This window comes from Enhydra lutris, unplaced genomic scaffold (assembly GCF_002288905.1).
Source record: "Enhydra lutris kenyoni isolate GAN:26980312 unplaced genomic scaffold, ASM228890v2 scaffoldscaffold22, whole genome shotgun sequence".
Classification (NCBI taxonomy): domain Eukaryota; kingdom Metazoa; phylum Chordata; class Mammalia; order Carnivora; family Mustelidae; genus Enhydra; species Enhydra lutris.
The window spans coordinates 35,071,923-35,360,280 of NW_019154106.1; positions in this window are offsets into that span (position 1 = coordinate 35,071,923).

The following is a 288,358-nucleotide window of genomic DNA, read 5'->3' on the forward strand; positions in this document are numbered from 1 at the left end:
AAAACTCTAAGATATTAAAAAATCAGACATATGGTGCATTTTTTTATAGACTTGTTATTTCGAGCACAGTCTTGGACATTTTATGGTTCATTGGAAACTCTGGCATTAAGAAATTTCCTCCATTACTTTGTGTACTGTTGTCCAGGTTAATAACTCATCTTAATGAAACATGTACTCTGGAATTATATGGAATTCCAGTACAGATTCATGCTGTATGTATATTCTTGGGTTGGAAGATGCTTTAGAGGAAAATTAATCCAGGGATGACAGGTAGGTATCAACACAGATTCTCTAATTGATTTGTTGAGCTGAAGCAATTACTATTTTGAGAACAATTATGAAGCCCTGTTAGGCTTAAGAGTGTAGACCATTGGGAGAGGTTAGTGATATCTTCCCTCATCATAGAAGAGAATATTTGTAATTTGTGTACCAGATATTTGTTATCACATAGTCTATTAAAAATTAAGATAAAATACACATAATATGCAATTCACTATTTTAAAGTAAGTAAATTAAGTGGTTTTAGCATATTTGCAGTGCCATGTAATCATGATCAGTATCTAATTCCAGAACATTTTCATCATCCCTAAAGGAAAACCATGCCCTGCAATTCCCCTCATCTCCATCCTCTAGAAACTACTAATCTACTTTTGGTCTCAAATGATTTTCCTATACTGGACATTTCATAAAAATGGCACCACAATTTATTATCCTTTGGTTATGGCTTATGTCACCTAGCGTAATATATTTTGGGGGTTTATTCATTTAGCACAAATCAGTATTTATTCTTATGAGTGAGTAATATTCCATTGTATGGATATACCATATTTGATTTTCCATTCATCAGTTACATGATTCAGTTATATATTAGGCAGCTAATATTCTTTGAAAAAAGTTCATCTTTTTTGTAATTGTAGTAGGTTTTCCTATAAAGTAATTGTTTTCTTATTAGTGTCCTTTCCCTTTGATATTCATTTAAGATGCTTTGATATTCGTATATAATCCCTGACTTTTTCATGGCAATGGAAGAGAAGGTTCACGTGAAATCACCCTACATTTAAAAAAAGAAAATCAGATGAACGCATGGATTAACTCCAGAGTCACTGCATATTTATTTTTTATCCCCTGTTGGAGCAGTGTCCAAAATTTAACATTATGGATAAAAAACAAAACTAAGTTTATGTCTGCCCAGTGTGGGCAAAGAGGTAACAGATGAATATCCAGTTGACATAGTACAGAAAAATCTAGACTGATAGAAATATCTTGTCAGTCTTATCAATAATTAGAACTCAGTGAATGGTCTAATGGAAAGAGCATAGATTTTGAAGTCAGGAAACATGGATTTTAGGATTAGTTCAACTGTTTCTCAATTATCTGTTGGTTGGCATGTTATTTAAGTTCCCTCATCTGTAAAATATCCCAAACAGGGATAGAATGAAGATTAAAGTAGTTTATATATGTAAAGTATCTAGCACATGGCACATAGAAGCTCAAGAAATATTAATCCCCTCCCTTTTGCAGACATTGCTTCTCTTCTAAATTAATAATCTGGTATTATCTGAATGAACTATATAATCATTTCCTCCCTCCCTTTAATGCATGCTATTTCATTTTATTAAGGAAGACTTCTTCCCTTTTCATTGTTTCTTACTTTTATTTCTTCTTGAATATTAAGGGGAAAAAAAATCTGACAAAACCAAAAACTTCCATTACTCCTAGAGTTATTAGTATATTCTCTGACTTCCTATACCTCTTCTGTTTATTTCTGCCAGGGCACTTAGAATCCGCAGTGAATCTTGATGCATCTTTTGGCCACTTCAATATTCATATTTAGCAACCATAAGCCCCACCAAAGTGTCAGTTCTTTGAGGAAGGTAACTTACTAGTTTGAAACTATGAAGAATCTAATATGCTATTTTGTATTTTCAAGCTAACAAGTTAGCATGCCATAGTGTGTAGTACGTGGATTGTGTGTGTGATTGTGTGTGTGTGTGTGTGTCTGTGTGTGTCTGTGTGGGGGGGGGGTGTATATGCATACAATATATATATTTTTGGATATACATACAAGAGACCTATGGATTGAAGAACAGACCATTTACTCACAGAACATCATGTGTCTTGTGTCACTTCCCCACTCCCAGTTCTCCACAGGATGATCCAGTAAGGGCCAGTGTATTGCAGGAGGAGAGGAAATCCTAAATTATAAAATTCAGCCACTTATATATGGCACTGGCACATCGCCTGCCCTGTCCTCTCCTCCTTAGAAAGAGATATTTTAGCCTTGGAATATAAACACAGCTTTTTCCTGGGAAGAGGGAACGTTTCTATCCTGGAAGTGTGAAAATGGTTCCGAGGTTGGCGGGGGGATATGAATTTTGGTCCCTCCAGAGCAATATACTATCTCTAACCTACAAGCCATGTTTGTTATTCACTCATAAAGCCCAGACTGTGCAGAAATGTGAAAATATTCACAGAGCACCATCTTCCAGCATCACTGTGTCTCTCTGAAATTTGTTTCTCCACTTCCCGAATGCTTGTTGGATGAATGAATTAATTTGTGGTGGTCTTTTTACCCCATGATTCTCATTTTTTTTTTTTTTAGGTATTCAAACTTCTCTTTATGGATTTCTCTTGGGAACATTTGTCTCTGTACTAAACTGTAAAGCATTTTTCAGCCAAAGTTGTGCCTTACAGTTCTTTTGGGATCAGTAGTGTTCATAACAGTACTAGATGCAAGGAGATCACCCAGTAAGGACCTAGTAGCTGTCTGGTTTCTCCAGTTAGTCAACATCAGAAGGAAAAAAAAAAAAACCCAACTTATGTTTTTCATATTTTAATGTAGGTGATTTGATGATACAGTTTTAGAAGATACAAAACTAGAACTCTACTATTATTTTTGATATTGACCTGCATAATGTGGCAAAACATCTCCATGATGTGCCTGCCTGAACAGGAGTTTAGTTTCAATACCTAAAAGTAGTGACTTTTTGAAGATGTTCCAAGGCTACAGCTCCAACTGAGTCATCACTTATTCTGAGTCTGGCCCTGTATCAGGCCCTCCTTCCATATATTTTCTCATTTTTCATCTTTGTCTCCTTGGACACAGGTATTGGGTACAGTTTGTTTATTGATTGATTGATTCATAGAAATTTATTCAAAGTGACTAGTTAGGCCACCTAACTAAAAGATAATCTTGGTACTCCATCCTTCTCCTACTCATGAACGTATTGGTTTAAAGGAGAAGCAGTCTCTTATGTTACTGAGTTTATCCACAGCTTTAAAATACTGCCACACAGATCTGTAATTGCTCTGTGTGAAGGATGGTGGGGTAGTTTGCCATTATCAACTACAGTGGTGTATTGTTTTTCCAGACAGAATATACACTTTTATATCATATCATACACAAGATGCATGATAGTAAAATTTGGAAAGCCAGTATTTCCAGACATTGTGTTCTAATCCAATGTACAATGAGAGGAATAGTAATATAAACAGCTTGGTATGTGAGCCCCTGATTGCTTTTGCTTCTTTTCCCCTTCAAGACATGATTGATGTTTGCAAGGGTGGTTATTTGTTACTCTTCTGTGCCTGTTCTCTTCAATGGTTGTTTCTAGGCATTACTGAATAGTTTATGCCACAGTTTTGTGATTGTTGTTGCTGTTCTCTATTACTTTTACTGACACCAAGGTTTTCTCCCTGATTCATTTTTCTCTTGAGAAATGCTAGGTTATTTTCAAAGTAGAACATAGTAGGAACACTTTAGGACATGATTAAAATAAACTGCACTATTAAATGCAAAAGTTATCTGTGCTTGATGATTATGGTACATTAAGGTGACAAAAATTATTTGACAACACTCCAATTAAGAGATTAATCTCTCCAATTATGAGTTAGGATTTAACCCCTTTTCTCACATCTCCACCTGCCTTAGTAATTTATTTAGCTAAAGGCAGTGGAATGTATCAGAAGAATCCAATGAAAGTGACATTATGGGAATTTCAAGCTACATAAAAGGAAGCTTACAGCCCCAAAGGAAGCTGCAGTGTTAATCATTTAATATGCAAAGAAATTTATTTCACATTTTTATAGGAAAATGTTTCAATTTTAATTCAATAATAAACTAAACTTAAATAATTGCTCTAAAGTAAAAAACAAAGTTATGTTAAAAAAAACCTTATATTTACTATTCCAACAACCTCAGTTGTCATATGGTCTTTCTCTGGTACTCAGATCACTATGAAATATGTCTTTGAAAGATGATAAAAAGGAAAAATAATCACTGCTAGTCTCTTGAGGAAAATGTTTTTATGTGTATATTCTGGAAAGACTATTCATCACCAATGACAAATAATCTAGGAGTGGCCTCATTTTTTTGAGATATATTCTTCACATATAAATGTCAAGAAACTTAGAAATTATATTAGATAATAAAAAATTATCTTTCATATATATACACATATATATGTATGAAAGTCTTCCTCTTTTCACTATATCTTGAAGTTTCTTTAACCAGTTCTCAACTAACTACCACAGTTTTTGTTTTCATTGATTGCAAATTGAAACCAGTTTAATATAGTTAGTTAACCTTGAAAGACATCATAATTAATGGTATTTCTTGGTGCATTATAGACATTTATGGTAGGAACACAAAATGCAAAAGGAAAAATCTGTGGGTGATTAAATCAACAGTTGTCTTAGCCTTGAATCCGATTAAGAATCTATGTATCATAAAATTGTTTAATGTTGAAATAAATTTATTGTTCACTGTTAAAAATTATACTAAATTTCCTTTAAAAATTATACTAAAAAAGGTAGATTGCGAAAGACAGGTATGGCTCTGTTTGGTATTGCTTTCACTTACAGGCTTTTTTTTTTTTTCCATCAAAATCTATGTATCTTTTTTCAACTCCAGCATTCTGTTCTTCACCCTGCTAAGTTAGTAGAGAAAGAGTGTACTTTTGTTTTAGAGAGCTAAATATTTCACAGAGATAATCTCAGCTATTTATTTTTTTAATTATTCTAGTGCCTCCCAGGACACTAGGGAAAATGAGTGCTTTCAGGCTGATAACATACATAATTTAAATTGTAATGCAAAGGGAACAATTCAAAGCAAGATATACCAAATATGGAGATTAAATGCTCAGAGACCCTGCTAGTCCTGATGTTCCAGAAACACGGCATCATTTTCCCCATAGAACTCTTATATTCTTAACACATTTCTGCTTATAACCCTGGACAAGTCACTGACGCCCTCTTAACTTCAGTTCCCCTTTTGGTTTCTGATGAGGCTCTAGCACACAGTAGGCACTCAAGAAATACTTAACTCAAATGTATGAATAGATAAAGAATATGTCAATCTTATTTTGATCTTTGCATCTTAGGGCATGCAACTCTACATATCTAGAATATGTGCATTTCTTTTTCTTATCCATCTGTACCTGTTTGTTCTACTTAACAGATTTCCACAAATTTAGTGATGTAAAATACATGTATGTATTATCTCACAATTTCCGTGAGTCAGAAGTTGAGGTATGGTTTACCTGAATACTCTGCTAAGGATATCACAAGGCTATAATCAACGTGTCAGCTGGGTTGCACTCCTTTCTGGGGCTTATGGTCCTCTTCCAGCTTGTGTAGTTCGTGGCAGAAATCAGTTTCTTGCAGCTGTGGTACTGACATTCAAGTGGGTGCACTCTCAGCTCCTAGAAGCCACTCACTGTTCCCTCACAACATGGCAGCTCTTTTCTTCAGAGCAGGCAAGGGAGGGCATTCATCTCACATCTCACTTCACTCCGCTCTGCTCAGATGTGGCACGCAGTGTGTGTGTGTGTGTGTGTCTGTGTGTGTGTCTGTGTGTCTGTGTGAGTCTGTGTCTTAGAAGCAGTAAGTCATGGATTCTGCCCACATCCAAGGATCACACAAGAGTCTCTTTGGGGGTCACTTTATAGAGCATTTGCTAAACTATGCACATCTTATTGACGTTAAAGTCAAGCTAAAGTCATAACCTTCTCCTATGATTACCAAACACCAGAGCCTAAATAGGACAAAACAAAGCATTTAGCTATGGTGGTGTTTTTCATCATTTCTCATGTCTCATAAACACACACACATGCGTGCGCATGCACACACACACACACACACACACACACACCAAGTTTAGGACTAGATACTTAACAGGTATTGCTTGAGATTCCATTAACCTGGAATATCTGCAATATTTATATCTCCTTTGGTCATACTGTCTAAACCATCAGCAAATTATGTTACATTTTCTTCAGACAATTAGAATTCCCACTTTTTCCCCATTCATGGGTCTTGACTCTATTTCAACCCTAAACCACATCATGGTTTTAAAAAAAGCCGTTGGCGGGTGCCTGGGTGGCTCAGTGGATTAAAGCCTCTGCCTTCGGCTCAGGTCATGATTCCCAGGGTCCTGGGTTCGAGCCCCGCATTAGGCTCTCTGCTCAGCAGGGAACCTGCTTCCCTTGCTCTCTCTCTGCCTGCCTCTCTGCCTACTTGTGATCTCTGTCTGTCAAATAAATAAATAAAATCTTAAAAAAAAAAAAAAAAGCCCTTGGCTATGCCTTGTGTTTCCAGTCTTTCTTCATTCCACTAAAGCTACTCATGTAGCTCCCTGGGGCACTATCACCATATGACATCTCATGAGATCCTCATGGCACAAGCCAAATGTTTTCATTACTTAAAACATTTGAAAGCTCTTGAATATCTCATACTTCATTCAGCAGATTTATAAAAACCAAGCTTCACTTACAGTTTTAAAATAAATTTTACATAGCATAAATACACCAAAGATAACTGATATTTATGTTCAAAGCATCTAGGTTCTGATAGAAAAAAATGTTGTTTAATAAAATTTCTGGAGCTGTTGTATCCTATGGTTTAATTAAGGGTTAGGAACCTAGGAAATGGGATTGAGGAAATTGAGAAAAAAAATTAAATACAACAATATATTAAAAGGATCATACAACGTGAGCTGGTAGGATTTATTCCTGGAGTACAAAGATGTTGCAGCATGTGCAAATCAATAAATATGATATACTACGTTAATGGAATAATGGGGGAAATCATATGATTCTTTCGGCAGATGCAAAAAAAGAAAAGAACTTGACAAAATTCAAAACCCTTTAGTGATTAAAAACATAAAAAACTCTTAACGAATTGGATATGGAAGTAACATTCCAAAACATAATGAAAGCCATAAAGAACCAGACCGTGGGCTAACATCAAACTCCACAGTAACAGATTGAACATTTTTCTACGAGATCAGAAGCAAGATAAGCCCACTATCACCATTCTTACTGACGCTGTAAAATGGAACTTTCTCAACCTGATAAAGAGGGTTTTTGGAAATTTATAGCTAATATTATACTTAATGTTGAAAGACTTTTTATTCAAGATTAAGAATATAGCAAGGATGTCTTCTGTCTTTACTTTTATTCAACATTGTACTAGAGTTCAATTTAGTCAGTGGAAATAAATAAAAGCCATACAGATTGAAATGGAGAAAGCATAACTATATCTATTTTAGATAGTATTACTATCATGAAGTAAACTATAAAAATAAATTAGAACTGAGAGTTTGGCTTAGCATACTTAAAGAATTATATAATTCTTTATATAGATATATCAATATACATTGATATAAAATATAATATATATATTAAAATATAAATATAAAAAATCAATTATGTATCTACTTACATTGGATAATCATAGAGATCAAAAATACCCTTCACAACACAAAAAATATGAAACACTTAGGGGTAAATATATTTTTTAAAGATTTTATTTATTTATTTGACAGAGAGAGAGACAGTAAGAGAGGGAACATAAGCAGGGGGAGTGGGAGAGGGAGAAGCAGGCTTCCTGCTGAGCAGGGAGCCTGATGTGGGGCTCAATCCAGGACCCTGGGATCATGATCTGAGCCAAAGGCAGACGCTTAATGACTGAGCCACCCAGGCGCCCCAGGGGTAAATATTTTTTTTAAAAGATGTCCAAGACATTAACACCAAGAATACGAACTATTGCCATAGGTAATTATAGAATGCCTGAGTAAATACAGATTTATACCATGTTCAGTCAATAGAAAAATAAATACTATTAATGTGTTAGGAATAAATGGTGTTTTGTACATTTATATAGTGGAATATTCAGCAATTAAAAATAATTCAGCAGGGGCTCCTGGGTGGCTCAGTGGGTTAAAGCCTCTGCCTTCGGTTCAGGTCATGATCCCGGGGTCCTGGGATCGAGCCCCGCATTGGGCTCTCTGCTTGGCAGGGAGCCTGCTTCCTCTTCCCTCTGCCTGCCTCTCTGCCTACCTGTGATCTCTCTGTCAAATAAATAAATAAAATCTTTAAAAAAAATAATATTTCAGCAATTAACAATTAGTGAGCTTGGGGCACCAGGATGGCTCAGTTGGTTAGGTATCTGCCTTCAGCTCAGGTCAAATCCTGCATGGGACTCCCTGCTCCAGTGGAGTCTGCTTTTCCCTCTGCCCTTCCTTCAATCTCTCTCTCTCTCTCTCAAATAGAAAAATAAAATCTTAAAAAAAAAAATAACATGAATAATAATCATGCTTCTAAAGTATTTATGGTGTTTATTGACTGAAACCACTGAAACCACTATTTTTATTTGGCATTTTTAATTAGTTGTTTAAAATTGTTGACAACACAATAAAAGATTATATATATTATTCATAGTTTGGCCTAAATGATTGCTCTCTTGAAGTCCTTAATACCTTTGGCCTACCAGAATAATAATGGCTCAAAAATATGACCAAATCCCCATCTCATTGCAAATCTTGCTCCTCTGATCTCAGTATTTTAGGAAATTCTGATGGCGTTTTTATTTTTCTGGATGATCTCTGACTCAATTCTTTCTTTCTACTCTATTTTTTAAAAATAATAGTTAATCATATATCTAGCATATGAAAACATGTTTATACATGTGCCTTTACACACTTTATTAAATACAACTCTATCAGGGCACCTGGGTGGCTCAGTCGGTTAAGCGTCTGCTTTCAGCGCAGGTCATGATCCCAGGATTCTGGGATCCAGTCCTGCATCAGGCTCTGTGCTCTGCAGGGAGCCTGCTTCTGCCTCTGCCTATTGTGCTCTCTGTCTCTCTCTGACAAATGAATAAATAAAATCTTAAAAATAAATAAATAAATAAACAAAACTCTACTGTAACTCTTATTCCCTATAAGTGACTTCCCACCTCTGTCGTTTAAAAAGATGAGAACTCAGCTAATACAAAAGGGGCTGAGCAAAAACATAAAGTCTTTCTCCACCAGTTTTCCTCTAAGCCCAGTGTTAGAATCTTACGAGTTTAAGACTGTCTACCGTGACAGTTTTGCATAGTCACCTTATTTACTCCTGTAAATATCAGAGAATGAGGTTTTTATGATGCATACTAATTTCTCCATTTTAGAGGGGAGGAAACCAAAGATCAGATGGTTACATTACAAAGTAAGCAGAGATGTCTTACAGAATAGAAGACACCTTACTCTAGACTGGAAATGCTGCTATTTCCTTCTTTAAGTTCTTGATTTAATTTCTTCCTCAGTAAATACTCTCATCCAGTATCTGATAAAATGTGTTCTTCTTGTTATTTCTACTCTTTTTTTAAAAGATTATTTATTTATTTATTTGACCGAGAGAGATCACAAGTAGGCAGAGAGGCAGGCAGAGAGAGAGGAAGGGAAGCAGGCTCCCTGCTGAGCAGAGAGCCCAATGCGGGGCTCGATCCCAGGACCCCGGGATCATGACCTGAGCCGAAGGCAGAGGCTTAACCCACTGAGCCACCCAGGCGCCCCAGTTATTTCTACTTTTATCTTCTCATTTTCTTCAATTTTTTTGCATATCAATGGAGAGTAGTATTTTCTCTATTTTTAATTCCTTTTCAGGCTGTGCATATGTTGTTCTGAATGACGTAACTGCCAATCAGAATATAGTTACAAGTTTCAGCACACTGAAAAATTTTTATATCAGTAATTTAGATTTTCTCTCTTTCCCACCAATTACAGTATACAGCCAAATCAACATATTTTTCAAGTTAGGACCACGCCTTGTGCTTTAATTTTCTAGAGCTAAAGACACTTGTAATTCGGAAAGATATTACTTCTTACAACAGTGCAGAAAATTTTGCAGTTCTTGTTTTAATTGGGTGGTAACAATTTAGGAATATCTCATTTTCTGCCTGTTGTTGACCCACTTATAAGTGATGGCAATTTATTCACAGTAGACGCCAGTGCTGTGTACTAAGAAGGAGCAATTATTAGAATTTCATGTAAACCACACATGCAGAATTTCCAAGTTGTCAGCAAAATCATGTGCCAATTATCAGCAGGTCAAAATTAGAAGACTTGATGGATATAAGCACAATAAATTCAGTACACTGTGAAAATCTCACGAAATAGAAAATATAAATTAGATTTTGGACCTTTGGAAAACAAGAGCATGGTCATATTTCTTCCTTTTAACATGATCTGTGCCGACCACTTGATTATTGTCCTGAGATGATCAGTGTTTGTATTTATATATTTGGTTATTTATAGGAATATTAGGTTCCATTTTGAGTAGGTAAACCAATACATTGCTCCCAAGGCTCAAACTATTTTCAGATTATTCTTTCCTTTTTTTCAGGTTAGCTGCCTTTGAGTTTACTGGCTTTAGTACAGAATGTTTTATTTCTGTCTTAACTTTTTTTTTTTTTCCTTTTGGTTGCAGTCTCAGCCCATGTGCTTATAAATTCTACAGTTTTTGCTATTTCACAGAGAAATAATGTGGGATTGAATGTATAAGGGTACAAGGCTGACCTTAAAGTTAAGAGTGCACTTTGGAATTTTGCTTTCATTCTGCAGAAGGCAAAGCCACATCATACTTGACAGAACACAAGATTTGTAATTCTCCTGTTATTCCCACTTCACCCAGTACTATCATTTCTCATCCTCTTAGTCCTGCCTTGCTATTAGAGTAGAATGTACGATTTGATAATACTTGCATGTTATTAAGGCTAAGGAATTCATCCACTAACCTAATGGATATTGAACTAACATCGTCTATATGCCAAAAAGAAGCAGACCGCCTTGTTAGCCTTGTGAGAATTCCAACACATCATTCTCCTGAGGATCTTGTTAAAATGCAGATTGAGATTCAGTTGGCTTGATATATGATCTGGTATTCTGCGATAGTAAAAAAACAAAACAAAACAAAAAAACACGGATTAATTCTGCTGATCTGATTTAGGAACCACTGGGTCACAAGATTCTAAGAAAGTGAGAAAGAAAGAAAAAGAATAAAAACAAAATAAGTGAAATAAATAATTTTTCAGCATTTTAAGTGTTATAGAAAAATTAATAAGGGAATGGCTATAGAATTTCAGAAATAGAGTTGTAATTTTAAGAAGGATATTCAGGAAAGTCTTCACTGAAAAGATGCCATTTGAGTAAGATTCTAAAAGACTTAGGTAATAAGGCAAGCAGATATCTGCGGGGAGAGCATTTAAGGCACAGTAAATGAAAAATGTCTTGAGTAGCAACATGAGTAATATGTTGAGGCACTGCAAGGAGGCAAATATGGCTAAGATGGAATAAGCCCTAGAAATACTGGAATATACCTAGAGTTCAAAGTAACAAGGAGCCAGATAATAGTGCTTTGTGGGCCTTTTAGTAAGGACTTTAACTTTTATTCTGAGTGGTATAGTAGCCTTTGAGCAAGAGAGTGATCTGATCTGATTAAGTTCTAACAGGATCATTTTTTTAAAGATTTATTTATTTGTTTGAGAGAGAGAGAGAGTATGTACACCAGGGAGGAGGGGCTAACAGAGTCTCAAGCTGACTCCATGCTGAGCTTGGACCTGATATGGGGGTCAAACTCAAGACCCTGGGATCACCACCTGAAACTAGGAGTCAGACGCTTAACCTTTGGATGTAGCAGCACCAAGGTCAGCTAGAGGTTACTGTTGTAAGTGAGATGAAGATGTTGGGGGTTTGTACAGTTTGTTAGTAGTGCCATGATGAATGATAGATTTATTTTGATGGTAGATATGTCATTGATGAACTACTGTAGTAATGGGGTAAAAAAAAAGAGCAGTTAAAAATTATTCAGGATACCTTGCTTTGAACATTTGGAAGGAAGTAGCTGCCATTAAATAGAATAAGAAAACTGCGTGCACAGTAGAATTAGGAGATGAAGGATTTGGTTTCGGATATGTTAGGATTGAGATGATTATGAGACAGTTGTTGAGTTAGCAATAGGAGTCTGCTATTCAGCTAGAGATGGAATTTAGGTGTCATCATCCCATATATGGAATTAAAGCCAAGAGAATGGATAAGATCATTATTAAAGTTAGGATAGATGCAAGTGTTCCATTAATAAATCTCAAGGAATTTCATTGTTAAGACATCAGAACAACGAGGAAAGACCAATAAAGAGAATGAGGAAAAAAGTAAAAGTTGTAGGAGAAGAAAACAAGCAGAACTTGGAGACTTGGAAACCCAAGAAGGCAGTGTTCCAAGGAGGAGGGAGACTAAACTGCATCATTAACTAAAGATAAATGTATAATCAGATGTAGTAAAATGGAACACCCTGAAGATCTGGGCAACTCTTATTTTGATAGAGTGGTACGCTAATTAAAAATGGATTCCTGGGGGACACCTGGATGGCTCAGTCAGTTAAGCGTCTGCTTTCAGCCCAGGTCATGACCCCAGAGTTCTGGGATTGAGTCCCGCATCAGGCTCCTTGCTCATTGGCAGCCTGCTTCTCCTTCTACTTGCCACTCCCCCTGCTTGTCTGCTCTCTTTCCTTCTCTGTCTCTGACAAATGAATAAATAAAATCTTTTTTTAAAAAATGGGTTCATGGGAGCACGTGGGTGGTTTAGTCGGTTAAGCATCTGACTCTTGATTTTGGCTCAGGTCATGATCTCAGGGTCCTGAAAACAGGTCTCTCATTGAGCTACATACTCATTGGGGAGTGTGCTTGAGATTCTCTCCCTCTCCTTATCTCTCTCCCACACACACTGTCTCTCCAAAATAACTCTTTCAAAAATCAATTAATGATAGAATGGGAGAAAACATAATATATAGACAACTATTTAAGGAAAGTGGTGGTTTTGTTTTGCTATAAAAGAAGAACTATAGAGTGAGAGTAAAATGCATTTAAGGATGTGAGAAACAACATCTAGTTTGTACGATGCAAAAAGAACAAATAGAAGAAAATTGATGGTGTAGGTATAGGACAGTATAATAACTAGAACAATGATCTTTCATAGGCAAGTGGACATGAGATATAGTACACAAGTAGTGTGACTGGCTTTGCTAGGAACACAAAATGTTTGCTAACTACAGTAAAGGACTAGGCAGAGCATGTGGGTAAAGGTGCAAGTCTGTGGGTAAGGTGTGGTGAAGCAAGTTGAAAAGCAGAAAATTAGGACAAAAAGGAGATGTTGGAGGTGTCAGGAGAGGGGACTTCATAAGAAATAATCACCTAGCAGACCAGTACAGTTCAGCAAACTCCTGAGAAAAATATAAGGTGATTGTGAGAAGGATTTATGGGTCTACTTGTTGTTAGAAATTAAGAATGTAAAACAAATCAAGGAAGTATGTTTCTGTGTTTATCCAGTTATATTCAGCTGATTAATGATGTCCCAATTCTGCCTTGGCTTTACTTTGATGCCTAAGAAGTCATAAACTCAGGGAGCAATGGCAAATATGTAATAGTGCCTCCTTGTATTTAGGCTTGCTTCATAAATCCCAGGATAGAACCTTGTAGCAGTACAAACTTGAGCATCAGTACTTAAAATTGTAAGCACACTCTTTGTAGTCCTAAACATACATCCAGATAGTAATAACTTATTATCTTCAGACTAATCACTTGATAAAAGGTCCTGAAGCAATTAGTGCTTTTACATGGGTGTTTGATAAAACCCTAAGAAAGAATAAATTGCCATAGGCAGCCAAGCATGCTCAGAAAACAAGACCTAGTTTTAAATTTATAAGTTTATAAATTAAATTTATAATTTAAGTCCCAGGAAGTAGATGATTGTTAGAAAGTGAGGAAAATGGTAGGGCTTCTTCACATACTTGTGAATGCCAAGGGACATTTTACTCATCCTAATTATGTAAGGAAAAGACAGAAAAGTGAGACAAATAGCAAGGAGTCATAACATCTCCACTGTTAATGGAGAGAAGCTTTTGGTTTTCTTCTTGTATTTTATTTTTTTATACTTTTACCACTTCAATCACATGTAGGAGGAAACTAAACTTAATTACACTTGTTCAGTTTTTCATTACATTTTTTAGCACAAGAACATCTAATGAATATAACATATGGGTATGCTGTAATCTGAACAACTTGGTTATTATTTCCCCCATCCGGTCTTTAACTTGTTTTTGTTTGTTTTCTACATAAAACTGTACCTTTAACCCAGGCCATGACATGAACATAAGGAGGTAACAACAAATAAACTCTCTAGTACAATGTAAAGTTACTAGTTGCTCTTTTGTTTGACTCCCTCCTTTACTGTAGTAGGGTAGAGATCAGAGACCCTGCCTTTATGGTTTGTCTACTGAGTATTTAATTTATTTATGATAAGTAACAAGCAAACTGTCAACAAAGTGTTCTTAAAGAAAACCTAGTTATATAGGTTAGCAGATCTAAGCACTAGAATCTTGATAAATACATAAACTTGACCTGTCTTGATAAATACATCTAATAATACCATTTGTAACTCTTGACATTTATATTGGTAGCTGAAGGATTTGTAAAATCACTGATTACAATTTTGGCATGAGATTACATGCAAAACATTGACAGTGATGCAGTTGAGAGCTACCAAGATTTTACACAAGGGATCTGGAGGACTCATGTCTTCATTGCCAGGTTCTAGTAAAGTCCCTTTGCTGAACTAAGGAGATGATTTCTGTTCTGGAGTAGTCTGAAATTATTTCTTCTTTGCATTCTACCTTCAGATATAATCACCCTTTGGATTTTCTTCTACATGTACATCCCTTGGGTTTTTATATAAAATTCATTTTGGGTTAGGATGCTATACTCCCATTCTGGAACACTGTTAAAGAATATTATTAAAACTGTATAAAATGAAAGTTCTTTTAAAAGAACTGAGTCTTGAATTACTTGTAAGTAAGCATTGCAACATATCAACTCCTTTTTTGCTTTTTGTGTTCCTTTAAGATTTTTCACATAAACAACACTCGCTAGGAGACTTCTCTGTCCCCTAGTTTCTCTCTTCCATGATCAGTATGCTACATGAAGGAACAGGAAAGATACCTAAAAGACTGTTTCCTCTTTCTGTTTCTGAAAAGACTGTTAGTATGGCTCCTTCAACCCACCCTGAAAATTGATCACAGAATTTTTATATGGAGTAAACACTTACTGTCTTGCATCATATCAGCTGCCCTTTTAATTCATCAAAACATGTGTCCTTGCCTGAAGATGATATGCTTGGGACTTGCTTGGAACATATGAATTAGTCATAAACTAGAAAGAGAGCTTACTGTGTGTTCTTCAAGCAATTTTTTCTTATTTAAACTCCCTTTGGAAATCTGAGCTAGTAAGCCTCTACCTAGAGGCACAACCACTGTGCCTCTTGAGTTTCCCCCATAATTCTAATTTTCTAGGATTTTCTCTTTATAGTAATGGCAACTCACTAAATGGACAGAAAATGAATTTATTATTTATACATTTGTAAAACTTTTCATACATGTAAATTCTGCACAGTTTTTTTTTAAAGTCCTTTTCTACCATGTTTCTACTTGGAATTGAAAATTTCTGGTCATCATATCTAGAGAGTATATTCTCCAGTATCCCATACATCAAAATTAGGTTAATTTTCTTGGACACTTGCTTTCTGATGAAAACAAAGTACTGCAATTCATTCTTAAATTCAATACTGGTTTGGTTGCCAAGATATACAGGAAGATTCCCTGGGCATAAAAGATGTAATTGTGCTAACTGTGATTAAAATCAAAGGATGAGTGCTCTTCCTGTTTGAGAATGTCAAAAAGAGGAGGTGTTTGGTCACTGCCTAGACAGCACTGGCAACAAAGGGGCTTAAGGACTCTGGCATATGGTTTTAGTTAGATGAGTCCCACCAAATTTTCTGTAATTCAGAGGACAAACTCGCCTTGTTTGGGGACACACTTCATAGAGACCTGGTGAAATGACAGCATGAAGTTCCACCTGGGCTGGAGCTCATTCTCATGCAGTAGTTTGTTAGGACGGCCATAAAAAAAAACATAGACGAGGTGGCCTGAACAATAGAAATTTACTTTTTTTCAAGATTCTGGAGGCTGGAAGTCCAAGATCAAGATGTCAACAGGGTTGGTTTCCTCTGAGAACCTCTCTCCTTGACTTAAAGATGGCCATCTTCTCATTCTACCTTCACATGATCTTTCTTCTATATATGTCGGCATCCTAATCTCATCTTCTTATAAGGATACCATTTACATTGTATTAGGATCCACTCATCTGACTTCGTTTTTCCATAATTACTTCTTTAAAAGCCCCAGCTCCAAATACAGTGGCATTCTGAGGCACTAAGAGTTCAGGTTTCCAGTTAGAAATTTGGGGAGGACAGAGTTCAGTCCACAATAGCCCTATCTGGGGAAAGTCTCTTGCCTAGCAGTTGAAAAAAGGAGATTCTCTGAATCACTCAGCACCTACATGTCCCTCTTTCATAGCAATAACCTGTGTGGTTCAGAGCTTCATGTGGCCTCTAATCTATTTGAAGTATATCTAAGTGAGTATTCTGTCACATAACACTTGACTTCTTATCAGAAAGGACCACTTCTGGGCAAGGGAACTCCCAGCAGTTTCTTTCTAATGGGAAGACATGTGTTGGCTGTCTAGGGAGCTCTAATAGAATATCATCATGATAAAATGTTCCTTTGATTCTAGCAGACATTTGCCTGACACCAAGTTTCCCACTGGCATTCACATGGCCTCCCAGAAAAAATTCTATCTGTGGGTGCCATTTAGGTTGTGAGCAAAATTAATTATGCTATTATTCATTTTTTCTCATATGCTTAATTTTTATTAACTTTTAACATCATGTACATATCACCAATACTATACTGTAGTACACAGAAAAACCTGAAAAACAATCTTTATATAATGTTATTGCCCTCTTTTATTTCAAAGTAATAATTTAAGAATATAATTTGGATGATGCATCACTCAGAAACAGCAGGTATTGATAAACACAAATCTTTTAATCTAGGCACAGGTTTCTTTCTATATAGCAGGCTTATACATTTGGAGAAGTAAAACAAAAAGAAGAGAGGAGAATCAATGTTTAGATGCTCAGAAGGTCAGTATTATTTGCTCAAAAAAGAAGTAGGCTGTAAATGGTGTTAAGACTGTCAAAATGTTTTCCTGACTTTTCCTGACCTCAGTAACTGTAGGCCAGGAAAATATATTTTGAGAGGACCATCCTTATCATTTATATTTTGGCTATTTAAGCCAGGGATCATAGTAAATTTCAACACTTACAATCATTCCCTTTGACATTTAATTACTTACTATGTTTTGTAATTATCTAAAAGAACTTCGTTGTTTACCTATCATTTAACATCTGGGAGTATAGGTATATGCCTGATAAAATACAGGCAATAATCCATCCAAAATTGCCTAACCAATGCAGGAATCACAATCCATATTCAGGAAATATTTGTAATATTGGACTTGAGAACTAGCTATAAGGGTCATCTTAAACTGTCCAGGATGGCATTCCTCAACCTGACCACAATCGCCAAGAATTTCAGGGAAAAAGGATGGAGTCACTGAATACCATCTTTGCCACAGGAAAATGTTCCCTCTCACTGAAGTTCAAGAATCTTATTATAAGATGTTAAAGAGTTAGATGAGCCAAACAAATCAGGACCTTGAGTTATTTCAGATTCCTCTAACCCTCATCATAACCCTAAATCCATTAGTTGCTAAATCTTAACCACTTTTGTTCTCTTCAAAGTTAATGATATCCTTTCCTTCTTTTCAGTATTATTCATTGCTATTGCCATAATTCAGGCTTTCCTGGTTTTTACTTTGATTATATAATCATTCCCTCATTGGGTTGTGTTCCTCTTATCTAAATGTCTCATTAACCTATTCTTTATAGTAGGACCCAAAGCGATTCTCCTAAAAGGGAAATCAAACCAGTCCAAACCTGGCCAACCCCTGCAGGATCCTTCCTGGTTTTCATGCTAATCTTAAACTTCGTTTCATGTATATAAGAGCTATCAAAATCTGACCCTCAGTTATATCTCTACCATTCTCATACTCTCTGAGTTACATAAATATTATTTATAATTCCACTTGTATTTTCTATTAACTTTTTTGCCTTTCCTTAAATTTTGAAAATCTACATAGAGTTGGTATAGTGCTACCTAACCTCAAATGAATGAAAATTCATGATTCTACTTACATTTGTTATAAAATCCACAGTTCAATGTCGAAATTGTTCTTTAATCATATGTATTTTAAAGAAAATAATAGAGAAAATGTTATGTTTACACATACATTTGTCATTTCTTTTTTCTTTTATTCCTGAAGTTTGAGTTTCCATCTTACATAATTTCAGTGATAAAATTTCTCCATTATTTAGTGTAATGCAGGCTTACTGATTTTAAATTCTCTTAATCTTTTTTATGACATTGTTATTTGAAAGACATCCTTATTGTAAAAAGAAATCTATGTTGACTACATATATATATTTTCTCAACTATATTATATTCTTTTCAACACTTTAAAGATATAATTTCACAATGCAGAGTAGGAACCTAAAATAAATAAATAGATTAATTAATTAATTAAAATTAAAAGGATAGAGATATAATTTCACTATAAATCATACTTGAAATAACACTGTGTAGTTGTCTACTATGTTCCCCCTTCCCCTGTTTACTAGTCTGTAAGGAATTAGACAGTATACCAAAAAAAGGTTTTAAAGAAATCTGCCTGATACTCAAATTTTGAGCATGAAATAACATTTACTTTAAGTAAATTACTTGATTAACTAATATGCACCAGCTACCCTGCTAGGTGCTTTACTCCTATAATCTGATTTAGAGTGGAATGTATGATGTTTGTTTGTTTATAGCTTTGTGATGGACCCTGGGGGATGGCAAGAGGTCAACATAAAGGAAATAATGGACAAAAATGTACACTTCAAAGGATTTACAGTTTTGAAAACTCAGTTGACTGTTATACTTCTGATTTCTGAATTGATTACATGATGCATTAAAGGGAGATTTATGAATCAAAATAATAATTTTTTTTGTATCAGGGTTTATTGAACTGTGAAGAATTAACAGAACCTAGATAAATAGAATGAGTGGAAAGACATTCTGATTGGAGGAAAAATACAAATATCTGTATGTGAAAAGGAACATATTTTAGTGCATGGTTGGGAAATAGTTTTATCCTGTATAAAACTATTTTGATTTCTTAACTTACTCTTGAGAGATAGTATTCTGGGAGTGGTTTATTTACTTATTTATTTATTTTAGATTCTTATTTATTTACTTGACAGAGAGACATCGAGAGAGGGAACACAAGCAGGGGGAGTGGAGAGGGAGCAGGGAGCCTGATGTGGGGCTCGTTCTTGGACTCTGGGATCATGACCTGAGCCGAAGGCAGACGCTCAACGACTGAGCCACCCAGGTGCCCCTCCTGGGAGTGGTTTGTTAACAAAAATACAGTTCATATGGGAATAGTGACAGCAAGCTTTTTATCTGTCTACACTTCTTTGTAAGATAAAACTGATGATCTGTCATAGGTTAATCCCCTCTGATGAGTTCCCTGAATTAGAATAATAATATTAACAAAATAAAAACTCGAGGGATATTTTAAATGTGTTATTACTAGAAGAAAAAGCCAGAAAATTATTGTTGATTTCCATTATTAAATTCTCCAATAGTAATCCATTATTTTGAATTTGGAATTGGTGTGTATGAGTTTATTATCATATTTCTTTCATTCTGGATGCAAACCTACTTAGCCTGTTGCTAAAATCCAAAGGAATGTTGAGTTCCTTCAAGTAATGTCAGTTGCTCCCTTTACATACCCATCAGATGCATCATACTTAGGTGTCATATTCTCTACAAAGTTGTTACCACACTGGCTTTCAGAAATAAATAATGAAGGGGCACCTGGATGGCTCAGTCACTTATGCATTGAACTCTTCATTTCAGCTCAGGTTATGATCTCAGGGTCATGAGATCAAGCCCTAGGTTGGGCTCCGAACTGGACATGGAGCCTACTTAAGATTTTCTCTCTCCTTCTCCCTTTGCCCCTCCTCCTCCCTAAAGAAGAAAGAGAGAATGGAAATAAATGCATGTATTATATGTATAGTGTACTATGTCTATACCTATATCATCAATATCTGTACCTATCCATCTGTCTGTCTGTCTGATCTCCACCTTTTCTGTTACTGTTACAGGTTTCCATCCCAGGCATTTCTCATGATATAGGAGAAAAGCATTTTCTTTAGAATTTTAAATCAATATAATACATGAAGGATTTAAGAACACTTATTAATGAATATCTGCATTTTTTTTTTCCTGGAGAGTACAAAAACAATTTTGCTTTTAAAAGTCTGGGTTCGGGACGCCTGGGTGGCTCAGTTGGTTAAGCAGCTGCCTTTGGCTCAGGTCATGATCCCAGTGTCCTGGGATCGAGTCCCACATCGGGCTCCTTGCTCATCAGGGAGCCTGCTTCTCCCTCTGCCTCTGCCTGCCATTCTGTCTGCCTGTGCTTGCTCTCTCTCCCTCTCTCTCTCTCTGACAAATAAATAAATAAAATCTTTAAAAAAAAATAAAGTCTGGGTTCATCAAAAAAGAAAATTTTGGAGTACTAAATAGTGCTTTTTTTTCCACAGAAGATTTTTTTGAAGAGTTAAGTTGAAGAGAGGCTGGTGGAAGAGAAGCCTTAGGGAAGGGCAGTATAGGAATAGAAGATTATAACTGAATTTATCAAGTTTTCCAAATGAGAACATGCAAAGAAATCAGATAAGGACTCCAGTAAAATTTATTTCAACATTCAAAGTAAGTTTTATGTGTGTTTGTGGAGATAGGCTGCAGAGTTTAGTTAAAAGCTTCTTTTCTCCAAGAAACATTGAATCAATCATTTTCCTCTTCATTTCACTGAATATAGGAAATGAGTAAGTCTAATTCTGTTAGCTTTTAATGTGAAAAAAGTAATAAAACATATCTTTTAATTGTGCTATTATTTAAGCTATCTGTGATAAGGAGAAATGTTTCCCCTAAAAGAATATAATAGAAAGAAAAATCTACTCTGGAATAAGCATTCTTAGTTCTTGATAATAATATTTTGAAAAATTGTTCATAGATGAGAAGTGTTTATTTCTGGTCTCTTATCACCTAGCCCAGGTTGGGACTGTGAGGTAGAGGACATATGGAGAGTTCTTTTTGCCACTCTAAACTTAACTTAATCAAATAAAAGTAAAAGTATTAAATAATGTACAGGCCAACATTTAAATACATAGTCCTGTGTATAAATGGGGAAGGCGAAGGACAGATAGCCATTGCTACCCTTGTTCAGACAAGGATGGTTTTGGACATTTACACAGGCCTGTGGCTCTGGAATGCCAAAGTGTCATAGGCAAAACATTCACTTTAGTTGTTAAAAATAGAGCACTGTTTAAAATTGAGAACTATTTACCACATTTGAAGGCTTTAAAAGAGCTAGTAAATCTGTCTGTAAAATGCTCTTTCCCATGAGCATGTCATCTAAGTAGAGCCCGTCTGAACAAGGCATCAAAGGAGAGTGCATATTGCCAAAATAAATTACTCGCTTGTCAAAATATGACACCAACTTCACCTATAATATTTGAGGAATGTAGTATGAAAGTCAGGACCCAGTGAAATCAACCAGAAGCTGTGACAAGTTACTGTCTGTACAATTGGGTGCACCTTTTTCATAAAGGTAACTTCTCATTTGAAGTACCAGAAATTTTTTTTCAAGTCAAACTGATTTAGTGATATTGGAAGGGATGAAGTTAGGAATTTGTTTGCAAAGACTGTTTATAACACATAGCTTATAGCATTGAAATTTTGTCAGTTGGAGAGTTTGAACAAATCCTTTACTCCTGTGTCCTGTTCTTTATCTCCTTAGTAAACGCCTTCCCTTTCCCACTGTGAGTATTGGTCCAGGTGCTCCCTCATCCATGGAAACTAGGGCCTTTGAACTCTGGCATCTAGGGAATGTTACATGAAAAACAACAAACTAGATATTGATAGGAATCTAATTTAATTAATAAACATTCATTAAGCACTTATACTTTCTCAGGTACTTTGATAAACCTCAGGAATAGGAAATGAGTAAGACATCTTTTTTGCCTTCAAGGATCTCTCTATCTGATTTGGGAAACACACAACAAATAAAATGCAACCTCATAAAAATAGAGGCAAAAGTGGGGTTCTGAAGCAGGATGGGAATCATTAGCTAGACCTGGCACGGGTGAATGGTTCAGAATCAACTCACTGGAAGACACTTATTTGAGCTTGTATTTAAAATAAAAATGGCAATTTTTGGGGTGCCTGGGTGACTCAGTTGGTTAAGCCTCTGCCTTCAGCTCAGGTCATGATCTCAGGGTCCTGAGATCAAGCCCCACATCAGGCTCATTGCTCAGCAGGGACCCTGCTTCTCCCTCCCCCTCTGCCTGTCTCTCTGCCTACTTGTGATCTCTCTCTCTCTCTCTCTCAAATAAAGAAATAAAATCTTTAAAAATAAATAAATAAATAAATAAATAAAACAAAAATGGGAATTTTCCAGGAAAACAAAGAGAAAAGTTCCACGAGGAGGAATCTCCTAAGTTTAAAAAAAAAAAAAGTTCTATCAATCTTGAATGGCTAAGTATTAAATGGAAGATAAAAGAGATGGAAAAATCTAGGATGACACATAGTTTCAGACTTTGATCTTGTGTGGATAATGGAACAATAATATAGGGAATATAGAAGGAACAGTCCCAGAAGGGGAGGGAAGGGAAGGAAAATGAGTAATATAAAGAGCTCCATTTGGGGGTTAAACAAAACAAAGGGTATGGGGTGTATCATTTGTTGTCATTGCAAGAAATAAATGGCACACTCAAATCTGGGTAATTTAAGAACAGTGTATATACAGTAAAGAAACAGTTTACAAAAGGTTGGGCAGGTCGTAGATAAGCCATAAGCCATAGTGAGAGAACAAAGAGGATCCTAACAGCAGTTCATGGTCACCACACCTATGGGTAAAGGCAAGCAGCAATTATTTGAACATGAAGACAGATCTTTGTTGAGAGAATCATCTGAAAGGTACTGTGGTCTTTGATCAAGCTTCTCAGGCAGCCCTGCAGGAAGGAAGCTGGGGAAACAAACATATTGGCCTTCTTTCTTTTCTTCCTATTGTTGGTATTCTCACTGGTCAAACTCAAACAGAAGCCAAAAGCCAGAAGCCAGGGAGCCAATGATGTTTTCATATCAGTCAGCTACCTTGAACACAGAATAGAGCAAAAAATGATGAATATTTGGAGAGGCCAACAGGAGATTTTCAGTACATGTGTGAACTTCTGCCTTCGGGATTTACTGTCTATGGACTGTCTCCCAAGCAACTACTTTAATGATGATATTATTTATATTGCTTTTTAATAATATCATCAATAAGATATATATGTGTGTGTATACACACACACACACACACACACACACACACACACAATGCCCCCTGTGGAGGCCAAGAAAAATAAATAGTTAACTTGCAGAGATCACAATCCTGCAAGACAGGAGTCTCCCTTGGTTTACAAATGTCCTAGAGATTTACAAGTAACTCAGTTCCTCAAACCCTAACATCGCCCTCCCCTCCATAAAACTGAAGGAGGCTGATGCGGAAGAAAATGGAAACAAAGTTAAACCTAAATCTCACTAACAAGAACGCTTGATAGGAGAAATGTGACATTCCACCAGGAAACTCCCAATTGTCATCATGTTAGTGCCTCATCAGAGGGAGAAATGGCCTTGACTTGATAATAACCAGGCCTCCAATATCCTGACAGTCTTTTTTACCCTGATAGCCCTTCTGAACATCCCCTTTGTCCTCACCTACTGCTGAGCCAGCAGTCGTGGCCCAATTATCTACTGCCGAGTCCACCCCCACTCTGCCTTTAAAAACTCTGACCGTAATCCGGTTCAGGGTCCAAGTCGCTACTCCACTGTGTTGGGTATACTGGGGCCCAAGCTTAAGCTTGTCAAATAAACCCTTGTGTGATTGCATTGGTGTTGGCTCCTTGGTGGTCTCTCGGACATGAAAACTTAGGCATAACACCCCTATATATGTGTATATCATATATATAAGCCTTTCGTTTCCTGGGTCCATGGTAGGGTCAGTTTTTTTTCTTTTCCAGTGAAAAATTTGTTAGGTTTGTTCTATCTGTTCTGAACTGCTGTAAACAGTTTGTAAACAAACTGCTGTAAAAACTGCTGTAAACACTCCATTTACTATTACTGACATGGTTCTAATTTTCCAAGCAATATTAAAAGTGAAATGTCAAAAATTGTAATAAAATTATCTCTTTGGGAACATTCTTAGAGAAAACACAAACAGGGCAGTTTACCTGCTATAAATGCCAAGTGTATGAAAATTGTTTTCAAATATTGTCGGTTACTCACTACCAGAAGCACCTTTGTGTAGAGAAGTAATCAATTGCTAGACTGTATAGTCTGTAGAATCTTTGTTATGAAAATACAACTTTGCAAGATGACTCTGGAGCAAATACTAGAATTTTCTTCTATCAACATGATATTTATAAATCCCTAACGCATGTAGCCATTTCTTGAACTATAAGGTGGTAATTGGTATAAGTTACTCTGTTTGGTCCTATCCAGTAAAGTTGTTACAAAAAGCCTATAAAAAACAAAAGAAATGTTTTTTTCTATACAATTAGTCACTTTTGAAAAGCTTATATTTCTTATATATATTTATTAAAATGGCAAGCCATTTCTGAATTACTAAGAATGGCATAAAATATATAAATACAGTTGCTTCATAATAATATAAATTAATTATGCTGGAGCTTTAAAATATAGGGTTAATGGGCCTGGTGACAAGGTGTCAGAAAGGATTTGGGAAGGGGACTTAGTTAACTGTATAGTGAACACTGAAAACCTTGTATTATTATATATTTGCTGAATGTGCAAACTGCTTTGTTCCCTGTGAATGGTGTTCATGACAATTATGTTTTGAAAGGAATTACTGGATTTTTAGTATTATAGAATAAACTCAAGAAATAAATCCTGTAATTCTTTAATTGTATAAGAAACAGTGTAGTATAATATGTGTTGAACTTCAAGTTCAAAAGAGTTAAAATCCCAGTTCTGAAACCCTGAAAGAGTAACTTTGAAAAAAGTCAGATAATGCTCTGTGGTCCTTACTGCTGATATATAAATTATTCCAGGTGGGCATTGTTCAATTATATTATCTATTTAATTTTTAATCTTGAATAATATTGGGTTTATAATTCTTCCTGAAAGGTAGTGGTTGAGATATAAAAATTATAAAGAAATAAACAAAGGATGATGCTGTCTTATTTTGATTCTTTCTCCTTTTATATTTGTGCTTATTTAGAAACTATTTCATAATAGAAGCTTTAAGTGAAATTTAACTCTTACAAGCAGAGTACAGAATTCATTTGAAAATTATACAATAAGTGTCCTAAAATGTACTTACAGGCTAATAATAGACTACTGGTTTAGTGGTTTAGTGAGATCTAGTCATTCGTTCCTAAATGGTACTTTACATACTATCTGCAAGAAAATCCCCCAAAATGTTTTAAAATGAAGAGATTTTTAAGCCTCAGCTCAGACAGGGTAGTCATGTATGGCACAGTCAGAAATTTAAATACAACTACTATGCCAGATGATTCTAGTGTGCAGACAGGTTAGAGAATCACCTTTCCAGAACATCACTACCACCAGCCCCATCACTATGACTGCCACCATAATCAACACCACGATTATTATAATATGTCAGAATGCTCTATCACAGTATGTGTATGTTCTACAATTTCACATTTGGAAAGAAGAATCTTTGGCTTAGGGTCAGGACATGATTTTTGGTCATTTAAGCTTTGCAGAAATCTTTAACCTTTAACTCTTTCAAATTTTGCTGAAGAATGTAGTAGCTAGTTGATTAATAAGATAATTTCTTCTTATAGATTTTCCCTAATTATAATGTGATCTTTAGTTTCTTCTAATGCCAACATATGATTAATTAACATTTTAATTGTATAATTTTATTCCACAACAACCTTATGCAAAAAGTGAATAAAACTGAGAGAACTGTAAAGAATTAGCTATGGGATTCCACTTCATTCATTGTATACTTATTAAAATATTTAGTTAATAAAAGACTGGAGAAACCAGGGTGTCTGGGTGGCTCAGTAGGTTAAGTAGTTGACTTTTGATTTGAGGTCAGGTCATGATCTCAGGGTCGTGAAATTTAGCTCTGAGTTGGGCTCTGTGTTCAGAGTGAAGTCTGCCTGAGATTCTCTCCCTCTCCCTCTTCGTTAACCCCTCCCCCCACTTGCACTCTTGCTCTCTCTCTCCCTCTCTCTCTCAAATAAATAAATCTTGGGAAAAAAAAAAGACTGAAGGAAACAAAGATGAATTCATCTAAATTGTTGCTTTACCAAATATTATTTTATACTGCTGCTCTGTCTTTCCTGGTCTCCCATCATCTCACCATCAATCTTAACAGCTTTTCTAAGTTGCTGTGACTACTGCATTGGTTTGCAGTAAACTTTTACACAGGTCCCTCCAGTAACAATATATTCATAAAATCATCTTACACCAGCCAATTTAAAAAAGCCCTTTTGAGGTGCAATTCTCAGACTATGAAATTCAGATTTTTACAGTATACCAATTAGCGTGTTCTAGTATATTTACAGAGTTGTGTGTCCATTATTCTAATTTCAACACCTTGTAAAGCAACCTTGGGCTTCTTACTAGTCATTCCCCATTTTCTCATCTTCCCTCAGTTCCTGGCAATACTTAATCTGTTTCTGTGGGAAATATAGGAACATAGTGGATATTTCATATACATAGAATCATAATATGTGATCTTTGGTGACTAATTTCTTCACTTACCATTATAATGTCAAGGATTAGCAATGTTACAATAAGTGCCAATATTTTATCCCTTTTTACTGCTGAATAATATCACATTTTATGGATATACCACATTTAATCCATCCATTAGTTGATGGACATTTGTTTCAATTCATTAGTTATTATGAGAAATGTGGCAACAAGCATTTGTGTACGTATTTTTGTGTAGGTATAGGTTTTCATTTATCTTGGGCATATACTTAGGAGTTGAATTACTGAGTTACATTATAATTCTGAGTTTAGTATTATATGGAACTGTCACAGTGTTTTCCAAAGTGGCTGCAACATTTTACATTCTGATCAGCAATGTAGTAGAGTTTTCATTTGTCACATCCTCATTAGCTACTGCTGTTGTTGCCATTTTATTTGAGCCATCTTAGTGTTTATTAACTTGTGTATTGTGGTTTTGATTGGCATTTTTCTAATTACTAATGTTGTTTCTCATCTCTTCATGTGCATATTGATCATCTGTATGTGTGTATGTATATGTATGTATGTGTGTACATATATTTAAGTTTTTTTATTTTTAAGTAATCTCTACACCCAACATGGGCCTCGAACTTAAAACCCTGATATCAAGAGTCACATGCTCTACTGACTAAACCAGCCAGGCACCCCATCATTTGTATTTATTTTAAAAGAAATATCTGTTCAAATCTTTTATCCACATTTATAAATTGTTTATATTTTATGCATGTATATATGTGGAGTTTCAAGAACTCTAAATATATTCTGGATATAAGTCCTTTATCAGACATATTGATTGAAAATATTTTCTTCTGTTCTGTAATTTGCCTTTTCACTTTCTTGATATTATCATGTGAAGCACAAAAGTTTTAGTTTTATAAAATTCACTTTACCTTTATTTCATTCATGCCTCTAGTGTCATATCTAAGAATCCATTGCCTAACTGAACATTATGAAATGTTTACCCCTAAGTTAGAAGTTCTTCACCCACCAAAAAAAGTGCAGAATTTTAGCTTACTTTTGCGTAATAAAATATGCCAACTTAAATTATTTTTTTATCTTGAAAAGGATCTGACTGAAAAAGTACTTGATTGAAAAAGTAAAAATTTTGGGCTCTTTAAGGGAAACACAGACAAATTTCATGTCATGTGAACCTCATTGAATTTCACATATTTAATCATCTTATTGAAAATAAGTTAATTTTTTACTTACCTAATAATCATATTTGGATTTTTTTGTGCTTCCATTTTATCTTTACTATAGTTCACAGATACTAGGAACATAAACATAACATATTTCCCATGCTTAAGTTGGTTCAGTCTGCCACAATAAAATACAAGGTAGCAAATTATTTCCTTTTCCAAATGGGCATATATTATATTATTGTGCATGAATTTCAGTGAAAGTGAATAATTGCAAAGTTATTCCCATTTCAAAGGTTGCTAGGAAATTATAAGACCACTGGACACACAATTAAGACAATTTTCTCCTTTAATCTAATTATGTATTAAGGTCTTGGCAGGGATTCCTGTAATGAATAAAATTTTTCATGTCACCCAAATAATCATTCAGAGTATTGAAGAAAATAAATTGATATACATTGATTTTTTACTAAATGCCAGACACTGTGCTTAGTGATTCACATTTACAATCTTGTTTACTACTTGAGAGTATCCATGGAGGAATACATTACTATCCCCAATTTACTTATGAGTGAATTGAAATGAAGTTTATATCATTTTCCCAAATTTATAGAGACAGCAAATGAAGGAGAAATTGTGGGCCTATGACAATCTTATGGCATAACCTGGTTGCTTCTACTATAATAGCTTAATTTGAGATAAACTTTTTTTAAAGACCTCCTAAGATGACACTTCAGAGTTAGTGATTGCTAAAGAGAAAGTGATTTTGTATTTCCTTGCTCAATAGTCCCATAAAATATAGTTGAAATCACATGGCACTAAGCAGGATAATCTTCCATTAATATCTATTTTTTTATTTTTAAATAATTCCATCTTCTAAATCAGTAATTTTACTGACCTCTCACCACAATATTTTACCCTTCTAGCTGCCGCAGCTTCCTCCTCCTCCTCATTATTATTATTAGTTTGGGAAAAGTTTTTTTTTTTAATTTTTATTTAAAGATAGTGGCCACACATTCCATTAATTTCAGGTCTATGATATAGTGATTTAACATCTCTGTATGTTACCCTGGCTCACCACAAGTTCTGCTGCTATCTGTCACCCTACAACACAATTATAATATCACTGACTGCATTCCTTACACTGTGCCTTTTATTCCCATGACCTATCCATGACTGTAAGCCTCTATAGCCCATTCCCTTCACCCATTTTTGCTTATCTCTCCAGCCCCCTTCCCTCTGGAAACCATCAGTTTGTTCACTGTACTTGTAGGTCTGATTCTGTTTTGTGTTTGTTGGTTTATTAATTTGTTTTTTGGGTTTTTTTTTTTAATTCCACATATGAGTGAAATCATATGGCATTTGTCTTTATCTGACTGAATTATTTCACTTAGTATAATACCCTCTAGATCCATCCATGTTGTTGCAAATGGCAAGATTTCATTCTTTTTTATTACTAATATTCCAGTGTGTTGTCTGTCTGTCTGTCTCTCTCTCTATCCGTCTGTTACTCTTTAAAACAGATACCAAATCTTCATCCATTCATCTATTGATGGACATTTTTAAAAAATATTTTATTTATTTATTTGACAGAGAGAGATCACAAGTAGGCAGAGAGGCAGGCAGAGAGTGGGGTGGGGGGGCGGGGAAGCTCTCTGCTCAGCAGAAAGCCTGATGCAGGGCTCGATCCCAGGACCCCAGGATCACGACCCAAGCTGAAGGCAGAGGCTTAACCCACTGAGCCACGCAGGTGCCCCTATTGATGGACATTTTGATTGCTTCCACATCTTGGCTCTTGTAAATAACTGCTGCAATAAACATAAAGCTGCCTATATCTTTACAAATTAGTGTTTTTATATTTTGGGGAAGGGAGTAAACACCCAGTAGTGCAATTATTGGATCATACAGTATTTCTATTTTTAATTTTTTAAGGAAGCTCCCAATTTGCATTCCCACCAACAATGCGTGAGGGTTCTATTTTCTCTACATCCTCACAAACTCTTGTTATTTCTTGCTTATTATTTCATTATTTCCACTATAATCATTTTTAAAATTGTAGTAAAAACACTACACATGAGATCCATTCTCATGTGATTCCTGAAAAGTTACTAAGTATACATACAGTATTAAGTAAAGGCACAAAGTTACACAGCAGATCTCTAGAATTTACTCATCTTGTATATCTGAAACTTAAACTCACAGAACAGCACCTCACCAGTTCTCCGTCTCACTAGGCCCTGGACATCATTCTAACTCTCGATTTCTATAGGTTGGCCTATTTTACTTACCTCATATTTGGGATCATGCAATATTTGCCCTTCTGTTTTTGAAAATAGCCAGAAAAATCTTGAAAAAGAACAAAGCAGGAGACAACACATTTTTTGATTTCAGAACACATTACAAAGTTATAGTAAGTAAAATAGTATGGCAGTGGCATAAAAACAGATATACAGAGAACTCAGAAATAAACTGATGCATACATGATCAACTTATCTTTGACAAGGGAGCCAAGACTGCACAAAGGGGAAAGGATAGTCTCTTCAACAAACAGTGCTGGGAAAAGCAGCATCTACATGCAAAAGAATGAAATTGGATCCTTATTTTGCAACATACACAGATTCAACTCAAAATGGATTAAACACCTAAACGAGACCTGAAACCATGAAACTCCTAAGAGAAAACATTGGTGAGAGGATTCATGACACTGGTTTTGGCCATGATTTTTTGGATAGGACACCAAAAGTACAAGCAACAAAAGCAAAAAATAGACAAGTGTCATCGTTTTTTTTTTAACCTCATTGAGATTCTTTGGCTCTGTTTTTGTTATACCACTGATAACAAAATTCTCCCTCCTATTTTATTTCTTATCAGTCCTGCCCTATTTTCCCTTTCCCTTACTATTTAGACTTGATTAAAATGGTTTAAATACTTATTTCTTTTTACTCTACATTTTCTGAACTCTCCCTGTTTTGTGTACATTTGACAAGTCCAGGTTCTGTTATCTTCTTTCTCTTTGCTTATATATGGACCAATAAGGCCTGCTGGGGAAAAATAGCACACTCTGCAGCATGTTAGGATTATAAATGCATGATAACCATCACAAATTGATATCTGCCTGCATTCTGTTACTGTCCTATCACATCCTATTACTTTTCTCCCAACAACCTATTTTATCTCTTAGCAACTGTTTTACACCTTCTCTTATCTCCTCAAACTATGTTTTCTCCCTTCCAGCCTTCACATTATCCTCCACATTTTCAGTAGAAAAGCCCATATTCTATTACTAGAGCATTTAGCCATCAACTGGAACCCTTAAATTTTTTTTTCCCTAATGCAGAACCCTCAACTTTTACTGTTAAACCTACATACATCACAGCAACTGGACTCTGACTCTTCTTCCTTACTTTTTAATGTGGGAGCTGGGAGCTGTCCTCCTTCCATGTCAATCCTGCCTCCACCTGCACCCCGGATGTCATATTCATTCATCATCTCAGGCTGTAACAGTATGTTTCACTCATTCTCTTCCATCTGTATGGTGAACCTCTTCCTCACCATTTTGAAAATCCACATGGATTTGAACATTAGGGTGTGTAAGGATTCTTACACTGCACATGTGAATAAAAATGGACCAAAAAACCCTACCTGTCCAACTCATTTTGATCCCCATTTATGATCCTCTTCCCTCTCCATCACAGCCAATATGCCCACATACATATATGCACTACATGTTTTTATCTCTTCTCTTCATCAATCCAATCTGTCTGCATGCCAACAACTCTCACTAATGTTACCATTGGTCTGTTTGTCTCTGAATACATTGGATAATTTTAATTACCATTTTGCTCAAACTTTTGGTAGCATTAAACACTATTAACTGCTTTATCAATCTTGAAAAAAATTAATTGTAAAGATAGCATATTCTTTTCATTTTCCTCCTGCTTCTCCGGCTTTTTCTGTTGGCTGCTACAAAAGCCTTTCTGAGATACCCTTTCCCTTGATTCCTACAATAAAACCTGACAAAACAAATACTCAATTTTCATAACCCTTGTTGCAGCTTGATGTTGCCAAATTATACACAGCTATTAAGTTCTGGAAAATGTAATATAATCAGAAGTCTCTGAGTAAGGTCACATTTGACATTGACCTTTATGCCCTTCCCTGACATTCCACTTTTTAGAGATGATAGCAGTTATCCTAACATATAAGTATAAATGCCATATTCTAAGGATTTAAGGGCAGAAAAATAGAAGATGTCTAGATTTTTTGCCATTTTTGAATAAATGCTGCAGCCTTGGATCATGTATTGCCAGATTCTTTATTAAGCAAGACACTGCTCCTACTACACTGTATAATAGGAGCCACACCCCATTGGTCTCTTTTCAGTTTCTTGCATATGTCATATTCTCACCTGCTTCTGTACATATTTTTCTTTCTTCCTAAAATTCTTTCCCATTCCCCTACTCTGAAACTTTTTGATATTACTCATCTTCATATCTCATTTCAAATTTTACTCTCTTGGAAGTCTTTTCTGAAGGGAAACAGTAAGTTTCCCTGTCATATGCACTCATAGTTTATTCTTTCATGGTCTTGTATAATTTCACATGTCTGTGACTGACTAGTGTCCATCTTCCCACTAGACTGTAAGCTTTCTGAAACTAGGGCCTGTGCTTTTCTTCATCTTTGTTTCCCTACCACAGAAACCTGTATCTGGCATGCAGAAAGTATTCAGTAAATAATTGCTGACAAAATTGAAATAGAGTGATATTGAACTCCCCTTAGAAATGGAACTCTCCCTTTTTAAGTTTCCTATTCTCCACATTATTTACCTTCGCTGTATATCAAATTTTTTAAATGTTATAATTTTCACTTTTTCCATCTTAATGGCAGTGTAGTTGAGAAATAAAAATTACATATAATTAAAATGTGTAATATATCTTGATATACATATAATGTGGAATGATTAGTGCAATCAAGCTAATTAACATATCTATCACATCACATAGTTACAATTCTTTTTTGTGGTGAAATCAACTCTTATCCAATTTTACATGTACCATACAGTATTATAAACCATTTTCACCATGCAGTTCATTAGATCTTTAAACTTACTCATCCCTCAGAAGTGAACTGTTGTACCCTTTGACAAACATCTCCCCATCCCCACCCCACTCCTCAGCCCCTAGAAACTATTGATCCCCTCTCTGCTTTTATGAATTCAATTTTTTTAGATTCCACATATAAATGAGATCATGCAGTATTTGTCTTTCTGTGACTGGCTTAGTTTACTAAGCATAATGTCCCCAGGTTCAACATTGTTACTGGAAATGGCACGATTTTCTTCTTTTTTCAGGTTCTATCAGTTTTTTAAAGTATAAGATTATAAATACTATCTCAAACTGCTCGGGGAAATGGATTTTGAGATGGAATTTAGCATGCAGGGTTTTTTATTAGGGAGTGCCCTTGAGATCATTACCTTCATAAGTGAGTGGAAGAAAACAGGCATGGACAGATGAAGTCAGGAGAAACTGGTATAAGCTCAATGAAAACTCTGGTCAAATCCTAGGTACGTTGGGAGCTAGCACAGCATATCAGTTGGGCTGAGATGGGTCTGCTTTTATAATGTACTGTCTGTCAATCATTGGACATAAGAGTTGTCAGATCAGATTAGTGTGAAATCAAAAGCAGCTTCAGTTTTGGTGCCTTCAGAGAGCCTCTTTTGATTTGGTTAACTTACTCCTGAGTTATCTTTCCTGCTGTATGAACCTCCACTGAATTTTGGGTCCTTTATTAAGTATTCTTTTCTAGTAGTAGTGGCCTTAGATAGGACAGGTGAAGGAATGTATATTGAATTTATTATATATATGGAATTTGAACAAAATCTGGCTTTTACCTGTGTCCTATAAATAGACTCTGAAGTGGTGTGTGCAGGAAGATTATGGGGAGACCTTCTAGAACAATACCTGTGAAGGAAGGAAGGAAATGGGATGTGGCAGAGGGGAAATTTAATTATGAAACAGATGTCACAAAGTTTCCATCCAGTCCCAGAGGTAATAAGAAGCTGGCATGGCCCTTCAGAATTTTTCTGACCAATGGAAAACAATGCTACCTTTGTATCTCCGCATCAACCACTCATTCATTGGATGAGGGCTACGTCCTGGGATCGCACAAACCCTTGGGAGACAATTCTTTTGAATCATTTCTAAGCTCCCATTCTTGCCACACACTAACAGACATGGCATCCAGTACTTTTTGTTAAGTGTACATTTTATTAGCTTCTCTTTTAAACTTAAAATAATAACAAAACCCATTAGTAGTGTCTATATAATATCTAGCCATACTGCTTTATTTTAGTTCTTCAAATGTGTCGAACTCTTCCTAGCCATCAGGACTTTTTTGACCTTACTATTATTCTCCCTAAAAATGTTGAAAAACATAGTATTATCTAGAGAGAAATAATTTGAATCATATTTCAAATCCATATACTTTTTGGTGTAGTAAAATGGAGTGCTAAGCTGAATCAGAGTTAGCAAGGGTCTCTTGGTTCTAAAACACTATTATTTGGTTTTTGGTAATAAAGTTCATTAAAAATGTTACCAAAGGGCACCTGGGCAGTTAAGCATCTGCATTTGGCTCAGGTCATAATCCCAGGGTCCTGGAATCAAGTGCCATGTCGGGGTCCCTGCTCAGTGGGGAGCCTACTTCTCCCCCTTCCTCTCTCCCTCTCCCCAACTCATGCTCTCTCACTCTTGTTTTCTCAAATAAATAAATAAAATATTTTAAAAATTAAAAAAAGTTATTAGAAAAGATCTCTCATATTAAAATATAATTTTTTAAAAAATTAGGTACAATTTAATTTTTATTATTTTTAAAAAATTGTTATTTAAATTCAATTTAATTAACATGTAGTGTATTATTAGTTTCAGGACTAGAATTTAGAGATTCATCAGTTGCATAAAACATCTAGTGCTCATTACATTGAGTGCCTCCTTAATGCCCATCACCCAGTTACCCCAACCTACCATTCACCTCCCCTCCAGCAACCCTCAATTTGTTCCTATAGTCAAGAGTTACGGTTTGCCTCCCTCTCTGTTTTTATCTTATTTTTCCTTTCCTTCCCCTGTATTCATGTTTTGTTTTTTTAATTTCCACATATGAATGAAAACATATGGTATTTGTCTTTCTACGACTGACTTATTTCTCTTAGCATAATACCCTCTAGTTCCATCCACGTGGTTACAAAAGGCAAGTTCCATTCTTTTTGATGGCTGGGTAATATTCCATTGTCTATATAAACCATGTCTTCTTTACCCATTCATCTGTCAATGGACACTTGGGCTCTCTCCATAGTTTGTGGACATTGTGGACATTGTGATTTAATTTTTTAAATAGAAATATTCTCTTAAGCTTACTAGGATGTATTGTTAAACTTAGAATAAGCACATTATAACCATTTGGCCTCTTTATTTCAGGTCCATTTAAGAGATTTATTTTTCTTGGGGCGCCTGTGTGGCTCAGTGGGTTAAAGCCTCTGCCTTCGGCTCAGGTCATGATCCCAGGTTCCTGAGATCGAGCCCTGCATTGGGCTCTCTGCTCAGCGGGGAGTCTGCTTTCCTCTCTCCCTCTCTCTCTGCCTACTTGTGATCTCTCTCTCTGTCAAATAAATAAATGAAATCTTTAAAAAAAAAGAGATTTATTTTTCTGTATTAATGGATTTTCCTTATACTCTTCAAATATTTCACAGTCCCAAACAAAATTGGCTAAGTTTATTTTGCCATTGCTTTATAGAAATATTTTTTTTTCTGCCAAAAGGCAATATTCTGATAGCTCTTACTTAGAGTAAGCAGTTTATATTTACATTCTAACTCAAGCTGCTTGTGGTAGACAGGGGTTTTGTGCACTTTCTATGATTCCCTCAACTATCCCTTCTTGTTTTTGCTCTTGTTCTTGTTCTTTCTTTTTGTCTGTGTTCCACCCATTCTGAGTTACCCCTCGGCTTTCAGATTTGAATAAAGCCTAGCACAGTAGGGTGTGAGATCTGACATACAGAGCATCCATGAAGCAAGCTTTGGATGGAAACAAAGAGCAGAGGAGTTAATTCCCTATGGAGTGAACATTAAACAGTGAGGAATAGGAGATGGGAGGGACCCAGGCAGATACATTCTCAGTTTGAATTGGTTTCTCTCTGCAGTCCATATGGAAAATGTCCATAGGCCAAGTGAATGCACCTATAAAATCACCTGCTGTTCTTGTCCTAGAGTATCATGCAGCAGAAGCCACCAAGGTCATGCATCACAGCACTTTTTCTTGCCTCTCATCTTTTTTTTTGAGTCATTGCACTATTTTATTGCCTTATATTGTATTTTTATTGAATACATTTGACATGTAACATTGTGGAAGTTTAAAGTAGGCAGTGTTACCTTGATACATTTATATATTGCTGATGTAGTAATATTGTCACATTACATCATTATAATACAATATTATTATCTATTTTCATTGTACTGTACACGATATCTCTGTGGCTTATTTAGTACTCATTGAAAGTTTATACTCTTAAACATCACTCTTATCCCCCACTTTTGCCCCCCAAATCCTCTGTTAACCACCATTTTATTCTGCTTTTACAGGTCTTACTTTTTTAGATTCCACATATAAAGTGATCTTAACATTACTGCATTGACACTTTTATTTTTATGGTACAAATTTCCAGGATCTAAATTACCATATCAACTGAGAGGCATCTTTAAATTAACATATGTTTATGTCATTAAAATGCCAATATTGGGTGCCTGGGTGGCTCAGTCAGTTAAACGTCTGCCTTTAGCTCAGGTCATGTTCCCAAAGTCCTGCATCAGGCTCCCGGCTCAACAGGGAGTCTGCTTCTCCGTCTGCCTCTCATGTGCCTCCCAGCTTGTGTTCTCTTTCTCCCTCACTGTCTCTCTCTCAAAAAAATAAATAAAATTTTTAAAAAATAGTAAAAAAATAAAGTGCTAACGTATTTCAGTATTTTTGCCATATTTACTCAAAGCATATATAAAAAGGTGCATTTATCTGAGAGAAAGAAAGAGAGCAGGAGCCCTGGGTTGGGGAGGAGGAGCAGAGGAAGACAGAGTCCCAAGCAGACTCCTCGCTGAGCAGAACCCATCGCAGGGCCCAGTCCCCTGACCCTGAGATCATGACCCCAGCCAAAATCAAGAGAAGCTCAACCGACTACACCATCCAGGCAGCCCTACTCAAGATATTTTTTAAGAGATTAAATAATACATTTACAGCTGGAGTTTTCTTTATGCTTCTTCAGAGTCCTTTACTAGAAGCAACCACTACCCTAAGGTAGAGTATATTTTTCCCATCCACGTTTTTTTTTTTTTTTAAGATTTTATTTATTTATTTGACAGAGAGAGATCACAGTAGACAGAGGCAGGCAGAGAGAGAGAGAGAGGGAAGCAGGCTCCCTGCTGAGCAGAGAGCCCGACGCGGGACTCGATCCCAGGACCCTGGGATCATGACCTGAGCCGAAGGCAGTGGCTTAACCCACTGAGCCACCCAGGCGCCCCCTCCCATCCACGTTTTATGCCTTTGCTACACATATGTTTATTCACAGGCAAATATTGTTCTGTGAATTGTTCAGATGTGCATGAGTGTTATCATATTACACATATATTTCTGTACCTTGCAGTTTTTCTGAGTATTTTCTTGGAATATCCACATACCAATAAGTATCTACCACAAACATATGTTTAATCTATTTCAATAATTTTAACACCTACATAGCATTCGGATACTGTTTTCTGCCTTTTGAATTTGTATTGTGTTGAAGCTTCTGTAAGAGGCCACATATAATGAATTACATCTACATTCAGAACATAAAAGACACTTAGGCAAACAGCCATCTGTTCATTTCTTGTTGTTCTTATGCAAATAATTTAGTGCGATCATTTATCTGAGATTCAGACAAAATACAGATTTCAAGAAAAAAACGAAACATATATTCTCAAAAAGTAAAGATAATGCTCAGAAAGTCACGTAGCTACAAGGGACTTAGGAGTATCTCTCTTCTTTTTGCAAGCCTTTGATATTGGTTTGGGTGTCTCTCCTTCTCAGCACAGCATCACACTTTTATTTAGAAACAGGAGTCTAGGGGCGCCTGGGTGGCTCAGTGGGTTAAAGCCTCTGCCTTTGGCTCAAGTCATGATCTCAGGGTCCTGGGATCGAAACCAAATAGGGCTCTCTGCTCAGTGGGGAGCCTGCTTCCTCCTCTCTCTCTGCCTGCTTCTCTGCCTACTTGTGATCTCTGTCTGTCTAATAAATAAATAAAATCTTAAAAAAAAAAGAAAAAGAAAAAGAAACAGGAGTCTACTCACTCCTCTATTCAGTTCTTAACACCTAACTTCCTACCCTCTTTTTCTTTTCTTGTTTTGCTATGTGTATATTAATTTTTCTCTCTAGACAGAATGTCCCTTTTGGCTTTTCAGCAGAAGTTCATTCCTTCTACCTCCCTGCCTAAGGCAGCAAAGTCAGATTCTGAGTGAACCTGGGTTCTGGAATTAGTCTCATCCTCTGCTATCCTGATCTTTGGTTTGGGGAAAGGTATTTTATTTCCCCATGTTTCAGTCTAGTCATATATAAAAAGGAATGTAAAAATGATACCTTCTTCAAAGAGTATGATAAGAAGAATAGATTTTAGCTATGGTCATTCTTAAGCAACTCAGGCAGGTGGTATAAGCTTAAGCCAAATTTTGTTTCATAATCCAGTTTCACATTTAGCATTTACTCTTACTGTTGACACTGAGTAAATAATAATTTCTACAATCTCAGTCCTTTAGTTTATACATAGGAAGGCTAATATGCACTTAATGTTTTTTAAGTAACATACAAAATAGGATTAGATTTTGTTGAACACTTAATAAATGCAAATTTTTGCCTTGTTCTTTCTGAAGAGAGGCATGTAGTAAGTTAGAAAGATTTCAGTTCTGATGAAGGAAAGTGATGACCATGAGATGGGCTTTATTTATCCATGCTAGGTGTATTTCCAAGAGAATAAAAACATGATGTCCACAAAAAAACTTGAAGGGCACTTGACATGATTAGGTAATAGCAAGGAACCCAAGATGGTAGCAGAGCAACCTTAGCTGGAACCTTCAGCTATCAATTTCTAATTTCTTCTATATCCCCCAACCTTAGGCAGCCACTACTTTCTCTCTATATTGTACCTATTCTGGAAATTTCATGTAAATGGAATCACACAATATCTGTCCATATGTTGTAACTAGCTTCTTTCACTTAACATAATCTTTCAAGATTCAAGATGACCATGAGATGGGCTTTATTTATCCATGCTAGGTGTATTTCCAAGAGAATAAAAACATGATGTCCACATAAAAAACTGCTCAAATGTTCATCAGCTGAGGAATGGAAACATAATAATGCTGTATCCATATAATGAACTATCATTTGGCCACCAAAAAAAAAAAAAAAAAAAAAAGGAATGACATCTGATATATACTACACTATGGATGAATCTTGAAAGACTATGTTAAGTGAAAGAAGCTAGTTACAGCATATGGACAGATATTGTGTGATTCCATTTATATGAAATGTCCAGAATAGGTACAATATAGAGAGAAAGTAGTGGCTGCCTAAGGTTGGGGGATATAGAAGAAATTAGAAATTGATAGCTGAAGGTTCCAGCTAAGGTTGCTCTGCTACCATACTGGGTTCCTTGCTATTACCTAATCATGTCAAGTGCCCTTCAATTTCAGGACTTTTGCACAGGATGTCTTCTTTGCCCGGAATACCCTCCCACCTGTTACTTACATGTCTAGCCCCTCAATCTATTTGGGTTTCTTTTAAAATGTCACCTCTTTGGAGAGTCCTTTCTCTAAAAGATTGTATAAAATATCTCCCACTCTGGCCATATTCCCTAATTCTGCCTTATGTTTTTGGTTTTGTTTTTTAACTTAGCCTTATCTGACATCGTATAACTTAGTTATTTTTATATTTTTATATTTATTTAACTTATGCCTCCCACCTCTAGAATTAAATGATTCTGTGTTTTCACCAAGTTATGTCTGACATTAAAAAAGTGTCTGGAACATAATTGGTGTTTATTATAGTTTGAACTGCCCCCTCAAAACATATGTTGAATTCCTAACCCCCCCAACTTGTACTCAGAGTTTGACCTTGTTTGAAACAAGGGTCTTCTCAGAAATCATCAATTTAAAACTAGTTCATTAGGATGGGCCTGAATACAGTATGACTGTTGTGCTTATAAAAAAGGGGAAAATTGGACAAAGAGAGAGACACATGCAAGAAGAAGATATTATGAAGACACACATAGAGAATGCCATGTGAAGACAATGAATTTAAGTAATACAGACACGCACACACACATGCACATAAGCCAAAACTTGCCAGCGAATTACCAGAAGCTAGGAAGAGGCATGGAAGGATTTCCCCATGGGTTTCACAAGGAATATGGCTTCTAGCCTCCAAAGCTCTGATAATAGTAAATCTATTTTGTTTTAAGCCACCCAGCTTATGGTATTTTGTTATGGCAGTCTTAGGAACCTAATAAAAAGCTCAATAAATATTTATCAAATAACTAAATTAATGGATCTGAGTTCCACAGGTAGATTTTGGAAAACACTCACACTAAACAAAGTTTAAAAAATAACAAATCTGTAAAGAAGGAAGAAAGGAAGGAAGGGAGGAGGGAGGGAGGGAGGGAAGAAGAGAGTGGTAAAGAAAGGAAGCAGGAAGGGAAGGGAGAAAGAAAGAGAAAGGGAGTGAGTGGAAGGAAGGAAGGAAGAAAGGAAGGGAGGAAGGAAGGGAGGAAGGAAAGGAAGGAGGAAGGAAGGGAGGGAGGAAGGAAGGGAGGGAGGGAGAAAAAATGTGAGGGAAGGAGGGTGGGAGGAAGAGAGAAAAAGGTAAATTTATTATTGGTGCTATGAAAACATTGTGCTTGGTCAAGAGGCTCAAGAATAAAAGGCCCTTGTTAGTCTTTATTAAATGGAATTATTTTTCTAATTTCTTTTTCAGATAGTTCATTGTTAGTATTTAGAAATGGAACTAATTTTTCAGGGTGCCTGGGTGGCTCAGTGGGTTAAAGCCTCTGCCTTAGGCTCAGGTCATGATCCCAAGGTCCTGGGATCGAGCCCTGCATCGGGCTCTCTGCTTAGTGGGGAGCCTGCTTCCCTCTCTCTCTCTGTCTGCCTCTCTGCCTACTTGTGATCTCTGTCAAATAAATAAATAAAATCTTAAAAAAAATGAAATGGAACTAACTTTTGTATTTTGATTTTGTATATTTCAACTTCATTGATTTATCTATTAGTTATAATAAAGTCTTTAGGGCTTTCTATATGTAGGAACATATCTGCAAACAGGAACAATTTCACTTTTTTTCTTTCCATTTGGATGCCTTTTACTTCTTTTTCTTTTTGTTTTTTTTTTAAGATTTTTTGTTGTTGTTTGTTTGTTTGTTTTTATTTGACAGACAGAGATCACAAGTAGGCAGAGAGGCAGGCAGAGAGAGAGGAAGGGAAGCAGCCTCCCCGCCGAGCACAGAGCCTGATGTGGGGCCCGATCCCGGGACCCCAAGACCATGACTGGAGCTGAAGGCAGAGGCCTCAACCCACTTCTGATCTTAGAAGAAATCATTATTCAACTCAGTCATTCCTGATTTAACACTAATACAACATAATTGAATAGTTGCATTCATTTTAGATGGGTTACTGTCTTTTAGGCCAATTACTTGTAAATGAGAATGTAGAAATAATTAGACCCCAAACCTGAGTTCGGTTGTTCTTTTTAATGAATGACCCAGTAACTCTTTCCCAAGGGATGAAGACTTAAGTACTTGATCCATTGGGTTACATCTTAGTAATGATCTGTGCTAGTGTGCTCTGGAGCTAGAGAAATTCCGGTGATAACCTCACTCCCACTCTAATGGGGTGAGCACTCCTGAGCAGGACCGTACTTCGAGTTGGCTCAAACCGTCCTCTGCTTTCTCTCCCTTTCACATCTGGTAAACCTACAGGAATTGGCCTCTTGGCTTTACTTTCCTCGTCTATGTATCCAGGCATGTCAGCGGTCTCAAAGCTCCTCCATCATATTTAAAGACAGGAATTCTTGATAATTCTTGATAATTTTACCTTTGAACTTATGTTTTATAAGTGAAATCTGATGGGAAATAGAGCATTAGCAGGAGCAGTGGAGATATGCAAAGAGATTAGGGAACAGTGACCACACTGGTGGACTCAAGCCCTCAGACACTTATAATCAAGGATACAGTGATAGAATTCATAAACAGGCATTTTGAATTATATACAAATTATGAAACTACTTTTGTTTTTTTAATAGAACCTTTACAATTTGCAGAGAAAGTTAGAAGGAACATTGAAATACCATATAATAAAATTTAAATTTAAAAGTAAATTCAGATATGCAAGAAACTGATTTTTAGGGGGTGTTCAATACTTTTAGGAACATTGATCCATGAGAATCATCAGGTGTAGATGGAAGAAGCTTATATTTTGAAGTGTTACTTAAGAAATTTATTCCAGGGGAGCCTGGGTGGCTCAGTGGGTTAAAGCCTCTGCCCTCGGCTCAGGTCATGATCCCAGGGTCCTGGGATCGAGCCCCACATCAGGCTCTCTGTTCAGCAGGGAGCCTGCTTCCCTTCCTCTCTCTGCCTGCCTCTCTGCTTACCTGTGATCTCTGTCTGTCAAATAAATAAATAAAATCTTAAAAAAAAAATTTATTCCAGTATTGTTTCAGCCTATAAAAAAAACATAACAGCTCCAGTAACAGTCACATCATTAAAAAGTTACTTCTTAAAATTAAAAATTATGAAAAATTATTTTTGATCTTACATTTGTCAGGATCAACTGATACTTATTTTCAAATATATAAATTAAGGACACCTTGGTGGCTCAATTGGTTGAGCATCCAGCTCTTGGTTTCCTCTCAGGTCATGATCTCAGGGTCTTAACATTGAGTTGAGCCCCACATCGGACACCACACTCATCAAGAAGTCTGCTTGGGATTCTCTCTGTCCCTCTCCCTCTGACCTTCCTGCTGGTGCTCTTTCTCTCTCTCTCTAAAATAAATAAATCATAAATATATATATAGGTAGATATAGATATATATGATAGATATAGATATATATGATGTATATATACATCAATTAAAAATAAGTGGCTAGGGATGCCTGTGGATGGCACAGTCGGTTAAATGTCCACCTCTTGGTTTTGGCTTAGGTCTGATCTCAGGATCATGGAATCCCATCCCACCTCGAGTTCCATGCCCAGCTCAGAGTCAGCTTGAAACTCTCTCTTTTTCCCTCTGACCCTTCCCCCGCATCTCCATCTCTCAAATAAATAAATAAATCTTAAAAAAAAAAAAAAAAGCTAGATATAAATTTTGAAGACCAAAAGGAAAAAAAAAAAGGTTTTGTGGAAAACCACCCTACAAAGCTCATGGTCAAAGTATTACATTAAAAAAAAAAAGTATTATTTATTTTATAAAATAATGATATGACACCAAAAATATTTTATACAGTTTGTTAATTTGTGTTATTATGGGTCACTATTACCCATATTACGCCTTATCAGTAATAAAATATTTGTAAATGAAACACTATATTTTGGTAGCTTTAAGGTATTTTTATTCCTCTCTTTTTAACAAAAGGCCATGCATTTTTATTTTACATTTACACTATGTAGCCACCCTCTCTGAACCTTAGGATACGAGTCATTTGTTTTGCTTTGTTTTTTAAGATTTTATTTATTTACCTGAGAGAGAGAGAGACCACGAGCAGGGGGCAGGGGTAAAGGGAGAGGCAGATGCCCCGCTGAGCAGGGATTCCCCATGCAGGACTTGATCCCAGGACAATGGAATTATGACCTGAGCCTAAGGCAGACGCTTAACAGACTGAGCCATCCAGGTGCCCCAAGATATGTGTGATTTGTATTAAAGCCTGAAAGAGGATTTACTGGGCAGAGGTATTGATATTATGGAACTTTTTCATTTACTGCTTTTTGTGGGATTCTACAGAGTACAACAGTAGGAATACATAGAATACAAACTCCAAGCCATACTTTACTCTCATCCACACTATATAACAGGTGAAATTGGGATTGAATTTTCTTAAAAAGTACATGCAAAGGCCAGGGATTCTTTTCTTTCCTTTAAGAATTTTGCTGGAAGATTTAGAAAGCAGAACAATGTTTTCTTTTTCTAAACTTAGATGTGAGGAAATTCATTAATTATGTATATACTCTCTGCTTATGAATCTCAGTCAAGTTCTTCACAAGTTATAACTTGACTTAGATAGAGACCAGATTTTTAAGACTTTTTTTAAGAGCAATTTTAAATTCCCAGTAAAATTGAGTGTCACAGAGATTTCCCATATATCCCTTGCCTCCACACATGTATAACTTCCCCGATTATCAGCATCCCCCACCAAAGGGGTACATTTGCTACAATTGATGAATCTATATTGACATGTCATTTCCACCGTAAGTCCATGGTTCAGGTTATGGCTCACTCCTGGTGGTGGTCTATGGATTTGAATAAATATGTTATCAAATGAATTCATCATTATGGCATTACATAGTGTTTTCACTGCTCTAAAAATCATCTGTGCTATACGTATTCATTCCCCCACTTCTATCCCTTGCAACCACTAATCGTGTTACAATCTCCCCAGTTTTGCCTTTTCCAGATGTCATATAGTTGGAATCATATATTAAGTAGCCTTTTAATTTTTTTAAAAGATTTTATTTATTTATTTATCAGAGGGAAAGAGAGCACAAGCAGGCAGAACGGCAGCAGAGGCAGAGAGAGAAGCAGGCTCCCCACTGAGCAAGGAGCCCGATGCAGGACTCAATCTCAGGACCCTACGATCATGACCTGAGATAAAGGCAGCAGCTTAACTTACTGAACCACCCAGGCGTCCCAGAAGGTAGCCTTTTTATATTGGCTGCTCTCAGTAGTGTGCATTTAAGTTTCCTCATGTCGTTTCCTGACTTGATAGCTCATTTCTGAGATGTCATTTTAAATTTTAATTTTCTTTCATTCACTAATTCAGCATAGATCAGGCATGCAGTGAGTATACGAATATTACCGGTTATGACTCCAGCCTACGGACTTCATAGCTCAGAAGGACAGACAGACAAACAACCTGGAAGTGAGAATGTGCATAAGAAAGCATTGAGATAGAGGTAAGAATGTGGTCCTACAGCATAAGGGTAGGAGCACCCACTCTTCAGTGAGATACAAGAGGGGAGCTCAGAAATAACATGGGCATGGAAACCTGAGAGGTTAGAAGACTTCACCTAAGTCTGAAAAAGAGAGGAGACTGTACCCTAGGGAGAGATTGCTGTGTTGTACGAAGGCTCAAATGTGGGAGCAGTTTTTTGGTCCATTCAGAAGTTTAGAAGCAATAATTACAGCAACTAAAACATAGTGTTAAGGGAGGAAGTAGCACTAAGTACTAGAGCTGTTGGGTGGGAATGTGCTCATTCTCTGGTTACTCGTCCCTCCCTACCTTGTCTGGAGACCTGCTTTCTAAGTATGTTCCCTGACCCTAAATTGTCCCCATGGCCTTTGGGACTTTGTTCCTGCTTCATAGACTCTCTGGTTCTGGTTTTAGAATAAACCTACTAATTATTTTGGGCTATAAACACTGGTTCCTAAGTGTTTGCTTTAGATTCTCCTGAATCTAAACTATTTTCTTCTTGTTTTGACCTGACATAGACCATGAAGTCCATAAAGAAAAAAGATTTAGTGTGGCTAAGAACTTCACTAATCAAATTTAAGTAAGCATTTCTTGGTCATTTGGCTGTTTGTTTTTTTTTTTCCCAAGTCTCAGGTGCACAAACTTGGACTAATTATAGTTTTTGTTTCATGCCACATTCTCAGCATTGATCTGTCATGGTCCACTTTATTCATTTAGTGAGAATAAGTAAATCAGAGTGAAAATCACGACTGAAGTGATTTGATTATGGAGAAGTTGATCATTCATATGAGACATCACCAGCAAAAAACTAACAATAATATTTTGTGTTAAATACTTGTCTTTCTTTTTTCCAAAGTGAATAAACACACATTTGCTTGGATGCTATCAAAAGAAATTATTTACATAATGACACTTCAACCTTGGCTACAAGGCAAGCAAATCTCAAAAAGGAAGACATTTTTCTATGTAATTATAAAACCATTTTTCATATCCACAAAAAACCTCAGTATCATGTACTAACCAATCTAACTTAGTTCCCTAATTTCTCCCAGTTGTCTGTTAAGGTACGCGCACATGCACACATGCAACCACGGCTGAGCTCATCTGGGTGATTGACTGTTGTCCAAGGTCACCACTGTGTTCACCATAATATGGAGTCTGTCATCTAAAAACATTCTGATTTTTACCATCACCTTAAATGCAGTTGAATTAGTATGAGTTAGACTCTGCAGCTTATCAGTTCTTGGCTCTGCCCAGTTTTAAGTCTGTGGGATTCCAAAGTAAAGAGAGAGTTACAAGAGTTTCTCCTTTGATCTAATATTACATAGTACTTCAAATACTATCTACAGATTTTTGTAAATTAAAAAATATGTGTGTATATTTGATAAAATTAAAAGGTTTGTGTTTTCCTATTAAAAGACCTTAAAATAAACCAGTTATTTTATTAAAAACACAAAATGAACACACAGCAAAACCAAATTCAAGCAATTTGCTAGGAGTAAAAGATAAAAAGATAAAAATCCTTACTTTTTCATTACACCTAAATGACAGTTTTACTATACTCCTGAATTGTTCATGTGCAAAATATTTTAAAAATGCACATAGTAGAGTCAAAGCCCTAACCATTCAAACAGGGAATTCTCATCTCAAAAAAAGATATTCTTTACCTTTATTGAAGCTCAAAAAGAATGGAAAAATTGGAGACCTATGTCACTTACTGAGAAAGTGTGTCTACATTTATTCACATAAAAATATATACTAGAGATGAAGCATTAACCAAGAAAGCTGGTGCATGCTTAAATTTCATTTTGTACCATTCCCATCAAATTTTACCACTTCGTGTGCTACCACTTTGGTCTTTGTAGAATATTACTTTTCTGTCACACTTCACTAACTTTATTTTTCAAGGTCATGCACTTCTAAGAAGCCTAAGATAAGTCATTAATGAGCATGGAACAAATGATCAGCATTGCTTGAATTCTTCATGCCAGAAGGATAACATAGTGGCCAGAGGTATGGATTCAAGCTGCTGGCATAATTCCTTCAGCAGAGAGAAGTCAGTTCCCAGTTTAATTATGACAGTGACTTGACATGCTTTATATCATGGGACAATTAGCCTTTATAAAACAGAGATGCTGTAAATGTTGAGATTGTCTCCTTTCTTTCAGAAAAGCATGTGTTATTTCTCAGTCTTACAGTTTCTGTCAAACACATAAAGGGTATGGCTGAAAGTTTGCATAATACAGGTCTCTTTCTGAAAGTGGCAGGGTATCTCCTTCACTTTTATATCAATGATGACACCTCTACACATTTTTTTTTTTTTTTTTTACAAAAGATTTGATCATTCCCTTAGGTTGGACTACACACTCTAGCTTTCTACTCAGCATTGGAAATTCATCTGCAGAGAGCAGTGATACATTGTGCTAAAGGGGAATCATCAATCACCACGTGTTCTAAATCAGCTCTTTTGTCAGACAGGAATGTTAAAAGGAAAGTAATTGAAGGATGACATATATCTATTGATTCCAGAATTTTCAGTCCACTGTCTTAAAACAAAACAAACAAAAACACAAGGCTTCTCTTTCTGTAGTTTTCAATAGAATTTGTTAACTATCTTAACACTTACTTATAGATATCTTTTAGCAAGTGAATTAAGTGAATTTGGGCCATACATTTTGCCCAGAGGCCTTTCTAAAATGGTGGTTCTTGAGAAGGAAAAGATATGAACAAATTATTTGGGGTTATTCTCTGAATCAACTAATTATGCATGAAACCAAAGATAGGAAACCTGATCTTTATATGCCACAGGGCGAATGCACTATAGCATCCCATTCAAGTGTCAATGAGGTAATTCATTGTAAAGATGCTAATGGGCAGAGGAATGATACTCTGAAAAATCTTCAGTTCTATTTGCTACCAGACATAGTAATTAATATCCTTCGCTAAAGCCATGAGAGTAGCTTTATCTTCTAATTCCAAAGCTCACAGCAGAATTTCCAAAATTCAAGGACAGTGTGACATAACATTTCTCACAATAAACCTATCTCCCACTCAATGCCTTAATAGCACTTTAATTCATCATGATCAGAAATTTCAGCAGCAGCTGCCCTTGCAAATCGGGTGAGATTATTTATACGTGGCAGCTCTTATTTGGAACCCAGACAGTGGAAGAGTAAGCAGTGGCAGTGGGAGTGACAGATTATTTTAAATTGTTACCATCATGGTCATAGATCAATAAAAACCTCACTTAAAATAGAAACAAAAGTAAAAATAATTTTAATAGCCATATCCAACAGAAATTGAGAATTAACTTACAAAGCAGAGTAGAGATACTGAAATCTGGAGTTATTTCTCATGACTTCAAACCAGAAGGGATTTTATTCTCTTGTTTAAAATAAATAGGATAAAAAGGACTTCAACCAAGGTGACCAAACTTGGCCAAACTGTCAGATCAAACTTTTTTTCTCTTCCTTTTTAATAGTTATCATATTCACTATTAGAATTCATTTTGAAAATACATACCTCAGTGCACTGATCAAATTAAAAACTTTGTTTTCGTGTAGAGTTAGGCAACTCAAAGAAAACATTTTAACCTATGATCATAAGAGATATGCTTTTAATATATGCATTTAATGACTTTATCTTTGTTCTGTCTTATGTATCATAATACATGTTTTATCAACCAGACATGTTTTTTAAATGAGCCATTTTGGAAACAGAGCTTCAGAAAGCAGTCTGAATCACACCAGCTAGTCAACATTCTACCTGATGATACATATATTAGTGTGACTGTGGTTTTTTACATCACGTAGAAGGTCCATGGGACTTCCCTATGGAAAATGAAAAGGTTTAGTTCTCCTATGATCTGTCGGTTGTGGCTGTTTAATAACTAATGTGGTTGTTTAGTTACTAATTTTACTATTCCCATTCTCCTGTTTAATATGTTGATTTTCTTGGGGAGGATGTTACTCCTGACTCTCGTGTTATACATTTTTACTGGGGAGAATGCCTCTTGCTGCAGAAACCTATACCCTCTTATTAATCAGATAGGGAAAGAAGGTCAGCTTCTGACCTAATTTTTTCCAGACATATGCTCCTTTTATGGATTTTAATTTTGGACAGGGAAATACAAAGTAGAAGAAATGTTTCTTCTCAGGAATGGCAGCATGGCCACTTTACTCCTCTAGGACACTAAACTTCTAAGTTTAGTTATTCAGTTATTCTTGCCTCAAATATCAGGAGCATAACCTTCTCTTCAAATCACGAATGACTATAAAGAAACTTGATGACATAAGTTATAGAATATGAACAATTTTGGAAATTAAATAAGTTTTCAATATACAAGGCATATTTTTAAAATCCCATAATATATATTGTGTAGCTTATTTTCTAGTAGGAATGTTCCAGACTCTGAGTATTTTTTTATTCTAATATTATTATATTTTACAGTTGGTTATATTTAAGTTCGTGGTTAACTTTTTAAGAAATTTCTTAACTCTTTTCCAAGTGATTCTACCATCCTATATTCCCAGCCACAGTGGATATACCTTCCCTTTGGTTCACATCATTGTCAACACATGAGATTGTCATTCTCCTAAGTTTTATCTACTTTAATAAATGCAGGGGCGCCTCGGTGGCTCAGTCGTTAAGTGTCTGCCCTCAGCTCATGTCATGATTCCAGGGTCCTGGGATTGAGTCCCATGTCAGGCTCCCTGCTCAGCAGGGAGTCTGCTTCTCCCTCCGCCCTCCCCCCTGCTCCTGCTCTCTCTCTCTCTTCCATGTTCTCTCTCAGATTTTTTTCTTTTTTAATCTTTAGATGCATAGAAGTATCATGTTGTGGTTTTAATTTAGATTTTCCTGATGACTAATTATTTGAACATCTTTGTGGTTTTTTGGACATTGATGTGCCTTCTTATATGATGTTTATGTGCAAATATATTGACCACTTTGAGTATTTTTTTGCTGTTATTGCATTAAAAGAATTTTTTTGTACATTGTAGTAAAATATTTTGATTAAATATACACATACTACAATTTCTCTCATGGTTGGCTTGCCTTTTAATTTTCCTGATGGTATCTTTTTAAAAGTCAGAAGTTTTGAAACTAAATGAAATGTATGATATGTGCTTTTTGGGTCCCACCTAAGAAATAATTTATTTCATGACGGTTGCAAAAATTTTCCCATATATTTTGTCTAAAAGTTTAGTGTTCTAGGTTTCACATTAAGTCTCTGATATATTTAGAATTAAATTTTGTGTATGGTGCAAGGCAGACTTCTAGGTTATTTAAAATGTTTCAACATGTGGATAAATGATTGTTCCAACAAAAAACTTAGGAGATTCTCTTTCCTCCATTGGATTAAATTGTCTGCATTTTTGAAAGATCAACTGAATACTGAGCTATAGAACTGAATACTGAGCTATATTCTGTTTTATTGGTTTTTATATCTATTCTTATGTCTATATAACATTGCCATGATTTCTTTTGCTTAATAGTAGTTCTTGAAATCAGATAGTTTGATTACTCAATCTTTATTCTGCTTTTAAAAAGTCAATATTCTTGGTCCTTTGCATTTCAAAAAATATATTTAGAATCATCTTGGTAATTTATACAAAATATCTAAGATTTCATTGAATTACTTGATCAATTTTGAGAAGAATTAGCACCTTTATTGAATCTCTCAAATTAACGTAGTTGGTATATCTCTGCATTTATTTAGCTATTCTTTAATACCTCAGCAGTGCTGTGTAGTTTTCAATGTATAGATCTTGTATATATTTTGTTATACTTAATAAATCTTTGACACTATTGTATCTGGTATTTTAAAAATTAATACTAGTTGTTGCAAGTATACAGACATAGATTTGATTTCTGTATATTGATACTCTTTTATTGTACTTGTATATTGATACTGATATTTTATAATCCTATTGAACTCAATTATTACTTCTAATAGCATTTTCATGGCTCCAGTAGCACTCTCTACATAGATGAGTATGTTTTCTACATGTGAATGAAGTGTTATTTTTTTTCATTTCAACTGTATGTCTGCAGTAGACAGCTTCTGAAATTGCTCCTGATAATCCCTGCCTTATGGAATTCATCTCCCTGTGTAATCCCCTCACTCTGAGAATGGGCTAGACTTTGTGACTGAATTCTGATGACTAGAATATGGCAAAAGTGATGGGCTATCAGTTTGATACTAAGTTACCAAATGCAGTGACCTTAGGCCCTCTCACCCTCTTCTTATCTCACTGGCTCTTTTTTATCAGATAGCCTTATGGAGAGGTATCACACAGTAAGGAGGTGAAAGAGGCCTTTGCCTAAGAGCTGGCAAAGAAAAGAGCTTGTAGTACAATAATCTGTAAGGAACTGAATCATGCCAACAAGGAAGAAAATCCTTTCCCAGTCAAACGTTGAGATGACTGAAACCCCCAGTGACACTTTGAGTGTAGCTTTGTGAAAAGCCCAAAGCCATAGGTTACATTTCATAGAACAGCTTTTTTTAAAAAGATGGACTATGATTCTCTTGTTGTACAGAATACAGATAACAAAGATGTGGGTTATAGAGTAAAATAGATTGTCATGATTACAGAAAGATATAAAAAAAAAAGTGGCTACTCAAGGATAAGACCTATGAAAATTAACAGAAAAATAATTCTGGCATAGGAACAATTAAGACAATACCTGTTTTGTTAATGAATATATAAACTTCATTTACATAGAAAGAAATAAAAACAACAAAAGTTTGTTTAGGGAAAAAATTGGTTTATTTATAAAATCTGTCACCAAAGTTTGCAAACTGCTAAAAAAAAACATATATTTTCTCAAATGGTCTCTTTTAATATAGAGAGAAGACAGAGTGATAGTTAATATAGGTGGTGATGTAAATGATTATACTGAGTGTACTGTGCTCCCCTGCTAAAGCAGGGCATGCAGCATGAATCTAACACTTTTCAGTGGTTTTTTTTTTTTTCTTTTTTAAGAGTTATTTATTATTTGAGAGAGAGCAAGCACGCAAGCAGGTAGAGGGACAGAGGTAGAGGGAGAGAATCCTCAAACACTTTCCCTGCTAAGCACAGAGCCCAATGCGGGACTCCATCACAGAACCCTGAGATCATGACCAGAGTAGAAACCAAGAGCCTGATGCTTAACTGAGTTATCCATGTGTCCATTCAGTGTTGCTTTTTCTAAGAAATGTAGGTTCCCACTTTTATGAATTTGCTTTTCCTTGAGAAGGGACTGCTTAAAATCGTGAACTACCTTTTCAGTTTACAGAATTAAACTAAACTGGGAACTCATTTCTGCTGTAAAGAGCAAATAAGTATTTTCAAGAGCAAACATACACACTTTTCAACAATTTATTAATCTCTTGCTTGCCTAATTAAAAATAAATGCTAGGAGTATATATACACAGTGTTAGATTAAATTTAACTCTGTTTACTACTTTCATTCATTCAATCCCTAGGGAAGAAGAATTTATCAACCTATTTGGCTAAGATTTAATTATATAGTGTTTTAGGGTGAGATTTGGACAATGACTTTCTTGCCAACCTGGGTCTCCTACAGAATATTCTTACACTTTGCACTTAAATCAGAGAATCAGCATGAGAGCTGTGTCTGGTGGGCCATTTTTAACTGGGCTGGTCACTGCAGCATTTTAAACCTCTAAAAAAATCCTTGAGATATATTTGGAAGTAATTTTACCCTAGAGAGCAGGCTGTCTGCCAGGCAATCTATTTTCAGATTTTGGAATCCCTTAATGACTGACATCTCCCAAGTCTAGAAATGAAGATAAATTCTAAAGGCTTCTTTTCCTAGAATAAATCTCATCTCTGTCTTGTGCCTTACTCTGATCTTCATTGTTGAAGATTATATTTGAACTCCTTTACCCCAGAGTTGTGTCTACTCTAATTTGAGAGACAAAAGCTGTCTCCCAGGGAAATAAGTTATTGTAAAGAAATAGAGCTCAGAGCTTATAACACAGCAAATAATGTTGGTGCTCTCCATATATCTGTTGTTTCTCTCCATCTATCCATGCATTTAAAAATACTCATCAAGATCCTACACTATGACAGACACTGTACTACAATGAACAAGACAAATATATCCTTGGCATTCTTGAACAGATTTTCTATGAGGACACACAGATATCAAACAACTTTTATCAAAGAAAAGAGAATGTGGTGTTGGCAGAGCCTAGAATGGGCAACTAACCTAACTCGGCAGAGGTAAGGATGTTCCCTCTGCTGAGATGATGAGCTGAGATTTGTCCTAATCCATTGCAGAAGGGGTCATAACAGTGATCTAGGCAGAAATTGACATGTGCAGAGATTACAGGGAGAATGTCACACACAGGAAAAACTGAAATCTTAGGAATTACGTTTTGAGCACATAAGAACCAAATATTGTTTGCTGGATATGGTTTATGTGAATACATCTAGGATGCCTACAGAGAAGGTCTCCTCTAAGGATCTTCCATAGCTTTCAAGTGTAAGCACATTGTCATATATATTTAACCATTTTTAGCCTAGTTAGTTAGACAGCTGGTATCAAGGAAACCTCGAACAGGTGCTTATGGAACAGATTTTTTGGTTGTTAACTTCTTCATACTTTTAAAAAAATTTTTTTAAATTAACATATAATGTATTATTTGCCCCTGGGGTACAGGTCAGTGAATCATCAGGCTTACACACTTCACAGCACTCACCATAGCACAATTTCCATAACCCAACCACTCTCTCCATATCCCCCTCCCCCTGGCAACCCTCGGTTTGTTTTGTGAGATTAAGAGTCTCTTATGGTTTGTCTCCTTCCGGATCCTTACTCTTAAAAGCTTAAATGAGCCATTCACACTTGGTGCTGAATTTTGAAAAAGTAAATGAACACAAAAAGTCAGTTAACATAAGAAAAATAGTCATCCTTGTGATTGATGAAAAAAGGGTATTAAAACAACTTCTTAGTACCAATTTTACTCTAACAAAATAACATAATTGTAATTTTAATACCTATTGAACCATAGTTACATTCGCCATAGTAAATTGGTATATTATTTTTGAAAGGTAAAGAAAGACATAATATGTAACAATGGTTATACAGGCATTTATGATTCTAAAGTCAACAGAAACTTCCAAATTTAAAAAAGAGATGCCTATAGATACATTCTCTATGATTTTTTTTAAATACTGGAAATAACTGAATTACACAATATTATAAAAATGATAAATTAATAAAAGCAGCCATTAAATAACCATTAAATGCTTAATTATTATGAAATCAAAGCAGAGCAGTGAGAGGAGATGTGGGCTTTTTTCATGTTATCTAAGATCATGAATAAATTTATATTAACAAATTTATATTAAATTAATAAATTTATATTAATGATTATGTTTACATAAATGTGTGTATGTGTGTAAAAGTGTATGTCGCATCCTTCTGAATATAGGGATAAAAGTGTATCTAATTTCTAGGTTTATTGTGAAGATCAAATGTGACACTGCATATGAAGTACTCAGAATACTGTCTGGCTCATGGCAAGCTTTCAGTAGACACTGGCTTATGATTGCTATTACTGTTATAAACTGACTTAACTCAGTTTGACCTTCATAGAATTTATATCCTTTGGTAGATATCATAGGCTCCTAATAATGACTTGTGGATGATTTGTTGCTATACACCACCTGCTTAGCTGTGCACAGTAGCATGAAGTTGCTTTCAAGTAGTAAATGCTAAATGCATTGTCAATATGATGATTACCACTTACAGAGCCACATAGGAGGATGGTAGGAAGTTGTGACACAGCCTTACTACAAGGTAGTTTGTTTCATTAAATCAAGTTTCATCTTAAATCTGCTGCACATGGAAATACTTATTAGCAAGAAGGTTCACATACAAACCAGTATTTATACAACCTCATCCTTTAAACTTGTTGAAATTTAAGTTCTCTGTCTCAAGGAATTCCACAAATACCTTTATTGAAGGTTCCCTTGAGGCAGGTTTTTGTAGTGGCAGATTGAGCGACTTTTTCTGGTTAGAGCAAGCAAGGAATCCTCTTAGAGGAGCATATATCTTAATCTGAGCCCCCAGATAACAGATCACTCCACAGAGTATGAACTGCTAAGCTCACCAGATTCTTATATCCTTGGCCATATAAAAATACAATATGTACGATATGTACACTATTTCCATTTATTCTATAAACCTCATCACTTCTAATATTAGCAATGGAAAAACTAGTACTAATATCTCTCTGACAACTGACAAACCCTAGAAGGAATCCCTTTAGATATAGTTGAAGCCTTCATGGTTCATTTGATTAAAGAGCTCCATCTATTAACTGTTTGTACAGTAAAAAAGAGATCTAATTAAGAAGCATAGAAATACTGCACTGCCTACACTGAAGTATTTTAAAACAAGCTACAGATTATAAATTGTTTTAACTGCTGTTGTTAATGATTATTATAATTATTTTTATAGTAAAAAGTCCTATTGCAGTGGGGGGGAGCTCGATAATTTAATAAATGAAGGAGTCAAATCAGTTACTTCTGCATGGTGATATCTGGGAGGAAAGATTATTCTATTCAGACATTATATTGGTGCTAAGGTTTGCTTCTGGTACCAGTTCTAGGCTGCTGAGCTGCAGAGGAAATTGATGAAGTGTTAGAATATAGGTGAGGTTCAGTGGGGTGGAGTCCGAAGCTGATGACCAAGAAAAATTCTTAAGACATCTTTGGTGCAAAATGGTGGTTTATTAAAGCATGGGGACAGGACCCATGGGCAGAAAAAGCTGCTGCCCAGGGGTTGTGAAGGGTGGCAGGTTTTGTACCTTGGGGTTGGGAAGATAAGGGAAAGGGAGATTTCAATAGAACTTTCATATGCTAAAGAGGACCTATAAGATACCAGAGGCCTTGGGACGCCTGGGTGGCTCAGTTGGTTAAGCAGCTGCCTTCGGCTCAGGTCATGATCCCAGCGTCCTGGGATCGAGTCCCACATCGTAAAAAACTGCTCAAATGTTCATCAGCTGAGGAATGGAAACATAATAATGCTGTATCCATATAATGAACTATCATTTGGCCACCAAAAAAAAAAAAAAAAAAAAAAGGAATGACATCTGATATATACTACACTATGGATGAATCTTGAAAGACTATGTTAAGTGAAAGAAGCTAGTTACAGCATATGGACAGATATTGTGTGATTCCATTTATATGAAATGTCCAGAATAGGTACAATATAGAGAGAAAGTAGTGGCTGCCTAAGGTTGGGGGATATAGAAGAAATTAGAAATTGATAGCTGAAGGTTCCAGCTAAGGTTGCTCTGCTACCATACTGGGTTCCTTGCTATTACCTAATCATGTCAAGTGCCCTTCAATTTCAGGACTTTTGCACAGGATGTCTTCTTTGCCCGGAATACCCTCCCACCTGTTACTTACATGTCTAGCCCCTCAATCTATTTGGGTTTCTTTTAAAATGTCACCTCTTTGGAGAGTCCTTTCTCTAAAAGATTGTATAAAATATCTCCCACTCTGGCCATATTCCCTAATTCTGCCTTATGTTTTTGGTTTTGTTTTTTAACTTAGCCTTATCTGACATCGTATAACTTAGTTATTTTTATATTTTTATATTTATTTAACTTATGCCTCCCACCTCTAGAATTAAATGATTCTGTGTTTTCACCAAGTTATGTCTGACATTAAAAAAGTGTCTGGAACATAATTGGTGTTTATTATAGTTTGAACTGCCCCCTCAAAACATATGTTGAATTCCTAACCCCCCCAACTTGTACTCAGAGTTTGACCTTGTTTGAAACAAGGGTCTTCTCAGAAATCATCAATTTAAAACTAGTTCATTAGGATGGGCCTGAATACAGTATGACTGTTGTGCTTATAAAAAAGGGGAAAATTGGACAAAGAGAGAGACACATGCAAGAAGAAGATATTATGAAGACACACATAGAGAATGCCATGTGAAGACAATGAATTTAAGTAATACAGACACGCACACACACATGCACATAAGCCAAAACTTGCCAGCGAATTACCAGAAGCTAGGAAGAGGCATGGAAGGATTTCCCCATGGGTTTCACAAGGAATATGGCTTCTAGCCTCCAAAGCTCTGATAATAGTAAATCTATTTTGTTTTAAGCCACCCAGCTTATGGTATTTTGTTATGGCAGTCTTAGGAACCTAATAAAAAGCTCAATAAATATTTATCAAATAACTAAATTAATGGATCTGAGTTCCACAGGTAGATTTTGGAAAACACTCACACTAAACAAAGTTTAAAAAATAACAAATCTGTAAAGAAGGAAGAAAGGAAGGAAGGGAGGAGGGAGGGAGGGAGGGAAGAAGAGAGTGGTAAAGAAAGGAAGCAGGAAGGGAAGGGAGAAAGAAAGAGAAAGGGAGTGAGTGGAAGGAAGGAAGGAAGAAAGGAAGGGAGGAAGGAAGGGAGGAAGGAAAGGAAGGAGGAAGGAAGGGAGGGAGGAAGGAAGGGAGGGAGGGAGAAAAAATGTGAGGGAAGGAGGGTGGGAGGAAGAGAGAAAAAGGTAAATTTATTATTGGTGCTATGAAAACATTGTGCTTGGTCAAGAGGCTCAAGAATAAAAGGCCCTTGTTAGTCTTTATTAAATGGAATTATTTTTCTAATTTCTTTTTCAGATAGTTCATTGTTAGTATTTAGAAATGGAACTAATTTTTCAGGGTGCCTGGGTGGCTCAGTGGGTTAAAGCCTCTGCCTTAGGCTCAGGTCATGATCCCAAGGTCCTGGGATCGAGCCCTGCATCGGGCTCTCTGCTTAGTGGGGAGCCTGCTTCCCTCTCTCTCTCTGTCTGCCTCTCTGCCTACTTGTGATCTCTGTCAAATAAATAAATAAAATCTTAAAAAAAATGAAATGGAACTAACTTTTGTATTTTGATTTTGTATATTTCAACTTCATTGATTTATCTATTAGTTATAATAAAGTCTTTAGGGCTTTCTATATGTAGGAACATATCTGCAAACAGGAACAATTTCACTTTTTTTCTTTCCATTTGGATGCCTTTTACTTCTTTTTCTTTTTGTTTTTTTTTTAAGATTTTTTGTTGTTGTTTGTTTGTTTGTTTTTATTTGACAGACAGAGATCACAAGTAGGCAGAGAGGCAGGCAGAGAGAGAGGAAGGGAAGCAGCCTCCCCGCCGAGCACAGAGCCTGATGTGGGGCCCGATCCCGGGACCCCAAGACCATGACTGGAGCTGAAGGCAGAGGCCTCAACCCACTTCTGATCTTAGAAGAAATCATTATTCAACTCAGTCATTCCTGATTTAACACTAATACAACATAATTGAATAGTTGCATTCATTTTAGATGGGTTACTGTCTTTTAGGCCAATTACTTGTAAATGAGAATGTAGAAATAATTAGACCCCAAACCTGAGTTCGGTTGTTCTTTTTAATGAATGACCCAGTAACTCTTTCCCAAGGGATGAAGACTTAAGTACTTGATCCATTGGGTTACATCTTAGTAATGATCTGTGCTAGTGTGCTCTGGAGCTAGAGAAATTCCGGTGATAACCTCACTCCCACTCTAATGGGGTGAGCACTCCTGAGCAGGACCGTACTTCGAGTTGGCTCAAACCGTCCTCTGCTTTCTCTCCCTTTCACATCTGGTAAACCTACAGGAATTGGCCTCTTGGCTTTACTTTCCTCGTCTATGTATCCAGGCATGTCAGCGGTCTCAAAGCTCCTCCATCATATTTAAAGACAGGAATTCTTGATAATTCTTGATAATTTTACCTTTGAACTTATGTTTTATAAGTGAAATCTGATGGGAAATAGAGCATTAGCAGGAGCAGTGGAGATATGCAAAGAGATTAGGGAACAGTGACCACACTGGTGGACTCAAGCCCTCAGACACTTATAATCAAGGATACAGTGATAGAATTCATAAACAGGCATTTTGAATTATATACAAATTATGAAACTACTTTTGTTTTTTTAATAGAACCTTTACAATTTGCAGAGAAAGTTAGAAGGAACATTGAAATACCATATAATAAAATTTAAATTTAAAAGTAAATTCAGATATGCAAGAAACTGATTTTTAGGGGGTGTTCAATACTTTTAGGAACATTGATCCATGAGAATCATCAGGTGTAGATGGAAGAAGCTTATATTTTGAAGTGTTACTTAAGAAATTTATTCCAGGGGAGCCTGGGTGGCTCAGTGGGTTAAAGCCTCTGCCCTCGGCTCAGGTCATGATCCCAGGGTCCTGGGATCGAGCCCCACATCAGGCTCTCTGTTCAGCAGGGAGCCTGCTTCCCTTCCTCTCTCTGCCTGCCTCTCTGCTTACCTGTGATCTCTGTCTGTCAAATAAATAAATAAAATCTTAAAAAAAAAATTTATTCCAGTATTGTTTCAGCCTATAAAAAAAACATAACAGCTCCAGTAACAGTCACATCATTAAAAAGTTACTTCTTAAAATTAAAAATTATGAAAAATTATTTTTGATCTTACATTTGTCAGGATCAACTGATACTTATTTTCAAATATATAAATTAAGGACACCTTGGTGGCTCAATTGGTTGAGCATCCAGCTCTTGGTTTCCTCTCAGGTCATGATCTCAGGGTCTTAACATTGAGTTGAGCCCCACATCGGACACCACACTCATCAAGAAGTCTGCTTGGGATTCTCTCTGTCCCTCTCCCTCTGACCTTCCTGCTGGTGCTCTTTCTCTCTCTCTCTAAAATAAATAAATCATAAATATATATATAGGTAGATATAGATATATATGATAGATATAGATATATATGATGTATATATACATCAATTAAAAATAAGTGGCTAGGGATGCCTGTGGATGGCACAGTCGGTTAAATGTCCACCTCTTGGTTTTGGCTTAGGTCTGATCTCAGGATCATGGAATCCCATCCCACCTCGAGTTCCATGCCCAGCTCAGAGTCAGCTTGAAACTCTCTCTTTTTCCCTCTGACCCTTCCCCCGCATCTCCATCTCTCAAATAAATAAATAAATCTTAAAAAAAAAAAAAAAAGCTAGATATAAATTTTGAAGACCAAAAGGAAAAAAAAAAAGGTTTTGTGGAAAACCACCCTACAAAGCTCATGGTCAAAGTATTACATTAAAAAAAAAAAGTATTATTTATTTTATAAAATAATGATATGACACCAAAAATATTTTATACAGTTTGTTAATTTGTGTTATTATGGGTCACTATTACCCATATTACGCCTTATCAGTAATAAAATATTTGTAAATGAAACACTATATTTTGGTAGCTTTAAGGTATTTTTATTCCTCTCTTTTTAACAAAAGGCCATGCATTTTTATTTTACATTTACACTATGTAGCCACCCTCTCTGAACCTTAGGATACGAGTCATTTGTTTTGCTTTGTTTTTTAAGATTTTATTTATTTACCTGAGAGAGAGAGAGACCACGAGCAGGGGGCAGGGGTAAAGGGAGAGGCAGATGCCCCGCTGAGCAGGGATTCCCCATGCAGGACTTGATCCCAGGACAATGGAATTATGACCTGAGCCTAAGGCAGACGCTTAACAGACTGAGCCATCCAGGTGCCCCAAGATATGTGTGATTTGTATTAAAGCCTGAAAGAGGATTTACTGGGCAGAGGTATTGATATTATGGAACTTTTTCATTTACTGCTTTTTGTGGGATTCTACAGAGTACAACAGTAGGAATACATAGAATACAAACTCCAAGCCATACTTTACTCTCATCCACACTATATAACAGGTGAAATTGGGATTGAATTTTCTTAAAAAGTACATGCAAAGGCCAGGGATTCTTTTCTTTCCTTTAAGAATTTTGCTGGAAGATTTAGAAAGCAGAACAATGTTTTCTTTTTCTAAACTTAGATGTGAGGAAATTCATTAATTATGTATATACTCTCTGCTTATGAATCTCAGTCAAGTTCTTCACAAGTTATAACTTGACTTAGATAGAGACCAGATTTTTAAGACTTTTTTTAAGAGCAATTTTAAATTCCCAGTAAAATTGAGTGTCACAGAGATTTCCCATATATCCCTTGCCTCCACACATGTATAACTTCCCCGATTATCAGCATCCCCCACCAAAGGGGTACATTTGCTACAATTGATGAATCTATATTGACATGTCATTTCCACCGTAAGTCCATGGTTCAGGTTATGGCTCACTCCTGGTGGTGGTCTATGGATTTGAATAAATATGTTATCAAATGAATTCATCATTATGGCATTACATAGTGTTTTCACTGCTCTAAAAATCATCTGTGCTATACGTATTCATTCCCCCACTTCTATCCCTTGCAACCACTAATCGTGTTACAATCTCCCCAGTTTTGCCTTTTCCAGATGTCATATAGTTGGAATCATATATTAAGTAGCCTTTTAATTTTTTTAAAAGATTTTATTTATTTATTTATCAGAGGGAAAGAGAGCACAAGCAGGCAGAACGGCAGCAGAGGCAGAGAGAGAAGCAGGCTCCCCACTGAGCAAGGAGCCCGATGCAGGACTCAATCTCAGGACCCTACGATCATGACCTGAGATAAAGGCAGCAGCTTAACTTACTGAACCACCCAGGCGTCCCAGAAGGTAGCCTTTTTATATTGGCTGCTCTCAGTAGTGTGCATTTAAGTTTCCTCATGTCGTTTCCTGACTTGATAGCTCATTTCTGAGATGTCATTTTAAATTTTAATTTTCTTTCATTCACTAATTCAGCATAGATCAGGCATGCAGTGAGTATACGAATATTACCGGTTATGACTCCAGCCTACGGACTTCATAGCTCAGAAGGACAGACAGACAAACAACCTGGAAGTGAGAATGTGCATAAGAAAGCATTGAGATAGAGGTAAGAATGTGGTCCTACAGCATAAGGGTAGGAGCACCCACTCTTCAGTGAGATACAAGAGGGGAGCTCAGAAATAACATGGGCATGGAAACCTGAGAGGTTAGAAGACTTCACCTAAGTCTGAAAAAGAGAGGAGACTGTACCCTAGGGAGAGATTGCTGTGTTGTACGAAGGCTCAAATGTGGGAGCAGTTTTTTGGTCCATTCAGAAGTTTAGAAGCAATAATTACAGCAACTAAAACATAGTGTTAAGGGAGGAAGTAGCACTAAGTACTAGAGCTGTTGGGTGGGAATGTGCTCATTCTCTGGTTACTCGTCCCTCCCTACCTTGTCTGGAGACCTGCTTTCTAAGTATGTTCCCTGACCCTAAATTGTCCCCATGGCCTTTGGGACTTTGTTCCTGCTTCATAGACTCTCTGGTTCTGGTTTTAGAATAAACCTACTAATTATTTTGGGCTATAAACACTGGTTCCTAAGTGTTTGCTTTAGATTCTCCTGAATCTAAACTATTTTCTTCTTGTTTTGACCTGACATAGACCATGAAGTCCATAAAGAAAAAAGATTTAGTGTGGCTAAGAACTTCACTAATCAAATTTAAGTAAGCATTTCTTGGTCATTTGGCTGTTTGTTTTTTTTTTTCCCAAGTCTCAGGTGCACAAACTTGGACTAATTATAGTTTTTGTTTCATGCCACATTCTCAGCATTGATCTGTCATGGTCCACTTTATTCATTTAGTGAGAATAAGTAAATCAGAGTGAAAATCACGACTGAAGTGATTTGATTATGGAGAAGTTGATCATTCATATGAGACATCACCAGCAAAAAACTAACAATAATATTTTGTGTTAAATACTTGTCTTTCTTTTTTCCAAAGTGAATAAACACACATTTGCTTGGATGCTATCAAAAGAAATTATTTACATAATGACACTTCAACCTTGGCTACAAGGCAAGCAAATCTCAAAAAGGAAGACATTTTTCTATGTAATTATAAAACCATTTTTCATATCCACAAAAAACCTCAGTATCATGTACTAACCAATCTAACTTAGTTCCCTAATTTCTCCCAGTTGTCTGTTAAGGTACGCGCACATGCACACATGCAACCACGGCTGAGCTCATCTGGGTGATTGACTGTTGTCCAAGGTCACCACTGTGTTCACCATAATATGGAGTCTGTCATCTAAAAACATTCTGATTTTTACCATCACCTTAAATGCAGTTGAATTAGTATGAGTTAGACTCTGCAGCTTATCAGTTCTTGGCTCTGCCCAGTTTTAAGTCTGTGGGATTCCAAAGTAAAGAGAGAGTTACAAGAGTTTCTCCTTTGATCTAATATTACATAGTACTTCAAATACTATCTACAGATTTTTGTAAATTAAAAAATATGTGTGTATATTTGATAAAATTAAAAGGTTTGTGTTTTCCTATTAAAAGACCTTAAAATAAACCAGTTATTTTATTAAAAACACAAAATGAACACACAGCAAAACCAAATTCAAGCAATTTGCTAGGAGTAAAAGATAAAAAGATAAAAATCCTTACTTTTTCATTACACCTAAATGACAGTTTTACTATACTCCTGAATTGTTCATGTGCAAAATATTTTAAAAATGCACATAGTAGAGTCAAAGCCCTAACCATTCAAACAGGGAATTCTCATCTCAAAAAAAGATATTCTTTACCTTTATTGAAGCTCAAAAAGAATGGAAAAATTGGAGACCTATGTCACTTACTGAGAAAGTGTGTCTACATTTATTCACATAAAAATATATACTAGAGATGAAGCATTAACCAAGAAAGCTGGTGCATGCTTAAATTTCATTTTGTACCATTCCCATCAAATTTTACCACTTCGTGTGCTACCACTTTGGTCTTTGTAGAATATTACTTTTCTGTCACACTTCACTAACTTTATTTTTCAAGGTCATGCACTTCTAAGAAGCCTAAGATAAGTCATTAATGAGCATGGAACAAATGATCAGCATTGCTTGAATTCTTCATGCCAGAAGGATAACATAGTGGCCAGAGGTATGGATTCAAGCTGCTGGCATAATTCCTTCAGCAGAGAGAAGTCAGTTCCCAGTTTAATTATGACAGTGACTTGACATGCTTTATATCATGGGACAATTAGCCTTTATAAAACAGAGATGCTGTAAATGTTGAGATTGTCTCCTTTCTTTCAGAAAAGCATGTGTTATTTCTCAGTCTTACAGTTTCTGTCAAACACATAAAGGGTATGGCTGAAAGTTTGCATAATACAGGTCTCTTTCTGAAAGTGGCAGGGTATCTCCTTCACTTTTATATCAATGATGACACCTCTACACATTTTTTTTTTTTTTTTTTACAAAAGATTTGATCATTCCCTTAGGTTGGACTACACACTCTAGCTTTCTACTCAGCATTGGAAATTCATCTGCAGAGAGCAGTGATACATTGTGCTAAAGGGGAATCATCAATCACCACGTGTTCTAAATCAGCTCTTTTGTCAGACAGGAATGTTAAAAGGAAAGTAATTGAAGGATGACATATATCTATTGATTCCAGAATTTTCAGTCCACTGTCTTAAAACAAAACAAACAAAAACACAAGGCTTCTCTTTCTGTAGTTTTCAATAGAATTTGTTAACTATCTTAACACTTACTTATAGATATCTTTTAGCAAGTGAATTAAGTGAATTTGGGCCATACATTTTGCCCAGAGGCCTTTCTAAAATGGTGGTTCTTGAGAAGGAAAAGATATGAACAAATTATTTGGGGTTATTCTCTGAATCAACTAATTATGCATGAAACCAAAGATAGGAAACCTGATCTTTATATGCCACAGGGCGAATGCACTATAGCATCCCATTCAAGTGTCAATGAGGTAATTCATTGTAAAGATGCTAATGGGCAGAGGAATGATACTCTGAAAAATCTTCAGTTCTATTTGCTACCAGACATAGTAATTAATATCCTTCGCTAAAGCCATGAGAGTAGCTTTATCTTCTAATTCCAAAGCTCACAGCAGAATTTCCAAAATTCAAGGACAGTGTGACATAACATTTCTCACAATAAACCTATCTCCCACTCAATGCCTTAATAGCACTTTAATTCATCATGATCAGAAATTTCAGCAGCAGCTGCCCTTGCAAATCGGGTGAGATTATTTATACGTGGCAGCTCTTATTTGGAACCCAGACAGTGGAAGAGTAAGCAGTGGCAGTGGGAGTGACAGATTATTTTAAATTGTTACCATCATGGTCATAGATCAATAAAAACCTCACTTAAAATAGAAACAAAAGTAAAAATAATTTTAATAGCCATATCCAACAGAAATTGAGAATTAACTTACAAAGCAGAGTAGAGATACTGAAATCTGGAGTTATTTCTCATGACTTCAAACCAGAAGGGATTTTATTCTCTTGTTTAAAATAAATAGGATAAAAAGGACTTCAACCAAGGTGACCAAACTTGGCCAAACTGTCAGATCAAACTTTTTTTCTCTTCCTTTTTAATAGTTATCATATTCACTATTAGAATTCATTTTGAAAATACATACCTCAGTGCACTGATCAAATTAAAAACTTTGTTTTCGTGTAGAGTTAGGCAACTCAAAGAAAACATTTTAACCTATGATCATAAGAGATATGCTTTTAATATATGCATTTAATGACTTTATCTTTGTTCTGTCTTATGTATCATAATACATGTTTTATCAACCAGACATGTTTTTTAAATGAGCCATTTTGGAAACAGAGCTTCAGAAAGCAGTCTGAATCACACCAGCTAGTCAACATTCTACCTGATGATACATATATTAGTGTGACTGTGGTTTTTTACATCACGTAGAAGGTCCATGGGACTTCCCTATGGAAAATGAAAAGGTTTAGTTCTCCTATGATCTGTCGGTTGTGGCTGTTTAATAACTAATGTGGTTGTTTAGTTACTAATTTTACTATTCCCATTCTCCTGTTTAATATGTTGATTTTCTTGGGGAGGATGTTACTCCTGACTCTCGTGTTATACATTTTTACTGGGGAGAATGCCTCTTGCTGCAGAAACCTATACCCTCTTATTAATCAGATAGGGAAAGAAGGTCAGCTTCTGACCTAATTTTTTCCAGACATATGCTCCTTTTATGGATTTTAATTTTGGACAGGGAAATACAAAGTAGAAGAAATGTTTCTTCTCAGGAATGGCAGCATGGCCACTTTACTCCTCTAGGACACTAAACTTCTAAGTTTAGTTATTCAGTTATTCTTGCCTCAAATATCAGGAGCATAACCTTCTCTTCAAATCACGAATGACTATAAAGAAACTTGATGACATAAGTTATAGAATATGAACAATTTTGGAAATTAAATAAGTTTTCAATATACAAGGCATATTTTTAAAATCCCATAATATATATTGTGTAGCTTATTTTCTAGTAGGAATGTTCCAGACTCTGAGTATTTTTTTATTCTAATATTATTATATTTTACAGTTGGTTATATTTAAGTTCGTGGTTAACTTTTTAAGAAATTTCTTAACTCTTTTCCAAGTGATTCTACCATCCTATATTCCCAGCCACAGTGGATATACCTTCCCTTTGGTTCACATCATTGTCAACACATGAGATTGTCATTCTCCTAAGTTTTATCTACTTTAATAAATGCAGGGGCGCCTCGGTGGCTCAGTCGTTAAGTGTCTGCCCTCAGCTCATGTCATGATTCCAGGGTCCTGGGATTGAGTCCCATGTCAGGCTCCCTGCTCAGCAGGGAGTCTGCTTCTCCCTCCGCCCTCCCCCCTGCTCCTGCTCTCTCTCTCTCTTCCATGTTCTCTCTCAGATTTTTTTCTTTTTTAATCTTTAGATGCATAGAAGTATCATGTTGTGGTTTTAATTTAGATTTTCCTGATGACTAATTATTTGAACATCTTTGTGGTTTTTTGGACATTGATGTGCCTTCTTATATGATGTTTATGTGCAAATATATTGACCACTTTGAGTATTTTTTTGCTGTTATTGCATTAAAAGAATTTTTTTGTACATTGTAGTAAAATATTTTGATTAAATATACACATACTACAATTTCTCTCATGGTTGGCTTGCCTTTTAATTTTCCTGATGGTATCTTTTTAAAAGTCAGAAGTTTTGAAACTAAATGAAATGTATGATATGTGCTTTTTGGGTCCCACCTAAGAAATAATTTATTTCATGACGGTTGCAAAAATTTTCCCATATATTTTGTCTAAAAGTTTAGTGTTCTAGGTTTCACATTAAGTCTCTGATATATTTAGAATTAAATTTTGTGTATGGTGCAAGGCAGACTTCTAGGTTATTTAAAATGTTTCAACATGTGGATAAATGATTGTTCCAACAAAAAACTTAGGAGATTCTCTTTCCTCCATTGGATTAAATTGTCTGCATTTTTGAAAGATCAACTGAATACTGAGCTATAGAACTGAATACTGAGCTATATTCTGTTTTATTGGTTTTTATATCTATTCTTATGTCTATATAACATTGCCATGATTTCTTTTGCTTAATAGTAGTTCTTGAAATCAGATAGTTTGATTACTCAATCTTTATTCTGCTTTTAAAAAGTCAATATTCTTGGTCCTTTGCATTTCAAAAAATATATTTAGAATCATCTTGGTAATTTATACAAAATATCTAAGATTTCATTGAATTACTTGATCAATTTTGAGAAGAATTAGCACCTTTATTGAATCTCTCAAATTAACGTAGTTGGTATATCTCTGCATTTATTTAGCTATTCTTTAATACCTCAGCAGTGCTGTGTAGTTTTCAATGTATAGATCTTGTATATATTTTGTTATACTTAATAAATCTTTGACACTATTGTATCTGGTATTTTAAAAATTAATACTAGTTGTTGCAAGTATACAGACATAGATTTGATTTCTGTATATTGATACTCTTTTATTGTACTTGTATATTGATACTGATATTTTATAATCCTATTGAACTCAATTATTACTTCTAATAGCATTTTCATGGCTCCAGTAGCACTCTCTACATAGATGAGTATGTTTTCTACATGTGAATGAAGTGTTATTTTTTTTCATTTCAACTGTATGTCTGCAGTAGACAGCTTCTGAAATTGCTCCTGATAATCCCTGCCTTATGGAATTCATCTCCCTGTGTAATCCCCTCACTCTGAGAATGGGCTAGACTTTGTGACTGAATTCTGATGACTAGAATATGGCAAAAGTGATGGGCTATCAGTTTGATACTAAGTTACCAAATGCAGTGACCTTAGGCCCTCTCACCCTCTTCTTATCTCACTGGCTCTTTTTTATCAGATAGCCTTATGGAGAGGTATCACACAGTAAGGAGGTGAAAGAGGCCTTTGCCTAAGAGCTGGCAAAGAAAAGAGCTTGTAGTACAATAATCTGTAAGGAACTGAATCATGCCAACAAGGAAGAAAATCCTTTCCCAGTCAAACGTTGAGATGACTGAAACCCCCAGTGACACTTTGAGTGTAGCTTTGTGAAAAGCCCAAAGCCATAGGTTACATTTCATAGAACAGCTTTTTTTAAAAAGATGGACTATGATTCTCTTGTTGTACAGAATACAGATAACAAAGATGTGGGTTATAGAGTAAAATAGATTGTCATGATTACAGAAAGATATAAAAAAAAAAGTGGCTACTCAAGGATAAGACCTATGAAAATTAACAGAAAAATAATTCTGGCATAGGAACAATTAAGACAATACCTGTTTTGTTAATGAATATATAAACTTCATTTACATAGAAAGAAATAAAAACAACAAAAGTTTGTTTAGGGAAAAAATTGGTTTATTTATAAAATCTGTCACCAAAGTTTGCAAACTGCTAAAAAAAAACATATATTTTCTCAAATGGTCTCTTTTAATATAGAGAGAAGACAGAGTGATAGTTAATATAGGTGGTGATGTAAATGATTATACTGAGTGTACTGTGCTCCCCTGCTAAAGCAGGGCATGCAGCATGAATCTAACACTTTTCAGTGGTTTTTTTTTTTTTCTTTTTTAAGAGTTATTTATTATTTGAGAGAGAGCAAGCACGCAAGCAGGTAGAGGGACAGAGGTAGAGGGAGAGAATCCTCAAACACTTTCCCTGCTAAGCACAGAGCCCAATGCGGGACTCCATCACAGAACCCTGAGATCATGACCAGAGTAGAAACCAAGAGCCTGATGCTTAACTGAGTTATCCATGTGTCCATTCAGTGTTGCTTTTTCTAAGAAATGTAGGTTCCCACTTTTATGAATTTGCTTTTCCTTGAGAAGGGACTGCTTAAAATCGTGAACTACCTTTTCAGTTTACAGAATTAAACTAAACTGGGAACTCATTTCTGCTGTAAAGAGCAAATAAGTATTTTCAAGAGCAAACATACACACTTTTCAACAATTTATTAATCTCTTGCTTGCCTAATTAAAAATAAATGCTAGGAGTATATATACACAGTGTTAGATTAAATTTAACTCTGTTTACTACTTTCATTCATTCAATCCCTAGGGAAGAAGAATTTATCAACCTATTTGGCTAAGATTTAATTATATAGTGTTTTAGGGTGAGATTTGGACAATGACTTTCTTGCCAACCTGGGTCTCCTACAGAATATTCTTACACTTTGCACTTAAATCAGAGAATCAGCATGAGAGCTGTGTCTGGTGGGCCATTTTTAACTGGGCTGGTCACTGCAGCATTTTAAACCTCTAAAAAAATCCTTGAGATATATTTGGAAGTAATTTTACCCTAGAGAGCAGGCTGTCTGCCAGGCAATCTATTTTCAGATTTTGGAATCCCTTAATGACTGACATCTCCCAAGTCTAGAAATGAAGATAAATTCTAAAGGCTTCTTTTCCTAGAATAAATCTCATCTCTGTCTTGTGCCTTACTCTGATCTTCATTGTTGAAGATTATATTTGAACTCCTTTACCCCAGAGTTGTGTCTACTCTAATTTGAGAGACAAAAGCTGTCTCCCAGGGAAATAAGTTATTGTAAAGAAATAGAGCTCAGAGCTTATAACACAGCAAATAATGTTGGTGCTCTCCATATATCTGTTGTTTCTCTCCATCTATCCATGCATTTAAAAATACTCATCAAGATCCTACACTATGACAGACACTGTACTACAATGAACAAGACAAATATATCCTTGGCATTCTTGAACAGATTTTCTATGAGGACACACAGATATCAAACAACTTTTATCAAAGAAAAGAGAATGTGGTGTTGGCAGAGCCTAGAATGGGCAACTAACCTAACTCGGCAGAGGTAAGGATGTTCCCTCTGCTGAGATGATGAGCTGAGATTTGTCCTAATCCATTGCAGAAGGGGTCATAACAGTGATCTAGGCAGAAATTGACATGTGCAGAGATTACAGGGAGAATGTCACACACAGGAAAAACTGAAATCTTAGGAATTACGTTTTGAGCACATAAGAACCAAATATTGTTTGCTGGATATGGTTTATGTGAATACATCTAGGATGCCTACAGAGAAGGTCTCCTCTAAGGATCTTCCATAGCTTTCAAGTGTAAGCACATTGTCATATATATTTAACCATTTTTAGCCTAGTTAGTTAGACAGCTGGTATCAAGGAAACCTCGAACAGGTGCTTATGGAACAGATTTTTTGGTTGTTAACTTCTTCATACTTTTAAAAAAATTTTTTTAAATTAACATATAATGTATTATTTGCCCCTGGGGTACAGGTCAGTGAATCATCAGGCTTACACACTTCACAGCACTCACCATAGCACAATTTCCATAACCCAACCACTCTCTCCATATCCCCCTCCCCCTGGCAACCCTCGGTTTGTTTTGTGAGATTAAGAGTCTCTTATGGTTTGTCTCCTTCCGGATCCTTACTCTTAAAAGCTTAAATGAGCCATTCACACTTGGTGCTGAATTTTGAAAAAGTAAATGAACACAAAAAGTCAGTTAACATAAGAAAAATAGTCATCCTTGTGATTGATGAAAAAAGGGTATTAAAACAACTTCTTAGTACCAATTTTACTCTAACAAAATAACATAATTGTAATTTTAATACCTATTGAACCATAGTTACATTCGCCATAGTAAATTGGTATATTATTTTTGAAAGGTAAAGAAAGACATAATATGTAACAATGGTTATACAGGCATTTATGATTCTAAAGTCAACAGAAACTTCCAAATTTAAAAAAGAGATGCCTATAGATACATTCTCTATGATTTTTTTTAAATACTGGAAATAACTGAATTACACAATATTATAAAAATGATAAATTAATAAAAGCAGCCATTAAATAACCATTAAATGCTTAATTATTATGAAATCAAAGCAGAGCAGTGAGAGGAGATGTGGGCTTTTTTCATGTTATCTAAGATCATGAATAAATTTATATTAACAAATTTATATTAAATTAATAAATTTATATTAATGATTATGTTTACATAAATGTGTGTATGTGTGTAAAAGTGTATGTCGCATCCTTCTGAATATAGGGATAAAAGTGTATCTAATTTCTAGGTTTATTGTGAAGATCAAATGTGACACTGCATATGAAGTACTCAGAATACTGTCTGGCTCATGGCAAGCTTTCAGTAGACACTGGCTTATGATTGCTATTACTGTTATAAACTGACTTAACTCAGTTTGACCTTCATAGAATTTATATCCTTTGGTAGATATCATAGGCTCCTAATAATGACTTGTGGATGATTTGTTGCTATACACCACCTGCTTAGCTGTGCACAGTAGCATGAAGTTGCTTTCAAGTAGTAAATGCTAAATGCATTGTCAATATGATGATTACCACTTACAGAGCCACATAGGAGGATGGTAGGAAGTTGTGACACAGCCTTACTACAAGGTGGTTTGTTTCATTAAATCAAGTTTCATCTTAAATCTGCTGCACATGGAAATACTTATTAGCAAGAAGGTTCACATACAAACCAGTATTTATACAACCTCATCCTTTAAACTTGTTGAAATTTAAGTTCTCTGTCTCAAGGAATTCCACAAATACCTTTATTGAAGGTTCCCTTGAGGCAGGTTTTTGTAGTGGCAGATTGAGCGACTTTTTCTGGTTAGAGCAAGCAAGGAATCCTCTTAGAGGAGCATATATCTTAATCTGAGCCCCCAGATAACAGATCACTCCACAGAGTATGAACTGCTAAGCTCACCAGATTCTTATATCCTTGGCCATATAAAAATACAATATGTACGATATGTACACTATTTCCATTTATTCTATAAACCTCATCACTTCTAATATTAGCAATGGAAAAACTAGTACTAATATCTCTCTGACAACTGACAAACCCTAGAAGGAATCCCTTTAGATATAGTTGAAGCCTTCATGGTTCATTTGATTAAAGAGCTCCATCTATTAACTGTTTGTACAGTAAAAAAGAGATCTAATTAAGAAGCATAGAAATACTGCACTGCCTACACTGAAGTATTTTAAAACAAGCTACAGATTATAAATTGTTTTAACTGCTGTTGTTAATGATTATTATAATTATTTTTATAGTAAAAAGTCCTATTGCAGTGGGGGGGAGCTCGATAATTTAATAAATGAAGGAGTCAAATCAGTTACTTCTGCATGGTGATATCTGGGAGGAAAGATTATTCTATTCAGACATTATATTGGTGCTAAGGTTTGCTTCTGGTACCAGTTCTAGGCTGCTGAGCTGCAGAGGAAATTGATGAAGTGTTAGAATATAGGTGAGGTTCAGTGGGGTGGAGTCCGAAGCTGATGACCAAGAAAAATTCTTAAGACATCTTTGGTGCAAAATGGTGGTTTATTAAAGCATGGGGACAGGACCCATGGGCAGAAAAAGCTGCTGCCCAGGGGTTGTGAAGGGTGGCAGGTTTTGTACCTTGGGGTTGGGAAGATAAGGGAAAGGGAGATTTCAATAGAACTTTCATATGCTAAAGAGGACCTATAAGATACCAGAGGCCTTGGGACGCCTGGGTGGCTCAGTTGGTTAAGCAGCTGCCTTCGGCTCAGGTCATGATCCCAGCGTCCTGGGATCGAGTCCCACATCGGGCTCCTTGCTCGTCAGGGAGCCTGCTTTTCCCTCTGCCTCTGCCTGCCATTCTGTCTGCCTGTGCTCGCTCTCTCTCCCTCTCTCTCTCTGACAAATAAATAAATAAAATCTTTAATAAAAAAAAAAAAAAAAAAAAAAAAAGATACCAGAGGCCTTGAGGCCTTGCCATTGTCAAGGTCATTTTTCCCTCTAGCAAGCAAGGTATTAACATTAAGATAGGTGGGAGATTCCTAAAGAATGTCACATATGTCCCAACCAGAAGTGGGGGTGGCGGAAGGTTGCAGGGTGTCAGCTTTTGCTTTGTCTTCAGCCAGCCCTTGGTTCCCTCATCATTCCCCTCTGAACAATTTTGACCCTTAAATCTTTAAGGTTGTTGAAGGTGGAGGGTCTCAGCTTCTGTAACTTCTTCCTGCTGAACAGGGGTGTAGAGTTGTCCTTACCTACTCAGGTCAACACTGGTCAGTTGGGGAATATGTAGGGGAGTTACAAAAGACAGAGGCAGCTGAATCCAGGGGAGACTGCTCAGGTGTTCTTCCCAACTGGAAAGGATCACCTGTGGAAGTTATGGCAGCAAAGGAGTCAACACAAGATGAGAAGACATGGGAGGAAACAGTAAAACATGATTAGTGTAACAAAAAGAAAATGAAGCTCAAATAAGTTTTTTGCTAGTTGACGAAAAACCCTTTTCCAGTCCAGAAGTTTAATCAGTCATTAAAGGAGAAAGGGGCTGTTTAAAGTGCTAACTTGAGTATATCAGAACCCAAGAAATATTTTGTGATAATCTGGAACATAAACATAGTATTTTGTTTTTGTGATAGCACAACTTCTACCTCGTGTAGCAGTTTAAACATCCAATGCCATTCTATTTTGCAAAGCTGCTTTATGCATTTGTATTGCCATAGCATTTTAATAGAGAAATGCTACTTTGAGGGTCATTTAGGGCTGACTATGTACTTAGTAAGAGCTTCCTGTGCCAAACATCCTCCAGTTCCAAAGGGGGAACAAAAGTGGATGTTAGATGGTCATACCAATGAGACAGATTGAGTTTACCACTGTTTTAAGCTTTAAAAGGTTGGCCAGGTTGGTAATGGTTTTAATAATGCATCCGTGATTCCAGGCAAAACCCAGAGTACAGTGGCCTATCCAGCCTGGGGGAAGGCATGAGCACAAGTTAGAGGCATATAACCATTGGGTCCTGTTAGGAGACAGTCCTCCAATTTGGGGTTTCTATAACAGCAGTCAAGATATCAAGGGCTGGGGCATCTGGGTGGCTCAGTGGGTTAAGGCTCTGCCTTCAGCCCCCATCATGATCTCAGGGTCCTGAGATTGAGCCCCACATCTGGGCTCTTTGCTCAGCAGAGAGCCTGCTTCACCCTCTCTCTCTGCCTGCCTCTCTGCCTATTTGTGATCTCTCTCAATGTCAAGTAAATAAATCAAATCTTTTAAAAAAAGATATCATGGGCTATTTAGTTTTGGAAGGCCATCTTTTAATGTGTAATAAAAGGCAGTCCATTGTTACTTTGGAGGGACCAAGGGAGTCCAAACCCAGGGACAGTTTTCCTTCACAAAGTTTTTGTCACCTCCATGACCTTTTTGCCCAAATACGTGGCCTGGTGTAAACCCACTAGTACTTTCATTGGTTCCTAAGTTCATACCTTTGACATCCTTTGAAGTGAATTACAGCTATCTCCTTAGGTAGGTGTACAGCCTTAAGAAGAGTAAAAATTTTAGGCCTGTATTTTATTGTGGAGTTATGGCTTGATAATAATCCCCTTTTCTTCCAAATTGCTCCATGGACATGTAGGACTAGGAAAGCATATTTAGAGTCAGTATTAATATTAATTTTTAAGGCTTTGGGAATTGCAAAGTGCTAGTGAGCACTATGGCATACCCAGCTTTTCTTATTCTTTTTATGAAAACTATTGTCATCAGTAAACCAACTGTCATCTGTGTTTCTAATAGGGGCATTTTAAATCTGGTCAACTAGAGTGAGCAAGATCAATAAACTCTGAACAGTTTTGCTCTATAGAGAAAGAAGTACAATGGTCAGATTCAGGCATACAGGTAACTCAGTTTAAAGTTTGACAAGTTTTAAGTATTATTTCTGGCATATTTGTAAGTGTTGCCCAGTGTATAGTAAGTTGGCCTCCATCATCCATTGGTGGTTTTTGGTTTCTAAGACATTTTGGGCCTGATGTGAAGTCATTACAGTCAGAGACTGTACCATAATAGATTTGAGGCTCCTTTTACCAAGAGCACTGTTGTATGCTTAGCTGAAGCCTTTGTTTGCAATTGGACCTCAATAGATTTGGCTTCTAGGATACATATGACTAAGGGGTGAAACCATTAAGAAGCCCTTTGAGTGGTCCAGCCTTAACAATATCCTAATTACAAAGCATCACTGGCAAGTGGGAGAAAACTTGTCTCAGTAGATAAGGGTATCCCCAAGTGCATCATCCAACCCAATCTTAAAGGAAGTGGGGTCATCCATTATCTCCACAAGTCCATAGTTAATCCTATGGGGTGGGGTATGCTTCTGGCTTTTAGGCAATTTCATTATCCTAGCCCCACAGAATTGGTCAAGGTGATAGTTAAGTTATACAATTGTTGGGGAATCAATCCCATTTTCCAGCTATTTAAATAATTATGTGCCCATGGGGTTCTGTTATTATCTCCATGGAATAATCAGCAGAAGATTGTCTATATGTGAGTTACTGTGGTAATTTCTCTTAAGTTTACCTCTAGTTGTCTAAATGAGGTAAACAACAAACATTTAAAGATAATCAAATCTAGAACTTAACATCCACAAAGTTGGGTTATTGAAACATAATTTTTCTCTCTAAAATAACCCTCATTTTCAGAGATAGCCAAATCAGGACTAATTTATTTGAAAAACAAGTCCAGTTCAAACAGATTTGGCCTAATCATTTACGTAAGATCAGCAAGAACAGTGAGTGATCATATAGATCTTTTAGAATCTGCTTTGCTGGAACTTCTTATAAGGAATCTCTAGGTTGAACTTTTAGTAGCCTTTCCAGGCCAGAAGCCAAGCCAAGTACACGACAGCAGACATGCCTACAACACCTGTAGATTTGGGCAAATTCCTCTTCCTGAGGACCCTAATGTATCCTGAGGTTCCTGCACCTACCAGGAAGTGACATTCTTTCCTCACCTGGTGAGGCTGCTGGGAACTCTGTAAGCAAGGTATTAGGCCAACAGTTTCAAAGGGCTTTATGGCCCCAGGTTTCATAAAGTCAACCTTAGTTCCTTAAAGCTCTCTGGTCATATCTTAGTGTATGCATGTCTTTCTCAAACATGACATTCCAGTCAAAGCCTTGGTAAAATAATCCATGTTTCCAATAGTGTCCTGTTGCAAGGAGAACAGATTCTTAATGAGCTTATGCAAATGACTGATTGCCATGGAAGAAGGAATTTTTACTGAGGCCTTTTGAGTTTCAGAGGGTTCACATAGAGAGAAAAGTTGAATGCGTTGATTTGTTTACAAATAAATATTTTTACATTTCTGTAAGTCACAGATAACTTAAGTAAAAATTTCCTTAGTGTAGAAGAGCAAACATTAGAGAACTAGCAATGTTTAAAATGAGACACAACACTATAATATTTTAGTTCATTAAGTCCCATGTTACTAATTCTGGTTTAGTTTGAATGCTGTTTTAGTTAGTTCTGGAAATTCTTAGCCATTTCAGTTTTAGGATTTTCAATATATCAAATACCTGTAGTTGTCCTGAAAGTCCTTTATATGAATCTCCTTTAAGGTGAAACTCATTTTACAAGAGAATTAAAACAATTATAAATGACAAAAACTCAGAATAGATATAGTTAAAGAGTGGATGAGATGAGAGTTTACAGTATAGCTGGCAAGGAAATCAGGCTTTTTTCTGTGACACATAACACTTCAATAATTAAAATATCAAGTGGTGACCTTATCAAAACATTAAAACTTTAGGAAATGCATAGAACCTCTAGAATAGTTATAGCATTTACCTAAATGTAACCCAAGTTTTATCATTTGTTTAGCATACTTCCTGAGTAACTTAGCATACCAAGGAAAAGCCTAATGAGTTAAAGAGATTTCATTTACAATTTAAATCTTGTCAACACTTGTTAAAATCTTAGACAGTTTTAAAGCACATACCTAAATATAATTAGGGATGTTAAAGACCTGATGTAGGTAAAATGTGGAAAATGGTTTTGTTGTTGTTGTTGTTGTTGTTGTTGTTGTTGTTTTTTCTGAACAGGCAAAGAGGAAACAACTGTTTACGTTTTGTTTTTAACAGCAGATCAGTTAATTTAAGAAAACTTTGTCTTTTTGAACAGAGAGAATTTCAATCTTATATACCAGTGCACTTTAAAATCCATTTATTTTAATCTTAGTCTGTCCTGACCATGCCTAAAATTCCTTTTCCAAGTTTTACCATCATAAACCTTCTACAACTTCTTTGCATTCAGATTTTGTCCCAAGACTTTTCTTTCCAAACAACCATCTCCTTTAGAACAAAATTAACTTTTACCCTCAACAAAATGCATTCCCATCAATCATTTAGAATTTTGTATTAGTTAAAAACTTTAATCTCCAGTGAAGACTAAGGAGTAACCATTTGTGAACTGTTACACCAGAATTCTTTAGATGGCAAATCTGTGAATCAGTTAAGCACAAAACATGTTTACCAACAGATTTAAATATCCTTAGTTTCTTTGCAGTAAGTCAAAAGCACAACCCTATGTCCAGTAATTAATAACTTAGCATTTTATCCTATTTGAAAAACCTAGATGTCCAATGAGTTTAATTCCATTTATCATCCAAGCAAAACATTAAAGTTTCAGGTTACCAAAGACTTTGAAAGCTACCTTAACAATTACATGTGAAAACATTGAGACAATTAACCATCAGTTTAGTAGTCTTTTTGCTAACAAATGGCAACAGAGATAACATGAGCTTATTTGACCTTCAGTAAACCTTGATAGAATAAAAGTTTCACATTTACTGCTAAAACTTCAAAGACACGTTAATCTTAATTAAAACAACAAACTTAACTTAGTTCAAATACTGATTTATGTCCCACCTGTTCCCACCCCACTTTCAATGTTTACCTGAGACATGGGTGGGGAAATTTGGAGTGGGAGGTGTTAGGTCCAGGGGGTGTTCTTCTTGCTCCTTTACAGTGAAAAGAGAAGGAGCCAAGGTGCAGGAAGTACCGAGGATGGTATGCAGGCCAGTTATGCAGGCCTCACCCAAGGTGGCAGAAACAGAAGAGGGAGACAAAAGAGATAAAAATACTGCCTGAAGCCAGAGAAAGGGTTCCCGGTTTCAGAGCTTATCAGTTCCAACAGAGGAGCAGACACCATGTTTTCCCACCAACAATGGGTTAGGCAGTCCATGTTGGGCCAGAGATGACAGGGAATTTCCCTGAAACAAAGGGAGTTTTGGCAGCTCGTTGGGAATATTCCTTAAAGTCGCCATCTTGAGTTAGACTAACCCCAGTTGGCTCCAGTTATAGCCATTAATACGGGAAATGCATGAGGGAGAAGCCCCCACATCTATTAGGAGGAAAAGAGATAAAGTCAGAGTCCCCTTTGCTAGAGATGGCCTGTGTATCCTCCACGACCTGGGTTTACTAGGAGAAGGCTTATTTAGATAATTATCATCCAATATGTCAGGAGGGAGTTTACTAGCTGACCCATTTGGGCAAACACATTCTGCAAAAGGCCCTTAGGTTGGGGTCTTGGTGTAGAGCAATGAAGGTCCCCTAGGTTCATTTGCCCTGTTCCTGCAGAGGAGATGTAATTGATAGATCCCACTGAGGCCATGCAGTGTTACAGGACCTCAGTCCTTTCCTAAGTTTTGCAATGCAATTTGTTTCCAGTGGGTTAAAAGGCACTCCAAGGTAGAGTCCTTGAGAACTGAAGAAGCCTACTGAGGCCACACTCCCAGAAAAGTAAAGAAAGTCCATTGCCAAATCCCCCCTGACTCCAGGGTGGCATCCCATGCAGAATATATCAGATGTTCCCATGTGTTGAAAGCAACTGGAGGCATGCCTCAACAAGACATTGCTATTGATCACAACCCTGCCTTCCCTGGGAAGGCATTCCTGCCATAAAAGGCCCTGGAGGGGTGCTGGCACCCCTCCCCTACCCCATTGCATCCTAGGCTGTTGATGGGTGCCTCGTGAATGGACTAAATTGTCGTGCCATGCCATCGTCTGTCCTGAAGGTTGCATACTATTTTGCCATTTTAACCCATGGAAAATACTAGACAAATTTTACAAGGGTAAATTACTGAATTTTGTAGCTTTAAGTAGTTAGTAGAGGACACTGATAAGAAATGGTAAAAACTGAAATCCATCAGGGTCTAGGAAACATTCCAACACATGTGGTCCTTATAGCCAACTTCCCTAGGAAATGGTCCCTGGTTGCATTTTAATTCAATTGGGTACTATTTTCAGCTGGCTCCCAGTGGAGGTCCTGTGGCAGAATGGCTAGACCAGGGATGTGGAGGAGATCACCTTAGATCAATCAGGAGGAACCTCACATGGGAGTCTTAAGATTGGCAGCCATCCTGATGACTTAAGTGGCTGTCCCGTGCCCAAGACAGACAACTTTGTATAAGAACAGGAACAGAGAGAGGGCATCAAGTTTCTGGGTCTTATTACCCTTCCATCCAGGGTACTAACTTCCAGCCAAAAGGCAGACATTCTCCTCCCCATAGAGTAGCCATGGGCTAGAGGATTGCAGTTGACATGTAAGTGTTCCAATAAGACCACGCTCCTTGAAAAGCCCCTGAAATGAGACTAAAGGAAGAGGAGAGAAAAGTACTCACCAATTTTGCACCAAAGCTCAGACTCCAAATGTAAAGACTCAAAGCCCCACGTTGGGCGCCAAATGATGAAGTGTTAGAATATAGGTGAGGTTCAGTGGGGTGGAGTCCAAAGCTGATGACCAAGAAAGAATTCTTGAGACATCTTTGGTGCAAATGGTGGTTTATTAAAGCACGGGGAGAGGACTCATGAGCAGAAAGAGCTGCTGCCCAGGGGTTGTGAGGGGTGGCAGGTTTGTACCATGGGGTTGGAAAGATAAGGAAAAGGGAGGTTTCAATAGAACTTTCATATGCTATAAGATACCAGAGGCCTTGAGGCCTTGCCATTGTCAAGGTCATTTTTCCCTCTAGCATTGTATTAGCATTAAGATAGATGGGAGATTCCTAAAGAATGTCCCATATGTCCCACACAGGATTGGGGGTGGGGGAAGGTTGCAGGGTATCAGCTTTTGCTTTGTCCTCAGCCAGCCTTCTGTTCCCTCATCCAAATGATCCCAAGAGCATTTGTAGATTTTTTGGAAAAAAAAAAAACTTTTCTTATGTTTCAGCTTTACATGAAATAAAGCAGTAGGTAATAAGAACCAGAATAGGTAAAAACAAGATAAATACATGATGGAAATGTTGTTTGAGCTGCTGTAGACAGAGAAAATAAGATTTCCTTATAATTAATATAGAGGCTCCAGTACCAAGAAATAACTCATTTTAACACAAAGTATTGCAAATGTCAGGTCAGAGGTGGCATAGGATTAGGATAGAGAAAAGAAATCTGAGTAGCATCAGATCCATACTATTTGCTTTGACAATAACCACTTAATGGTCTCACCAGTTCTCTCTTAATAAGATCCTGGCAATTAATATCATTAATATTAGAACTTGAGATTGTTTTTAAAATTTTGGTTTATCTATCCATCCATCTATTTATTTGAATAAAAAATGTATTCTAATTCCATTGAGCAAGTTCAATCATTCTCACAGTGCTTCCTAGTGATTTCATATACTGTTAGATTAAATATTCTCCTCTGGTGATTTTAATGATACATACCTAAATTTCTACCTGCCACTGGCAGCAATATTCTGGTGCTTCCAGAGGCTGATCAGTCAGCTCATTTCTTGCAAAGAGGGGCTCTGTCAGCCATATTCCTCTTTGGATCTGCCTCTTATTGCACGTTCTTCTGAGAAAGATGAGAGGAACAACAGTAACTGACTTGTAAAAGGACCTTTATCTCAGTCACCTAAGTGACTAATTTTCTAGACCTGATCATGCCCTTCTCATCTCTGTTCTGAGCCTCAAGCACCTCACCCCATCAGAAGGATTTCAGTTTCTTGGTGAAGTACTGTAGATGAAACAGGCCTCTGAGCTTTTCATTCACACACATCCATAATCTACATTCTAACTCAAGGTTAATTTAAATAATTGTTAGGGTAAAGAGGTTTGGGGTCCTTTTTCCTTAAAAGAATTATTATCTCGCTCATTTATAAAGACACTGAAATCATAATATTTAAGCTCAACAGCTCTTTGTCGTGGAAGAAAGAAACCCTTGCATTTCTGAGATTTCTTGTTCTACCTACATAAGCTTGTGGGTGGATGCCTTCTGTAGGCTACGGACTCATTACCTACTAGGCGACACATGATGATAGAGAAAATGCATGCAGATTGCTTGCCACATAGTAATTGTTTTTAAAATAATGTCCTTACCAATATCTTATTTAAATACATTGAAACATGTTACATGGGAAATATATTTTCTACTGCTGAATTCTTTGTACAAAACTAAATTCCTTTTGTAACTCTTAACATAAATATTGTATATAATTATAGCCCTTATCAATAACATTAAGATCAAGCTGATTAATAATCTCAATTTACATTGCTTACCGACTAATGAAAAATTCTGTGAGAATATTTAAAGACTTGGTGGTAAAAAATAAAGCAATAAATTAGCCATTCAATCAAAATAAATTTTAGAAGGCAGCATTTTATTTATGAAAACTAATATTGATTAAAAATAAAATCAATTTACGCATATAAATAAATAACATTCTAAAGCTATGGAGAGAAAGCATAATTAATAAAGTTACTTTCTAAGTGAGTTTTAGGGTCAATAAAAATAAAAGATCAAAATAAAATTGATATTCCCAGCTCTGTATTTTTTGTTGATGAAAAGTCATGATTTTGGTTTGTGAAGGTTCAAAACAGATACATTCATATCAAGAATAATGTCATTCATCTCATAACAGTCAGTGGAAACCACTTCTGTTATCCTGTAATCTCAATTCCAGAAAGAACAGGAGAAGAACATGCATTAAAAAGCATTAAAAGCATGCCAAGTCACCATATCCCATTAGTACTCTACTCAACATAGTCACACAATTCATAAAATGAATGTGTCCCTGCTCAGCAATTTCAGAAAATGTGAAACTTTGCCCATTTTCCATTTCAAATGGAATTTGTGTTTATTGTATTTATCTAAATATATAATTTTTGTGAGTAAGAGTGATTTGAGGCAGCTTATAAGAAAAAAATTAATAGTTAAAAAAAAGAAGGACAGTTGAGGATAAAATCAAAAAGGAAACTTTAGAAAGTGATCACATGGTCAGAAGGAGCTGCTAGTGCCATCTATATGGAGAGGCTGGTGGCTAGAGTTGTGGTGTATTATTCTCATTTTCTGACTAACAAATTTGGTTTAATTAAGGCACTTCCGATATATGAAAACAGCAAATTGATCAGAGTGTGGGGATGGATTTGTCATGAGCCTCAAGGAGACACAAACTCCTTTACCAGGCACTCACTGATGTGAAATTCCAGGATCCCAACTTCCTACCATTCTTACATGGCTTTGATGACTGAGAATAATTATCACAACATACTTAGCACTGACTTTTGACAATTTAGTGCTGCTGCATATAGTTGAGCATGTTTTGTTCTGCGCAACACCAGCCCCCTATTTATATTGTAGTCAACTTCAAGACATATGTTTAATTCATCTTTTTTAATGAGAGTAAGATGTCTTGAGGAAGAGATCTATTTTAATTAACACAAAGATACTACATGGGAAAATCTTGGCTCTGAACTGTTCTTAGGAGGTGAAATACATTATTTTGTTCTTATAGTAACCCTTTGTACTGAAACAGTATGTTCACTTTATAGAGGAAGAAATTGAGCATAAGAAAAATTGAAACTTGTCCAAGGTCTTAGAGCTAGTCGTTGACTGACCTGGGACTTGAGGCCAGATTATTCTAATTCTAAAGCCCATACACTTAAAAAATCTTTTTATTATGGAAATTCCAAACTCATTCATTATAAAAACAAACTATATTGATTCTATGTACCCATCACTCAGCTTCAACAACTATTAATAGTCTCCTCATCATGCTTCATCTACAATTTTATCCAGCATTTTTCTTCTAATTTTAATTCCCAGACTCCTAGTGTTATGCTTTAAAAAATCTAATTACAATATATAATTGAAATGTAAGCTATCTCAGGTATCTTATTTATGAAAGAGAAATGCATGAACACATACATGAATTGGTTAAAAGAGAAATGAACTAAAATAGATCTTCTTGATCATTTATTTCAAAAGTAAGAAGATAAAAAAACAATATCAAACTAAAAAAATTATATATATATACATATATTATACACATATATGTGTATATAGCACATATAATAAATAATAAATATAATATATACACATATTATATAATATATATCGTATAATACATATGTGTGTAATATATATGTGTATAATATATATGTGTATAATATATAACATATACACACACACACATATATATATATATATATATTCTTAGTGGAAAGAGATAAAAATACAGAGAATTTGAAAGGCTTACCTAAACCTCTAGCAAATGGATTCTAACTTCATGAGATTGTTAGTAACTGTATCATCAGAGTTGATTTAAATGCAAAGAAAAATCACAGATACACACCAATTTAAGATGAGACTGACCCTTGAGCTCATGCAGTTGATTCTTTATCTGTTATACTGTGCTTGCTTTGCTTTATGGGATAATCACACATTTGATTTTTATTTTATTTTATTTTATTAATTTGTTTATTTTGAGAGAGAGTGGGTGGGGGTTGGGCCAGAGAGAATCTTAAGCAGGCTCCACCACAGGGCTTGGTCTCATGAGACTGAGATCACGACCTGAGCTGAAATCAAGAGTCCAACATTTAACTGACTGAGCCACCCATGCACCCCCACCCATCTGATTTTAAATCATACAATATGAAATCAACAAGCTTACATGGATATCATGAAGGGCAATAACATAAGTTGTCCAAATTGTCTACCAATCAAACACTAACCACTGAGAAGTCAGAGAGATAATTCCCACTAAGGTATACAGATGTCTTAGAGATAGAAGGTAATATTTCAATTCTGATTAGAAACACTAGATTGAGAATATTCAGTAAGTCAAAAATAAGGTATAATTATGGCAGATACAGTTAAGAGTGAAACAGAAATGCTAGAAATTGTGTATATTTATGTGCATATATATTTATGTGCATATATATGTATATGTATTTGTGTGTGCTTATTTATTCATAAATATATGAAAGTATTTCTGTGCCTCTTTCCCAAATTTTAAAAAGGAATTTTGGAGTTTTGGGTTTTGTTTTTTTTTTTGTTTGTTTTTGGCAGGTCTCATGTCACGATTGTAATGGTCACTTATGCCAATGACTTTATCATCTGCCATTTATTATCTGTAAAACTCACTTTGATCTGTGTAAAGTATTCAGTAGCAGATACAGAGTGGGAGTGTTGTGAAGATTTATGGAGCGCTTTCTCTGAGTAGTCCCATCCCCTGGGAAACATGTGATGTGCATATTTAGCCATTTCAGCCTCCCCACTCTGCAAACTCTCTCTCGCCAGCTTAGTGAAACCACTGTGTTCTGTTTGGGTTTCCCTCCTTTTGCTGTGGCTCAGAAATTACCTGTAGGCAGAAAACCAGGATTGATCATACAAGCTCACCTCACTATTTTTCTTCTCTTAGAGATCACAACCCTACTTTGCCTCTATTTCAATGTTTGAAAAAAGTTCCATAGACTTTTCTCCTCCATTTTTTTGTGGTTATTTAGAAGCTATAACTAGTACCAGGTACACTGTTATGGCTGCAGGCATAAATTTTCTCTCCAAGTTTCAGTGTTGGAGTTTTATTTATTTATTTAGTTAGCTAGTTATCTCTTACATGAACTGACTTAAATGTACTTTCTAAATACAGTCTCCCTGGATCCCTGAGCTCTTATTAAAATGAGGCTTTATCCTCTTTTTCCCCATAGTGTTTATTTGTATCCAAATTACAAATGTGTGTATTTTTTTTAGGTGTAAAAATCTCCCCACCACAAATTCAAGGTATTTGCTGGAATCAAGGAGAAATGGGGTAGAGGGCCTCTATTCTTGAAAGTGGTGATACCAAAGGAAAAATGCTTTCATTTATATGGTATCCTGTTAAGATTGCCCTTTAATATCAGCCACAAAATCTTCTGGGACAATCAAAGCTAATTAATCATTGAATTTAGAAGGTTATAGACTTTTAAAGTCACTGTTGGGTTTAGGGCCATTTTGGAGGATCCTCAATAATTTAATGAATAAAATTTACATCATAGTTATATCTTGTTAATAATGTTATCAAGAGGCCAGTCTCTTGTGTTCTCCAGCATATGGATAAAGCTTAATTTCATGTGGTAGCAAATGCTACTTGATACTTTAAATGAAACATTGCCTCTATGAAAAATAATATATACTAAGTAACACTGTGTACAGATTATTAAAAATCACCCCCTATTTTTTTCAAAATAAGAAACATCTCTCTTGCAAGCTACTAGCAGTGTGTTAGCCATCCTCCAATCATGAATTCACCTCCACTCCATGGTTATTTTACACCATGCTTATACAAAGCAAATATTTAATAAAAATATCATTAGTTATTTGAAAATCTGAGAAAATAAATGTTATGTAAACTTTCATTCTGTCAATTCTGGAAGTAGTTATATATCTGAAATCATGATGAATATGCTTTCACAATATAAGGAGACAATGATTAAAACTTCTTTAAAATCTCATGCTCAGATCTTTGACAATCTCATGAAAACCATGAATTCTTTGCTGGAGAAAACACACATAAAAGCTCACACATCATTTGTCTGTGATTTGTCCTTACTAGACTGTTTGCCTGGGCAATTGGAGATGCATTTGTCTTACTCTTTCATTAGATAGCCATCAATAAATAGAAACTCTGAGGGCATGGTGAGTTTATTTCATCTCATTTATTTAATCAACTTAATAAACATTTAGTGCAGTTCTACCACATGCTAGATATTGCAGTAGGTTTTAATGATACTGCCATGAACAAAGCAACCTTGGTGTTTTCTTTATGTTTCTTGATTTCTAGTTTGGGGAGATAAATAGTGAGCAGGTCAGCAAAAAGAGATACATGCATTTTTGCTGCAAGGAATATAAATAAAATAAAGCATTGTGATAGAAAATGGTTTTGTAGACCTTAAAGATGGGAACATGTCAGGTAAATCATATGTAAATAAGAAGGTTCTAGGCAGAGAGAACAGAAAACCCAAAGGATCTGAGTTTGCCTTTTTTTGGTAACAGTGGTAAGCGTCAGAGCTCTCTACATACTTAGAAATGAGATCAGGGGCATCTGGGTGGTTGGTTCAGTCAGGTAAGCCACCAACTCTTGATTTCAGCTCAGGTCATCATCTCAAGGTCCTGGAATTGAGGCCCACATTGGACTCCTGCACTCAAGGAGTCTGCTTAAGATTCTCTCTCCCTCTGCCCCTCCCCTTGCTCTCTCTCTCTCTAAAAAAAAAAAAAAAAAAAACAACCGTATCAGAGGTGGAGACAAGTGGCATATCATAGGACAGCATATATCATGGTGAATGGTTTTCTGTAGTAGTCAGAGTCAAACAAGGAAATGAAAAAAAATCGACCCTTTTGCAGTAGAAGTTGAAATTACAAATTCCCACTAAAGAAAGAAGTGATAATGAATCACATGTGAACTCAAGTTAGGAGACAACAAAAGAATAGATTCAGGCCAAACAAAAGGAGTAAAAACACTGCATAGAGAAGCCATGTGACACAGAGGGAAAAGTCATGACACGCAAATCCCGGGATCCACTCCTTCCCAGCAAGACAGGTAGAAAGCAAGTCAGGAGAAAGAGTTGTCATGGAAACCAAGACAAAAACGTGTTTGAAAGCAAAAGAATCACAAAAAATAAATAAATAGAAGCAGCCATGATTTTTTTAAAAAAATATTTTATTTATTTATTTGACAGAGAGATCACAAGTAGGCAGAGAAGCAGGCAAAGAGAGAGGGGGAAGGAGGCTCCCTGCTAAGCAGAGAGCCCGATGCGGGGCTCAATCCCAGGACCCTGAGATCATAACCCATTGAGCCACCCAGGCTCCCCCATGGTTTTTAATATAGAGGATAAAATAAGAATGTAAGGATATTGCCAGTCTCATCATTTTACTGTACTTAACTTTCTTTGTGGCTCAGTTTACTCACTTTAAATTTGGGGTAATAGTCATATACACTGAGCTGGTTTTTTGTGAGTTTTAAATGATCTTAAAATCATGCCAGGCATACTGTAAGTGCTCCATAATTATTATTATTATTACTAATATTATTATGTAAATATTACCATATCCATTTCAATAATGAGGATAAGGTGGTCCAGGAAGGTGAAGGTGACCTTCTGAAGGCTGCACTATTGTATCTGGTAAGTATCAAAAATCAAATTCAGTCTTCCAGTTCAGCCTGTGATTTTTTTTCCCCCTGATCTATTGTTACTGGGTGATGGGGAGTTTTCCTCAGGCTGCAATGACTTGGTATGTGGATACAATATCAAAACTAGATGAAACTTTCACTCCAGTACAACTGCCAAATTGCCTGAGAAGCAGTTCCATGCACACCAGGTTGATTCATACTATCAAGCACAGCCATATGCACAGTTCTGCGGTGGGACCTGGGTGTGGGAGGTACTAAGAGAGAATTAAATCATGATCCCTAAAAACTGATTTTCAAAGCAAACTCATGGTGCACAATGATGACAAAGAGATGTGCTCTCTTCCAATAGACATCACTGTTTTGAATTCTCTGCACCTCAGGTTATGTCCTACATTCCTGAGAGTTTGGAAGTCCGATTTTGCAGCACCTAAAGAGAAGATGTGGGTCTCAGTCTTGGGACAAACTTACAGGGACCAAGATCTGGAGGCACAGGGATTAATCCCAACACTCCAGGAAACTTCTTTGAAACATTAAATGCACCAAATTGCTCTTTGGTTCTTCAACAAGAGTAAGGGAAAGAAAATGCAATTGGCATAAATGGTGCCTTGTCACCAATAATACCCTCTTTTAACTGAAGGAGGATATTGTCAGGTTTTACTGAAATACCTGTGTAACCACATGTAGTCTTTATATTTTGGTTTTGTATTTATACTTATGTATCAGAATGTGACACAAAAAATATTTACAAGAATATTGGGAGATCATTTTTATGAGTTTATTTAAAAAAAAACTTAACATGGAGGCGCCTGGGTGGTTCACTTGGTTAGGCGACTACCTTCAGCTTAGATCATGATCCTGGAGTCCTGGGATTGAGTCCCACATCAGGCTCCCTGCTCAGCAGGGAGTCTGCCTCTCCCTCTGACCCTTGCCCCTCTCATGCTCTCTCTTTCTCTCTCAAATAAATAAATAAAATTAAACAAAAACAAAAACAAAAACATGATCTGCAGTCTAAGAAATTATTAAAAGATGGCTGAGGAGATTCCATTCTTATGAAAAATTTAAACACTTGAACCAAATAATAAGCTTCAAGATGAGAGCTGTCGGAATCACATTCTTCTAACAACATATGATTAGGAATGCAGCACAAAAGGAATTCACAGCACAAAAGCATCTAGGAACAATTAATTTTGCACTAAATGTTAATGAGCCCATGTGTTAAATGCACAGACCATTTTGAAAATCTGTAATGATTTCAAAAAAAACAAGGCTCAATATCCAACTATCAGGACAGCAAAAATCAACAGAGGTAGAATCAAATTCATGCTCCACTAGTCATCATTGACACACACACAAATACACTGCACACAAAAACACACATGTCCATAGATGTGATGCTTATTTTTATAGCCACACAGATTGAACAGAATCACTGAAACCTAACTCACTTCACTTGGTGGAGAAATGTGATGGAGAGAACAGAAAATGGTGCTAGTATGTTTTAAAAAAACTGTCAATAACCAGGGTCTCTACTAGGCCAAATGTATTTAAATAAAGGGCCTCGGGGTGCCTGGGTGGCTCAGTAGGTTAAGCCTCTGCCTTGGGCTCAGGTCATGATCCCAGGGTCCTGGGATAGAGCCCCGCCTCAGACTCTCTGCTCAGCATGGAGCCTACTTCCCCCTCTCTCTCTGCCTACTTGTGATCTCTCTCTTTCTCTCTGTTAAATAAATAAAATCTCTAAAATAAATAAATAAATAAATAAATAAATAAATAAAGGACCTCATTTATCATGTGTTGCAAATATGGTAGTTTCCTCAAGAGAGATATCACATCATTTTTTTTTTCTAATATATGACATGGAAAACAACTTCAAATTATTTCCATTTGGTATGGGAGGATTATTTGAGAATTTAAGACCGAGATGTGAAATGTGTGCTTTTATCCTGAAATCCTGAAATGTTTTATCCTAACATTGCAATTCTGCTCATGGCCAGAAATAAACAAACAATAAACTTCATGGGGCATCCAAACATCAAAGGGCCTAAAAAGCTGTTTTAGTGTTTTTATGCAAAACATTACTCCTTACACTATAAATGTGGTTTTAGTAGATTAACTAAAATATACTTGTTTTTTTTCCCCAAATAATTGATCTACCTCGTTGGAACTTGTTTAGTGAGAGATCCAAGAAAAGAAGAACAAGCTATTGTTTAAAACTTTTCTAGCCACTCATTTTATATATTTTTATTCTGCCTAGATTTATAATTAGTAAGTTTGCTTCCTTCTTTTGTTTTGAGGATGTAATTTGCTAGTTATCAATTCTTTGAGGGAGAAAAATACTTCCTAAACCAAGATATGGACTGACAAACACAAATGCTCTGTTAGGGTTACCTGTTAGTAAGGTTAAAATCACTATGAAAATGACACATTTTAATTATTTTCTGATAGGTTAGAAAGTTCACATTTGCCAGTTCACATGAGTGAGCAATCAAGAGAGGGATCTCGCTCTTCCCAGTTACTCCCACTAGTCCCTTTTGTCCTTTGTGCTAATGATATGCAGTGTTGTCTGAAGTGATGAATTTAAGTGGGCTCCAGGGGGCTTTTTTACCAAAGGGATCAGAATGAAAAGTGACTCAGTTAAAAAGCTGTCAGTTTTAAAGCAGAGAGCCTGTAAAGCTTACACATTTGTAGATATGCATGCAACATCTATTTCCTTTACACTTGAATCATATAGCTGGACTATATGCCACAAACTGTTTATGACCTGTCTGACATAACCATGACCATGATGCACTCTGATACTTTTCACTGAAGCAAGACTTAGAGACATTTGAGAAACAATCTGGATGTAACATATATTAAGATTGTTATAATTACCCTCAAATGTCTATAATAAAAAATCAATTACTCTAATGAGATGCTTTTACTAGTCCTTTGTACATCATAGAAAAGCCATCTTTATTTCTTTAGTTATATTTATCTGTATATTAGTTTAACTTAATTTGATTGTACAACTACAGTAACAAGCACAAATTATATAACTGTGTTGGCAACAGCCAGTACAAAGACTAAACATGAGATTCACTGATATGCTGGAGAACAGCCTAATAACCCGAAAGTTCCATGTGGGGTGGACCTTGGTAACTGTGGTATAGAGAAGGGAGAGCGCTCATCAGTTAACCCAGTACATTGGCTAAACAGTTCATCTTAAAGAGATCATATATTTGAGAACTTTGAATGCCTTTAAATGATATGTCAAAAGATAAGGATGCTATTCTGAATTAAGGCATACTTGGAATCAACGCAGTATTTAATCTAGAATCTTTAACACAACCAAGATGGTCAGCCTCTCACAGAACTTGAAATAACTAAATATAGTAGCATTACCTTGACTTTCTTATGGTGTAGTCCTAATACTAATACTTCACAGTGATAGTTTATATTTGTATCTGGATTTTTTTAAAAATTGCATTTCTAGTATTAAAGTATAGACTTGGTACCAGATAGACTATTTTCTCATATTATATATGAATAAGGAATGAATTATTGGATAAAGAATGAACTAAAAAAAAAAGAGAATGAATCAAAAAAAGAATGACTCACTGGCCTCTGGCATTGTCATTAGACAAACCCCACTAGACAAATAAGACTACATGTGTACAGAAGGACAGAGAACATAGCCATTAGTTCATATCAGTGAACATGCTGACTATATGTATTTACGCATAAGTGTGTGCTCATGATAACTAGGTAGCACCATATTGGATGGTAAATGGAACATGAGGTTCAGTGTGAACTACAAAGACTTCATTTTCATTCTTTTTCTCTCTATGTCTATTTAAAAAATGAAACAAAACAAAATAAGAAACATTAGAGATGAAAGATATATGAAACAATTTGTTTTCTGGTGGCTTGCAGCCAGCATTCTTCCAAGATCTCGGGATCCAGACAAATGGCTCCATGTCCTCTCTTGGTGGATGGAATTGGGGTTAGTGGAGAGTCTAGCAGCTGTATTGGAGTGCTCTGCCCCTCCACCCTGAGAAGATCAACATTTCCCTTTCTATACAGTAGCCTCCCACATAAGGTTTCCTTTAAAGGAAGGAAAAAAAAAAAACAAAACATATTTTAAAATCCTGAGATATTACTTATCCTTTTTGGAGGGAAAACCCAAAAACCAGAAAGGTTTAACATTCATTTAAATTTCACAACTTAGTAAGACTGAGAGCTGGTTCTCAACTCACATATTTTCACATTTTCTCTCCTTCTTTCCCTCTTTTTTATTTCTTTTTATTGAAATAACAACTGAAGAAAAAAAATTGAAAATAATTATGGAGTAATTATGGAGAATAGGCTCTGTATTAGAGGCACTCACTGAATATAATCCAAAACTCAGATAGTTTCATCCAACACTGATAGTTTCATCCCGCATCTTCTCTGAAAGTTCTCTAATGGCTTTCAGGGATTCTTTGTTATGAAGGATTTTAAGGCTACATCTCAACTGATGAAGAAAGTGCACTGTGATAAATGTCTGCCATTGTTTTAGAAATGAGAGCACACAGCTCCTGAAGCCATGAACTGGGTTTTATTGTTTATGGCTGTTGTAACATATAGTCAGAAACTCAGTAGCTTAAAACAGTATCCATTTATTATCTCACACTTCTGTAGATCAGAAGTCTGGATGTAGTATGGCACAGCTAGGGTCTTTGTTGTAAGGTACGTTTTGCAAGGTAAAAAGCAAGGTATCAGCAGGGCTGCATTCCTTTTATGTTGTCGTTAGAATTCAGTTCCATGCAGAGATCCCTGTTTCCTTTCGGGCTGTTATCAGGGAGACTCACTCAACTCTTTGGCCACCTGCATTCCTTGTCATGTTTCCTTCTTCATTTTCAAGCCAGCAAAGGTGCACTGAATCTGTCTCATACATTGAATCTCCTTGCTCATTCTGTCTCATTTCTTCTGCCTCCAGCTTGAGAAAACTATTAAGGGTTTATGGGATTAATTTGGAACCATCCTGATAATCCAGAATAATCTTTCTTTTTAAGGTCAGTAATCTTAATTACATCTTCAAAGCCCCCTTGGCCATGTAACAAATACATATTTACAGGTTACAGGGATTAGGCCTGGGGCATCTTTAGGAGGTCATTCTGCTCACCACAGGTAGTTGTTTGGATATCAGAGCATCTATTTTCCAATTATGTTTATTTACCAGAGGTTTTTATGTATCCGCCAGCAGGAAAAATACATTTTTAACCCGTAAGTCCCCAAAGTAGAATATCTCAAATCATACATTTTAAGAACTGTTATGTGTGATAGTATATCAAAATCTTAATATCTTATGTATGAGGGATGATGCCATAATACATCATCTTCAAAAAAACATTAGCCTGGAATAAATAGTATATTTATAACATACACCCCACCTTGAGCAGCAATGTTATAGAAAGAATGCATTCATGGTATAACAGAAGGAACTGGATCTAAAGTTCCTTTCACCGCTGATACTTTATTAAATCCTGTTGGCATATCAGGAACACCATTGTTTTTGTTGGTTAGGGAACCTCTGCCATCTTTTTCATTTGCTCAGGAAATAGGTAAACCTTTACAAAGAAGGATCCATGAGAGAAGGTGAGATTACTTTGCCTAAAGAGGAAGACATTTGGAATTTAATAAGCACTTCTCCACATGCTGTATTGCTTATGTCTCTTACGGTGAGGTTTTTGAAAGCAAATATTGATCAGAAACGATCCACTGTTTCCTTTAGTGTTGTCATTTCATTCTGTGTAACTGCTCCCTGACCTTGGTAGCCTATTTGAAATGAAATTCTTTGTTAAGATGTTTATATTTGGATCATGCTTATGTCATCTGAACACCAAGTAAATTTTGGTAAATTACATGTGGCAGGCATGAAACAAATATTATTCAGTTTCCAAAGACCTTTCATTGTTATTTTATTTCTTCTGTGGTCTACTTGTAAAGAGTGGACCATTCAATCTAGTCATTGGCTATAAAGCAGAAGCATGGGAAGTAAACAATATAAATCTTGTAGATAGAAATGTCTAAGCACTCTATCTTTGCCAACACATGGATTATAAACCATATGTAATTTGACCATAACTAAATCTTGACTCTAAGATGCAATGTAGTTTCTTCTACATTATGAAAGTTCTCTTTAAAGAATGTAGTGATGGGGGCGCCTGGGTGGCTCAGTGGGTTAAAGCCTCTGCCTTCAGCTCAGGTCATGATCCCAGGGTCCTGGGATCGAGCCCCACATCCGGCTCTCTGCTCAGCAGGGAGTCTGCTTCCTCCTCTCTCTGACTGCCTCTCTGCCTACTTGTAATCTCTCTCTGTCAAATAAATAAATAAAATCTTTAAAAAAAAAAAAAAAAAAAAGAATGTAGTGATGGTTTTACCACTATATGATTGATTCCAGTCACTTGTTTTGGTGTTGGTGGGAAATGTCAAAGGAGGATAAAAGTAAGACTTTCACATAATTTTTAAAGCCTGTCACAAAACAGACAAAACAACTACTTACTCTTTATACTCTAATTTTGAAGTCTTCTAGCTTCCAGACACTTGGATGGCTCAGTTGGTTAAGTGTCTGCCTTTGGATCAGGTCATAATCCTGGGGTCCTGGGATTAAGTCCCGCACTGAGCTCCCTGTTTTTCTCTCTTCTTCTGCCCTCCTTCCTGCTTATGCACTCTCTCTGTTTCTGTCTCTCTCAAATTAATAAATAAAATCTTAAAAAAAAATGATGTCTATGGGGCGCCTGGGTGGCTCAGTTGTTAAGTGTCTGCCTTCGGTGCAGTTCATGATCCCAGGGTCCTGGGATCGAGCCCTGGTCAGGCTCCCTGCTCTGCGGGAAGCCTGTTTCTCCCTCTCCCACTCCCTTTGCTGGTATCCCTTCTTCACTGTCCCTCTCTCTCTTTCTGTCAAGTAAATAAATAAAATCTTTAAAAAAGATGAAGTCTCTAGCTTCAAATTAGAGTAAAAAAAATTATCATTAGTGTAGTTCAATTTTCATCACCCACAGCCAATATCCAGGCTAAGATCCACCAAAATTCAAAGAAATAATTGTCACCCATCAGTTCAAAAAACCTGAAAGGAAAATAATAAAAATACTAAAAAATATTCTAATTCTTGGCCTTTGTTTCCAATGTGTCTACTAATCACTAGAAATTGGAAGGAGAATATAATTTAATGGGTTTGTTCCATATTATATAGAAAACCATGACAAATTGGCACTGGGAGGTAGGCTTCAAGCTTTGTGCCCTGATTAATGGAAACCATTCTCTTATTTTAGGATGATGAAAGGGACAGTGAGTTGAGGGAAATTTAGGTTGACAGATTTGATTTACCATATTGGGAGAAAATGAAACCATATTTCCTTTGCATTTAGAAGCCAGTCATTTAAAAATCAATCTCTATAAATAGTTTCTTGTTATCCCATCTATCTTCCTGTCTGCTTTAAAAGAAGACTGTCACAAAGCCAATTTAGAAGAATAATCTTGGTATAGGTCCATGTCTCAGGAGCCCAAAATGGCCTATCAAAAATGGATTTTGTAGTCAAAGAAATTTAAGTTTTGAATGGTTGGGAAAATAAAATTTCCAAAGAACCCAACCAAGATAGATGGGGAAGTCTAATGGATTTGGGACCATTGAGACATACATAAAACTATCTTACCACCATATATATATATGGTTGTTTTTGCAATGCAGTGCTTATTTGACAGGATTGTGTTTGGGGATGGGTTGTGATAGCAAGGGAATGTTATTTAGGAAGATGAATTCCAGGAGAATATGGGGGCAGCATATAGAGATGGGAGGAAGCTAGAACCAGATATTCACAGTGAAGTGCATAGGAGGAAGGAAGGACGGACAGACGGATGGATGGAAGGAGAAAGAAAGAGAGAAAGGAAGGAAGGATGGAAGGAAGGAGGGAAGGAAGAGAGGGAGGGAGGGAAAGAAAGAGAAGGGGGAAGAAAGGGAAAAAAAGGAAGAAAGAGAAAAAAGATATGAAATTAGGGTTTTTCGGGGTACCTGGGTGGCTCAGTTGGTTGATCATCTGCCTTCAGCTCAGGTCATGATCCTGGAGTCCTGGGATGGAGCCCCAAGCTGGGCTCCCTGCTCAGCAAGGAGTCTGCTTCTCCCTCTACCTCTCACTCTCACTCCTCACTCTCACTCCTCTCTTGCTCTGTCTTACTCACTCTCTCTCTCAAACAAATAAATAAAATCTTTAAAAAAAAATTATGGGTGCCTGGGTGGCTCAGTCAGTTAAACCTCTGCCTTTGGCTCAGGTCTTGATCCCAGGGTCCTGGGATCAAATCCCACATCGGGTTTCTTGCTCAGTAGCAAGCCTGCTTCTCTCTCTCCCTCTGCCTGCTGCTCCCCCTGTTTGTGCTCTGCTTTCTCTCTCTCAGCAATGAGGATTTTTCTAAAGGAATTGTTGAAGGGGAAAAGCACCTGTTATAATTAACTTATATCTACTGGGAAAAAATAAAAACACACTTAAACATCAGGTTTTTTTGTTACATCTTTTTAAAAATATTATATCAAAGAGAGAAAAATACTTGCCATTAACATGTAATAGATTAGTTTTGCTCAAAATAACATCATAATACCTCTCCTGTCTCCTACTGTTATACACATACACACACACACACACACACACACACACACGTGTTTCTGAATTTTATTTCATTTATATGTTTTTCTGTTGCTATATTAATATAACATTATTTTAATTACTTTAAGTTTATATTAAAATAACATTTAGCCAAGATCATATCTATCACCTATCCGTCTATCATCTATCTACACACACCAATTTTGTGGTTATTTCTGACTTACGGATGTGGACTGTTAAGATCCTTAATACTTTAAGATTTTTAACAACAATCTTTAAAACTAATGGTTATTCACAAAGTGAGGTGAAAGCCACCTACTTTGTTAATTGGAATACATATGTAAAAGCTAAAGTGTAGCTTTCAGTAAATAGCAATCACTTTTCTTCCAAATCCTTTTCATTAGAATACCTATATAAATGGAACTAATAATAAGGAGTCTCAACATGAAATCATACTGGAGTCTTAACATGAACTGATACTTTTATTACATTCAAATGAGGACTTTGCGTTTCTTATTTGAGTGTCTTGGTCAATATTATTCCCTTTGCTAAGATGCTCATTTTATTATAAAACAAGTATCAAAATACATATCCCCACTTATTCTTGCATATTCTAATTGCATAAAAGACATTCCTTTATGTAGTTTTCTTGACTCCAATCCCTGAATAACTAATACAGCTACTACTAGTGTAAAGCCTAATTGTAGTAGATAAATAAAACTCTAAATGAAAAGTGTTTCATGTACAACCAGCTACCATTTTGCAAAATGAATTTTTAAGATGGAATTAAATAACTCCTGGCAATCATTTTATTATTATTTAATTATTATATTAAATAACTCCTTAGTTTGAAGAAAACTGTGATGAACTATAACCATTAGTGAAATAATTAGAACCAGAATAAAGGTATCACAAAATAAACAGTGAACTAATTTCTTCAAAGATGGACTCCACTGTATAATGTGTGTATCTGTGTGTAATATAAAGATGTCTTTTTATCAAGAAAATATAATACATGTGTATTATGTTGGGGATGAAGACCTTCTTCTGCCCTGTAGTACTTCTAAGCTGGACTTAGAATCAAATTGACGTGAGACAGATTAGTAGAAGAAAATCAAATTTAATATGGAGAATCTACAAAGACATGAGATCCCAAGGACAATGTAGCAACATGAAGTTTGTATGAGCTAATGAGGGGAGGAATGTTGAGGATGCAAAAAGGAGAAAACTCATTAGCAAGAAGGTGAAAGGAGATGTTTGGAAAAATAAGGTTGTTCTAGTATGCAGATAAACTCCCTAAGTCAAGGGGAGTCTCTGTTACTAGCTCTCTTCCTGGGACAGGCTCTCCTTTCCAATGTAGATTAGGTTGTTATGGGGGAGGCACAGAGCTTTTCCTGCATCTGCTAGGTTTTTATTAACTTTAGCTTGGAATAATCTTTCTGTCAAAGTGGCACGATTTGGGCTGTCTCGTCCTGCACCCCTTCAATTACATACATAATTACTCATATATGTAAAAAAATTCAGTTTCCCAACTGTATCTGTCATCTTAAATATAAATTAAATCCAGAAAGTAGTAAAATTGTCTTCTTGATGTAGGAAAAACATTAGGGTTTGAAGCCAACAGCCAAGAAAGAATTCTTGAGACATCTTTGGTGCAAAAAGGTGGTTTTATTAAGGCACGAGGACAGGACCTGTGGGCAGAAAGAGATGCACTGGGGTCATGAAGAGTGGCCCATTACTTACTTTCAGGTTGGGAGAGAGTTACGGATAGTATAAGCCTCCTGGGTATTTTGGAAACAGGGTGTCCAGGAACCTGAGGGCCCTAGCTATTGTTAGGAAAGGTTAATTATTACTGTTTAGTATAAACTCAGTCATGAGATCCTTCAGATGTATATTGTTGGGTCATATGCTTGGGGGATGTTTGCCAACATGTATCTTGGGGTGTATAGAGAGAAAGGAAGTTTCCAGAGGAATTTTTATATGTTAAAGTAAACTTAGAGGATCCTGGGTTGGGCTAAGTTTGCCTTTTGCCTTTAGCCAAGTATTAATATCAATGCAGCTGAGTCCCTAGAGGAATATTTCTCTGCCTGTTTCAAGGACTTGTCAGTGGGCTGTAGATAGTAAGGAAATTTAATAATTTTTCCTCTGCCTTTGTTTCCCACATCATGCTGACCAATCAATAGGTATCATGAAGGTCATGACTGAAAATCATGCCCTTGAACAACTGAAGAGTTTCCCAAACCTGTTACTGAAATCTCATTTACTCCAGTTTAGGAATAATTTTAACCATTACAGCTACTTAATTTTTCAACCTACAGGAGATTTGACTAGAAGTGATTATTTTTTTATAGGATGAAATGAAAACTGAGATGAGACAGAAAAATTCCTTGAGGGAGACAATAAAAAGAAGGGAAAAGAGAAAGAAAAGAAACGGGTGATATTTACAACACAAAGCATTTTATGTCTATTTAGGCCAGTCGACAAAGGTAGAGGGGTTTTTCTGTTTGTTTTTTATAATTAAATGTTCCCACCGGTCCAATAAGATCCTCTCACAAATGACATGTCAAACTTAAAACTTTCCCATCTATTCTGGTAGTGAAATGGAAACTAAAGTCAGGTAAATTAGCTTCTTTGTTCTGAGCTGTTTTTGCCAGGCTTTGTCATTCCTTAAATGCCAGAAGGATCTTTGAGAACAAGCAGATGTTCACTTCTTCTACCAGAAATTAATTGCACTTGTGTAAATTTATTCAGCTCTTTCCTTTGCCCCTCAGGTAAATGATGGCCTGAGAGATTAGTATAAACCCACAGATTCTAAGATATCTATATATAGCAGCACACACAAATGTAAATAAGACAGTTCTGTGGTTAGGATGAATAGAATGTTAACAGGAGTATTCAAAGTATACTCATTTTATCTGAAAAATTCATCCTCAAGAAATTTGAAATACAAAGTGTTTGTTCTGCATTTATTCACAAGTTTATATCTTCTCTTCCACCTCTAAAGAAGACATTCACCCATAATCTCTATATACACTTTGTATTGCATTCATTGAAGAAAATATTTCAACTCTTGCCTTTACTAAGCACTCAGGGCATGGGTCTGTGTTTGTTTTAAGCCAAGTGCTATTCTCAGATCACCGGATTTATTCTTTCACAGATAAAAGGGAACTGATACCAAAGAATTTATATCAAAGAAGGAATTAGGAAGGAAAGAATGAGGGTTAATTGTATTTCAGAGTCAAGGACAATATGGCAGTCCTCTGTGATTCTTCCATACTAGAAATCCTTACTGTGAACCGCTTGCTATGTTATGCATGTGGAATATAGCAGAGAACAGGAATGAGAAAATGTGATTCCATAGGGCTGTTAGGTGAGAAGGGAAATGCAGAAATTAGGTAGATCCTCACATAAGTCATTAACTAGTTCATTGTAAGTGTGGTAAATGCTCTACAGAAATACAGGGTAGCCTTGAAATAATGGAGATGACTAATCTGCCTGGGGTCAGAGGAATTTTCTCAAGGAAACAAAATTTAAGGTAAGGTAAGTGATACAGGTTAGCTGGAGAAGAGTGTTCTGGGAAGAGTAAATATATTGCATTAAATTCCGGAAATAGGACAATTTAGAAAGTTATCAACATCTACATGAGACTCTGCCTCTGCTTGAGTGACAGCAGTGAAAATGCTGAGATATGGACAGATTCAAACATATTGAACTTTATAGTCATGAAAACAGGATTTTCTCTGCTTTTCTTCAAGCAAAACATTGCAGCTAGCTCTCAGAGAGTGCTCAGTTCCAGGTGATGAAAGTACTGCAAATGTCTGCCATTGTCATTATGTCTCTTTAATCTGTTTCTGTAAAAACATGGTAAATTTTAATGTTTGCTAGATAATATTATAATTGCCTTATTTTCCATATATTTATGTTCGAAATTTTCAGGAGGCAAATACCACTACACTGTAATTGCCTACATTCTTGTCCATATCTCCCACTAGCCAGAGTGATTGCAAAATATTATCTGATATGTAGTCCTCTGACCTACCACAGATTCTGCTTTCCCATTTCAAGACAGTAGCCAAGGATGATTTTCTTTATACTTTCACTGGAGGAATAACGATGGATCTATTGTAGGCCCTGGGAACTAAATAAATCACTCACGTTTGTCTTCTTGGAAAGAGATTTACCATTACTGATATGTCAGTATTACCAATAATGTCCATTAAAAGTCACATTTTCAGGGCGCCTGGGTGGCTCAGTGGGTTAAAGCCTCTGCCTTCAACTCAGGTCATGATCTTAGGGTCCTGGGTTCGAGCCCCACATCGGGCTCTCTGCTCAGCAGGGAGCCTGCTTCCCCCTCTCTCTCTCTGCCTGCCTCTCTGCCTGCCTCTCTGCCTACTTGTGATCTCTGTCAAATAAACAAATGAAAGCTTAAAAAAAAAAAAAGTCACATTTGCCAGTTTTTTGCTAATATAATATTCATTAATATGTATATTTTTTCTTGGTGGCATTGTATACAGGGATGCATAAAGTCATTGGCTAATAAGGTATTTTATAAGATTAAACTTACTGTTAAAGGATAATAAAGGAAAGTAAATTCTTATTTAGGGTGAATTACTTGGTTTTCAATGTGCTCACCTAGACTTAAAAAAGAAGTGATACATATTAATGCAGAAACATCAAATAAGAAAATTATTTCTAATCTAAAGGAAACCTGGACGCACACTTTACGAGCAAAAAGTCCTATGGTAAGCATCAGAAATAAAATCTTAACTTTATATGTATGTAGATTTAGATCACACTCACACACACAAATGAATGACAAGGGCAAGCTACTTGCCATTAGTGATGAACTTATATTATCTTAATAATTAGAGTCTCAGAACTACAGGGGTTCTATAGAACATTTTTTCTATTAGGCAAGGAATCTAAGGCCCAGAATAATTAGGTAATTTGGTCAGGCAGCCATCAGCAATATTGGACTTAACTATCACAAAAAAAATAAAATACCTCTAGTTATAGAAATGCTTTTCTGCCATTTTTAATATGCACTCTAATACATTTCTTCAAAATCAGTGGCATTTATTCTGCATAGCTTGAGTCAAAAATCCTTTTCAAAGGGTGCCTAGGTGGCTCAGTTGGTTAATGTCTATCTTTAGCTCAGGTCAGAATCCTAGGGTCCTAGAATGGAGCCACGTACTAGTTCTCTCTCCCATTTTCCCCCTGTTCATGGAGTCTCTCTTTCTCAAATAAATAAATAAATAAATAAATAAATAAAATCTTTAAAAAAATCATTTTCCATTTTTTTTTAATGCAAGAGTATCAAATGTATTCCTTGGTACTAAAAATAATATCTGGAATAAGAGACCAGGTATTTTAGCCACTTACTTTTTTTAAAGCAAATTGGAAAGATTTTAAGACTTTTATCCTTCATAAAAGTTGAAGTTAAATTGTCAGTTCTCGTGTTTTTCATATAACTCATGTAGATGATTATTGAGAATTACTTTGATCCATTAAGAAAGAATTAGGAAAGTTTTAGGTCTGCTTTCTTACCCAAATGCATCAAGTTTTGTATTAACTTATGAAACAGTGATGCACTTAAGGCTTTTTGTGTGTTTATTTAGTTTTATTTACTTTTTTGTATAAGACAAACATTTATGTTTTGTATAAGACGATTTACTGATTTATGGGTTGTCACACTATGCAATTGAGACAGGATCCTTACTTCCTTGGAGCATATAGTTAAATAGTTGATCAAAGAAAGGCACAAGGATATTGTCCAAAGTTCTGGTCCACAAGATTCCGAGGTAGAATATTTCTTAATTTGAATATAGTTGGCACACAATGTTACATTAGTTTCAGGTGTGTGACTTAGTGATTTGACAAGTTTATACACATTATTCTGTGATCACAAGTGTAGCTACCATATTTCTAATGACATTGCTATTACGTTATCATTGATTGTATTCCTTATGCTATACCTTTTATTCTTGTGATTGATTCATTACATAACTGGAACCCTGTATATCTCCCACTTCCCTTCACCCATATTGTTCATCTCCTGTACCCACCCCCCCCCAGAAACCATCAGTTTGTTCTCTGTTTTATAAACCTGATTCTGCTTTTTATTTTTTGATATTTCGATTCCACTTAATGGGCAAAATTATATGGTATTTGTATTTTCAGTCTGACTTATTTCAGTTAACATAATACTCTCTAGGTCCATCCATGTTTTCTCAAATTATGCAGTCTCATCCTTTCTTAAGGCTAGTAATATTCCATTGTGTCTGTCTGTCTGCCTCTCTCTCTCTCTCTCTCTCTCTCTCTCAATAGATAGGTAGATAGATTACATTTTCCTTATCCATTCATCTTTTGATAGACACCTAGGTTGCTTCCATATCTTGGCTATTATAAATAATGCTGCAATAAACATAGTGGTGCATATATTTGTACTCTTTGTTACTCAACAATAGACATATGATCAGTGAAAGAGAGAAGAGAGTGAATGAATATTCCCGGATGGTATTTACAGAATAATAATTGAATCTCTTATACAGTCTGAAGACACCATGTAGATGCATCACTCGGGTGTACAAGAACACATATTCTAAGGAATATGGTTGATTGACAATCTTTACCTTTGACACCTTCCTCAGGGTACTGCCAGCCTAATATCGAGTATGGCAAAAATATAAGAACCAGGCCATTTCTACCAAAATAAGACACCTTAAGGAGCCAGTTTTTGTTCAGATACTTCCACAGGCCTTGCCAAAACTTACTCAGCTGTCTTGCACTCTAATGTTCTTCCCATTCTCTTCTATCCTTCAGTTCTTTCAACAATGCCTGCTTTGCATTGTGTTCTGAAGACACACCTTGCCTTCTTCTGTTCCTTGAACCTGAATTCTTCACAGACATCCCTAACTATACTGTATAGAAAGAGCTCATTAAAAACTTCTCACTTACTGCAACTCATGTGAATGTAAAATTAGAAAAAAAAATTCTTGAATGTTAAGTGCTCAGGAGTAGAATTTGGAGAAACACTGGACGGGATGCAATGGGATATTATTCTTGCTTTCCTAATGATGACTGAAGTGAGTCTGATCAAAGAACTGATTGTGAAAAAATTCAGGAGGGGAAATATTCAATGCATAAGAAAGTCAGGGATTCTGCAACATTTCCTAATCTATTGAATATGGATTTAGGGGAAAAGTCAAAGATTTGTTTCCGGATTGAGAATCATAGCTTTCATTTGATAATATAAGGGATTTGAAAAGAAAAAAAGAGAAATTGTACATGCATTTGTGTGTGTGTGTTTTGCGTATGCATTTTAACAAACATTGATTTCATTCATTATTAGAAGCCCTTTAAGTGCATGAATTTAAAAAAAAAAATAGTCCAGGAATTGACATAATTTGTATGTGCTGCATTAGTTACCAAATGAAATTAAGTGCATTGTGAAAAGTTAAGCACTGAGCTGGGGAAGGTCAAAACAACTAAACAGCTTGGGGATAATGGAAATAGATGAAAGTATTTATAAGCTGACTTCATCATAAATTAATCTAGATAGTCATAAAAGGAAATTCTCTGTCATAAAAAAGAAAATGTTGGAAATTAACACCAAAGACACTGTAAACTTCTTCACTTAATTTTACAAACTCAGAAGAATTTATTTAGAAATGGTATTAATTAAAGCAACTCATTCTATAAGTTGAAATAAACACACACTACTGATACAGATCTCATTTCCTGCTATGAAGTGAACTGTTTTACATGTCAGTCACACTATAGAAAAATTAAATTTATTTCAATTTTACTGAACTTCTTACTCTTGGATTATGCCTATAAGTATTCATTCTTAATATAGCTCATAAAGAACTCTCTGGAGAATAATTAGGGAAGAGTAAGATATGATGCAAATGCTGGGGAAAATTAATTCATGTAATTAGCTTCCAGACAGAATATTATAGGCATATTTCTGCCTGTCTTGACAGCCTTTGATCATATACATGCACATCAGACATAGCTTTAAACAAATTATATACATATTTTTATTTTTATATTTCAGTTTTGTATTCTAAATTTCATTTTAAAATTTAATGAATTTGTATCATTTCACCTAGTTTCTGTATCATAATTTATTTGCTGTTACAGTTATCCCTCGACAGTTATCCCTGCTGTTACACTTATCTACCTGATACCATTGCCGCTTATTCTGTCTAAATGTACACTAAGCCCTGTTGCTTCTTTTTTATTCATGGATTCTTCTGCAACAATTATCCTCTATCTTTTCCTGAATCAGTAGTTTATTTTTTCCCTTAAAAGTCTTTTTTTGTGTCTTTTGGGTCACTAGAATGTAGACATTGAGGCAATGTTAGGAATGAATGAGAGTTTTGGTGAGTGATTCCCATGAAAGATAGAAGTGAAAGAAAGCTAGATTGGACCAAAAGAAAAGCCTTCAGGGGATGATGTGGATTTGCAATCTGTGAAAGGACAAGGAAGATAAATCAGAAATGGGCAGGGTGAGACTGTCAGTCTGACGATGTCTTGGTTCATTCAACATGGAGCCATTCAACAGAGCAAAGATCATCAGAAAAGTCATGCATCGGACAGAAATCAGTCACTGATTCAGGGTTGCCTGGTATGATCATGACATTGGCTTGAACATGGAGGTAAATTCTCAGTGCACTTCCAGCTGGAGGTAAATTGCTCAGGCAGTAACCATGGATTTATATTTTAAGGAATCGTTACTGTTTCCTGACATAATCCTGCAGACCCCAGAGTTGTAGGGAAAAAAGGTACTTCCCTCAGTGACTCATTGGAAATCATGGTAAGTGAAGCTACTCTTCTATCCCTTTCTGGACTCTTGTGTTCTTCCTATTGTGGACATAACACCATGTAGAGGGTTTATATTCAGTGTATATACCACATCCTGCAGGATAGAATCCTGTACTCTGAAAGCATTACCGTGACGTACTATTCCAGTACGCCTTTAGAAGGCCATTTGAGTGCTCTAGGAGACCAGTTGCTTCTAAGTGGTGCAATGCATAATATGACCAGTGAATCATACGATTATGGACTCACTTCTATACCTCTTTTTCTATGAAGTCAGTTTCCTGGTCAAATGCTAATATTTTTTTTTTAAAGATTTTATTTATTTATTTGAGAGAGAGACAGCATGAGCGGGGATGGTGTTCGGCAGCAGGAGAGTGGGAAAAGCAGACTCTTCACTGAGCAGGGAGCCTGACGCAGGGCTTGATCCAGGTCCTTGAGATCATGATCTGAGATGAAGGAAGATCTTCAACCAACTGAGCCACCCAGGCACCCCCTGGTCAAATGCTAATTTGTGTGGTATTCCATACTCCTGGATCAGGGATTGCATAAGACCCTGCATAATGGTGTTGGCTGAAGCCTTTCAGTCAGGAAGGCAAGTCAATATCAGAAATAGATATCTTTAACTGTGAGATGGAGTTTCTTCTTTTTCCAGAATGGAGAGGGCACGCTATGATTGATTTGTTATCAAGCAACTAGTTGGTTTCCTCAGGAAATAGTACCATACTGGAAATTCAGGATTAATCACTACTGTTGGTGGATTTGCTATTCAGAGGCAAGGGTAGCTAAGCTGGCCTTGAAAATAAGGATTCCATAGTATTTGGCCTATGTGCGGCTCCATCTCTGCCACTCAGATAAATGAACATATATGCACTGTTCTACTTCTCAGACAGTGGAATGACACCAACTGGCCAAGTGGTTTGCTAGATCTAGGAGCTCAAATGATATAGGGCTTTTTAACTTTCTTTTCTTCTCTTGATTCTCCTGTCCTCTAGGCTTTGAATAAAGTATGCAGTCAGTTTCCTCTTTTGAGTCCAGAAAAGATGGATGTGAACAACTTCAACCTCAGATGTACTTACAGTTTATAACTCTAATAAAGAGGACCATTTATGTCTTGCAATCAAGAATGACTCTCGTTCATTCATGACCTCAGTTGAGGTCACATATTCGTCCTCAGTGTATATTCACTGGACCGTAGGGATAGAAGTTCTCATAAACTAGTCTGGATTAAATATCCATCCAATTTGTGAGTTGGAATAGAGAGAATTTTTCATGATAGATTGCTGTACCAGAATCACAGAGAATATTGTGATTAGTTCTCCAAATTAGTATTAGTTCTCCAAAATTAATCTGGAAATAAACTCTAACCAAGGACTATCAAGTTAAAAAAATAATGTCTATATAAGCATCTTAATGAATGTTTTTCTCCATCGAGCTATCACATTAGGAGATATGCTTTTGAGTATATCATACAAATAATAAATATGTATATGCCTGCATGCTGAAATCTAAATAATTAATATATTTTATAAGTTCATATGCCATGTATGAGTATAGCAATTTACTTTGATTTCATTGTTATTAATTATCTTACATTTTTCAAAAGCACTGTAGGGGAAATAGTAGTCCATTATTTAGTATTTTGAATATTTCAATTCTCAGTTTGGGTAAATATTTCTTCATATATATCTATTTTATTATTGATCTTGTGTAAATTGTCTACTCATTCCCTTTGCTTGTCTGTTGTAAGTTTTGTAGTATTTTATGTCCTGAAAAGGAATGAGCCTGCCAGTATATTAATATCAACACTTGTCATTTTAAATGAAAAAAAAAAAAAAATCCTCATTCTTATATCTCTTGTCTAGTAAAGTAAATACGTTTGGTTCATTCATTTTGATTCATGAGATAGCTATCAACTAGTTGTCTGTATGGAGGAAAAGATAGGGTCCTTGTATCCATAGAGTTTCTATAGATTTAAGCTCTTACATTCCCTGAGGTTTATACACATTTACATTCAAATCCAATAAATATTGCTTCAATCATTTCAATAACTGTGATTCATCTCCTAGTTCAGTATGTCTCAAATGTTGTTTCTCTAGATACTTGTGGCAAAAAAAAGATACATTAAATATTACAGGAAAGAGTACCATAAACAAGTATGTTAAGTTAAACAAAATCAAATATGTTTATTTTCATTTGTATTCTCCAATTTTTTAATATGTTACCATTATGAGGACTCTCTCAGAATTATAGTAAGTAGTGTTTCCAAAACATTTCTCTGTAGAATATTTCCTTTTGAAAGCAACAATCAACACTAGCTTTCAATAACATTCTGATTTTTAAAATTATTTTCTGAAATATCTACCTATGTATCTATTTATCTATCTAGCCTCTATCTATCTATCTAGATCTAACATCTATCTGTTATCTATCTTTAAAAAGTACTTATTTTATAACCTACCTAAATCTTCTTTTCAAGTAGGACATAAAGGATAGTTCTAAAATAACTTTCCTCAGCTCATCCAGTTATATCAATATATTCATCAAATATCTTTATTTATCTTTTTTCCTATTTATCTATTAATTTCACATATAAATGTGCATACTTTGTGTCTTTCTATTCTGATCTGTGTACTACATTTCTCTTTGTACCATTTGCAAATACTTTTGTTGTTTCTCCTTTATTATTTAACAAAAAATTGTACTGCAACTAGTCTTCCATTTTAAACATTTTTGGTTTTGTTTTCATATTAACTTTTTGTCACTATAGTTTCTAATTGATGTTACAATTTTTTAAAATATTTTATTTATATATTTTGAGAGAGAGGGAAATGCATGAGTGGAGGGAGAGGCAGAGGCAGAAGGAGAAAAAGAATCTCAACCAGACTCCATGCTGAGCCTAAAGCCCTACGTGGGTCTCGATCCCACAACAAGGAGATCACAACTTGAGCGGAAATCAAGAGTCAGATGCTCAACTGACAGCCACCCAGGTGGCCCTTGATGTTATAGATTTTTTGTTAGTCAATTAAAAATATCTGTTGTGGGGGCACCTTGGTAGTGCAGTCAGTTAAGCCTTAGGCTCTTGGTTTCAGCTCAGGTCATGTTCTCAGGGTGGTGAGATGGAGCCCTGTATCCAGCTCTGTGGGGAGTCTGTTTGAAATTCTCTCTCCTTCCTATGCCCCTCATGCTTGTGCTCCCTCTCTCTCTTTCTAAAATAAATAAATAAACTTTAAAAATCTTATCGTGGAAATATTAGTTGAAACTGATTCAGGAACCTGAATCAATTTATAAGCATAAGTAATTAGCCATTTCCTCCAAGAACATAAATACTTTTCCATTCTTTAAACCTCTTAAAATACTTGTATTTTAATTTATATTGCCAATGCCCAATGTACTATTTGATAATGTTTTATTTGAGATTTCTCTATAAATATACATAGGGGAGATCATTTAACAAATTTTAAAAAGTTATCTATTAGATTTTTGGACAGTCTTTTTTTTTTTTTTTAAGATTTTTAAAATGTATTTTAGAGAGAGAGAGAGAGAGAGAGAGCATGAATGGGAGGAGCAGAGGGAGAGGGAGAGAAAATATCTAGTAGATTCCACTCTGAGGATGAAGCTCAGGGCAGGGCTTGATCCCACATCCCTGAAATCACAACCTGAGCTGAAACCAAGATTCAGAGGCTTAATTGACTGCACAACCCTGGTGTCCCAGATTTTGGGACAGTCCTAATCAGTTCAGTTTAAAATATCTCTTTACAAAAAAATTATTTGCACTTTTAACTCAATAACACTAACATATGTTCTCTTTGATGACAAAATTGCATATGCATGTAAATTAGATAGATAAAGGTTATTTGTCAACAAGATTTTATTTAAGATTGATGAGTGTGAATACAAAATATTTACATATTTGAGTTAAACATACCAAAAATGATATGTATACTGTCTAGCCAATATTTTTGAAATGTCTTTCAGATGTTTTTAACATATAAAAAACATATTTTTATTGAATTAAAAGAAATCTTTTTTCCCATGACCTTTTGTATTGTTTAGATTAAACATAAACCTAATTATTTCTGGTGGGGGGAGGGTTTTAGGTGAATTTTAGTTACTCTCAAACACTCTCATATTTTCCAAACAATGATGTGTGTGTGTGTGTGTGTGTGTGTGTGTGTGCTTGATATTATGTGTTTAAAAATCTGTTCCACAGACAACTTGGGAGTAATGAAAATATAAATGTCTTGGATGTTAAAGAGGTCAGACAGGTTTTGTTAGTAGACCCACTTTATGACCTGACACCAATTATTTAATCTTCTTGTATATAAAATTAAAGCATTTAAGATTCATATCAGTTTACTGCATATGTGGCATTACTTGGGTAATCCAGTCCATTCTCTGTTAGTTTGGCAGATGAGACAGAAGCTCAACTATTTGATGATCGAGATCATCCAGATCTAGCCAATAGGAATTTTATCTCTATTGCCAAAATTATTCATTCACTAGTTAATATGACCTAAACTAGGCCAAGCCAAATTGATTCTGGAAATTTTGCTAGAATTGTTGAGAGAGAAATATGCTTTTACTGAGGTTAACAAAGTTAGTGGGAAGTGAGCTTAATGCTAGTGAACATATTTGTTGAAACTCTAGGCCACTATGTCTGAGAATCAAGTCAATAAAGGACAGCCATAGAGGGGAAAATGAATAAAAAGATGAAAGTAAAAATATCCTTTGACACCCCTGAGACTTGAAACTGAGCAGTGCCTGCTATTGGTTATCACCTCGGAATCTTTTATGACATACACCAATACTCTCTCCCCTTTCTGTATAATCTCGTTTGTGAGGAGTGTTTGCCATAGGTAACACGGCGTTCTGATGTATAAAATACAGTCTTGGATTAGATAAAATTTAGAATTTAGTATTATAATAATGGTTCTAGATTCTGAAACCATTTACAGAGGGGAAAAAAAAAAAGATTTAAAATGCTTATGGGGAATGCCACTTCCCCTGTGAAATTTAGCTTTCCTTGAAAGCTTGCACGTCTTTAGGCAAATAAGTTTTGAATGTTTATTTAATAGAATGATTGACTTTACTTACTGATGATGACATCTCATCAGAGTTGTCCTAGTCAGTTTGGACTGCTATGACAAATTACCTGGACTAAGTGGCTTAACAATATTTTTCATAGTTTTGGAGGCTGGGAAGTCCAGGTTCAAGGGGCTGTCAGATCCAGTGTTTGTTGAGGGCTGCTTCCTGGCTTGCTAACACCAGCAGAGTTGTGGTTATGATTTCAACATATGAAATTGGAGGAGACCCAAGCATTGAGTTAATAACAAGAATGCAAGATATACTGTATTTAACTAAAAAGGAAAAAAACTACTTTTATGGATCTCAGTCTATAGTCCAACTGTCTATCATCTCTTACCTGGATTACTGTTATAATCTCCTGTTTTTTCCATTTGTGTGTTACCAGATATTTTTTTCTCAACACAGTATATGAAGTTAGCTGCTTTAGAATATGAATCATGTCACTCTGCTCAAAACATTGCTTTGGTTCACTCAAAACAAATTTTAAAAGCCATAATAATGTCATCTATCGCCCTCTACAATCTCATCCTCTAAGACTGTGGTTTAAGATACTACTGCTGTCCTTCTACCCACCCTGCCATTGTGGACTCCTTGCTTTTCTTAAAATATCCTAGGTATACTCCTCTCCTGGGTGCTTGCACCATTCTTTCTGCAAATAAATCCATGGCTTCCTTACCATCTCTTTTAATGTGTTGCAGAAATGTCACTTTCTCAGTGAAGGTTTCTCTGACTGCTGAATTTAAAATTGCAAAATCCCCTGGAATTCCCGTCCCCTGTCTCTGCTTAATTTTTTCCTATATCACTTTGCTCTGATTAATATGTTATATGGTTATTTATTTACTTATTTTTACTAGTTCCTTCACCTCCAACCCCTGTCAGAATGCCAACTCTTTGGTCCCATGAGGGCTAGATTTTTAAAATATCTATTTTTTTTTTCATAAATGAACACTCAGTACCCATAAAACTAACTTGCAAATAGTTAGGGTTGAAATATTTACTGAATTAAAGGATTAATTAATGTATTGGTTAATCAGTAACATTAAATGTCACATAGTTGGTCAATAGATATTTGTTGGTCAATATATAAATGAGTAAATGGATCAATAAATATAAAAGGATTATATTGATCAGAATTCTCCAGAAAAACAGAATGAATAAGCTATATAGAGATATGTAAAAAGAGATTTGGAGCACCTGGGTGGCTCAGTTGTTAAGCATCTACCTTTGGCTCAGGTCATGATCCAAGGATCCTGTGATTGAGCCCTGCATCAGGCTCCCTGCTTGGCAGGAAGCCTGGTTCTCTGTCTCCCACTCCCCCTGCTTGTGGTCCCTCTCTCACTGTCTCTCTCTCTGTCAAATAAATAAAATCTTTAAAAAATAAAATAAAAAGAGATTTGTTATAAGAGATTGGTTCATGGGATTATGGAGGCTGAGAAGCCTCATGGTCTGCCATCTGCAAGCTAGTGTATAGTTCCAGTTCAAAACAGAGGACTGGAGAAATGGGGGGGGGGGGACGACAATGATGTAAGTCCTGCTCTGAGATTTACAGAGAACCAGAAAGCACCAGTGTCTGAACACAGGAAGAGATAGATGTCCCAGATCAAGCAGAGATTAAATCCACTCTTCTTCCTTCCCTTTTTTTTTTTTCCCTTTTAAGATCCTCAGTAGATTGGATGATGCCAACCCATGTTGGTGAGATCAACCTTCTTTGCCCTCAGTCTGCCTATTCAAATGCTAATCTCTTGCAGAAACATCCTCAGAAACACACTCAGAAATAAGGTTTTCACAGGTATCTGGGAATCCCAGTCAGTTTGACACATAAAAACAAGCAACCCAGGGATAAATGAATTTCTTTCTTTTTTTTCCCCCAAGATTTTATTTATTTGGTAGACAGAGATCACAGGTAGGCAGAGAGGCAGACAGAGAGCTAGAGGAGGAAGTGGGCTCCCCGCTGAGCAGAGAGCCCTATAGGGGGCTGGGATCATGACCTGAGCTTGAAGGCAGAGGCTTTAACCCACTGAGCCACCCAGGAACCCCTATAAATGAATTTCTGGTATACTCCGACTATATCAAGCAGAAAGCAGTGTATTATGTGGCATAGATTTTTCAGTTTAATGGCAAATTGACAATGCCATCTTATATTTATACCCCTTCTTATATTTTTTCAAAATATCTTAATATTTTTCATTCATAAAACACTCTTATGAGGTGATCTGCCAGTTATTAATTTATTCTTCAATTTAAATTTAATCTCCTTTGCCCTGCTTTATGATACCACAGCTGGGACCTATAAATCTTTCTTCTTTGCTGGCTGGCACAATATTATGGGTTTTTTTTTTTTTTGTTTTTTTTTTTTTTTTTTTTAGAGGGTATAGGATGATAGAAGGAGAAAAGTGTTTCCTTAACTGGTTCAGGTGTGCTCCTCTCTTCTGGTTCCTGCATGATTCAGCAGCCAGTTGTATGGAACATCTAGGGTAATCCCTCCCAGTGGATTTCAATGATACCCCAGTAGCCATTTCTTAAAGAGTTCCTCTGGCATCACAGTGGGTGTCTTCCCCTTTGCCGACCCCAGCCTGTGGCGCCTTCATAAACTTCACTATTTTGTGGGCATAGCCTGTCTAGCAAAGTGTGTTGAGGGTAGTCATGTCTTTCTTTCTCTGATACTCTGCCTCAGCCATTGAGATAATGGCTGTTCCCTGTATCTGATATTCCTGTAGTCTTTGCATTTCTTTCTATGTCTTAAAAATTAATGACCTATTTCTACTTAGTGTTATATTATATTAGTTTTTTCCATTCAAATTATAGAGTGGTTCTGTGCCCTGACTCTAATCTGACTGAGAGAAATCAGCATCGGATGTCCTGTTATACCAGTGAGGGGCAGTTTAACTTTATGTGAGACTTAGGTTTCTCATCTGAACAATAAAATGAAGTTACTTATTCCTCCTCTCTCAAATTCACTTTGGACATTAAATTATGTTACATATGTGATAGGGTTCTATATTTGCATTGATACACCCTTTTAATGTACCACCACTAAAATTATGGGCATATTTCAAATCACTGATATGTTTATTCTTGAAGAAATGACAGAATCCCAAAGCCTATTTTCTGAATATTCCCTGGGAAATAAATGTGTAGAATTTTTAAAACAGCCAGACCAAAGAGAAAATCTTCACAAGAAAGGGCCTTTTCCCTACCGGAGAGGGCATTTGTATTTAAGCTAGCTCTCATTTTACTTTACAACAGCAATTTAGTCATCTTTACATCCCCTGAACAGAGTATAGACCAGCCATTTTCCCATGGCATGCAGAATGCGTCTTATCATATGTTATTTATATTTTAGTCTACTCTGTAATCTGTAGCCTTCATCATCAGAAAATACATAAGTAACACTTAAAACTCACATTATAGGATTGCTCATTATAATATACACACTAACTAAAGCTAATTAACTGAAATATATAGACTAAAATAATTTCTGAAAAATGTTCTGTAATTAGAGCATGTGATGTGCTCTAATTAAAATAAAAATCCATTCACTACTCTTGATCCTAGAGAATCTCTGTGTGCAGCTCACTGGTCACTCAATATCTAAAAATTAAGAGGACTTCCCCTGCAAACATGAGTTATCTCAATAGTTAAGATCCTCTTTGAAGAAGTGAACTGCTCTTTATAAGGATGGGGAGCCCTCTTGGATACATTTCAGATCATTGATTAAAATTATCTCAAGTGGGCCATTATAAGTCCATGCTAGGAAAAATACCTTATTTGAGACATAGTTTCTTCTACTTTAAAATAAGGAGCTGTGAGGACCTGAATTGTTCACCGCACATGGAGGACAAAGCTGGAGAAGGTAGCCCAGCCCTTTCCTCTCCTCTTTCTCTTCCAAGTGAGCTGTCTACCAGCACTAGAGTTCCCTTGGCTCTAGGACCACAGAGACAGGGCAGACAGATGGGTCTGCCTGATCCTGGGGTTCTGCCCAAGACCACAGCCATATTCTCCAGGACCACGTCTACAATTAAGAACAGCAGCATTAGGAGTCAAGATGGCAGAAAAGTAGCAGGCTGAGACTACATCAGGTAGCAGAGGATCAGTAGATAGCTTATCAAACCATTGCAAACACCTACAAATCCAATGGGAGATTGAAGAGAAGAAGAACAGCAATTCTAGAAACAGAAAATTGACCACTTTCTGAAAGGTAGGAAAGGTGGAGAAGTGAATCCAAAGCGATGGGAAGATAGACCGTGGGGGGAGGGGCCAGCTCCCGGCAAGCAGCGAAGCAACAGAGAACAAAATCAGGACTTTTAAAAGTCTGCTCCACTGAGGGACATCTCTCCAGAGGCTAAATCAGGGTGAAGCCCACACAGGGTCAGCGTGGCCCCAGGACCCACGGGGTCACAGAAGGATTGGGGGTGTCTGAGTGTTGCAGAGCTCGGAGGTCTTAGACCGGGGAAGCCACCTACAGAGACAGAGCCGAGGAGTGAGCTCTCAGCTCGGGGTTACCTTGAACCGGTCGCAGGCTGGGTGAGCTCGGAGAGTGGCCAGAGGCCAGGGAGATGGGAGTGATTGAGCTCTTTTCTCTGAGGGTGCACTGAGGAGTGGGGCCCCGAGCTCTTAGCTCCTCCAGGCCGGAGACTGGGAGGCCGCTATTTTCATTCCCATCCTCCGGAACTCGATGGACAGCGTTCAGGGGACAAAAGCTCCTGAAAGTGAACCGAGCAGATTACTTAGCCCGGCCCATGGTAAGGGTGGTGCAATTCTGCCTTGGGCAAAGACACTTGAGAATCACTACAAGAGGCCCCAGCCCCCAGAAGATCAACAAGAAATCCAGCCAACACCAAGTTCACCTATCAAGGAGAGCAGCAGAATTCCAGAGGAGGAGAAAGCAAAGCACGGAACTCATGGCTTTCTCCCCATGATTCTTTAGTCTTGCAGTTAATTTAATTTTTTTTCTCTTCTGCTAAATTTTTTTAACTTTTACCTTTTTCTTTTTTAATGCTTTTTAACTAGTTTATCTAATATATATATATATATGTATATATATATATATATTCTTTTTTAAACTTTTTCTATATTTGTTTTCTTTTTTTAATTTTTTTTTTCTGAACTTCTTTTTATCCCCTTTCTCCCCCCCCCCCAAGATTTGGGGTCACTTCTGATTTGATTAAAGCACATCTTCCTGGGGTCTTTGCCACCCTTTCAATATTTTATTTGCTCCTTCATATACTCTTATCTGGACAAAATGACAAGGCAGAAAAACTCACCACAAAAAAAAAGAACAAGAGGCAGTACCGAAGGCTAGGGACCTAATCAAGACAGACATTGGTAATATGTCAGATCTAGAGTTCAGAATGACGATTCTCAAGGTTCTAGCCGGGCTCGAAAAAGGCATGGAAGATACTAGAGAAACCCTCTCTGGAGAGATAAAAGCCCTTTCTAGAGAAATAAAAGAACTAAAATCTAACCAAGTTGAAATAAAAAAAAGCTATTAATGAGGTGTAATCAAAAATGGAGGTTCTTACTGCTAGGATAAATGAGGCAGAAGAAAGAATTAGTGATATAGAAGACCAAATGACAGAGAATAAAGAAGCTGAGCAAAAGAGAGACAAACAGCTACTGGACCATGAGGAGAGAATTCAAAAGATAAGTGACACCATAAGACGAAACAACATTAGAATAATTGGGATTCCAGAGGGGAGCAAAAGGTATGTTGGAGAGAATTTTTGGAGAGAATTTCCCTAATATGGCAAAGGGAACAAGCATCAAAATCCAGGAGGTGCAGAGAACCCCCCTCAAAATCAATAAGAATAGGTCCACACCCTGTCACCCAATAGTAAAATTTACAAGTCTTAGTGACAAAGAGAAAATCCTGAAAGCAAGATGGGAAAAGAAGTCTGTAACATACAATGGTAAAATATTAGATTGGCAGTGGACTTATCCACAGAGACCTGGCAGGCCAGAAAGAACTGGCATGATATATTCAGAGCACTAAACAAGAAAAACATGCAGCCAAGAATACTATATCCAGCTAGGCTATCATTGAAAATAGAAGGAGAGATAAAAAGCTTCCAGGACAAACAAAAACTGAAAGAATTCTCAAATACCAAACCAGCTCTACAGGAAATATTGAGAGGGGTCCTCTAAGCAAAGAGAGACCCTAAAAGTAGTAGATCAGAAAGGAACAGAGACAATATACAGTAACAGTCATCTTACAGGCAATACAGTGGCACTAAATTCATATCTCTCAATAGTTACCCTGAATGTTAATGGGCTAAATGCCCCAATCAAAAGACACAGGGTATCAGAATGGATAAAAAAACAAAACACATCAATATGTTGCCTACAAGAAACTCATTTTAGAACCAAAGACACCTCCAGATTTAAAGTGAGGGGGTGGAAAACAATTTACCATGCTAACGGACATCAGAAGAAAGCTGGGGTGGCAATCCTTATATCAGATCAATTAGATTTTAAGCCAAAGACTATAATAAGAGATGAGGAAGGACACTATATCATACTCAAAGGGTCTGTCCAACAAGAAGATCTAACAATTTTAAATATCTATGCCCCTAACTTGGGAGCAACCAACTATATAAACAAATTAATAACAAAATCAAAGAAACACATCAACAATAATACAATAATAGTAGGGGACTTTAACACTCCCCTCACGGAAATGGACAGATCATCCAAGCAAAAGATCAACAAGGAAATAAAGGCCTTAAATGACACACTAGACTAGAGGGACATCACAGATATATTCAGAACATTTCATCCCAAAGCAACAGAATGCACATTCTTCTCTAGTGCACATGGAACATTCTCCAGAATAGATCACATCCTGGGTCATAAATTAGGTCTCAACCGGTATCAAAAGATGGGCATCATTCCCTGCATATTTTCAGACCACAATGCTCTGAAGCTAGAACTCAATCACAAGAGGAAATTTGGAAAGAATCCAAATACATAGAGACTAAACAGCATCCTTCTAAAGAATGAATGGGTCAACCAGGAAATTAAAGAAGAATTGAAAAAATTCATGGAAACAAATGATAATGAAAACACAATGGTTCAAAATCTGTGGGACACAGCAAAGGCAGTCCTTAGAGGAAAATATATAGTGGTACAAGCCTTTCTCAAGAAACAAGAAACAAGAAACTTCTCAAATATACAACCTAATCCTATACCAAAAGGATCTGGAGAAAGAACAAGAAAGAAAGCCCAAACCCAGCAGGAGAAGAGAAATCATAAAGATCAGAGCAGAAATCAATGAAATAGAAACCAAAAAAAAAAAAAAAAACCAAGAGAACAAATCAATGAAACTAGTAGCTGGTTCTTTGGAAGAATTAATAAGATTGATAAACCCCTGGCCAGACTTATCAAAAAGAAAAGAGAAAGGACCCAATTAAATAAAATCATGAATGAAAGAGGAGAGATCACAACGAACACCAAAGAAATACAGACAATTATAAGAACATACTATGAGCAACTCTACACCAACAAATTTGACAATCTGGAAGAAATGGATGCATTCCTAGAGACATATAAACTACCACAACTGAACCAGGAAGAAATAGAAAACCTGAACAGAACCATAACCAGTAAGGAGATTGAAACAGTCATCAAAAGTCTCCAAACAAACAAAAGCCCAGGGCCAGACGGCTTCCCAGGGGAATTCTACCACACGTTTAAAGAAGAACTAATTCCTATTCTCCCAAAACAGTTCCGAAAAATAGAAATGGAAGGAAAACTTCCAAACTCATTTTATGAGGCCAGCATCACTTTGATCCCAAAACCAGACAAGGATCCCATCAAAAAAGAGAATTACAGACCAATATCCTTAATGAACACAGATGCAAAAATTCTCACCAAAATACTAGCCAATAGGATTCAACAGTACATTAAAAGGATTATTCACCACGACCAAGTGGGATTTATTCCAGGGCTGCAAGTTTGGTTCAACATCCTCAAATCAATCAATGTGATACAACACATTAATAAAAGAAAGAACAAGAATGATATGATACTCTCAATAGATGCTGAAAAAGCATTTGACAAAGGACAGCATCCCTTCCTGACCAAAATTCTTCAAAGTGTAGGGATAGAGGACACATACCTCAATATTATCAAAGCCATCTATGATAAACCCACCGCATATATCATTCTCAATGAAGAAAAACTGAAAGCCTTTCTGCTAAGGTCAGGAACATGGCAGGGATGTCCATTATCACCACTGCTATTCAACATAGTACTAGAAGTCCTATCCTCAGCAATCAGACAACAAAAAGAAATTAAAGACATCCAAAGCAGCAAAGAAGAAGTCAAACTATCACTCTTCGCAGATGATATGATACTATATGTGGAAAACCCAAAAGACTCCACTCCAAAACTGCTAGAACTTGTACAAGAATTTAGTAAAGTGTCAGGATATAATATCAATGCACAGAAATCAGTTGCATTTCTTTACACCAACAACAAGACAGAAGAAAGGGAAATTAAGGAGTCAATCTCATTTACAATTGCACCCAATTTACAAAACTATAAGATCCCATTTACAATTGCACCAAAAACTATGAGATACCTCGGAATAAATCTAACCAAAGAGGCTAAGAATCTATACTCAGAAAACTATAAAGTACTCATGAAAGAAATTGAGGAAGACACAAAGAAATGGAAAAATGTTCCATGCTCATGGATTGGAAGAATAAATATTGTGAAAATGTCTATGCTACCTAAAGCAATCTACACATTTAATGAAATCTCTATCAAAATCCCACCCATTTTTTTCAAAGAAATGGAACAAATTATCCTAAAATTTATATGGAACCAGAAAAGATCTCAAATAGCCAAAGGAATATTGAAAAAGAAAGCTAAAGTTGGTGGCATCACAATTCTGGACTTCAAGCTCTATTACAAAGCTGTCATCATCAAGACAGCATGTTACTGGCACAAAAACAGACACATAGATCAATGGAACAGAATAGAGAGCCCAGAAATAGACCCTCAACTCTATGGTCAACTCATCTTCGACAAAGCAGGAAAGAATGTCCAATGGAAAAAAGACAGCCTCTTCAATAAATGGTGTTGGGAAAATTGGACAGCCACATGCAGAAAAATGAAATTGGACCATTTCCTTACACCACACATGAAAATAGACTCAAAAGGGATGAAGGACGTCAATGTGAGAAAGGAATGCATCAAAATCCTTGAGGAGAACAGAGGCAGCAACCTCTTCAACCTCAGCCGCAGCCACTTATTCCTAGGAACATCGCCAAAGGCAAGGGAAGCAAGGGCAAAAATGAACTATTGGGATATCATCAAGATCAAAATCTTTTGCACACCAAAGGAAACAGTTAACAAAACCAAAAGACACTGACAGAATGGGAGAAAATATTTGCAAACGACATATCAGATAAAGGGCTTGTGTCCAAAATCTATAAAGAACTTAGCAAACTCAACACCCAAAGAAAAAAAAAACCAATCAAGAAATGAGCAGAAGACATGAACAGACATTTCTGCAAAAAAGACATCCAGATGGCCAACAGACACATGAAAAAGTGCTCCACATCACTTGGCATCAGGGAAATACAAATCAAAACCACAATGAGATAGCACCTCACAACAGTCAGAATGGCTAAAATTAACAAGTCAGAAAATGACAGATGCTGGCGAGGATGTGGAGAAAGGGAAACCCTCCTACACTGTTGGTGGAAATACAATCTGGTGCAACCACTCTGGAAAACAGCATGGAGTTTCCTCAAAAAGTTGAAATTAGAACTACCTTATGACCCAGCAATTGCACTACTGGGTATTTACCCTAAAGATACAAACATAGTGATCTGAAGGGGCACGTGCACCTGAATGTTTATAGCAGCAATGTCTATAATAGCCAAACTATGGAAAGAACCTAGATGTCCATCAACAGATGAATGGATAAAGAAGAGGTGGTATATATATACAATGGAATACGATGCAGCCATCAAAAGAAATGAAATCTTGCCATTTGCATCAATGTGGATGGAACTAGAGGGTATCATGCTTAGTGAAATAAGTCAATTGGAGAAAGACAACTATCATATGATCTCCCTGATATGAGGAAGTGGAGATGCAACATGTGGGGTTTGGGGGGTAGGAGAAGAATAAATGAAACAAGATGGGATTGGGAGGGAGACAAACCATAAGTGACTCTTAATCTCACAAAACAAATTGAGGGTTGCTGGGGGGAGGGGAGTCGGGAGAGGGGGGTGGGGTTATGGACATTGGGGAGGGTATGTGCTATGGTGAGTGCTGTGAAGTGTGTAAACGTGGTGATTCACAGACTTGTACCCCTGGGGATAAAAATACATTATATATTTATAAAAAAAAAATAAATAAATAAAAATTAAAAAAATAAAAATTTAAAAAAAGGATCTGTGAGGAACAAATGAAATAATCTGGGAAGAATTATAAAAAAATATATAACATATTCTTAATTATATTGTATATGATTTATGTTATAAATAAGTAGATTTATTTAAACTCATATATTTAAAATATTTATTTTGTTAAAATATTTATATATTTATAAAATATTTATATATTTATAAAATATTTATATACTATATATATATATATATCTATATATAAATTCCAGTTGAAGGAAGAGGGTCTTTTGGTACCCAGGAAACCTTAGGAAACCATTTAACCTCTCTAATCTGCTTTTTCATTATATAAATAGTGATAATAAAGAGGATTTCTCTTTTCAGGGTTTTTTTTTTTTAAGATTTATTTATTTATTTATTTGATAGATTGAGATCACAAGTAGGCGGACAGACAGGCAGAGAGAGAGAGAAGAAGCAGGCTCTCCACTGAGCAGAGAGCCTGATGCAGGGCTCGATCCCAGCACCCTGAGATCATGATCTGAGCTGAAGGCAGAGGCTTTAACCCGGTGAGCCATGCAGGCACCCCCGGGAGTAATAACTTTTTGATGAAAGCAAAGATTTAGTGACAAATCAGTCACTTGGTTGGAACATGTCTTGCAGCTGTAAGACTCCAGTCAGCCACTCATAATCTTGGTTCTCTAGGCACCCACAATCTTTGGGGAAGTGAAAGTACCTCCCAAGAGTTTTCTTGTGTTTATCATTTGTGACTTGGTAATTTATCCACATTTACCTTCAGGGTGATTCTGCCAGTGAGGTATTGTAGGTACTTTGAGAGAGCTTGACTGCTGAAAGCCAAGAAAACAAATGGAGAAATACAGCTCACCAGAAAAAGTAAATCATCGTTATGACTCTGTTTGAATGTGCTCTGTTTATAGGAATAGCTTTAGATTTTTCCATATCATGTGGACGGTGATTCAAACATCAGGTTACTCTTCAACAGTCAACTGAATGCATGAGGAATTATTTCATATAATGTACTTTTCTCCGAAATAATATTAATTTTTACAACTTTCGCTTAAAACTGAAAAAAGAAGTTCACACTGATATAATTTTCTCAATTGCAATTTTCAAAATAATTTATTGTATAAAAGTTATTCTCCCCAAAAGTAGCTTTAATTCTTAAGAAATTACCCTAAAGACAGACTTTAAAATACGATTTTAAACCATTACCTTTCTCTGTGTGGGCTCACATCTGAATTGCCATTTATAGCGTTAACATTTTTTTATAGAGCATTTCCCAACTATTAACTTCTTTTTTCAGGCAATTTCAGGCTCCTTTGTGTGGAATGACAGTGATTAAAGACCCTCAGTCTGACATAATACTCATTCATTTGGCTTAACTTCTCTTCCTAAATTTCCACTTTGAAAGTTGAATTAAGATATCTTTAAACAAAATTTCCTTTAAATTACTAAGTTCTCTCATGTGCAGAATTTAAACAACAATCAGTACTTGGGCAGATAGAAAACTCCATTTTGTATTAAAAGGAAAATGAATCTTATAATAGGATGTTTTACCTTCAGGTCACCATTCTGCCTTTTGTGTTACGGCAATGAGAATTTACTTGTTGTCCTGAATTTCAGTTTTCTTTATAAACAGAGATGTATCAGTGTTTGTATAGTTTGCAAAAAATTATAATAGATGCATCACAATCCTAATCAAATGATTAAAAATTGTTCCTGGTACAAAAGTGCTAAACAATATACAATGTCCCTTGCAGCTTAGGGTCACAATTTATGTATATACCACCCATTCATCTGGCATGTGTTAATGACTTGTTGCTATCTACTCTAGATTGGACATTTTAATTTATAAAATGATGCTCAATAAATTATTAATATTATCAGCTCAGTTAATTCCTCACATATTGTCAGTAGTCGAAGATGCAATCTCAAGTTTCTATTGGGAATACTTATAAAAGGTGGAATTCTACGTTCTTTTTTTTTTAAGATTTTATTTATTTATTTGAGAGAGAGCATGAAAGGGGGAAGGTCAGAGGGGGTAGCAGCTCCGTGCCAATCAGGAAGCTGGATGAGGGACTCAGTTCCAGCACTCTGGGATCATGACCTGAGCCAAAGGCAGTCGCCTACCCAACTGACACCCAGGAGCCCAGAATTCTATTTTTGTAAGGAGAGCTAGAGGGGAAATGACGAGCAGAGTATGTATAGATGTTTTACATGGAATTCATAGGAGTAATATAAACCGAAGGCAAAGAAACCCTAATTGTTGAATAAATCTGTCTAATATGAGGTGGAATACAAACTATTTTAGTCCCTGCTGAACCAAACAACACTGAAGAAGCTGCTGTCCTGACTGCGACGATTGATTCTGATTACCAAAGAGCAATGGGGTTTCTACTCTACAGTGCTGGCAAGAACAATGTCTAGAATCTATAGGATTCACTAGTCATGTCATAGTCCACTTACTCCCAAATAATCATGAAAAATAATGAAGACAGAGTTACTTATTAAAAAATAAAATACATGATTGAAGTGATTCAATAAGGAAAATATTTCTGTAAGAAATATTTCTCAAAGAAAAATAATAAGGTCAACATGCTGATTTGTTGGAACAGGTAAGGATATAATGCAATGAGTGATGGGGAAAAAAGCTATGATGATCTAATTCAGCTTAATGCCTGTTAGAGAAGAAAAATCATGGTGAGGTTTTTGTTGTTGTTATTTATTATAATTCTTCTCTCTTAAATTTTATAGAGAGTACCCATGGTATGTTCCTTTACAGCTTAAATTCCTGCTGAAAATATGATTGAATTGACAACATCCTTCCATAACTGGGAAAGTTCAATAAAACTGGATTTATTGGTGGGGGGGGGAATGGAATGTGAATTTCTTCTTCAAGCAGAGGATGTGAATGGATGCTGAATGGCACCACTGGTTGATAATGCCAGTATTCTTTGTTTATTTTACATATTTATTTACCACCCTCTTTAACTTGCTCTCACCACTATAACCTGTCTTTTGGGTTATTATGTCACCCTCTGGGGTGCAGAGAGCCAATGGAAGGGCCTGGCAGGATACCAGAAAATAAAGGAAGAGAAAAATCGAAGTAATGATTCCCATGCCCTGTCCTTGTCTACCCTTGTTGCTTTACTACAGATCCTACAGATCCTACAGATCCAATAGTGGCTGTGTTCTAAGGGACCAGCTTCTGGTGGGTGGCTTATTTTCCATTATTTCTCTCCTGGCTGCAGTAGTCTTGTTCATCCCTCTTTAATTTTAGGTCTAGATGTGGCAGTGGTGTCTTCATGATTGCTTCCGTCCTCTTCACACTGAATACACAAAACGTGAGTCCCTAACTTAAGCCCTTATGTTTGTTTTATACCTCTGTAGCAGTCCCTCCATTAAACCCTCTTCCGAGAAAACCTTTCATATACTCTGTGTTGTTTGCTGGGTATTTGACTACTATACAAATCAGTGAGGTTTTCCTCAACACTTGTCACCTTCCTACTAATATTTTCTTCTATAGCCTCTGTCCATTTCTATCTAGACTTTTCTTCAAGAGGTACTTTTAGCCTGTGCTAAAAGGTAAGATTTCATAAAACAAATTTTAGCTAAATAGCAAACTCAGGAAAAGATTTACTGAAAATGTTGTGTTTAAATATTTTACTCTTGATGAAATGAAAATGATGTCACTGTGGAAAATATAGACATTAAAGTTATTTCGGCCTCATGGACCCTTTCCTTTCTCAGAAAAATTTTCTGTCTTAAATATTTTTCTTTTTACATATGTGCTGAATATAATTATTGAGCTGCTATAATCGCCCTACTGTATCAATGTAATGAAATGATGATTAGAGTTGGAAGGAATTTTAGTGATCACTTGGTCTATTTCTTTATTTGGCTGATCCAGAAACCAAGGCCAAGAGTGAAGAAACTTGATCAAGATCCTGCAAAGCCTGGTGTGGGTCCTTGACTCCCAGTGCAATGAGGGTATCCTTGAGCAATAAGACATAGGGCTCTTATCTCTAAATTGCCCTTATAATAAATGTGCTTTGCAAATTTAAGTATATAGTTAACATATAACATGTTTTGATGAGTGGCAATATTTATGGAGCAATTAAGAATAGAGGTAGGAATAGGGATACCTAGGAGAATATAGAGCTAGAGATATGAAGATGTAGATATGTTTTTCTAGAATAAAGAGGTTTGCTGGTAAGGGAGGAAGGGGTTCCCTAAAGTGCAAAGGTTCGGAAAAGGATTAAGCCCTGATTGTTTATGACGATCTTTTCTCCAGAGGTTAGAGAAGAAACTAATAGCCCTGGCTCTGACAAGTCCAGTATGCTTTGTCATTCTTAAAATGTTCTGGTTGGTTTCACCAAGAGAGATAAAACAACTGTGAATGGCCTGAAGGAAATACAGTTCATTCATCACCTCTCTTTCCAGTGATGAACACCAAACAAAGAGATTCGGAGCCATCCCACATATCCTGCTAGGGCTACACATGGAAAGTGTTTTTAAGAGAACAGGAACCTTGAGCAAACTACCCTCATAGATTCCTTGTTAGATGATGGGACTGTAGGCAGCATAGGGATGTGTTCAGAAATAAAACACAGAAGGAAAGACAGAGGGAAATGACATGGCAGAGTTTTGGATTTATCACAGATTAATTCTGATGAGCAAGTTGCTAAAACCACAATGTAAAATGTGCAACAACTTTATATTTTAAATCTTGCCCTGTTAATGAGGAAAAAAATAAAACCCTGGGATTTGGGCCATCAATTTAGGAAAAATTAAACACAAAGTGCAAGCTAAAACATGTTCCTTTGGCAATAGCATCTAACTCCTTGCTTTACAATGGAATCTGTAAGGTTGATTGGAGCCTAACACAGAAATAGGACACGGGAATTGGTCAAAAAATGCACTGAAGGAATGATTACATGAGTGAAGACTGATATTATATATGCCACACACTGACAGCAAAAGACTACCAATCGTAGAAAGATGCCTCTGCAAAGACTAAGAAGATTATTCAGAATTTTGGAAGTAACTCAGGTAGTATCATTATCCTATAGTGAATGGTTCGGTTAAAGAATCCCCACTTCCTTCTGACCTTTTCAATCATATAATAAATAATAGACCAGTGTTTTTTTTCTAATTGCTTATTTTTCTGAATAAATGAAGTGAGATAATTGAAATAGAAGGGGTCATTTAGAGTTGTTGAAAGGTAAGATGATTTCACATTCTCTTTCATAAGATGTATCCTATGCCTCTGTGTGAACTTACTTGGGACCGCTGATGGAGAAACTATTACTGAAGAGAGGCATGTAGAAATTCGAAGTGTATTGAAGTTAGAGAAAATATTTTCAAACAGCTGTTAAATCAGAAGCAAAAGTAGATTTGTTTAGACTCTAGACAGTAGCTTTACTTGTTTGTGTGTTTTGTTCAGTTACGTTCTGTTCAATTAAGTTCACACCATCTAACACATTTGCAAATTTGTTGAAGGAAGCAAGGCTATGGGAATAACTGCTCAAATAACGTATCTTTTCAAAGAAAATGGGATGTGACAGAAATATGCAAATATTATATAAAGTAAACTTTAATCTACCATTAATGTTTCCAAAATACTACATAATAATGTATGTTCTTTCACTTTAAATGTATAGCATTTCTGATGTATCTGTGAGGCTTGATTATTACTTTATAATAATCTAACTACCCTTGAAGTATTTGAATGGTTATGCAATGGGCTTCTACTGTGTAGTAACCTTTATTAAATGTCAAGTTTTTGGTCTGATGCTTACAAAATTGCTTCCTGCTAGAGGACCATGACTAACAGTAGTAATCAATAATCCCAGAGAGAAATGCAAAACAAAGCAAAAAAACAAAAAAACAAAAAACAAAAACAAAACAAAAACCAACAGAACAAATAGAACCCACAGATAAATAGAGTATATTGCAGGGTAAGAAGTAAAGTAAGCCTTACTTATATTTATATACTATATTGCTATATTATACTATATTATTAATTATTATATATTACTGTATTAATTTTTAACTGGTGGTAGGTGCAGATATTTTTTAATATATCATTCAATATTCTTTCATATATAACATATTTAAAAAATAAAAAATAGAGTCCATAAATTTAGCATGGCTTTATACCTATTCCTAGTGGTATGACCTCAGTTTTGGGATTCCTGGAACCAATTCCAGTGTGTATGTGTGTGTGTGTCTATGTGGGAGCTCATGTTCTCAGGGACCAGCAGGATGTCCAAGAATTCAACTCAGTTCCGATACCCAGAGATAGTATCAGATTCCCATAGTAAGGGTTCACTCCTACAAGACTGCCCCACCTCCAACTTTAAAGATTTTTTATTTATGTGATAGAGATCACAAGTAGATGGAAAGGCAGGCAGAGAGAGAGAGGGGGAAGCAGGCTCCCCGCAGAGCAGAGAGCCCGATGAGGGGCTCAATCCCAGGACCCTGGGATCATGACCTGAGCCAAAGGCAGAGGCTTTAACCCACTGAGCCACCCAGGTGCCCCAACCACCTCCAACTTTAGGTGAGAGTTGCAAGTCCAGGTTATTATCTGTACTTTTGACTTACTAGCTAAGAGATCAGAAGTTCCCATGATCTCCTTTTTGGGTTTAGTTAGTTAGCTAGAGTGACTCACATTACTCAGAAACATTTTACTTACTAGATAAAAGGATGTTCCTTTTATAGGGGCAAAGTACAGGGAAAGGGCACTGAGCTCTTGTGACCTCTTTAGGCATGCGACTCTCAGTAGCTCCAGGAGTTCAGCAACCTGGAAGCTCTCCAAACCTTGTCCTTTTGGATTTTTATGGAAGCTTCACGATGGAGGCAAGATTGATGAAATCACTGACCACTGTAAATAGATTCAACCTCCAGCCCTAACCCCTTCTCTAGATATCAAGGGGTGAGACTTGAAGTTCTACCTTTGACCACAGGGTTGGTTCCCCTGGTAACCAGCCTCTAACATTAGGTGACCTAGGGGAATGCCAAAAGTCATCTCATTAACGTAATAAAAGACACCTTTATCTTCCTTACCACTTAGGAGATTCTAAGGATTTTAGAAGCTCTCTGTTGGAAACAGGGCAAAGACCAAATATATATAAATCACGGTATCACATTCCACAATTCCAAAATTATGTACCAATTTTTTAAGTCTTACTTTAATGAAAGAAATAGGGTTAATATTGGGAGTTCATGATTTAGCATTAAGGGCAGAAGAAAATAGGGGAGCCTGGGTGGCTCGGTCGGTTAAATGTCGACTCTTGATTTCAGCTCAGGTCATGATCTCAATGCTGGGATGGAGCTCAGGGTTGGCTCTCTGCTCAGAGGGAGTCTACTTAAGGATTCTCTCTTCCTCTTCCTTTGCCCCTCCCCCCATTCGCATTCTTTCTCTCAAATAAATAAATAAATCTTTTTAAAAAGGCAGAAGAAATTAATTTCCTTAATTCAAATGAATGAATACCTGTGGTTATGATAAAAATTACATAAACACATTTACAAGAGTATTAAAAAGGCATTGTTCCACAAAGAACTCCAAATGCAGGAAAATAATCTATTCTAGGGCACTGATGACAATGAAGACCCAGAAAAGATACTGGGATATAAACAGATTTTTTTTTCACAGATTATAAGAGTAAATCAGAAGTAAGACTGTGGACTCTGAAAAACAAACTGACAGTTTTGGGGGGGCTGGTAAGGGGATTGGTGAGCCTGGTGGTGGGTATTAAGGAGAGCACATATTGCATGGAGCACTAGGTGTGGTGCATAAACAATAAATCTTGGAACACTGAAAAAATAAAATTAAATTAAAAAAAAAGTAAGATATATGCTATTAAAAATAAGTAAATAAATTAAAACAGGAGACTATAGAAAGGGCACTTTGACATAGTTCGAGGAAATCAGGGAAAGTCTGCAAGGTGGATGTTATACCTGATTAATGATTTCAGAATGAGTAGTATTAGTAGTACTGTATGTAGAAAAAGTGACATTGAACACACGCACATGAGGGTATTAAGCATTCTAAAACACACACCCGTTAGTCTCCTCAGAACACAGACTTTTTTCCTATTCTTTTCCAGAGTCAGGTCTCAAAAAATCAAAATATACTAAACTTATTTGACCAGCCCTTTTGACCTGCATCTACTGAACTGCATCCTTTGTTTGATTTGCATTCATTTTCTCATTTTTTAATTTCCCTAATAAATGCCTCATATTATATGAAAGTATATAAAGGATAGAAAAGAATGGAGGGACAGAGGAAAAGGAAAAATATACAATACAGGTACATATAGAAGTGAGTAGAAATGAAAAAAATACATATGATAGATATATTCCCTGAAGTTTATCCAAATAGGTAAATTTATTGAATGCTTATTCTTCAGAAAGATTATTTTGATGATTGTGTGATTCCTCTCCTTTCAAGATATTAATTCACATTCTTATACCAACTTAATTTAAATACATGCTTGACATAGAATTGTTTTATCATTTGTTTATTTGTTTTCAAAGAAGTCTTAACAACCTTTTTCCTTCACAGGAAATGTATCTCCTGAAGGCTCCCACAGTGATTCTTTTTACTCACTCAATAACATAGTCATATTTGAAACAATAAATGGAATAATTCCCTATATCTAACAGAATATTATTTGTTCAAATCAATACCCATTTCTCTACCAAGCTCATAACAGAGCATAATTTCTTAATAGGTACTAGGTGTGTGTGATTATATAATTGGAAAAGGTAAAAGGATAATTGAATTACACATCTTCTAAACTTTACTTTCTTTGATATTCTCCCCTTTGTTTTTAAATTACTTTATGAGGTATGGTTTACAAATTAAAAAAAAAGAACTCTGCATTTTTAATGTATAGAACTCAGTGAATTTGAGAATAAGTATATACTTAGATAAGTATATACCTGTGCAACGTTATCACCATGAAGGCCAAAGACATATCCATCACCTCTCAGTTTGCTTTTGCCCCTATTATTATTGTTGTTATTATTATGTATGTGGTAGGAACTCTAAAAATAAAATCTATAATTCAGTGTTGTTGACTATAGACATTATGCTGTGTAGTAAATCTCCAGAACTTTATCTTGCAACACTGAAATTTTGTACACTTTGATCATCATCTTCCCTGCCAACACCTGGCAATCACCATCTTTTCTCTGCATTATGAGTTTGATTATTTTAGAGTACACTTATGAGTAAAATCAAAGTATTTGTCTCTGCATTTGGCTTATTCCACTTAATATAGTGTTGTCCAGGTTCATCCATGTTGTCACAAATGGCAAGATTTCCTTCTTTTTATAGGCCAGATATTATTCCATTGTATGTATATACCACACTTTTTAAAATATATTCCTCTGTTGATGGATATCTAAGTTGTTTCTGTGTCTTGGCATTGTGAATAATCTGCAATGATCACAAGAGTGAAGGTATCTGTTTAAGATACAGATTTCAATTTCTTGGGAAAAATACCCAGAAGTAGGATTACTTGATCATATGGTACTTCTAATTTTAATTTTTGAGGAACCTTAGACTGTTTTTCATAATGGATATCCCAAATTATATTCCCATAGCAATATACCATAGTTCCCTTTTCTCCATATCTTTGCCAACATTGGCTATCTTTTGTTAGTTTAATAATAGCTATTCTCACAGGTATGAGGTGATACTGCATTGTGATTGTTTTCATTAAGGCTATATATAAACCTGATGAATAGTGCAGTTAACCAATTAGTCATATACCTGCTAGCTATTTGTATGTCTTTGGAAAAATATCTATTCAGATACTTTGCCCAGTTTGGGGGCAACACAAAAATTGTGTGTGTGTGTGTGTGTGTGTGTGGGTGTGTGTGTGTGTATTTCAGGTATAAAGGTTTATTTGTTTGGTTTTGTTTTGCTTTTACAAATTTTGGATTTAACCCCTTATCATATATATGGCTTGCAAATATTTTCTACCCTTAGTGTTTGTGATACAAAAGCTTTTTAATTTGATATAACCCTATTTATTTATTTTTTATTTTGTTGGCCTGTGCTTTTGGTGTCATATCCAAGGAGGTACTTTCCTCTATGTTTTATTCTTGGAGATTTATAGTTTCAGACTTAGGTTCCTAAGTCTTCAATGCATTTGAGTTGATTTTTGTGCATGGTGTTTGATATGGGTCAATTTTATTCTTTTGCATGTGGGTATCCAGTTTTTCTAACATCATTTATTGATGAGACTAACATTTCCCTATTTTGTATTCTTGGCACCCTTGTCAATATTAATTGACTGTATATAGATGGGGTTATTTCTGGGTTATTTTTTTTAATTTTTGTATTTTTATTGTGGCGGGATGCACATAACATAAAACTTACTATTTTAATGATTTTTATGGAACTTAACTACAAGTAGCCATCTGTTGACCAGAAACCTTACCAATAATATAAACAGTTGATTAAAACATATTTTATGTTACATGAATTATATACTGCATTGTTACAATAGAGTAAGCTAGAGAAAAAAATGTTATTAAGAAAATCATGAGAAAAAGCACTTCCAGTACTGTACTATATTTATCAAAATCTATATACAAGTGGATCCATGCAGTTCAAACCCATGTTATTCAAAGGCCAACTATAGTTTGAAATCAGGAAATGTGATGTCTCAAGTTTTGTTCTTTTTTAAGACTGTTTGGCTACCTGGAGTCTTTTGTAGTTCTTTGCCAATTTTAGATTTGTTTTTTTTCTGTTTCTGTGGAAAATGCCATTGGGATTTTGATAGGGATTGCATTGAATCTGCAGATTGCTTAGAATAGTATGGATATTGAATAATATGAATTCTTCCAATCCTTGAACATAGAGTATCTTTACATTTACTGGTGTTCTTTAATTGCTTTTAATATCTTACAGTTTTAAGTATACAGATCATTCACCTCCTTGGTTAAATTTATTCCTAAATATTTTATTCTTTTTGATGCTACTGTTAACAGGATTGTTTTCTTAATTTCTCTTTCTGATAGTTCACTGTCAGTATATAGTAATACAATAGATTTTTGCATATTGATTTTGTACCCTGCAACTTTACTGAGTTCATTTATTAGTTCTAAGTTTTGGTGGCATCTTTATAGAGTTTTCTATATATGATGTCATGTTATTTGTAAATAGAGATGATTTTTCTTCTTCCTTTCTGATTTGGATGCCATTCATTCATTCATTCATTTGCCTAATTGCTCGGCTAGGACTTCCAGTCTATGGTGGATAGAAGCCATGTGAGTGGGCACTGTTGTCTTATTCCTGATCTTGGATAAAAAGATTTTATGTTTTCACCATTGAGTATGGTGTTAGCTGTGGGCATGTCAGGTATAAGCTTTATTATGTTGAAGTACATTCCTTTTATATATAATTTTTGAGTTTTCTTTATCATAAAAAAATGTTGAATTTTTGTCAAATGCATCTATTGAGATGGTTGTATGATTTTTATCCTTAACTTGTTAATGCTGTGTATGACATTTATTGAATCACGGATTGAACCATCCTTGCATTCAAGGGATAAATTTTCTTCATCATGATATATAATCCTTTGACCCTATAATCCTTTGAATGTGCCACTGAGTGCAGTTTGCTGATTAAGTTTCTTTACTCATCATTGGTCTGCTCAGATATTCTGTTTCCTCATGATTCAGTCATGGTAGGTTGTATGTTTCTAGGAATTTCTCCATTTTTTCCAGGTTGCAAAGTTTACTGGTGTATAATTTTTCATAGTAGTCTCACAGTTCTTTGTATTTCTGTGGTAATCATTGTAATGTCCTCTCTTTCATTTGTAATTTGAGTCTTTCTCTTTTCTTAGTCAAGAGTTGTCAATTTTGTTTATCTTTTCAAAAAACAAAAACGGAATCACAACATAACAAAATTTATGGGATGCAATAAAAGTGGTTCTAAGAGTGAGGGTTTTTATTTATTTATTTATTTACTTTTAGATTTTATTAACATATGATGTATTATTTGTCCCAGGGGTACAGGTCTGTGATCACCAGGCTTACACATTTCACAGCATAAGAGTGAATTTTATTGTGACAAATATGTACAATAAGAAAAAAGACGATCTCAACCTAATTTTATACCTCAAGAAACTAGAAGAAGAACAAACCAAGACCTAATTTATCAAACAAAGGAAGTAATAAAGTTTAGGGAAGAAATAAATGAAATAGAGACTAGAAAAAAATAGAAAAGATCGAGATAAAATGTGAATTATGTTGCTGGAGTCATGTTACCCATTCCTCCCCCACCATACCAGTTGAGGGAATAAGTAGTGGGTTTGTATTTTCACACTCAGAGTCTAATGAAATCACACTGTATCTCCTGCAAGCCCAGTGATTTGGAGCCTGTTGAATCATTTCCTACAAAATAAAAATGGGCTATATCACTTTTTATCCTTTGCCAGTTATAAGAAACTGTATTTTGGGGGCCTATTTTTGTTTTGGAGGCAATGATTTACATATGAATATGTTACTCTAAGTAATTTACCTAATTACCCTAAGCTTGTCAGATATGAATGGAGCTCAATACAAAAAAAGATTCTTCTACAGGATTTTTTTAATCAAAATCTTATTATATTTGCAAATAACTTCTCTCAGCAAATGTGACATTACCAGCAAGGACTAGCTAGATTATTTTCCCAGTTTGGCTGTCATAGGAAGGAGTCTATGATACATTTTTTGTCATTGTCTAGTCTCATTTTTTTTTGTACACAGTGTAGTTTTAATGATTTTAGCCTAAGTGTCTTTCCCAAAACTTCTACACGTAAGTTGCAAACACATATCTTAATGAATGAAGATACTACTTAAAGGACACATTATAAGGGTACCTGAATGGCTCAGTTGGTTAAGCATCTGCCTTCAGCTCAGGTCATGATCTAAGGGTCCTGAAACCCAGTCCCACACTGGGATCCCTGCTCAGCGAGGAGTCTGCTTCTCCCTCTCTTTCCCTTGCTTCTGTGCTTGCACGTACTCTGTCTCTCAAGTAAATAAATAAAACCTTTTTTTAAAAAGATGCATTATACTAATATCATTTTTGATATTTCATTTAGCCCATGTCCATGATCCCTAGTGTCCTCAAGCCACACATCAAAATCTTGAATTGCCTAAATTTTATGTGTCAAATCAGTAACAATAAAATCCCATATTCTTCTTTCTTTCCTATTTTTGCTCATTTCCCCTAGGGTTTCAACTAGCTTCAAAACTGAAGGTCTGTCTTTATAATGAAATCTTTTAAATAAAGTAGCTTGGAATAAACAGAGAAAAAAGTGGTAACAATGGAGTTTGGTTACTTAAAATCACCTTTTATGTTAGAATCAGTAAATGACCCCAAGAAACATAACAGGATAAAATTTCCTTTCGTTATTTAACCTTATTTCATTTGTTCATAAAATATGTAATGAATACCTACTAAACATCCTTAAGACATTGATAAAGGCTAAATTCATATCTTGTATGTGTGTAAAGCAAAAAGAAGAGCTAATTAATGCCAGGATGCTTTATCTCTATTGATTGTACACTTGAATAAATATTTTTTGATAATGATGATCATTATTATTTTAAATTATTTCATCCAGTATGGATGGTATTCTTCCTGGAATTGTTTTCTGCCTTCTAGGGTACTCAGCATTACAGTCCTTGAGCTGGAATTTTCCTCTGTGAATCCCCATCAACTTGTGCATTAAATTTTTTAATGGTTATTTTCATGTTTACTTCATTTAAAATAAGTTCTGTGTTCATTGTAATACATAATCCATTGTAATTCAAAATAATATAGAATTAAATCCAAAGGTAATGTGTGGATTGACAAATAGGTAAATAAATTAATATATAGATGATACGATAATTCAAGATTATTAGATTAGTATTGATTAGAGATTAATATTGTATTTCAATGATTAATATTTAATATTGATCATTATTCTCTCTATACTAAAAAATAAATAAATAAATGCCATTGCAGCGCAAAGTAAAAAAGCTCTCTGGACCACTAAAAACATATTCAATGGAATTTTCACTTGTGTTCCGGTATGTGTTGGTTTCTAGGAAGATAGGGACAAATGCCAGTTTCAGACATGTTTAACATGTAATATCATGATTAATATGTAGGTGACATGATCCTCTGTGTTGTAAAATGACATTTTTGAGAAAAATGAAATAATGTGAATGATATATTCATAAGGAATGAGTAAGATAAATATAAATTAAACTGATTCACTGACACTAATTTTTATTTGAAGTTTCTACCCTGATTTAATGTTATACCACCATACTCAAGATCAAGATACTTTTAAAGTCCTTTTTTTCAACAATATATAACCTAGTCGTTAGGTGCTTAGAATGGAAAGACTTTCCATTTATGGGTTGGAAAAAGTTAATATTATTAAATATCTATACTACGCAAAACAATCTATGGTTTCCATGAAATCCATATCAAAACCTCAACGGCAGTCATAAAAACAGAAAAAAATCAATTCTAACATTTTTTATGAAACCACAAAATGTGATAAATAACCAAAGCAATGTTGAGCCAGAACAAAGTTGGAGGCATCACACTTACTGATTTTAAAATATATTACAGTTTTGTAACTATAGTTTTATAGTAGCTGTATAACATGTATGAACCGTGAAGACATCAACTAGATAAAACAAGCTAGTCACAGCAGGACAAATAATACATGATTCCACTCAGATGACTTAGCTAAAGTAGTCAAATTCACAGAAGCAAGAAGCAGAATGGTGGTTACCAGGGGCTGGAGGAGGGTGAGATTGGCAGTTGTTCAAAGGCTACAGGGATCCAGTCATACAAGATGAAAAAGTTCTAGAGATGTGCCTCACAACCTTGTGCTTATAGTTAACGTTATGGTACTGTGTCCTTGAAAATTTGCTAAGAAAGTTGACTTTGTGTAATGTGTTTGTTTGTTTACCACAATAAAAAGGTCAAGAAATATGTCTGTCACACAGATAAATTGTATACTACATTTCTTGGAAACTGATAGCTTGGAACTGATAGCTACAGTTCTTGGAAATGGTCATAGTGTATTTTCAAAGTCTGTGCCCAGAGACTGAGGATAAAGAGCTGAGCCATGGGAGCAATGAGTGGTAGGAGAAGAGGTCAGAAAAATAGCCAGAAGCCAGATCTTGCAGTGCCTTATGTCAGCCTTGGGGAGAAATTTGGACTGTGAGTAATTTGGAGCCTCTGGAATTATAAGGACAAAAAGTGACATGACCAAATTTTTCATTTTATTCTCTTTAGTTCTCCATCTCTTTATTAAGGATTTAATTCAATGATTCAACCCAGAATTGCCCATATGTATGGCCTCTCAGAAAGTAGTTTTTGATACTGAAATAAGAATCACTGTGGAATTTGGCTTTTCCTTAAGGGATATGAAACAGAACTTCACTGAATTTCATCCCAGCTGTGTTTCTTAATCTTCCTTATAGACACAGAAGAGTCTGAAGCAAACACTGTATTATATTCAAGAAACATCCAAATTGAAGTCCTTTAATGATCTATCCAACAGCTAGCTCATCGCAGATCGTCATTGTATGAGCCCTTTTACAACTGTTGATATTGGCCTAATCATTATTTCAAATGCACTCTAAATGAGATGAAGACAAACTTATTGTTCCTAAAGCTTATATCCTACTGTTGGAAAAATTATCTCAAACTTGAAAATAGGTAAACAGATTTATAAACAGGTTTATTTTTTGTTTTGTTTAGTTTTGTTTTGTTTTCCAGTGCAATTCTGGGCTTCCAACTTTTTAGAATTTTATTGACTGGGATATTATAATTGCTTAAGGGCAGATATTAACTTGCAGATTTTTTGTCAGTTGAAGAGATAGATAATTTCTCTCTGGTAGAGCAGATAACCCAAGAGGTTGTGGTTTATGACTTTGCTGGGATTAATTAGATTTCTATTTAAATCAGCACTCTTAACCTGGCATTTCTTTGTTAAATTTTCTATAGACACTTAGCTTCGCAAGTACTCTTTGAACTGTGCACAACATCTTAGTGGGTTTTTTCTTAATTAATGAACCTAATAAGTCTTTGATATGTGTGCATTCTACATTTGTATAGAGTAATGATGTTTTTCCTTTTTGAAAATTATACTTGAACATCCCTCAGATCTCCTTTTTCATGATCAAAGCTCCAGTTCCTTCTTATCTGCACCCCAATAAACATACTCAGGTTTCTGCAGTACTTAAATACAGTGTCCGGGCGCCTGGGTGGCTCAGTCATTTAAGTGGCTGCCTTCAACTCAGGTCATGATCTCAGGGTGCTGGTATCGAGCCCCACATCAGGCTTCCTGCTCAATGGCGAGTCTGCTTCCTCTTCTCCCTCTGTGATCTCTCTCACTCACTCTCTCTCAAATAAATAAATAAAAATCTTAAAAACATAGTATACAATGTCAATATCAAAACTTACTTTCAAGGAAAAATAAAATGACAGTTGATTATGATTTATAAGTATGTAGCAAAAAACAATGACACCAGTAGCTTCCATAAGGTACTGTTGCTATGGAGATCTCATCACAGACATCCCACATGGAGGATGATTAGATGATTATTAGAATGATTATCATTTTCAGTTGTCATTTACCACCTAAAATATTATTATACATTCAGGCAGGAAGAAGACATAAAGCCCATTAAGTTGCCAGTCTGAAGGCTGAGTGACTCAGTCTGGCATGCTGTTTGCTATGCAAGAGGTAGATCAAGAAGAAGGAAAAAAGTAAATTTGCTTCAATACTAGCTGAAAGAATAGCCAATAGTGGAGAATAAATACCTCCATTGTAAAGAATTTGTAATCCAGTACTCTTTCCATGGAGCAAGACAAATTTGAATAACAAGGTAGACCCCGTGTAAAGGGAAGATATCTAAAAGAGTATTGATTACATAGGTGGTATGACATATATATGGTGGTGATTCTTAAAATTGAATGTGCTTATTCATTATGAATACATAATAAAAAAAGAACTTCCTATCATCTAGCTTGAGAAAAATCTCTTACAGTAAATAGAGGGTATGATGCAGAAATCTGTACTTGTGATACTAACTTCTGATTATTCAGATGCAGGTGTCATAGCTACCATTTCAATGCTAAGATAGTTTAGGCAACACTGGTTTTTTCACTTTAACCTCAGCTCTACTTTCATGTGACCTTGAGTAAGTCAACCTATATTCCTTGTGTGGATAACATAAATAATATGGCCAATCTGAAACATACCTGTACTATGTTTATATGCATAAATTGTTCTATCATTTTTCTGCTATCTATCAACCTATCCCTATTTCAAGTCTTTGCACCATTCTGATTTCTGATTAGGATAATTTATGCCTCTCCTTTCTTTGATGTTCTATATATTTAGACACCTTAATCTTGTCTAATTTCTTTAATACTCTTTCTGGGGTAGTCCAGTAATTTGGAAAGGAAGATTATGTGAGAACACTTTTATATCCATTAAATTTTAAATATTTATTTCAAACACCCACCTACTTCTCTGAACTCTTCCTCATCACTCAACTTACCCTATGTTGCCATTGACATATAACCTTGAGTTCTTTAAATACGTTAGTTCATTATTATAGTGGGTGTATCTAACCATTGTTTTTTTAATCTGAAGAACAGGTGTTGGTACACACATACACACAATAAAAGTCTTGTAAGAAAACCAAACATATCAAAGTAAACAAATGATTACACCAGGAAAAAAAATGTCTTTCTAATTGTACCTAGAAAATTGAGTATAAAAAATTCCAGTTCTAAGAAAATTATTCAGTGCATCATTCCATGTATTTCTATTAATAAGATATTAAATTACAAAACTAGGCCAGTTTATATACATACCATAGCTGTACTTGGTATGCCTTAGTCACCCTTTTAAATCTGATCATTTTAGAATTGTACATGGAAGTTTATAATGCGTTTTTACCTTTTGTTATCTCATTTGGTCCTCCTAGCAATCTTGTGAGGTGAGGAAGTCAGGTATGGATCTTACAAGTCTATAGGCAAGGGTAATTAATTTTAGGGAAGATAAACGAATGAATAAATGAATGAATGAATGATTTGCCTTAGTTCACAAGGCTATTTACCTTTCAAGAGGCAGAACAAGATTTAGACAAAAAATATATTAAGCTAATTTCAAAGTGATTCTCACTATAGTGCTATGACAGGGGAGCAATGGGACCAATGAGAAAAGTAGCTATTCATTCATTTATTCTGGCATTATTTACTGAGACACTACTTTGGGCCAAACACCACAAATATAGCCATACACATAAGAGACAAAAATTCCACTCTCAAATAGGTTATATTTTGGTCAGCCAAAAAATTAACAAATCAATACATAATGTAAGGTCACATAATAAATACTATGAAGAAATGGAAATATAAAGACATAGATAAGTAAAGACATAGAAGGGTGGCTGGGTGGCTCATTTGGTTAAGCATCTGCCTTCAGCTCAGGTCATGATCTCAGGATCCTGGAATTGAGCCCCATGTCAGGATCTCTGCTCAGTGGGACCCTGCTTCTCCCTCTGCCTGCCACTCCCCCTGCTTGTTCTCCCTCTCTTTGTCAAATAAATAAATAAAATCTCTTAAAAAAAAAAAAAGACATGGAGACACCAAGTGATAGAATTAAGGTGGTAAAGTAGAGATACTATTTTAGATAGGATAATCATTGCACACATTTCTGATAAAATGATATTTGAATGAAGCCTAAAAAGGAGTAAGACATTTGGTATTGGAAGAATAGCAGCCATGGAAAAAGAAAACATTGCAGAGAATCTAAAACAGGGGATATTTGGGAGCTCTGGGCACAGCAAGGAGGCTGATGTGGCTGGAGCCAAGAGAGCCATAGACAGAATAATAGATGAGAGCATGAAAGGTACAGCAAGGTTCAGTATACCATGATGATGATATTTTATCAAGTAAATGGGAAACCATTAGAAGGTTTTAGGGGGAAGGGTGCCATGATTTCATTTATATTTTTAAAGAATTATGTCACTTTGTGCTTTGTAAACTTAGGAGAAGGGGTGAACAAAACAACAATTTAAGGGGTTAGTATAGTCATTCAAGAAGTTTAAGAAGGTTTAATTTTAAGATTTTGATGGATTTTGTAAGATCCAAATCTTTCTTGAGTTGTTCAGTTCTACAGAAATCCTGTCTCATTTATTTCTTTCGAGTAAAATTTAATGTGTATCAGGGAAGGTTCTACTCATAAACAATCATTTAAAAAATGATGGTGGAGGGCACCTGGGTGGCTCAGTGGGTTAAGCCTCTGTCTTCAGCTCAGGTCATGATCTCAGGGTCCTGGGATCGAGCCCCACATCGGGCTCTCTGCTCAGCAGGGAGCCTGCTTCCCCTCTCTCTCTACCTGCCTCTCTACCTACTTGTGATCTCTATCTCTGTCAAATAAATAAATAAAATCTTTAAAAAAAATGATGGTGGAAGGAGAGGAATTAGGGTCTATTTATTAGGTACTGAATCTTTAAAGTTGGGATAAAGAAAAATTGAAAAGGAAAGTAAATGCTCAATTTTCCAAATGAGAATAAAAATCTCATTTGAGGGGCACCTTGGTGGCTCAATCAGTTAAGTGTCCCTCTCTGTGGCTTAGATCTCAGGACTGTGAGATCCATTCCCTAGGCAGGCTCCATGCTGAGTGTGGAGCCTGCTTAAGATTCTCTCTCTCCTTCTCCGTCTGCCCCTCCCCCCCAACACATGCTTTTTCTCTCTCTCCCTAAAAAAAATAAATAAAAATCTCATTTGAGAAAAGATATGGAAGCTGATAGAATCATTTCTACCATCACATTTGAAATATGATTCTTTTGATTATTTTATCAGTGTTTTAAATGTATCTCAGGGCACCTGGGCGGTGCAGTTAGTTAGGCTCAGGTTGTGATCTCAGGGTTGTGAGATCAAGGGCTCTGTGCTTAGCACAGAGACTGCTTGATATTCTCTCTCTTTGTCTTCCCCTCACACTCATGCTTTCTCTCTCTCAAAATAAATAATTTTTTAAAAAAAATAAAAAATTAAGTTATCTTTTTTCCCCCTATAGAATGTTGACTAAAACTTGCAACTTTAAAAGTTTACCCTCATATCTAATCAATTAATTTTTTTTCTATTTCTCACTGGAATTATATGTTAATGAACACAGTAGAATTTTAAAATAATGATATTGTAATTGCTAACTTTGAAATTTCATATTAAAACAATAAGCATACACAATACTGCTATATTTTTATCAAAATTTCAAAAGTGAAAAGGAAATGACTTCTTAAACTCAAAATAGGTAGAGAATGAGATTCATAGAAAAATCACTTTGTTATCGTGTTTCTAATTTTTTTACATCATTTTTTTCTACATCCAGGGAGTGTAATACTTATATATAGATCATTGTTTGGGGAAACCCAGATTTAACTTTCTTCCTCATTTATAAATTGGCACTTATTCTCAACATTGATATCGCTGTGAAATGAGATAATGTATGTAACTTAACTCAAGAAGTACATGTTGAAATTGCTGCTCAACAGCATGAATTAATTCCTAGTCTCTTCAGTAAGGTAGTACAGTAGAGTGAAAAGGAGTTAGAATTCCTTGAATAGTTACTAGTTGTATAAACTTGGAAAGTTACATCATTGCATTGATGTTCTGATTTCTCAGCTTTAAAGCAAGAAAATAATAATGTTTTGAAAAGATTTTTAGAGAATTAAGTTAAACTAGATAGATTGATTTGTTATATGAAGGTTTTGCACATAGTCAAAAGGCTGAGCACAATCAAGCTCAGCTGACCTCAAGTCAGCTTAGTTTCTTTCCTCCTACCCCTTCCTCAGTCTTCTATTAAAACTGTTTTATAATAATAAATGTATGAGCATTTTACTTTCTACACTCCCTAATGTCAATACACTAACTACTGTCTTCAAGTATCTTGAGATTACCAAAGGATTTGCTATTGTTTTTTTCTCCAAGCGTGTGTTTTTTTGCTTCTCATTGCTTTTCTTTTATGATTCAACAGGGCAAGGAAAAAATTACTGTCAAACATCTTGCCTCCTTGAGAAATATTCCTTCAGTAGATGCGTTTTTCCTTCCCATTTTCCTTCTATTTTTTAGAAGACTTTGTGCCAAAGAATCCTTACATGGTTTTCTCATTTGTTTGTTTTTCATTTATTTGTAACTATTTTTCCCATCTCAATAAATAAGGACTGATAATTTTGCTTGTTTTTTAATAAGGCAGAGAGAGAGGGGATTATCAAGTTTTCATCAACTTTTACTTGAATTCAATTATATACTTTCTGCCTATTGCCTTAATCCTGTTTTTCTCATTTTTTTAATAAATCTTTTTTTAAAGATTTTATTTATTTATATTAAAGAGGAAAAGAAGGAGCCAAGGGGTGGGGAGATGCAGGGGGTAAAGATTAGGAGAAGCAGACTCTGAATGACTTATTTCACTTACCATTATAGTTTCTGGCTCCATCCATGTTGTTGTAGATGGCAAGGTTTCATTCCTTTTTATGGCTGAGTAATATTCCATTATATATGTTTTATATATCTGTGTGTATATGTACACAAACACACACACACACACACACACACACACACACACACACATCACTTCTTCTTTATCCTTTCATTAGTCAGTGGACATTTGGGCTCTCTCCATAATTTGGCTATTGTTGATAATGCTGCTATAAACATGGAGGTGGATGTATCCCTTCAAATTAGTTTTTTATAATCTTTGGGTAAATACCTAGTAGAGCAATTGCTGGATCATCTGGTAGTTCTATTTTTAATGTTTTGAGGAACCGCCATGCTGTTTTCCAGAGTGGCTGCACCAACTTGCATTCCCACCAACATGGGTTGTTTTCTGACTTGTTAATTTTAGCCATTTTGACAGGTACAAGGTGGTATCTCATTATAATTTTGATTTGTATTTCCCTGATGATGAGTGGAGCATCTTTTTTCATATGTCTGTTGGCCCTCTGTATGTCTTCTTTGGAAAAATGTCTATTCATGTCTTCTGCCTATTTTTAAACTGGATTATTTGTTTTTTGGGTGTTTTACAAGTTCTTTATATATTTTGTTTACTAACCTTTTATTGGATATGTCATTTACAAATCCTTCTCCCGTGGAATTTTTTTTAATCAAGAATCTGCCAAAAACATACTTGAACCTAAAAATGTCACACAATAAATAGGGCATAGTAGCAAACAAGGATTTTTGCAAATCTCTGCCAAAATCCGGTTTTAACTTGAAAATCTGGCGAAAGTTTTTCTTCTCTGCTCTAGGACCCACTGCTTTGTATAAATTTTCTCCTCTTGTTGTCCCACGATACCATGCCATTGAATAAATTCTGCCCGGCCAGGGATGGGCAAGCAAGTGTAACAACAGAAAACAGAGCAGGGCTCCCAGTGCTAAGCAAAAGCCATTGTTGCTTTTCATTTCCTCAGTGCATTCAGAAAAATTAAATGTTTTTTACCTCTAGGAGTTAGAAACATTACAAGACCCATTTAAATGGAACATTAAGTCTTAATCCCTAAGTTAAAGTAAAATGCACAATTTGTTTAATTGTAGATATGCTATTAAACAATATGAGGCACATTTACGAGCTGGAGGAAATGGGATAGGGGAAGGTGTATTCTTTTCTCCTTTCATTCGACTTCAATGTTATCATTTAAGCAAAACTGCTGAGAATAACAAGTCATTTTAAAGTAATTTAAATCTACCTCAAACTGAAAATTTAATATTTCCCTAAGCTCTCAATGATCCATTTCAAATTTTCTAACTCTATTAAAGTCTTTTAAAGAAAATCAAAGGACCAGAGCTAATTCCTTGAAGAAGGTACAGGCAACATATGGAAACTGGAAAAGTATAGAATGAGTGTGATCCCTGACACCAACCTAAGAAACTTGTTCATGGTTCACAAAATTTTAATATTAAAATTACAGAACATGATTTTTGTGAGAAGGAGCTAGTAATAGTAACTGTGGATATATATCTATAATCATAATGAACTTGAAAGGCATCAATGTCAATGTTCCCTAAAGCATGAACATAAAACATTTAAAAATTTATGAAAGAATACTCTGTTTCTGAAAATGGTTTCAATTCCTGAGCCCTACCCTTACCTACCACATCTTTATAGGAAAGAATGGAAATTGTGTATATCCTGTTTAAAAGAAGTTTATCAAGGGATTTTTAAGTTCCATAAAGCTTAAGACCTATGTTTTTACATTTTATAAATGAGGAGAAATTCAGGATATTGAAGCCACTTGCCCAAAGTAACACAATTAGAAATCAGCAAAAATGGGATTAAAATGTTATGTCCTCTTGAGTAGAAGTCCAAAGCATTCTCTCAGATATCATTCAGTCTCAGGTGTAAACAACATTGACTTGCTTTGCTCCCCATTCATGGAGAACTCAGGTGGGCTCCTCTTCTAGGACAGTGTAGTCACCAGCCCATCTATAGCTCGCAAGGTCAGTTCATTTAAGCGTTTTTTCCTTCCTCAAAGATATTTCCTTCATGTCGAACCTCAGTAAATGCTTGCATGTATTTACTTGTTTGTCTTCCCAAATGAGGGTGAACAGGATGCTGAGTGATCTTGAAAGAAGACAACCATGATCATTTTAATTTGAAACAGGAGCCCGATTTGTTCTTTCTGTTCAGAAGCAGAAACAACTATTTCCCATTGAGAGATCTGATGTGCTCCTATCAGCTTTCACTGAGGTTTCTGATGGCCATAGAATCCTGGAATTGAAAGTCTTTTTAATATTTGCCTAGTTCCTCCTTCCTTTAACAATGCTTCAGTGTCTGAAAATATGTCTCAGAGCTGTATTTTCTTTGTCATTCACTAGTACATTCTCTTATTAAGCCTCTCCACATACCCTCTAAAGATTAACACAGAATATGAGAAAATAAATATAGATAAAATATTAGTTGATTTACCTACTCAAAACAACCATTTAAAATCATATTACAAAACGCTGATCCAAAAAATAATGTAAAAACTAACATTTATCAAGTGCCCACCATGTGACAGGAGCTGGGCATATTCATCTCATTTAACCTCCCCCCCACTCTCCAATGGCCTACAGGAAGTGTCCCTCCACATACTTATCAGATAAAGAAACTGAGGTTTGATAACTCAGTTAAAAAAAAAAAAAAAAGCAATGTCTGAACCAAGATATTTTTTTCTGCTTTCCAAATCCTTATTCTTTTCCTATATGTATACCACTGAATATTTTTTTACATTTAACTGCTAGGTTAACACAGAGCAAGTAGAATTATAAGAGAAGGGCTTTTATTCACTTATTCTGAGTCTCCCTGCCTGGATCCTCTTTGATCCCCATTTCTTTGTCAGAAACAGACCTGCGGATCCCTTGCCTTGTAGGGAAATGCGAGCCGTGTTTTGTGATTATCACAGGGAGGGGGTAAAAAGACTCCAGAGACAGACTTCCTGCGTTCAACTCCCAGCACTGGCATTGGTAATATGAGGTTTTAGGCACATTTTCTAATCTCTCTGAGCATCTCTTTCTCCCACACCGTACCCTGGAGTTGTTGTGAGGCGCAGAGGAGACAGTTTGTGTAAATTAAATTGCTGAATAGAATAAAGCCTTAGCATGCAACAGTTATAGTGTTATTAGTACAGTTATTATTACAGTTAGCATCAGATATGTGACCTTGGGCAAATTGCTTAACCCCTCTGAGCTTGAGTTGCATCGTAAAAAAATTAAATAGCATATCTGTCAGGCTGTGTGATGATAAAAAGGTATTAAATTGAACAATTTCTGTAAGATGTCTAGCAAAATACCTAGGAAAGAGCAGACACATAATAAATGCTACTTTTCCCTTGTGTTCCAGATGTCTTGTGGTTCCTCTTTCTACCCCATTATATTATGGCTTTTTATTAATGTTAGGGCTGATCTGAATATGTTGCTACGTAATGCTTAATACAAAACAAATAGGCCAACTGTGACCCTACTCAGGAGGAGCTACCCTTACTACAAACTTGATTTTGGTTCTGAAAGCATCAGTTAAGTGGTAAAAAGCAATTCTGCCAGACTCACACTAGAAAATAACTTACATTTAGTTATGTAAAAAACGAAGCATCTGGAGTCAATCCCACTTACTCGTTATTAAAGTTCTGTAGTCTAAAAACTAAACTATAGTCTATCATCTCTACCAACAAACCCACAACTTAAGAAGCTTATTAGAGCTTAGACCTCTTTAAAATGTAAATATATAAGGGCAGGAGAATGTGGCACACCAATTATTGAATATTGTACTAGGAGTGATGTGTTTATTAAAAATGACAAAACTAAATCAACTGTTTTTACTTTCATTTATTCATTGATATATGAGCAGTCTATCTATATGCTCTACATTTGGCTTACTGGCAATTAAGGAAAAGACTAAAGGAAATGGTCCCTTTTGTTACTGTATCATCATTTTCAGCTTAAGTGATTGGCTTAATACAAAGTATAATGAGTAAGAAAGGTCAATACAAAATTGACTTCATACAAAGTATAATGAGTAAGAAAGGTAGGATTCCCTGGTTGCTTGTGTTTCTTAAACAGAATTACCTTCTTTTTTTGTGTTCGATGTTTTTTTTTGTTTTGTTTTGTTTTTCATAGCACAGTACTCTTTATTGTGATGCTCAGTGGAAAACATCTGTAAACCAGCTTATTGTAGAAGTGACAGCTGTAACACATGCTAAGGCACTTTTATTACATAAAAAAGGGGTGGGGCTGGGAGCTCCATTCACTCCTTCGTGACAGCAACTGGGACCTAAATTCAGAGCGCTTTAGGCATATGTAGCTTTCATATATCTTCATGATTTGTTGAATTTTCTTCAAAAAAGAAAAAAAAAGATGCCTTCTTTGCCATAATTAAGTCTAAATGTAGCATTATAAAACAGGAATACAAGTAAATTCAGCAACCAGTGTAGACCAGTGTAGGACAAGCTACTCTCTTCTAAACATGGTTCCAAAGGAAAGGCAGTTATAAAGACTTGGAATTTTATCATTTATTATAAGGGGGGGGGGGAAGAAACCTTTTTTTTTTTTTCCCTTTCAAACACATCCATGCAGATGTCAGATCTTTAAACCATACTGAGTCGACGGTGCAGATTATGTCCCTTGGACCCCAGTCCTGGAGTAGGTACAAGGTCGTGTGGGAGGGCCGCTGGCCCTTCACAGTGCTCTGGCTGTCAGACCTGGGACAAGTCCCTTAACCATTAAATATATCTGGTCCCCAAGAATGTTGAGAGAAGCCCCTAATGGCCTTCCCAGCGTGGCCCCGAGGCCCTGTCTACTGGGCCCAGCAGCCCCCCAGTGGCAGGGGCCAGCTGCCCTCCACAAAGGAGGGAAGGGGGTCATCATTGCACTTGAGACACTCTGAAACAGGAAGGAGACCACTGTAGCGCTGCCCAGAGCACATGGGGAGAAACTGCTCCTTCCTTGCACCCTGCATTCTGTGCCCTGCACAGAGGGGGCAGCCCTGGGCCTGCTCTTACCCAATCACCCAGTGCCCACGGGAGTGTGGGGCCAACGGGGCAGAGGTTGTGAGGTCACCCTGGGTGATTGCCAACAGCAAAGGAGGAGGGGGAGCTGGTGGCAGAGGTGAGGAAGGTGCATAGTCTAGCTTAAATGCAAAGTGGGTCCTCTCAGGGCTGCCTGTGGCCCTTCTCAGCAGTCATTCCAGACATAAATGCTGATCCTGTGCTTGCTTTAATTCTGGCTCAACTTCCATGCAGTCTGGCTCAGTCAGAATTTTGTGTTCATGGGGCATCGCAAGTGGGATGATAAGCAAGGGTGCATATTACAAGCACGTTTTCTCCCCACCATACATGTGCCATTACCTCATTAGAATTCTCCTATAAAAGAAATATAAAATTTTTACAGTTTTTGAGATAGTGACTGTAGAAGCATGGGGCACATCTGAGTGAGAGCCCTGAGCAAAGGTACAGGTTGCATTCATATGAACTGTCCTTTCTCCAGTGTTCTGGCCAGGATGCCTGGTTGGCTCAGGTGTTGAGCAGCTGACTCTTGATTTTGGCTTCGGTCATGACCTGAGAGTCCTGAGATTAAACCCCACATTGGACTTCCTGCTCAGTGTGGTCTGCTTGTCCCTCTCCCTCTCCCTCTGCCTCTTCCCTGCCCACTCTCCCCACTTTGTATGAGCTCTTGCTCTCTCTCTCTCTCTCTCTCTCTCCCAAATAAATAAATAAAAATATTTAAGGAAAAAAAAATCAGTGTTCTGGCCATGTCACTCAGTTACACACAATCTTTGACAAACGTCTGTAGTCCCCTAATTAGTTCATATTCCTTAGTCTGCATTTCAAGGTCCTCCACAAACTAGTTAAATTCTCTTTTTCCTAGGTTATCTCACTGTACACCCTTGGGTACTTAGTATCCAGCCATGCTGTATGTAATTCTAAAATTTCCCACCCCTGCACATTTGCTCACACTGTCAAAGACATACCCACCTTTCAGAGTATAGCACCGATGTCCCCTCTTGTTTGAAGCCTTCTGTCTTCCCCTTCTTTTTACACCATAAAAGTAAATTACACTTTCTTCAGACAGTGGAATATTTTATGTTTACTTCTTAACCATGTTATGAACCGTTAACCGTGTAATGTTCTATCTTGTATCATTGGTGTACTTATGTAAATATTTGAGATACGGTGGTGAGATCCCTGATCCATTCATTTCCTAAAAATCTTTCTTGGCAGCCAGCTTGAGACAAAGAGACTGAATGGTTAATTTACTTTTGTTCTCTGCTTCATTTCTTTAGATATAACCTGATTTCTTTTCAAGCATCAACAGTTTCAGCAGACTGTTTCAAATTTGTGAACTCTACTGAAGCTCTCATTCTGAATCTATTCAGTGTCATCATTATTCCTTCTTTCTCAAGTTCAAGCAGGATGGAACTATAACCTTGAATCTCCTTAAGTCCTAAGAGTAAAGCTATCACATTTCCTTTGTGTGGAAAAAAAAATAGGGTTTGGCTTCAAGTTTTTAAAAATTCTATCGTTTTAAAGTAAAAAACAAAACAAAACAAACCGCCTCTCTCCTTTTTGTATAATATAATATGATGCCTCTATAATATAGGTTGTATTTACTTTCTGGAAAGAATACTACAGAATCACATCCTATTTTCCTTATATTTCAGCAGCTTTCATGCAGTGGAAGTAGGAATGAGCAGGTTGCTGAGCCTGTTTGTCGCCCATTCATGTGTCTGACAGCTCATATTCACAAAGCTCTAAAAGCCTGGCTACACCTTCTAAAGGAATGCTTGCATACTTCACATTCAAAAAGCATTTGCTTTCCTATACTTGAAAGTAAATGTTTGGGTAGTTTATATTATGGATGAATGGAAAGTTTCATGGTGGGACACATTAGCATTGTATAGATGTTTATGTCACAATTTCACATTGAGTGCCATTAAGCCCTTTCATTTTTTAAATTTTTAAAATTTAATTTAATTTTTTCAGTGTTCCAAGATTCACTGTTTATGTACCACACCCAGTACTCCATGCAATAAGTGCCCTCCTTAATACCCACCACCAGGCTCACCTGTCCCCCCACCCCCCTCCCTTCCAAAACCCTTCAGTTTGTTTCTCAGGGTCCACAGTCTCATGCTTCATCTCCTCCTCCGATTTCCCCCAATTCACTTTTCCTTTCCTTTTCCTAATGTCCTCCATGTTATTCCTTATGCTCCACAAGTAAGTGAAACCATATGATAACTGACTCTCTCTGCTTGACTTATTTCACTCAGCATAATCTCCTCCAGTCCTGTCCCTGTTGATACAAAAGTTGGGTGTTCATCCTTTGTGATGGAGGCGTAATATACCATTGTGTATATGGACCATATCTTCTCTATCCAAATTCGTCTGTTGAAGGGCATCTTGGCTCTTTCCCCAGTTTGGCGATTGTGGCCATTGCTGCTATGAACATATGGCCATTAAGCCCTTCTAAAACTTAATCTTACATCTTTCAAGTCAAACATTCATTTTCTTCCCATACCAGATTCAACCTGAAAGTTCTCATTGTTTTCATTGTAATCACAGTAGAAAGACTTGAGAAAAGAAAATTAGAAAAATAATGAACGAAAAACAGAATTAGTTTCAACAACTAGATATAAATTTGTGGTTGATTTAAAATATGATATAATTGCAGCATTGTAAACAAAGACCAAAGCCAAAATATATATTATATATATGAGAGACATTGAATGGAGTGCATTATACAATTCTTAACTTTGAAATTAAGTCGTAGAATTCCTATTCAAATTTGAGCCACTGGCGTTCAATGAAATTATATTCCAAATGACATTTTTGCATTATTTGCAAAAATTAATTTTATCCTAAAGTTATCTGTCCCAAATAACCTCAAATTATTCCATATATTTGTGTTATTTTATAGAAATATACATAAGGGAGTACACTCATGTTTATGCTTCATTAGCAAACCAAACTATAACTTACAACACAATCCCTTTAATGAATCTTCAAGAAAAAAATGGCAACACTTTTCAGCTTTTCTAGATGCGAGTGTGTTATGACCAGTGAGTGGAAACATCCCTATTTTCTTGGCAAATCTGGTCATACAGTAAAAATATTTTTTCAGACTTATGCAGACTGATGCAATACATTGAGATTTCCCAAATTTGCTAGTTCTTGTCCCAGGCATGAAAAATAATCCTTTTTATAATAATAAAATTAATTCAAAAGAAAGAACGCATTAGCTGTGTGCACTATTTTGATTCATGCACAGTTATATTGCCAAGTATAAATTAATAGCATGCTTTTTTCCTTAAGTAAGTGGTCTGTTGTTTAAACACCTCTTAATTTTTAAAAAAAGGAGTGGGCCATATCCCCATTGTGTGTGCACAAATGCACAATAATGGGAAACTCGTGGTTCCCCATAAGATTGCCACATCCCCACCAAGGAAATGTGATGAAGTCTTAATGCTAGAATTTGGGCAAAATCAAATATATAGATCGCTCCTTCTAAGAGTTGTGAAACAACAAATATTACAGATCATGTGAATGCCTTTGTAATAAATAGATCTACTCCAAAAGACCATCACACAATTCTATCCCTAATGGAACATTCTTTTATTTAGTAAAAAGAATACTGTAAATTTCCTTAGACCCTGTTATCTGCGATTAATCCCAACATTCAGGACTTTAAGTAGAAGTTGGAAGATATGACATAGGAATCATAAGAGGTGCTATTTTACAAGTTTCTAGTACTGGATTTTCATCCTTTTTTCTGAAGGTTGGAGAAAAAACGTTGACTTGACTACTACAATTCATTTTCCATTCAAGCCTCGACTCATCAGAACGTCCAGATTTTTCCCCCCAGAAGTTTCTTTCTTTTTTCTTGTCTCAATCAGTGGCAGGCTTGGAAGAGTCCGTTCAGAGTACAGTATAGGTCTGCTCTCAAACATAGAGCCTAATAGAGAGGTTTTCCCATAAAACTTAATCTTGGAACTCATATTTACCTAAATGCTTCAAAAAACTTTTCCAGTGGCACTTTGCCTAGGGCTATTGTTCCCAAGCAGCTGTTAGCACCATGTCCTGCAGGCAATGGTCTGGGGCTCAAACTCCTGGTTGTATTATTAGCTTTGCCAGGCAGTCATTAACTGTGCTGTCCTGCAGGTTGCTTTCTCCGCCAGTCCTCTGTTACTTTGTGTATGAACTAAACTGTTTGGACTAACTGAAGTCCAAGATTCACTTGAGCATTAGATAGGTTGCATTTGGCGTCTCTCAAGTTCTCTCTTGATGAGAATGTCAAACATTGTGTAATGTAGAGATGTGGCCTTTGTCTATGGTATCCCCCAATTCATTCACACTCAAAAATCGCAGTGGCGGCAGGAATGAGAGCATGGGCCTCTGAACCACAGGGAGCCATCAGGTACATGTGGTTATTTTGCAATTTAACTGGTGCAAATGAGGAACTGAATTTTAAATTTTGTTTAATTTTAATGAATTTAAATTTTAAAACTGTTGCTCAGTTCAATTGTTAGAAAAACATAAGCACCTTTGTTGCAACTTAGGTATCTGAACTGCCTTTTTCAACTTTTACTTTAATGAAATTTAAATACAGATCAAGTACATAGATGCACGTTTAGCATTCAAATTGAAATGTGCTGTTGGTCTAATATAAACACCAGATTTAATGACTCAGAAAAAAAGATAAACAATCGCATTAAAAATTCTTATTTACTTATATATACTTTTAAGTAATCCCTTGAACTCATGACCCAGAAATCAAGAGTCAAATGCTCTACTGACTGAGCCAGCCAGGTTCCCCTCATTAATATTTATATTGACCATATGTTGAAATGACAGTATTTTGGAAATTGAGTTAAATAAAGTTTAGCATTAAGTTAATTTCAGCTATTTAGGTTTTTTTTAGACATGTGGCTCCAATAAATTTGAAGTTACAGTTGTGGCTGCCATTATATTTCTTTTTTCTTTTTTCATGTTATGTTAGTCCCCATACAATCAACACAACATTAGTTTTTGATATAGTGTTCCATGATTCATTGTTTGCATATAACACCCAGTGCTCCATGCAATACGTGCCCTCCTTGATACCCATCACTGGGCTCACCCATCCTCCCACCCCTTCCCCCCTGAAACCCTCAGTTTTTTTCCCATAGTCCCTAGTCTCTCATGGTTCATCTTCCCCCTTGATTACCCCCCCTTTATTTTTCCCTTCCTTCTCCTAATGTGACCATGCTATTTCTTATGTTCCACATATAAGTGAAACCATATGATAATTGTCTTTCTCTGCTTGACTTATTTCACTTCGCATAATCTTCCCCGTTCCACCCATGTTGATGCAAATGGTGGGTATTCATCCTTTCTGATGTCTGAGTAATATTCCATTGTATATAGGGACCACATCTTCCTTATCCATTTGTCTGTTGAAGGGCATCTCAGCTCCTTCCAGTTTGTCTATTGTGGACATTGCTGATATGAACATTGAGATGCATGTGGCCCTTCTTTTCAGTATATCTGTATCTTTGGGACAAATACCAGTAGTGCAACTGCTGAGTCATAGGGTAGCTCTACTTTTAACTTTTTGAGGAATCTCCACACTGTTTTCCAAAATGGCTGCACCAGCTTGCATTCTCACCAGCAATGTAAGAGGATTCCCCTTTCTCCACATTCTCTTCAACATTTGTTGTTTCTTGCCTTGTTAATTGTTGGCCTTCTAGTAGGTGTAAGATGGTATCTCAATGTGGTTTTGATTTGAATTTCCCTGATGGTTAATGATGTTGAATACTTTCTCATGTGTTTTTTAGCCATGCTTTTGTCTTCTTTGGAGAAGTGTCTGTTCATGTCTTCTGCCCATTTTTTGACTTGATTATTTGTGGTTTTTTTGGTGTTGAGTTTGAGAAGTTCTTTATAGATCTTGGACACCAGCCCTTTATCTGTAGTGTCATTTGCAAATATCTTCTCCCTATTCTATGGGTTGCCTCTTTGTTTTGTTGACTGTTTCCTTTGCTGTATAGAAGCTTTTTATCTTTTTTTTTTAAAGATTTTATTTATTTATTTGACAGACAGAGATTACAAATAGGCAGAGAGGCAGGCAGAGAGAGAGGAGGAAGCAGGCTCCCCGCTGAGCAGAGAGCCCGATGTGGGGCTCGATCCCAAGACCCTGAGATCATGACCTGAGCCGAAGGCAGAGGCTTAACCCACTGAGCCACCCAGGCACCCCAGAAGCTTTTTATCTTGATGAAGTCCCAAAAGTTCATTTTCACTTTTGTTTCTCTTGCCTTTGGAGATGTATCTTGAAAGAAGTTGCTGTGGCCAATGTCGAAGTGGTTATTGTCTATGTTCTTCTCTAGGATTTTGATGGATTCCTTTCTCACATTGAGGTCTTTAATCCATTTAGAGTTTACCTTTTTGTATGGTGTAAGATAATGGTCGAGTTTCACTCTTCTGTATATAGCTGTCCAGTTTCCCCAGAACCATTTATTGAAGAAACCGTCTTTTTTCCACTGTATATTTCTTCCTGTTTTGTCAAAGGTGAGTTGACCGTAGAGTTGAGGATCCATGTTCGGGCTCTCTATTCTGTTCCATTGATCTATGTGTCTGTGTTTTTATGCCAGTACCATGCTGTCTTGGTGATCACAGCTTTGTAATACAACTTGAAATCAGGCAATGTGATGCCCCCAGCTTTGTTTTATATTTCTTTTGGATAGTGTTCTTCTAAAGAAAGACATGTAAATGATCCTCATATATCTGGTTCTGAGGATGTTTGGATTTGATTACTAACCTTGAAGATTTGTATGTCCTTAGGTTTCCTCTTTTCCTCAAATATCTCCTATGGCAGGTGGTTGCACTGATGTGAAGGATAAAGGTTGGCATCAACACAGAATTGAGATTCTACTGTTAGAATCCCAATTTTTAATATTCACAAAGCTTAGGAATACTTTGCTTTGGATGGTCTAATCTTAACCTTAATAGAGCACAGTGGGGAGAAAGTATCACTATTACCTTGGTGTAGATGAGAAGAATGAGTTTCGGAAATGTTCATGATATGCCCTAGGTTAGATAGCAATTAAGTGATGTTATAGAATCCAGTTGAGATCCTTAGTTACCCCTCACATTTTGATTATTAAAGTGACCTCACATCTCCTCAACCCCACCCTCCTTTTTCTGAGTTCTCCAAAATCCCTAAGTATAAAGGACTTCAAATAAAATGGACTGTTAAGTGTTCAGGCTTTGATGTAGGCTGCTGGGGTTTGAATATGACTTAGTAGATTGTTCACTATAGGCAGATATCCATATTTTTAAACCTCTCTCTGAGCTGATTTCTTCTTATTTTTTTAACTGTGACTAAAAAACACATCATATAAAATCTACTCTCTTAATACATTTTTAAATGTAGAATACAGTATTGTTAACTATATGCACATTGTTGCAGAGCACATCTCTAGACTTTTTCATCTTGTATAACTGAACTTCTGCAGTCACTGAATTGCAACTCCCCATTCCTCCTCCCTGCAACTACCATTCCACTTTCTGCTTCTATGAGCTTGACTACTTTAGATACCTCATTTAAGTGGAATCATGAAATAGTTGGGCATCTGTAACTAACCTATTCCACTTAACACCAAATCCACACGTTTCATCCATGTTGTAACTTATGAAAGGTTTTCTTTTTAAGATTGGGATAATAGTAGTATGCACATTCTAGATTAATTGCAAATACCAAATGAAAGACATTGCAATATATTAAGAGGTCATGTTACTTTAGCTTTGAATATTTTTAAAAATTAATTCCTTGTACTTTGAAAAACAGCTACTGAACTTCTTTCCATATGGCAAAGAGAAGGCACATTCCCAGAATCAGAGGGTATACCCTCAGCCTTTGACAAAAGAACACTAATGTCTCTCATCCATTGAATAAACTTTAGATAAGCTTCCTTCTGATTCTAGGCCCCAGACTTCCTTTTTCTTCAAGCATTTACTTGAGAAAACTTATAATTGTAAATTCTTTCCCTGTCCCTTTGAGACATATGTAAACTTCTTTTAAAGCCTCTTGCTATTTTAAGACTCAGGGATGTCTTTGTTAAGGACCTGAGAGCCATCCTTTGAAATAATAATCATCAAGCAAGATATCACCCTATCTCCAAGGCCCTGTGGGATAATAGAAACCTGACTTTGATAGGCACCAATTAGCAAACACAGAAGGCTTAATCATAGAGCAAAGCATTTGCAAACTTAGAAATAACTCAATATGCTCCAACCTTCCACTGACAAACGTTTCCCAAAGTTCTCCAGTACTTTTCCACTAGCTCAGCCTCTTTATTTCAGCTAAGTTAAATGCAGACTTTAGTCCTGGCCTGTGTCGCCTATTGTAAAAGCCTTGAATAAATTATTCCTTGCCTGTTTCACATTGCCTGGTACAATTTTTGCTTTAATAAACAAAATATGTTAGTATATAAACATCTTATAAAGATAATAACTATGATAAAATTTAAAATCAAGGGCCATTATTAAGAAAAAAACTAATAAAAATAATTCCAAGCAAGACCTCAGGGAAACTAAAGAAACTAAAGTATATTATTTCACTAAAGGATTATAAATTAGTTCACACAAACCTTTTGGTTTGGGATTAAAAAAATAACTAAATTAACGATATTCCTCTTCTACTAGACTTTTTCTAAGCTAACTTAATCATAAACTCTAAAAAGGCACTAAGTCTCACCCCCACATTCTATTTTTTGGTAACTTCATTCTATAAAGCCCCTGCTTTTTCGTCTCATATTGTATCTACCCCTGTTGTATTAACCCCTTTTAATTCATAGAACATTAAATTGGAAAGAAGAGTTTCTTCCATCTTCTCATTTTAAATTTTTCAACATTTTTGGAGTTGGGCTAAACAGCAAACAAACCAGGGCACTGGAATAGTGATGTTGGAGATATATAAATGAGCAAGAATTGCCTTTATGTTCAGTGTACACACTCTAATTATTTACAGAAATAACTATACTGGGGGACCTGGGTGGCTCAGTCAGTTGGGCATCTGCCTTAGGGTTGGGTCATCTTGGATCAGGCCCCACATCTGGCTCTGCTTCTCCCTTTCCTCTCCACTCATGCTCTCTGTTGCTATCTTTGTATCTCTCTTTCTCTCTCCTTCTCTCAAATAAATAATAAAATAAAATCTTAAAAAGAAAAAAGAAATTACTATAAACAAACTTCAGATTGTGAAGGAGATAAAAGTATATTTGTATTTGGAATGAAGGAACAGATATCAAATATATTTGGGATAGAAAAAGGAAATGTATGTTTTGATTATTTAAGGAGAGAGATGAATTTTGGGCAAATTATGTAAAGAAGGAGAAAGGACAGTTCAGTAAAGGAAACAGGGTAAGCAAAGACATGCCACTTTTGTCAAAGTGTTTCAGGAATAAAGAAGTTAGTTAGTTTGATTGGCACTATAGAGTAAAATAGGGTAGTCATGGAAGATAATGCTATAAGATTAAGCAGGAAGTTCAAAAATTGAACTACACAGTATGTACTTAGTTGAAAAATCCAAGGGAGCCCTTAAAGTTTTTAAAGCAGGTTATGACATGATTAGAGCCCTTTTCAAAAGGATGTGGCAGCCGTGTATGGGCAGAATTGGGATAAAACCAATTAAGAGTGAGAAAAATGATAGTATTAAAAAAAAAAAAACCTTGTTACTACTCAACTTCAATACTTACTATAAACCTGTAGTAATCAAAACACTGTGATATTAGTTAAAGAATAGACCAATGGAACAAAATAGCCCAGAAGTAGACTCAACTCTTTGACAAAGAAGGAAAGGCAATACAATGGAAAAAAAGATAGGCTTTTAAATAAATGGTGCTCAAACAACTGAATTTTTAATGCAATAAACAAAGAAACAAACAAATCAATCAGTCAATCTAGGCAAAGACCCTTTAACCTTTACAAAAACTAAATCAAAATCAATCATAGACCTAACTATAAAATTCAAAACTATAAAACTCCTGGAGTATAGGATAGGGGAAAATCGAGATGACCTTGCCTATGGTGATTACATTTTAGATGCAACACCAAAGTTGTGATGCATGAAATAAATAATTGATGAGCTGGAATTCATTAAAATTAAAATTTTCTGCTCAGCAAAAGGCATTATGAAGAGAATAAGGAGATAAGCTACAGACTAGGAGTAAATATTTGCAAAGGATACATCTGATAAAGGACTGTTACCCAAAATACACAATGAACTCTTAAAACTCAACAGTAAGAGAATAAACTACTAGATTTAAAAAATGGGCTAAAGGCTTCAAAAGACACATCATCAAGTAGATATACAGATGGCAAAAAGCAAGCATATGAAAGGACATTTAGCATTATATATCATTATGGAATTGCCAATTAAAACAATGGAGTATCCACTACATATCTATCAGGTATCTACATATCTATTAGAAGGATATTCTAATAGAGATAAAAAGAATCCTAATAAGGATGTGGAGCAACAGGAATTCTCATTCATTGCTGGTGTGAATGCAAAATGGTGCAACCACTTAGGAAGACAGTTTGCCAGTTTCTTCCGTATCTAAACGTATTCTCACTATACGGTTTCACAACAATCACACTGGTTGGTATTTACTTGTGAGTAAATCCAATCAAATGCTAATCAGGAGAGCTGAAACTTATTTGTAAACAAAATACCACTCATAGGTGTTTATAGCTGCTTTCTTGATAATTGCCCAAACTTGGAAGTAACCAAGTTGTCCTTCAGTAGGTGAATGGATAAATAAATTGTGGTAGGTCCAGATGATAAAGTATTACCTAGTACTAAAAAGAAATGAGCTATCAAGCCATGAAAAAACATGGAGGAAATGTAATATATAGTTACATATAACTATACATATAACTAAGTGAAAGAAACCAGTCTGAAAAATATGCATACTGAATGATTCTAACTACGTGACCAGATTACGGAAAAGGCAAACTATGGAGACAGTAGAAATATCAGTGTTTGCCATTGGTTAAGGGGAACGAAAGGATTAATACACAAAGCACAGAAGGACAGCTTGGCAGTTTCTTTACAATTTTGTAGACAGAATACAGTATTCTGTATAATACTAGAGTGGTAGATACATGTAATATCAACACAATTTTGTCAAAACCCTTAGAATGAACTCCAAAAATGAACCCCAATGAAAACCATGGATTTTGGGGAATAATGATATGTCAAGTTAGGCTCATCAATTGTAAGAAATGTACCCTGTAATGTTGATGGTGGATATTGACAGTGGAGAGATTGTGCAAATGTGGGGGCAGAGGGTATATGGGAACTCTTTGTACGTTCAGTTCCTTTTATGTAAACCTAAAACTGCCCTTTTAAAAACAAACAAGTGCACAAAAATCAGATGGGGTAACAAAGAATGAACTAAAGTGGAAATGACAATGAGGTAAAGTCTATAAAAAGTGAGAACCAGTGTTATGCTGGGAAAACAAAAGAGTTAGAAAGTGTATCATTTAGGGAATTCAACAGAAATGGAAAATGCAGTAGAAAAAGAGGATTTAAAAAGAGGATGATTTCAGTTTGGATAAAAGCAATTTTTTTTTTTTTGAAGATTTTATTTATTTGACAGAGAGAGACAGCAAGAGAGGGAATACAAGCAGGGGGAGTATGAGAGGGAGAAGCAGACATCTTTTTTTTTTATGGCCAGAGCCTTATTTAACAAAGTTATGCATGAAATATAAAATGAACTTCAAAACTGACGAATAGTAATACCTATGAGGACAGAAGACAGAGGCTTGACTTTGAATTCATAGGCAGTTAGAAGTTTTCCTGTTATGATCATGGCAATAAGAACATATTTTATGGTAAAATGTAGTGAAATTTATTTTTTAGGTATTGCAATTTCAAATAGTATCTAGCAAAAACTAAAACCATTTTCTCACAAAGAATGTTAAGAGTAATTAATCAACTTTTGAAATGACCTTTGACTTTCAAATCAATGACAATAGATATTAAATGATTTCTGCCATATAATGAGAACATGTCAATCTACTAATATTCGGAAAGAAAGTGGACAGAACTTGTTTGTTTCAAAAGGTGTTTTTCAAGATCCAAGTTTCCATGATACCTAAATAGGGTGTCATGAAAAACAAATTCTCTTAGAACAACAGTGTTATTTGTGAGTGTTCCTATGCATTCTGTGTTAACATGTGCATGTGGCAAAATTTGGAGGGAAAACTAAGTTGTTTTTAGTACCAAGGAGAGAGAAAGTGCAAATATACCATTTAATACTATTTCTTAATTTTCTATAAAATCTTAGAGGATTCCATAAAGACTCATCTCTTGCAAGACTCCTTTCATTTTTTAAAAAAGATTTTTATTTATTTATTTGTCAGAGAGAGAGCATGCATCCACACACATGGGTACAAAAGTAAGGGGAGGGGCAGAGGGAGAAGCAGGCTCCCCGCTGAGCAGGGAGCCCAATGCAGAGCTTGATCCCAGGATCCTGAGATCATCACCTGAGCCAAAGTCAGACACTTAATTGACTGAGCCAACCAGGTATCCCAAGACTCCTTTCATTTAATGATGAATATTTTACTGCTAAATAATATGTGTTCCTAATAACACAATTTGGAAAAAAAAAGTTAAAAGTTAAAATCATATATAAAACTTTAATCCAGACATAAGAAAAAAGAATCACTGGTTTTTCCTTCCCATTTTTTATATATGATTGTTTTACCATCATCTATACACTGTTTAGAAAGAATCAAATTTCTTATGAGAAATTAATGTTGGAACATTTCCCAAGCTTTCCAACATTTTGTTTTCAATACTTCATTTAATGACTGCTTAATAATGCAGTGTATGAATATAAATATATAATTTATACATATGAAATAAATATATAACTTATTATACATTTAAATATAAAAATATATATAAATAAGATAAATATATAATTTATTCTGCCTTCTTTTAAATAAGTATTTGGTGTCCTTTCAGCACGGTAAAAGAATGTTATTATAAATAATTTTTCAAACAGATCTTTGTGCACTTATTCCAGTTTGTTAGTATCTATTATACTTGAAAAGCTAGTATTTGAATATTCTGAGACTATACAATACACCTAAGTTTCCAGTGTTCTTAATTCTTCTTACTTTCGCCTCAGTGTGTACTATACTTTTCTCATCAACAAGAAGCTTTCAAGACAATGATTTATAAAAAGGTGTTCTGTAGCAAAAGAAGAAAGTTACAAGAGATGAAAAGCAATGTGAAAATTAGAGAAAAGCAGTGGAAGGAATTCTATGTAGCCATTACAGGAATGATGGAAGTTAAGACTAATGATATGGAAATATATTTTAGTATACTTTTAGATATTAAATATTGTGTTCTTTTTCTTTTAAAGATTTTATTTATTTATTTGACAGAGTTCACAAGTAGGCAGAGAGGCAGACAGAGAGAGAAGAGAGAGGAGGAAGCAGGCTTCCTGCTGAGCAGAGAGCCCGATGTGGGGCTTGATCCCAGGACCCGGGGATCATGACCTGAGCCGAAGGCAGAGGCTTTAACCCACTGAGCCACCCAGGTGCCCCTATTGTGTTCTTTTTAGTTCAGATATTTGCATGTGATAAAAATTATTTCCAAGGTGCATATTTAAAGTTAATTGTCTCTTTCTAAATACTGGTATTATGAATACTTGTGTATGTAGGGGAGTGTGCGTGTGTATGTAGTTTTCTCCTCTCGGCTTCTCACTAGTTTCCAAATACTCAAAAATCAAAGTTTAGTTTCCATATTTTAAGAAACATCTAAGTCATTTACATAAAAAGAAAAATAGGAAATAATTCAAGATTCAGTACATTTAAAGAATTTCCTCACATGTCAAATATGGCTACTTGGATGGATTTTTAAAAGCTATGGCCAGTGTTTTTATTCAGCTTACCAAATATGAAGAAGAGGAGGAAAGATAATGATGTCAAAACCTGTGGATACCATAATTTCATTTTATTAAACCATTTGGAAAAGGCTATAAATAGTAAAAGTTGACAACATTAATGACAATACCATCCATGTTATTTATGAAGAGACACATTTTGCCAAGTATTAAAAAAATTTTCTCCAGAAAATGTGGCTCTAAAATACTTTTGGCAAATCATATATCTGATAAGGGGTTACCAACCAAAATATATAAAATCTCATTCAACTCAATAGCAAAAACAAAAATGAAAACAAAACAAGCAGTCTGATTTAAAAATGGGTAGAGGATCTGAATAGATGTATTTTCAGAGAACACATACAGATGGTCAATACATTCATGAAAATACGCTCAGCATTATGAACCATCAGGGAAATGCAGATGCCCCCCCCATACCTGTTAGAATGGCTTTTATCAAAAAGACAGGAAATAATATGCATTGTAGAGGATATGAAGAAAAGGGGACTCTTGTGCCCTGTTGGTGGGATTATAAATAGGTGCAGCCACTTTTGTAGCCATAAAAAAGAAAGAAATATTGCAATTTGCAACAACATGGATGGGCCACAAGGGCAAAATAAGTCAGACAGAAAAGGACAGATGATCTCACTTATATGTGGACTCTATAAGAAATAAATAAATAAGAGCTCATAGATACAGAGAAAAAATTGGCAGTTGCCACAGGTAAGGGGAATGGAGTAGGAAAAATGGGTGTAGGGAAGAAGATGTACAAACTTGCAATTTAAAATAAATAAATCATGGAAATGTAGCATACATCATGGTAACTGTAGCTTAATAACACTGTACTGCATGTTTGAAAATTACTAAGAGAGTAGATGTTAAAAGTTCTCAGGACAAAAAAATAAAATTTTATAAAAATGTATGGTGAAGAATATTAACTAGATTTATTGTGATCATTTTGTAATATACACAAATATCAAATCATACTGTTGTACATTTGAAATTAATATAATGTTACATGTCAGTTATATCTCAATTTAAAAATTGAGGATAAATTATAAACATAAAAAATAAATGCTGCTTATCATATCATATCATATCATGCTTATTATATATGTCAATACTTTTTTTTATATCAGTACTTTTGATAGGAAACTGATCAACTTTGTTTTTCAAGATTTATTTATTTGAGAGAGAGAGAGAACATGTGTGAGTGTTGGGAGTGGGGAGAGAGAAAGAATCCTAAGCAGACTCCCCCTGAGCACAGAGCCTGATCTGAATCAGTCCCACAACCAGTGAGATCAGGACCTGGGCCAAAATTACGAGTCTGATGCTTAACTGACTGAGTCACCGAGGTAGCCCTGAGCAACCATTTTTTTACTCAAAAACCATGGTTCCTACTTACCATTAAATAGGTGACCCATTTTTACAGTGAAGTTTAAAAATATTTCTTCTGATGAAATTGCCTCCTCTTTTAAAACTGTCAATAGTTTCCTCTGGGTTAGGTTCTCTCCCTGCCTCCCTTTACCCACAGGGGTCTTCTTTCATTTCCTACAGCACAATGTGCTCTTTCCAGATGTGAGGTTTTCACAGGTATTCTTCTCCCTACCATTCTCTTCTTTTTACCTAATACATTTCTATTCATTTTTCAAAGCTAAGCTGACACTTCAATCAAAGTAGGATTCCCTGGCCGTGATTGTTAATACATATTTTGGCAAATCTCCAACTTTGTCTTTTTGTTCCATGCTGTATTTTTTCACTTGCAACACTTCTCATCATTGAAATTTTTAAAAAATGACTTTAAATTCATGAAATCCATGCAGTTTGAGTAGTTTATATCAAGCTCACAGCTTTATCATCACCATGTGACACACTGAATTACACTTAGAAAACAGACACAGATCAATGGAGCAGAAAAGAAAACCCAGAAATGGACTCACAAGTGTATGGTCAACTAATCTTTGACAAAGCAGGAAAGAGTATCCAATAGAAAAAAAGTCTCTTCAACAAATGATGCTGGGAAAACTGGATAACAACAAGCAGAAGACTGAAACTGCACCTCTTTGTTACACCATACACAAAACTAAATTCAAAATGGATGAAACAGGAAACCATCAAAATCCTAGAGGAAAACACAGGTAATAGCCTCTTTGACTTTGGTCATAGCAACTTCTTACTAGACATGTCACCAGAAGCAAGCAAACAAAACAAAAATGAAATAATGGGACTTCATCAAGATAATAAGTTTCTGCAAAGTGAAGGAAGCAATCAAGAAAACTAAAAAGCAACCTACAGAATGGGAGAAGATGTTTGTAAATGATGTATCTGATAAAAGGTTATTATCCAAAATATCAAGAACTTACCAAACTCAGCACCCCAAAAATAATCCAGTTAAGAAATGGGCAGAAGACATGAATAGACATTTTTCCAAAGAAGACATTCTGATGGCTAATGGACACATGAAAAGATGCTCAACATCACTCATCATCAGGGAAATACAAATCAAACTACAATGTATACCACTTCACACCTGTGAGAATAGCTAGAAGTAATAATATAGGAAACAATAGTTGTTGGCAAAGATGCTGAGAAAGGGTAACCCTCTTACACTGCTGATAGGAATGCAAACTGGTGCAGCCACTCTGGAAGACAGTATGGAGGTTCCTCAAAAAGTTAAAAATAGAACTACGCTATGATCCAGCAATTGCACTCCTAGGTATTTATGCAAAGGTTTCAGAAATATAGGTTTGAAGGGGTACATGCATCCTGATGTTTATAGCAGCTTTGTCAACAATAACCAAATTATGGAAAGAGCCCAAATATCCATTGACTGATGAATGGATAAAGATGTGGTATGTACACACACACACACACACACACACACACACACACACACACACACACCCATTATAATGATATATAACATTCCATTATGGAATATTATTCAGCCATCAAAAAGAATGAAATCTTGTCATTTACAATGACATGGATGGAGCTGGATAAGAGAAGTGTCAGTCAGAGAAAGAAAATACCACATGATTTCACTTGTTTTTGTAATTTAAGAAACAAAGCAGATGGGACTCCTGGGTGGCTCAGTCAGTTAAGTGTCTGCCTTTGGCTCAGGTCATGATCCCAGAGTTCCAGGATCGAGTCCCACTTCAGGCTCCATGCTCAGTGGGGACTCAGCTTCTCTACCCCTCCTCTAGCTTGTGCACATTCTCTCTCTCTCTCTTTCCCTCTCTCTCTCTCAAATAAATAAATAAAATATTAAAAAAAGGAAAACAGATGAACATATGGGGAGGGGAAAAAAAGAGAAACCAAGAGATGCTTAATACACAAAATGATACACTTAGTAATAGAGAACAAACTGAGGGTTGATGGAGGGTGGTGGGTGGGGGATGTGCTAGATGAGTGATAGGTATTAAGGAGGACACTTGTTATGATGAGAACTGGGTATTGTACGTAAGTGACAAATCACTGGATCCTACTCCTGAAACCAGTATTGCACTATATGTGAACTAACTAGAATTTAAATAAAAATTTAGGGGAGAAAGTATATAACATATAATCCCATGGCATTATATCCAATGATTTTGTATTGTCAACTCTATTTCATAGATGATGAATCAAAACTTTGAGTAAATTTGCAACGTTTCACATACCCAGAGATGAAGTAGCAGAAAACAGGATGTGAATACAATCTGTCAAACTCCAAAGCCTATACTCTAACACATGTTGCTTGACCCATGTTGCTTGGTTCCTTATACTAATGTAAAGTCCCTTAGTGTCATAGCAAAAAAAGCATTTGATAACATATTCCAACATTCTCAAGGACTTGGGGGATAACAGGGTCTAGAATAGTGAGGCCGGGGGTGGGGGAACCTCTTTAATGTAACTTGCAAATGCCTTACAGCATAGTAGAAACTCTGCATCAGCCCAAACTCAAAAAACACTTTTAGCTTTTCTCTACCTGCATACAGTATTATTTGTATAGATCAGAATAGAAATCATCTCTTGTCTTTGGGAGAAGGTATTTGAGGACTGAAGAAGGTGGTGATTCCAGGTAAGCTCAGTCTCATAATGTATTCTGCTCAGAATTTTAAGGTGTTTACATTTTAGCTTACTAAGTTTGTATTGAATTAATTTTAAAATTTAATCAGTATCCCTTTTGGGGACTATGATTGTGATTCTTTGCTACCTCTTGTTGGAAGGCACATTTCATTATATCACTTCTTATCTACCCTAATGTTCACTCTCTTGTGGAACAAGTGTATTTCCTCATGCATTCCATTTTTCAGGATTTGAAAGCAAAGTGGAAGTTGGACAACTGCTCAGCAGAAGATATACTATAGGAAAGATTTGAACTGTGAAGTTAGAGTGTTCAGTATGGGGTGAGGATCATATGGAGATGTTTAGTGTCTTGTCTTCAAGGTCAGAAGTCTCCAAATGCATCTTTCACAGAGAAAATATAGGCCATTGGCATCTCAATTTTTTTTTATTTGTTTGATCATTAAGTAAAAAATTACAAGATATTATTCTTCCTGGTCAGCTTGTCTCTCATCTCAAATGCTAATAGGTCTTTTCTTTGATTGTTCAGCTACTTTACGTGGGTTCAAGTCCACATTCCTTGTTGCTTCCTATGGGACGTTGCACCAGTTATTACCTCTCTCACATAGGATTTCATTGTGCCCTTCCTCTCCGTTCTCTCTGATTAAAAATGTGTTTGACCATTTGCCAGAAAATGAAGCCTCCCTAGACCTGTCTTTCTCTTCAACTATCAAATTTTTTAGAAGAAGGATTTTTTTTACTGGCTCCACATCCTCACAAATTCCTACCAATATTGTCACATTTGTGTTTCTCAAATCCTTCTCCTTTCTCCTCTTCAGCTACCACTGTCTTATTGATCACCCAGAATATGGCCATCTTCTCTACCTCCAGCTTCTTGCTCTTTGATTCTTTCCACTATGTAACTATGTGAGGTATTTTTCTAAAACTTTAATCTTGTCAGTGTTTCCCTTGCTTAAGTTCTTATACTGACTTTCTAGAGGGTTCCTGGTATGGCCTAAATAATAGATTGATAAATTATCCCTGGAGAGGAAAAAATAAATCACATCGGATATTCTTCCCGCATGTCATCAAGAAATAAAATTTTATAGTTGGCATTTTATACTTAGTGATTTTTATGGAATAAAAAGAAGCAGAAGGAAAGTGTTTCAATAATTTCTATCTCCAAGCAAAATGGACCCTTAGGCTCCATAAGACTAGTTTTGGTTCATTATCCGTGAGACCATATGGGCAGTCTTTCTAACTTATGCCCAGGTAATTGGTAAACAAAAATTTACCTTTACGGTTATTTGGTATCTGCTACTTTGGAGCTGTTTAGGAAGCTGATACTACTGAGAGGGATGCCCTAATAATTATAATGCCAATATATTAAAAGGAATTGAATAATACATTAAAGGGATATTAAAAGGAGTTTTATGACAGTCATAGGAACTAGATAGTGATATTCATTCTGAATATAAATATGACTTGTTGGAGTTATATACAATAAATCTCCACTAATAAATTTTTAAGATTTGTTTTATTTTAAGTACAATCTACCCTCCCCAATGGGGGACTTGAATACATGTCCCCAAGATCAAGAGCCACATGCTCTACTGATTGAACCAATCCAGCATCCCACCCACCAAGAATTTATTGTAGCCCCCCTCTCTGTTGTTGTTGTTGTTTTTTTTTTTAATTTGGTGGAAGAAATTCCACAGACTGCTACAAATACCTTTGAAAAGAATTCAAAGCTATGTTCCAGGGAATCTAGTTCTATAAGTGATTTTTTTATTTGATATTCCTGAGGGTAATTAAAAGAGTAAAGCTTTATTAGCAGCTGGTTTCAGACCACTCTTGAATGCTAAGCACTGTTAAAGGGTCACAAAGTTAGTTTCAGTCAATGTGTTAATATTTACTAGTTCAGAGATATACCTTACTATTTATACATTCAAAACTAAAATATGCTCATATTCAGGTGTACGTACTGACCCCAAAATAAAGAATTTTAGGGTTAAAATATGTTTATTGTGTCTAATGCCATGTCTACTGAGTTGCAGGTATGTAAGACATTAAGCCCTACCAAAAATAAATAAATGAATCCTTAGATGTGTGTAATACCTTGCAGAAGTTCTTTATACCTGTGCATTCACTGTCATCCTCAATATTACCCTGGCCATATCTTGGGAAGATAAGTAGTTAGATATATAAGTTTACAGAAACAGGATGTAGAGATCATAGTTAGATAAATGGTAGACCCTAGAAGGAATGGAATGATTAGCTAATAGCCAACAACTGGTCAGAAAGGAAGCTAATGGAGACTGATAACCAATATCTGGGCTGGTGAGAGATTACCTGATCTAGAGGCAAGGATATGGTGAGAATAAAGAGGCTTATTCTTAGAGTCTCCTTAGTTTCCCAGGTTTCACAACCTTGGCTGTAATTTAAAATACCCAGGGGCTTTTAAAATCTCATTTCCCAGAATACACTCCAGTCCAATTAAATCAACATCTCTGGAGATGGGACTTTGGCATGAGAATATTTACAGCTCCGTGGTGATTAAAATGCGTGGCACAGGTGGAAAACCACTGATCTATTATAATTCCAGGTGCGTCTATTGAGATTTCCTGGAAAATGCTCTACAACAGATTTTTGGCATAGGAGAGGGAAGTACAAAAACTCCTTGCTCTAAATAGGCAGATGCCAAGCAGAATGTAATTTGCATTCGGATGTCCTCAAACTCCTGGCTAGGGCTCGATGCCCCAACGTGACTTTACATTGCCAACAAATTTGAAAAACTGACAAATAGCTGTTGTCCAATTAAGGATTAGGTTTAATAGCCATGGCCTTTAAATTTTAAAGTTTAACTAAATTTAAGCTAGTGAGTTACACGGAATGGAGAAAACAGCCTAGGGTTGGTGAGAGATGGAATTCTGGGTTCTAAGAACATCCCATTATTGTATTTTTTTAATCTCCATTTCTTGTCTGTATTGTTCTTATCCCCATCATATTTCTGCCATTTTATAGTATTTGTAGTTAATAATCCCTAAAGTTAAATGTACTTTGAGGGTTCTGCTGTACTTTTAAGAAAACCAGTCACTTAATTGGTTAGATATATTCCCACATGAACAATAAAATAAGTAACAGCTTAATTTGAGGGTGGGGAGATATTATCCTATCAAAGGTGCTTCTTCATATATTTTAATAATATTACCCAAAATCCCAACTATTCTCATGATACTGATTTCTTGCATCCATCAGTTGTTTTCTTGGTGCCAGCTTGATCACATTCAGACTGCTGGACATAGTAACAGTGGACTTTGTGGCATTTTAATTTATTATAGTTTCATTCCCTGCTCAGGTGTAGCTGTGAAAGTAAGAGCCCAACTTGTCAATACTGGAGGAGAAAAAAAAACAGAGCTTACTCTCAAAGAATTGTAATTAAGTGATTGAATAAATAAATAAATGAAAGAGAAAAGACAAACCTCCTCTATAAAATAGCTTCAAATAATTCATGTAGATGCTCTTCCCTCAAAGAGGTGAAATATACGTTCCTGTTTCTTAAGTATGGGCTGTATATAATGACTTCTTCCAAAAGGTATAGTATAGAAAGGAAAATAAAAAGTAATTTTGCACTGGAGAAATCTGACATTAACTGCTTCAGCCACAATATCAAGGTCAACATCAACAGTCTTAAATTATGTAGGTAGTATGTACCCTTGACCTGATGTAATGAAAACTGCACTTTATCTCTGTGGTCTTTCTCCCCCAAATCCACAATCTCAGTTTTATCATGAGAAAAACACCAGACACATTCCAATAGAGGGGTAGCTTACAAAACATCAAATAGTCACAACGAAGACCAGCCTAAGGATACACAAAGACTAAATGTAATATGGTATCCTGAACAGGATCCAGGAACAGAAAAAAGACATTAGGTAAACACTAAAGAAATGTGAATGAAATATGAACTTTAGTTAATAAAAATATATCAGTATTGGTTTATTAATTATATCCAATGTGCCATACTAACATACTATGCTAAAGTAGGGGAGGGGTGCCTGGGTAGCTCAGTCAGTTAAGCATCTCCCTTTGGCTTGGGTCTTCATCCCAAGGTCCTGGGATCAAGTCCCACATCAGGCTCCCTCTCAGAGGGGAGCTTGCTTCTCCCTCAGCCTGCCATTCCCCCTGCTTTTGTTTTCATTCTCTGTCTTTCGACAAATAACTAAATAAAATCTTTTTAAAAATAGGGGAAGCTGGGTAGGGAGTATAAGGGAACTCTTTGTACTGTCTTGGCAATTTTTCTGTGAGCAAAAACTTTTAAAAATGAAATGAATTAAAAATATGCTAAGAAATTAGTTGACATATGTATTTGTTTATTTTAAATCCATTGCTTAATCATTTCAAGATAAACCCCACAAACATATACATGTTTATGTATATGGCCTAGGTATAATATTTCTCTGTATTTGTGAAGATCCTCTCTGATGAAAAAACACATGGAAGTCATTCTTTATGTAGAACCTAATACACAAACATAAATCACAATTGTATTGTTCCTGGTCATAATAGTCTCTTAGGCTGATAAAGATCTATGGGTTCTAGGGAAACTAAAATCTGTTGTATAATTAAATGTTCTTCTCATCTTTGGGCTAATTGTCTGGGATTTAGAGTCTAAATATATTCTTTTGTAACCCTTTTGTTGCTTTCTGAGTGATTTTGTAAAGTACTACTTCATTTGTGTAAGCCTGCTTCATCTCTCCCTGTTTCTATAGTGCAGACAGACTAAAATCCCTTAAAATCATATTTAGGAGGTCAAAAAGTTGATATAACCATTCTTGCAGATAGTCTTCAAACTATTTTTCTTTAACTCCTGTTGGGGTTGAGATTATGTTGATACTTTAATCATAATCAAATTCTGGGTATTCTATAACCAGATAATTCATTACTCACCTGACATCGTCAAAGTGAATCATTTTTATAAAGCATAAGAGAAATTGAAGATAAGTTTTGGGTTGTTCTGGGAAGTTTGGTAAATTGGATACTACAAGGATGTATTAAGAAGTCCAAAAGTCTTTCTCTCTCTGTTCTCCATCCTTTATTTGGTCATTCACCGAACAACCCATTCATAAGTCTGTCCATGCACTCGGCCTCCATTCTTCCTTCACCTTTTCATATGGTTACTCACCTGTCAGGCCATTATTCATGCATCCATCCATCAACCCACTCCCCATCTACCAATTTCTAATCTGTGTATTCATACATTCGTCCACCTCTGTATTTATCCACTCATCCTCTGATCCATCCATCAACTGTCCCACCTAATTTTTAATAAAGCCAGTTGTAAGTGAGACATTAAGAAAGCACTTGAAGTACAAGAAATAATTACATTGAATTTATTTAGACAAGAGAGGAGAGATGTTTGATTTCATTTAGTTAGCAAATTTAGAAATTTTTGCAAAAGATCAAAGTGCAGTTATTATCATTTACTTGCCTAAATCAGGACTTCTGAAATAAATTATTTTCTGTTGTAGCTGCACACAGAAGCTATGTCAAGTATTTGCAAAAAATAAAGATATAAATGTCCTAAAGCAGACTATCCAGCAGCTTAGATAGGTGTCAGTGATTTTAAATATCTGCATATAGATTTTGGTGCATATCCAACATTGAGTACAACTGGCTCAGAGCAAGCATTTCATATAATTTTCATTCAATACAGTATTTCTCCGGGCACAGCCCAGTAGAACACTTACATATTTTAAACATTTTTAACCTCGAGTGTAAACCCTATTTAATCGAAAGGGAGAGGAAAAATTCAGTATTAACATACTGAAAATGGGTGGTAAATATACTTTTTAAAAAAATTTTTAAAAATCCATTGGTATTAGTGAAGAGAAGAGGAATATGTTTTGGAATTGACACATTTTCTACTCATGATTTCAAAAGGAAACTCTCCTTTCATTTTCTAAGAGGGAATGATATCGAAAAACCACTTCTGGGCCCACTTTTCATTTCCTACTCAGGGTAGAGGTGTATGGAGGTATGAGTGGAAGACTGCCAGAAATACACTTTTTTGTGTATATCAGGGTTAAGGTATTGAAACACTGTGTTTCCTCATGGCTTCACTTTATACCCTCTTTTGGAACTTTCCAGTAAGAAGCTAACATTTTTTTTTTTACTCCTGACCTTTGCATGATAAGTGTACCTGCATAAGGACCCACAGTGTGCCTTCTAGAGTCGATTCTGGAGTGTATATCTCTTTCCGGTTTGGGGCATCGTCTGCATGTAAGATACAATCTGCTTTGTAGTTAGCCCGGTACTGCCTTATAGATTCATTTCCATCATGCATGGATTCAAGGCATAGGTGAGGAGTAAATTGAGAAGTAATTATAATGCCCATTGGCTATAGTTTATAACCCCATCTCCAATTTACCAAGCTGATATTAGATTCCTAAGTTCCTAAACAATTTGTTTTAGCTCATGAAAGTGAAAAACAATGGGATTAAATAGAGAAACTTTCAACTTCTCTGTGTACTACATACATATTTATGTAATTAGATAATAAATAATTCAGTATTTTTGATATATAAGATTATTCAATTTATTAGCAGAAATATCTTTCACTTTTTAAACTCATTTCTTTATTTGAGATCATCCTCTACTTTGGAACAGGTCAGTTTTATAAACATCTAAGTAAGACAGATACCTGTATTGACCTGATATGTTTCCCCCCCCCCCTCATCTGCCATATCTAGTTCATGAACAAGTCCTGTATATTCTCCTTCACCTCTGCCACTCTTTCCCATACCCTCCCTTCTCCATATCAACATTAAAAACCTAGTGCAGGTTACTCCCACCTGTCATCAGGAGAGCTTGACTAGTGTCTCAGCAATTTAACCAGTATACCTTCATCTACTTTTTTCTCCCACCCCAGGAAAAAAAAAAAAAAAAAAGGTGTGTGTGTGTGTGTGTGTGTGTGTGTGTGTGTGTGTATTTTCGCCAGTACTATTTTGATTTTGAGCTCTTAAACACCTGTAATAAAAATACCTTAAAATTTGCATTTATCTAGTTTTTAAAAAGGAAATCCTAAATCAAGCAAGCAAACCTGTGTAAGCCCTACATTATCTGGGTCATATTAGCTCCTCAGTCTGTGCCTTTCACCACCCTCTCCCTCTGCTGCAGGTTCCTTTGCTGTGCGGAAGCTTTTTAATTTGACATTGTCCACTTGTTTATTTTTGCTTCTGTTGCCTTTGCTTTTGGTGTCAAATCCAAAAAATCATGGCCGAGACCCATATCAAGAAGCTTATTAAAACCTATGTTTTCTCCTATGAGTTTTAGGTTTTCAGGTCTTATGCTCAAGTCCTTAATCCATTTTGAGTTGATTTTTGTGTGTGGTATAAGATAGTGGTCCAGCTTCATTCTTTTGCATGTGGCAGCCCAGTTTTCCCAACACCATTTATTGAAAAGACCGTCTCTTCCCTCATTATATATTCTTGCCTCCTTTGTCATAAATTAATTGAGAATATCTGTGTGGGTTCATTTCTGGGCTCTCTATTGATCCATGCATCTGTTTTTATGCCAATGCCACACTGTGTTGATTATTAACAGCTTTATAATTTACTTTATTTTTTAAAATTACAAATATTATTCCATCAACTGTAAGGCCACGATTTATGTATTTATTTGCCTATGATGAACAACTTGGTTGCTTCAAGTTTTGGCAATGATGTGTAAGGCCATTACAAACATTTACATGCTGAGTTCTGAATGGATATAACTTTTCAATTCATTTTGGTGAACACCAAAGAGTGTGATTGGTGGATTTTATGATAAGATTATGTTTAGTTTTGTAAGAAGGTGCCAAACTGTCTTTCACAGTGTATGCACTATTTTGCATCCCCACCAGCAATGAATGAGGGTTTCTATTGCTCCATATCCTTGCCAGCATTCCGTGTTCTGGATTTTGACCATTGTAATAGATATGTTGGCATCTCATTGTTTTAATTTGCAACTCCCTGGGGCGCCTGGGTGGCTCAGTGGGTTAAAGCCTCTGACTTCGGCTCAGGTCATGATTCCAGGGTCCTGGGATCGAGCCCCGCATCGGGCTCTCTGCTCAGCAGGGGGCCTGCTTCCTCCTCTCTCTCTGCTTGCCTCTCTGCCTGCTTGTGATCTCTGTCTGTCTAATAAATAAATAAAATCTTTAAAAAAAAATTTGCAACTCCCTAATGGCATAGGATGTTGAACATCTTTTCATATGCTTACTTGCCATGTGTGAATCTTCTTTCATGAGGTACCTGTTCCGAACTTTTGCCCATTTGTTAGTCAGTTAGTTTTCTTATTGATGAGTTTTAAAAGTTCATTGTGTATTTTGGATAATAGTCCTTTATCTGATGTGTCTTACAAATATTTACTCCCAGCTTGTGGCTTATATACTTATTCTCTTGACAATGTCTCTTGCAGGGCAGAAGTTTTTTTTTATTTTAATGGAGTCCAACTTACTATTTTTTTCACAGATAGTGCATTTGATGTTGTACCTAAAAGCCATCACCATACCCAAGATTGTCCAGATTTTCCTCCATATTATCTTCTAGAAGTTTTACCGTTTTGCATTTCACATTTAAGTTTGTGGTCCATGTTGAGTTAATTTTTGTGAAGAGGATAAGTCTGTTTTTAAATTCAGTGTTTTGTCTGAAAGGGCATTTCACAGTGGAAAACTGCCCTGGTTAAGGACACCTTTCTGGGGGTATCTGTTCCTATGGGTTTGTGATTTTCATTTTCTTTGATCTGTTTTACAACTTTGTAGAGACAGAATGTTAATTGTGGAAAACCAGAAATAATGTAAATAATTCTTTTTCATAGACCTGCCCATACTTTCTGTCGGGTTGATGTTAAATGGACTCCCTTCCTCTACTGTAGAAGCCAATTTGGCATCTATTAAAAACATCCTTTTAGGTCTGTTGTGGGGTATGTGGAAGGTGAGAGTATGAAATCCTCAAAATTAAATAGCAGGGTTTAGTTTACGCAAAGCTTTCATTTATCCCCATAAGCTTCCTGAGTACAAATGTCATAATTAGCTTTGTTAGTGCTGTATAACCAGGTACTCAATAAACATCTGTTCAATGAATTAATCTCTGCTTGAGCCCAGCTGTGCGGCTATAACATTTTAGCAAGTATTCCTTTTTTTCCCTCATTTTCACATTGAAAATTCATGAATCATAATTATTTTCTTTGTTAGCAGAGGCAGGGAAATAATAAACAACCTTCTTATTTAATGAATTCAAAATGGAAATGAAAGTGCTACTAATGGTTTGGGAACACATCATACACATGGGGGAAAAATGCAAAGTCAACCATGCCTTGAAACATGACTTGTTAAGAGTTATAAAGAAGAATGCGTTCATAATTGATTGCAGGGATGACACAGCAATTATGGGGAGGTGCCAGAGTCATGTGGGCTTTAAGCATTTATCTTGAGATAATAAAAAGCTATGAGACACTACTCTGCATGGATTACCTTGTGAATGCCATTGGTCTGCCTCACGTCCAAAATAGAAGTGTATAGGTCAAGTCTACCTCAGATTTACCTGTCACATATCAACAGGGAAAAATATTTTGCTTTTCACTATATTTGTCTCTGGTAATATACAATAATCTAAATGCAATTTTGTTAAAATACATTGGAAAAAATTAGAAGAGGTCAGCATTTGATTAGTGCCTACTATGTCTTAGGCTTTGTATGAAGTTAATTTACAAACAGTTTTAATTTTGACCCTCACAATATTCCTATATAACAATTGTAATTTTCAGTCAGTTGGAGAGGTGGACACAGAGAGGTTAAGAAATTCATTCTCTATCAGTATGTTAAAGGCAATTGGATGAGAATTTAATCTTTCAGATCTGTCTCCAGATCCCAGTCAAATGAAATCATGTTAAATTGAATTTATTTCTTGGTACCCACATCTCTTACTTTCCTATAATAAGGAGACTCATGTAAACCTTTTATCAGAAAAATAAAATCAAAATGAAAACCGTATTTGTAAAAAGCTAAAACTTTTTGGTATCCCAAGAAATAACGGAGCACATGAGTTTGGGACTCTACTGAATATGTTCAAGAGGCTTTTTGCCTTTATAATACTTAATTAAACTAAACAAAGGGCTCTACCTCAGGTAGATTATTCCCTTAAGGTAAAGGGGAGGTGGGGTGGACAAAAATTCCTGGAATACACCTGTATACAATCCAGAGATTAAAAAGTAGACCCTGTAATGAGGAATTGGGCACATTTATTGACTGAAAGAAAGATCATTGTTTCAAATTCTGAAAAAGCGATGAGAAAATTTCTTAAGGAATATGATTTTTTTTTTTTTTCAGAAAAAAAGAAAACAAACCATTGTTACAGGAAAAGGGCTTTTCACATCTTTGACTTGGAAGATTTTCTTGCATGTGTGCAATAAAATATTTTGTAAGATGCATTTACAGATATAATCACATTTTTTCCTGTCAACCAATCCGAGTAGGGTATGTTAACTCTGTCCTCTCTTTATATCTAGGGATATTGATGAGCAATGACATTAAGAGACCTGACCAAGTTAAATTGTTAATTAAGTGAAAGAGTTAAAAGGAACTCAGACTTAACCATGTATTTATTCCACCACATAAATTGTGTTTCCTAAACAAGAATCAAGGTGAAAATCTTCAGAAGAAAATATTTAAGTGTAGATGAAATTTAAAATATCTATGTATTTTAATCATGGAAACACCATAGTCAACATTGTAATGTAGTCCTTCTTATATCTCTTTCTCTCTGTTTCACCTAGAGTGCAGTCCTGGACCCATAGCTGGTGCTTCTTAATTGTGGGATGTAAATTTCCTCATTGATATCAGAAAGCTCTAAATGCACAAAAAGGTTTAGGTAATTTATAAACAGAGTTTCCACACATCATATAATATATGCCAAGATAACCTAAAAATATCAGCAGGCTCAGAGAATTTTAATACCTCTAATTCTAGAGATGAGGCAATGATGGAGGGGGAATATATTAGCTGAGGTTTCCAAATCAAAGTTTATAGAATCAGAAAGAAAAAGAAAAGGGTGTTTTAGCAGCGGTAGATAAAGCAGTGGGCTTTAATAATTTTTAAATGCCAAAGTGTCTTAAGTTCAGAACACTGACATGATCTTCACATCCTTCCCAAATTCCACCTTGCACCAACCTTTCCAGGTGATTATTGCCTTTAAGTTCAACAGAATTTTATCCTTTACTCAAGACAAAACCACTGATGGGAATGGAAACCACTTACACCAGGAGCTGAAATTCTCCTATGGTGTAGAGTGCGTGGAGAACAGAACATGTGGCTAGAGACAAAGAGTAAAGAGACCAACACGTGAAGCCTGGAGAGAGAAGATATACTTGCCCCTGTTCATAGATAGCAATTGGTTTATCTGTAGGTTTTCTGTAGAAATCTATAAAACTCAGTTTTTGCCTTGTATTAGATTCTATAACAGCCAGAGAACAGATTCTGTAACAGTTAGAACTTAGCAAAAAAAGGGTAATTTTTCTTGGGGTGTAGCAAAGCCCTTCCACTGAATAATTCCATGTGAGGCAAGAAGGGTCTATCAAAGGCTATTAGAGAAATCCCTGCATCTCTTAAGAAATGGACTAGATAGATTTTCGGGACCTCTCCAATGTGGAGATTCCAGGTTTCTGAGAACTTTTACAAAAAATGATGGGGAGCGAGCTGTCAGATCCTTTATGCATAGGAAGTCTCATCTCAGAGGTTCTTATCACACTATAGGTAAAGAGCTGCATGTGTTGGCCACCAGTACAACACCGCCACAGTATAAAACCCTCAGGGACACCTGGGTGGCTCAGTTGGTAAAGTGTCTGGCTTCTGCTCAGGTCGTGATCCCAGGGTTCAGGCATCAAGTCCCCGCTCAGCAGGAAGACTGCTGCTCCCTCTGACCCTCCCCCTGCTTGTGTTCCTTCCCTCTCAAATAAATGGATAAATCTAAAAACAAACAAACAAAAACCAGATTTTGCTCTTACTTTTATGAGGTGGGTAAGCGCCATCTCATTGGTAAACAATGTACTTTATGAAATGTTGTCATCAGGTGGTCTTTTTCTCCTTTTCCTTCCCCTGCCTTCCTCTCTTCCTTCCTTCTCTCCTCCTCTCTCTCTTCTTCCCCTTCTTCCTCCTCTTTTTTTTCTTTCTCTCCTCCTTCTCCTTTTTCCTCTCCTTCTTCTCATTCCTCTTTTTAACATTTTTCTTAACTGTATTTGTTGCTGGAAATTTCTGAATACTTTTATTTTTATTTTTTTTTTTAAATATTATTTATTTTTAGGGGGGAGGGGCAGAGGGAGAGGGAGAGAGGGCTCGATCTCTCAACCCTGAGATCACAACCTGAACAAAAACCAAGAGTCAGTCACTTTTAACTGCACCATCCAGACGTCCATCTGAATAGCTACTTTTAGAGGTGAATTTCTGAATGTCTTCTTTTTTTCTCTTTCTCTTTTAATCAATAGATTCACAAATAACTGTACTAGATCAATTATGAAATGAAGTAAAATAAACTAGATAAATCCATAAATTTAATTTCAAAATTATGCCTGCTAGGACTTTATAGGGGAAAAATTATGTTAAAATGTGAAGTTATGTGCTGGTTTGAGCACAGTTTTTTGGGCTTCCTAATTTTCATTCCATAGAGACTCAATGCCTTTCATTGGCTGCGGGCTATTTACCAACTTTCTAAGTTGTGGGTAACTGATACAGACCAAAAAATAATTCCTCTATATACATTTAAATAAATTCTGTCCAGTAGAATTTCAATTGACTTGTTTACCATATTGTGGAAGAAATCAGTTTAGCATCCATTTCTAAATTGACTTCAGTATTCTAATTTATAAATGACTATGTTTTTTGAATTTTCCTTAAGCCTAGCTTCCTGCTTAATAAGGTAATAAATAAAATCTTTAAACATGCTTATTTTGTCTGTAGGACAGGCATGATTTTATATATTTTTTGAAAAATCACTCTTTAACATTTAGACTAGAACAACTAAATATATCATCTGAAGAAATAATATTCAAAGGAGAAGTAAAATTTATTCCTGTTTTAGAAATTATAGACAGCATCACTATTAAGATAAAAACAAAGCAGAATTTTAAAAGTATTTAATGAATAAAATCAATGTATATTTTCATCATTGTATTTTGCAACAATATTTTATAATAAAATTTGCTATTTAGCATGCAGGTCCACAGTGAATTTTTCTATATTTTAAATAGGGATATTATGCTATTAACGGATGAAATAATTCCCTGGGCAGTGATTCCACAATGTCTAACTGCAACTCTGAAATAGGCCACGATTTCAGAATGTGGTATATATCATTTCTCAAAAAGTCACTCAAAAGACACTTGAAAGATTTAGAAGATGCATCACAATTAAGTTTTGCAACAAGTAATTGCACAGGAAGCATGCAGTGCCTGAAGAAATGGTTTCACCAATTAAATGCTGAATTACTTAAGATAGAACTGATAGTAATAAAGCAATTTCTGCAAGCTCATAATTTCCCTCAAAAGGACCAATGAGAACACCACTGTCCTATATACATTCTCAACTATGATATTTGCAAACTTTTTGATCCATTCTGGTTTTACCCCATGGGCCCACTTAGGACAGTGTGCTAACCAACGATGCCTCAGTGGACTGTTTGCGAAGGAAGACCAGCACTGTGGTTCATCCTTCCTTCCCAAGAACAGTGAGAAATGCTTTGCAGCTAGTCTAAATTCTGTTTTCTTTGTTCTTCTTCCCTGCATGAAAAGTTTCATTTGCATCCTGTCTAACATTCTGTAGATTACCATCCATATTCTCTCCAACGTCAGGGTGAAAATAAATATTTTTACTTATAGCCCCCACAGGACAATAGTGAACAAATCTTCATGGAAAAGTTATCTGGAGACTCAAAACTAGCTACTGGGAAAATAATGACTAAGGCTCACTGAGGGATGGTAATAGTTCACTGTTGAATTCTAATACTTAATGGTTTTGATGAATGGCTCAAAGTCCAGAATTGAGAAAGATTCTGAGCTGCGTAAGAAAGATTGTCATGACCCCTTAGCAAGGTCTGTAATAGGTACAGAGTGAGATGTACATCCATAACAGTTTTAAATATTTTTTCATACCTTGATTATCTCAGTTAATTTTCATATTTTCTTATGAGCTGTACCATATTTTTAAATTTGAACTAGTGGCAAAATACATATACTAAAATTATAAATAAATATTAAATATTATATGCAATAGCTATGAATCAGCTATTTATGGTTGAGAATGCATTCTTTAAATGACCAATAACATAGCTACCAACTTGGCAATGAAATTAATCCCTTCAGCCCTCAAGCCAGCAAACTGATAGGAGTAAGAAAGACAGAAACTTGGAACAAATGTTACATATTGACTTCAGGTTAAGAAAACTTTCTCTGAGAGAGTGGCTAGAAAGAGCACTTATCATTGCCTCATGAACAATGCAGCCTCAGTTATAGTTCCTGAATAAATAAACAAATGAATAAACTTGGAATTATAAAATTTAGATTGAAGTTCTATGAGCTTATATAATTTTCTCAATCTCTGAATTTGCTTTATTTTGCTTCTTTTTGCCTTTAAAATATGATGGATAAGCTTATTTACCTCTAAATTCTCCTGGATAACCTCATTTTTAGGGATTCTGTATATTTAAGGGAAATCCTAAATTTGTGTAAAGTCATGTCTGCATGCACTTTGGATTGGCATGACATTTCACAAGCAACAAATATGTTCATATGTAGATATACATAATGAGTATACCATAATCTACATAAGAATCACTTTCTCTGGTAAGTGATGAGAAATAACATTGGCCAATTGACTTCTAGGCTTTGAGTATGATAATAATGAGGTCCAAAAAGTTGGTTTGATATGTCTTTCCTAGTCATGACATGTAATTCAAACTGACTATAGATCTTTTTAAAACAGTATTATTTTGTTTATTGTTTTTGTTGATTTTAAAGATTGGAGGAAATAGGAGGAAGGTTGTGTGAGACTGAGCAAAGATGTGTCTCTCCGAATCTTTGCCTGCTCTATAGATAAAGCATCATATTTTCATATGGAATATGCTAACTAACATTGATAAGGAAGTGGAGTAGATTCTGGTTACTTGATATATTTCAATATCGATAAACCTATGTCTCCAACAATATATATTTGGTATCTGTATTAATGTATTTTATTTTATTTTTAAAAAATATTTATTTATTTATTTTAGAGAGTGGGGGAGGGAGGCAGCTGGCAGAGGGAGAGGGAGAGAAACTCTTAAGCAGACTCTGTGCTGAGTGTAGAGCCCAATGCGGGGCTCGATCTCACCACCCTGAGATCAGGACCTGAGCTGAAATCAAAAGCTTGTTGCTTAACCAAATGACTGACTTATTTCACTTAGCATTATACTCTCTAGCTCTATCCATGTTTGCAGATGGCAAGGTTTCATTTTTTACTACTGAATAATATCTGACCTCTTGCTTATCCACTCATCTATCCAAGGATACCTGGGCTTCTTTCATAGTAAATAATGCTCCTATAAACATATGGGTGCATGTACCTCTTTGATTTAGTGTTTTTGTATTCTTTGGGTAAATACACAGCAGCGTGATTACTGCATCATAGGGCAGTTCTATTTTTAACTTTTTGAGGAACCTCCATACTGTTCTCCAGAGTGACTGCACCAGTTTGCATTCCCACCAGCAGTGCACAAGGATAACCCTCTCTCCACATCCTTGCCAACACCTGTTGCTTCTTGTGTTATTGATTGTAACTGTTCTGACAAGTGTGAGGGGATATCTCATCGCAGTTTTGATTTGCATTTCTCTGATAGTAAGTGATGATGAATGTCTTTTCATGTGTCTTGTTGGTCTCCTGTATATTTTCTTTGGAGAAATGTCTGTTTATGTCTTCTGTCCATTTTTTATTGGATTATTTGTTTTTTGAGTGATCAGTTTTATAAGTTTTTTAGAGATTTTGGATACAATCCTTTTATGAAATATGTCATTTGCAATATCTTCTGCCATTCCGTATGTTGCATTTTAGTTTTGTTGATTGTTTCCCTCACTGTACAGAAGCTTTTAATTTTGATGTAGTCCCATTAATTTATTTTTGCTTTTGTTTCCCTTTGCCCTGGGGGACGTATCTGGGAAAAAAGTTGCTTTGGCTGATGTCAAAGAAGTTACTGTGTTCCCTTCCGGGATATTTATGGATTCAGATCTCACATTTAGGTCTTTAATCCATTTCAAATTTATTTTTGTTTATGGTATAAGAAAATAGTCCCATTTCATTCTGCATGTGGCTGTCCAAATTTCCCAACACCATTTGTTGAAGAGACTGTCTTTTCCCACTGGATATTCTTTCCTGCTTTGTTGAAGATTAATTGACCACATAGGTGTGGGTTAATCTCTGGGTTTTCTGTTCTGTTCCATCAATCTATGTGCCTTTTTTTATCAGTGCCATATTGTTTTGAACACTACAGCTCCATAATATAACTCTAAGTCCAGAATCGTAATGCCTCCAGCTTTGCTTTTCTCTTTTCAAGATTGCTTTAGCCATTCCGGGTCTTTGTGGTTACATACAAATTTGAGGAATGTTCTAGTTCTTTGAAAAATACTGTTGGTATTTTGATAGGGATTGTATTAAGTCTGTAGATTGCTTTGAGTAGTATAGATGTTTTAACAACATTTGTTCTTTCAATCCATAAGAATGGATTGTCTTTCCAGTTCTGTGTCGTCTTCAATTTCATCAGTATTTTATAGTTTTTGGAGTACAGATCTTTCACCTCTTTGTTTAAGTTTATTCCTACATATCTTTTCTTTTTTAGATTTTATTTATTTGAGAGAGAGAGAGTACATGAACAGGGGGGCGGGGCAGAGGCAGAGAGAGAAGCAGACTGCCCATCAAGCAGGGAGCCTGATACGGGACTCTATCCTAGGACCCTGGGATCATGACCTACGTCGAAGGCAAATGCTTAACAGACTGAGCCACCCAGGCAACCTATTCCGATGTATCTTACTATTTTTGGTGCAGTTGTATATAGAATTATTTTCTTAATTTCTTTTTCTGCTGCTTCATTATTGGTGTATAGAAATGCAACAAATTTCTTTACATTGATTTTGTATCCTGCAGCTTTACTGAATTCCGTTTTTTTCTGTGGAATATTTTGGGTTTTCTATATATAGAATCATATCACCTGTAAATAATGAAAGTTTTACTTCTTTCTTACTGATTTGGATGCCTTTTGTTTCTTTTTGTTGTCTGACTGCTAGGACTTCCAGTACTATCTCAAATAAAAGTGGTGAGAGTGGACAGACATCCTTGTCTTTCTCCTGACCTTAGGAGAAAGTTTTTCACCATTGAGTATGATGTTGGTTGTGGGTTTTTCTTAGAAGGTTTTTATGTTGAGATATGTTCTCTCTAGTCCTACTTCCCAGAGGGATTTTATCATTAATAGATATACTTTTTTAAATGCTTTCTCCACATCTGTTGACATTTTTAAATTTTAATCACAAACCCTCATCATTGAAAGAGTCTTACTTATTCTTAGAACAATGTTGGATTAATGAATCAAATGTCCAAAAGTGCTCTGTTCTACATTTAATTATATCTATATAATGTTTTTTTCTTTTTAATCTGAGACAGCTTCTAGTTTATGAAAGCACCATCTTAAATCTAGTTATTAAAATATCATAAATCCTAGACATCTTGCATCCTATGATAACCCACCCAGTGCTCATCAAGAATTCTGTATTTTTTTGAAGGCCTTAAATGTTTTTAAGACTCATAGAACATCTGTGTTTTATACCGTGAGGGCTCCATGATTTTTAAGAGACCATTTTTAGTTCTCAGATGAATGTTCTTCCTGGTGGTTGAGACTGCTAGAGACCTGGTAACACTCAGAATCTAGTTTTCCTGATCCAGTTTATATAAATGCTTATTCCTTACAAGTTTTGCAACCTATATTAGCCACTACTTCAAGGGGTGCCTGGTTGGCTCAGTCAGTTACATGTTCGATTTTTTATTTTGTTTCAGGTCATGATCTCAGGGTCATGAGACTGAGCCTGCATTGGGCTCTGCACTCAACAGGGAGTATGCTTGAGATTCTCTCCCTCTCCATCTGCTCCTCCCCTTGCTCACACACTCTCTCCCTCTCTCTCTAAAATAAGTAAATAATTAAAAAAAAAAACCAACTTCAAAATTCTATCACTTTACACTTACACACATTGCAATTTCCTGATACAGTCATTGATACAACTTTCCTCTCTAATAAATGGATGTAATTGGAGATAGAGAAGTTTATACAACCCACAAATATGCTTATAGAAGTATAAAGTATAACATTAAATATACATTTTATGCACAATGATTTAAAAAAGGAAGCGAATTTTGGGGCACCTGCATGGCTCAGTTGGTCAAGTGTCCAACTCTTGATTTTGGCTCAGGTCATGATCTCAGGATTGTGAAATCGAGCCCCACATCAGGCTCTGCACTGGGTGTGGAGCCTGCTTATGGTTCTCTCTCTCCCTCTGTCCCTCCCCGTTGAAAAAATAAAAAATAAAAAATAAAAATTAAAAATAGAAAAGAAAGAAATGCTGTTAGTAGCATGAAGAAATTATACAAAATTCTATACAAAACAAATAGTTGAATTAGTATATCAAATTTTAAGTGTTCTTTCCTTAATATTTTCTGATATTGAATAACTTTTTTTCTATTTCATTTTTAGCCATGCAATGCTGTTTGAGTAAATTGTTTATTTTTCCACTGAAGATGAGTTTTAGCATGCTAAAATCTTATTTAAAATTTCTAAAAAATGCTTTAAAACAACATCTATCTTTTTCACCAAGTACAAAGGAAATCACTGCTTTGTACCTGGTCATGTTTGACAGTGGTAATCTGTGTTTTCTGCTTCTGGCACTTTACTGTTATTGACATAATTCTTGTCGTCCCAGGTTCCATGGAAATATTTTGGGGAGTCCTCACAAAAGTATATTGAACAGGACTCTTCATTTTTCTCATGTGATTATGATATTGCCTGAAATTATCTTCAGAGAAGTTAATGTGAGAGTGATGCATGTTTTCAACACTTCACTCCATCCAGGTTTCAGACTTATTATACAAAAATAATGTTTCTGTGTATCTTGATGTATTTTTTTAGTACAATGGAGAAAACCAATGGATCTGGTCTCATCTTTGGATTCCATGGTCTCATGAGGATATTTAATCTTAGTGCTGTGTGCAGGTCTTAGCCAGTTGGTAACCAGTGTTGTGGCTGGACCCGTCCTTGCGGGTCTTAGATTTCAAGATAACTCTCAGCAGTAACCATCAGGACACTGAAGAAGAAAAAGAGGTTTATTATTCACAAGTACTGGTAAGTGTGGCACATCTGGGGCACACAGAGCAATGCGTGCCTGCGATTCTGCTTTTATCCCGTGTTGAGGGTGAGGGCCTAGGCTTTCTAGGGTTCCTTCTGCATTGATAAATTGAAAACATAAGAGAATTCAAAACACAGGAAGAGTAAAAACCAAGCTGGCGGCGATGATCAGTTAAAAGGGATCAGCCAAGAATTCTAAAACAAAGGAGCCTCCTGGGGGGAGACGCTTATCTCTTCATCTAGTCTGGTGGCTGGCAAACATTCGTGCAGGATGGCTGTCTTTGAAGTGGAGGCCTCAGCAATCAAAGCTGAAGTCGGGCAGTTGCATTCCAGAGAGGAGGCAGGTGTTAAGGCAACTGTTAAGGCTTACACCACACTTGGATGTGTTTCATCTTTGTCCTTACATCATCTGTTTCCATGGTGATTTCGTCGTTAGTCTCTATTTGGCTCACACACCTGTACTTTTGTCAGGACTTCTCAGGCTGCTGTCAGCCAGTGACTTGAAGTCTGAGGACCTTCTTCTTCCCTGCTGGGGCCCCAGCTGACCTGGGTACTGGTTTCCAAAAACAGTCATTTCCTCGGTTTGCATCTTTTTCTTTTCCTTCTTCCATGAATCTTATACCTCTTCTTCCTTCAGAACCTGTGTTTCCTTCAGAAAGCTGTCTGTGACAGCCCTTCCTGCCTCTGCACTAGCTCTCTTCTCTGAACTGCTGCCATGTATGGTTTGTTCTTGCCATTTAATGTTTAGTAAATCACGTACTTACTCACTCTTCCCTTTCTGGGCACTCAGTGTGTGGGTCCTGGCATACAGATATTAACAAGAGCCCTTCTGCTTTCAGAGTAGTACACAAGTTAGACTAGGGAGGCGGCAGGGAGCACAATTAAAACACACCGCTTCACAAATCATCTAGCATTAGAAACAGTAAAGCAGACTTGTAAATAATACTCTGGAAAGATAACTCTGGCTACATTTCTTTCTTAGATAAAAATTGAAGGAAGAAACATATGGACTGTGATTCCATTTCTCCAAAAAAAATAATAAAATGAATGTTTATACATACATGTGTGTGGCTCCAAGAAATTTGATAAAGATAAGGAGGATCGTACAGCAGATTGGTAATATCATTGCAAGATATGGGGTTAAAATGTGTAATTAAAATTCTGTAATATTCAAATATGTAATCACTGAACAAGTACACATTGAATAATGAGATTTCACAATGAGCATCTTTAAGGGACTTGGTGATATGATTGTGACTAATTTTCTTCATGATTGTTGTAAATTTAATAAAAATTTGTATTTCAATATAGTTTTCACAATTTAAACCATCATTTGCAATATAGTTTTGAAATTAAATTTAAATGATAGTTAACATAAAATAAAAATAAATCATAGAGAAAATGATATGTTAGTGCTTATAGAAACATATAAAAATAAAAGCCATTTTAGGGACACCTGGGTGGCTCAGTTGGTTAAGCATCTGCATTTGGCTCAGGTCATGATCCCAGGACTGGGACTGAGTCCGGCATTGGGCCCCCTGCTCAGTGAGGAGTCTGCTTCTCTCTCTGCTCCCAGCTTGTGCACGCTCTCTCTCTCTCTCTCTCTCTCTCTGTCAAATAAGTAAATAAAATCTTTAAAAAAATTTTTTCTAAAACATGTAATATGGAAGTGTTAATACTTGAATTCTCTTATCATTACTGATTACATCTAAATTCTGGGTGGCTCAGTCAACCTGCCTTGGGCTCAGGTCATGATGCCAGACTCCTGGGATCTACTCTAGTTCCGGCATCAGACTCCGTGCTTAGCAGGAAGCCTGCTTCTCTCTCTCTCCCTCTGCTGTCTTGCTCTCTCTGTTAAATAAAGAAATAAAATATTTAAATAAATAAATCCTGTTTCCTTATCCAAGTTAGGGCTTAATCTAAATCTTAGCTTTCTCTCAGTGTCCAGTGCCTGTAGTAGTAGTGTACTCGTCCTTCATGTTCAGGAAAGATTTGTCAATGAGGATAATTCAAATACTAAAAAAGGAGTGGAAAATTCAACGCCTCTGAGGAATATTATTTTGTTGTATTACTTCTTTTGGCAAAAGCTGAACCTCTTAAATCTGTATCTTGAAAATACCTAAAGCATCTAATATATCGATATCGGTCTACATTTTGCTTCCAGAGAACATAAAGAACCAAACTTGTCTATGAATACTATGTAATCATTTAAGTCCTGTTTATTTCCCTAATGTTTCAGCACTCCTAAAAACTGCAGTGAAGTATCAGCTTGAACCAAACAGAACTGTGATGGTGGCTTCTTTTTTTGGAATTTCTCATCAGACTGAGTCCTTTCAGCTTTAGATCATGTTTTTGCTTTTTTTTAAAACATGTCAACTCAGGAAATGTTCACCGTGATAGCCTAAGGGAGGTGCTCAATAAACATCCTGAATGAGAAATTAAGAATAAATTGCAGCCTCAGTGGGAAGTCCTTTTATCTAAAACATATAACTGAGTCACAAATATCCACCTTACTTGGTCATCAGGATGGAATATAATTAACCGCCTGCTGAGTTCAGACACATTCAAGGGATCAGCATTCAAAAGGATTTATCGATGAGAATAATGTTTTGGGTGTGGTATTGTTACGGAGCCTAGGAGCTCCGGATTCCTGGCCAAAGAACCAAGCAGCACTGGGAGACATTGGAGGATCAGAGGTTTATTTAACGCCTGCCAGCTCAGAGGAGAGTAATCTCCCAAGGTCTGAGCCTTGATCACCAAAAAAGGGGTAGTTTATACTCTTTTACTCTTGTTTGTGCCTGCGTTTGGGAGGGGAGGGCGGGGGGGGGGGGGCGGAAACCCTGGAATGGCCCTGGGGCCAGGATTGGGATTCCCCTGGGGGATTGGTCAGCCACCTTAGAACACAGATTTCCCTTATCAGAATCATTACCAAAGTTGTCATACATGTCTCGGTTTTACTAAAGGGAATAATGCAACATAGTAAACATGAAAATTGTATGGTTCAGAACTCTGTTGTGAATGAAAATAAATAATTTAGATGAGGGATTGGCAAACCTTTTCTATAAAAAGCCAAACAGTAAACACTGTATGCTTTGAGGGTCATGTAATTTCTGTTATAACAACTCAGTTCTGTTGTCACAACACAAAGCAGTCATAGACAATATATTTTTTTTAATTGGCATAACAGTGTTCCAATGAAATTTTGTTTACAAAATCAAACGGTAGGACCAGATTTATCCGTGAATTTAGATTATCAGCTTCTGCTTTACACTGTAGTAGTGATATCTTTGGGTATTATTGAGATTTGTAGCAACTTTTGCACTTCCTTTAAATGTCCAGGGTCTGGCTTTTGTCTATGAATTCTTAAATTTTCTGTTTAGACCCTTGTTTTTTTTTTTTTTCTTTAACCACCTTGTGCTCTCTCTATAAGAATAAATATATCTAAAAACAGCATATATTTTATATTCTATAATTATGCATATATTTTATATTATATTATTATATATTATATGTAGTTTAATATTAAAATATTTCTATTTATAATTTTTATTTAAATAATATTAAATAGGGGCACCTGGGTGGCACAGTGGGTTAAAGCCTCTGCCTTCGGCTCAGGCCATGATCTCAAGGCTCTGGGATCGAGCCCCACATCGGGCTTTCTGCTCCACAGGGAGCCTGTTCCTCCTCTCTCTCTCTGCCTGCCTCTCTGCCTACTTGTGATCTCTCTCACAGTAAGCTTGTTTGATGTGGGTAGCTTTGACTCTACTCAGTAAATCGATCAGTAACCCATGGCATAGTTCTAGCCAATAAAAACTTCAGTTTACAGTTTACTGCATGGGCTTGACTACCTAGTTACAAATACATAACTTTTGCTGGAAGTAATAGGAGAAGGGTAGAGATTACAAGTAGCACAGATCTTATTGATGAGTAAATTCCAACAAGAGAGAGAGCAAAGTTAAGATGTAAAAAGGCAAATACTGAATTGAATGATATAGAATGCCTGGATACAACTATTCCTGAAGCTCTACATTTCTGGATTTTTCAGTTACATGTGTCTAGAACTCTTGTCATTGGTCACTCTCCACAATATTTGACTTTTTGCTCTGCCATGAATATTCTGACTTTTTTAAAATGTCATTTTATTACCACTTATAAATCAAAACAGCAAACAGAAATAACTGGCTAAGCTTAGATCATATGTCCATGACATAGCTGGTAAGGAAAGAGAAAGTTAAATATCTTCCTCTCATTGTCTTCTATAGTAAAAAGCAGATCCTTCTTATAAAATATTTAGGACTCCTCCAAATATGAACTTTAGTCAAATGCTGGATAGACTAAATGTCCACTATAAACCTTTCTGAAATGCAACTTTAGTATATTTGTAAGTCCTACTTAACCTAACATCATTTACTTATTTTATTACATTTATTAATTTATTATTTTTATATGTTTTCCTCTTATACACATTAAAAAAGTCTCTTGATCTGAATGATGGGATTTACTAATTAAATCAGTGTGACCTCCAACAGAAGGTAGTCTTAAAGCCAAAGTCAGAATCCATTCCAAAGGAAGAGGGTTATATTGTTCACTGTAACTCATACATACTTTGAAAGGAGCTAAACTTTAATTTATGTGGCAAGCCAATCTATAAACAGAGAAGGAAATAAATGACAGGCAAAGTATAATTGGTGGAGGGAGCAAAATTGAAGAGGATTTAAGGGTGATGTTTCTAGTGTTCATTTTGTACATTTTTTATCTAGGCATCAGATACATCTGAAAAATTAATAATGTTTGGCCTTTTATATGTGGTATAAGCTGGACTTTGTAATACCCCTCTCTTCAGGTGGGAACACAGTGTCCATTATTGGAAAGTGGGAGGAAATAGTAACAAAAAGCCTTCCTTTCTCAGTTTCTGGCATCCTAAGACCACTACTACTGATAAAACAAGAATAGGAAAATTTCTATCTTCATCTGACTTTTGTGGCATAAGTGAAGTTGTGAACAAATCAATTTTATATGAGATTTAAACTGAAATGGCTCAGTTGGTTAAGTGTCTGCCTTTGGCTCATGATCCTAGGGTCCTGGGATCAAGTCCTCCATTTGGCTCCTTGCTTAGCAAGGAGCCTGCTTTTCCCTCTCCCTCTGCCTGTCACTCCCCCTGCTTGTGCTCTCTCTCTCTCTCCCTCTGATAAATAAATAAATAAATAAATAAATAAAATTTTTAAAGAATAAAATAAAAAAATAAATAAAAATAAAATAAATAAAAAATAAAATAAAAATAAATAATAAAAATAATAAAATAATAATAAAAATAATTAAAAATAATAATAAAAAAATAAAATAAAAATAATAAAGTAAATAAAATAAATCTTTTTAAGAAGGTAAACGATTTCATCTGTACCCTTCTACCTCAAAGGGAATCTATGCTAAATGCTCTGGTAAATATATGTTGACTTGGGAATTGATATGAAATGCAGGCTTTGAGCTTTGAGTATTTTAAAGACTGAAAAATCTTGCTCAGCAGGTGACCATCAAAAACCAATCTAAGGCCATCTACATGTCACAACTGAGAAAAATTGGGGAATGTGTTGTCTAATGTCAAATATAATGTACTGCTTTAACAAAAACTCTCAATCTGATAATAGTATTGAGAAATACTTGTTTGAAAATAAATCCATTTAATTTAGATTTGCATATTGAAAGGAAACCTAAATATTACAAATTTCGTGGAGCATATGCACATAGCTAAAATCTACAAAGTGTTCTTAGTCCATAGAACAGAAGTGAGTTACCATGACTCTAGTGCATCTCTGTAATCTTCCCCCATGAAAATTCATTAATTACAAAATCACTATGATCCTCCAATTTGTATCATGTTAAATTTTGTATTAAACAGGATTCTTTTGGAAGAATTTTGAATAATTTTAAGAAAAAGTCTGAGGATCAAGACTTGGAAAATGAATTAAGAAACAGGCAATACACACTTGATATAATGAGCAACAGGTGATATATGCAACTGGTAAATCACTAAATTCTACCCCTGTAACTAATAACTAACTTGAATTTCAATAAAATTTTAAAAAGTAAGCTAAAAAAAAGATATAAGCAATATAAACCAATATGAATCTTAGTCTACATCTGAGGTCAAGAGATGGGAGTAAAGCACTATACAGAACTGTAAAGTGGAATAATTAAACTCCAGTAGATTCTCACAGAAAATTTCAGAATCTCAGACTAATTATAGTTGCATAAATTATAAATTATGAAAGTGTGTTCATCCCACTATTTTTAGACCAAAATAAAACCTATCATTGCCCTCAGCCAAAAATATACCATTAGATTTGCTAAGTATAATTGAATTTAAAATGAGAGCAAAAACACCTGCAGAAGCATTCAGTCTAAAACTCGAGTTTGCCATGCCTTACTGTGCTAAATATCTCATATTTAAAATGTACTAAACTGACTGTACAGAAGCCACTTTATAAGACTGCTTGGGCTCTACACTTGGTCAGATATTTCTTAAAATCTTTTAAAAAGTGACGTATGCCCTTCAGAGATGTAACTTTGCAAATGATGAGGAATCCTATGTTACCAATAATAAGGAAGTCCGTAGTGCACAGTGGTTTACTTGAAATGTAAATATATTATTTCATCAACTCTTAAATAAGCAGTTTTTCACTTTTAAAGTTTTTGATTCTAGGATGTGGCTTGCAAAAGTTGAAAACTCTTCATGTATTGTCTCTTTTAATTTTAGAAACTTGTTGGTAAGTCATGATCTTAGTTAAGATACAGATTATATGATAAATTCTGCACAGAAAGATTCTCAGAAGCTCATGTTTTGAAAAAAACAAATAAGCTAGCTTTCTGTACCCAAAATTACGTATGTATTGAATTAATCTTTAATATGGTTTCTTTTTGTCAGAAGCCTGCAGTTTTCAAAGTCAATGTGTCCCTCTATAAGGCAATATAAAGTATTATGATTCAAGAAGTAACTTATAACTAGAGCAGTAACAAGGCAAGATAAATTTGCTGTGAAATTGTTAGGAAAAATTAGTTAATTCACCTGTAATTACTACTGAGGATATTTGTGCCCTGACCTACTCAGTTAAGGCCTGAACACCTGCCACCTTTTCCATACTGTTCTGCTGGGAATCTCCCCTGGCCAATAAAACCATTTTATCCCAGGAACATGGCTGAATGACTACAGCAATTAAAAACGGATCTCACTCTTATCTCAAATCTGTGGGAAATTCTTGGAGTTTTGCCAAATTACTTTTCCTTATTGTTTAAGCCAAAGATATAAACATATATTACATGTTTCCAAATAACAGGATAAATGTATTGGGTGTATCCAGACATACAAATATCATTTGCTTTAAAAATGTTATGCTCAAATACAAACAGTGAACACGACATATAAAGGACATCAAAGATAATCTGTTGGATGGAATAAGTGAACACCTTGTTTATTATGTGTGCATTGAATAAAGCTTGCCAAATATTTACTGCTGTGGACAATTCCTTTTTTTTTAAAGATTTTATTTTTATTTATTTGACAGACAGAGATCACAAATAGGCAGAGAGGCAGGCAGAGAGAGAGGGGGAAACAGGCTCCCTGCTGAACAGAGAACCCCCCTCCCCCACGCAGGGCTCGATCTCAGAACCCCAGGATCACGACCTAAGCCGAAGGCAGAGGCTTCAACCCACTGAGCCACGAGGGCGCCCCTGGACAATTCCTTTTTAATGGATTGCTAGTTAGGCTCTCATGGATACCTCAAGCAGACAATCAAATGCTATTGCATACTTAGTAAGCAAGATATTTAATAAAATGCATTTGGTTTATTTTCTTCCGTCAGCATCATTTGAGAATTTTCAGTGCTAGGTAGAGTGGTCAGGGCCTTGCAGTGAGCAGGGAACTGCAGTGTCACCTCCCTTATTATTCCAGACCAGAGTAAGTTAGTCTTATCTATGGTATAAACAGATAGCACTGATTGGGGGGTATTGTTAAGACAACCATGTTGAACTTTTTCCTTGAAAGTGACTCTAAAAATAATGAAGTCTTACCAAAACGTGAAAGAGACCAAGGTTGCTTCTCATACCATTATCCCCCACTTCCTTTCCTCTCCATTGCTAACAACACTATTCAATTTGGTGGATATATTTTTGTACTTTTTAAAAGCATTACATACATATAGAAAAAGGGGGTTGTGGGATCCCTAATTTAAAGCCGGTTAGTCACAAGCACAGTGACAACCTTGAACTTACAATTGCTATCCGAAGTGGGATAGTCTTGTGGCACAGGAAGCTTAACTTGTGGGATCTGACGCTAGAGCCAGGTAGATTATGCCAAAACTAAAGTGAACTGTAAAACACCAGGCTGAGAACTGATCAGTGTGGGGGAAACTCATGTATGGGGGTCAGAAGAACTTTGAGTGTGGGAGCTGAGGAAAAAGAGATTTTTACCTAGATAGCTTCAGCGATACCTCACTCTTGTACTCAGTAGATTGTTTTGTTTGATTGTTTTCCAGGGCATTTCTACCCCACCCCTGCCTCCCTCCCTCACTTCTTGTCAGTTTCTGTCACTACCCAAACTCTCAACCTCAAAATGACCCATGTTTCAGTATGTAATCCTCTCTCTGTCTGCTCAAACCTCATACTCTAAAACATACAGGTGATCTGTCTCTTCAAACCTATTCCACTCACAGTCTTCCCCTTCTTAGTAATGATAAAACTGTCTGAATTTTCCAAACAAAGGTTCTTATTTTCATGACTCACCATTGACATACAAATTGTTCAAAAACACTGCTCCCTTTATTTTATGAGTATTTTTAGAATCTAGTATCATATCTGTTTTATTTCATCTCTGTTAGGACTCTCAACTTGTCATTAGTGCCATACTTATCTGTAAGATGCACTGCGCTGGGATGTGCAGAGATGAGTAAAAGATAATTCCAGACACCAGGAATACTATCATCAAATAGAGCTGCTAAAATATGTTCTCTAATAATTATAATTCAAGAAAAAAATAAACCTTGAGTCCATGAGTTTTGACTGAGATTAAATACACATTGTAAGAGTGTTTTTGGATGGTGCCTGGGTGGCTCAGTGGTTAAGCCTCTGCCTTCAGCTCAGGTCATGATCCCAGGGTCCTGGGATCAAGCCCTGTTCAGGCTTCCTGTAGGAAGCCTGCTTCTCCCTCTCCCACTCCCCCTCCTTGTTTTCCCTCTCTCACCATCTTTGTCAAATAAATAATTAAAGTCTTTTTAAAAAGAGAGAGTTTTTCTTACAGGAAGGAAACATTTAATCTAAAATTCATCTCTTTGTGATTAAACAAAAAGTGTAGAATATATTATGTTTAAAAAAGTCTGAGCTCTGCAATTAAATATAGAAGGCTTGACACCCTGACCCCCAAACTTACCAGTTATTTGACCTTGTCCAAGTTATTAAATTTGTTTGGCCTTGGTGTCCTAATCTTTAAAATGTGATTGCTAATTGAGGGGATCGAGATAATCAAACACTGAACAGATGTTTTACATGTAGCAGATGATCAATAAGTATTAACAGCTATGCTTCATAGATATCACTTCTGTTCTCAACATCTTTGCTCATCTGTGTCTGCATTTCCTAACTCACTAGAACCAGCCTACGAACGATATCTATGATTCTTCTTCTTTTTGCCTTTCTAATTTAAGCATGCCTTCCAAGCGTAGTGAAAATTTGCCCAATAAAAAGAAGGAAGGAAGGAAGGAAGGGAGGAAGGACAACTTTCATTCTAATTAGCACCACATTATTGCATTTTTCTCAAGTCCATTCCTTGATTGCACTTTTGTCTTGGACTTTGTGTCATGCTCTTTTTCAGTTTTACATTCTAATGCTTTTTTATTATTTCTACTCTTTCACGGGACCCTACATTCCTTAAGGTTAAGTCATATTACTTCATTAGCATTTTCTTTCCTCAATGTCAGATGCAAAGTTCTTCACACAGAATACACTTAATAAAGGCTTGGCCAAATACGGACAATCAAAGCTTGTATGTTTATGTTTGGGGAATATATAACATATAGATTTCACCCATTTATAAGACGATAATTCTCAAGTTACACTTTTCTTTAAGATTTATAGCTATGATATTCTATTTCTTAATGATGGATAAATTTAAACAGTTTTAAGAAGAGTATTTCTTAAAGGGTACTCTGTTTTGATGGATGATTTCCAATGAATTTCTCTCTTGAAAAATAAAGATGAAATTGTATTTTATTTTAATCTGCCCTGAAATGTATTACAAGCATAACAGTTTCATGAAGTCTAGGATGCTTTAGAGTGTGAACTATATGAATTGTTTTAAGCAAAAATCCAAATGTACACATGCAAATTAAATTTATTGGAATGAAAAAGTAAACAAGAGTTCTGAAAGTTTAATGTAAGCCTTTAGGGAGAAGAGGATCTGAAACAAGAAGATTTTATTTACCTGTGATCCTCAGAGAGATATGCTGATATCATAGATATGTGTAAAGAGCACATATCTATGGGCATAGCAGTGCTCAGACCAAGGCCGCTCTTAAAACCTATTTGTTCCTTAAAAACATAATAGAGCTGTTATATTCCATTTACAGTGGAGCGATTTGGATCATACTGGAATTGAAGAATAGAAGAATTCATGTGTTAGCCCTCACCACTTGTTAGATGATTTTATCTGAATGTTGAGACCATTCTTAAATCTGGGTAGAGATGACAGATAATTTAAGATAAACTACTTAGAATTTTCTAATATCAGTTAAAAGGAAGGGATTGGAAAATTTGAAGGCAGTTCGACACCAAAATCAAAATAACGACATCTTGTGTTACATTCCTCTACTGTATGCCTCATCTCTTAAGTACAAGTTTGCTCATTCCTGTCTTCATGTGTTTGTTCCTAATTTTTACGCAGTAAGTGTACTGCCAGTTATGTCCTTTTTCTAGTTCTTATAAAACTGAATATAATAATTTTACAACAATTGAACAGCAGCAAGTGTTCATGCATGCTATGATAGGAACAGGTGCCATTTAAAGGACATGCCATATTGTACAAATTTTCCAACACATTTTTGCTTTTGAAATGTTTTATCACTATGCATTTTTCTGCATGCAAATGACTCTTTTTTTCTTGGAGGAAACACATGTTTTTAGAGCACACGGTATATGCTGCAGAACAGGCCATTCCTAGCATGGTATTGCTGAGTCACTCCATCAAAGTCCTTTCTGTCCATCTGAATTCTAACTCCCACTGGCATCTGAAACATTGCCATTAAAGTCAGTGCTCTGGGTTGTAACTGGGATCTGTGTTCCTTCATTGTGATTCCATCGTTCACTCATTCTTCAAACATTAAATGCTTTTGTGAACCATGTACCGAAAATAAAAGGATCACGAGAAACTACACATGACTTCAGAAATCACTCTTAGGGAGAGAGACTCAAATGCTGTAATACACTTGATTATTATAAATAGTTTATATCACCATTATACCAACCACATTAGACTCTCATGTAAATACATAGTCTCTGAAGAGAATTAGTAAGGTTACATATAGAAAAATGATGGAGAACCTATGAATACATGTTTTCTTGTTTAATTACAGAAGTAAAACAAATATAATGAACCCAGTACACTGAATAATGAGAATGACTCCACATTCTTCATAAGTACAACTGTGATTGCAATCCCTTGAAAGACCGTAGCAAGCCACCTTGAGTACCTGATCAGTAGAATACATGAGAGATATTAATAAATGCTTAATGTTGTTTAAGGTAAAAAGTTTTGGAATGATTTATTAATACAACATTAGATAAGTAATATAATTGAAAAGATAGCCTCCACTGTATTCCTGTATAAGTTTTACAATATTATATATATATATATATATATATATATATATATTTTTTTTTTTTTTTTACGTGAACTCTACATACAACATGGGGCTTGAACTTACAACCCTAAGATCGTGATTCGCATGTTCTACTGACTGAGCCAGCCAGATGCCCAAAGTATTATCTTTTATATCTAAGCTTCTGAAACATGACAAATTTCTACTATAGAAAAATTTAAAATCTCAAGTACTTTTTTTTTCTTAATCTCAACCACTTGTGGTTAAAAAATAATAATAATAAATAAATCAGTCTTTTATCCGATGAATTAACTTGATGATTCTGCTGAAAATTAATTGGCCATGTATATGTCTGTTGATGTTTGCACTCTCTTTTCTAGTCCCAGGATATACTTGTCTGTCCTTGCTCTGTCTCACATTGTCTTAAGTATAGTTAGATTAAAACTGAGGTGGTACAAATTCTCCAACTTAGTTATTTTTCAAGATTATTTGGTTATCATAGTTCCTTTGCTTCCCCATATAAATTTTAGTTATAGCTTGTCACTTAAAAAACAAAACAAAACTGAGGGGTGCCTGGGTGGCTCAGTGGGTTGAAGCTTCTGCTTTCGGCTCAGGTCATGATCCCACGGTCATGGGATCAAGCCCCACATCGGGCTCTCTGCTCAGCAGGGAGCCTGCTTCCCTCTCTCTCTCTGTCTACTTGTGAGCTCTCTCTGTCAAATACATAAATAAAATCTTAAAAAAAAAAACTGAGGAACTTTGAGAGAAATAAATTAATAAATATAATTTTTTAAAAAATTTCTAAATATGTTTCATAATTTATGTTGAAATACGTTAATTACCTGTAATAAAATTCACTACTTAACTATTTCACCTTCATATCTATCAGAGTACATAGCCCAAAGTAAGTCTTCTAAAATATTTTAAAGAAATATAGATAATTTGTTTCATAATTTTATAATAGTATGTTTCCTTTTTTCTCTAGAAATTGAGCTTGCAAGTGAGCCCTATCACGGATATGTATTATCTTTTAGGCATTTTTTTTCTTCAAATGGAGTTTTTCCATTAAATGTTGAAATCTTGGTTATGTTTGCACTTTTTAAAAAATTCTGGGATAAAACAGTGCTCTCACATACATCAGACATGTGTTATGTTTTCCTACAAAAATGGTTTAAATGTTTCCTAAAAACATGCATTCTGTTTAATAAATGATAAAAGAGGGACCATATAAATAATGAATAAAGTTTTTAGAAGTTTAATACCATATTTCCCAAAAAGCATTTTATGAAATACAGGTTCTCTGATGTACTCCTGAAGAAAAAGCTTCATTGTCATGTCAGAAGGTGTTACTGTTGCACCATATCCTCTTTGACTTGAGTGCTCTCAGCACATATTGGCTCTTTAAAGGTCCTGAGACATCTATCAGTTTATCAGGGTTTAAGATACAATTTTGCAAACTGATTTGGGCATTTCACCCCTTCTGGTAGGACATCTGTTAGTAACATTCAATTACAATACTTTTCAGAAACCTGTAGACTAAAGGGTTTGTTTTCCATGGACCAGCAACATAGGCATCAATTGAGAAATGTGTACAAATGCAGAATCTTGGGTACCAACCCAGAGCTAGTGAATCTGAATCTGCTGATTAACAAAATTCCTCAGGAGATTCTTATGCGGATTAAATTTAGAACAACTGCTTTAGTTTACTTTTTGTTGTTGTTGTTGTTGATGATGTTGTTGTTTTTAAAGCAAACTCTACTCCCAGTATAAAGCTTGAACTCACAACCCTGAGATCAGGGATTTTGCAAGGGAAGGAAGAGAGAGAGGGTGGAAGGGAGGGAAAGACTGTCACTGGCAAATGTTCCTTATGCCTACTTATCATCTGTAGAACAGATTATACAATACATATGTGATATTGTGAATGAATGAGTGAATGGATATGTATGTGATATTTCAGCTGGGTGATATCCCAACTGAGGTACTTAAACTTGAAATTTTAAGGTTAGGAACAAATGTGGCTTAGTTGGCCTGGCTCTGTATATCTAGGTTTCAGCACACAGACCATTATAGAAAAGAAAGATGGCTATGTTGAGTATATTCTGTCCACTCTTCTAGATCTGTTCTTTCTCTACTTTCCTGTGTCTGAGGAGTGTGATCTTTAAAGATCCCTTGCACTCTTGGTTTGGGTTGTGTCCAGTCATCATGTACAACAGGAGCCACGATGGTGGGAGGAAAATGCAGTAGAAGTGAGAAAGGGAAATGGATCCTTTGCTCTGGCTTCTATTCTTGGTTGTACCTACACTCCCAGCCACTCTACACATGCCTTGTAATGCGAACAGTGAATGTCCTCCTTATAAGAGACAGAGATAATGTTATCTTTGGAGTCTTCCAGCACAATATAAATACCTAATGAGTGACCAGGCGGGGTCATCATAAATGTTCTTTAAGACCACTGACTCCAAACACCTTGACACCAAGACCCCTGTCTTCAGGGAATGTATGACTTATGAAGGACACCTGGACTTTCCTTGTTCTGACCAGTTCCTGGAGGTCTAAGAGGACACCAGACCCCAAAGGAGACTCATGGTCTTTTCCTGAGTCTCCTGGATATTCTGTACATATGTCACTATATAGATATAGGTATAGATATAGATATATACCTTCAATAAACTCTGTTTTCATTTCCTGCTGGCTGGCTCACATTTTATTTTCATCCTCTTGAAACCAGGGTCCCTCTTGGCTGATCCTGTGGGACCTCCTCCCTGGGTCCTTAGACTGGGCCTGTTTGCATCAGAAGCATTTGCTCCATGACTCCATCCTTTCTGGGCTCTGGTTGGGAGTGGATGAGTTCTTCTACTGAAGGCTACAGCCCTTCTCCAGCAGTCATCAACAGTTAGGTATTTCTCTAAATCTCTAATGACAGTTTCTTTCCCTGTCCCTTTACATTTTTTTTTTCTAAGTTTATTTATTTAAGTCATCTCAACACCCAGCGTGGGCTCAAAGACACAACCCTGAAATCAAGAGCTGCACATTATAACTAGTGAGCCAGCCAGCCAGGCACCACTCCCTGTCCCTTTAGACTTAGGGGTGGTAATATTCCTCTCTGCTATTAACCCACAAGTACTTTCCTATATCTTGTTAATTTTAACTTTGTCCACATGTCTGTTAATAATCTTTCCATTAAATGCTAAACAATCACTTCTTTTGAACATTCGTCAATTTCTCATTGGGGATCCCACGTAATGTACTAATTAATTCCATGAGTGGCCCCAGGAAGAGATCCTCAGTATGGAGATGTAGGAATTGGGTTGTCCACACACTTGGCAAATGAGTGCATATCCTTTTGTTGGGGGAAAGAGGACAGCATGCACTGACTTCATGATTATAATCATATAGTCATATTCATGATTATGAAACTAACAATGGAGTGGCATGGGAAGTAATAAAAATGCAGGACAAAGTCCTGGGAGATGAAGTGCCTGTGGCAACTTGTTACTATAGCACCAGTGGCATTAAATAGGCATTCAGGTGTTACTTTGCTACTTCTGACAACACTAGAGAGGACACAAGAGTAAAAGACAAAGTCATAGTTTGATTGTCCAAACTTGACGCAAAGAGAAAAAGCATGAAGCCTCTGTAGGATTTGCAGTGGTTGAGAAACATACCTAGGACCTTTACATATAACAATGCAGAGGCTCTCATCTGGAATTTAATGTGTTGGCTTGAGTATTTGGAGTTGCATTAAACATGTCAGACTCAAGTCCCATCAACTAGAGGGGTTGACTTGACAGAATTAAAAATTAGACAGCTGACAGCTGTTACATTATAATCTGGAAGAAAAAAGTGCTCCACAAGAATGTGGTTCTTCCTAAGAGGATTTGACATCTGACTCAAACATGTGGGCATATAGTGAGGTCACCCCTGCAGCTGGAATGCATGTGTCTAGGAATCAAAGGCAGAAGTGAGAATCAGATGACTGATTTGTATGTGGAACACTACATATGTCCACCAGCCTTCTCCAGACTTACCCTGTCTGGACATACTAAGCAGTTGCCGTCTTACTATTCCATTTAGTAACTTGTTTAAGAAAGTTTTGCACCTTGTCCCTATAATGTTCAGTTCAGTAACCATAGAAGACTGGATGCTCAACACAGGATTTTTTAAAAATTGCATTAGCATATACATAACATAAAATTTATCATTTTAATCATTATGAAGTGTACATTTCACTGGCATCTAGTATATTTACACTGTGTAACCATCACCACCATCCACCTCCAGAACTCGTTCATCTTCCCAAACTGACATTCCATATTCATTAAATGATAATCTGACAACCAACTTTCTGCTTTCTTTCTGTATGAATTTGACTATATGACTACCTCATATAGTTAGAATAATATAATGCCAGTCCTTCCCTGTTTGGGTTATTTCACTTAAATATTGTCTTCATGGTCCATCCACATTTTATCATGTATGTACTTGAGAGAGTGTGTATATCTATGTTTGGAGATATGGGACTTTTTATTCACAATTAACCATAACAAACACACTTCCCTCCTAAATCCTTGACGAAAGTTGAACTCAGTTGTCCTGTTACTTGCACCATTTATTTCAGGGAATATCTTTTCTCTCTGTTCCTAAAATGTAATAACAAAATAAAATGATGTGATTTCTTGCCCCAGTTTCTGATTTTTTAATTGTGATCAACAGATTTGCTAATGCAACATGGCCAGACTCGTTTTTTTCCCCATAAGGTCGTAATTCATCTTCAATTACCAAACAGACAGGAGTTAGGAGCTGGTGATGGCTGATCATGTTTCTGAGAATTCCATCTGGACAAATTCTTGCTTTCGCCATAAATGAAAACAGATCACTAAAGCATTGGTCCAAGTTTGGGTTTTCAAAGCTTTATCACTTCTAGTTTTTTATGAGCTGCATAATAGCTCATCGTTTGCTATTTATTGAAATAGTATCTTATGGGAAAGTACATTTGTTATTAACTCAAATTGTTTCTTGGGCATATTCACTAACATTTCTATCTTGGGAATGATTATGCACAAGTTATGGAAGTTTAACTGCCAAGACAGAATGAAGAATCTTTTAGGCCCTGAAAGGAGGCTTCATGGATTTGTCTGGGTAGGATGGAATCATTTTCCTCTTCGCTTTCCTACAACGAAGATTAGAGAAAGGAATTTCTTTTGGACTCAGTTCTTCTAAGTATCATCCAGATGGTATGATCAGTATCAGCTCAAAGAGCTTAATATCTTTCACATTCGGTTTGTTCTTATTCCAAACCATGATTAGCTGCAGTAAATATGAAACTATTTATAGTCAACCCTCCAATCCACTCCCTTTACTAAACCCTGGAAATACAAATGTAGAGAGGACATTCTGATTACTGCCAAGATGAACTAAAAGATTTACTTTGCTTCACTGGGCTTAACTTGTTATTTTTTCTCTTTTCTTTTCCAAAATAAATCATAATAAATTTTAAGGTCTAAAAGCTACTACTCCACTCAGAAAGCTATTTTTGATTATTCTAGATGCCAAGTAAAGTAATGAGATTGATAGCTTTGTCTCTGGAGGCAGATATACCTTGACTGAAATCTTGACTTTATCTATTATCAGCTGCATGATGGAAAGTTACTTAAATTTCTCACATTCTGATTTCCTTGCCTTAAAGTGAGGGTACTCTCAGAGTCTTTTGGTAAAGTTGTTATGAGGACTTCATGTAAATTACAAGTATTGGGCAGTACATATCCATATGTTAAGTCTCCAACAAAGCTCTTAAGAGCATCATGATCTCCGTAATCACTACTGCCAGCGTCCTTAAATTCAGTCTATACCACTTACCATCTCTGCAAACGTTAGGCTGTCTCTTGTACTGTTTATTTAAACATTCATTTATGTATCATCTCTTTAAATAATTTGTAACATCCTTGATAGCAATAACTGAATTCTTATATGTGTTACATGATTGGACTCTAAGAACAGAGCTAGTTTACATTAGTTCACTGCTGCTATAACAAAATACCACTAGCTTAGTGACTTAAAATACAACATTTTGGCTCTTTCCACAGTTTGACGATTGTGGGCATTACTGCTATGAACATTGGGGTATATATGGCAGTTTTCCCCACAGGTTTCACAAGGAATATGGCTTCTAGCCTCCAAAGCTCTGATATAATAAACCTATTTTGCTTTAAGCCACCCAGCTTATCGTATTTTGTTATGGTAGTCTTAGGAATCTAATAAAATGCTCAATAAATATTTATCAAATAGATGGGATGCCTACAGATGGGGCTTAGTTGGTTAAGTGGCTGCCTTTGGCTCAGGTTATGATCCTGGCGTCCTGGGATCGAGTCCCGCATTGGGCTCCTTGCTCCGCGAGGAGCCTGCTTCTCCCTCTGCCACTCTGTCTGCCTGTGCTCACTCTCTCTCTCTCTCTCTGACAAGTAAATAAACAAAATCTTTAAAAAAAATAAATATTTATCAAATAGATAACTGAATTAATGGATCTGAGTTCCACAGGTAGATTTTGGAAAACACTCACACTATACAAACTTTAAAAAATAACAAATCTGTAAAGAAGGAAGGAAGGAAGGGAAGAAGTAGGGAGGAGGGAGGGAGGAAGAGAGTGGTAAAGAAAGGAAGGGGGAAGGGAAGGGAGAAACAAAGAGGGAGAGAGAGGAAGGAAGGGAGGAAGAAAGGAAGGGAAGGAGGGTGGGAGGAAGAGAGAAGATAAATTCATGATTGGTGCTATGAAAACATTGTGCTTGGTCAAAGGCTCAGAAATAAAAGGGCCTTGTTAGCCTAGGACAACTAAATGTGTTTCAGGAATCCAAAGTGTCTTATTAATGAAGAGGAAAGTATTAGCGTTATTATTTCTTGTTATAATTCAGAAACTGATTCTGAGTTAATGTGACATATGTTCTATGACATTCTCAAAGTTGTGAGGGGGAAACAATAGTGTTTTAAAAAACACCATTGAGATTTTGATAAGGTTTGCACTGAATCTGTAGATTGCTTTGGGTAGTATGGACATTTTAATAGGTTTTTCAATTCATGAATGCAGGATGTCTTCCCAATTATTATATGTCTTATTTAATTTCTTTCATCAATGTTTGTAGTTTTCTGCATGGACCATATGCTTCCCAAGGTATTAGGAGTCTCACACTGAATTGGGGTCTTTTAGATGCTATTCAACTTCTCAGTCCTAGGCATCAGCTGCCCTCAGGAAACAGCTGCCTGCCTGCCTACTACTACTACTATTACTACTACCAGCACTACCATCACCATCTTTATAGATATAAACCAAAGAGAGAAGGAAAGTTAGTTGAGGGGCTACTTTATTAACAGAGACCAAAGCTGATTTCTACAAACAGTCTCATTGAAATCTTTCCAAAGACTTAAAAAGGTATTTTTTTTAAACTTCTTTAATGTGAGGAAATAGAAAGGTCAAAAAAATTAAGATAGTTTCCTGAGAAACAGAACAAAGATTGGTGGAGCTGGTTGGTTCTATCTGACCTTAGTATGTATCCTGAAAGCCAGGAGAAGTGAGTGTCCATCTCACAGCTTTCTGTTCCACCTCAGTAATCATCCCAAACCAAAAATTCCAGGAAACTCATTTCTTTCTCCTCATATCCATATTTTACGGTTTTAAATCACTTCAGAGAAGGTAAATGTGACAGATTTAGGAACACAGGAAATATCCTGATGACAAAACAGTGTCCTGTTGTCCTAAGCAACATGAGCCATGTCAACTGAACAGTTAAAGTTGATGGATTATTTTCTTTTCAAGAATGGGAAACATAATCTCTAGGGAAGCCTTCTCACTCCTTCACAATAGTCCTTCAGCTCTTACCTTATGCCTTCTCTTACAAGTGAGAGAAGGAAAGATGTTTAAAAATGGCCAAGTTAAAATATAATCAAACCCAGAGAAAGGTCCTTGCTTAGATTTTCTATCTACCAATGCCTTTACAGTGTCTGATCATTTTAACCATAACTACTAGGGGAAATACTTGGGACATTTAAATACATGATTTATTATCTCCTTGAAAACTCAGGAAGGATCTTGTTATCACTGTCAGGCATCATCCTTTTCTCCCTTTCTTTATAGTTGTTCCAACTTGTTTATTGCTCCTCTCCTGATTTAAGTTTTTCTGTGAACATTATAACCAATTATGCCTTAAACTGCCATACACTGTATGCATTATACACTTCAGAGGAATTATGATCTTTTTTTTTCCAAAATGCCATTTAAAAGAAAATATAATTGGTTTCCTTTTGTAATTTTGCCTTTCAGATACTTAAAATATTTTCCCTTTTCATTTTTATTTTGCCCTTTAGACATTTCAAGCCTACTCAATAAGGGAGTTTAAACAAACTCTAAACTCTAAACATGCTCAAATTTTGTTCTCCAGCTGTCAGAGGTATCTCTCAAATGTCATGTCATCACGTCTTGCCATCTTATAACGAATACAACATCTCTGTGAATGGAAATGACAAATGAAATCTTTTTTTTTCTTTTGCTCTTGCAAGTAAATGATAAATACAAAGAAAATGCCTGATGTATTTATTCCTACATTTGGTGCTGAATTTTTTAAAGTTAAATGAATGCAAAGAGTTAATTAACATAAGAAAAGAAGCAAATACTGAAAGCAAATGGAAAAAATATTCACTCTTTTGAGTAATCAATAAAATGCATATTTAATCAACCTTGAGGCACCATGTTTATACTGTGAACACAAGACAATATTACAATTATAATGCTAATTGCTAGAAGATTTAGTAAAATAAAAAGAAGAGTTTTAGAAACTGTAAATGGCTTTAAACTTTTGTGAAAATCAATCAAGTAATAGGTAGCACAGTTATAAAGATATTTATATATTCTGACCTCGTAGTTACGTGCCACCTGAAATTGTTGGGGTGCTTGTGTTTCTAAGTTTATAAAAAATACACAAAATTTCAGTTCACAAAGATACTCATTGATACATTACCCATTATTTAAACATAAGGGAAAAAAAAGCCTAGAAATAACTGAAGTACACAATGTTAAAATTAAATAGTTAAAATGGTACATCAATGCAAGCAATTATTATCCTATCATTAAATGTAAAATTATAATGGAGACTAAAGATAATGTGGTTACACAATGTTAAAATTAAATAGTTAAAATGGTACATCAATGCAAGCAATTATTATCCTATCATTAAATGTAAAATTATAATGGAGACTAAAGATAATGTGGTTACCATTTTGAAATGTACATAAAATCATAAAATGAATTTATATTTATTCAATTATTATAATTGCAATAATATGTTTATTTGTGTATGCATTTGCTCAATTTGAAGAATGGAAATAAAACATTATGGTTTTGTTTTGGGAATTAAATGCAATAATATAAAGTGCTCAGAACAGTGCCTTGCTCATACTAAGCCTTAAGTATATGTTATCATTACTATTATTATTGTGAAATGCCATAACCTAATTATACCTTTGCAGTTACTTTATTTTATGTTATGTCTTGGTTTACTTTTTTTTTTTTTTTTTTTTTTTTTATTTTTTTGTTATTTGTTTTTTTTTTTTTTTTTTTTTTTTTTTTTGTCAAATTCAGTGGTCATAAGACTATTGTTAGGTGATCTTTATGAAGTCTCTATCCCCACAACTCCACAAATCAGGTAGTATGTGTTAATGAAATTCAATTCCTAGCTTGAATTCTGCTGTTCATAGAAACATGTTTTGGAAGAATGTTTTTGAACAAACACATACACACTCAAGTTATACATTTTATGGCAAACTTGATAAAGTTCCAGTTGTCTGTCTTATAAGAAGTGCTCTGAAAAGTATTTCTTGAGGAAGTTGCAACAGTATTTAATGGTTGGTTAGGCTAATTTAATGGTCTGATCAAGCAACAGAATCTTCTCTTAGTTGCAAGGACACAGTGCCAAATCTGAGCCCTAAACTAAAAAGTATAGTCTGAGATTGCAGGGTGCCAAGATCACCTTATGAGATTCTGAAAAGGGCAGAGATGTCTGTAGAATTTTCGTGACTAATCTACATGTATTGTTGTGGAACCTGGACTGGATCCTGATGGAAGAACCAAGTGGCACTCCGAGACTTTGGAGGATCGGAGGTTTATTTAACACCAGTGGGCTCAGATGAGGTTGTTCTCCAATGGTCTGAGCCAGAGCACAAGCTGGCGGGGGGCTGGTGGGAGGGATTTATACCCTTCTATTTCCACGTACTTGGTACTTTTGGCGCATGCGGGAAACGGGGTAGGAAAGAAGAACCCAGAAGGGCTTTGAGACAGGGACTGGAATTCCCTTGCTGGTTTGGTCAGCCATCTTAGAGTACAGTTTTTCCCAATCATCCCCCCCCTTTTTAAAAATATTTTATTTATTTATTTGACAGACAGAGACCACAAGTAGGCAGAGAGGCAGGCAGAGAGAGAGGTGGGTGGGCGGGAGGGTGGTGGAGCAGGCCCCCTGCTGAACAGCGAGCCCGATATGGGGCTCGATCCCAGGACCCTGGGATCATGACCTGAGCCGAAGGCAGAGGCTTTAACCCACTGAGCCACCTAGGCACCCCTCATTCCCCCCTTTGATGCCTCTTTAAACACCTAGTTTAGAGGGAATCATTATCATCTATTACCATGGCCCTGCGAAGCTAGTATCTGGACAGTGACTCAGCTGATAACAGTGTCTTCTATGAACTTAGCAATCCATCTTAAGGTTCCTAAGGCTGCCCCTAAGCAATAACAATAACAAGTTTCTGGTAGAAAGTCCAGACAGAAGGGGGAGCAATGTAAAGTCCAGCTCATGAGGTGAGGGTGTTGGTGTCATGTCGACAATAGCCAGGGACCATGGTGAACAGATGTCCATCAGTTGGTAGGGTCTCATCAAAGGTAGAGCTGCAGCAGGTCTGTAGGATCTGGTTGGGCTTTCCACGGTGTGATTCATCCAACTGGTGAGGACCTTCTTTAGAGCGGTAGACCCATTTGGTGACACTTAGGACCCTGAAGGCAGTAGGGGTGATTAGAACAACAGTGTGGGGCCCTGTCCACCATGGTTTTAGGTGGTCCTTTTCTAAAGCTTCTCAGGAGATGCACCTTCAAGTTTTTCCCAGGACTTGGAGGTGTTGGGACACCTCTAAGTTTCCAATCTGTTCAAAGTCTCCTCTAAGCCTACTTACTATGGAGGATAGCCTGCCATAGAGCTTTTGAGGTGAATTACAGCTGCAGCAATCTTTTAAATCCAGTAGACTAGAATAAACAGTATCAAAGACCTCCAACAGTTATGTTCTACAGAAGAATGACATTCAGGTCCAGGCATAAGGGTAGCTGGATTTTAAAATCTGACAGGTTTTAGGTATTATTTCAGGCATCTCTATCAGTGTAGCCTGGTATTTAATAAGTTGGCCTCCATCATCCATTGTCAGCCTTTGGTTTCTAAGACAAATCTGGACCTGATGTGAAGTCATTACTGTTAGAGACTGTCCCATAGTGAGCTCTGAGGCTCCTTTTATAAGGAGGGCTGTTCTATGCTTAGCTAAAGCCTTTGTAATTGTCCCTCAATAGAGGTGACTTCTAGGATAAATATGACTAAGGGATAAAACCATTAAGAAGCCCTTTTCTTGAGTGGTCCAGGCTTAACAATATCCCAATTACAAAGGATCATTGGCAAGTGGGAGAAAATTTGTCAAGAGATAAGGGGAGTCCCACATGCATCATCCAATCCAATCATAAAGAAAGTGGGGTCATCTATTATCTCCACAAGTCCATAGTTAATCCTATGGAGTGGGGTCATGCTTCTGGCTTTTAGACAATTTCATTATCCCAACCACACAGAATTGGTCCAGGTGATAGTTAATTTATACAATTGTTGGGGAATCAATCCCATTTTCCAGTTGTTTAATCATGTGCCATGGGGTCCTATTATTATCCCCACAGAATAAAAATCAAGATCATCTAAGCAAGCTATTGAGCAACTTCTCTGAAGTTTACATCAAGTTGTCTAGCTTAGGTAAACATTTAAAGACAATCAAATCTAGAATCCACAAAGATGTGTTATTAAGACATAATTTTTCTCTCTAAAATAACCCTCATTTCCAGAGATAGCCAAGTCAGGACTAATTTATTTGAAAAACAATTCCAGTTTAAATGGAGTTGTCCTAATTATTTACATAAGATCAGCAAGAACAGTGAGTGATCATATAGATCTTTTAGAATCTGCTTTGCAGGAACTTTATAAGGAATCTCTAGGTTGAACTTTTAGTAGCCTCTCCAGGCCAAAAGCCAAGCCACATACTTGCCATTAGACATGCCTGTAATACCTCCCAATTTGGGCTAATTCCTTTTCCTGAAGTCCCCAAAGTATCCTGAGGTACCTGCACCTGCCAGGAAGTCACATACTTTACTCACCTGGTGAGGCTGCTGGGAACTCTGTAAGCAAGGTATTAGGCCAACAGTTCCAAAGGGCTTTATGGCTCCAAGTTTCATAAAGTCAACTTTAGTTCCTTTAAGCTGTCTGGTCATATCTGAGTCTATGCATATCTTTCTCAAATATGACATTCCAATCAAAACCTTGGTATAATAACCCATGCTTCCAATAGTGTCCTGTTACAAGGAGAACAGATTCTTATTTAACTTACACAAATGACTGATTGCCATGGAAGAAAGAATGCTTACGGAGACCTTTTGAGTTTTAGAGGGTTCAGATAGAGAGAAAAGTTGAATGCTTTGATTTGTTTACAAATGAATATTTTTACATTTCTGTAAGTCACAGATAACTTAAGTAAAATTTTCCTTAGTGTGGAAGAGCAAACATTAGAGAACTGGCAATGTTTCAAACAAGAGGCACAACACTATAATCTTTTAGATCATTTAGTATGCAGCTTTAGTTAGTTCTGGAAATTCTTCTCCATTTCAGTTTTAGGATTTTCAACATAATGATTACCTGTAGTTGTCCTGAAAGTCCTTTATATGAATCTCCTTTAAGGTGAAACTCATTTTACAAAAGAACTAAAACAATTATAAATGACAAAAACTCAGAATAAATATGGTTATAGAGTTGATGAGATGAGAGTTTACAATATGGCTGACAAGGAAATCAGGATTTTCTGTGACACATAACACTTCAATAATTAAAATATCAAGTGATGGCCTTATCAAAACATTAAAACTTTAGGAAATGCATAGAACCTCTAGAATCCTTACAGCATTTACCTAAATGTAACCCAAGGTTTATCATTTGTTTAGCAGTACTTACTGAGTAACTTAGCATACCAAGGAAAAGCCTAATGAGTTAAAGAGATTTCATTTACAATTTAAATCTTGTCAACATTTGCTAAAATCTTAGAAAATTTTAAAGCACATGCCTAAATGTAATTAGGGATATTAAACACCTGATATAGGCAAAATGTGGAAATGGTTTTTCTGAACAGACAAAGAGGAAACAACTGTTTATGTTTTCTTCTTAACAGCAGATCAAGTAACCTAAGAAAACTTTGTCCTTTTGAACAGAAAGAAAACCAGCTTTCTATACCAGTGTCTTTTAAAAATTCATTTCAATCTTAGTCTGTCATGACCACACTTAAAAATCTTTTCCTAAAGATTTCCCTTCACAAACCTTCTACAACTTTCCCTTGCATTTCGGTTTTGTCCCAAGCCATTTCCTTCCAACCAACCATCTCATTTAGGACAAAATTACCTTCTTTTCCCTCAACAAAATGCATTCCCATTCCTTACATCTTTCTTATATATCTCCTACTTTTCCACATACAGAATTGTTTCCCTTATTTCCATCAGTCATAGTTAGCAGAATTTTGTACTCTTAGAAACACCTTAAAATCTAGTGATGGCTAAGTATTAACCATTTGTGAACTGTTACAACAGAATTCTTTAGATGGCAAATTTATGAATCAGTTAAACACAGGACGTTTACCAACAGATTTAAATATTCTTAATTTCTTTGAAGTAAGTCAAAAGTACAAACCTATGTCCAGTAATTAATGACTTAGCATTTTATCCTATTTGAAAGACCTAGATGTCCAACGAACTTAATTCCATTTGTCATTCAACCAAAACTTTAAAATTTCAGTTTACCAAAGACTTGGAAAGCTATATTAACAATTACCCATGAAAACTTCGAGACAATTAACCTTCAGTTTAGTCATCACTTTGCTAACAAATTTCAACTGAGATAATGAGCTTATTTGACCTTCAGTAAACCTTGATAGAATAAAAGTTTCACATTTACCACTGATAACTTAAAAGACACATCTGTCTGAACTAAGCCAACAAACTTAGTTTAAATGCTGAAAAATGTCCCACCAGGATCTTCCCCATGGTTAATTTTCACCTGAGACACCTGGGGAAAATCTGGAGTGGGTGGTGTTAGGTTCTGTGGGTGCTCTTCTTGCTCCTTGACAAGTGGTGCCTGAGGCACTGAGGATGGTCTAGAAGCCAGTAATGTAGGTTGCACCCAAGGTGGTGCAGAAACAGGAAAAAGGGGGATGGGGAGGCAGAAGAAACAAAGTGCCACCAGAGGGCAAAGAAAGGGTTCCCAATTCAGGAGATCATCAGCTCCAGAGGAGCAGATGCCATGTTTTCCCGCCAACAAGGGTGGGGATAGACAATCCTTATTGGGCCAGAGAAGACAGGGAATTTCCCTGAAACAAAGGAGATTTGGCAGCTGCTTGGGAATATTCCTTAAAGTCCCCATTCTGAAGGACACCTGGGATCGTGACCTGAGTGTAAGGCAGATGCTTAACCAACTGAGCCACCCATGCGCCTCCCCCACTTTCACTTAAAGGTAAATATGAGAGCTCCTGTCATTTTACATTCTGTTTCTGTCTCAAGTTTCCTGTGGGCTATCAGAGCTGCTAAATCAGGTATCTCCCCACACATGCCACTTACTAGAAGCAGGATCACTGTCTTCCTGCAGCTCAGCTTTAGGCCGCAGGTCAAAGGAGGACTGTGGTCCCTACACTTGCTGACGGGTTCATCCTTGTCCAGAGCTCATCCACTTTGCTGCTTCTGATGCCCCCTGGCCAGGGCCTCCCTGATAGGCTTTGCTTCCTTATAGACTTTGGGCTCTTTTACTTGGGTTACAAATGTCCTATTTTGGTCCTTCCTATTAGCACAGAATTGGACCCGTGAGGGTAGAGTTTGGGCTATCTGAAGCCAAGAATCAATATATGGGAATTGGTCAGGGTGTCTGGGAGTCCCGACCAAGTAAATGACCTGGAAAATGGGTCATATCTCCCCCCGCCCCGAGAGGTTTTACCTGTGAGACCTCTAAGAGGTCTCTGGGAGGTGATCAGTTTCCCCTTCCACCCTGGGGATGGGTCTGACTGGGTCCTGTGCCCCAGGCCTTACATGAATCTGACGTCAGGCCCAGGTCTTCACCTGCTAAGTCTCCTTTGAGTCTGGGTAGGAACAGTGGAGCAGGCTAGCCTGAGGCGACGGGGCGGGAGACTGCCAAAAACCAGGGAGGGCGTGCCTTCTCCCTTACCATCCCTCATTCTGTCACTGCCCCGCCATTGCCCCAAACTGGTGGCAACAATGGGCCAGCGCAGTTGGGTTTCCCAGTCAGGGAACCAAATGTTGCGGATCCTGGCCTGGATCCTGGCAGAAGAACCAAGCAGCACTTGGAGACTTTGGAGGATCGGAGGTTTATTTAACACCAGTGGGCTCAGACGAGGTTGTTCTCCAAAGGTCTGAGCCGCGAGCACAAGCAGGGAGGGGGATTTATACCCTTCTACTTCTGCGTACTTGGTACTTTAGGTGCGCACGGGAAACCGGGTAGGAAAGAACCCAGAAGGGCTTTGAGACAGGGACTGGAATTCCCTTGCCGGTTTGGTCAGCCATCTTAGAGTAGTTTTTTTCCAATCAGTATCAACCACTGTACATTTCCGCACAAAAAACTAATTCTAAGTATTTATAGTAACTAGAAAAATTCTATTGAAAATATAGCCATAGTTGGAGCACTTTTAGTGCTTTTTTTTTTTTAGTATACCATTGTTGGATAATGCATAAGTGATTAGAGAGCTTCAAGTGTTAACTAACATTAAAGTATAGGTTAGAAGGCACACACATGTATTACACTGTTTACTGACATGTTATAAAGCAAATTAGAGATAACATGATAATCATGATCACTGTTATTATTATAATAAATATTCTATACATGCATATGCAGTAGATGGTTATACAACCAAATCCTGAGAAAGGATGAATGGGATACTTGATATTAAAGGAAAAGATATTAAATTAAAAGAATTAATAATTTCTATACACTCCTAGAAAGGGTTCTGTTTAGATGTTATTTTCCTGCTAAAAGTCAGTCTGTTACTGAATCTGCTGAGCTGCAAAGGAAGTGATACTGACAGCCCTAAAGGAATTTTTCAAGAAAACTCTCCTAAATTTCAGCTCTACACAAAAATTTGCAGTAGTAGCTAATTGGAACCAGAATAGGTTGGTCAATATACATTCATTATGGAGAAGCTCTTATGAGTTATTTTAGATAAAAGGCTGAGATTTCTTTGTAATTAGTATAGAAATTCCAGTACAAGTGACAGATGTTACAATTAAAGTAATGAGTCAGAAGATCTAGGGTATGATAGGAGATTAGCATTAGATAAAGTAGCAGAAAATCTGCAGTATCACTTACTTATTATTTCATTTTAATATCAAGTAATCTTATTTGTGTTTATATTGTATCAAGTATATACTTATTTGACTCTAATTCTGTGTTATGAAGTTAATTATTCTCATAATTATTTCTAGTGATTTTATATAATATTGGATTAAATCTCTTCTCTAACAGGAAAAATATCTTATTGGAAATAAGATTCTTACAGATATAATAAGTCAAGTTAAGATGAGGAGATTCTGGAGTATAGTGGGTCCCCACTCTAATATGCCTGGCATCTTTATAAAGAGTGGAAATTTGGACTAGCAGACTTATAGAGGGAGTATGCCATGTGAAGACTGTAGTTATTCCTTGAGCCATGGACCTACCAGAAGCTAAGAGACCAGGAATATGTATTTCCCTGGTGTTTTCATAGGAAATGTGGCCCTGCTGAAACTTTGATCTTGGATTTTTGACCTCCAGAATGATGAAACAGTAAATTTCTGTTGTTGAAGCCACTCAGTTTGTGGTAGTTTGTTAGGGTAGCCCTGGAATGGTAACACAGCTCTGGCTACCTCATTACCGATCCTACGCCCATGCCAGTTCGCAGTTCATTAGCTGCTCTCTCCTTTACGGTTCTGGAAACTGTGAAGCTTCCTTCACATTCCATTTCAGATATAATGTGTCTTTATGAAGGTGTGTATTTTAGATTTAAATCCCATTTTCTCTGAATCAAAATAATTTGAAGCAGCTTACAGGGTAAGCACGTTGTAAAGTAAGACACTTTGATATAAAAGCAGAACCAAAGACAAGAGAGAAGACCCATCAGAGGAGCACCGAGTCCTCTTGGGAGAGACTAGTGGTGGTTTGGGACCCACTAGGAGCCCACTTCACAGTTTCTTGGTAGCTGAAGTAAATGAGTAAAGTTATTGTTTTTCATTTCCTGATTAGAAGCTATGGTTTAATTAAGGTAGATTTGCAAGTAGGAGAGCTGCAATTTGGTCAGGTCTTGGTGGAGATGTGGGGATACGTGCATAGCTTCCTGAACCTCAGTTCCTCTCTGGCTCGTCTGCAGTTCCAGAACACAGCATCCTACCACTGGATGTTTGACGGGTTTGGTGACTAGGAACCATTTTTGTCTTTTTTGTTTGTTTGTTTGCTTGTTTGTTTCTTTTTTTAGATTTTATTTATTTGCCAGAGAGAGCGCGAGAGTACAAGTTGGGGGGGAACAGCAGGCAGAAGGAAAAGTAGAAGCAGTCTCTCTGCTGAGCAGGGAGCCTGATGTGAGACTTGATCCCAGGACCCTGGGATCATGACCTGAGCTAAAGGCAGACGCTTAACCAACTGAGCCACCCAGGTGTCCCAGGGAACAATTGTAACAATGATGGTTTGGGTCCTTATTTTATGGCAGGTGCTTAAAAGTGCTTCATATAGTTATGTAAATTCTATATCACCAACACTAGGGGGCCAATATTGTTCATCATGAATATGTATACATATTTTGATATTTTTTCTGGCACATGGTAGAAAGATGTCCTGACCAGAAAAGCTATTTTGTAATTCTCTTCAAGACAACATAGAAGCACATATTGGGTCAGATCTTCATTTAGAATTTATGTACACAGTCTATCTGTTCCTGTAACAGTGCATTTTAAAGGAACAATGTCCAGATTTTACAGTTAAAGAGACTGAGCTTCAGAAAGATTGCAACTTACCCAAAGACACAGAGTTTGCCATTGATTGAGAATTTGAATCCCAATCTACAAATGGAGCACGTATAAATATATATAGTTCACATATCTATATTTACTTTTTATTTATATTTGTATTTGTATTTTTTTAAGATTTTTATTTATTTGAGAGAGAGAGAGAGAGAGCACGAGCAGGGTGAAGGGTAGAGGGAGAAGCAGACTCCCTGCTGAGCAGGGAGCCTGACGTGGGGCCTAATCCCAGGACTCCAGGATCATGATCTGAGCCAAAGACAGACGCTTCACCAACTGAGCCACCCAGGCACCCCTTTATTTGTATTTTTAGAATGAAAACTTCCAGCTGTATACAAACTAAATAGGACGCACCCATGAGTCAGGCATTTGATACAGAGGGGAGTTGAGGGAAGTCCCAGCAATCGTGGTGAGTAATGTCTGTCACACATGTGACACAGCATCTCTACAATAGGACAAGTCTCTCTCTTGGCAGACATCAGTTATTTTCTTTCATTTATTCTGAGGAGATCATATTCTCAGTAGAGGTCATTGTGAAAATACATGTTATATATATTTTTATACAATGTATTTATTTATCCTTAATCTGCAAATTTGAGTCATTCCTGTAGGGCTTCTGATGAAAACAAATACTGTGGCTGGAAAGTTGCTGGAAAGGCCAATTTTCTTGATTCAAACCAAGTTGATGGAAAAAATCATTTCAAATGACTTTTTGTTGGCAGCGCAGAATATCCAATATTCATTTTTGAATACATCTGTATTTTCATATCTTGCATCCATAATTGACTATTTTCATACAAAATCATCTTACTTCTGAACAATTGAGAACTCAGTAGGCCAGAACGCTTCTGCAAGCACAAAGAATGCATTTATACACTAAGAAACATGCCTGTTCTAATAAATTCTAACTTATCTGCATTTGAAGATCTAATTTTTAGACTGCTTCATTTGGCTAAATATACTATCCTGGAATTTTAAAGGCCTATTATCCTATGGCCGTTTTTATGTAGAGAGAAAGCTCCCAGTTTGTGACTAATGATATTAAATGAGATGTATAATTAGTAAATTCTTTAGACTATAATTAATATAATATTTTACCATAGATATAAATGCACTAACATTACTGATCCTTTGTTATGACCCAGGGACTATGCTGTGTACTCCCTAATTACAACTCTGATTAGAATATTGTTCTGTTCAACAAAGTCTGTCTTCACATTACCTGGTAAATCACCATGCAGCCTGATTTTATCTATCCTGAGCCAATGAGAATAATAAAATGAGGATGGGGTAGGATGAATTTGTTTCACATGGGATGTCCTCTTCTTTATTTTTATCCTCTTTCATATTTGCATGATTACGTTATGGATAGTGTATATTGGGTGATGCAGGGCAGGGTACTGAGAACTACAGAAGGAGAAGAGGGATTGATGCCATTAATTGAGAATCACAGAGACTTATGGAGATGCCAAACTTTCTAATTATAAACTTCCCTCTTAAAAATAAAATAAAAATAAACTCCCCTCCTGCTTTGCTTAGCTACTCAAGTTACCTTTTAAGTAGACTGTGGGCATTCCCGAATGTATAGAAATACATTCCTTTAGGAGAAGATGCACTCGTCAGTAACCCTCAGGGCTACAAATCACTGCTACTCCTGTGTTTTGTGGTGCTATTTATCCCACCAGATCTGATGCTCAGGATGAGGGAAAAGAATCCTTAGTTGGACATATCACCATTTTTATTTTCCCTTGAAATAGAAGTTTAGTAGTTTTCTTTCCCCAGGGCTAAGTGTTTATTGGTTTTCTCAGAATATTCACCAAAAACACAAATAAATAATTTATAAAATCTGATAAATAAGATCTGTCAGTACAAGATCTGATACATTTTTTATCACTTATGATCAATGTAGCTATATGATAAATGCCTCAATTTCAGACATTTGTTTTCACTTGTAGGGGATGTATTTACCCATCACATCTGTTTTTATATGGACTGAATGGTTTGACTGAACTCAGAAGTTAAAGCAGGTTGAAGTTAAATCATGGATCTGTTGATCAGTTGTGTCACCTTGGGCAAAGTGTATAAGCCTTCTGATTTACCTTCCTAACTGAATGCTGTTGAAAGTATTAGACTCAGATAACATATGGCAGCACTGAACATGGTATTTCAACTAACAGCGTTTGGAGTGTTCATTGAATTCACAAAGACACTCATCCTTTAAGTACATTACCCAGTGGGAAATATCCTGAAAGCTATGACCCTGAACCCATGGCCACAGATCCAGAGATGATTGGATTGCTGGAGGAAAGAAAGCCCCAGACCCCAGAAATTTGAAACTGATCTAGTGACATTAGTAAAGGAGAAAAGATGTGAATTGCAGTGTCGTATTAGTAAAAAGTAAAGTCTTTCTGCCAAAACAAAACAGAACAGAACAAAACAAATGAGCAGGAATGAAACAGCTCAAAGAGGAAAACAGATTAAGAGAAGAAAGCATGGGCCAGAACATTTCCAGCTTCTGGAAACAACCTAAATTTTTTGCTGTCCTTGCTCCAAAGATGGTTTAGGAGCTCTTCAGTAAATTCACTGGTCTAAAGCAAATACCTACAACATGATAAATACTCAGTAACTATCAATACAACAACTACCTAGTTACACAAATGCTTTGCCAATCTTTTACTCTAGGAAACAGAAGTATGCAAACACACATTTAAATGTAAAATTAATGATTAAAACAGTAATGAGCTAAGATTTGACCCCTTTTCTATTAAAAACAAAATAAAGATGTGACTTTTGTCTTTTTTAAAGATTTTTAAAAATTTTTAAGTATCTCTACATCTTACAACGCTGAGATTGAGAGTCCCATGCTCCACTAACTGGGCCAGGCAGGAGTCCTTGACTTTGTTTTATACAAAGCAAATAAAATATTTTTTAAAATCACACACATCTAAAAACTTAATAAAATATTCTTTTTTAAAAGAGAAAAACAAAATGGAAAAGATATTCTTCATGAAAGAACACAGGAGTAAAGAATAGAGATAGACTTCCCCAAACCTCAGGCAAACTCATTCAAACAAAATAAAGTTTTCATTAGCAGAATTCAATGTCTAAATCTGTGAATTTAAATTCACAGCAAAACCATATATCCACTTATATTCCGGATGGGAAAGACCTCTGAGGCCAATCACACAGTCCGTTTTTAAGCTACCAGAAGGTGGTGCTCTATTTTATTTGGCAGTATATATGCCCATCTGGTGTTAAAGGTTGGATAATATAAACCCACACCGACAAAAATCACCATCATAAAACATAATCAGCCAAAATCAGGTGTCAGCAATACACCAATATTTGTCTTTTGCTTTGAAAAGAATCTCCAAATTGATGTGGAAAACAAGGCAAAAGGAAAAAAAAATAAATTTCCTTTAAGCTTAACAGCCCATTGACAAGTCCTTAAGACAGGCAGACAACCTTCCTCTAGGAACTCAGCTGCCTCAATGTTAATACTTTAGCTGAACATTAGCCTGACCTCCAGGATCCTGTAAGTCTCCTTTAACATATAAAAATTCTTTTGGAAACATCCTTTATCTCTACTGTCCCCAAGATACATGTTGAAAATCATCAATCAAGCATCGACCTACTTACATACATCTGCAGGGTCTCATTACAACCGTTTTGCTGGACGATAAAATGACCTTTTCCTAACAACAGCTAGCCCCTCAAGGTCCTGGAAACCTTGCTTCAAAATTTCTTAGAAACTTAGCTATCCCTAACCCCCTCCCAACTTGAAAGTATATAATCAGCTATTCCTCGCGACCCCAGTTCAGCTTTCTGCCCACAGGTCCTGTCCCTGTGGGAAAGTGGAAAATATCCTGAAAATTTCCCTGTGCTTTAATAAAACCACTGTTTTTGCACCAAGTATGTCTCAGTAATTCTTTCTTGACCATTCACTCTGAACACCAACATTTTCACATCATAAATTGTTTGCTTGAAGGCATACTAGCATTTGAGCAGTTGGCTGAAGATTTTGCTCTCAGGGATGTCTATCTTCAGAGAAAAGAGCAAACCTTTCAGATCACATTTCAAAACGATTGGATGAGAATACCCTTCTTGCTAAATGAATAAGTTAGTTTTTACTAATTGGGAAAGACAGATGTATGCACATCTCTGCATTTATAACACTTTTTTTTTTTTAATCTTAAGGAGATCTGTTTTATCAATCCTACCATATTTGGATCGAAATGTGATCCAAGGTAAATGTTTTCCTTTCTGAATGACCTTCTGAAATTGACCGTTGCTATCCTCCACTGATTTGGTGCATCACCATTTCCTGTCTGAAGAGACCTCCTTGATCTTTGGAGTCAAGCACAATAAGTCATCCCTCTGTCTTCTAACTGGAAATTATGTATGAGAAGAATAAACATGAGTTTTGGAGTCTTCTCAAATCTCTGTTCTCCTATTAATTTCTGTGTGATATTGACAGATCGCTTAGTGCCTTCGATTATTCTTCAGACATCCCTTGAATATTCTGCAGAATCTAAGGTTGAAAACCATCTAAATAATGCCATAGGTAAGTGTCCAGACTGCTTTGCCTTACTTGGTTCTTGGAGTCAAATCCTAGAAATCAAAATAGGCACAGGTAACCGCCAAGTATCTAGAGCTCCTTAGAGAATTCTGAGTACCCTAACATACTGTATCAATATTACAGAGCCTTGTGATTCTCATCAGGAAAAAAAAAAAAATCTGCAAATGTTTGGTTGATTTCCAAAGTTTCTTCCTTCAGAGAGCTGTGAATTTTAATAGAATATAAAAACCATGAGAAATAGGTCCCTATTTTATTCACAAACAAATCTCAGATTGCAATAGTCTATATTCCTAGTTGGTGCTCAAGTAAGAATTTTTTTTTTTAAAAGATTTTATTTATTTATTTGACAGAAAGAGAAAGATCACAAGTAGGCAGAGAGGCACGCGGAGTTGCGGGGAGCAGGCTTCCTGCCGAGCAGAAAGACTGATATGGGGGCTCGGTCTCAGGACCCTGAAATCATGACCTGAGCTGAAGGCAGAGGCTTAACCCACTGAGCCACCCAGGAACCCCTCAAGTAAGAATTCTTGAATGAAAAATTAAAAAAAAAATCTTAGTGAAAAAAGAAAAGTAAACTAAAAATTGAAAAACTCCCAGTTATAGGAGGCTATAGGACTAATTTCTAGACCTTAAAATATGCATATCCAGAAAATATGCCCAAGGTTTTATGTGCCATTATAGAAAGAAATTAATGTAACTTTGTGTCAAATTTGGCCAATAATTAAGCTATATTTTCCTATGGAGACATTCCCCATGTTTACTCAGATTTAACTTAGGTAATCACTAGGAATCATTATAAATCTAGGTAAGACCCTGTTACACTAAAAAGCAGTAAGTAAATTTTAATTAGTGGGTTGATAACAATTATTATAAAGCCATAGATCTTTCGAGAAGAGGGACTCAGGAAATCCTGTGTGTCTCAAAGAAGAGGTAAAAACCCAAGGTATGCTGTTACGATAATGCTTGAGGGAATGCTTGATATGGTTATATTAGCCTCTAGAATAAAAATTCTTCATATTTGCTCATTTTAAGCTTAGGTACTCACTACTAACCATCATCAAGAACCAGATAAGCAGGGGCGCCTGGGTGGCTCAGTGGTTAAAGCCTCTGCCTTCGGCTCAGGTCATGATCTCAGGGTCCTGGGATCGAGTCCCGTATCGGGCTCTCTGCTCAGCAGGGAGCCTGCCTCCTCCTCCTGTCTCTCTCTGCTTGCCTCTCTGCCTACTTGTGATCTGTCTGTCAAATAAATTAAAAAAAAAAAAAGCTTTAAAAAAAAAAAAAAGAACCAGATAAGCAGAGAGTCAATTAATCAGACCTGGCAACTACCTGTATAGCACTTTAGTTATTGTCTTCCTGGCCTCGGTGAATCTTAATTTTTCATATGTTAAATGAGGACAATAACAGCTATCTCATAGTTCACAAAAGGCTGTCATGACAGTTAAAAATAGTTACATGAAAGTGTAAAATAATGTCCATAACTTAAAATAACAGTTCATCAAAAGTCAGTTCACTCTTTTCCATGAATTTCTTTGTGAAAAGTGATAGTTTGAAAAAAGGACAGAAAGTCTAAGGGATAGATTGGTGACTGATAAATTAGAGAAAAGAGCATGACTGAGAAGCCTGGGATCTGGGTATTGGTCCTGGCTTTGCTTTTGATTTAGCTGGTCATGAACTTGAGGCCACAGGGCGTCAGCACATCTCTCAAGAAACCTCAGGTTTTGCACTCCATAAGGTGGTGTCAACTTATGTCCCTCCTTCCCATTACCACTACCCTCTCTTCTTGACACTTCCAACCCAGGACGCCATTACAATAGAATGAGGGCTTGCATGCATATAACAGGCCTTTCCCACTCTAAAATGATCTGTTCTGAAGCTGCCTGTTTTTGATTCAGGCTTATCATTGCTTGCCTGGGTGAGCTGTCTGTGCCACATCCAGGTAAGACGGCCCGTACAGGATTGTGAGAAGTCTGTGTCTGTATATTAAACCTGTCACTTCATAGTTGGGATAAGTGCTTACACATGTAAAATCTTTATCATAACTGAAATTGAATTTTCTAAATTGTTTTTAATTAACACAGTGATAAAGGCAGAAGCTAAACACTTGTCAGGATCCTTCTCACTGGAGAATTTTCCCTAATAATGCTAGTCGGAATTTTCCAAACTCCGTGTCGATTAAATTTCAGTTATATTTAAGCATATTCTCATATCAGTGATTCTGACAAGTATCTAGAAATTCCTTCAATTTTATAACTTTCTAAATCACATCTAAAGGAAACATATCACATTTGAAATAACAGAAAGCTTAAATTTTCAAGACAAATTAAAAAGATACATGATTGTAAGAGTAATTAGAAGAGAACTCTTTTATTAAACTTTTTTCTCTTTTGATGCATGTCACTGTGGTGCTGTCATGCCAAAATAATTTCTAACATTTGCACATGATCATTAAAAAGGCAATTCTTGAATTATCATGGAATTGTAAAACTGTGCCTTTCTTTGGAAAACAGTGATGAGAGAATAATATTATCTTCCATTCCTTTGGTACAAAAATAGTTTAAACAATTTTAATTTAATTTAATAATCTGAATAGTTTCATATAATTTTTAAAAACAGTGATGTAAAATGATTAAAGAACTATTTCCATGTGATTCTAGGCTGGGATCCAGCGTCAAAGACATTTACAGCTAAGATAAACAAAGATAATTCATTACTGAGTTCTAGAAGTCATGGGACATTAAAGAGACTTTAGGATTGCCTTAATAAAATAAAATTTACATAGTAGCTGTAGCTTGGTATTAAAATCACCAAGAATTTATCTTCTGTTTTGGAAACATGATTAAAGATGCAGTTTCATTTGATAAGCTAGTGATAGCTTCAAAAATGCTGTGCAACCATTCTCCAGGTGATCCTTTCCCTTTGTTAATGAAAGAAATATCTCCTGAGCATTTTCATCTACAAAATACATGGTATTCTTTCTATACAATGAGCATTTTTAGTGAACACTCATGGAGGTAGCTTCTTCATCTTTCATTCAAATTCTTGCTTCCAAGCCATTTCACTCCCCATGTTTAAAAGTGTTAGTTACTTAAACAAAGTACCAAAAATTGCCTTGAACATCTAGGAAATGAGCCATCAATTATTTAAACAATAATTCTTCAAGCTGTAAGTTGTTAGATATCTTGCATCCTGATACAATAACTCTGCCTTATAGGTCAGTGATTTAACATTCCTTTGAGTCTCCGATTTTTTTGAAAAACTGATAAAAATCATGGATTTTCTCCAGAGAACATATATACTCTTTAATTGGAAAAAGCACACTCTTAACACACTTTTACAAAACCACATACATAAACCCAAATGCCTGAAATGTGCCTACCATTTCAGGGGATTCCTAGATCCCCTAAGATTTCCGTATGGTCCCAAATTATAATATTGGATACAGGGAAATAGGCTACTCATTATATACTCATGCAGAAGGATGTCTGGCCAGTTTACCTAAAACAACAAGCAGACCATGAAGGCATTTGGCAAATGGGAAGAGCCTAAGACACTAATAACACTTAGATCCTTACTACCAAAATGATATGGAGCAATATTCTGATATTCTGATTGTGAAATTGTATGAAATTTATGTTTAAAATAATAATAACCTTGAGGATTTGCTAAGCAACATGAATGTATGAATCAAATAACGTAATGACCACATCTGGTGTTGGGTATTTGGCACAACAGATTGGGCGAAAATACAGAAGCTACGTGGTACTATTCAACAAACTTTTGTATAATGTTCTGTATTTGAATTGTCCAGTGAGATAGCCATTACCCACATGTCATCAGTGAGCGCTTGAAATGTGGTTAGAGAAGTGAAGGAACTAAGTTTGTAACTTATAGTTAATTTTTTAAGACTTGATTTTTTAGAGCTGTTTTAACTTTACAGCACAATTGAGAGCAAGATGCAGAGATTTCCCATATACCTACTGCCCCTACACGTGCATAGCCTCCCCTATGATCAACACGCCCCACAAGAATGGTGTATTTTTGTGCAAGGGATGAATTCACATTGACCCATTATAATCATCCAAAGCCCACAGTTTACATTTAGATTAATTCTTGGTATTGTATATTCTATGGGCTTGGATAAACGTTTAATGATGTGTACCCGCCAGTGTAATATACAGAGTATTTTCACTGCCCTCAAAATCCTCTGACTCCACCTGCTTATCTTCTCCAACACCTTGAGTTTGGTTCTAACGCTTGCTTTGACCTCTCAGGCTCTGTTTTTCCATTTATTTATTTATTTATTTATTTATTTATTTTTCTGAGAGAGTGAACCAGAGCACAAGAGCACCAATGGGTGGTGTGGGGGGAGGGGCAGAGGGAGAGGGAGAAGCTGACTCTGCACTGAGCAGGGATACAAAACTCGAACCCAGGACCTTGGAAACATGACCTGACTGAAGGTAGGCACTTAACCACCTGAGCCATCCAGGAGTACCTCCTTCCTTTTAATATGCTGTGTAGTTTGTGCTGAAAGCCAGGCCTGGTATTTCTGGCGGGAACTGAGGTTAACAGACCTTACTCTTAAGATTTAATGTTAATATGACTTGGAATTGGGCTGTTTTTAATGTTTGCTGTAGCTTTAAGTGTCAAGGCTTTGAATGCTTCTAGGGCCCTTGTTTCTTCCACCTGTTGTCTTTGGGTTTTCCTAAGAGCTCCTCTTAGGCAGCGACATGTCTCTTACAGCCACTTGAGCTATAATCTGTTGTTACCTTGGACTCTTGTTAGTGTGATAGTAAGTTGTCGGGGAGGAGCAGGGTTCTATGATTTTATGATTAAATCTCATTCTTTTAATGTGCCTAAGCTGTGATTGTGGCTGTCACAATGTTCATTAGAGCCATTGCATTTTTTTAACCCTCATTATCTGAGACAGAAAAACTAGAGGGGCTGGAGTTAAGTATTTTAGTGAAAAGTTCAGAGAAGTAGACAGAGATATTACCATTCTGTATACATTACATGTCAGGAGATTTTGAGGAAAATACAAACCTTTTAGCAGATCATTAATGCATAACTCAATATGTGGTATATATTTAAATATATAGATGATTTTTATCACCCAAGGACTTATTATTAAAAGATTGCAAAAGAAATGCCCACCATTATGTAGACAAATGAACCAAATAATATACACTGAAATAAAGAATCAGAGATGACAACCTTCTAATGGCATTTAGTTGGGAATTTAGCACTAAAGGAAGCCAAAGCACAAAATCGTTTCATAACAATTCATTTTGTACACAACGTTAATGATCTCATTTGTTAACTTCAGAAGCCATTTCAAAATCAGGGGGCCCAACACAAAATTCTTACTGTGTTACAGGCTGTTTCTGACAAAGCAACAAGGAGCGACAGACATAAAATTATATTCATGCTTAATCAATCATCATGAAAACACACGCTCAAGTTTTTTTCTTGGCCAAAGGATTAAACAGTGAGTTGATGAAGCCTGAGTGCTTTCACTTTGTGAACAGTGGTTGAGGAGAAAGCAAGTAATAAAACTAACAAGCTTTAAACACCTATGTAGGGGAGGACAGATCTATTTTCCTCTAATTTCTAAGTTCTTGAGTGGGGCCCCTATAACAAAAGGCAGATTGACAAGGCCAAAGCACAGAAATTTATTTATGTAATATAAATTTGGGGTGATGTGTGAGCCTTCCTAAGAAAATACAGACTTGAAAAGAAGCTGGGTCTGAGTGTGTTTATGGTAGTGTTGGTGATGTATGGAAAGCTGTTAAAAATATGTGATGGAACCAAAGGGGTATGAGCTCAGCGGAACAAATGGGGGAAATTAGCAAGACTGTTTGTTCAGATTCCTCTCATAATTCCTGTGAATCCAGAGATAAGGATGTTCCTTTCCTTCAAGTATAGGGTGTTACCTCTCCCATAAAGATGAGGGTCTTAGGATCTACTTCAGGGGAAGGTCCTTCCTGCCACAATAGTTTCTTAAATTCCTTCAACTTAAAATACTCAGTTTGCCAAGGTCCATCTCTATGGGGTAGTGTGTCCTGAACTCCTTTATCTACAGTAATTAAATGGGGCACTATTCTGGAAACGTGTGTGTTTGTGTGTGTATTTATACATATAGTCTGTCTCATTTTTCATATGTTGGTGAAAGAACCTGTATGCGACTTGGCACTTATGTGAATGTAGTGAAGGTGATGTAATAATTTGAGGTCCTTGGTGTGAAACGGCATGCTTTTATTCTAAGATGCTGATCAATTGCTTTTGGAACTGCTTTGGGTTTCAGTTAACACAGAATAATTTCAAAGAAAAATTTCTTACAATAGTCAGGAAAAAGAGGCATTTAATACCTTAATGTCAAAAGATCTCAAAATGTTGTTTGAGTGCATCCATCCAAAATCGTCTCAAAAAGCATTTCCAGTAGCATTCTATATAACACTTTATATAAAGTTAACCAATTTTTCTGAAAAATGTACCTATCTCTTGGACCCCATTAAAAGATGAGCAATGTCTACCACAAGTGGGAATGATACAATACACTGAGGGCTGTGAGAACTTCACGCCCAGATTCTGGCATATAGTAGTCCTAAGTTCAAGTCATTTAGTCTTCTGAGTACAAACCACACATTTCCCCACATATACATGTATATAAGTAGACTTATAAAGGGTGTTGTTCATTTTAGACATCAGAGAAAATATAACTTGTTTATGGACAGAATTATTAAATATACTCTATAAATGTTAAGAATTGCTATATAGGAAACTACATCAAAATCTTAATTTCTTAGATGTGGTTAATAATAGCAGTTTTCAGTCTTAAAAGAGATTAAGGTAGAAGGATTAGAAATTTAGACCAAAAAATATCATGGTTTTGAATTATGTAAATTGGCCGATTGGAGATGCTGACTTTTAAAGGGGTAAGTATAAGTAATTGCAGCTAACCAAAGCTGCTTCGGAGAAGAAGGCAGATATTTGCATGCGGCCTTGCATGGTTTAGAAAGTTTTTTCTTTGGGTCCCAAATATTAAATTGAAATGTAAAGGAGAGGAAGAAGATATCAACATAAGTTAGCACTATGTCGAAAGCTCAAAAGGATACAGGAATTCTTGGTATCTGTAAACTTAATATGAGAGCACATGGTAATGTACCCCTCTCTCTCATCACCCCCAAAATAAGGCCAGTTAAAACATAGCCGAGTTCAAGATTTTGAATATTAAGAATGATAAATGTCAATTCTCTCACCTTTTTTAAAAGTTTTTATTTTAATTCCAGCTAGCTGATGTCCAGTGTAATATTAATTTCAGGTGTACACTATAGTCATTCAACACTTCTGAACATCACTTGTGCTCATGACAAGTGCTCTGCTTAATCCCCATCACCTATTAGCCCATCCTCCCACCTCCCTCCCCTCTTATAATCATCAATTTGTTCTCTATAGTTAAGAGTCGGTTTTTGGGTTTGCTTCTCGCTCTCCTTTATTTCCCCTTTGCTAATTTGCTTTATTTCTTAAATCTTCATATGGCGAAATCATATGGTCAGTCATAAAAGGAATGAAATCTTGCCATTTGGAAGGACATGGATGATGCTAGAGAGTATTAGGCTAAGCAAAATAAGTTAGCCATTTCTTCTTTAATTAGACCAAGGCTTGACCACTGGATTCAGTTGCTTTCATCTTAGTGACAATCGCTTAAGTGTTCAGAGTAGTACATCTAACATGATATGAATACTGTGTAATTTGAGGAATGACTGAAAGAGCTGAGAAAGAGTAAGGGGGTCGGGGAGAAAATCATCTCCCCATATCTGTCTTTAAAGCTAGAGTACAGAACTATGACTAGTTTGATAGATATAACAGAAAAACAGGCCTTCCTTTAATATAAGAAAGAATTTAAAAATGATTGGAATTGTTCAACTATGAAATGGGTTATCCCTGACAATGATTTCCCAATAGGTGCAAAATGTTACATTATGGTCAGGATGAGCATATATTGGAGAGCAATGCCCCTCAAGTTTAATATGTCTAAAATCACCTGGGGATCTTGTTAAAATGAAGGTCTTGATTTCAGAGGTGAGAGAGGGAATGGATTGTTTTGTATTTCAAAAAGTCTATTTTGATGCTAATACTGCTTGTTTATGGACTGTGCTTAGAATATAATGTAAAGAGGTTACATAGACTTTTTTTTGTAGGTTTCTTTTAACCTTGAGAGTTCACTAGTTCCTGATGGGCACGACATGAATGCGTAAGTATCTCAGATTAGACATTTGCTCACCCATCCCACTCTGGTCATGGAAGAGGGAAAAATTTTTCACAGAATATGCAAGAAGAGCAAGTGAGATTACATTGCCTAGTGGAGAGGAATTCTTCATCCTGGTAGTTGTGTCACCGCACACTACATTATTTTTGCCTTCTAAATTTAAGTTTTTGAAAACAAATGCTGCTCATATATTATTTTCTAGAGCCTTTTAGTAGATGCTTGTATTTTGTGTCACTGCTCCTTGTTTTCATTAATATTGTTGGCAGTGAAACTCTTCACTAAGATGACCGCATCAAGGTCTTACTTAACCGCATATGGATCTCAACAAATTGCATGTGTCAGGTGAGAATTTGGAACATGACTCAATATTCAGAGTCTTTTCTTGTGATTTTATTTCTTTGTTGTTTCAGTTATAATGGAGGACAATTAAAACTTCAGATGCTTGGCTATAAATTTGAAGGATGGTGGCTGAATCGTCTTTTGGATGAGAACATCTAAGCACTATAACTTTTTTTTTTTAAACACATAAAAGAATCTAAACTTTATTTGATTTGGACATAATTAAATCATTTCTTTGAAGATAAAATGCAATATTTGGTGCTTAAGAAAGTTTTACTCATGGAATTTAGTATGTGCTTCTCAGTTAGATAGTTGATTTAAGTTTTAGCTTATATAAGGGAAATCAAGGAATAAAAAGTAAAGATTTAAAAATTGTTTTCAGATCCTACAATAGAACAGGCAAAACAATCAACATTTTCCCCTTTGTCACTTTGAAGGTCCAAATTGTAGTAAAGAAAAAAATCATTTTTGTGTTTCAATGTTTAACTCATATTTTACTCCTTTAATATCCAGCCTTAAGAACTCTATTACTTTTAATGAACTAATCTGTACCAATAAGTTCCAGAAAGCTGAAAGGAGTGGAAAGAATAAGAAGAATTAAAAGGATTTTAATTTTTTAACAGAAATCCCCAAGAAATCTAATTAAAGAAAAACCAGGACAAAAAATATATTAATTGACTTATTCTAGATTACATGGCAAATCGTGATAATTTTAATTTGGAGCAAGATGCTGAGCTCTAAGCTTTGTGCTCTGACATAGAAACCAATCTCTGATTCACCAGATGAAATAAAGGATATTTGCCTTAGAAGAATTTAGGTTGAGACATGATTCATCCTCTTAGGGGAAAGTAAAACTGTATATTCTTTGAGTTCAGATGTCAGTCAATGAAAAAACAACTCTTATAAATAAATGGTTTCCTGTTATTTCATCTATCTTCCTGCCTGCTATAGGATGAGACTGTCAAAAAAATATTTTAGAAGAGCAATCTTGGTATAGGTCTATGTCTTAGAAGTGCATAATGAGCTATAAAAAACCAGTTCTGTAGAGTGTTAGTTTTATGGAAGATGGAAAAATAAATTTCTTCAAAACCCAGTGGGGAAAATAAACTTTTGGGTGCTTTAGGTAATAGAGAATTACATAAAATCATCCTGAGATATATATACGTGCATGTGTGTATGTGTTACTTATGTACACATGTATGTTTATATATGCATATACATGTATACATATGTAACATTTATTTGCTACATATACATAATTTATATATTTATAATGTGTGTGTTATGTTAGAGTTAGGGTCACGGTTACCATTGGTGTTCATGTTTCTTATTTACTAAGTGATCTTCAATTCTCTTACAACTCTGAAATTTATGATTCTCATACACTAACCGAAATTTCAAAAACCTGTGAAAATTCACTGAGCTGGTGGAAATCACATAGTCCCTCACTAAGCTTCTGATGGCAGATGAAGAAAATGCTCAAAATGCATAGTTTTGTCTTGCCATGGCATTTTGTTCAATTATCTTCCTATAGTTTTTATTGTACATATAGAGGAGAGGGTCAAGGATTTGGTGTGTTTTACATAGCCTTACTGGCAAAACTCAGAGAAAGTTTAGGGTTGGATGGCACACATTTAGAATAGATAGATGATAGATAGATAGACAGATGGACATATCCTATCTACATACATACAAAACATATATATATATACACACACACACATACACACACACACAGAAAATGTACATTATATATATATATACACAGAAAACATATATATATATATGTGTGTGTGTATATATATATATGTATATATAAATCAGTGATTTCTAGAGACATTGAAAGCAAAAAAATTGTCTTAGATATAAGAGAAATATGACTTGGAAAACAATTTGAATACTAACAATATTGTTATTGATAATGATGGGCTCTTATTTTATGTTCAGTGTCCTTCCAACACAAGTTCCTTAGGCTTTAATTCCTGAAAGTAATGTCCTGGTTTCTATTCTGGTAGAACTTTTTTGACAGACACAGAAAGGGATTCATGGATGTAAAATGCTTGCAGTCCTCCTCCTCCGTAGTAGCGTCACTATTACTGAAATGATTTCTTTTCAAGTTTCTTTATTTTCCTGGACAATTTTACTAAAACCTAGTGGCACAGTAGGATGTGATAAGGAAACAAAGAACAATGCGTGGCCCCACCAAGCAAATAGCTCATCAGCATTAGTATACTATTTTTCTCAAAGACTTATGTACTAACATAATTGGGGCTCAAGATTATAGGTGAAGTTTATGATCTTAGAACTATCAGAAAGAAACAACAATCAGGGCAGAGTATGAAAATGTAGCCTGTTCAACTTGTAACATGTCATCATCTCTGCAAAACAGAGATATGGTCATACACACAGTTTTCTCATAAGAAAGCTATTTGGCAAAATATATTCATATATATTCTTATTTATGTATTTAAATACATACCATATTAAGAAAGGAAAAGAAACAGAGAGAGAAAGAGAGGTGTGCACATTTTCTGTGTGTGTGTGTGTGTGTGTGTGCATGCGAGTGTGTATTTCTTAGCCTATCAAATTGGTTACATTTATATTGCCAAGTAACCCAGGGGGATACATGATTATAAGCACAATGTGAAAAACAATAACTTTTACATTGTATTATATATTGAATATATATGAAGCACGCCTCTAAGCTGGCTACATTTCTTTAATCATTTAAATCTCACCACATTCTAAGATAACTGAAAAGTAAGAAAACCGAGGTTCAAGGAGCTAGAATGATTCGTGGAAGATCAGACAGTTCATGTTGGTGGAACCGGAATTTAACCAGGACAGTCTGGCTCCAGAGTTGTCTCTATTCATTTTAACCTGCGTCTTTTCACAAATAGAGAAACTTAACCCTGCTTTTCTTTGGACAGTTAATAGCATTCTGTCTCACTTTCATGAAGCTGTGGAAGACGTGCAGTCTTCAGAATTTGGCACTGTTGCCACGTTTCCACACTCCAGCAGAGATGACTTGATGGAAGACTCTGTGCCTTCTGCCTTGGTTATATATATTGCCAAGCCGGCAAATTCAACTGCAGTTGACCCTTGAACAAGGTGGGGGCTGGGAGGGCTGACCCTCACATGTTCAAAAATCTGCATAAAACTTTTGAATCCCCCCAAACTAATAACTATTTATACTATTGACCAGAAGCCTTATCACTAACAGAGTTGATTAACACAGAGCTGGTAGGTTTTATGGATGATATACTGTATTCTTACAATAAAGCAAGCTAGAGAAAAGAAAATGTTACTAAGACAATCATAAGGAGGAGTGCCTGGTTGGCTCAGTGGGTTAAAGCCTCTGCCTTCAGCTCAGGTCATGATCTCAGGGTCCTGAGATGAAGCCCCACATCAGGCTCTCTGCTCAGCAGGGAGCCTGCTTCCCCTCCCCCCCACCCCCTTTGCCTGTCTCTCTGCCTACTTGTGATCTCTGTCTGTCGAATAAATAAATAAAACCTTAAAAAAAAGAAAATCATAAGGAAAAGAAAATACATTTATAGTGCCATACTGTATTTATAGAAAGTTAAAAAAATCTGCCTATAAGTGGGCCTATGCAGTTCAAACCCATGTTGTTCAAGGGTCAACTGTGTATGGAATACATAAATCAGGAAAATTTTAGTAATTTAGTAATTTAGTAACCAATGTTAGGTAGCTGAAACTTGTAAAAAATACTGGGTTTTCCATGGGAGTCAGTGCAGTAAAGGAACTCAGGAAGGACATCAAATTAGAGACAATGTTAAGATTCTCTCTTTTTCAGTTTCTGCATCTCTATAAATTAGCATCATTTCTGTTTTATTCCTTTGACCCCCAGACTTTTCTGGCCCACAGGGCAGAAACACGGTCCTTAACAGCTCCGACACTTGCATGTACAGTGAGGCTAACTCCTCTAATCTTTGTCCTAGTGCCAATCTCCCAGCTCAGATTCTTAATTCAGATATTAGCTCAAGTGTCTGGGGGGTGGCCCTGAGAGTTTACATAGTTGGTTAATCAAAACATACATCCAAACATTGGCTACCCCAAATTAATTATTGTTAATACATACAACTCTATGTGACAGATAATGTTGTTAGAATAAAAATAATAGACACAATACTCAGGTTAAATGATGTGCCCCAGGGAATGGTGAAAATAGTTCTCCAATTTGGTTCTCACCACGAGTGCCTGGCTGGATCAGCCAGTAGAGCATATGACTCTAGATCTTGGCTTTGCGAGTTTGAGCCCCATGCTGGGTGTAGAGATTATTTAAAAATAAAATCTTAAAAAAAGAAAAAAACTGGTTCTGATCAAAATTTACACTTTTTTTCTTTAGATGACACTGCCTCCTTGCTGCTAGGTAATTTGTAAATTTAAAGAGCTAAAAATAATGCAAATATAAGTTTTTACACTTTGAATTGCATATATTTGAATAAGAAAATGCTCATGTGCATTTTAAACTGTCGTTTTCAGTAATCAAGAACCTGTCATTTCCTTGTGTTACTGAAGAGCTCAGTCTCAGCTATTTTCAAAGTTACATGATGGCACTTATGAACTGAGAACATATGAAGTGGGTTATTGGAAAAATGTGTGAAAATATTTAAGTGTCCATCTTAGATTTGAGGTATAAGGACTGTATGATAGTATGTTTTTAAACAGTTTAAAATATTCAGCCTAAACACTTAACTTTTTTAATGTATCATTTAAAATTATTTTTATAAATAATCATAATATAAATATTATATATAATGTTATATACATTATAATATAAACAATATTATAAATAATCATAATAATCTCTATGTACAAGAAAGTATAACCTATGTTCATGTTTTAAACACAATTTATTTCCCATAACCAGCCCTTTTATTTGAATATAATCATCTGTATTTTTAATGGAAACAAAAGAGAATCATGAACACTCATAATCATCTCTTGAGACAAAGATTTTGGTTGGTGTTGGGATTTACACCAAAGATCTAAATTCATATATACAGCCTATCCCAGCACTACTGGGGAACACTCATGTATAGCATAAGACCATCCAACATCCCCTAATTTTTAAGCATAATGGCTCCGTCAAATTTTAAGCAAAAGAAGTAGCCCAAGGATAATAAACTCCATCATCTTTTTAGAAGAAAGTGACTGTTTCTTTGAGCTGAGACACCCACACTTACATGCCCTCACCTTCCTCCTCATACAGATGCACAAATGTCTTCCCCAGCAACAGCACCCATGGGAAGAATTTGTCCAGTTTTATTCCGCAAACACAGTTCTATCTGCTTAGCCAGTATTTTCTTCTACGGTTCTTAAACTGCAATTTGTTTTCTGTGTTCATCAGCCAATGTGCTTACAGCTCAAGCCTCTACAATTAGCATACGCTTAGAAAGGATAAGAAATGAACATTTCCTACTAATTATATCTATATATCTCTATCTATCTACCAATCAAATTTTCTGTATATCTGTATTTCTGTGTGTGTGTGTATAAATATTTAGTCTGAGATAATTTTAGGTCCATGGGCTATTTTAAGATACAGAGAAATCCTTTATACTTTTCACCAAATTCCCTCAGTGGTAGCACCTTGCATAACTATAATTTATTATCACAACAAGGAAGAGGACTTTAATACAATCCACCAACCTTACTCAGATATGAGATTGGACCAACTCTACATTTTGACTTCTTTATTATAATTGAGTCTTCTAATCCATGAATACATTATGACTCTCCATTTTTAGGTCTTTGATTTTCTTCATCAGCATTTTGTAATTTTCAGTATATAAATCCTATCCATGTTTTGTTAGATTTAGAAAAAGTATTTCCTTTCATTTGGAGCCATTAAAAATGATATTGTGCTTCTAATTTCAGGTTCCACATTTGTTTCTAGTATATAAAATGTGATTGAGGGGCATCTGGCTGACTCAGTCAGTAGAGGATGTAACTCTTGATCTCAGGGTTGTGAGTTCGAGGCCCACATTGGGCACAGGGAGACTTTAAATCAATCAATCAATCTAAACAAAAGTAAAAAAAAAATGTGATTGATTCTTGTATATAGATCTTTTATCCTGTGACCATGATAAAGTCATGTTTTCAGTGGGACTCCCATGCAATCCATAGTGAATGCATCTACCTGGGCTGGCTTCTGCTTATTTGTTAGGGTTCAGGGTATACTGGATCTGTGTTACATACTGAAGCAGGGTGGAAGTCATGAGACGCTAACTTCCAATCCTGTGATCTTAAGTCCATCCTCCTTTTCTTAAAAATTTTCAGTATCCTTCTTTGTTTACCTATTATTTTATTTCCAGGTTTTATAGGGGGTTCTTTGGCGGGGGCTGAGAATTAGAAACAGATGAGTTTTAGCATAAATGATAAAGCAAGTATAGTTTCGTGGATTCATTAATATATGGTAGCTATAGGTCAGTATGGATTAGTAAGTAAAATCGCTATCAATAGTTGGGTAATGTAATGAGTAGTCATAGCAAAGAAACCCGGTCATCTTAATTAGAAAATGTTAAGCAACAGTCACCATGTAAAATGGTATTCAATTTACCTTCTCTTAACCAATAATTAAGTTATTTACATCATTTATTTATTTAGTTGAATAGTTGTTAGTCACCAGTTGTGAATTTATTTTTTGTTTTTCCCTGAAGTCCAATAGAATTATGTCCACATGGCTTCTGCCTGTTCTTGCTATTTCATAAGGTGCTTTGTATAAACTTTAGAACTTGTTGGTTTGTAAATAAATTAATGGCAGTAGAGCAATATGACATTTCAATTGGGATAGATTTGTCTTTGTTTATATTATGAGCATATCAGGCTGTCTCTTTCCATTTAGAACTAACAATATTATCTAAATGCATTTTTTTTTAACTTTTTCAACACCTTTAAGAGGGAAAATTTAGAGTAAAATCACAATGCCAATAGACCCTGGTAATCTTTTATCTTTACAAAATTGTTCCCTGTAAAACTTATTTCTGCAGAATATGAAACTATTTGTTCTTACAGACCAGAAAAAGGTAAGATAGGTAGACAGGTAGGTAGGTAGATAGATAGATAGGAGGCAAAGTTGTGCATACAACTCAGCAGATCATTCCACAGTCATCATTTAGCTATAACTATTAATGTAAATACATATTTTTTTAAAAAATTTTATAATAAAGTCTCCCAGAGCCCAGAATAAATTTAGCAACATGTTAGTATTTGTTGATGGTGTGTATTATATTATTTTATGAATTTTTTTATGTTTGAAATATTTCATAGGAGATATAGCAATATATTATAACTCATTATGTGGTTTTCTCTAACTAAAACTAGACAGTTACATTAAAATGTTCTCTTGTGACCAATTCCATGCTTTGCATCCCCATTTCAAGAGAATATCAGGGAAAAATTTCCTATTTCCCTTAACAAAGGAAGCAAGGACAGATCAATGAAAGGCCTTGCCATTTATATAAACTATATTTTGCTGCTTGGAAGAACATCTATTATATGTCATTTTCTGAAATACAAGAGTTCATGACTAAAGCAGTTTGGTGTAAGAAAAATTACTATTTTAAGAACAGAAGTAATCTGTGTTCAATATCGGATTTGCTGCCTACCACTTCTTTTTTCTTAGTGTTATGCAATTACTAACATTCTATTATTGTGAGGATACATAGGACCACTGAGAGAATTATTTTTCACATTAGTTAGCACATGCTAAGGAAGAATAAAATTTTACAGTTCTTATTTAACCTATACTACTTAGTTTCTACAGTACTGTTCTGAAGAATTTTTTTTTTAAAGGAGAATATAGTAGAGAAACATCTGATTAGAAAATTATGTGGACTCTCTGAAAGTACCTAATATGTTCTTTATGAGGAAAAGTGCTTATAGAAAGCACCTCAGAAGTACGATAATAAAATCTTTTTGTAATAATCAAGAAGGATTTGACCAAAGTGTAAGCTACTTATCACTATGAATAAATTAGGTTGTCTTTATATTCATAGAATCTGAGTTTTAAGGGGGTTTATATGCTCTGTCATCCAACTGCTTGATTTTATAGTCAAGAACACTGAGCCCCAGAGCCATTGAATGATTTGCCCAGTAAAGCACCTGCAACCCTCACTTATTTTATACAGAGAATATAAATTAGTCTAGTTTCAATAATGCGTTTTTGTGCACATTTTTCTGGTGTCCTCCACAATACTTCTTTTTAAAATATGTATTTCATAGTGATAAAGGATTTGAAGTCTAAAACCAGAGGTTGCAAAATCTTATTCATATTGTTTTTATTTATGCAAATGGGAAAATCCTGAATCTTTGAAATATAGAAACCCATGTAAACAGTGAGGTTAAAATACCAACCCCGATCTTCTTCATAAGATTCAAGATTTTTTTCATTACAGATTTTGCCAGATATTTTGTAGATGTTGCTAATTATATCTCTACCCATGTTTTAATCTTTTTCTCTCCCAAGGGTAGCTGTTGAAGGGAATAGTATATTGAAATTGCTATTTCTTCCTATCCAGATATTTATATTTTTCTATATATAGACCTATTATAGTGTATAATATTATTGATATGTTTTGAATTATTATAGTATATAATATTGTGGAAATATTTTGAATATATCACTTTCATTACATATTTTACATCCTATTGGTTCACTCAATATTATGTAATCTCAATCTAGTTTACTCATTTTATTTACTGGATAAAAATTTGTTACATCATTTCACATAACTAAATTTGTCCATCCCTCTTTTCAGGAACATTTTGGTTTCTAGTTTTTTGATTATATATATTTTTCTTTAAAAAACATTCATCTACACATTGTAAAAGAAATATTACACCAGAGTTATACAGTCAAGGAGACTGTCACTCAACTCTATACAATGTGGAAGAGAGACTGAATTCAACCTCACTGAAACAAGGGTGAGAGGGATTTTAAGCATGAGGGTGACCAAGCAGAAAAATACTGAAGGAGTTGTGGGAGGTTGGTTCATGGGACATGTCCAGCACAGTAAGTTTCCTCTGAGTTTTCAAAGGTTTATCTCTGAGATTACACCATATGTGTTGCTACTTGGCCTTATCAAAGTTAGGTTCCTACAGAGACTTTATCTCTGCACCATACAAATCTCGTTTGCTCTCCTGGGATAGATGTCATTGTGGAGAGAGGTAATAAAAATAATTAATTAAAAAGATTGTAATTTAAGCTTCAGACATAAATAAATCAAAAAAGAATTGAGAATGAAATAAATTAGCTTTTTTTAAAAAAAAGAATGGACAGCACATTCATCATTAATAGAATTATATTTAAGTAAAGACATGAAGAAGATGAGGAGTGAGCCATGTGTTTATTGAGGGGTAAGAGTTACAGATAAATTTTGAACAGCGAAGACAAGACCTGAGGCAGGAATGTGCCTCATGTGTTCAAGGAACACCCAGATGGACAATACAGCTAGAGCAGATTGAGGCAACATTTGGTAGACACTTTTAACAACTTTGACTTTACTTTGAGAGAAATAGGGAACCAAAAAAGTTTTGAGCAAGAGAATGATAATTACACTTGTGTACTGGAAGGACATGATGTACTGGAAGTGACCACAATGTTGACAGTAGAGAAGTGGGATTCAAGAACAGGAGCAGGAAGGGAATTGAGGAAGCTATTCTATCTAATAAGCCAGGCATGAAGGTAGTGAAATAATTGTCAAATGATATGTATTTTGAAGGTGGAGATAAAAGTATTTTGGTGAGTCATCAACGAGCTGGAGTGAGAGTGAAAGTAAAGATGAATTGGAAGTTTCAGGCCTGTGAATTAGAAACATTTTCACTGGGGCAGCTGGTGGCTTGGTCGAGAGGTGTCTGTCTGCCTTCGGCATGGGTCATGATCCCTGGGTCCTGGGATTGAATCTTCCATCTGGCTATCTGCTCTGTGGGAGGCCTGCTTTTTCCTCTCCCTCTCCCCCTGCTTGTGTTCTCTCTCTTGCTGTGTCTCTCCCTGTCAAAAAAAAAAAAAAAAAAAAAGAAAGAAAGAAAGAAAGAAAATCATTTTGCATCAGTTTCTTTGAAATGTATAATTATAAAACTTTATTAAATCGAGATATAAAAAGGTAGAGTATATAAAGTGTAGTTTCATGGGAACATTGTCCTTATTTTATATTTGAAAATCATTTGGACAATTCTTGGCTCTTGAATTTTTAAAGGAATTTTAATATGAGCTTGTTATAGTCTGTGAAAATCCTGATGATATTTTGACTGTCATTGTTTTGAATATATTAAGTTTTACTCTCATGGAGAGTAAAATAATAATTACTTATCTAGAAATATATTATTAATATAGCAAATTTTATGTCTTTATTGCCTAAACTGACATCTTTAAACTAAGATATATTTCAGATAATTTCCATTTTCCTTGGACTAACCTCTTTTAAAAAGAATATTAATTAAATTAAAATCAGCACTCAGGTAAAAAATATACAATGACATATTTAACCAAGAAACTAGAAACTGTGACCTAAGTTCTTTTAATCAAACCAGAGGAAATAGCATTTAGAATCTAACATAAAAAAATTTCCAATTAAAACTATAAAAATTACATGAGAATAAATCATTTAAATGCTTTGAATAGAGACTCAAAGAATAGACATAATTCCATGCAATGGCCTTTAACACTTAAATGTTCCCTAGTGACCTACAGAAATAATTTCTACTTGACAGTAGTAGTAATTAGGAAATACTGCACTTAATTATTACAATTGGAATTGGGTTAGATTTATAGCTGACTTTAAATAGAGAACATAAATTAACTGGAATAGTTATAAATTGATGTAACAAAAGAAAGTCAATGAAAATATTTTAGTCCATTTCAAATAGGGCTTAAATTTTTGAAAAAAAAATACATAATTTCAGTATAGAAATACTCCTAAACATAACATGAGTAATTTTTGCTTCTCTAATTTGATAATCACTCTAATTAGCATGTGCATAGTTTAAAGATTGAGATCTTTATTGATAACTTTGAAATAATGGTTTTTTAAAAAAGATTTTATTTATTTGACAGAGAGAGAGATCACAAGTAGGCAGAGAGGCAGACAGAGAGAGAGGGAAGCAAGCCCCCTGCTGAGCAGAGAGCCCGAATCCGGACTTGATTCCAGGACCCTGGGATCATGACCTGAGCTGAAGGCAGAGGCATGACCTGAGCTGAAGGCAGAGGCTTAACCCACTGAGCCACCCAGGCGCCCTGAAATAATGTTTAATAAAATTAAATACCTAGTTGGTTTTCAGTCCCGAGAAAAGAATGAAAATTTATAATTAGCTATTGCCCCAAAATGTCCAAAATGTCCCACTTGCAAGTATTTATTCCATTTACCAGTAAATAAAAACAAAGCAAATGCCATAGAAAGGAATTTGTGAAAACTTTATTAATTTAAAATCCATTATGTAAATTGAAAATATATTTATTAATCAACTCTTTATACCTGCTATGAAAAGAGTGAAGATTATTCTATGCATGAGTTTCCATAATCTCTTTCTCATAATGTGTATTTTGTGTTCTGTATACATATATCAATAATTTGAGAAGCTGCAGTACTATAGTTGATTTTCTAAAATGCCTTATATTACCCGGAAAAAAAGTCGTATTCTCCAAATAATTGATTTAGTGACAGTGGGTAGGGAATGTGTTAGTAATTATATTCTAGTTGGCCAAATCCAATTGCTATACTCAATTTGTTCTGTTATTTCCTTTTTTGCTTCTTTTTTTATTATCAATGTATATAAAATGTCTACTTACTGGTAAAAGTTTGGAATGGAATCAGAAAAACAGCATAGTGATTTCTTTTTTAAAAAAGATTTTTTTTATTTATTTGACAGAGAGAGTGCGAGAGCATGGTTTGGGGGAGGGGCAGAAGGGGAGAGAGAGAATCTCAAGCAGACTCCCCACTTAGCACAGAACCTGAAGATCCCTAGAACATAACCTGAGCTGAAATCAAAAGTCAGACTCACAATTACTGAGCCACCCAGGCACCCCATCATACCAATTCCTTAAGTGTTTATCCTGAGGGTCAAGATTAAAAGGAAATATACTCCATATTTATTATCTATAAATGGAAGATAACAAATCATCCAATCAGACATATTCAATGCAGATAACTTACCCAGTGTCAAACTTCACTAATAAATTCAGTGATACAGGTCATTCTGAACTCCAGGAAAAGGAAGGAATGTCAATCTTAGATCCTATCTGTCCACATAAGAATGTTCTTTGGACCAGCTTTTTGTTATTGATAGCTTTAAATATTGCAAACAGAGCATCACTTACAGAGAATGATGCAATTTTGGTAATCAAACATCTCCATTTTATGCTCTGATAATTATAAAAGGTGACATTTTATAAAGATGACCAGCATGTAAATCTATACATTCCATAATTATTTATTGTAGTTGATCCTAGACAGAACAGGTTCAGCCTCCTAAAAGCTTTCCATACCTACATATTTTCCCATGGATTTTCCCATTGTTAGTGTGTCTGCCAGTAGGTCTGTCATTATAATATTCAGTAATCATTTTCCTCCCTTCCTTTCCTCTCTTCCCTTCTCACATTTTTTCCTTCCAATCTTTCATTCTTGGACTTCCACTGGAAAAGCAGGGGTTAGATTTCAGTTCTGCTGTCAATACTTTCTTTTCAACATGCAAAGAAAATAACCCTCTAAAGGAAAGATGACAAGTCTTCTGAAATCTCCCCAAGTCATGTCAGATGTATAAGGCACCTGATATGCCTCCTTCAAGCACTGCAGAGGAATAAGGTATCAAAAATTGGTTTGTTGTATGGATCACTTATATGTGGAATTTAAAAAAAAAAAAAGCTTCATAGAAATGGAGAATAGGGTGGTGGTTGCCAAGGGCTGCAGGAGAGGGATATAGGTCAAACATACAGTAACAAAAGTAAGTTCTGAGGATCTTGTATAGAACATGGTGACTAAGTTAATAACACAGTACTGGACACTTGGAAGCTGCTGAGAGTAGATCTTAAGTGCTCTTACCACACACACACACAAAGTTAACATTGTGAAGTGATGGCCATGTTAATTATCTTGGTCTTGGTAATCGATCCACAGTGTATCCCTACATCCAATCATCACGTTATACACCTTAAATATATATAATTATATTTGCCAAGTGTTCTTCAAATAAGTTGAAGGAAAAAAGAAAAAAAAGTTGCTTCCAGAATCTCTTTTGAATGTGAAATTTTTAAAAATGTTATTTCACTCTAGATTAGAAAGAAATACAAATTGAGGGAGCATTAGATAGTTGGCAATGAGCCTATATCCTGCTTCAATATTCCTTTTAAGAAGTAACACTAATTTTGCATAGGAAAAAAAAAAAGAATATTAGAGGACATATTTATAATATGGGAAAATTATAGAAGATGTGAGATTTTTTTGGCTTCACTGGGTATGGTCTTTGCAGAACAGACAAAAGTTACTTCAGATTTTCTGAATTAGGGAATCATTGTAAAAATCCACCCACGTAAGATGATTTTTTTTTTTAACAAAAAGACAAATAAAGACTGTATATTATTTTAAATTAGGAATCAGTTAGGATTAAAGTCCATTTACACTGAAGAACAAAAAATAATTTATATGGAACCACACTGTTGATCAAAAAAAATAAACTATTTCCTTGAAATTAAAACACCCAAGCGAAGTGAATTAAGCCAGCTAAAGAATTGTACTGTATACTCACAACATGATTTATCTTACCATAAATTTAATGAGCTGGTAGAAATTGGGTAGCATCCGTCATAGGAAAAAAAGAAAATTGGAAGTTAGCATCTTAGTTATTCTAGAATTTGATATTTATTTTCTAGATTTAGAAACAAATTTCATGTGTGAAAATGGTTTAAATGAAAACTGAATGTGAAAGTATTCTACTCTTTCATTTTTACCACAAGTACTTCTGTTGTGTTCCTTATCCTTTCCTGCTATGAAATCCACTGTTTTACGTGTCAGTCACACTTGGAGAAAAATTAAATTTCATTTTAATCTTACTGAACTGTTTAATCAGTTTTATTATGTCTACAAGAATTCATCTTTAAATAACTTGTCAAAAGCTCTCTGCAGAAGAATTGAAGAAGAGTAACATCTGATTAAAATGCTGAGTAAAAATATTGTCAAATAAGTAGCTTCCATACTGAATGAAATAATGCAACTTCCCTTCAATTTTTTATCCATATTAATTTTGTATAGTTTTAATATAACATGATGTGATGTTCTGTTTCTATTTATATTACAGATTGCATTTCATGATTTAGTAATTCAGATTATTCCATGTCCCTTATTCATGATAATTTTTTCGGTAACCATCCCTTCTGTAACAATAGAAGAATTGTTCCTCTTTGTGTCCTCCACTGAATTGCTCTTGTTTTCAAATAGACTGTTCTGCAATTATTGTCTTTCTAACCTGTATCATTAATTTCCTGCGTTTATTCTGTCCTTTTTATTTGTTTGTTTTTGGACACACAGATGCCTTAAAAACAACCATCAATTAAAAAAAAAAAAAAACCACCCAACACTCTTCCACCCCCACTCTCCATACATTACTTATATCCTGAATTATGTCACATCACAAAGTATTTTGTGTATGTTTGCTGTCACCACTGCACAAAGCATTCTTTCTGTAACTTATTCCATTCAGATGTATTAAAGTCTCCAATGGCAATATGAGGCTGAAGTCAGTGAATAATTTTTAATTCTCCTCCCACTCGGTCTCTCAACAGCATTTGATGTGGTTGGCATCTCCCTTCTTTTCTTCATGAGGGTTTGTTTCCTCAACCTCCCTGGACACCACACCCATTCCTGTCATTCCTTCTTCATCATCTGCCCCAACACAGTTTTCTTGTTTCCCCCTCCGGGAGGACTCCAAATGTCTTTGCTCCAGTGCTCAGTCCCCAGTCGTCTTTTATGTGTGTAATCTCACTGACTGTCAGGACAGTAATAAGACGTGCAAATGGATGAATTTCTAATCCACAACCCTAGCCAGGAATTCTCTGCTGAGCCCTAAGGTGCTGTATCCAACTGCCTCCTTGACTCCTGCATTTAAATATTTAAATAGTACTTAAATTGCCAAATTAGAACTATAACTGTATTTACCTCCCTCAAACTGCTCCTTCTGGATCCCTTCTCATTAATTTATTCAAGCACTGTTTTGAGTGCTAACGTGTGCCAGACACCAGCAGGGCCACAGGGAAACAGCAGAAATGGTCTGCCTGGCTTAGGTAATAAGTGGGCATACTTTCTGAGAAGAATTTTAAAACCTCACAAAAATACCTGAAATCTTAATCATGCAATGGGAAACCTAAACAATGTCTGTGAAAAAAAGATATGTCTCCCTAAAAAAAAAAAAAGCCATAAATTCTAAATATTTTCTGTGATTACCATTGCTTTTAAATATATGTAAATTTAAATTAGGACTCTTTTTTTTTTTTTTTATTTACCTTGTAATAAACCTCTCACTCTATCTCGTAGTGGACAGTTTGCCTCCGACACGCACAGATTCAGCTTTCCCTGTTCGTTCGGAAAGCCCGCAGTGCCTCCAATTCAGCTGGCCTTGTTTCTGTTTGCAGCTGTGACTCCACATGCCGTGGCAGGATACATTCTTGTTTGGAAACAGAATATTCAACATGAACAGCCACAGCAGAGGACTTATACAAAAATAAAATCTTTGATTCCTCAATTCTGAAATTCCGTAGCAATGTTTAGGTATTTTATTCCTGTTCAGAATCTAAAACAATGAAACAGTTCAAGGTGTTGTTTTGCTTGATAAGTGTACATTTTCGTTCCTATGAAAACAAGTTTAGCAAATGTGAATACCACCTTTAAAACTGGAAATCATTCCTCTTCATTATGGTTAATTATATTTTAAAGCTAAATAATGAATCAAGAAAGCGATAGTCCTTACTGACTGTCATCTAATTATTTTTCAAACAGTTCTGTCAAGTGGAGGGGAAGCTGTTTAAGAGGACCTCCTGCAAGGGTTTATTATGCTGCACACACAACTGGCAGAACAGGAAGTTGGAAGACACAGGAAGTTGGAAGAGGGCAGGAAGAACACCCAATCGCAGTTATCACTAGTTCCAGGATCTCAGTTAATAATGTTAAGGGCTTCTTTTCTTTTCTTGGTTCTGCGCTCTTGGTTTCAGTCTGTGGTCAGTTGACTGCAAGTCTCCATAAAAGATGAATGCAAGTCCAGCTTTGAATGCTTTGGTAGCTTATAATTTTAGCAATGAGAAAGACCATTTCTTTCCCATCAAATCCATATCAACTGTTAGGGTTGGTTTCATTGGCTCAGTTCAGGTCACACAACAGTAACTGGGACCATACATATGGAGTATTCTTATAAACTGTGGATCTTCCTTCATTTGTGATGAGATTATGTCCCAATAAACCCATCTGAAGTTGAAAATATTGTAAGTGAAAAAATATAGTAAGTACACCTAATCTACTAACCACAGCTTAAACTAGCCTACTTTAAATGTGCTCAGAACACACTTATTTAGCCTACAAAATCATCTAACACAAATCCTGTTCGATAATAAAGTGTTGAATAGCTCATGTAATTTATGGAATATTGTACTAAAAGTGAAAAACAGAATGGTTGTATGGGTGCAAAATACGATTTTGTATTGTGATAAGTGTATTGGCTGTTTACCCCCAATCCAGTTGCTGACTGGGAGCTGTGGCTCACTGCCCAGCATCACCAGAGATGAGCCTACTGCATATGGCTCACACAGGAAAAGATCCAAATGCAAAACTCAAACAAGGGTTTCTACTGATTGTGTATTGCCTTTGCATCATTGTGAAGTAGAAAATTATAAACTGAACCGTCTTAAATCAGGACCATATATAGTCTGAATTAAGTCTCTACTTCTTTTGTTTGAGGATTCTCTGTGATAGACTTAGTATAATCACACTGATTTAAGTTTTGAGATTAACCCAATAGAAAATTAAAAAGAAACCTTGTCCCTACTGTATGATAAAATAAAGGAAGATAGTAAATAAAATACAAAATGTAGCCCATCATAAGCATTGAAAATATGCACTTTTTCTTTTTCTTTCTTTCTTTCTTTTTTTAATATGTACTTAGAAAGCACTCAAGAATATCTTTAGAGGATCAGCAGATATGCACACACATTTCCCTACCTTTATTAATATTGCCATATTGTTTCCTAAAAGAATGACATATTTTGCAAAAGAGCATGGAATAGTTGAATAAACTACTTTTACATTCATTTCACCATTGTTACATTTTTTATAAATTTGTGTATAGAAAATTATAATTCATTTTTTAGTACTGCAATTTAAAAAATTTCTAGTGCTGTCATTCCTAGTGTGGTCAGATATTGTTTTATGCATTAGACTTTTGCACTGTTATTTCTTATGTGAATTGCTTCTTTATGCCTCTTTTCCATTTATCTATTTTAAATGTTATTGGGTTTTATATTCTAAAAACAAATGTACTTCTTCATTCTTCTGTGTCTTTTTAATTGACTAATTATTTTTCAGAAATAATCAGATATAAAGTAACTACTAACTGAACTACTACTGAGAATATATGGTGAACAAGAACATCTGGTCACACCCTTCCTGGAGCTAATTTTATTATGTCCACTTATAGTTCTCAGAAGTATAAACAATGTTCATAGTCAAACATGCAAATGTTTCTTTTCTAAATTTTTAAAATATTTATATCTTTAGAATAATTTTCTAATGATCGTGATTTATATTTCTCAAGATGTTGTCTCTCTGAACACTTGTACCAAATAAGTTAAAGTTGATATTACTGGAAACATGTTCTATAATCAAATATGTGTAGTAACGTTTGGGTTAAACAAAGTTAAATAGGTTTCTCCTACTGCAATTCTTCATGTCTATAAAGTATTACTAAATAATGCAGAGAGAAGGAATAGTCAATCATAGTTCTCAAACTTATTTTTTACCATTAAGTCCTTTCTCAGGATCATTAGTTAGTGGTTAATTCACTGGATTTGCTAGTGTAGCATTTTTAATATTAAATAAAGATTTAATTTTGTCACCCAGCTAGAGCATCATTTAATAAATGATATAAATTGCAGACATTATTTTCCCCAAATACCTATGTGATTTTTATTTTATTTTACTTTATTTCATTTTACTTTTTTATTTTATTTTATTTTATTAAGTAGACTCCACACCCAGCCAGCATGGAGCCCAACACGGGGGTTGAACTCGTAACCCTGAGATCAAGACCTGAGCTGAGCTAAGAATCAGACCTTTATTTTAATATGACTAATTAAGTCTCTTTTTTTGCTGTTTTGTCAGAATTACCACCATATATTAAATTTATATGTAATATTCAGTGTTTCTGGAATTTTTCTTCTGAGAGAGAACGTCGCAGATATTAATGTCTTTTAATAGCCTAATTTGTTTTGTACTATTTGCTTACTCTTTTTTCTTTGTTTCTTTTTAAAAATATTATTTTCTGAACTTTTGCAATCTATTTTTCAAAGGAATTTTAATATACGCATTTTCAGCCTATAAAATTATCTTACTGATATTGATACTTTACTGTACCAAATTTATGGATCAAATTAGTGAAAATTCACAAAGGAAGAATATTTACTATTTTTCCTCCAAGAATATTATATGCCTTTCTGTTATGCAAATTTTAAAATCTTGTTAGAGATCTATATTTTATTTTGGTAATTTTGGGTAATATTTTTGATCATTTTTATTTTATTTTAGTAGTAGACAATTATTCTGTATATTGATTTTTTTAACATTTCTCCATCAATGTACATAAGAAAGCTTACTTTGAAGTTTTTTGTTCATTTATTTATTTATTTGTTTTTATTGTTTTAACACTATTAAATTAAGGAACAGGCTTCATCATTCATATTTTATAAATATTTTTCAAACAGAAATCACATGCAATTGAACTAAATCTTGCTGTCTTAGTTTTTCTTTTATGATAAAATAACTTGTGTATATAAACTTGAGATGATGTTTTTGGACAAGATTATTTTGTGCGATAAATGACTATGATTATAAGATATATTATGTGTTTCACTCAAAATATATACACACATACACACACATATATATTTTCGGCTTAATAAATTTCTCCAAATTATTTTCTGAGACATATGGAGAGTATTTTTATTAAATTATAGTAACTTTTTTCCCTATCTTATACATTATTCAGATTGATCATAAATCTTAATAAATTTAGCTTTGAATTACTTTAACTTTTTAAAAAAGCATTAAAAATGCACCACTACACTTCTCAAAGAATCAGGTTTTGTGATGATATTGGGCTTAAATTTAAAAATCTGTACCCCAGACAGCTGGGGGTTGTCAGACTGATCTGTATATTAAGGAGTTACACCAATTCTTCTAGTAATTCACTTTGTGACATGAGGCAAATTACTTTCACATTCTAGACCCTGGGTTTCTAAATGAACATATGGATCATGTACAAATGCTTGTGTTGCAATGTTGTTTTGAGGGAACTAACACATTCTAATACACAGTCACTATAACTTTTAAGACTGACACATATCCCAGATCTAGAGCGTGATAAAGGTAACCCAAAACTGGCCAATCTGAACTCCATTTCCATGGCAACATTCACATTTCAGTGAATTGCAAATTTATAAAACAGAAATAGGCAAGTACTTCAAATTGGGGCTTCAGTCAATAGAATCAATCCTAAAAGTTTTTCTGACATTTTGGGAAGACAAATCCTCTTCCTGCCAAGATTCTGAAGGAGGTTGAGTTTTAGGTTAAGGCTGGCAAACGTTTTTGTCTGGCTGGGAATAAAGCCAGGAAAACAATGTGGAGAGAAACAATTAAGAAATGATAATAAAAGTACGAGACTCTTTTTTGTAAATACTCTATGCCTACTTGATATATTCCATTGTGTATTCATCAGTCTTTCTCCAAACTCTTATACTGTAGCCAACCTGTGTTTGTAATTAAAAACAAGGGTAGTTCTGACATATTGATTATTTTCACTTACAGTTATGTGTAAAACCAAAGTGCACAAGAAAGACATATGCCAAATGTTTATTTGTTTAGCACACATGTAAATGACTTCTTTACTAAATTATATGTAATTTTTTAATTCTGGAAGAAATTCACTCCCCCCCCCAGCCTTTTTTTTTTTTTTTTTTTTGCTAGTCATAATGTAATGGCTGAAGATTTGATACACTTTTTCTTAGGTTTTTAGAAAGACCAACTTTATTGAGGTTTAATTTACATACACAATTCACTTATTTAAAATGTATAATTCAATAGTTTTGCATATTACATGAATTGTTACAAATTGCCCTTTCTTAATGACTAATGACATTGAGTATCTTTTCATGGGCTTATGGTATCTTCTTTGAGAAATGTACTCTACCAAACAACAGCAGAATACTCACAGGAAATAAAACAACAACAACAAGGAATCCAATTAAACAATGGCAAAGGATATGATGCACTTTTAAGCTTAATTTGTCCTATTAACATTTTCCCCATCACTTTAGCCAATCAACATAATAATGACTGAAGCCCCAATTTGAAGTACTTGCCAATTTCTGTTTTGTAAATTTGCAAATTTCTACTATGGCTTATTCCAACCTACCAATATGACATCACCGAGATTTTACACTGTGAAAAAGATCTGTGTTGTTACCATACATATACACACACAAAGGATTCAAACAATCTCAAGAATATAGGTTATAGTAAGTAGAGTGAAATGATTAGGAAATTATGAATTTTGAATAGATATTACTTTTGGGTTTAATATGACATAGTTATGTCTCATTTACATAAATTAATTTTTAATAATGGCTGCATTTAACACCTTTAACAATTTGCTCACAACCATCCTAAAAGTTTAACAATTTCCACATTAGGACTTCAATATTTGAGTCATAGTTTCTGGACTTTAAAATGGATACTTTTGAGTACAAATGAGATGATTTGTGCTGAGTGGAAAAGAAAATTGTGATTCTTTTGAAAACAAAAAGCCTCTTTGGCACCAGTAACCTCATGAACATATTCAACCTCACTTAACATCAATTTCTTTATAAATAAAATAGGATTGATAAGAAAACCTTCTTTATATGGTTATTTTAAGAACTAAATGAGACTTACGAAGCCCTTAGCACAATTCATGGGCATAAAAATTGAGTAATACTATCTATTGTATTACTGTAATTATTAAATCATTACTTTTTTTTCCTACAGTTGAGGCCATTAGTTCCTGAGGTAGCATTTCCTCTTTCTTTTGCTCATTGTGTAGAATAAAAATTTTGGCCATTCAATCTTTCTTGGTAAACTTGTATCCTCTTGATGGTTTCCCTAGTTGTGCTTCTGTGATAATGCTATTGCCTGGCTGAACTTTATTTCACATTTTTGAAACTCTAACCAGCTTTTCCTAATTCTTAGCTCTCTGGACCCGCCAAACATGGAGTAGTCCTTGGTATCTCCAACGTGCTTCTTTTCACATATTATCGATTGCTTAGTCATTACCCATAATAATCTCCATGAGAGATTCTGTCAGTGAATTAGGGAGTTTATTTATCACTAGATAGCTCTACTACTGAGGACCAAGAAAATAAACATATAATAGTATGCATCCTTTTACTAATGCAAATCATCATCACTCTTCTTGGGAGCATTGTGTTTGGTAAGATTAGAGTTTGGTCCATTCATCATGGAGAGTTACTCAAACAGGGAGGCTGCTCCTCAGTAATGTGCCAGTTACCGTTGGGTGAAATTAGTCAGGAGAGTTTTCAGTGAATGTCCTCTTTTTCCCAATTCCAGGTAAAACTGATAAAGTGATTTTAAACCTATACCATTTTCTCAACTATAACTTTAAACACAAGGTTTTACAAAATATTATTCCTAAAAATGGTGACTATATTCTTTATTAAATTGCATACAGTTTTTTTTTTAAATGTAGTGTTAAATCATTACATGCCTTTTCATTAGGTCAAATCTATATTGAGGTTTATAGTCTTAGATTCCCTGGTAGAACATCTCCCACCTTTTAAGACTCCATACTCAAGCAATTTTAAATTCCTCTATGTGGAATTATAATGATTAGAGACATTCACTCTGACATGATCTTGATTCACTACATAACATAATATTTATTAGTTTCAAGATTCCTTTGTGAATCTTCAGTTTATTTTGCCAGTAGAATTAAAGCATATTTTAAATAAGTTTTCCTCTACAGACTGAAGTTTACTATATGTAGAATGTGCTGGAACAACAGTCAACCTAAGCAGGTAAGAAGTTTTAGGTTATATTACAAGGGCTATAAAGTTGGGAATAAACATTATTTCTGCCACTTAGAAGGGCTACAACTTTGAGGTAGTTTTTTTTTTTTAATCAGTGCATTTTCATTTTTCTTTGTTACATATCTGTATCTACATATCAAGATTATAAAATACACAAAGTAAAATAATAAAAATAATGTACATGATATAAACTCAATGAAATTCAAAATGCTTGACACACAAGAATTGCTTAGTGAATGTAATTTCCTTTGGCTGGGAGGACATAATAAATATAAGCAACTCATTTATTAACCATGCATTTAATGACTAAACCTAAATTGCCCCAAATACAGGCCTAGACATTGGGTGTGTAGTGAGGAATGGAGCAAGTCATGATCTCTGTCCCAGTGGAGTTAACTTACAAAAAGGTGATTAAAAATCCATCATTATTATAAATGTAATATAATGCATTTTACCATATACTCTGTGAGATAAGAGATATGTTTAAGTTTCTTATGGGAAAAATAATGAGAGAAAGCAAGATGTTTAACAAAATCCAGGAACTATAGATAAAAAGCATAGCAGCACAGAGGTAGACATTTTTCTTTAAAAGCCTTAGCAAATAGGTTGAGGCAAAGAAATTTCAAATCTTTGAAGTGAGTCTTGGTCTAATGGGATACAAAGTTGACACTTGTGTAAGACGGACCTAATGTTGGCAAGTCAGGCTGCTTTGAAATGTTCTGATGAGCTCTAGCATGGAATTAGTGTGGAGAGAGCTAACTCTATTTCCCCTTATGTTATAGAAAGTAATTTCTAACTGCTTTTATAGACAGAAAAACCTACAGTTACAGATATGGGCATTTTGGTAGATTAGATTATTTTTCAAAATATTCACTCTCCCGTCTGTCCTCCATGGAAAGATTATTTTACCAGTTTGTTTGGTCATGTATCTTGCTGTAGGCAATAGGATATTAGCAGATATGAGATGAGCAGAGGCTGAAAGTGTGCCTTTGGGGTTGAACCTGTCTTTTGCAAATCTCCAATATCAATGAGAAGTAAATATGCCTCAGGTAGCTGCACCTCCCTCAACCTGGCACAAGAATAAATTCTTCCTGAGCATATCTGAATGAAACTTACAGATAAATATGCAGCTAGAGATAGTCATTGAAGCAAGCCCAGCCTGTGTCAGCAACACAGTTAGTAGACATACAACTATGATAATAGAATAAATCGTTGCTTTAAGTCACCGAGTTTGTGTGGTTTGTTATACAGTATGATATCTAATAAATACAGAAATTGGTAACAAAAAGGGAATACTCCTTTAACAAACACCTGAACGATGTGGCAACAGATTTTGATGTCAGGTAATGAAGAGAGAGAGGAGATTGTAAGCAAACCATACTCCTCTTAATAATTATATAAAGAAAGGGGAGGATTTGTTAAGAATTTATTATCTAAATGTATGGAAAAAACTGTGCAGAGTTATCCCTGAAAGAGAATTGAGAATTTAAAGTTATTAAATTAAACACACATAAAGATGGTATTACAGTATTTACCAAGTGGAGGGGCACCTGGGTATCTCAGTGGGTTAAAGCCTCTGCCTTCGGCTCAGGTCATGGTCCCAGGGTCCTGGGATCGAGCTCCTGCATTGGGCTCTCCACGCAATGGGGAACCTGCTTCCTCCTCTCTCTCTGCCTACTTGAGATCTCTGTCTGTCAAATAAATAAATAAATCTTAAAAAAAAAAAATATTTACCAAGTGGAAAGGAATAGGTACTATCCAACTTACATAGGTACAACGAACAAAAGGTGAATTTTGGTCATAAATAACTGGTATGACTGTAATGGTACAAACCAGTTTAACACACACTTTAATTCCAGATTCTTTAGCACTCCAAAGAGGTGGAAAGACTTCTTTATGTTTATCAGAAAAAAAAAAAAAAAAAGTAAAAGTGTTGCAAATAATTTTTTTTTCTAACAGAAAAGGAAATAACATTCTAATTATTCAATAACTTTGTTTACAATTAATTATTTCTCCTCTACCCCAATACTTACAGTGAGGACTCTTTTCTCTAGTTTACTTCTATGATGAAAAAAATTAGGTTTGAGTCTTAGCTTTCAACTGCATGATGCTATAATATAAAATATAAATCCAGCGTCAATATTCAATCGAGGTTTTTTCAGTTATTTTTGTGTGTTATTCTGTAATGGTCTGTTGTGCTCACCTACAGTGTGTTGCACATAAGGAAATTGAAGTGACATTTTGAATACTTGCCTGTAGCACTCTCTCTACTTTAAAAGCATTTCTTACTCTTTACCTAATGAAAATCTTTTTTTAAGATTATTTATTATTTCTTTATTTCTTTATTTGAGAGAGAGAGAGAGAGAGAGAGAGAGTGATAGAGAGCATGAGTGGGGAGGAGAGGGAGAAGCAGGCTCCCCAGAAAACAAGAAGCCCAATGCAGGGCTAATCCCAGCACCCTGGGATCATGACCTAGGCCAAAAGTAGATGCTTAACCAACTGAGCCACCCAGGCACCCCTGAAAATCCTTTTTTAGGCACATTTTACTTGTTACTTTCCATTTGTTCTACCAGATTTTCTGTGTATTTCCTTCAGCCTTGTGCTGTGCCAAACAGTTCAACATCTTTTTGGCAGGATGTAAGCTCAAGTTCACACTGGTTTCCAGTAAGCTTCAGTAATTGGGAGTAACAGGTAGTAGAACATAGGGAGAAAGGAGAAAGATATTGGGGGATCTTTTTATTTTCCACAGCTATCTGTGTTCACTCCCTCCCTCTGGAACAGTTATACTCTGATACAGTTATCCCATTCTGGTATTATAACCCAGGAGAATATTATAGGCAAATATTAAAAATGTCACTTCATTTCCTCATGTGCATTCTGATAGGATGGCCAATGGTTTGTAGACATTAATTTTTGTCATTGAATCTCAAACCAGCAGCCAGTTTTTTTTTCTGTGTTTTCTGTGTTTTCCCCCATAGCCAGAATAAATGGGTCTAGAAACCAAGACGTGGAGCCAAGTGTAGCTTACTTTAGTATTTTAACTAATAGCCCACTTCTAAAGAAATTTTGTTTCCCATCCCTATTACTTTGTAATTAGTAGATATGGAGGCCTACTAAGCTAAATAGGAAATTTTCCTAAGGACCATGGTCATGGTGAATTCTAAGGTACAAGCTCCTCTTGGGTTGCTCTCTTTTTTTTCATGGCTTTAACATCTCTCCAGGCATCACTAACCTTCAATAACCTCTTCCTTCCTCTTGTTTCTTTATTTCTAGAAGTGCTAACAACTTCTTGGTGTTCCCAGACCCGGACTTCATCATGCTTGTTAGATGCCTTAGCTACTATAAATAATCTTTCTTTAAATTCTCTTTAGTTAAAATCTTTGAGTGTCCTTCTGTTTTCTGCCAGCATTTTGCCTACTATATACACCCATGAAATTCCCCCCAAATATTTTCTTCCTTTTTTTCCAATTTTCTTTCCTTTAGTCCCTGTCTAATCTCCACCTGCATTAAAATGTCCCAGAAAGAAGTGATTTTATTCTTTGCTACAGATGAAATTTTATTTATATCATTTCAATTACATGACATTTTAATCAGGTATTAAAATATACTCTTTGAAAAATGACAATAAACTGGAGATTTTTTTAACTGTATGGATGACAGAACTACTTCAGCCTATTGGAATTTTAACTTTCTCAGAGGGATTTCTCTTCTTAAACATCTTTCCTTATGCACTTTTACTAAACAAGGTCATTGAGCTACTTCAATTTCTCTGGCTTAGTGAATATAAATGTAGAAAGGATTTTAGAGTTTAACCAAATCCAGTTTCCCTCAAAATGCTACTCAGACAATTTAAAAAACAAAACAAAACAAGAAAAACTTCTTTTTCATTGCGGTTATAGACCAAGGCACCCAGGGTACCTGGGTGGCTCAGTTGGTTAAGTGTCTGATTCTTCCTTTTGGTTCAGGTCATGATCTGAGTTCTGAGATTCAGCGCCACGACCAGCTCAGCACTTTGCACAGAGTCTGCTTAAGACTTTCTCTCCCGGGTGCCTGGGTGGTTCAGTCCTTAAGTGTCTATCTTCGGCTCAGGTCATGATCCTGGAGTCATCCAGTCCCACATCAGGCTCTCTGCTCACCAGGGGGTCTGCTTCTCCCTCTGACCCTCACCCCACTTGTGCTGTCTCTCTCTCAAATAAATAAAATATTTTTTTTTTTAAGATTTTGTTTATTTGACAGACAGAGATCACAAGTAGGCAGAGAGGGAGGCAGAGAGAGGAGGAAGCAGGCTGCCTGCTGAGCAGAGCGCGCGATGCGGGGCTCGATCCCAGGAGGCTGGGATCATGATCCGAGCCAAAGGCAGAGGCTTTAGCCCACTGAGCCACCCAGGCACCCCTCAAATAAGTAAAATCTTTACTAACCCTCTCCCTCTACCCTTCTTTTCCCTGGCCCTGTAAGCACACACATGTGCATGTTCTCTCTCTCTCAAATAAATAACATCTTTAAAAACAGATTATGTCCCTCAGATACAGATAATAAACATATGACTTATTTTTGTTTTCCCCAATGTCACCAATATTACCTTTTAACATAAATAAAGAAAAAATCCAGAAAATAAATTATCTCAAAATAGAACAAAATTGCATTATTTAGTACTTCTTGCAAAGTAAGTGAACGAAATCTTATAGACTTTGTGATGTACAACAGAGACAAATAATTTTGTGTAAATAAATATTATGTGACAAGACTAATAAATAAATGTGGAGTTACTCATGTCATGTTCTTGAAGTTTTACAAGGATCACAATATTTTTGACACTTTTGTCTTATGGACTATAGGTACAATACAGAACTATCTTGAGTAATTCAGTCTTTTTTTCCCAAGATAATTCAAACTAGGAGTATTCCCTTGGAGGTGAGAAAATTACAATACCTGCCCTCTACACACACACTATTTGCTGTATGTGGTGTATTAAGAGATGGTTTTTACACACATGTATATATGATCATCTTGAATATAAGGACACATGGCAGTACCTGCATTTATTCCTACACATGGAATTCTAATCATAAGAGAGTGCATTAAAACCACTACTTGTATAAAATTTTATACATGTGATTAGGTTCCTACACACATGTTACATACATTGCATAAAACTTACAGAAGGGTTATTATGGTCCAGGTATTTTGTTTATATTATTAAGATAAAGTAATATCTTAATAGTCTAAGGGATACCTACTATAATTATTAGGTAAGCATCCTTATTCTCAATTTTAAAATGATAAAAATGAGACACATAATGGATAAACAGTGTGCCTAAGATCACTCAGTTAATGAATGGTTGGACTGAGAATCCCCAAGATGTCCAGGTCCAAAGCTTTGGCCTCTATCTTTTTTTTTTTTTTTTAAAGATTTTATTTATTTGAGAGCGAGAAAGAGAGTGAGAGAGAGAAAACACAAGCTGGGGAAAGGGTCAGACAGAGAGGGAGAATCTAATTCCGTGCTGAGCAGAGAGCCCAACTCAGGGCTTGATTCCAGGATCCTGGAATCATGACCTGAGCTGAAGGCAGACGTTTGACTGAGCCACTCAGGCACCCCTTTGGCTCTTAACCATTATGCTGAACCATTTCTACTATATACATATGTCCCCTAAATGATTGGACCTTAGTATGCTGGTCCAAGCTGTTGGATAAGCAGATCTGAGACATTCTTAATAGTTTATTATAAGATCATAAATAGCTATGCTCAGGAAGATTTCTGCAGCCCCCCGATAAAAAGCCACCATCCCATCCCCTGAGCCAGACAAAGTACATCAATAAACATTCAGAGATGAATATTGGTAAGCTTTCATTATTTAAGCATTTCTTAGGGGACAACCTGAGATGATAAGATGGAGAGAAATAACTTGGTTAGCAAGTTGTAGTCCACAGATTATCTGTAGAGATTATACAATGAACACTAGATCTTAGATAAAAGCTAAGAATGGTTGGCGGGTTACACCAGGGAATAATAGTTAGCATTTTGTTTGAGTTATTAAAACATGTTTGGCCGGAATTACTGAAATTTCAAATAAAACACATAGAGAAGAGGCAAAGTTATAAGGTATTGCTTGTTTTAAACAAAAACTAAGTACCATTTTACTCATAAACAGACACTGGTTTCAAAAGCATATTAGCTTTTAAAAAAATAGTCCATACTCAGAAATAGCCAAAGCTAGTGTCTATAAGAACATTCTATCTGTTGTTATTGGAAATGAATGACATATTCTATTTTCCTTGACATCATAACTAAATTATTATGTCTTTATTAGTACACATTCTTTTCAGTGTGGTCACAATGTGCCATCTAACCTACTTGCTTCCTTTACTTACATACAATTAAAAATATCCTGGATGTAAATCAGGATAATTTATAAAATTCCTTTAGGGCTCTGTGCATACAAAGCTCTACTAAAACAAATCCACCCTTTGGCATCCAATGAATAAATCCAAATGTAACTCCTTAGTCCAGGTCCACGTCTAGGCAAATGAGCGGATGTGAAGAAGTAGATGAAACCTGTGTCTATGAGCTTTGGTAGCTGTGGACAACATATATTATTATATTGGGTCATTGTAACAACATTGGAACTTCACACAACATGAGTATCTAATGCTTTTAGAATCCTAATACCTAGTGGTTTTAGAATTCTTTTGTAAATAATGCTGTGAACGGTTTAAACAAAAACAAAACCACAGCAAACAAAAAGGTATACAACACCTCTTTGTACATTTTCTGGATTTATGTTATGAGGCATAGACACATGTGTAGCTACATGTACACATTCATGCCAGGGGTACACATATACAGGCATATATGTACATATGCCCAATGTATGTGCCCACAAATATGTGCACAAATGCCTGAAGCCACAAATAAAAATAGAAGCACAAGCCTTTGAGAATGCCCACCATGGGGCTGTACAGAGAAATACACACTCACAACAGGAGACATATTTATACAAATCTATGTACAAACAGAAATGATAATTTTCAGCTAATAGTAGAGATCTCAAAGAAGGAAACATTTACATTCTAAAAAGAAATGAAATTTATTAGGCAACTCAAACACCAAGAAATCCTTGTTTTTTTTCCTCCACCAAATAAGTGATGGTGAAAGCAGAAATCTCAGGCAGTGAACATAATAATGTGAGGTAAGAAGATCTGTCCTGGGTGTTCATTCAAAAGCTCTTATGGTTCTCTAGAGAACATTTCTTCCAGAGTTCTGATTTCCCAAAACTGTAATCAATTCCTTAATCTCTTATTCTGTTAATAATCCCCGTATTTAAATTAATCTGTATTCAACTTAATCTGAAAACACGTAAAGGAAACTCTCAACTTACTACTACATTTTGAGAAAATTCATTTTCTTTTTTCAAGATTCTTGAATTTATCACCTTTATTATCACCTCCTTCATTTTCCTGAATACACCCAGCTATTCTCGAGTTTTGCTCATTCAATTTAGTGAAAATAATAAAAATAGAGCCATCACTATAATATATATAGATAAAAAAGCAAAATTTCTTTCTTATACACCTGAAAAGGATGGATATTTATCATCTTGGATGCGTTGCTCATTTAATAAGGGGTAAGTGGAGAGCCTAAGCAGAGCTAAAACTCCTGTTGTATCCTTTAAACTTAAGCAGAACCAATCTGTTAAATTCATCTAATAGCCAGATTTTACATAATAGTGTACGATTGGCTAGAATTTTTTAAAAAAGGAAAGAAAAGAACAAAAAGGAAAAGAAGAAAAGAAAATAGAAAAGAAGAGTAAAGAAAAGAGAGAAAAAGAAAGGGAAGGGAAGGGAAGGAAAGGAAAGGAAAAGAAAAACAAAAGCACATGCCCTTGCTTTCTATTCTCTTGTTTGGTAGAGATACTCTCCGTGGAAGTTAGGTATCTGCTCGTTGCATAACCAGGATTGTAGCTTACGCCCTGTGAAAGTGGAGGGTGGGGGTTGCTGGGTACAAGTATATGGCATTACCTGTTCTCAAGACATTACTGTGTTTTAGCAGCATAAAGTAGAATTAACAGTTGGATTTGAACTAAGATAGATAAAGGAAAACACATGCACACATTTTCATTTGTGTTGATTTATGGTAGAGAAAGTTTGGGATCAATAATTTTAATATCATAATTCTGGCCTTCTGATATGCATGCACTAGAGATACAATGGAAAGAGAGAGGAAAGACAGAGAATATAAAATATCTATAGAAAAAATTAAGTTTAAAGGGCAACTAACTTAACCTCAGAAAGCTTGCACAGAATAAACAGCAATGGCATTGGTTTCAAGTGATGCTATCATTCTCTACCCACTACCTTCACAAAATTATTTGGTTATTTGAATCCCAGCATACACTTTTTAATATTTCAAGGCAGTATCTGAATAAAATTTTCATTTGGAGGTTTTGGAAATCCATAGAGGAGAATGTGTTAGCTAAGCTTAATTCAAATTCTGTTTCCTCAGTGAAATTATCAGACAACTCAAACACATTCTGATCCCTCTGTGCTAGGATCCTCATGTTTTTCTTGATAGTAGTTATCACTGTTTGTAACTACAGGCTGTGTTGTTCAACATTTGTCTCTTCCACCAGAATATGGGCTGTTTTAAGCCAGGGCTCCAGCCTTTTCTGCAGAAGCAGTATGAAATGCTGGTTAAACACATGTCTACATGGGATGCCTGGGTGGCTCAGTCAGTTAAAGCATCTGTCTTTGGCTCAGGTCATGATCCCAGGGTCCTGGGATCCAGTCCTACATTGGGCTACTTCCTGGGCGAGGTGCCTGTTTTTCCCTCTGCCTGCCACTGCCCCTGCTGTGCTCTCTCTCTCCCTATCCCTCTCTAACAAATAAATAAATAAAATCTTAAAACAAAAACAGAAAAAAGTCAAAGAACACATGTCTGTAGTATATCACCTGCCACAGTCCCAGCTCATCCTCTCACTGCGCATGTAACCATGGACGAGTGCCATAATACCCTTTAACTCATTTTCCTCCTCTGTAACATTAGGGAAAATAGAGTATCTATTTCCAAGGTGTTGTAAGGATTTAATAAGTTAATATATGAGCAAACATTTAGAGCAGTAGCTGGATCATAAGAGTATTAGTATTTTATAATATTTTTATTATAGTTTTTCCAGCAGTGTGTATAATTCCTGAAACATTGTGAATTTATAAGAAGTGATTCTAGAATAGTTTGATGATTAAGTATTTAACATATAAATGATGGGAAAGACATCATATCTTCTTCGATCATTATCAAGTCATTTTAGCCGTGGGCCCCATTTTCAATCAAAATTACATACCGGAGACCAATGTGTTAGCCCGATAATGCCTGAAATAAAAGAGAAGATACTGTAATTTAATGCAGAGGAGGGAAAGTTTGTGGAGCCCAGAGTCCTATTCCTTACATCCTAAGTGTCTCTTTACCTCCTAAGCAGTTCTGGAGTTTTCTGCCTAGAGACTAAGCATCCACAGGAAGAAAATAGGAAAATCAATAATTTCAGTCTTACCCATGAGGATCAAAAGCAAAAACATCCTTATGTCCAGTCAAGAACTAAAGCCTTCTGACTCCCTGTCCACTGAGTGTATTTTATCCTCACATTTCTTTCAAAAACATGTTTGTACCAGGCACTAGGTAGACACAGGTGTCCTCTCTCCCTCTGTCTCTCTCTCTCTCTCCATGATACAAAGTGTACCTATTCAATTTACAGACAGTTGGAATATACAAAATGAAACCAAAGTACAAAAGAAATTCCTACCTTAGAAATAAAATCACATATCATACTAATGAACATTTTTAAAGAACTGGAAAGAACTAAACTACATTTGTGTTTGTTAAGACCTTTATAAAATCATGCTATTTCAAGAAACGACATGGTTGTTACTCAAGAATCATTGTATTTTACACGAAGATGGACAGTCTTTGACTCCTTGTCATTATAGGTCTACCACACAGTTTTATTACTGTTCTCGGGCACTCAGTTGAATGTTTTATTTTACATTAAGGTGATGGGGCTCTATATGTTAACAAGTTAAAAAGATCACTTACATATATAGCTATACTTTTTAAAAATATGATACCTATATTCTAGTCAACAACTATAGACATTAAATAACTGGAACCTTTTCAGCAAGTAAAAGAATGCATAAGATAAATACATGGGTTAAATTTAATGTCATAGAATATAGTGAACATAACCTAGTGTTTTCTATTACTAAGGAAATATACAGTATTTATTTTAAAATCCTTAAAATCCACTCTTACTATCATTTTTATGGTAGAACAAATTATGCAATGAGTCCACTGCAATAAATGCTTACAGATGCATGGTTTTGTGTGTCTTCCGAATACAAGAACTCCCAGTCCTGCAAGGCCCACGTGAACAGGCCAGAAATTAAAAAAGGCAAAATTTGAATATACGGTCATATCTCAGAATGAAAATTTAGAACAGTTAAAGAAACAAATGGGAAAAAGTAAACTTATTCAAATCTGATTCTCCATCTAGAAAAGTATTAGGCCAAAATATTTGGAGTTTTTTGGGGGGGAGGTTGGTCAATGTATTATTGCCATGTAATTCCTGGCAAAATCAGTCTGCTGCTTCTGTCAAGTCTTACAAATACTTCCAATATGTGTCATATCAATGTGGAATGATGACCAACTTTGCTTTGTATTGCATAGGGTGGAGTGAGGTGGGATGAGAGGTGGACCTAAAATTTAAATATTTCCTGATTCCCCATCATAAACTTGTAAAGATGGTTAAACCTCTTCCTGAGAAAAGTGGAAAATTAAGGGGACTTGTAAGATGCAATATTCACTCACATAAACACACATTTGTAAGAACTGAGAAGGGGCCTCAGGGAGCCAGCAGAAATTTTTGATTCCTTGGAGAGCCTAGGTCCTCAGTCAGTGAAGCATCTGACTCTTAGTTTCGGCTCAGGTCACGCTCTCATGGTAGTTGGATCGAGCCCCACATTGGGCTCTGTGTTCAATGCAGAGTCTGCTTCATATTCTCTCTCCCTCTCATTTGCACACACTCTCTCAAATAAATAGATAAAATCCTTTTTAGAAAAATAAATTTTTGATTCCTCATTTCACCCTATTCATTTCATCAGGAAACTCAGTCATCTATAAAATTGGTTCTTTCTCTTTTTCTTTCTCACACTCTTAACTGTGCTATGGAAATGCAAAAATTAGATCATAAATGATGCTAACTTACTCTTTCAGTAAAGTCTCTATATTTCAATACAATAATTTAGTACTAGTAATATTTTTCTAATTCTCCAAATTACTAAATTCTTTTGATATGTCATAACCAAAGCTGTATATCCTAAAATGGAAGGTGACCTATTGATTTCAGCTTTTATTTAATACATTTTTAAAAGATTTTATTTATTTATTTCACAGACAGAGATCACAAGCAGGCAGAGAGGCAGGTAGAGAGAGAGGAGGAAGCAGGCTCCCTGCTGAGCAGAGAGCCCAATGCGGGGCTTGATTCCAGGACCCTGAGATCATGACCTGAGCCGAAGGCAGAGGCTTAAACTACTGAGCCCCAGTAGTTAAACTTCTCTTTTAAAAAGAGCATGTTATCTGCTTGTTGTGTGTTTGTTTTCTAGAACTGTTCATCCCAGTCCACATTCCACTATCTGATTTACACAAAAAATTATGTTAAACCTTTCTAACAAGTCAATAATTTTTCTAAGTGAAGGGTACTTCCATGAGATACGCATACAAGAATTGTCTTTAGAATGTTAAATAAAGTAATTGAATCATTCTTCTAGATTTTTTTTTCAAATAACATGCCAAATATCAGTTGTAATGAATTCTTTCACCAAGTACTAAATTACGTAATTATTTTTTCTTGACATTATATAAGCTTACTAGTATGAAGTAAGTAGAGAAATGGAACTCACAATAATGATACACTCACATCAGCACAGAATCCAGATTTGAGAAAAGTGATCTAACTGGTTGTGTAAACCAAACATTTATGGGACAGTTGTAAGCTTGATCCTAATAATGCTAAGGATCCACAGGTTTTCATAATCCACAAAGTGATGTTAATAGCTGGATCATAGAAGGATTAGAAAATAGAACTAACCAGAAACATTAACTGTTATATAACACTGGGTTCAAAGCTGATGAATTAATAATTGGCAAGTTCCTAAAAAAGGCAATACAGTCTTTATGAAATTATATCTGCAGATATCTATTCCAAATAGATTATTTATTTATTTATTTATTTACTATAAGATTTTATTTATTTATTTACTAGAGAGAGACAGCAAGAGAGGGAACACAAGCAGGGGGAGTGGGAAAGGGAAAAGTAGGCCTCCTGCCGAGCAAGGAGCCCGATATGGGACTCGATCCCAGGACTCTGAGATCATGACCTGAGCCAAAGGCAGACACTTAATGATTGAGCCACCCAGGTTCCCCCAAATAGGCTATTTTTTGAGGGATCAAAATTGGTCTGCCATCTTTTAGGGAAAAAAAGGATTACATTACAAATACATAGAATTAAATTTTAAGTATCATGCTTTTCAACCAAGATCATAGTCTAAAGTATATAAAAAAACAGCAACTAAGTATATATAACTCAGCTGTTGGCTCTATCTAGTTGTTTGTTTATAGGTTTTCTTCTGTACTTACTATTACTTAGAAGTTTTTCACTTGTTTTTCTGCCTCTGTGTGTGTGTGTGTGTGTGTGTGTGTGTGTGTGTGTGTGTATCTCACTTTCTGGTGCAAGGGCACTTTAGAAATAACTTTTAAAATATTTACAAAAACAATAAGAGTCAAAATTAATATAATTTAATAAATAAAAATCTAGAATCCTAATAATTTAAGATTAACTTATTTGGCTCAACAAATTACAAAACATGGAAGTCATAAAGAAAACTAATATGAGACAAAGTTATTAAAATCTAAGTATCATCTATTTCTACTTATGTAATGCACAAAAACATTTTGTTTGTACATGGTATGCTCTGTTTTAATAACGATTTTGAGAAGAATCTAGACACAACATTTACTTCTGATCTGTCCAAACAAAAGGATCTTAAGTGTTATATTGAAAGAGATAAAAGTTAAGTCTTTCCATGATACAATAGATTTTGTCAAACACAGAATGATAATACTTGGAGTTCAAAATAATTTCCTTGGTTGCCTTATTTTTGAGGGGTAGGTCTAAGTATTTGCATTGTAACCTCTCCCAATAACCTATTTATCTATTTTGTGTCTTAAAAAATGTGTGCAAACTTTTAGTTTTGTTTTTGTTTTTGTTTCTGTTTTTTGGGGGAAGGTATTTCCCTCACTCTCAAACTTTAGTGCACCTCATACAAACAAATGGAGTCATGTCATAAGCTCAACACCAGGAAGGGTGTGTGTAAGGTGTTAGGTGAGGAAACAGACTCCTTCTTACATTATACCTGTGCTAGAAGTTCACAGGATAGGATTTGCTAATAGTAATAAGTAAACCTAATAAAGACTTTCTATAATGAACCAGAAATATGTCCAGGCAGTACTGTTGCTTATGAGACATTCTTCATGCTTTACTGAAAGGTCTTGTAGGTGTACCAATTGTGAACAGACCAAAGAAGTTAAATTTGAGGAGGAAAGGGACAACAGATTTGCTTGAATTCTTCACATTTGAGAAAGTCCCATCATTTTAATACATGTGGGCAGGACAAAATAGAGACAAAATCACAAACATTAGTGGGATCTACAAGAAGAAATCAAGTATTCGCAGTGGCTTCAATAGACATAAAGACATTCAGTCAATATGAACAATTTGCCACTAGAAAGTTCTTCCTTTGTAATAAGTAAAATATTTTTTAATAAAAGAATGAGAAAAGCATTGAAGTCATAAGGTGTCTAGACACTGTAATTTAAAAAAATGATACTGACCTATTTGCTTGTAGATACAATAATGGAAATCATGACACAGTTTGAAAACATAATCATCAATCTGTCTGGGAAAAAAAACCTCAACATCTTCTAACAGATAGTAGCACATTGAAAACTAAGATACAATTTTTTGTTTATCAGAAAACCTCATCTAATATATCAACATAAGTATTTTTTAATAAGATTGAGTGCTTGTATTCTAAGAGTATACTAGCTGTTTATTATCAGAACCCATACTTAAAAAAAAAAAAGATTTTATTTATTTATTTGAGAGAAGAGAGAGAGAGGGAGGATGCGTGTGCATGCATGCGTGAGCATGTGGGGTGGCACAGGAAGAGGAAGAAGCATGCTCCCAGCTGAGCAGGGAGCCTGATGCAAGAGACCTGAATAGAAGGCAGAGGATATGCTGACTGAGCCAACCAGGTACCCCTGAACCCACATTTTTAGTAAGCATCCTAGGTGATTCAGAAGCCCAGTGAGGTTTGAATTGTACTACCTGATAACCATCAAATATGAGGCAGATACAGTGTAAAGCTTTTCTGAATCTATTCCCTTACCCTGAAACCCTTTCGGTATAGCATATCCCTTGAAACTATAGTCATGAAAAAGGCACTTTAGGATATGCTGTAGTGTGGGTTCCTTCATTAATGTAAGCATAGATAATTACACAGATAAAATTCTTTGGTCGTCCCAACAACATTTATTAAATTTGAAAATTAAAAAACATGATTGATGGCTGGATATCAGCAACAACCTTGTCTGGTACCTTGATCTTATTGACAAAAATATCTTTAAATTTGTTTTCTTTGTTCTCCTCAGGCATTATGAAAACTTAGCAAGATAATATTCAGAAAATTTTCGGTGTTTCTCAAGGAGAGAGCAAGAGATAAGTCCAAAATAATTATGACTTGTAAGTGTTATGTCTTAACTATCTTATCAGTGATGGGGTCCGTGATCAAAGGAGCGAGACTGATACAAAGCGAAGGTCAAGCAAAGCTTTACTTCATGCCAGCACCGAGAATCAAACCAAACGGCCGGGGCCGTCTCTTATGGAGAGAACGACCAACCCCAGCTTCACAGACTAGCTTTTAAAGAGCAAAGACCATGTGGTTGAGCCTGGCCAATGAGATTGTTTCTACCTGGCCTGACTTGTCCTTGCATTCTGGGCTCTGTTATCTCCACCTGACCTGATCCATCCTTGTATTTAGGCTCTGTTATCTCCACCTGACCTGACCCGTCCTTGTATTTGGGCTCTGTTATCAGGGACTGGTCGACCATATTTTACTGGTTTCCCAAACTTGCTTTTAAGTAAGTTCCTCAGGTGGGGGGGCAGGGTCAGTTTAAGTTTTACTGCACAAACAACAAAATGGCTGTTTAACCGAGATAGAGTTGCTCTGGCTAAGTAGGCCCCTACATTAGCACGGTAGCTGTTGTTGAAGCCGGGTTTCCTTCTGGAAGAATATGAAGGGGAGGTGGATTATTGATGGATTTCTCTCCACCTCCCTCTCCTTGCAAATAGCACTCACCTTGCCTTGGGGGGAAAAAGTGGTCACAGAAAATACCCCAGATGATTGCAAATGCTGAAATCAGGGAGAACTGCCCCTTCTCCTGTATTATGGTAAAAAGGCAGCATTGTCATGCCAAAATTAGAACTTGGTTTGAGAAATTACCCCAGGAATAGTGCCTTTTTTCAGGGAAGCAGCTTCACCTGCAGATGGCACCAAGAGGTTTTGGATGGAAATCTACAGACCTGGGAAATGAAAATAGCAGAAAACTGAACTGTTATTGGAACTAAAGCCCAGTAAGTAGACCAGACCCTCCATGCTAAATGTATTCAGGGTAATTGTCTGTTATAATAGAAGTGTTAAATACTACTAGAAGCTCTCCTGCCCTAATAACTTACATCTATAGGATTCCTCCTAGAATCCTAATATAATCACTGCTCAAACCAAATCCAGGAAAACCACAATTCAAATAAGGAAAGAGAATCAACTAATGCCAATAACAAGATGCCTCAGATGTTGAAATTACCTGACAAGAATTTTAAAGCAGCCATCATAAAAATGCTCCAAAAATCCCTTGAAGAAAAAAAGAATTAAAAATCTCACCTTTTTTTAGAAAAGAAATTATAGAGCAATACATGTTCTACAAAAAACATTTTAAAGAAGAAAAATCACCCAGTCATATCATTTGACATAATTCAACACCCATTCATGATCCAAAGAAAGGTCCGACCCCCTATGTAAGGAGTGGGAAATCACCACTCCATCGCAGAGAACAAGTGAAAAACTAAACTAGATTAATAATGAGTAACTCTTCTTGATCCTTACAAGAGGGGAGGACACAGAGCAAACAGCTGCCCCCAAAATTTGAGAAGCAGACAGATAAATATGGAGAGTTGAAGTTTACCAGAGCAGGGACTCATGACTGGAAACCACACAGAGAAACAGTGCAGGGGTAAGAAACCCCGAACTGTGATTGACTAGTTGCTGGAGGCTTTGTGCCCACAACTCTTGAGAGTTAAAAGCTCTGAGTGGATCCAGTTAAGAGGTGGGGGAGACGATAACATTGTGACAGTTACCTTGAGAAGCTCAGAAAGATTCCACATAAATATCAAAGAAGTATCCCCTTCTGCTTCTGGCAGAGAGAGGGAAAGAGAAATCATTTTGAAATATACAGAGATTTTCTTAACAAAGCTCACCTTCATGAGAAACTAGTTAACCGGAGCCTAATTCACTGGGTATTATCAGTGCCTGACTGAGCCTGGGCAAAAGAAATCCTGAGCTCCTTCCTGCCCTCATTTTCCATGTGGGACAAGGGAAACATCCAACTTGAGCCCACTCTAGCCAACCAGTCTCACTAAAGGAAAGAGATAAAAACTGAGAAACACTTGTAAGGTTCACAGTCCAGAGGCACAGCCTGGATAAAAGGCAGAGACTGAATGATAAGACTATGGACTGCTTCCTTTCCCCACTCGCATCACTACTGCATCCCCAAAGGCCTATTTCTAACATTTTTCTTCTTACCCCTTACTTCATATCTGGCTATCAAGAAAAAATTAGAAGTCACACCAACAGGGAAAAAAGCACGGTTTGAAGAAATAGAGCAAACATCAGAAGCAGACATGGCAGGGACACAGGCATGATCAGGTCACACATCTGAAATACATCCGATTCTCATGCTGAGGTGTCTCAAGGATAACACAGACAGCATGTAAGAACAAATGGACAATGTGAGCAGACAGATGGAAATCCTAAGAAAGTACCAAAGAGAAATGCTAGATATAAAAAAAAAAAGTAACAAAAATAAAGAATGCCTTGATGGGCTAATTAGCAGACTGGACATGGAAAGAATCTCTGAGCTAGTTAAAAAAAAAAAAAAAAAAAAGAATCTCTGAGCTAGAGGATTATCAACAGAATTTTCAAAAACTGAAAAGCAAAGAGAAAGGACTAAAGAATCAAAACAGAATATCCAAGGTATGTGGGACAAGTAAAAATGTGTAACACGGGTTTAATGGAAATAAAAAGTATAGTAATTGGGAAAAAAAGAAAATTGTTTACAGATGACATGATCATCTCTGTAGAAAATCCAAGAAAAATGACAAAAAAAAAATCCATAAAATGGAGTATTATGCAGTGTTAAAAAGAAATGAGCTCAGGCCTAAATAGGTACTACCAAGTGAAAGAAGCCAATCTGAAAAGGCTACATGCTCTGTGATTCCAACTGTATGACATTCAGAAAAGGCAAAACCATGAAGACAATTAAAAAAGGAGTCGTGATTGTAGTTGGTGGGCCTGGGGGCAGGTGAATACGGGCAGCACAGAGGGATTTTCAGGCTCTGAGAATACTGTATGATTCCATAATGATTGATACATCTTATCATCCATTTGTCCAGACCCATAGAATGTACAACACCAAGAGCACTAAAAGCCAAAAATTTAATGTAAACTATGGACTTCAGTGATTATGATGTGTCAGTGCAAGTTCATCAGTTGTAATAAATAGACCATTTTGGTGGGGGATGTTGATAATGTGTGGGTGGGACCAGGTGGTATATGGAAAATGTCTGTATCTTCCTTTCACTTTTGCTATAAACATGAAACTGCTCTTAAAAAAAAAAAGGCTTAATAAAAAACCTATACTACTGGAAAACTAAAAATAGAAGGAAACTTCTTCAGTCTATGAAGAGTATCCAATGGAGGGGAAAAATTACAGCTAACATCATACTTAAGGGTGAATGACCGAATACTTTTACCCTAAGATCAGGGACAAGGCAAGAGTGTCCACATTCACCACTGTATTCAACAGAATATTGTAAATTCTAGCCAGCTCAGTAGGTTAAGGGAATGAAATAAAACAATTAGAGTTTGAAAAGTTGCAGCCCCTACTTGCAGATGGCATGATTGTTGATTTAGAAAATCCCAAGATACAAGAAAAGTAAAAAATTAATGAGTTCAGTTCACAGGATAAAACCTGCCTGTGATGTTGGAGGCCACGGCACGGTTGGAGTCCAGGACCAAACCAGGCCCTGACTTGTGTCTCCTTCAAAGTCCGGACACCTTGACGAGGTTAAGGACGGGAAAGTTGAGTAACACTGAGAAAAGGGTCTGTGCTATGTGTCGTGCGCTCGCCTACATGACTTCCCACACACTCTCCCTACAGAAGGGAACAATGTGGTCAGGGTTATGAATTCTTAGTTGGTCCTTGTTGTTTCCTGTACCTCCCATAACCCACTCCCTGGTTGATTGTCTTGCTAATGGCTTTAGCCGAGACTACCTGGCATCACGAGGTTTGCTCGTAGTTAATGTAAACTTGTTGTAGAAACTTGCGGTCATCTGACTAGGTACTGATGTATTACTCCTCCTATCCTGGTCTGCCTTAAAAATGATTGTAAGATGTGGAATAAAATCAGCACTGTTGGACATCCTCCTCAGTGTCCCTCCTGCCCCCATCTCTTTGTCTCTTAATTTCTTTTCACCATCCTCTTACCCTCACGTTTCCCTGGTCGATTTGTCATGCTGGCCGAGACACTGTAGCAGTTGTATTCCTATAATTAGCAATTAAGTGTTAGGTCACCAATATTAAAAAATACAATGCCATTCCAAAATAAAATAACTAGTTGTTAATCTAATAATAGATATGCAGGACTTATATCTTGAAACTTAAAAAATGTTGGTGAAATAAATTTAAAAGGGATCTATAAATAATTGGAGAAATGGGCAGTGTTATGGATTGGAAGGCTCAGTATAGCAAAGATGCAAATCCTCCCTAAATTGATCTATAGCTTTAACACTTTTCCTGTCAAAATTTCAGCAAAGTTTTTATAGATGTAGAAAAATTTATTTTGAAGTTCATATTGGAAGAAAAAGGCCCTAAAAGAGCTAAAACAATTTTCAAGAAAAGAAAAATAAAGTGGGAAGAAGCACTCTTCCCAATGATATAATTAAGACTGTGTGGGAATTGGCCAAGGGACATACATATCTATGGAACCAAATAAAGATCTCAGATACAGAGCTACACAAATATACCTAATTAATATCCTACTAACAATCTGACATTGAAATCAATCTGGTGGGTCTTATTCCAACTCTGCTGGGTGCATTTCAACTTCCTAATGCTATGGATTTCCTTCTCATTTTATTCCAATAACTGTCAATGATGTGAAACAAAGTATATTTTAGGTAACATTATGTAAGTATATTTTAGATAACATTATGTAGCCAAAAAATCATATATAATAGCATTTTAGCATTATATATTGTATATACTATATAACAGAAAAATATAGGACAACTTTAATATTGCATTATTAGTATTAATAGAACCTATTTAAAGTAATGAATTACAGGGCACCTGGGTGGGTCAGTGGGTTAAAGCCTCTGCCTTCCGCTCAGGTCATGATCTCAGGATCCTGGGATCAAACCCCACATCAGGCTCTCTGCTCGGCAGGGAGCCTGTTTCCCCCCACTCTCTGCCTGCCTCTGTGCCTACTTGTGATCTCTGTCTGTCAAATAAATAAATAAAATCTTTAAAAAAATAAAGTAATGAATTGTTATTAAATAAGAAAGTACTATTTTACACAAAACAAAAACCAAACAACAAACTTACCCAGTTTACTTGTCATGCATAGATTACTGTTGCTTTGCCCTAAAAAGAAAGTTGTGTCTTGAAGATAGAAAATGAATGCTCAAGTGATTATAGGACGCTGTCCTTCTGCGTTCAAGGTGGTAAACTATTTCTCAGGAAACGGATTTAAGAACCTGAGCTAAGGAATAGTGCAGAGGATCATGGTGGGGGGGGGGGGGGAACTTAAGGGGAAGAAATAAGAGAGGGAGACAAAAAATATGAGACTCTCGACTCTGGGAAACAAACTGAAGGTTGTGGAAAGGGAGGTGGATGGGAAGATGGGGTAAGTCGGTGATTAGCACGGGATATGATGAGCACTGAGTGTTATATGCAACTAATGAATCACTGAACATTATATCAAAAACTAATCATGTACTATATGTTGGCTAACTGAATTTAAATTAAAAAAAAACAACAAAAAACAAAAACAGAAAACCCCAAGGTACTGGATTTATTTTCTGACTCTGGGTAGTTGGGTCCAAGATTATTGGTGTAAATAAAGTTATTTTAATTAGTATGTCACACCCCTAATGGGCTTCAAAGAGTGGGCACTCCTCCCTGTGGGCATTCTCCCTTGCACTTTGGTTTTTCCTAGCTGCCAACAATAGGGGTCGCCTTCAAATCCTGATACAGGTTTTGGGGAGAGTTTTATAAAAGCGACTGTCTTTTAATGAGCAATGTAAAAGATCTCCAAGGCTAATAACTTCTGTGGAGTTAAAAGGTTATAAGCATCCCTTTCAGTCTGACATTTCCCCCAGTCCTCTACCAGAAAGCATGATCACAGAACTTCAAGGTAACTACATCTAAATTGGACTCCTCTGTAAATATTCTTATGTACATAATGCCAAGGAAGAGTAGGGGATTTTTGAGTCCCAAAAGATTGAGTGTGAAGGAAAGAACAAACAACTCCAAAAAATGAAAATGCCTTTCCTATTGAGAAAATATCCCACATTGGCTTTTCTAATTTTCTATATTTGAGCAAATGTACATTTGGAAATCTGCATGCTCTTTATGGCAAAAAGTGTAAAGACTTGTTTTGCCAGATTTTACTTGCAAATATTTTCCTGTTTGCATCTGGAATGATGAGAGAGAAGGAAGGTAAAAATAAAAAGTTGGATGAGACTGTTTAATTAAAAAAGTGAGATGAGATTCAGAATTGTAGCCAACGTTCTCACCTTGATAAATCATACCAAAGGCATGGTAAGACTAGTACCACTACATTTAAAAACAACAAAAGAATCTGCACTGACCTATTTGGAAACACAGTCTTATTATACTGTTAAACATAAGCACAAGACCTTTAATTGCCCCTAATACATTCTTTCCTTCATTTGCCAACAATGACTAGAATAATTATTAAATTTTCATCCCTTAATTTCTGCCTGATGCTGCCTATTTAAATATATAACTCTTGGAAAGATGCAGGGAATGTCTGATATAAAATATTTTAAAACAAAATGAGTACATAGTATTGAACACATTAGCTAATCTAACATTCAAGGTCTAAAATCTGCTTTGTGCTAAGTTTCATGTTTTTCTGTATAAAATAAAGTGGATAATTCTATTGTCCTGGGTATTTGGTAAGTTTTCCTGTTTTGTCTGAATGTATTGTCATATGTCTTAGAAAGAAGATAATTACTATCATTCAAAGAGTTGGTTAATATTTGGCAATTCTAGTCACAAAAAACACTATCAACGCAGTGACAAATACCTCAAATATTTAAAATGGTGGTTATGAGGAAAGAAGGGCTCAATGTAATAGGTGCTTTTCCACAGATTTACCTAGGATAATGGAGTGAGCACTATGGAGAGGCTGGATTGAAACTTTTACCAAAGGAGCATTTCTTAAATATAGGCATATTTCCAAGTGGAATTATCTTAAACTATCTTAAGGACAAACTGCAATCCCTTGCTCTGTAAATATTTATGCCAAACCAGAAAGCTCCCTCCAGGACAATCATAAGTCAGATTCATGTAATGGCTGGATTTAGTTATATTCAAAATGCTCCCTACCTACCAGTGAGACTCCACTGCATATGGGTAAAACAAGTTTGCCATGTTGTTCTGCTGACTGCCATTGCCAAAAGGTATCTCCAACATTTGATAATCATACTTTGTTAGAAAAAAAAATACAAACTTCAAGCTGTTAAAATTTGGTTTGTTCACGTACAGAAAATTACATCCTACCCATATTTCTTAAGCGATTTATTTTATACAAAGAACTAAGAAAAAGGATAAGGACAGTGATTACAGAGAAGATTTAGATTCAACAATCAATTTAAGTACAAGGTAGTTTAATACACATTATAAATCTTCTCCTAACCAAAACTCTGCAAAATTTATATCAACACTAGAGTTGATAATTATGTCTGTTTTTCTCAAAGAAAATCAGTAGACTTAGTAAGAATGGGAAAGATTTAAAAAAACAGTAGTATTTGGTATGTTACAAACTAAAACTAATATGGAAGTTCTGAACTAAAAGAACTCAGAATTTCAACAGTTCAGCACAGTGGACTTTGGAATAGAAAGACCTGGGTGTAAATTTTATTTAGAATTTTCTTATGTGTAAAATCAGTGTGATAATATGTATTGCAAGTTATTACCTGTTATCCATGTAATATTGGGCTTGTTACTTAATCCCTTTGAATCTTTTGTTTATTGTCCCCATTTCCAACATCATAAAAGAAAGGACACAACAACAGAACTCATTTCATGGGATTGGTGTAAGGATTAATGGAGTAACACTAAAAAGTCCTTATATATTTCCAGGAACAGGCGATATTCTCAATAAACCTTATCTGCTATCACTATTATAACATTTTTTCCTTACAGAGACACAGACACACATAGACGCACATTCGCTAAATGATAATGGTAGTTATTTATAAATTATGATTATTGTGACCCGTCCAATTTATTAAAAATTTTAGTTATGAATCTTTTCAGACGTATTTATGTCTATCAAATGCCAGCCTCAGGACTTTTGCTTGTCAGACATAACAAATAGGATCGCTGCTGGCTAGAACATAATGATATTAAATCACTAAGCTCTTTTACTTTCAATGCTATCATAATAATAAATTGAGTCAGGGTTTTGGATAGAGCTTAAAGATAAAAATATCTTAAATATGTCCATGATTCAATTTCTTTCTACTCTGGAATTTCCCCTTTCAGGTAAATAATCTTCGATTATATTAAAACTTTATATTATTGGAAAGATAGAAAATAAATAAACGGTTGAATATATATAGGAGGGTTAATTAATGATACCATAGTAACATGACATAGTCTTAGTGATGGAGGTAGCATTTCTTAAAAATGTTTAGAAATGTGAAAAATGTTTATAGTAGAAGGATAAAATAAAATTTATTTAGATGATTATTATGACTACGTGAAATAAGTTGTTCATATAAAAAGATGGAAATGAAAACATAAAATTTTTAATATATTCCACCCATCTTCGGGTGGAATAATAAGAGGGTGGTATTTCTTAGGTAGATGCTTCTACTGGTCATTATTTTTGCAAAAATTTCTGGGGATATGTAATGGAACCATGTATAATTGAGAATCTTTGTGCTTCTGGAGATAAGCTTTCTGAATACACTGAAACAAAGCCCAGGTGTTTTGAGCCTGCTAAAGAGGATGTAAGGGACCGGGACTGAATGCGCACTGATCACAGAACATGGGGATTCCATGTATTCCTAAATGTCTACTGGGAAGTTACCTCTTTTTCATTCACCATAGACCCACCATTCAGAGAGAATAAACACTTCTTAATGGATACATGTTAGAATAATCATAAGACGGGGAGGGAGACAGAAGAGAGAGGAAGAGTGGGAAGGTAAGAGGAAAGACAGGAGAAAAGGAGGGAGGGAGAGGGAGAATGAAAGAGAGAGAAAATGAAAAGTGTTAAACTGCTCATTTCCTCCTGTTCTTTGTATTTCTTTCTCCCGTCCCCCACCCCACCGTGCCCCTTACCTTCTCCCTTACTTACTTACTTACTCCCTTACTTAATTCTCCCTTACTCCCTTACTTTTTCATACTTAGCAAAGGAAGAGAAAAGGATAATAAAATTAATCCACTGGCAGCAGATAAAACTTCTAAGTATTAAAATGAAAGTCCAACCTGGATGTATCTGCCTTGAAACTTCATGCTCTTTCTGCTCAGCAGCAACCAGACTCTGGAAAAATACAACATCAGTTAAGGTAAAAAATAGGAGCGCTGATATTAGACAGGCTTCACTTAAATTTTAGATCTGCTACTTGATGATGTGTGACCTTGGGAAAACTACTTAAATACCCCATTTTAGTGACATCATCAGAAAAAGCAGGTTAATAATATGTAACTCATAAAATTATTATAAATGAAATATTCAAGGTAGGCATATAAAGTGTGAAACATTTAATATTAGTTCAATCTCTTTCCCTCTTTCTCCTTTCTGAATTCCCACTCCCTCTTTCCTTTCCACTCTTAGTTTGTTGTTTTTACAATTTAGTTAATCTACCAGTCTAGCTATACTTAAAAAAAAAAAAAAAAAAAAAAAAAAAAAAAATCATGAGAACATAATTGTTCTGTCACTTTATTTTTAATTTAATTTTATTTTTTATTAGTGAGAAAGAGGAGGGGAAGAGGGAGAGGAAAAGAGAAAATCTCTCAAGGTTCAATCTCATAACTCTGAGATCATGACTTATGCCAATATCAAGAGTTGGATGCTTAGCCAACTGAGCCATCCAGGTGCCCTGTTCTGTCACTTCAAAAAGAAGTATTGCCATTTATAAAAATAGAGTATCTTTGTATAGGTGGCCCATATACTTATTTCATATATATATATATGTATATATATACATACATACACACACATATTAAAATATATATATATACATACACACACACATATTAAAAATAGTATAGTTCATATATATATATATATATACACACATATTAAAAACAGTAGTTTTTGAGAACATAGGCTCTCCATTCTGCATCAGTTTGAACCAATGATTATCTTTCTTGAATATTTGAAACTGTCATATCCTACTTCCCTTCACCCACATTAAATTAAACAACTATACTGTGATTTTAAAATAGTGAATATACATGTATCTCTACATAGTGAGTAATTAATTAAATTTATGGAAGAACTACTTTCTATTTTAAAGGAATCAAAAAAATTATAGTAGTAAGCTTAAGAATTGAACAAAAGAGTACAATGAAAGTCTAGGCACAGGCCGTCAAAAACACTTATCTTGATTAGTTAAAAATTCAGCTTGATTAGAAAAGGTAACTTCCTTTAGAAATTCATGTAATAAAATATGCAGTTTGATCAGGAAATCATAAACAAATTCAGCTGCTTCAATATGCAGTTTGCCCATTTAATTATACAGGAGACCTAGGGAGGAGCTCAGCTGGGTCTGTAAATTATAAAATGGGATGAACCACGAATGCATCTTTATTAAAATGATTATACAACCTCTCTCCTACATACAAATCTCTACCAAGAAATATCAGAATAATCAGTTTATTTCTGCTTTTTGACAGCAATCTACCATCTGTTAAAATGTGATAATCTAGTAACAACAGCATGCAAGATAACACCCAAACTCTTACATAGGTAAGTAAAGATAAGTACTTATGTAAAGGAGTAAATGTCCCTAATTACTTATCTCTGCATGAAAATCAACACAAAATCCATGATGAGAAGAATGTTATACTGGTGTATTCCTGAATAGTCAGCAGAACTCCTGTCTCCTGGGGAGAGACAGGCACTGAGTTTCAACCCCACCTAGTACCAACTATGAAAATCTAAGTGAAAAACATAGATTCCAAAACTTTTGTGTCATATAGAACAGTAAAATTAAGTACCAGTAACAGAAATTGAGGTTGCCAAGTGTAAAATTTGACACTAAAACACATAAACTAAAAAACAAATCCAACTACAACCTTTTACATGTTAACAGTCAAAACATAAGAGATATCGAATATCAAAACAATTGGTATACTTTAAATTAAAAAAATAATTCATGGAGGTCACAATTTTATCCCTATTTTCTCATTCTTACAGGTTATTTTTTATCTTTGGATTGTTAAAAAACATTATCAAAAGCTATTCTTGTTTGTGGGTTAGTGTTGGGAAAAACAGACAACCTATTGTAAAAGTGAGTATAAGAAAGCTTATTCTTAAAATGTTGACACTGGTTTGAAATGCATTAATGGATGCAACACACATCTGGGAAATGGATAATAAATACAAACACATGTGAGTTAGTTTCTGTCCCTTCTGGAGGAAACCTAATATAGTGAAATGTGTGAAGAATTTGCCACCCCATGTTTAACTTCTTTTGCTACGTATAAGCTGGATCAGCTTGGAAAAGTGTCTTTATCTCACTGATGTTCTGACTCTTCGTCTATAAAAAAGATAAAACATGGGCGCCATGGCTCAGAGGGTTAAAGCCTCTGCCTTTGGCTCAGGTCATGATCTCAGGGTCTTGGGATCCAGCCCCACATCAGGCTCTCTGCTCAGCAGGGAGCCTGCTTCCCCCTCCTTCTCTGCCTACTTGTGATCTTTGTCTGTCAAATAAATAAATAAATAAAATCTTTTTTAAAAAAGATAAAACAATACTTATCTGAAGGGATTGTTGGAAGATTAAGTTAAATAAGAATATATGACAATTTCTGATAAAAGTCCATAGTAGATGATCAATTAAGTTTTGTTTGTCCTGTTTCTCTTCCTTTCCTGGCCTTCTTTTCTTTCAATCAAAATATCTATATATTAGCGATAAATGCATGGATCTTATGAGGGTAGAAATAGTAATATTTATTTATTTTCATTTTGCTATTTTTGATGTTATTACACTGGCTAAAACATAGCTATCAGTTCATCAGCCCAGACCATCTGATCTAGCCTTTAGAATTTTTAAAATATTATTTTAAATTTTAATATGCATGCTTGGTTTCAATACAAATATCTCATTTGAAAATTTTTGTTGGGTCAAATTTGTCATAAGAAGGACATGTACTGGAGCGCCTAGGTGGCTCAGTGGGTTAAAGCCTCTGCCTTTGGCTCAGGTCATGATCCCAGGGTCCTGGGACCGAGCCCCGCATTGGGCTCTCTGCTCAGCAGGGAGCCTGCTTCCTCCTTTCTCTCTCTCTGCCTGCCTCTCTGCCTACTTGTGATCTCTGTCTGTCAAATAAATAAATAAAATCTTAAAAAAAAAAAAAAAGAAGGATATGTACTAAGGAGTTCTTAACAGATCATTTCTTGAAAGTCCTTTAAATGGGAAATGATATTCTTGTTTGTTTGTTTGTTTGACAGTGACCTAATTCTCTGGAATTAAAAAAAAAAAGAAGAAGAATGCATAAGTAAAACCAATACACGTTTAAGGCTCTGTAGTAATTCATTGACAAGTCTTGGTTGAGTTTGTACCTATCTCCCCTGTCTGTCTTATTTTGGTTCTATATTGCAAGAGAGGTGCATTAAATTGAGTCTAATTTATTTTCTGTAAAGCCCTTAGAAAACACAGCAAAATCAAAAGAAAATGCATAATTGGTAAACAGAAACTATAGCAACTAGAATTATCTATGACAGAACAAATCAACACTCCGTACCTACTTAATTAAAAGATAAATGAGAGTAGAAGCTGATATTAAGCATGTTTTTTTCTAGAATATTACAAAGGAGAAAAAAATTGTAATTGAAGTCTAAGCTGCGTAGAAACGTGTACATTTTGATACAATTTTTTCTGTGATTCTACCACAATTTGTTACATTTATGACAAAGTGCACTTCAATACTGTTAACTACTAAGAAATCTTCAGATATTGGAATAAAATAGGGAGAAACAAAGAAGTGACGAAAGAAAAAGTATGATTCTGAATCAAAGCAATAAATCTGAGGTCAGCTGACAAAGCCAGTAAGATGTCAGATGGGGAATGAGTATGGGAGTCTCAATATTGATTCTATGTTAACAGACCTGGGGACTCTAGGCAGTCTTCCCTCCTTCTTTTCTCCAATTTGTATTTGAATTATTATTTTTCTGAGATATACCTTTTCTGTACATTTAAATACATGCAATTCTATATGATAAATAATATTAAACATTTGCTATGACAAGTATTTTGATAGGCGTTGAGGAAAACCTAATGCTATAATTATATAGTCCGTATTTTCAAATTTCTTTTAATCTAAAGGAAAAAAAAGAATCTTTAGAAGTAATTAAATTCTTGTTGTAAGACTTCTGACTTGACAATATGGTGAAGCTCCATGTCCACCAAGTACAACTTTAACCTTTGAATATGTAAGATTATAAGAGAACTCTGACAGGTGGAAAAAGGAAAATAAATGGTTAGAGACCCCAGGGTTGGAGGAAGAACATACAATAGGCAGGGTATCTTATGACCCAAACGTAAAAGTAAGGCAACCTTTTCACTAAAACAGAACCTAAATACTCTAACTTTATCTGTTTGGCCTTAAGTAACAAGCAAACGACAAACAAATAACTGAACGAGGTATCCTTCTTCATTTATATTTATACAAGTTCGACTTAGGTGTGAGTTACTAATAGGTAAACTGCTCTTCTCCTGTTTCTTCACTCTTTCTGTTTTTGTCCTCCTTCTGCGTGTTTTTGTTTTCTGTTCTCAACTCTAAATATTCCAAGTTAGAAAAAAATAATTAAGCTGATTAAGCTGAAATCAAACTTCGAAGTTGGCCTTCAAACGGATACATAGGCGAGCACGCTGAGATAGATGCTCTCAGTGGATCTGGGATCAGAAATGGGTAGTAGTCCTTGTCATCAGAGGGATTATAAAATCTCATCTCATTTACTTACATAAATGACTTCAATAAAAAGCAGATTAAATATTATAAGAGAGGACACAAATGGGGTGCCTGGGTGGCTCAGCCATTAGGCATCTGCCTTCGGCTCAGGTCATGATCCCAGCGTCCTGGGATGGAGCCCCGCATCCGGCTGCCTGCTTGGCGAGGTGCCTGCTTCTCCCTCTCCCACTCCCCCTGCTTGTGCTCCCTCTCGTTCTCTGTCAAATGAATAAATAAAATCTTCAAAAAAAAAAAAAAAAAGACACAGAGTTGTGGTTTTTTGGTTTTTTTTTGTTTGTTTGTTTTAATTTTATTTATTTATTTGACAGAGATCACAAGTAGGCAGAGAGACAAGCAGAGAGAGAGGAAGGGAAGCAGGCTCCCTGCTGAGCAGAGAGCCCGATGCAGGACTCTGGGATCACTACCTGAGCCGAAGGCAGAGGCTTTAACCCACTGAGCCACCCAGGCGCCCCCAGAGTTGTGGTTTTATTTTTCAATTTTTATTATTGAAATATAGTTGACATACAATGTTATAGTAGTTTCAGGAGCGCAATGTATTGATTCAACAATCTCGTATGTTATGCGGTGCTCAGCGCAAAAATTGTAGTCGCCATCTGTTGCCAGGCAATGTTATTACAATATTATTGACTATATTCTTTGTGCTGTACTTTTTAATCTCAACAACTTATTTGTTTTATAACTGAAAGTTTGTACATTTTACTCCTCTTCATCTCTCTCACTTATCCACCCCACCCCACCCCCACCTCCCCTCTGGCAGCCACCAGTTTGTTCTCTGTATTTATGAATCTGTTTTTGTTTTTTGTTTCATTATTGATTTGTTTTTGTTTTGGGTTTTTTTTTAATATCCTACATATAAGTGAAATCATATGGCATTTGTTTTTCTCTGACTTATTTTACTTAGCAAATATCGTCTATGTTTTCCGCATGGTGCACACAGCACATAGCAAAAGAAACCATCAACAAAACAAAGGGCAACCTACTGAATGGGAGAAGATATTTGTAAATGATGTATTCAATAATAGGTTAATATCCAAAATATATAAAGAATTTATACAATTCAACACCCAAAAAATATGATTTAAAGATGGGGAGAGGATCTGAATAGACATTTTTTTCCAAAGGAAACATATGGGTGGCCAAAAGACACATGAAAAGATGCTTAACATCACTAATCATCAGAAGGCAAATCAGAACCACACTGGGATATCACCTTAGACCTGTCAGAATGGCTGGGATCAGAAGACAAGAAGTAACAAATGTTGCTAAGGATGTGGAGAGAAGGGAACCCAGTTCACTGTTGGTGGGAATGTAAACTGGTACAGCCATTGTAGAAAATACTATGGAGATTCCTCAAAAAATTAAAAATAGAATTACTATATGATCCAGTAATTCTACTACCAGGTGTTTATCTAAAGAAAACAATAACGCTAATTCATACAAAGATATACATCCCCAAGGGTCGCTGCAGCATTATTTACAATAGCCAAGAAATGGAAGCAGTGTTGTGTTTTGATTAAGAGGGTCAAGAGCAAATCTATTTGGAACAATTAGAAAACAAACATTGGGCTTTGAAGAATAGAATGAAGTTTGACAAATTTGACAACAGTGAGGGAGGACATGCTATGTCCATGTCCAAGTTCATGAAATAACATGAACAAAGACATGCAGGCATAATATGACTCTTGAGTCTTATGCTCAAGAAACAGTATGTCAGCCAAATTGCTGGTTATAGGGTAAGAAGGGTGTAGACCAGGAAGATAATGCTTGAAAGGAAGGAGCTTTAAATGTTTAGCTAGTGAGTATGTGTTTAATTAATTCATGTGGAGCCACTTACACACTTTTAATGAAAGAGGATGGCATCATTAGGTTCCTGACAGAACAATGTGGCAGTAGTCAGTGCAAAAATTGGGAATGGAGAAGCTTTTGGTGGGTGAATCCAGTTAAAGAGCACTTAGGGTCATGAGATCTCAGAGGGCTAAATTAGGGTGTCAGCAGTGGTGATGTGACAAAACTACACTTCTCTTAATCAGAGAAAAAAGATTAGAACCTGCATAATTTGGAAAATTCAACTGAAATAGAGATGAAAGGAAAGGGGCTGTGTTTAGTTTAAATAAAAAGATTTTAAAGCGCTTGCAACTTTTGCAGAAGACTGAAAGCGGTAAAAAGCAGAGAAGGAGAAAGGGTCAGGGGAAGCATTTATTCTAACTAAAGTTTATTTGGCATTCAAAATGTTTTTCTTATGGCTGAAAAACTGCAGGTACAGTTAAGGTATAAAGCTGCTGAGAACCAAAGAAGCTTAAGTAAATACTAATATTAAAACCACTTGTCTCTGTTGGCATTCATGACAAAGCTAGCTACAAATAGGCTAGGTTAAAGAATGGAATTAAATTACAATAATAGAAAAAAATAAATTACATTAATAGGCATCAGAGCAAATTTAGCATCTCAAAATGGAATAAGTAGTCCACCTTATTTCTATAAATCCTAATTGTATAATTATACTATAACTACATTAAACAAAATTAAAACTAAAACTCATCTATTATTTTAGCATTAGTTATTTTTATTTCTCTGGGTTATCCTTATCTTTATGTGTGCATATTTTATACAGTTAAAATTACAATGCTTATAGTATTTTGTACTCTAGTTTCCTACATATAAAGCGTAATTTTTTTTCATATTGCTTTATGGTTTATATTTTAAATTTTCAAACAGGAGTCAATTGATTAAATTTGTGAAAAGATGTAGATTTATTCTTCAGTGGTTGAAGTGTCAGGCTCTTTTGAGGTTTTCTATTATTAGAATTAATATTGTGGTTAACATCACTTTCCATATTACAAGTCTTTTCTCTAAATCTTGTTAATTCATCCCAGATACTTCTCTAAATCTATTTGCTAGGCTTCTAACTCCCACTTAGGAAGTCATTTTTCCTTATTCCCCATTGCATCTGCTGAAATTTGCATAGCTATACCCCTAACAAATGTTTTGTATAGTGTGTGTGTGTGTGTGTGTGTGTGTGTGTGTGTGTGTGTGTGTGTCTTTTCATCATTCTAGTAAGGAGAAAAATAAAGAATATATAGTGACTGAAAGGGAAATGAATGTATGAAACATCTACAAATGACTGAGTACCTTCATTCCAGTAGAAGGCATTTCCCAGATTTTCCAGTTACAAATTATTATTATTATTATTATTCAAATTATTATTATTATTATTATTATTCATATTCTTCCCTCCCAATCTTCTGGAACAGCCTTTGTTCCAGTCCATTCCCAAGCTTATCTCTCCTGTCCTCTCCTTGATACTGTGACATCCTGATGTTCTGTCAATAAACTCCTTTGGTTCACCTTGTCCAGAATCAATGTTTTTGCTTGTAACCAGAGAGGTCTCTTGCTACAAGTAATCAAAGCATTAAATACAAGTTAGAGAATTCGTTCAAAGTTCTGTGGTAGAGGCACTGGGAAACCACAAGAGGGAAACCTAACCAAGCTCAGAATTTAAAGGGCCTTTGTCAGTTTCATTTTGCAGATTATTTATTTATTATCATGCTGAGTTGAAGGTCCTTGCTAATTACATTGAAGACTAAGAAGGTTGGATTAATGATGCTCGTGCACAGAGAGTGGACAAGTATGAAGGAATGACAAGGTAACTTTTCCCTTCAATTAAAGCTATTCATTTGGCAACTGGCAAGCCTGACTTGTTAACTTGTATAAGAACACTAATGTTATCTCATCCGTTTAACTTTAAATGAAAACCTATATGTATAACATGGTGACTACTATAGTTGGTAACACTATATTATATAATTGAAATTTGCCAAGAGAGTAGAAAAGAAGTAATTAATGTATTCATAAACTAGGTGGTGGAACCCTTATATAATGTATCCATATACTAAATTATCACATAGTACACTTTAAATATCTTATAATTTTATTTTCAATTATACCTCAATAAATCAAGGGAAAAGGCCATGTAAAAATTCAAACCATGAGAATTATATCCACTTCACCATTCCCATACTTTCTCCACAGCACAAAAAATAAAAATAAAAAGTTAAATTTCCTTAAAGTGTGATAGACATCGTTTGTTGATTATTGTGGGACTTGGACAAAAATGAACATAATCTTCAAATTGGGTCTCTTCTGAAAATAGGTTGGCTATTTCTGAAAATAAATTTTATTGACTCTGATACATTAATACTCAAATGAGATACCACTGAACTCAGGGAAATAGAATGAGTTTTGTTGGAGTCAGAAAAAAATTGAAGTCTGATCCTGGCTTAGCAATTGAAAACAATGGGACACTAGCTAAACTGTGTAACTTCTCAGTCTTGTTTTCCTTCTCTGTCAAATGGGGACAAGAACACCTTTAGCATAGGGCTTTTTGTTACAAATGGAGAAAATGAGCATTAAATGCCTGGCACATATTTTTTTTTAAGATTTTATCCATTCATTTGACAGACAGAGATCACAAGTAGGCAGAGAGGCAGGCAGAGAGAGAGGGGGGGAAAAGCAGGCTCCCCACTGAGCAGAGAGCCTGATGCAGGGCTCGATCCCAGGACCCTGAGATCATGACCCGAGCCAAAAGCAGAGGCTAATCCACTGAGCCACCCAGGTGCCCCAAATACCTGGCACATATTAAACAGTACATTGTAGCAACTGTTATTTGAAACCATTTATCTGAGAGTGCATGGGTGGCTCAGTCAGTTAGGTGACTGACTTAAGCTCAGGTCAGGAACCCATCCTGGTTGGTCTCCAGGGTTGGTCTCCCTTCTCAGCAGGGAGTCTCCCTTTGCCCTTCCCCCTGCTTATTCTCACTCTCTTTCTCTTTCTCTCAAAAATAAATAAATAAACAAATATATATACATATATATATGTATATATATTTACATATATATATAATTTTAAAAAAAGAAAAAGAAACCGTTTATCTGAGCAAATAGTGTTCTACATTCCTCTGGGGAGATGTAGGCCTGAGGAGACTGGCTACTTCTTGCAGTAAATTAGAAACATTTTAGAGACTCATTCTTTCAACTTGGAATGTATCCTAGGATTCTAGGACCCAGGTCAAAGCTATACATTTAAATATTTCCTTAGTAGAGTTCCCAGGCCTTCACTTGTATTTTCTGCTGAAAATGTCCAAAGCCCAAAGCCAAGCATTTAAAATCTACTTGAGAATCCACGTTAAGTACTTTTAAAGTTTCACTGAGTGATGCTTGGGTGGACGAGATGGAGTGGGATGTTGTCTGCCTTCAGCTCAGGTGGGATCGAGTCCCACATTGGGTTCCTTGCTCACCCGGGAGTCTGCTTCTCCCTCTGCTTGTGCTCTCTCTCTGACAAATATAAAAACAAATAATATTTTTAAAATAAATAAAATTAACAAATAAAAGTTTCATTGGACTAAAACGTTTCATAAATCGATCAAAGCCCCTGCTAGGGTGCTTGTCAAATCCAAATTTCCAGGAAAAATGATGTCATAGCTCATTTCTGTGTCCTTCAGTAGTAGAATGCAGAGCATGCAAATCACACCAATTATTTTGCTCTAATTTTACCTGCTTTTTAAATACACTTTAGTAAAAAATAAATAAATAAATAAATAAATAAATAAATAAATAAATACACTTTAGTAGGGGCACCTGGGTGGCTCAGTGGGTTAAAGCCTCTGCCTTCGGCTCAGGTCATGACCCCGGGGTCCTGGGATCAAGCCCCACATCGGGTTCTCGCTCAGCAGAAAGCCTGCTTCCTCCTCTCTCTCTCTGCCTGCCTGTCTGCCTACTTGTGATCTCTGTCAAATAAATAAATAAAATCTTTAAAAAAAATAAAAAAATAAATACACTTTAATACATATTTTTCTATAAAATAAAGGAAATAAAAGAAATGATGTCTAAAATTCTTTAAAGGGAGTAATCTCATTCTTAGAAATAAATGAGTAAGACAGGCCAAGCTCTCAGCAGTAGAGAGATCCTAAGTGATGGTCTGTGTTGGTGGAGGTGGCAAAGCTGATAATCCGTTCTGAGTCTGGGCTCTTGATTTAATCACATTAAAATATATACAAAATACTTACCATATTCCAAGTAGATTTATAAGTTTTGCATATGCAATCTTTCATTTGATGATCTCAAAACTCCATAAGAGACCGAGATTCAACGTGTTTATGTATTTGTCTATGTTCTTAATCCTGTATTCTGCTGCCTTTCCCTCTGCTGCTTTTGTTCAGCCACTCATTCATCCATCTGTGGTCTTCTAAGTCCCAGAGGACATATAGAAATAAGAGATACAAACAGGGATCAGTATATTAAGTAAGATAAACATGAAAACAAGTGAACTGTGGCTAGTTTGTATGTTATGTAAAGAAAAACAACAGCTTGGAGCTTGGAGCTTGGAGGAGTCATTCCTGTTGGAGGGAGCTCATTCTACTATTGTGTTTCTAAAAAATATAATAAAACTTTACTCTTTTTGTTTCATCATTGGTACATTGGAGCTAATAACATTTATTCACAGGGTATGAGATAATAAGATAAAGATTCTTGGAAGGTCTGAATCCTCAAGAAATGTAATTTTCCTTTATATAGTTTTTGTAATGATTGCTGTAGGAGGGCAAAATCTCTTTCTTCTAGCTTCATCTTCAGGATATATGCCAATATGATAATAATAAACTAAATTCAGAATATATATATATGTATGTACATATAAACTTTATATATCTTATATGCTTCTTACAACATATCCAAATGATACCACATAAAGAATGTTATATAGATGTTTTGCCACATCTTTAAAGAACAGAAATCTCTTCCTATGCACACTATTTTTTTAAGATTTATTTATTTATTTGAGAGCGATCAAGAGCATGAGCATGGGAAAGCAGGGTAGAGGGAGAAGGATAGAGAAACTCTAAACATCTAATCCAATGCAGGACTCAATCTCACCACCTGGAGATCTTGACCTGAGCCAAAACCAAGAGTGGGATGTTTAAACTGCTATACCACCCAGGTGACTCCCTAGGCACACTATTTTAAGAAGAAGCAAAAGAAGGGAAGCAAACCATATGAGACTCTTAATTACAGAGAACAAACTGAGAGGGTTGAGGGAGGGTGGGTGGGGTATGGGGTGAATGGGTGAGGAGTATTAAGGAGGACACATGCTATGTGGATCATTGGCAGTTATATGTAAGTGAAAAATCACTAAATTCTACTCCTGGAACCAATATTACACTATGTTAACTAACTAGAATTTAAATAAAAACTTGAAAAAAAAAAGAATAAGAAAAAGAGAGCACTCTTCTAACTTATTTTATAGAATTAAAACTAATAGAAATTAACTCAGACATACATAATACAAGAAAAGGTTATATTATAAATAAGTCTCAGACATACAAATGTACTAAATAGATATTAAAATCAAATTTATCAAAGTACCAAAATATATATTGTGATAGAATTTCCATTTCAAGCCATGACTGGGTAATCCAGCCTAAACTTACTCTCCCTTTTTAAATGATAAGAAAAAAAATTATGTGAACTAATGATTTCCTAATATTGGGCAATGGGCAGTATGAAACCATATTCCTGAGAGAAGAAGGAAAATGACATAGCTCTAAGATTCTCCCAGTTTATTGCCTGGAAAAAATTTCCATATCATGATGGAGAAGGGAGGAGCCCTAGCAATGGGAAAAAAAAAAGGAAATAAATAAATAATAGAAACAAGTCCAACATTATTTAAAGGCATACAACAAATATTGCACCCAAAACCATAACATTCACTATATCCAGCAACCAATAAAAAAAATTCTCAGGCACAGAAATAAGGGGGGAAGATATGATTCTAAATTAGGCAAAAGAAACAAACAAAACACAATAGCTAAAAACCCAGTCAATATGAAGGGACCCAGAAATGGCAGAGATTACAAAAATGGACAACCAAAGATATTAAAACAGCTATTATATATATGCTTTATAATTTTTGAAGTTACAAAAAACAAACTGGATGAGAAAAAAAATTGGAAAATTTAATAAAAATCTAAATGAAACTTTAATATGAAACCATTCAAATATTGAAAATGCAAAATACACCAGAAATACTTACTATCAAATTAGACATTGAAAAATAAAAGATAAATAAACTTGAAGAAAAAGCAATAAAAATATTTTAAATGATGAGAAAAAATAATGAGCTTTATCTAAACGATAGGAGAATATCAAACATTATTATATATATGTAGGAGATCAAGAAAGAAGATGGGAGAGAGTGAGTGAACCATATTTGAAGAAATGATGAAATTTGAGAAACAAAACAAAGAAAAAAGAGACAAAAATCAGACTCTTAAATATAGAGAACAACCTGGTGGTTGCCCCAGGGGAGGCAGGTGGGGGGATAGATGAAGGGGATTATCTTGATGAGCACTGAGTAATGTTTGAATTGTTGAACTGCTATACTGTATACTCAAAGCTAATATCTTTGTGTTAATTATACTTCAATTAAAAAAATGACAACATTTGGGGCACCTGGGTAGCTCAGTGGGTTAAAGTCTCTGCCTTTGGCTCAGGTCATGATCCCAGGGTCCTGGGATCGAGCCCCGCATCGGGCATTCTGCTCAGTGGGGAGCCTGCTTCCTTCTCTCTCTCTCTGCCTGCCTCTCTGCCTACTTGTGATCTGTCTGTCAAATAAATAAATAAAAATCTTTTAAAAAAAAAGTGTTTAAAAAAATGACATTTTTTCTAATCTGAATGAAAACTCTTAATGCCAATATCCAAGACACCTGTTAAATTCCAAGAAGAATAATTTGAAAAAAAACACACAAAGTATGTCATAATCAGCAGAGGAAAACAGATACAC